This window comes from Scaptodrosophila lebanonensis, unplaced genomic scaffold (assembly GCF_003285725.1).
Source record: "Scaptodrosophila lebanonensis strain 11010-0011.00,11010-0021.00 unplaced genomic scaffold, SlebRS2 tig00000089-arrow-pilon, whole genome shotgun sequence".
NCBI lineage: Eukaryota > Metazoa > Arthropoda > Insecta > Diptera > Drosophilidae > Scaptodrosophila > Scaptodrosophila lebanonensis.
The window spans coordinates 949,662-1,196,884 of NW_022060565.1; the positions used below are offsets into that span (position 1 = coordinate 949,662).

Consider the following 247,223-nt stretch of genomic DNA (forward strand, 5'->3'; position numbering starts at 1 on the left):
TTTGTTATTAAAAATATAGTATGTATTGTGCTCATCCCGACAACAGGAACGCCCAGAAAGAAGCCGTCTATATAGTAGACATCGGAAGAGTTATCTTTTCCCTTTCATGGTAGTATTTTCTAGTAAAGAGATAATGTAGATGGCCTAGAAGAGTATGCATGGCATACTAATATCCGCAGCTGGTCTCCAAGTTGAAGAGAGACTTCTACATGAAGGTAGGGAAAGTTAATAATATATTCGTTTTTGAACTATTTCATTTAATCTTTTTTAATTTTTAATTTACATTTATAAAACAAACAAACAATCTAGCTAGCTAAGAGCTTTCCAACACAAAGTAATTCATAAATATACTGCAACATTTTTATCCCACATATCAACACATGCTATATGGAAGGGTATCAAGGACTGTCGCATAGACGGCATCTATTTAGTCATAGGAAATAAAGCGTTTAAGTAGCCTGAGTTTTGTGTACCAACAACAATAAGCTGGCGGCAAAGTTGTCTGCTATTTTTAAACTAAAATGTGCCAAAAAGCATACGTGTATTTTGAACATTTTTCTACGGAATTTATGGCACATAGTGAGAATTTTGCAAACAGGCTACGTACGGCAGCAACAACAACACTTTTCTTTGCCTTTTCTGTTCGATTTACAACTATATTCTGAAAGTTGATTATTATTTAGATTTGTTCGGCTTATGAAATAAGCAATTATTGTCTTGTTGGCCAAGTTTGTCTGCTCGTGGCATAATTACGTAGATACTTGTATGTATAGATACTATATAATATAGATATAGACATATAGTATGTTACATATGTAAGTTCGTGGTCGACAGGAAAACGGTGAGAAGCAATTCAAATTCAAATAAGCAATTTGAATTCAGAGCAGATTTTATTCATGCATTCAATTGGTCGACAAAAAGTACATCTTTTATTTATTTCTTTTTTATTTCTATTTTAACATTTGGAACTCAGAATTAATCTTGAATCACAAAATTTGATACATATAAAAGTATATGTATAGCCAGAGCAGCGAGGCCTTAAGACTTTTTTTAAATTTATATATATAATGCCAGCTTAAAACTAAAATCTTAAGCATCTTGAAAGCTAGGTCTAATGTATAATTTAACAAAACTCCGCCCAGGTAACAACCATAGCCAATATTTTGAGACAAACTCAGTTTGGAAACTTAATACTTAATTTAATTAATTAACTATAAATTGTTGCAAAATAAACTTTTGCGCAAATAAAATAGTATATAAATCTATTGTGGGTTTTACTTACATGTATTTTGAATTGTATATATTATCTCACTTTTTCCTGCATGTCCTTGAAACTAACTACTAGAAGCAGCGCTTTTGAAACTTGTTTACCCAGACATTTTTGTTTTGGAAAATGTATAAAAGACTGAAAAATGATCTGAAATCGAATGTGCATTGAAGAACTGTGCTCGATTCACACTATCCCTTGCCAAATTACATTTTGATTGATTAATTAGCAACCTGTTTGGCTTGTAGAGAATATTGTTTGAAGGCAACATTGTAAAAACGCACATATTTCTGAGTAAAAATAATAAAATATATAATATTTAAAGCCCGTATCAACATAATAATGGATTTTATCAATTGCATACGAGTTAGTGTCTATATATTTATATATTTATATAGCAATAGCACAAAAAAAATCACATTCATGGCTATAACTTCCTTGAGAGTTCAACTGTTTTTTTTATTTGTATACTTTTTTTATAAAAAGTAAACGGCTTATTGTTTTTAGAATCAGGCAGACTCCCTCTGCAAGCGTACCTTGCCTCAAGCTAACATGGTTACCTGGTCATTGTTGCAACCAAGTTAATGGATTCGCTGATGAATATTAGAGGCATTACAAACAAAATACTCGTTTGCACTCACCAACAATCTCACAACTCATTACAAAATGGCTTTCAAGATTAGGGAAATGAAAGGAAATGCAACTTTGACTTCATCGCCTACAACTATCTTAAATAGTTTACCTTCTTTAGGGGCAATCCCATAAACAGATTTTCGACTTTTATCCACTCCAATACTACGACTTAGGAGAACCTGTATAGCAAACGAACAAATATATCGAAAGATCACATCATAATGTATATGTACGAGTATACTTCATTAGTCTAGTATTAGGTACAGGGTATGAGAAAGGAGCAGACTATGTTTGTTTAGTTTGCAAACCCTATTATTTAATATTGTTTCGAACATATCTGTTATAATAAGGACAGCTTATCATAGTAATAGAATTTATACTATTATTTGCATAATTTTGAATTGATTTCTTACAGCACAGTATTAAAGCGAATCTGTTATCGTTTTAGAGAATTCGCCAATGAACAATTTAATCGTAACATACATTGTATAACATATACATACATATTTATCATTTATTATCACAGGCAGTTCTATTTAGTTTTAGGCGTAGAGCGGCAAGGAATTATTGAATCAGTCACCTCATGGTTTTATGGCACATCCGATTTTGTCTCAATATTTGATGCAGAGTTAAAATTGTATGAATGGTGAACGCGTAACATTGAATTTAAGGTCGCATTCTGTCTGGGGACAGTACGATTTCTAAAGATCTTCAGCTGTACTTAACACTGGAACTAGCTTTTCAAAAGAAACAATCGCAATAAGTGGTTAATTAAGGGTCAATTTATGCTAACAATAATGCGGTAATGCAATTAAAGCAGCTTGAGAATTATAAATCCTTCAAAGGCATTGTGCACATGCAGTCAGGATGTGTGTATATATATGTATGTGTGTGTGTGTGTGTGTGTGTGTGTGTGTGTGTGTGTGTGTGTGTGTGTGTGTTGAGTGCGTCAAACAAAACAAACGTCATAGGTGCACGACCGAACGCGCACAAACATGCGTGTGTACAGAAACAGCTACTGAAACACACACATACACACAAATTATCTATATATAAGTACACACATATTTATACCCACTATATATACATACAAGTATGTATAGATGTATATGTATATAATTTGCAGCTTTATCAATCCCTGTGGCTCCCCTGGCAGCCCCTCATCAGCAATCGACGCAGATTGTTGGCCTTGTGGCGAACTGCTACCTGACAACAACTTGCCACCGTTGTTTCCGTTGCTGTTGTTGTTGTTGTTGGTGTTGTTGGTGGTGCTGTTGCCACCAGCTACCGGCCACCAACCGCGCCCCAAAAGTCCGCTCGACTCTCTCGCTGACCCATTTTAAGGTTATACCATTGATGACGTACAGCGTACAGCCAGTCTGGGCGTCGATGTTCTGCACTAGTTTCGCCTTCGCTTGCTGCAACACTCACACGCCAACGTCACGCTGCCAGCTGCCTGCCTGCCTGCCTGCCTGCCTGCTTGCCGCTGATGATGCTGTTGCTGTTGCTGTTGTTTCCAATGGTGACGTCATGAACTGTGCATACACACATACGTCATAACTGGGGAAGAGAAAGAGCCATGGCCGCCAAGGCTGCAGCTCGACATTTGTAACATGCAGCACACCAGCATATACCTGCAACCAGCAACATGCAACCTGTAACCTGGAACGAGATCCAGCCACCAGCAAGAGCAGCAACTAATTGATTGATTGCATTATTTACTTAGTTGAGGTCAGTTGCAGCGCAAATCCAATTCTACGTCAATGCTTTTCATTAGAAGCCGCTTCATGAGGCCCCAACAGCAATAGCAATAATTAACAACAACAACAGCAACAACAACAACAACAACCACACCATTGACATCGTCAGCTTCGCCAATATCGTCATTGCAGAGCTGCATGGAAGGACGGCGCATTGCATGGACACGCACAGAATGTTGCTTAGCCCGCTCTGCTTCCTACAGCAGCGCTGACGTTAGCAATGCCTCCAAGCCCGTCCCTGCCCCTGCCCCCGGCCCTGCCTCCTCCTGCGCACACCTTCTTCCGCCTTTCGAGCATTCAACGCATCCAAAGACAGACCCGCCCTTTCGCCTGCAGCCATTTCCTAGAACTCAACAGATTTGTGAATGAAATTTGCAGCCCGTTGTGCTTTGCTGTTCTGTGCTGTGCTGTGCTGTGCTCGCACGTCATCTATAACTGCCTCAAACTGAAGCTCAATCCTCATCCTCGCAGCCACATTGAGTCGCAGCAGCACTCGGCGAAGCACTCGGAGGAGCATCTTCGTCATTAATGCGAAACGCCCATCCGGGTCAGGTCACGCCGCTCCGTGCTGTACTGTGGCGTGGCATGGCGAAACCAAATAAATGCTCTTCGCCGCGCACTCATGTGAACCAAATTGAGTTTTATGCCAAGGAGCTGTTGCTGTTGCTGTTGCTCCATGGAAAATCGAATATTAAGATTAATCTCGCTCAGGGTCCTACTTACGAGCAGAGCTAAGGAAAGGCCATTGTCGTAGCAACATAAATAGATTACTGCATCTCAAACGCAATAATGAGAAGTGCACGATGCTCTTCACGGTACACTGGAAGCCATCCAATTTGAGCTCTCAATGAATGCAGCAAATTGAATCTAATAGAAATGAGGTGCATTACTTGTATAAGTGGAGCACAGTTTTCAAAGAGTATAGAAATAAAGCCATAAACAAACAAATTGCGATTATGAAGGGCAATTTGAGTTCGAAAAATTCAAACTCCCCACCAGCAGTCAAGCCAAGCAGCTCTTAATTAAAAAGATTCTCGTTTCACAGATTTATATTCAAAAACAAAGTCGTCATAATACAAGTATATATTAAAAAGTATATACTTCGAAAAAAGTAATACCGAACTTTTTTTTATTTAATTTTCTTTATTATATTAACAATCAATTAATATTTTATTTAATTCTCAATACAAATAACAATGAACTGTTTTAAAGTAATGTTTTCAATCTCCATCTACCCAAATGGTAAAAGGCATAAATCGAAAAGTCTAGTCGAGAGAGATCTAATACATACTACTTATATGTTGGACTTGATTTGAATGCGCTTTTCAATTAAAGATTGACTTCAACTTACACTCCAAATCGAACTAGAATTTCTCTCACAATGACAACACACTCTTGCAGACACAAAAGATATACTATAAACTATATGTATTTTTAGACTTCAGAAAGGAAAATTGATCTAGATAATACGAAGTACAAATAAATATAGACACCATATCTAGAGCATCTCATTTAACAACATTCTTAAGCGGTTCAGGAAACGTTGTGTTTTCTAAAACATGGAAGCTGATTCGAGAAATGGTTTTAAGGAGATAACGATTAGGAAACTATTGAGCTGACACCTTCAATTTTAATGGCAATAAAAACCATAGTTTAAAACAAAAAAGAAAACTTATCATATTTCTATTCTACAGTGAAAATATTGTTGATAGTTATTATAAAGGGAAAAGAAACAAAATACAATTTAGAGGGGGATAAGTTTTATTCATCTCTTTTGTGTAATAAATTAAATAATTTGCGATCAGTTTAATGTTTGTCAAAAGACAGTAAGCGATTAATGGACAAAATGGAAGCAAAAACAGAAACTACTAATGGATCTTTCGAATAGATTAATTGTCTTTCGAGGACCGAAAAACCAGCGGTAAATAATATTAAGCAGTTCAAACTGAGAGTTTTCTATAAGTGCATGACTATCGTCTGAATATATGAAGACATATCTGAGACAAATATCGAGCCGCGCCAGCGATACGTTTTGAATCCCATTTTTCAAATAAAGCTTTAATAAAACCTTTAAATTCCCACACAAAACCTAGTACTTTTATAATCTCTGCTCACAGGGTAAATGCGAATGCTTGTATCACACAGAAGGCAGAGTGTACATATTCTCGATAGCCACACTATTCATATTCCCCCGAGCAAGACAAGTTTGTGTATTTCTGCAAATGCACCCCTTCTCTTCCTCGCTATTAGTAATGTTTCCATAGCTCCGGTAATTCTTGCAACTATTTATGGTCCAAGGTCGATCTGTTAGAGCTCCTCCTGGTGTGCCAGCAACTGCTGGTGTGACTATTTCCTACGCAGCCTCGATGTTAATTAATTTGATTGCAACTATACTTCCTCGCTATTAGTAATGTTTCCATAGTTTCCGTAATTGCTGCAACTGTTTATGGTCCAAGGTCGATCTGTTAGTGCGTCCAGTTAAAGCCATAAATGCAGTCTCTGCCAATGGTGTGCCCGATTATTATTTCTTAAGCAACCTCGATGTTAATTAATTTGATTGCAACTATACATTAAAATATAGTATTGCATGTCTCTACGTGTTTAGTTTCATTTTTTAAAAGTGTTGTTGGGGAAGTGCAAGTTATTTAAAAGACTAGCATTATTTTCTTGTTTAAGAGCTCATCTCTGCAATTAAAGAGTATCGTTGAAATTGCATTAAATGTCTTAAATTGAGTTTGGTTTAACGTCATTGGATTGTTGCTCTTATTGTGTCGGAAGTAGTACAAATTATAAGGTTTATTGATTTTCTACTCTTGTAAAAAATAATTTCAAAAGGAATTTGCAATCAAGTCTGTATGGCAACAAAAAATATAGTGGACTTAACAATTTCAATGCGCGAGCTTATAAAACAGATGAAAAATGATTTAAAATTGCATCATATTCTTAGTCGAGTCGTCGCAATAAACAAGACAATAAAGACGTTAATATATAATCTCGGATTTTGGGGGTAAATTGTTTTGCTCTTCACATTTATTGATCTTTCGACACATAATTTTCCAATTGCAAGGCGAGATTCTTTAAGAGCTATACCTATAATATCACCTTGGGAATACTTGTACTTACTTTCACAAAACTAAACACCTCTCCCCATTCAATTTAATATTTCTAAGTATATTGCAACTATGTAGTTGACAGTACTCAATAATTTGGCAAATTCTTGGAGGTATTCATAAAATCATATGCCTTTCTGTCCACTGCTGTGTGTAGATATAGCCGAAATAATCGAGCATAGATGCTCATAGATATACTTTTATGAATGTGTGTATGTACTACAAGTATATGAAAATGTACACTTGTATATGCCATATAAACATATCTATACTATATACCATACAAAGTATTCGACATAATAAAAATAAATTCGTTGGCAGCACGTTGGCGATGACAACAACAACGACAACAAATGGTCGCTATTCCTATACACATACATATACACACGTATATGTACATAGATGTATGTGGATATTGATATATAAGTGCATATGTATGTATATACTTTTACAGATCGCCGCAGATCGCGCACACATGGATGCCATATTTCTTGCTAAACATCCAAGCTGGAATAAACATTCACACAAGTATATACAACTATATACATGTGTATGTATGTATGTGTGTGTGTGTATATATATAGACATATGCTGAATAGATGCGATATACGAGTATATATTCGTATAAGACATTTATTTATTCGAAAGTTTAATAAAGAAAGAAATTGTTGAAAATCGTTTAGCAGGCACGCAGCTCTTCATTTGAATTTTCTGATTGTGTGAAGCAATCGGAATAACGAGCGGTTAGTGGGGAGCGTGATGTTCGAGAATTGGGCTGGGTTGGTGCAGGGCTGGCTGGGGCGGTGGGGAGCGCGGTGGGGCGGGGCGGGGTACGACGAGGTGTTGCATGACAATGAGCATATGCAGCATGCGGTGGCAGTTGGATTATTGCAGCTCGAAGTTGGCGCTGCTGACCCCGTTTATTTTTAGAAAGCGACTAAAAATAAATGCGAAGGTCAATACAAAATCGGCGCTGCCAAAGAGCAGAGCCAGAGCAATGCGGGTGATACTCGCCATACGTACGGCTTGGGGGAAATTATGGCGGCGCCAGGAACAACAACGACTATAACGCAGATTTCGACGACGGCTACAACAACAAGTGCGACAAGGATGCGTACTGTAAGCCCGAGGATTGCACAGCAAGCGCCATAAGGTCAAAGTGCCAACTGCAACCGCCGTCGACTTCGAAGCGGCAGAACAGAGCAGAACAGAGCAGAGCAGAGCAGCGATGGCGGCTGCAGCGGCGTCTCTAGCCCATTCATGTGGTCGCCGAAGGACGCTTACGTTTTGGCTGACGCCAGCAGTCTTTCCTCTCCCCTTGTTAATTCTCCCCAACCCCTCCCCCCCCCCCCCCTTCCTTCACCATGCTGTGTTTCAGCAGCAACCGGCGACATTATATCACTTGTGACGTCGCTAGCCTCCTGCCTCTCTGCCAACCCCCGCCACCCAGCACACCGTCGAGCGACCCGCCACCAATATCAGCCAACAGTATTGGCCAAGTGGCGCCAAACAGGTGTGCAGCCGTCGACGTCATTGCAGCTGCAAAAGCATTGCAACTAGGTTGAATGGCAGCACGTAGGGAGAGCAAAGGGGCGAGGGGGGAATGGGCTGGTGCTGGTGCTGGTGCTGGGGTATATTTGGCCAGACAGCAACAAGGGCCAAGAGCCCAATCATTAATGGCAAGCTAAATAACATGCAGACAACATAGACGCATACACAAACAAGCCTTCGGCCTGGCTGTGTCTGTGCCACGCTCCCCAGCCCACCAGCCAACCAGCCCACCAGTCCACCGCTCTCCGAAGCCACCGTGCACAGCTTCCTGTCCATCGTGTCCTGGTGTCCATCGTCTGCTGATGCTGCTAACACAGTGACCTAGTGCCGAAGCTGGCCGAATGAAAACGAAAGCGCACCCGATTGGGCACGGCCGCTGTAAAAACAACAACTACGGTGCACGAGGCATGGCATACGTGACGTCATCACTGGCATTCATTCACAGGATATGAACATGAGAGTGGTTATGTATCGAGTGTTTTTGGCTCTGCAGCCAAGGTGCTGTGACAGTGGGCCAAATAGCCACATTTTTGATTGGGCTAATGAGAACTTTTTTTTTTATTTTTAACAGCAACAACAAAATAATTGGGCAGTATGTGCTCCAGTTTTTTCGTACCCCATCCGATATCATTCTGTTAATTCAACATGATTCCCGAGTTTAATGAATATTTTAAGGCATTTTTGCAGTACATACAAGTATGAGTGGAGTATAATTAAGAAATTTTGTATTTAGCTTAGCATCGTGGAGACCCTAAATATAATAATTGTTAAGCCTTCCATCAAAACAATTCTACTGTATGCGAAACGGGGCGACTCAAACGAACTGAATAGACTCTAGACATTCAACAACAAGTGTCTAAGAAACATGTGCAAGTTCTTTTGGCCCAACACGATCAACAATGCGTCGCTATGGCAATTGACAAATGAAGAGCCTACTTGTATTACTGTTACCATCAGAAGACGATGACGGAAATAGAAGCCACAATGATATAAGCCGAGCGGAATTAGAGTGGAATCCCCACTGAATTGGATACCATTGCAACGCCACAATTAAAAACATTAGCTTTAATTAGAATTCGATTTCGTAGTTGGGTTGAAACCTTATGCTTCCAAGTAGAGTGAATAAAGGGGGGCAAAACTTTTAATCTTACGTACTCGTAAAAACATTTATTTTCTACCTGAGCTTGCATCTTATCCTTAAGGAAAGTCTCTGACTACACTCGACCATGGATACGGACAAAAAACTTTCCGACTATCCTCTTTTCATCTTAGGCTTTTACTTTTATAATATATAATTCCTTTTACTTAACTTTTCGTATTTCCCTTCTTTCTTTTGTTCCTCTGTTCACATTCAATTAATAATTCCTATTGAAGAGTCAAAGTCTCACTAGATGTTCTCTCGAGTCCATCTGTTGTTGAGTAGATTTCAAAATGCGTCCTTAATTGTTCTGCTGCTGAATCTTAGATAACAACGAATGTTCCTTTAATGCAATGAAGAATTCCTTCAAAACATATCTATAGTATGTGCGCAGAAAACCGTTTTAAAATAGGAATTTTTGCAATTGCGGCTTTAAGTCCACAGTGCGGTGATGGCAGCAATGGCGGCGGCCCGCAAAACTTGGAGGTCGTGTAAGCAAGCAAATAAAATTTCATTGAGAAAAACGCAGGCAGGCTGGAGGGCAAACTGGCGGGGACAACGAACGACAAAAGAAACGAGCAAGCAGCCGAGCACCGAGCACCGAGCATCGAGCACCGAACACCGAGCACACAGTACCGTACAGCATCCAACAACAGTTAGCATCGGCAGCAGAAGTGAGTCCAAAGGACACTCTGTGCGCCATCGCTGTTCTTGGTTGCCATAATTGTTCTTGTCGCTGTTGCTGTTGCTGTTGCTGTTATTGTTGTTGGTGCAGCCAGTGCCAAGCATTTTGAGTTGCGTCTGGTTATGGTTTACATTCGAAGCTGCCGCATTTTGGAAAATCAGTCTGAAATTCGTTTTCAAGCCAACAAGTCGTAAGCGGCTGGCAGGATGCTTAAGCCTCAGTTCTATTATCAACTCAAATATATGTATATATAATAATTATAATATACAATTTTTTTAAGTGCCTACAATTTTGTTATATGTTTTTTGTTTACAACTATTGTGAAGTGTTTAAAGTGAATAAACATTTCAAGAATCCATGTAAGTCTTAAAATGAATTCATCAAGTTTTAGAACAACAACAGAAATATGAAAAACCCGACGCAGCAGAAGGCCCAGAAGTAGCGCCGCATACGCACGAGTTCCACTAATCAAGTTTTGAGCGCATTTGAAATACAAAAACTTGACACGTTGAGCTCGTCTGTGTGTTTAGTTTGTGTGTTTATACAAGCCAGGCGCCAGAAACAACAAAATAACACAACGACAACCGTTATAGTCGCAACAATCATTACTGAGAGGTGGGATAAAAAGTGTCCAAGTTAAACAAACCCATAAATTATGTATACATCTCAAGTATTTAGAAGCAGTTAGGCTTCAACAAAGGTCAACACTGCAATACTACGGAGAAATTTGACTTCCATTCTCTGCCTTAGATCAGTCTTTTCTTACTGCTATCAAGAAATAGGAGACGTATTTTGGAATATATTATTTACACTTTCTATTATACAAGCATTTTCATCTTTACAAATAATATAAGTACTTATGTAGACTATTGACTAGCCATTTCATTTAAATCAGCCACAAAAAGTTAAGCGGCAGATCCCACTATTCAAAAGACATGCCATTTCCATTTTATATCATATTTGTCGGAATCAAATGGACGGCAGTACCAAAGTGTCAGTTAATTAGAAAAGTGTCCAAGTTCCACTAATAGCTCATACGATGATACTGGTACTGAGTTCAATCGCATGCAAATTTAGATTGCTTGTTGTTGACGCAGTTTGTGCAAATTTTGATTTATTTGATTTGTACTGCGTTCCAGAATCAAAACAACAACTCCAATTCCAAATCAGAATACAAATGTGTATATCATTAGCTTAATTTTGTCAATGGAAAAGTTGTTAAAAAGCTTCAAAACTGTCCCCCACAATGTCATAACCATTGGCTTAGTTCCATACCCTCTGAGTAATCTTTTAATTGTATATCTGCCGGCTGCCTAACTATTTGTTAAATGATTTGTTAAGATATATAACAGTGCATCTCAGCACTTTATTATTTATTATTTATTTCTCAGAGCACTCGATGTTTTAGCAAAAAGCTGCTAAATGGTTTATTTGAGACATAATGTCCCATTAAATCGCATCGTTTGTATGGCAATACAACACAATGACCTGATTAATATCAAATCGTCAATCTGCCTTCTCAGAAACACAATATATATATATTAGAAATATTGTGCTGTTGATTGGCTATGGAGAGAATGTATTCTGGACGAATTAATTGTTTATACCAAACGCCATTCACTACTTATTGACTTAAGCTTAAGACATGTGCTTAGTTAAGAACGTTTTTATTTCATAGTCGAGTACTAAAGAAAGTTAAGAGGTTTAAAAAAATGCTCGAGGTGGTATTCTTTGGCCCCAACATTAAGTGGAGATTGTTTTGTATTTGTTTGGTTATTGGTTATTTATTTATTGCAATTTGTTCCTTTGATTTTTATAATTGTATAATTAACTAACCTTTAGGCACTTTCCATGATTTATTTACTATTTATCGTTATAGATTTGATTTATTATATTCGTTTATAAATCGAACAGTCTCATTGAATAAGGCTCCTTTATGTAAATATCATCCGTAATAATATTGAGGTAGAATGCTTTGTTCATACCACCATTTTCATTTGTTGCATCAACGTGGAACAAGTAATGGCATTAAAATGTTGTATTTTATTTATTTATTTATAAAGGATAAGGTTAACAATTAATTCTTAACGTACTTAAAGGGTTTTCAGCTCGCTTTTGTATGATTTTCATCACATTTCAGAATAAATGCCTATATTTAAAATGATGATTTTTTTCTAAATAAATAAATAAAAAGTAACACTCAAAATAATGCATATTTTGCAATTTTAAATTTTAATTTTAAAAACCAATATTATTTAAAGTGCGTGGATATGTAGCATTATCTGCTAAACGATAAATACTACAAGCAAATATTTGAAAGATAAACTCAAACTAAAGCTGAAGCGGTTACAGTGGAATTTTGTCATCACATGGAAACAGAAATAGAAAATTATAGGAGGCGGCTGAGTAGTTACGATTAATTAACTAAGTCGCTTATATCTTGCAGTTTTCATTATCTTTCTCTTTGCCCCGACATACTGATTTGAAGCTCTGTACACGTACATTACGCATACGCAACGTTGAGCCCAAAACAAAAGCCATTGCATACTTATAGGCAGCGTCAGCACCCAATAAAGAGCGCGAGCACTCATTACGATGCTACTTTTCTACTTATTGCTCTGTTGTTTTTTTGTTATTGTTGTTGCTGTTGCTGTTGTTGTTGTTGTTAAGCACACTCATCAAACGCACTGCTAGCGCAACATGTGATGAGAAAAATTCAGAGGCCATTTACCCAATTGCTGACGTCATCAGTTGAGCGCTCGTGCCTGCATCTCTATTTGCGTTTGTAATTGTGTGTGCGTGTGTGTGTTTGTTTTGCGACTATGTGCGGGTGCATGCGTGTATGTGTGCCAGGGCCCAGTAACCCAGTGTCGGATTCGTGAGAACATCGTCGACAACGTCCTCGTCGCTTTTTTCGGGAAATTCGAACCTGCTCGGCGTTGAACAAGTGGAACCTTTGGCTACGTCATCGACGCTGTCGAGCCCACAAAGCTTTGGGCGCGCTGTGTCCTAGATTTGGAAAATACTCACACACATACGCAGGCATGTACACAAGCAGAAACACAGGGACAGAGACGCTCGTCTGACGCGTGCTATTTTTAGAATATTTCTGTTGTCGACTTTGAAAATGCTCGGCCCTAAGGCCAAAACTTTTTCTGCTGCAACATTTTTCCTTGTTCCTCCTCTTCAACTCCATCTTCTTTTTTTTGGTACTCTCTAATCTTAAAGTTTTGCGACATTCTTGTGTGTGTGTGTGTGTGTGTGTGTGTGTGTGGAATTCAATTTGTTGAACTTTCTCTCTTCCTCTCTCTTGCTTTTATAGCCCCTTTAATGCCCCTGCTAATGCATTGGCCTCTGGCCTCGCAATTTTGTGGCCACTAGCAAAGGACACGTGTGACGCACACACACATATATGCACGCACACATACATACGTTTGTACATAATACATGCATGCACTATTTGTATGTGTGTATGTGTGTGAACTTTTAATTACAACGTTATTTCATGAATATTGATTTAACGCGTCACATCGCTTCAAGTTTTCAGCCAACAATGCCAAACTTTGGCATTAATTTGAATATTAGAATGTGGAGCGCGCTGTGGTTAGAAGAAAATTGAGCCAAATTGTAGGCCAAATAATATAAGCGACGTGGCATTTGCATCGTACATGGGAAAATGTGCAGCCTTTGGAAATGTTTACATGAATCGGTTTAAATCAAAGTAAACAACTCATAATAAAGCAACACAATGAAAACCTAAACAGCAAGTCTAGCAATGAAAAGAATGCAAGAATATATGTACTTGTACATATATGTTCTATGAGAAAAAACTGAGAGATCAAAGCTAAAAAGTTAAACAAGCAGCAAAATTCTATAAGCATTAGCAAAAAAAAAGTTTTAAAAATGTTTTAAGATACTCGTAAGTAGTTGGCTTGGTACCGTCTGATCTGTTTTTGAAAAAAGAAAAAAAAAAGCCACAGATGAGAAGATTCAATAGTCAGTCCGTTGTTAGGCTTGCATCATACATCGAAGCTTACAAGTGGGGTTTAAGTTATTAATCTTATTAATAAATCTTATCCACAGTTTAATGTGCAAAATGTGTCCTTCTTTCTATTGAAAGGAAAAAACAAGTAAAAAAGCTAAAGTCGGGTGTCCCGACTTTGAAATACTCTGTACATGCTTAGAATAATTATAGAAATTAAAAAAAGAGAATTAAAAAAAATGTTGTTGATCGATTTTACCTCTTTAGGTATTTGTACTCACGTAAAGGGTGTATAATTGCATATATACAAAGCAATTGCGTCTATGTGAGTGTATGTATAGTATGTATATGCTCGTATATTCGTGTCTGTGTAAGCATGTTCGCAGTCAACCAAAGCACCAGCATCAACAACAAAGCACCCGCAAACCTAATATACTCGTGTACATCTTATGTACAGAGTATAATTATTGAATAGAAAAAAGCTTACGAAATGTCTTTCCGTCAGAAAGCAGACATTCTGGTTATGGATTCAGAATGTTCAGTAAAACCCATTTCTATTTATTTTTTATTTTTAGTAAAAATAATATAGTATGTAAATGAACTCAAGAATGGAGCAAAACCAGCCCATTTCAGAGCAATAACAATTTAAACTGTTTATGGAAACAAACTATTTCTGTTTCATAACCATCTCGCCCTGATTCATCTGTTAAATTAAATTTCATACAAAGTATTCCAGCTAAACTTTACAACATTTTTTGCCCTAAAAAAAATGTAGTACATTATCACTAAAATGTTGCGTCACGTACTTTTCAATATTCTATAGCTTAAGATCGTGTTGTGGTCGAATATCCTAAATATAAAAATTGAATATACAATTTTTTATCAACTTTTGTAGTGAATACAAGTTTTTTTGCTTTCCGTGAACATTCAATGTGTTCCGCTAACAAGTCTGTGTGAAATGTGGTTGGAATAATTTGTTGGTCAATTTATTGTCAATTGGTTCACATATCGCTAAGTTCAATTGATAATTGCTAGTGCGATACATATAAATAAAAAATTTCCAACAGAGGCCCATATTTCTGCTGTAAACTTTTACTTCACATCCTTAAATACTTAAAACCATTACAAAAGTAGATAAACAATCAAAATACCGACATACTCGTATGTATTGTACATAAAAAATGCTATATATAAAATGTTATATATGTATGTACCTAAACTATTTCAATATTAAGGAAAGTGCCTGTAAAATATCGGTTCCATTTTCTAATCTAAAGCATTTCGTTGTTCGAAAATTTGTTTGAACATTTTTTATCTTACCCTTTGAGTGGAAATGAAAATGATGTATTTCAATAAGCCTTTTCTGGAATTTGGTGACATTACTAGATTTGGAAACACATTTTGTGCCTTTAAATAAAATCAAATTGCAGCGTCTTTTAAGCCAACCGAAATTAATTTAAACAACAAGCAATGTACCGTATTAATTAAATACGCTTTTCTTATTTGTTGGTAGGAATACAACAATAAAGAATGGTATATTAATATTAACTCTAAGTGTAGTTGAACTCACTAATTTTGATTATTTAAATAATTTTGAATAGGAAAGATTCCAACTGTACAACTTATAGAAGTATTGAGAATAATCAAAGAAAGGTGCAAAATTGGGCCACTGATGAACATTGGACATTAAAATAAACCAATGCTCAAGCAAACAGATTTTACAGAAGAAGCTATACCAGAACCTGCTTTTTCTAAAATTCGAAATCGATTAAAAGTGTTTCAGCAAAAATTGTATTTCCAAGTATAAACATTTAGTTGTACTATAAAGCAATTATGTGCGATAAAAGCAATTTATCTGATGCCGTACGCCACGCCTTGCCCGCCCCTCCCACCACAAACCCTAGCATGTGTGTGTGAACCTGCTTTGAAATTATGGTTTCACAATAGCATTACTAAAGAAAAAAAAAACAAAAAGAAACAGAAACAGAGTAAAAGAAAAACAACGGACAGCGCAAATACGAGTAGAGCTGAGAACGCTCAGCAATTGTATGGTTAGTAGTAGTAAGTTAGTTTGTTTTACTAACCAGCACCCCAAGAGCATCCCAACAGCCCTCCTGGCCGCACCGCACTGCACCGCACTGCACCGCACCACACCCACCGCACTCGCCATTCCGGCGTCCTCTTTGCAGCAGACAATCTGTCACTTGATACGCGCCATTTTCAGTGGCCGCTTAAGCTCTTGCTCGTTACCTTGTTGAGATTCCCCACGGACTGAGCGGTTGCGGCCCAAGCCGTGAAGCGTACAAGTGTTAGTAGTCCGCCCACACTTGAACACTCGAACACACACGCACACACACGCACACACACTGGCCACTCATGGCCAGCAACGGCAGAAGTAGAAGGCAGAAGGCATAAGGTAGAAAATGAAGAGGAAGACGAAGGGAAAAAAGAAAGCGTTATACGGGCGCACGCAGCGAAGCATTCCAAACGGCATGGGCCTTCGATACCTTCGATAGCGCCGATGCCATACAAGTGAGCGTCCCGACCAACGCGTCCCGCGCTCACATAAAACAATGTTATTTAATTTTTTAACGCCCTTACGTCGTGTGGCTGCCATAGGTTTCACTTGTGCCCGCTCGACCCCAAGGCGGCGCAGCTCTCTCTCTCCCTCTCCCTCTCCCTGTCCCTCTCCCCGTCGACGTCGACATCGTCATCGACATCGTTAGCTTTAACGTCTCTGTTGCTTTCGATGTCGCAGTCGGCGTCCGCATCGACATCGGCATTGGCGTCGGCGTCGGCATCGGCGTCGACGTAGCCGTCGTTCTGATTGTGCATTTGCCTGTAAGTGTGTGCGTGAGTGCGCCTGGCAACCCTAGATTGCAATTGCATATCTAAACATGGATCGTATTTCCAATTGGCTTCGGCTTCGACTTCAAGCGTCGAGAGCTACGCGCGTCTGCCAAATGTCAAGCAACCCTCTCAAACCATCAGAATCCAAATCCCAATCCCAGTCCTATTCTCAGCCCTAGTGCGAGTCCTACGGCAACGACGACGACGACGTCAATAACCGGAAACTGTCGAAACAATTGAAACGATTTCGAAACCTGCCTCACTTTTCTGCCTTTTCTTCTGTTTATTTCCTTTTTGGTTTTGTTTTTTCGTTTCTTTGTTGTTGTTGTTGTTGTTGTTTTTGGCTCCTTTGAAATGTGTCATTGGAAGCGCATTAGGCAGTTCGGTTAATGGTCAACTGTTGGCCTATACATTACGCTTTTCGTGCTGAAAATGTCGCACCTCTGGTTTTTCTATGTTTTCCTACCAATGCGTGTGTCGACAAACACATGCTCGTATATAAATACATACATTTAAGTCTGAACGACTTACACAGAGCACTCATAAGCTATCCTTAGGCACTAGTACGGACCAAGCATGTGAGCATGACTGTGGTTTTGGTTAAGATTTTAGGAGCGCATAAATATGGGAGAGGTCAAGCAACTATGTACTTGAAGGCCTCAGCAAAAGGCACATAAGCAGCTACCAATTTGGTTGATTTATTAGGCATTACACCATTCGATTTTCTATGGTATGAGGCTGATTTAGAAATCCCAAGAAATTCATGTTTTCATTTTGAAGCACGACTTTTTTCCAAGGCTACAATCTTTTAATAAACTTATCTTCTATTCTACATACTCCTCGAGGTTTTAGAATCAATTAAGGAATAAGTCGATGTAAAGAACAAAATACCAAAATTAAGTTTAGAACATATCTGGCCCGTCTCTCATTTCCACGTTTTTCATTTTGGCCAAACCTAACAAAATGTCAACTATCGAACTAAACCGAATCGCAATTTTAGGTTTAAAACGAACGTCAACCATTTCATAAGACAGCAAAGCCTGTAACAGCATCTTAACATCTTAACTTTCGTTTCAAGTATATTTATAAGCCCAGCCATTAAATGATGGCTTGACACTAATATTGTTACTAATATTAGTCCAGAGTTTTATACAAATTGTAATAAACTATGCACAAATGGCATGAAAAGTCATCAAATAAATATAAATACACATTTTCCCCACTCCCTTACTATATGAGCATCAACTGAAGAAATGTTTTCACTCACTTTAAGTAAGCTATTTTTCATATTTCAGGTCATTAACGAACTTTCTATTTGTTTTAAGAACATCCGCTTCCAAGTTCATTTCTATAACATGGCAAACATTCCGTTCTAATTTACGTTGAGTGTAGATTATTTGGTGTAATTTTTGCGACCTGGACGCTCTAGCAGAACATATTCAAATGCATCTAGCTGCATCATCAGAAATGCAAGGGAGCTGGCATAAAATTATTATTAGAATGGCCAAGAAAGTGAAGATTGAAAAAGTATCTCCTCACGAGATTACATCATTAAATTACATCATAAAATATTCCAGTATATTTTATATTCTACAGTAATTTGAATATAATGTAAATAATTTGTAATTTGTATAGATTTAAGTACAATCCTATAGACATATTCTATGGACAATTTTTGCATTCCGCTTTAATGTACAGCTGGATTAAGCTGTCACATTTAAAGAATTATAGCACCAATTTTTTAATATAAACAAAGTGAGGTTGATCGTGGTGCCTAAAGGTATGCAGCATTTGACTTCAGTACTTGACGATCAGTAAGACCTAGCTTTCAAGTGTAAAAAGGACTAAAATCAGTCAATTCAATTATTAATGTACTTGCATGTGCGAGTGTGTGACTGATTTACGCTTATATGTACATTGTTGGCAAATTTGATGACCAGGCTGTCGTCGCAATTGGTACTGGGCCACTAATTATTTCAATATTTCTAACAATATTATCGGGGCGCACAAACACATGCATCCATATTGTTCACATACCTGTTTCTGAGTATGTGAATGAACGTACATACATACATATGTATGTGTGTGCAATGTACATGTAAGACTTCGTTTGGGTTCGTTTGCTGTCGTTGGCAGTTGCTGCTAAACTTCTTTAAAATTTTATACACAACCGCGAACAGAGACATACAAGTACATGCATGCATAAACATGTACACATGTATGTACATACATTTGTTTGTACATTTGCTAGTTTTTATGTGTGTTGTTTTTGTAAATGGCTTGCAGTTTAAAAACGTGAAAGCAGCAATAACAACGACAGCAAACAACAACAAGCCAAAACAATTGGAGGGGTGCAACGGGCGCAAAGGTAGACGCGACTCTGTCGACGTCGACGTGAACGCTGGCGTCGATGCCGGCGTCAGCTTCATCGTCCACGTCGCCGGCCGTTGGTCGGTCGTGCAAGCCTGGCAACTATAAAAGCGACACGGCAGCGTGGACATTGTCTCAGTTAAATATTGCTAATTAAGCGACAACAATCAACGAGCAGCAACAGCAGCGGAAACACTAACAACAACAACAACACCAATAACGTTGACCACAGGATGTCAGCGAGCGCGTTGTTATTAAAGCTCATCCTATTTTTTTTCAAGTGTTTGCAGTCAAAATCCAAACGAACAGGACAAATAGACAAACATAAATGAAATCTTTTGAGAAAGTTGTCTTTTCCATTATATTTTTTTAAGTGTAACAAGTGAAAAAGGTTTAACATATGCCAATGATATAAGGATAAACAAGGATAAATGAGTCCACGTTTTACAAACTTTTAATTTTAACAAACGTGAGCCCCACTTGAAAGCATACCCTTAGGCTGACTTATAAATAAAATTAAGAACGAAACTTAAATCGGTTCGATTTGACAAATTGAAAATCGATACATTTTAAAGCATATTAAAAGACATCGATGGAGCAAACTAGTTGAGCATCAAATATTTAAAAACATGCAACGTGCCACCCAATGGCCGCCCACTGAAGCACATGCCAATCAAGTATGTCTATAAATGTATGCATGCATGTACTTGTATATGTAAGTATGGACAAACACTAAGACCAGCACGTACGCGACCGGGACTCGATGGAACTCGAGCATATGTTCCACTCATCATTTATTAATCGTTAGGAGCGCGACTCCTGCGATTGACATCAAAGAAGCCATCACTCTCCGTTCATCATGTTGTGCATATGCGCAAATACAAGTTTATGCAGTTAATTAGTGAACTTAAGCCTTAACGGTGCTTATCGCAGCTGCTGGCCACTGCACAAGATTAGACTTAAGACTCTTGTGCGTGTGACAGCGGCTATTGTAAGAGACCCAAAGCACAGCAGAGGAATTAAAAGCAATTATGCATGTAATAGATAAATAAAAGCCGCTTAACTCTTAAATATTTCAGCAAACAACTATCTATACGGAGTCATGGAGTGAAGCCTTACCCATGTAAATATTTTCGACTTTGGGCTCGCTTACCAATCGCTAACCTTATTTATTCTTATTTTTTGAAGCAGGGCACTAATTAAATTAAACAGAAATTTAATGGGGTTGCACGCTTGCGCAATCTTTTGTGGCTAAAGTATCAATCGATATTCGCAATATTTATCGATCGACAAACGCCTATATATTGACTAGACAGTGTTTAAAAGCTACCAATCAGCATTTCAAACTGCCACCTTGCTACAAACGCTGCGCGCTTTCACATTCCAGTCATACGTCGTAGTAGCCCGTCAGCTTTCTGGCAACATTGAAACATCATTAAAACAGCTGATTCAACGCTGTAAACAAATTCTTTATGATAAATTTGTTTCTCTAAATTCCAAAACGAATAAATATCTGAAACAAAATCCAAAAATAAAGAGAAAAATACGCAACAACATATACAAAATGGGTGACAACGGTGAACATAATGAACAAAATAATCAACCGCCATCGGGGCAGTTACCACCACCACCAACTGGGCAATTTATTGCTCCTGGTGCCTTTCCTGGTTAGTTGGTAAAATTTGTAGCTGCTGATTAGATATTATTAAAATATGACATTTTCTAATAGGCTCATTGACACCCGGTTGGAATGATCCGCCATCAGTTTCGGCCGACAATGCTAATAGCCGTCGCCCACGGCTGGACTTGCGCAAACGTGTGCCGTTTCCTCTCGATGGCAGCAGCAACGCAACCATTACCACTATCACTAATAGAGGAAACGCACATGAAGGTGGAGGCCCACCTGTAAATGTACGTCCCGTGGCCAAAGTCTCGCCACAGCGTCTCGACATGCCCGCTGACGTTGGCAACAACTCCAATAATGGAAACGATAACATTCCCCAGCCACGCCTGCAGTCGCGTGCTCCGGGCAACTCTGACATGTCCAAGGTACCCGTGGCGAAGGTTCCGCCGCGTCAAAAGTAAGATGCGGTTCTCGACTATAGCAAGCAATTTATTAAGTTTAGCCATTTGTGTAACATATTTATGTGTATTTTATTTTATTTGGCTATTACGATAGTTTTATATCGATTAAATATAAAGCATTTAATGTAAGTAAGGCGTATATAGACAAAGACCTTCACGTTGCATTTTCCTTACCATGGCAGCTTTGCACCGTCGTACTGATAGAAGCCACCGTTGTGCGTCTCACCAAATTGCGACAATGTCTCTACAATCTGTGTAGTGCTCGCCTGGACATCCATGGGTGCATTGTTTCCACCCATATCAGTGCGGACCCATCCTGGATGAAGACTAACACAGAGTATTCGGTTGACATATAAATCAATACTCATCGATTTGGTTACTGCATTCAGCGCCGCCTTGGAGGTGCGGTACGGATATAGGCCACCCTCTTTGTTCGATTCAATCGAACCGAGAATGGAGCTCATGTTTATGATGGCGGCACGCTTCACGCCCATGGATTCATTCGCATTGGCCTGCGATGCCTTCTTCAACAGCGGTAGACAAGCCTGTTGTTAAACAAAATTGGTGATGTTAATGTCAAGCCTGGATCAACTCTTGTGCACTAACCTTGGTCAGCATAATGGGAACCACAGTGTTAGTTTGAAATGTGTCCAACAACTCCTGCGTCTTGGTGGCACTAATGCGTGTTGACTTGGGCGCTACGCCGGCATTGTTGAACAGCACATTGAGACCTGCATCTTTGGTGACGTCGGCAATTTGGGAGACAAGCGAATCGTAACATTCAAAGTTTTTTAAATCTGCAGATAAACGAGACAACTTGCAATAAGTACCCAGTTGAGCTTTAATAACAGTCACTTACCGATTTCTAGTATATGTATATTTGAATGCTCTTGCGACAATGCTTGCAGTTCCTTAAAAAAATAGAAAAAACATTTTAAAAATAATCAAATCGTAGTTATTTAAAAGTACTGTGGCGCCAAAGTACAAGCTTATTGAACACGTAATGCAGCTCTGAGCGGATTAGCATTATCCAACACTAAATTTTTTCCATTCTTGGAAGGGCAAACGCAGCTGCTGTGAGACGCCGGAAAGCCTACAAAAGCAAATGCAAAAGTTTTACGCCGCTTATTTCACGTTTACGTTCGCGAACGAAAGTATCTACCGGAAAGTATTTATTATTTACTATTTCTACGCCAGACTTGAACTGTTTCCATATTTGCTGTTGTTCTTTCGGAAGCTTGCGAAAAGATTTTGCAACAACTGTTACTTATCGTGTTAATTAGCATTAAACACTTGGAACATTTACAAAACATGGCGCCCGTAACAGAAAACGGTAAGTGGGCGTCCAGTTGGATAGTTGATCTTTTGCCCATAGCGTTTTTTATTCATGTATGTATGTATGCGCGTGTGTGTGAGTCAGACAATGGCGTCGTCTTAAGTAGTGATGACTTAACACAAAAGTACTTTTGGACACGGAACTTACAGTGGCCTGCTCCAGATTACGGCAAGTTGTAAAAAGATGCTGCGGCGGCTGCGGTAAGTTGTTCAGGGCCTTGACTAAACCTAGGCCCAAACCCCGATTGCAGCCCGTTATCAAAATGGAGTTCATTCTAAATGTTGCCACTTGCCCTCACCGTGTACTGTTTTGTGTAAATGTTGTTAGCCTTAATTTTTATTTATGCACCTTCCACGTTCCCGTCTTGAAATCTAATCGCGCGCGAACTCTCCTTCGTCGCCGCCGATTATACTTGAAAGATTAAGCAAGACGGTACAATAAAAATTGTACAATATGAAATAGTGGAAAAACACGCAGTTTGACTGATACCTCCTAAGACGACTGACTGGTAATAGTTGGACCCGATGTCGTACCCGCTAAATTGTCTTTATCGCTAACGTGCTTTTTTTTAACATTTGTACGTGTGTATTTATACATATGTATTTACGTTTCCACAGGGACCTATAATTTTTGCGGCCAGCTGACGACAGTGTTGCCAACGGCCCGAAATGAATGCATTTGTAAAAAGCCCAAAACAAGATTGAACAAAACACAGCCACCCGTTTAAATTGACTAGGGTGTGTGTAGATATTTTTATAAATGCAGAGTTTTATTACCAATATTTGTTTGTAAAATGTCATGTTCGCGCTTAGTGGCAACTCTGTAGGTCTAAATGGAAACCAACTGTTGCGTTTTCCAATTCGATTTTTTTAATGTTAATCTCAGATGTAGAAGTATAGTATTAGTATTGTTGTTTCAGCCAAACGCGCATGAATTGTATGCATAAGTAAATCAATGGCTGCTGACGGCAAGTTGCTTGACCACCCTGCCGGCTATTCTACTCTTCATAAGCTTTTTTGTTGTTCCCTTTTCGACACGCGTTCGCATCGGCGCTTCTGTTACGTAGCTGTTTTCGTTGCTGGCTCTGCTGCGGCCGTCGTACATTCCAAGCTTTCCAATTTCAATTGTGCTCTGTGCTTCTTCCTTTGTCTCTGCTAGCTGCTTTCGCCAACAAAACTTTGCACAACATAAGCAATGCGCATTGCATTTGTGGCTTTTAATCATCATAATATTGATTGCTTAGAGCAAAATAATTTCGAAAAGTTGCAACAGGTTACAACAGACGGTCTTGTGATAGTTCAAATAATATAAAAATAATAATAAAAGTACCCAAAATGTCACTCACACTCTGGAATTCGAGATTTTCAATAACGTTAGTTCGCCAGCACACAACGATATTTACATCAGCTAGGACGGCACTTACAGAAAATGCTATCAATAGTTCACATCTATCACAAAATTTCCTACAAAGACGACATTTTGCATTGAACCTAATGAAAACGAATACTGGTGGCGATGGCGGCAGAGCGCCAAGTAACTCTCGAAACCCCACAAACAACCAACGTGGATCGTCCCAACCGCGGTACACTAGGAATGCCTCGATGAGTCAAGGTGCTGCCGGCGGCGGTATCCCATTCGAGCACCCACATTGTGATCGTATAGCCATGTATGATTATGAGTCACGCAGGAACAGGATAACACGTGGTGAGCAAAAGCAACAAATGCAACAGCGAACACAAAAGGGATTTTGTGTGTGTGTGTGTGTGTGAGTGAGTGTGTGTAACGGCAGGGGGTACTCGCGATAATGATAATCGCAGCGTGTACTGCAGCTTCATGCATATTCTGCTGCGTGTGTAGACAAAACGATAACATGACAATCGCGCTTGCATTACAATTAAAAATCAAAAGAATGTTTACCTCAAAAAGTAAAAGTTGGTTATTCATAAACTAATACCATGCTGCTGTATCGTGTATGACCCGCGGGAAGTATTTTCTTTAAATGTGAGCGCTGAAGTAGACTGCGAGTGATTGTTTATTGCTACAACAACAATATAAATAACGGCCATATCAAGAAGCAATCAAGCTTTAACTTGTTATGCAATATCTGTTGCTGTTGATTGTGCCCTCTAAAATCCCGCCCCACCTCGCTATCGTCGATTCTTTCATCGACAATTTTTGCTTATCAAGAGTTAGTTTGCCGGTTTGCTTTTCACAGTTAGTTATTGTTTTGCATTGTCATGCCGCCTTCGCCTTGTCTGGTGAAATTCAAAGACAAATAAACACATACATACATATGTACAAGTATGTATCTATGTACGTGCGTAGCTTAATGTACACTTTAAAACTTTCCAACAGTGTCACAGTTTTTCATAAGCACCTTTTTATAATCATCTATCAATCTTGGCAGCCAGAATATTCGAGGGTGTTCTCTGTTGCCTTATAATGCATCAAGCGTTAACTTATTTTAATTTATAATCGTTGCGTCATCTCATCGTTAGCAACAGCCACTACAACAATGCGCACATTAACAACTTCACGACTTTTTTAATAATCAGCTTTTTTCTAATCGTTAAGTGATTGAGGGTGCGAGTAAGGGGGTGTAACATCTAACAAATGGTTTTCATGTAAATGAACACCCGTAACCATGGCAAGCATTTCGGTCAAAGCAAACCAAACCAAACCAACCAACCACATGTCAAGGGATTGTTGTATTAGATAGATAGATGATTGCTCTAGTTTGATTTGCACTCATCTATGCATTATTAATGTCTACTAGTGACGTCCATTTGAGTGTGGAACGTCATCAACGGGACACACCTAAGTCAAGTGAAACTGTTGTAGATGGATGTAAAACTAGCCCTGGCAACAGCGGTTCAGTTGGTCCGGGTGGCTCAAAGCGTGCATTGGCCTGTATGCGCCTTTTTGAGTTTGTGCCCGCATCTGTGGCTGAATCTGAACCTCAACAAAATTCCCGCAGTATTTATCGTTCAGCCTATCTGCATATCCGTCTACGCCAAATGGATCCACAAGGCGAAGAGCAGCAGGATAGGGAGGACCTCGATGATGACGAAGTGGTGATTAGACCCGAGTCAGATGTCATATTGGAAACAGGCAGCAAAGGTGTCGCGTCATTATCAGCAATAAATGCACTTTTGGTTTTTTTCATGCTATCTCTACAATATAAAATTTACGTGACTGAATGTGATCATGACGTCATAACTATAACATGAATGGGCACTGACTGGCAGTTCTAGCCATTACTGTGCATTTTTAACATTACCATTATAATTTGTATATTTATTTCAGGTCCTTACGACTACGACTTGATTGTAATTGGCGGTGGATCGGCGGGTCTGGCATGTGCCAAGGAAGCTGTGGCGTGCGGAGCTCGCGTTGTCTGTCTGGATTATGTTAAACCGACGCCCTTGGGCACCAAATGGGGCGTTGGCGGCACTTGTGTCAATGTTGGCTGCATACCAAAGAAGTTAATGCATCAGGCATCTCTCCTGGGTGAAGCGGTTCATGTACGTAAAGCTATAATATAGATGGGACGGTTCAACCCATACAATTCACTTGAATAACCAATTTGTTAAATTTATTTAAATGCAGGAAGCGGCCGCCTATGGCTGGAATGTGAATGAAAAAATCAAGCCAGACTGGAACAAGCTAGTATCCTCGGTGCAGAATCATATTAAGTCAGTCAACTGGGTTACACGCGTCGATCTTCGTGACAAGTAGGTTTCCTCTAACTTTTAACTGGAGCTTGCTCATTGTTGTTATTTTGTTGTTCTTTCGCAGAAAGGTCGAGTATATCAATGGTTTGGGCTCGTTCCTTGACCCTCACACTATGACGATTAAGATGAAGAGTGGCGATCGCAAAATCACCAGTCAGACATTTGTGATTGCCGTGGGTGGACGCCCTCGCTATCCGGACATACCTGGCGCTGTTGAGTATGGCATTACCAGTGACGATCTCTTCAGTCTGAATCGTGAGCCCGGCAAGACTCTAGTCGTGGGTGCTGGATGTAAGTTTTCGCTATTGCTTTTTTTATTTTGTGAAAGTCCACAAGTCGAAATAATATTGCACGACATTTTATAAAAAGTCTGCAAGCCGTTGCTATAATGTGGACAAGTACAAAACTTTTCTAAGCTGCTATATACATATATGAAAATACCTTGCGTATACCCTTCCTTTATTAAACATTTTTGCATCTCTGTACAGATGACGCAATTTAAACAATGCAATGCCACTGAAACCTTCGCTTAAATTTAAATCAATCCACATATCAATCCATATCTGAAGATATAAATGTTCATATATAATATATAATTGAAGCATCACGCACTTTTAAAGCGCTGTAACTTTTGTCTTTGTAATTTCAATCAATATTTTGAGATAAGCTTAAAGTGTTTCTATCCATTTTGCAGACATCGGACTAGAGTGTGCTGGCTTCCTGAAGGGCTTGGGCTATGAACCTACGGTCATGGTGCGTTCCATTGTCCTGCGTGGTTTCGATCAGCAAATGGCCGGTCTTGTTGCGGATTCGATGGAGGAGCGTGGCATCCCCTTCTTGTACCAATATGTACCGCTGTCCGTGGAAAAGCTATCAAGTGGCAAGCTATTGGTGAAGTATGAGCACAGCCAATCGGGAGAGGTTCGCTCCGACACTTTCGACACTGTGCTGTGGGCCATTGGACGCAAGGGCCTAGTCGACGACTTGAATTTGGCCAATGCAGGCGTCCATACGTTCAAGGATAAGATTCAGGTGGACTCCTATGAGGCGACAAATGTTCCGAATATTTATGCCGTCGGTGATATTATCTATGGCAAGCCGGAGTTGACACCCGTAGCTGTGCTCGCTGGTCGTTTATTGGCACGTCGCCTCTATGGCGAGTCCACTCAACGCATGGATTATACTGATGTGGCCACCACCGTATTCACACCATTGGAGTACGCTTGTGTCGGCCTAAGCGAGGAGGATGCCGTCAAGGAGTTCGGTGCTGATGAAATTGAGGTTTTCCATGGCTACTATAAGCCTACAGAGTTCTTCATACCCCAGAAGAGTGTGCGTCATTGCTACTTGAAGGCGGTGGCTGAGCGCCATGGCGAGCAGCGCGTGTATGGCCTGCACTATTTGGGACCAGTCGCCGGCGAAGTAATTCAAGGATTTGCCGCTGCCCTCAAGTCTGGCCTAACGATCAAAACGCTGATGAACACTGTGGGTATTCATCCCACGACAGCTGAGGAGTTCACTCGCCTGAACATTACCAAACGCTCTGGTCTGGACCCCACACCAGCCAGCTGTTGCAGCTAAGCAAAGCGGAAAGCTCAACGTTCGCACACATACGACGCCCACAATACCCCCACTAACTATTTAGAATTGTTGCCGCAGCCTAGTGAAAGTTTCTTCAAGTTTTGTTATACATAGTTTTGAAAATGTCACACAATAGCTATCACATTCTCACACACATGCAAAAGCACACACAAACACTCGCTAACCTACATATACGGACACATTTCTGGTGGCAACTCGGGATTATCGCTCAGGCTCCAGTGGAACTGGAGGAGGGAGACATCACAACAAGCCCCTCTGCGGATGCGACCTAAATTCAAAATTAAGAAATTATATGTTTAACGAAAATTCTTTATTTTTTTTAATGGTAAGAAAAATAAAATTTTTCATCCAAATAGGAAATTATTATTTTGTGTGATAAATAATGAATTTATTTCTTGGGAGCGGTTCCAACAATGATAATTGGTTCAAATGGTTGAAATTAGTCGTCAAACTGGCCCAAATGTCCATTTAATAAATACTACCCAGATAAACTGTTCAAATTAAAAATCTGAAGTTTATTTTCATCATCTTGTCGAATGTTTTATAGGCTTTGTGTGCTTTGAATAGCAGGACAGAAATCCGCAGAGCTTATATACATAGATATACTTGTAGATATCGTCAGACTGAAATGATTAAATTCAGGTCCAAAATTCTATGCACTACTTGGCTCAACAATTTTATAAAAATTGGTATCTATGTATGTACTTTTACTAGGGGATATTGCCCGTCTTTGCTAGGCTAAGTATTTTTGCTTGCAACTACATACAAGTATGTATGTATGTATTTCTCATTCCACATTCCACTACGCCGTAACAAATTAATTTGCTAGGTATCGAAAGCTAATTACTATTTATGTATGCACAACACATAAATGTATATACATACATACATATGTACTTATGTAAGTGCAGTACCTTTGTACATTATTATATTTATTTATTCTATGTTCCTATTAATATTCTAAAAAACACGTAGTTTATTTTGTACTCAAGTACTTACATACATACGTTAATCGGATTCGAATTTTCCGCTTAGTGTTTTGTTTGTAACAATTAACATATGTACATATGTATGTATTTTCTCCAGGGAGTCGTAACAACTGGCACAAATAAGAGTAGAGTGCATCAGCTCTGGATTCTATCTTTTGGCAAATACCAAATACCAGTTAGCATTGATTTGGCTAGAAATTGAGCGATTTATTTTATCAAAATGGCAATGATAAATTGGCGTTGCTTCTGACACAGACGACTGTTTCATATTCTGCAGATGAGGAAATGTTCAATACGATGACAATCGCAATGCAGAAACACTAATTATTTCTTAAATTAAAAGCTGTGCAATTTGACAACGACTTTTTGACAAATTAAGCAACTGCACAACATATACTTGTAAATAACCATATGTACATATTGCACATTAACTGGTCGAAATGTATGGTTCATGGCTTTTAATCGGAGCAGACCACAATTAGTCAATTATACGATTGATAATGAACAATTCCAACGTAAATTTGCAGTCGAAGATCATGGAGTACTTTTTGATTCCAGGGGTATTAATCGGTGTGCAAATTGTGCAAAAAAGAGGAGGAGCTATTCTTGTCGTTGCACATAAATAGGGGCAGAAATGACAACACAATAGGATCGCAGTACCTTATCCATTTCCTTTCGTGAAGAAGATATTAATGAGTTTTTTGGAGCTGAGCTGTGCGTGGGGGAATGATCAACTATTTTCTGTCAAAATTGCAAGTTTCTTTACGAATAAAATTCTCAATGAAGGAACGTAGTCTGTGTCGGCGGCAATGTTGGTGTTAGAGCGAGATGGCTGTACATACAACTATGAACACACTTTCGTAATTTATATTTCACGTTTATTTTGGGCTTTCCTATCTTTCGTATTGTGTAGTTTTTGTTTTCAACAAAATCAAAGACATTTACAAACTCTTTTATTTCGCACTCCACCTCCTTCATTACTTGATAAACTACATCTCCCGCTCTTCTGCTGCTCGTCGATTGCTCTAGTTGTTGGTTAATTAGCTGATTGAATATTATAGGAGCAACAGCTTTGTTTAAAAAAAAATATAACAATTAATTAGTATTTATATCAGATTAGATGCGGCATTTAGATGGCCACACTCTGCTTGGCCTCGTCTTGTCGTTGCTGCTTATTGACCGCCGATATACACTTAGCCATGGTTGGGGAGGCACGAGATATGGCATCGGTCATAAAGTATTCACGCAGTTCCTTCTGTTTAACATCGATAGCGCCACCGCTAATGGATTTGCTCTGCAAATGAAAGTAGATGGAAAAGCGGAACAGATTCCAAGCTGAGAATTCTTTAATATGTATTTATACTCACGGTTGCTGTCTTTGGGCTGAGTTCATTAAAGCTGGCTTTCTCCAGCTTACCAAGACGAGTTAGATGAGGCGCGATATCTTCGAGGCGTGTGCGCAGTTCGTCCAAGGTATCGTAACCCAGGGGAGTACCCGTAACCTCGGAGAGTGCACGCAAAATCTTCCAATCCTCACGTGCCATGCCCGGTGGAGAAACGCCGGGCAGTGTTTGCTGTGCACGGCCCTCAGTATTGACATAGGTTGCCTGCTTTTCAGTATAGGCGGCACCTGGAAGCACTGCGTCGGCAATGGAGGCGCCGTTGTCACCATGCGAGCCAATATAGACAACGAAACAATCCTTGGGGAGCTGTTCGCGGGTCAGTTTACCGGCATCGGCATTCAACAACACAAGGACCTTAGGCTGTGCCTGGTTGATACGTTGCAAGCCCGGCTGGTAGCCCACATCATAGGCACCAACCTGAGCGGCATTGTTTTGCAATACATTGAAGGGATTCCAATCCTGCAAAGATAATTATGATAGGTGTAACTATAAAATTGATGAGTTGCAGCAACTTACTGGCTTCTTAAGCTTCTCGCAGTACTCAGCAATGGTGGCATGTATGGCAGCGCCGTCAGAACGCTCCAATATATCAGCGCCTATAATAATAGCCGGTTTCTTGGCACCCTCTAGCACCTTGGAAAAGGCGTGCGATCCGCTGCAAACGTCCTTAATAAGACTTGCATCAGAGCCCAAGTTGTCGTGACTATACGACAGATCGATCTTGGGTCCAATAGAGGCGATCTGCAACTCATTATGCACGTAAGCCTTGCGTAAGCGCGTGTTGACTAATGGAGCCTCATACCGTGGATTGGTGCCGACCAACAGCACAGCGTCGGCTTCTTCAAGACCTGAGGGAGAGAATATATGTACATGGTTTTCATACGCCCTCACTTTGCGTTGCATGACACCCACCAGCAATGTTGCTGTTAAGTAGATAATTGGCGCGCACATCGGTGCCTGAGCCCTTGATGAAATCCTGCTCAGTGACCAGTGTCTCACCCTCCAGGCGGTTGATCAAGTCCTTCAGCGCCACCATAGCCTCAACATCAGCTAGTTGGCCTGCAACACCAGCAATCTGGCCATTGGCTTTCTGCAGAGCCTTGGCAACAGCAATTAGGGCGCTCTCCCATTCGACTGCCTGCAGTTCACCATTTGGCATGCGCACCATGGGCGCGACTAAACGCTGACGCTTCAGACCATCGCAAGCGAAACGCGATTTGTCCGCAAGCCATTCCTCGTTAACATCCTCGTTTTCACGCGGCAGGATACGCAACACTTCGTTCGTGCGTGTACTAATAACAATATTGCTGCCGACGGCGTCCAGCACATCAATGCTGCTCACCTTACGGATCTCCCAGGGGCGGGCCACAAAGCTATACGGCTTGTTGGTCAACGCGCCGACAGGGCACAAATCGATGACATTGCCAGAGAGCTCGGTAAGGAAGAGCTTCTCCACATAGGTGCCAATTTGCATATCATTACCGCGACCTGTGGTGCCCAAATCATCGACACCGGCTATTTCCGAAGCAAAGCGAATGCAACGTGTGCAGTGAATGCAACGGGTCATGATGGTCTTTACCAGCGGTCCGATGTCCTTGTCCTCCACAGCGCTGCACATGTGGAAGAAGCAGAAACATTGATGCACAACCTTTATGCCATTACATCAGTAGATGGAAACTAACCGTTTGCCCGTGTAGTTGATGTCGGTGAAGCGTGAACGGTCCGAACCAAAAGCCATGGCCTGATCCTGCAAATCGCACTCGCCGCCCTGGTCGCAAATGGGGCAATCCAATGGATGATTCATCAGAAGGAATTCCATAACACCTTCGCGCGCCTTACGAGTCATCTCCGAGTTGGTCTTGATGCGCCAACCCTTCATCACAGGCATGGCACAAGCAGCTACAGGCTTGGGACTCTTCTCCACCTCCACCAAACACATACGGCAATTGCCAGCTACGGCCAAACGCTCATGGTAGCAGAAGCGCGGAATCTCAACACCAATTTGTGCGGCAGCCTGCAAAAACAATTTTCATAGAATATACACAAAAGTTACTTGTATTAGACTCACCTGTAGCACTGTGGTTCCAGGTAGCACCTGCACGGGTATGTCATCGACAAAGACTTCAATTGTATCGGGCGCTTTGGCTGGTGTCTGGGCGACTATGGCGCTGGTGCGAACCGCTCGGCTGGCGATTTGGTGTGTTGGTGAGCCCAGTGCGCCCAGCGCCTTCACAAGCGGTGCACGGATCATATTTTCTGCAATTAAGAATCGAAAGAAAAGACTCCGTGAGTGTCTATTTAATACGATTGTTGCTTTTGCGGAACAAATAAAATGATCTTTCCTGCCAATTACATAAGTTGCCACAGGCAGGGTTTATTGATTTCTAACCAGTGTCCAAAACACTGTCAACAATACAGTAGTCCAACAGCACCACCCACTGTTTAGTTACACTTCCAGCCTAAATTGTTCAATGTAAATCCAAACAAGACCTACCAAAATGCTGGAAAATATCTTCAGCGCTACAATTTTAATGCGGACAAGACAACTTTTTTTATTGCGTTGCTTTGACAGTTGTAGTGGTGCGTGGTGTTGCCAACTACACGTTTGACAGCTCCGGCATTTGTTTCGCTACAATGCCCGTAAAGAGTAGTGCGTAAGTTTTATAAGCTTTATTTTTTAAATGCATATCAAAATATTTGCAAGCTGTTTGCTTTTTAATCAACACACGAATTTTAATTAATGTTAGCAACAATGTGGGCAGCTCCGCTTTTCACACGCAGTTGGCAACGCGATGCCGCAACAGCTGACCGCATGTTGTTTACATTTGGCCGTTAGCTTTGCATGCAGACGAAGGCAAATGAAGTTCAATTTTATTTCGAAACATTTTTCTTTTAATAATTTAAAATTTAATAAAAAACAACCATGTAACAACTACTATACAGATATGTGACCTGACGCCCAATTTGATGATACTATCTGTCACAACTTATTTCTATGGTTGTTGTTGGTCCACTACCGGCGGCTTAAGGCTCAAATGACGCATGCGCGCTCACTGACCGTTTAAGTTTTGTGTTATCCAAACCAATTGGCTGAACATGACGCATTTGGCGTCACAATTGTTGATAAGTTTGGGTTGCTCTGTCGCCGACGCCACAAATAAGATCTGTCTTGAAGATCTTGGTATCTAGACATAAAAGTCACGCGAAAAATTACATGCAACAGAGCAAAGTACACGACAGCAGAAACAAGGATGATGATCATAATGATGTGCGGAGCCGGAGCTGCCATGGGGTAAGTGTAGGTCGCTTTTGTTTGAAATGTAATGTTCATGTCGGCTCTGACGTGGACGGGGACGGACTAACGCACGATTTGTACAATTCATCGTAAATTCCAGTGGATTTAAAAAAAAAACTCCCCTAGTGCGCGCCTCTGCTTGCGGTTACGGGTAATCAGATAAAAATATATTATGACGTTCCAAGACCGACTTTTCATTGTTAATTGAGCGGAGGATAAACCTACCTATCCGAACCGGCATGGCGCGACTCAATGATTGAGACGTGCTTGATATGTATCTGTATCTTTTGGCATCGCAAACGTCGCCGCTGCCGTTGACGTCGCCATAACAGATGCGATGCAGCAAGCGATGCTGTCCGACCGACTTCACCTTCGTCTTTCACATCTCATCGTTATTCTTCTTCTTCTCATTGTTGGCGGCGTCTTCGTCTTCGCATTTCCATTGGCATTGGCGTCTGTTGGCTGTCGCGTCTCGCTCTCGTGCATTGCTCTTATCTTGTATCTTATAGGTTTTTTTTTGTTTTGTTTCCACACTATCGCTTTGTATCTCTTACACATGTACGGTTGCTGCTTGTTGTTGTTGCTGCTCTTAGTGTATTTGTTGTTATTGCTGTTGTTAATGCCGGTTGTACGCTGATGCCACGCTCCAGACGTGTCGCCACAATTTGCCGCCAAACGCCACTACTGACAACGACAACCATGCCGGCATTGTTGGTTGGCGCCTAAAATCAAACGGGGGCTGGGCTGGCCGGGTCGGGTCGGGCCCGGCTCGGCCTAGCTTAGCCTGGCCAGGCGGGCGCTCCATACAAATTTTAAAAATAACGTGCAACATCGGCAACAACAGCAACAAAGATGACGACGACTAATAATGTGATTTGTACGTTCGTGGCTATTTTCGTGCTGAGCATTTTGCGCGCGCCTGTCGCCTTCGGCATAGAATCCATTCCCTGCTATTGCAGTCTCCCCCCACCCCTCTATGAGTTTTACTCGATATAGAGGTCTGGTCTCCATTCTCATGCTCCGTCTGCTCTTCCCCTCGTCCCAATGCTACAGTCTTTTAGTATGTGATAATTTTAAGCAATTTACTCCCCTTCTTTTGTTCTGAGCATTTTGTTTTTTTTTTTGCTGCTTAACGAATCGCTTAAATTGTTGTCGTCGAAAGTTCTCCCTTTTCCTTACTGCCCCAATACATATGTATGTATATATGTACGTATGTACATACAGACATACATTTCTATATCAGTTTATATTTATGCTCTGCGACCATATTCTCCAAGTTGCCAAGCAAATTTTTATTTTGCAAGATAAGGCAACCATTTTTAGGGCATCTGTCATGAAGGAGACATGCAAATACACGCCTTTGTATTAAGCTACACGGTATATTTTTTTATGGCACACAGACCAAGATAACTGCAGATGGCACACGACAAAGTTTTAACAATTAAAGTTGATATGTATCTTAATCTTAACATATTTGTAATTAACTTCTCAGAGGGTTTGATGCGATTATAATAGTAATTATATTAAAAGTATATTTTTTATATATGTACATTTAATTTAGTTTTATTTATCCCCATAACATTTTTTACCCAAGCTAAGTACGTATGTATTGGACCACTTCAGAATAGAACCGAGGTTTGTGGAGATTATGAATCAGCCGCTTCTATAATCCCCTCCGATCTTCGCTTAGTCTCAACTGAGCTATAAAGTTTCACAGATCAACTATCTTTTAAAATTGCTTAAGTGAAAAGTTTGCTTTGAACAGATTCTAGCATCGAAGATTATGAAAAGCACCCTAATTACAAATTATATGAGTATGTTAATAGAACAGGGGTTTTCTTATATACTTGTATGTGAGATAGCAATAGTAAGTACTATACAGCATTTTTAAATTTTAAATTAGCTTGCCTAACCACCTGAAGCCTCCTCTCTACTGTCATCCAAAGGGGTGGTTTCCCATTACCGAGACAAATCTCTATCAGATAATGGCTCTACAGATTTGGCGCCACTTGCTACAACAACAACAATAACTGGACGTAGGGACAGGGTCACTGTCGATATTTTCTCTAGGGTCTTGCTGCTGGAGAAGGGGGTCGCATGCAGTTGATGGCGCGACAGTCAGATCATCATCATCATTATCATGAATGGCAGCCGACGTTGCATCCCATTCAGGGCGCCAACGACGCTACTCACCAGCACACACCACAACTACTACCAATAACAACAATGCACAGGTCAGTATGAACTTCTGCTGCTGCCGCTGCCGCAGCCGCTGCCATTGCTGGCGTCGCGTGTTCGTCTAAGCGATGAAACGACAATAACAAAAACAACGTCTTCGGCTCCGGCTCGTCGTCATCGTCAATGTTATTGTTGTTGCTGTTGTTGTTCTTGTCGTCATTCGGCTCGTCTGCGATGGCAGAGACGGCGGCAGCGGCAGCAGTAGCGACTGACTGTGGCTGTGGCTCCCCAATCGTGTGCTACGATTTCCTTCAAATAAAACCGGCGCCGCTTTGCAATTTTCACTTAGTTTGAGTCTGAACGGCGTTACCTACGCGACTGTGCCAGCGTCTGTATATATATATATATATATATGTGTGTGTGTGTGCGTGTGCAAGCGAGCGATCGCGATCGTGTCTGTACTACTGCTATCCATCATTATCATCATCGGCGAACTGTATACTGATCAATCGATCGATTGCGATCTTTATCAACGAACAACAGAAAAAGACTTCATCGTCGCTCTTTAAAAATCAGTATCAAATCGCATTGATACTATGTGTTACGATCCATTTAAGCGCATTATTTTGTCTTTAAAATTCCCAATTATCGTTGCGCATGCGCAATAGACAGTGCCTGACAACAACAACAGCACCAACAACAATAACAGTTAATATTTGTGACCGGCGCCGGCGTCTATACTGAACAACAAAACCCCAATCGCCCCGGATAACGAGACTGTCGCGACGGTCGCCAAATATTCGCGTATCTTCACATGCTATTGTACACACACACATGCATATGTATCTATAGATATATGTATATACATACATACATACCTTTGTCTCGATGTCTGTTTGTGTATAGCTAAGATCTATATCTTATATCTCACTATAGTTTGTATTTTAAAATTCTGCACATTAAACGCGCGCGTGTGTGATTTCCTTTTTGTTGTTGTGATCTGCGACGTATTTACATACATACATACATATGTACATTTGTCTGTTTGTATGGTCTCTGCATATCTTTTGTTTTGTGATTTGTGTTTGATTGCTTTGGTTATTTTTTGTCGTTGTCGTCTCATTTGCGGTTAATTGTTGCGGGCTTTGTGAAAAACGCAGCTTTGCGCCTTCAATATTGGGTAAGTAGTACATATGTACATAAATGCAAATATATACATATATGTATGTACATATGTACATATACATATATCTAAAAGCTGTGGTTCAGTCTACATGTTTTAGAATACATAATACAAGTACATTGCTCTCTGCCCTCAACTTCCTATCTTTCTTAGCTTCTTATGATATTTGCTTCAGTACTCTGGCGAAAACAGTAGCTATAGCCAGCTATAGTTCAGCTAATTTCCTGTGTGATGTCAGCAGTCCCACACACACACACACATACATACACATATTCGCACACACACACACATACTTGCGCATGCGCAAGCATCTTAAAGATAAAAGCCAGCCAAATAAATGCTACAAACAACTCCCAAAAAGGTCAATTTGTATATGGCCAGCAGCAGCAGCAACAACATTGTACGAGGCATAGCGAATGAAATAAAATTCAATTTTTGTGGGCTGTGCTGCAGTGCGTCCGCTCTTGAGAAGCCGCCGGGCCTTTGTCTCGTCGTTACAATTTTGTTGCCGGGCAATCCGCAAACTCGCGCACATCCGAAACGCCTGTGCAAAATTTATGGTCTGCATTATTGTTATTATTTTTTTTTCCACAACAACAGCAAAGAAAGACTCCACGAGAGATATTAACAAAAACAGCAGCAGCAGCAACAGCAACAACAAGAACAACACAAGTGAAGCAGAGCTGCAAAATAAAATCAAACGATGTTGCCATAAAAATACATTTTCGTCCCACATGCGAGTATAGCGCAACTATTGACAACAACAGCAACGATGTCTCCGAGCAGCACTAAAGAAATTAAAATATGCCCCGAGAGACAGCAGCAGCAACAGCAACCACAACAACAGCGGCAGAAACGCGTTGGAGTTACGTGCGATGTGCTGCCCAGGCCCCAAGACCCGGCATTTTACGTTAAAAGTTTCATTTCATTCATAAAAATAAAAACTGTCTGTCTGCGTGCCTGTCTCTCTACGTGTGTGTGTGTGTGTGTGTGTGTGTGTGTGTGTGTGTTTGAATGAAACTACAACATATGAATGAATGGGGAGGAACATGCATGTATCTAAGTATGTACAACCATACATACATACATAAATACATATACATATGTATACTACCTATGTATGCATGCATGCTTGTCTGTATGAATGGAGAAGCTCAGGCGACGGCACAAGGCGCTCTCGGGTAGGCGTTCCAAGGCGTACAAATTGCTTTTGCACGCTTGCTCGCCCAAAGTGAAATCTTTTCTTATTTATTTATTTAATTTTTTCGCTGTCTTGCGAGTGGCCCAAGGCGTTTCCGTTTACTTCATAGGATATACTATAGTATGTACCTACATAGATTTTAAGGCGATGTACAAAATGAGGCATTAATATGCCATATATACCTATGTATGTATGTATAGTACATATCTACAAACGTGAAAATACAGTCAGAGAAAAGATGCAACATTTTTTCATTTACTTGTCAAAAAGGCTATTCCTGCAAAAAATTAAAATGACTTCATGTTTTGAAAAACTTGCAATTGATGTGAACATTTCTGAATTGTCCTTCCGCTATATACACATATAGTACATACGCAGCTATAATACAAATTATATATCTAAAGATGTGGCTTATAATTTGTAGAATAGTTTATATTTGTTGATTAAACCTCAACATAGAATTAGGTCATTAGGCCTACAACAATCACTAAATTCGAGAAGTTAATGGCAATCCTAAATTAGAAAAAAAAAATGGCCATGTTCATACTTGTATGATTTATTTCTTAAAAACTTGTATCATATTAAATTTCGATGTTAATCCCTTATCACACTTGAAGAACAATAATTTAATTCAATTAATATTCACAACAGAATTGTCCGTTTCTCCGTTTATTCATTACAAGAGATAAACAAGTATATAGACATCTAATAAAATCAAGTTTATGTTATAGCATTAAATTTAAACCCAATCATATACTTCTACATAGCTATAATAAACAACCTGTTCCAATTTATTCCGCAAATCGGCCGATAGTTTTATTGGTAGCTGCAGAATATAGGAAGTAGATTAATCTGGCGCCAACAATAAAAATAAGGAACAGATTAGTACAATATTTAAATTCGATAGCTTTGGATTTGTGACGCACACAGATAGATTATTACTTACAAATTATGATTTCAATAAAATATTGCAAGTTCAGCATTAAAATAATACGTAGTCTTACCATAATTGATTCACAAAAACTATTGCATTGTGAAGGTGGATTTAAAAAATGCCATGTTGATGGCTTGAGTTAAGTTAGTTTGAGGTCTAGCCTTATGTTTTACTTTCTGAATATGCCGATAGCTTTATATAATTTAAAGGTTAAATATAAACATATTCATTTATTTCCAAAATTGTAAGAAAAGCTTTATAAGCAATACGTTCTGAAAGGCCTGTCGGTATGGAGAATTTAGAATATGTGCTATATCTCTTTTTTTTATTGTTTTAATAAGTTTTGCTATAGTTTTTCAAATTGATATTACATTTGTTTTTTAATTCGTAAATATGTGTATGTTGAGTTTTTAAAGGATTGTGGAATGACCGGGCTGTACAAATTATTTGCACGATAGCGAGGCACATATCTATTTATATTTTCTATTACAAACATTAGCTAAATATTGACAAATATATATGCATATACTCGTGTATACATAGGTATGTATATACTTATAACTCTCACGATGAAGCCCGCATAAGGAGCATGTAAGCTAGCTTCGGGGTGCCCATAAATGGGGTTCTTCTGCATTTTTTTCGTTTTCTTTGTGCAATATAAGTAAATAATATTGGTGATACGGTCGCTGAGCGCTATTTGCATACAAAATCGAACAGAGAGATGATCTAATGTGGTAGACGCGTTTACATGTGCGCTCGTACCATTGAAGATGATGGCGCCGATGATGTGATCGCACAACAAAGTATTTGTAGCTACAAAATTTTGCGAAGCGTCAACAAAGCCGTTGACAAAAGTCAAGACTAAAACGCCAACGTTATTTTGAAATATGGTAGGCAGGCAGTTTCCATTCTGGAATGACAAAACACATTTGTATTGCTGGGAATCTCTTGGAAGAGTCACATACACACAATCACAAAAAATAAATATAGAAGCCCATCATGTCGATTATCAAAATACAAACCACGGACGGTGTTATAATTGAGACCAATGCAGAGACAATCCAATGCTCGGAGACTATCAAATTTGCTATCGAGATTGAGAAAAATATAAATGAGGTCGTTCCATTACCAACTGTGACCTCAAAGATGTTGCGAAAGGTGCTGGAGTGGTGCGAATACCACAAGAACGATGACCCAGGCTCATATAGTGTGCTAACCGACGACATTTGTGACTGGGACAACGAATATCTCAATGTCGAGCAGGGAACACTCTTCGAACTGGCTCACACAGCCCAATATTTAAAGATCGAAGGGTTGTATAATTTATGCGCCGAAACCATACACTACCTGCTAAAAGACAAGATTCGTAAGGACGAGGGCGAATCTATCTAAAAACTCTCAATGAAAGTCATTTTATAAGTGGACCAAGTAGGTGTTGAAAACTAATCTACAATGAGAAAGAAAGAAAGATAAACATATCTGATTTTAAATTTTAATGTTCTTGTTTCCGTAATACACGACAAAATTATACTAAATGTTTAATCGCACATTGCTGTTTTAGACCATGCTATAATATAATATGCAAATAAATAATTTAACATTCTTGAATGTAGTCCGTAGTTTGCAGCCTTGATCCATTTAATCTGATCTGACTTTTTATACCCTGTACCCGTAGGGTAAAAAGGGTATATTAGGTTTGTGCAAAGTATGTAACATTCAGAAGGAAGCATCTCCGACCCCATAAAGTGTATATATTCTGAATCAGCATGACGAGAGAAATCGATCTAGACATGTCCGTCCGTCTGTCCGTCTGGATGAACGCAAGGTTCTCAGAAACTATAAAAGCTAGAATAACCAAAGTTGGTATCCAGATTCTCCTATTTATTTTTTCGAATTTCCAAATTTCCATTTTAATTGGGATACTTGCCTGGCCCTTTTTCGGTCTGTTTGCCTTTTTCATTACGAAAAATTGGCACTAACTCCAAATCCATCTATCTTGGTTAATCTAAACTTCCAGGCTGATTCTTAATAATTTTTTAAATGTCAGCGTTTCATTTGATCAATATATAGAGTGCTGATCCATTTGCATTTTGGGAGTTTAGTGCAGACTTCTAACAAAATGCAAAAATACATTATTCCGTGAGCTTTAAAAAAATTGATAAAACATGGCCAACGAATAAGAATATAAATATGCAGCAATATCTGGGAAGTAACTTGAATACACTGAACAAATAATGCCTGCAAATAGTGTTTTTTATAATGTTATAGCGGAGTTCCTGCCCTATCCCAAATTCTCTAGAGCCTTGAGCCCTTAAGCATGCTGAACAAATAATTGCGCAAGTCCTATTTCTGTTAGGGTCTGTATTATGTTGTTGTTCTGTTTTGCAAAGATATTTTAGTTTCTTAGACATTTCATTAAAAATCTTTTTTCGAATGAAAATAGTAAAAATATGTTTCTTAATAGCTGGGGTGATTATGATTATGAGAGCTCATCAACAACTATAGTAAACCTTTTTTACTTTCTAATTATCATAGTTGTTTTCATCTTCGTTTATAAGCAAAGCACTGATTTCATAAAGAAGTTATATAAGAACGAGACAATCAATGAGTCATATGGAAAAAGGCCTCAAGAAATTTTGTAATACGTGTGTATTATCGAATCTGAATTTTGCCCCAAACTAACAAAACAATTTAAATGAGTAATGTAATTTTCAGTTGTTACAATAAAATAATAACCAATTCCTTTATGTATGCCTAATAAATTTGTAAGCTCAGAAAAAATTAGAATACACAAATGATAATTTGGTTAAATGCGTTAACTTGATTTAAAGCAAATACTTTCCGACTTAATACAAGGTTTTGCACAATCAGGAAGCAGTTCCAACAAGTGTTCTACACAACGGCGTACGCAGGGGGGTGCCGTTGCCCCACCCTAGAAAAAAATTTTCCATATAAAGTCGACCACACGTTCATTATTATGACGCACTATTTCGCCTTTTTCATCGATCATGTGCAGAAATTATTCTTTAAATGCATCGGGCATTATTTACTCAAAATTTTAATTTTTTGGTCCCCCCCCTTTGGTAAAAGCTGGCTACGCCCTTGGTTCTACAAGTAGACAATTCGCGGGCATGTTCTTATGCAATAGCTTCGATGTCCTTTCGCGCTTTCCTTTTATAAAAAGAAGCTATTTTCTAATGAAGTAGTAGTATTAGACGAAGTCAAATAAGCCGAATATGGTAAAAAAAAAAATAAAAATCAGTCACAAGTGTCGACTTAACGCTGGTTTAGTAGACCCAAAAATGCGGCTAATTTACGCTATTCCTATATATTCCACCGCAGATGTTGGCTGGAACATAGTATTACTTTGTGTGCGGTAAGTCGGCTTCAATCCATTCTACAAGTATTGTCATGAAATTTTGACGGAATGTCACCAACCATTGATAGGCCCGCATTCTAGTAGAATGTGTCAAAAAGTATTCTATTAGAAATCTCACAATATGCTAGCTAGACTACCCAGTCAAAATGATGTCAGCTAAGTATTCTGAGTGTTGTTTTGTCCAATCGCTTTACCACTATCGGAGCAAAGGAGGTTTTCTTACCTTTCATTAGTAGCTTAGGACTAGCCGTTTCTTTTCTTTATAGACTACAAATCGTTCATATTCTTGTGGCGTACCGTTATCATCTGCCTTGTTTACGTCGATTTCTATGTGAGATCGATCTATGGAAAAGGATTTGTGTACTTCTGCTACTATCTGACATCCTTTCTAACCATCTTCGCTTCCACTTAAAGCCCATACAACTGCTTAAATGTGCTTCCAGCGACAACTCTTTAAAAGTATTAAATTAGACCTAACAAATAAAGAAATTTCTGAATATGAAGGAGAAAAAATGCGCCTTCCTTATGCAAAACCTAGCAGACACAATGCATTTAAACTATTTGCGAAACTCGCAATGAATTTATAGAAAAAAGGTACTTCTTAAGTACATGCTCTATTACCCTCACAATCTTGTTAAAAAGCACTCATTCAGAGAATTGTGATTGGCTTGGATCTGAACAAAGTCGCTCTCAACCAGTTTGAAGAAACGTTGACTATGTGCATAAATCAAATTATATTGTGTTTTGTATCGCGTTTTTTTTAACTGGAAATGAATTTGGTTGCAGTTCATCAATCAAATGCGCTCAAGCATTCAATCAAGACGCAATCAAAGCTGAGAAAGCAACTGTTTGTTGAATTGCTTTCCGCTTTAAGAGCAAATGAACCGTGAGCCAGCAATGCACCATGCTCTCCAGTCAGCCGTTGATCAATCACAGCACACACACACACACACACACACACATACACACGCAAACACATCTCTTCATACATGGCCACATTTTCAGTCGCCAAGGAGGACAACGCGATTGTTGCTGTTGTTGTTGTTGTTGGATTGTCTGCCGGTTGTCGTATGTCGTTCGGTCCAAATGAAAATGCAATCAATTGCTTGACATTTAATGGAGGGAGCCGTCAAATGTGATTGATTGATAATTAAAAGTGGCGCCTGCATTGGCGACGCAGCATAATGATCAACAACAATGGCAGAAGCAGCAACAGGAAAGCCAACTGCGACTGCGACTCCGACGGCAACTGCGACGCCAACTGCGACAGAGATTGTGGTGTCGGCAGAAACATTGTGTTATATAGTATGTTATGATAATGCTGCGTTTGCTAATTTTGTGCGATGCTTTGATCTTGTGCCGCGGCAGAGCAATCAAATATCTACTAAATACACTGCGAAAGTGGCGGAGGAAGTGGGGGAAGGCAGGGCGGCAGGTTGAAGCTGGAGCTGGAGCTGCTAATCTTGCCCAAGCGCCACACACTTGTCACGATCATTAGACGTGCGGTCGGGAAGGAGGGAAGCTCGTTTTTATACTCTGTACATGAAATGTACAGAAGTATATTAGGTTTGCGGGAGCTGAAAAATGTAACAGGCAGAAGGAGGCGTGGCAGACCCCACAAATCAGCATGACAAGACGAGTCGATCTAGCCCTGTCTGTCTGTCTGTCCGTCTGTCCGTCTGTCCGTCCGTATGAACACCTGGATCTCAGAGACTATAAGAGATAGAGACACCAAATTTTGCACAAAGATGTTATGTGTGTATTCTATACGAGTTTGTTTTATTTTTTTGATTTTCCCCCCACTTCCCCCCTATGGGGGTTTTCCCGATTTTCCATTCGTATTATCGCCTATATCTCGGAGACTATAAGACCTAGGAACACCAAATTTTAGTCCCAGATGCCTTGTGTGAATACGCATGTATATTTTGGAATTTCCCTCCCTCCCCCCTCTCCCATGCAAATTGCGATCTTCTCTAACTCCCGTAATTTTTGGAATTTCGAACTAAAATTTTGCAAATACCCCCAGTTAGTTATTATGTGTCAGTATGCCAAGTTTCACTATGATAGACCGATTTAACAAGAAGTTATAGCCATAAATATATTTGCTGCTGCAGCGCTGCTCAAGCGCTGCCCGCGGCTGTTGTTGATGTTGCTGTTTGGTTGACTGCTAACATGTTTACACAGACACGAATAGATGCGCATAGGCATACATACACTCACACAGACGCAATTGCTATGTAAATATGCAATTATATACCCTTTACATGAGTTCGAATACCGAGAAAGATAAAATCGATCAATTTTTTTTTTTTTTTCTTAATTTTTTTTTATTTTCTATAATTATTGTAAACATATGTACAGAGTATTTCAAAGTCGGGACACCCGACTTTAGCTTTTTTACTTGTTTTTTTTTTTTGTTTTTATTATTGTCATTCTGATGAGTTCGCCACATTTTGAATTTGAATTAATTCAAACGGTGCTTGCTGAAGGCGCCACTAGCCACTGGCCACTAGCTGACTGGTCAGCAGCCAATAGACAGCAGCTAGCAGCCAGTAAGTCGAGCCGATGAGCGATCAAAGATCTGCGATTAGCGATCAGTAACGATCACTGATCACCTGTTGCGTCTTTTCGACAACGTTTGTCGCTTGGCAAATTGAAAAGATTTTAATTTGCTTTCAGCTTAATTAGCTTTGTTTAATTTTATTAATGGAATTGCCAACATTTATCATAAATTACAAATCGTGATCGTGATAAGAGCTTCGAGACGCGACGCGACGCCTCGCTTTGACTTCGCAGCGACTTTGCAGCGGCTACAGCAGTCCCTGCTCAGTCCCCTCTACCCCTTATCTATGTAAGTGTTCATATATCAGTCTACTGAATAATTAAGTTGTCGCGTTGCGGACTCCGAATCCAAATCCGAATCAGAGTCCAACTTCGACGCTGGCATCGCCGCCTTCCTTCCACATTGGCTCTCACACGCGGCGGTGTTCAACGTTTGTTGCTATTGTTGTTGTTGTTTCTGTTGCTGTTTTTTTTGTTGTCTTTGAAGCGCCGCATTCAAATCATTTGCTTAATTTTATTACCTGTGTGTCTTTTAATTTGTGCCCGCGCGCCTCTTGCTGCCAGAAATTTCGCTGGCCATTACGTCGGGGCCCCCACAAATGTGTTTGCTAAAAACCAAAAGCAAATCAGCTTTTATTTATTGTCTGGAAGTGTAGTTTTTGGTGTTTTTTCTTCTCGTTCATTATTATTGTTTTTTTTTTGTTGCTGCTGCTGCTTTACGGTTTTTTTCTGTTTTCGCAGAAATTGTTGCCATAATTGTAGGATTGTGTCGACCCTGCTACTTGCGGGCCTGAATCATTCTCAAAGAAATATACATACATACATATGTATATAAAATGCCTTCGTATTTTATATAACTAAAACGTTCAATAAAAATGATTATAATTGAAAAGATTTTAAAAAGAACAGCTGCTGCTTTTTGCAATCAACGGCGAGCGTTTCAACCTGAAGAGAAAAAGAAGAGCAATATGCAGAAACTTTAACATATTCAACAAAATAAAAAACCATATCACATAAAACTCTTTTAGATATATAGCGCAGGAAAATATTGATCATTTTTGGGATGTGCAAACGTTTTAATAAAGTAAAAAATATTCATATAATCGGGCCAAACATACTTATTGAGATTAAGTGTTGAATAATTAATTGCTGAAAGGTTGAATTAAGTACAAATTATAATTTACACGTTTTAGTTCGAATTTTGAATAAAACAAAATTCTGGGAGTACTCGTTTTCATTAAGAGATTAGTATTTATTTACAAGTCCCTAAACATCACATTCACTGTTCTCTCTCTAATCTCTAATTTTTGTACCCTTAAAAGAAAAGTTTGCTAACCGCAACCACATATCTGATCAGATTGATGAAAGAAGTGCTATCCGTCTGTCCGTCCGTATGAACACCGAGAACTTCTTAGGTGTAACCGTTAAGAGGTCCAAACTTTATGTGCAGACTTATCTAATGCATACGCAAAGCAAGTTTATTACAAATCATACATATGTTTATAGCCTTGATATTTTATAAAGCTGCCATAAAACCGATGGGAGGAAAAATGAATTTTAGTCTGACATTTTAAGATTTCATGATATCCTGGGTCTTATCAAAATCAATCCACTATATGTATCTATATATAGCACGTTTTGAACCAAAACTATTATTACTATTAACTTTAACTATTATTTATTGCGTAATGGGTATTTATACGATCATCATAGTGCCTCAACATTACCTGCAGTTTTTATAAAAATCGGTGTTCTATATCATATAGCACATATCTGCCATAAAAAACGATTCGTGCAACAAAATTGTAGTTGAAGGACAGTGGGGAGAGAGGGGAGGGGAGGAGGCTTGCGCAACTTTAACGTTTTACTCGTTTATTTCTATACCCAGATGTTGCACCTCTGCCTTTCTTGCAGCGCGCTCCCAATTGGATTCGATATAGAGGCGTTCCTATAATGCGACAGCTGCCATGTACCCGCTAAGCGCCAAGCTGCACAAACGCATCGATAACGGCTAACGAATATGCACAACCACTGATCGGGCCGCAGAGCCACGGAGCAGCAGTAGCTGGAGAAAGAGTAGAGAATTACTAGTGACTAGAAGAAATCAAAATCAAAAACAAAATCGGCGAAACTTCCGAATCTTCAGAGACGCCCGTCCAACGCTCGACAATGGAGCGACTTGGTGGTGGCCAGAGTGGGAGCGGCAGCAGCGGAGGGGGTAGTGGGGGCGGAAGCGGCCTACCCGGCGCCCTCTATCTATGCACATTAATTTGCATTTGGGCCGTTGGAAGCACGGAGAGCAAGCTCTATGGTAAGTAGCCGCATCAGAACGTTCGTTCCACACAATTGAGGAAACTATTTGCTCCCAGGCTTGCACTCGGCTGAGCTGCAGAGTGGAGAGCTGATTGTGCCGCGACGCGTTCATGCCAACGGCACATTCATGGCCCATACGTTGGTCTACCACCATGGGCGCGACCATCGCCGGCACAGACGCAGTGTGGCGAGCGAAAGTCCAGTGCTGCACTATCAGTTGCAACTGCAGAAGGAGCTGCTGCATCTCGAACTGACGTAAGTATGCAACAGCATGGCGGGATCGCCGTGTGGTGGTGGGGGAGGGGGAGTGGAAGGGGGAGGGGGAGGCAATGAATAATCACACACACAGTTTGTCATTCGCAGGCCACACAACTACTTTGTGGCGCCTCACATGATCATCGAGCGGCATCGCCGAGACCTACGCACCCGGTCCCCGCCAGCCGCAGAGCATGTGAATTGCCATTTTCATGGCAAGGTGCGGGGTCAACCAACGACTAATGTGGCCATATCGACCTGTGCGGGTTTGGTAAGTTCCATCATCTCTCTTAATCATTTCACCTCTCCCTCTCTCTCGCACTCTCTCTTTCTATCTTTCTCTCTCTCTCTCTCTCTCCCTGCATGACACACACCCACATTTCTCACTCGACCGAAAGCAACAATTATTGGTCATTAGAGTTGCCCATAAACACATTTAATGGCTCGTTTAGCGACCATTATTTATTATTTATGTGTGCGTATACATACATGCACGTGTGTTTGTACATACATAACTACTATACGCGTATGTATGTGTGTATGTATGTGTGTTTGCTATATTTATCCATTTCTTGTGTGGACTTGCTTCATTACAAGCATTTTTCGTTCGCCAGCAAGTTTGTTGCCTAAGTCAGTTGTTATTAGCTCACACATCTTGGCATTTCAGTAAATAAACGAAATTTTATATTGAAATTGTAAATACATGTAGTATATGTATATAGGCATTCGAAATTAATGGAAATATAATTAGAATGAGTTATAGAGTTATGCATGTTCGAGTATACGAGTATAATTGATGAGTTTTGACTTTGTAATTCCCAAATGACGAAGGACACAATTTAAATTTGTATATCATCCATCCTGAATTCCTAAACTACGGCAAACAGATTGCATTAAAATGTAAACATAAGCTTGCCCTCTCCCGGGCTAAAGTTTATTGAATCGATCAGCTTTTTCCAAAGTGTGGGGGGGCGAATAACTTAAAATTATGATTGAATAATGTACGATGCGGTAAAATAATAATTTATTTACATATATTATCAACAGAAAAACTTCAACAAATTCAACTTAGTTCCATTTTAAGATGAATGTGTGGTCGACTACAAATTGCACAATTTTTGTCTAAAGATGAAGGGGGGAGGGGGATGGCCCCCCTCTACGTACGCCCTTGTATGTGTACAAATGCATGAAAATAATACAATTTTTTAATACTATAAAATGTTTATCCATCATTTTGATTTTATAAATCCAACAATTATTTCCCAAGCAATAATTGAGACTGATTGATTCACATCTATTTAACTGGAGTAATCACAAATGTTCCCTTTTGTGCGCAACCTTTGGCCTTTGTCTTTCTTGTTCTGCATTGATTTCCTTAGAAGTTATTAGTATCAGGCTTAATCCTTTATCCTTTAAGGTTGGCCACATTAAGACCGCCAGCAACGAATATTTTATCGAGCCTTCGCAACAGCATGAAGCGCATCCAATCAAGGGGCATCCGCATGTCGTTTTTCAGCGTTCCTCCGTCAAGCAAAAGGTAATTAAGGGAGTGGCCCGCAACTAATTCTGACAATTTGTGGCGTCTGGCGTCGCATCTAAGCTTATTCCACTTACACTTATTTAACCATTCAGAACTCACATCTGCCACATAAGAAACGTCGCCACAAACGCAAGCGCAAGGAGTCGCACAAACAGCGCGGCGGCAGCAGTGGCAACAGCAACAACATTGGCGCCAATATCGTTGACAGTCATGGACTGGGACATAGTTATGGGCATGGTCATGGCCCTCGCATCAGCAATTGTGGGACGCGCGAGCCGCGACGACGCATGGAAACGAGACTGGAGTGGCAGGCGCAGGGCAAGGTAAGTCGTCATTTGAATCCTGGATTGCGACTGTTTGACTTCGACACACTTTTGTGCTTGTGTTCAGGTCAAAATTCAAGGCGGACGTAAGATACGGCGCCATCATCAGCAGCCGCATACAAAATTCCAATATGAAACTGCATATGAAAAGCCGCGGAAACGTAACGCTCTTGTTCCTCCTGCCAATGGACTGCAGTCACATGAGCCGCGCACTAAACGCTCGATCAGCAGTCCGAGGCACGTGGAGACGCTGATTGTGGCCGATTCCACCATGGTCGCCTTTCACAAGGACGTGCAACCCTATTTGTTGACTATCATGAATATGGTGTCTGCCTTGTACAAAGATCCCAGCATCGGCAACGCCATTGAGATAGTGGTGGTAAAGATTCTGGTGCTCGATGAAGAGGATCTGTATCCGGAACTCAACTTAACCCAGAATGCGCAAAAGAACTTGGATCGCTTTTGCAGGTAAATAGGAGACTAGACCCTCATCATCTCCTACAAATGCTTCATATCTCCCTCTCTTTCCCAGTTGGCAGCACAAGCTGAACACGGTCAATGAGAATGATCCCCATCACCATGATGTGGCAATACTTATCACGCGTAAAAATATTTGTGGCAATAATTGCATGTAAGTGGCGCTCATAAAACACCAACTTGACAATACCCTAGAAGTAGAAGTGACAGTGCAGTGCAGTGGTGTCTCATTTGAATACCCTGTACTCGAAGAGTGGAAGGGCAGGCGGAAAGAAGCAGAAGGTGATGAGACGAGTTGATATAGAATTGTCCTCTATTCGTCCCCACAAACCAGCTTATTACAAACTATATGTAGTTGTATATACATACATATATAGTTAGGGAGCAAATAATAATTAGTCTTGTATAGTGTCTTAGAAATGATTGGTAAAACAAAGATAATTTGAATGAAAATGCTGCAGTTGGCAAAGGGTGGGTGCAGGGTATTCAAAGGTCGGACTGGCACAACCTAAAAACTACTCGATATAATAGAAAACTGTATGCCATTCATCTAAATGTTAAGAATGTGCCATCTTCGCTTATAATTCTAAAACCATTCCATAGCTGAGATTATACTACTTGTATAAGTATTTTTATTTAAGCTTTTTGGATTGTCGTTTTATTTATGAAACAGTTTCGTTTAAAGATAGCCGACCTGTATGCACATAAATATTTATAGCACACATACTTGTACATAGATATATTCTTGAACTTAACACATCTGTCTATTCTCTGTCTAGGACCCTCGGGCTGGCCAATGTGGGCGGAATGTGCAAGCCAAAGCAATCGTGCAGCGTGAACGAGGACAATGGCATCATGCTCTCCCACACAATAACGCACGAACTGGGCCACAAGTAAGTGTGACAAGTGACCAAGTCGCCAAAAGAATATAACCACTTCCGCAACCCAGCCAGCTAAGCCACCAACTGTGCTGCTGCTGCTGCTGCTGCTGCTGTGGCTCTGGCTGCGGTAGCGTGCGATTTCCACTGCCACCTGCGGTGCACAAGCAACCACAACCACAGCCGCCGCAGCCGCCGCAGCCGCCGCAGCCGCAACCACGCGCGCTTTAATCGCCGCAGCAAACATTTGCATATGCGTGTTTCGCTGGCGACACCAAAATGCACTTCAAGCTCCGGCCCAAGACTGGCGGCCAACGCATGTTCATGCATGGATATAGCCATCAATAAAGTTTGGCCGGCCAAAGATTTATGTTAACTGGTGTCGGCTGTGGCGCAGCGTGTTGCCGACCAACGAAGCCGCTTACAAATGCGTTTAATGAATGAATTGAAGCGGGACGGTCACACAAATGAATGAATGAATGAATGCGTGAGTGAGTGAGTGAGTGAGTGAGTGGACGTGTCAGATGCTTTGACAGGCGAACAGCAGCGACGACGACGACGACGACGATGGTGATGGTGATGGCGATGGCGATGGCGACGCCTTACACCTGCGTGTGTGTTGTGACAATGATCGCCTGCGTTGCACGCCCACTGAATGTCGCGCCATTCAAACTCAATTAGTCAAAGCGACACTCACACTCGTACATATAGTACTACGATGCATGTACATATGTACTTGTATACCCATACATACATATGTACTATAGAAACATTTGTAGAGCTCGCTGTCGTCCGGTTTCGTAGGCTTATCTCGTTTCTTGGCAAGCGGATTTTTGTAAAACGCCTTATAAAGCGCAGCCAAGTGCCTGTCAGTCTGGCGTGTTCTGCTTGACTCAACAGCGAACTGCAGTTGCTAGCATCGTCATCGGTGCTTCTGTTGTGTAAGCAATTTACGCTTAATTGTAGCCACCGTCGTCGTCTCAATCGTCTCGGTCCTCTCAGTCATCTCCAACGTGCCCAACGCTCCCATCATACAAGTATCCGTCGTGGGTCAGCCACGCCATTGGGTCGTTCGGTCAGCTGCCGTAGCTAACGATCTTGCCATTGTCGAATGGGGCGAATGTTTCCTCCACCTTAAAAGCAAGGTATTAAAGAGCGTATTAGCTTATTATTTCGCTGTGTAACAGGAAACAAAATTATACTAGCTGGAGCTTTATAAATCCGCTATCAGAGAAATAACAGTTCTTTAAAATTCCAATTTTTAGGATTTCATTAACATTGAATTTTTAAAAATTTATATACAGCTATTCTACTACAATCGGTAAATTATATCATGATTTAAAACAAGTAAAATTTTAACCAAAAAAAAACCGACTTTTGTTCTTGTGCAGTGAATGGTTTCTTTTTTAAATTTAGAGAGACTTAATGTTCGGAATTAGAGCTTTCAGCTATTTGTTTAAAGTAGTTTTCTCATGGATGCCATTGTCAGAACGGGATTAAATTCAAATTGGACCATTCGGAAAGTAACAGCTTTCAAATGGAAAAATAATCATCAAAATCGGTTCACCCAGTCCAGGGGTTACACATATACATATATCAAAAAAACAAACATACGAATGGATGGATAACATCCCCTTTAAAGTCGGTTAGAAATGTTTAAGGATAACTATTTCTGTTTCTTAACGTAGTAATGTTGAAGCTAGTTGAATTTCAAACACATATCGTTTTACGATCTTTTTACAAACGGAATTCATAATAATTTATGTGGTTTTAAAATTCGCACTTATCAACTTTAAATTCTCTATCTCTGTTGGTAACTCTTGTAGGGTCGCACTCTGCTGAGATAGTTTGCGAACAAATACATCAAGTGCCCGATGCAGGGTATCATTGGGTCGGTATCATTGGGTCGCCAAGCTCGACCGTTTCCACTTGTTTAAATGTTATATTGCGTTGAATGTACTACTATTCTAATAATCAGGTTTTTGACTTGCGCTCTATCCCTCCCTCTTATCTATCTGTCTGTCTGTCTGTCTGTCTATGTGTCAGAGCGTGTAGACCATAAATTGCCGCTTGTTTTCAATTGCACTAGATATGTACGAGTATGTATGTTTGTAGGTTTCCGAATCCATGCCATACGGGGGCCAGTAGTATGTCAGATCAGACAATGTGTCTGTGTCGGCTCACAACAATGTTGCTTGATTTTCATTTAACCCTCATGGGAGCGGACTTCTTATAATGCACAAGATTTCAAATTGCAAATCGAGGACCAGATGAAGTTGTATGACAAAGACTGGTGTCGTAAAAAACAGAAAATTATCTAAGTTTAATTAATTATTTATTTATTTCTATTTTGGAAATGTTTTCACTTGGCTTATACTCGTACCCAAAGGTTAATAGATGTTAGCGAATTTGAATAGAGGTGTAAAAGTTATTGAATTTGTATACCCTTATAGGTAGTAGTAAAGCCCATTATTTATTTGATTTGTTTGATTTCTTTGCAGCTTTGGCATGTTCCATGATACGGCCAAAATCGGTTGCCATCCTCGGGTCGGCTCCATCGTTCACATTATGACGCCTACATTCGGGGCAGACACGCTGCAGGTTTGCTGGTCGAACTGCAGTCGCAAGTACATCACCCACTTCCTCGAGTAAGTCCTCCTGATACCGTACATACAAGTAGTTCAAGGGTTTAAGTAAATGTGCTTTGTAGTCAGGGACTGGGCGAGTGTCTGGATGATTCACCAACACCACACGATGAGTACAACCTGCCGGAGGTACTGCCGGGTGAGCGCTACAATGCGACCCGTCAGTGCCGCATGCAGTTCAATCTGACAGATGACAGCGATGTGGGCGCCTGCTCCTCACCCCACGAGTTCTGCTCGACCTTGTGGTGTCGCGTGAACGGCGAGTGCGTGACGAACATGCGCCCGACGGCGCCGGGCACCAGTTGCGGAAAACGTAAGGTTTGTGCGCAAGCGTTACATGTCGCTGCCACTGGACTCACTCTCCCCTTCTCCCTTTCGATATCTCACAGTGGTGTCAGAACGGGAAGTGCGTGCGGATGGAGGAGTTGACTGTAGTAAACGGTGGTTGGGGTAACTGGAGCGAGTGGAGCGAGTGCTCACGAAGCTGTGGCGGTGGTGTGTCCATTCAGCAACGTGAGTGCAACAATCCAGTGCCCGCAAATGGCGGTGTTTTCTGCATTGGCGAGCGGAAGCGCTACAAGATCTGTCGAAAGCGACCCTGCCCCGAAAACGAGCCCAGCTTTCGTGCCCAGCAGTGTGCACGCTACGACAATGTCACCTATCAGGGCGGCACCTACAAATGGTTGCCCTTCTTCGATAAGAGTGAGTAGGATTTTGAGGTGCCTGCATGCATGGATAGTCTCTAATCGCCCCCCATACACAGACAATCCCTGCAAGCTCTTCTGTACGGATGTGGATGACACTATCATTGCCAATTGGGGGGAGACCGTGCTCGATGGCACTCCCTGCACCCTGGGTACTAACAACATGTGCATCGACGGCATCTGCAAGGTAAGCAGCGTGGAGAAAAACGCGCAAGTAGCCCACATCTCCCTCTATTGCCCAAACGCGATCAATTAAACAAGCATTTCATTCAGAAAGTTGGTTGCGATTGGTTCGTTGACTCGGACATGCAGGATGATCGTTGCGGTGTTTGCGGCGGTACTGGTGATCAATGCAAGCCCGTGAAGGAGGTCTTTAGCGAGCCATTCAACGTAACCGAGGGCTACGTGGAGATTGTAACAATACCGGCACGAGCTCGCCACATTGTCATAAAGGAGCTGGCCAACTCACAGAACTTCCTAGCCGTTGCGCGTGCGCAGAGCAATCACTTCTATTTGAATGGCGACAGCCTGATCTCGATGCCAGGCGAATTTGAAATAGCGGGCGCAGAGAGCCTCTATGATCGACTGGACGAGCAGGAGACCATCAAAATACCTCAACCCATACAGCATTCCATAGCATTATACGTAAGTGGCTATAGCCGAAAATTTCAAATTTGAATCGTTACATCGCAGCTGAACCCAAATCCAAAATCGATATCGGCTTACATTTATAATTAATATGTGATTCCCGGAACATTTCAATTGTCTGCCTTAACTAACCGCATACTTTTTTCGCTTGGGCAGGCCATCGTCCGCGTCAACGAGACCAACGAGGGCATCTATTACGAGTTCACGTTGCCCGCAGTCAACGTGAGTGCCGGTCGGCAGTACCACTGGAAGCTGGGGAATTGGACCGCTTGCACGGCCAGTTGTGGTGGCGGGGTGCAGTACCGTGAAACGGTTTGCTACGAGAACGGCAAACGTAAGTAAGCACAGCAATGACTTCTAGGCGATTACTAATGTGGGGGTCACCTTTATGCCTTACAGAGTTCGCCGACGGGCTGCCCTGCTGGACGCATGCCAAGAACAAGCGACCGTTGCGGCAGTCGCGTGCCTGCAACGAACAACAATGTCCGGCACACTGGTGGCCCGGACCTTGGCAATTCTGTCCGGTAACCTGCCGGCAACCAGGTGCGCCACCTCCACTTAGGCGCCGCTCCATAGTGTGCCTCGATCAACACGATGTGGTCGTAGTGGACGGGCAGTGCACTCAGCTGGCAAAGCCCGCGGAGACGGAGCCATGCGAAGGACACCTGCCCGAGTGCAGGACGAGAGCGTGAGTGGCACGGGAACTGCAGCCGATATAAGCCTTAATATAATTTAACAGAAGCATATTTATTTATTCAATCGCAATATAAAGCAAAAGTAAAAATAAAAACCAACATTATGTACTTAAACCTTAGGAATTACATTTAAATATAATATAATGCATTACTTTTTAGAAAAGTTTGCGCCTTAGTATAGAGATTATAAACATTTATCTTATAATGCACTTACTAGTATAAAGTATTGTTTATGTATATACGTTAGAAATCGATAAGCAAAACAAGTGCCTTGCTTTCATTATGCTTAGTACTCAGATCAAAAGAACAAAGAAATTCCGAAAATTTTAGAAGAATGAGAATCAAAACTGGATAAAAGAGGACCGCAAATAAAAGGCCCCAGTAGAAACAATGCAAGGGTCCTTAGTGAAAAATGTTTGAAAGAGAGAAAATCAACATTCCACATGAAATAAATATTATATTTATTCCAATATGATCCAATATGATGCCTTCTATTTATTTAACTAGATTTTTAGGTCACATTCTTTGGGTAACTTTACTTTTGGAATGAGTACTACGGCTTTGCAAAATACATTTTACTCTAAAACATAAAAACATTACTCTGTAACCATCGTTCAATTGTATACTGAATGTTAAACTCCATAAATATTGCTATTTGCTATAAGGTCTTCGATTCTAAGGGCTTACCTTAAAATTAAACAAAAAAAGAAGATACTGGATTTGTATGAAAATGGATTTCTGTTCACAACTTTGTTGGAAGTACTATTTTGGAAGTAAACATATCCGATGTATGTCTTATACTATATGTACTATATATGTCATTATTTATCATTCAGCTTCTGAGCTCTATAGCCTTAATCGCTCTAACGTGATTTCTAATCTACTATCTAAACTATATACTCGTGTACTCCACAGCTGGATTATACTATCTGCCAAGAAATGAATGTTCTAATTCAAATTAAATTTCTCGGATAATATATTTCGCATTGCTCGTTGGTATATCACATGGATCGTATTTGTATGGGAGAGAAAGGATGTATTGACTAGAAACGGGTGTTGTCTGGCATTTTGCGGAAATAGGCAATCTTGTCCTTTGGAACTCGATAGCTGTGCATCCATCGACTGCCCTTGCGCAGGGAGCCATCAATACCATCCTTCCACACACCTTGTGGCAAGTAAACTGAAAGAGTATAGAGAACGGAAGTGAAGGTAAGAAGCATAAACAGGCAGAAATAGTTCCATAAACACACCTTCACGCTCCTCACGGCCCGCATCCAGAATGGGTGCCACAATCAGCTCCTCACCCACCGAAAACTCATCGCTGACTATTAGGCATGCAGGATCGTGCGGATCCAACATCCAGAGCGGACGCACCAGCGGCCAACCTTCGTTCATCGATGGGTTCAAGTACTTCTTGAGCAGTGCTATGACCACCGTCTGGCGCACCTCCTTCAGCTCTTGGGCAACACGGGTCACCAGGTCGCTGCGGTACTCCGAGGGCAAATGACTGAACTGCATGGCTGGCAGAAAAGTGGCCAATTGGAGCCAGCGTATGAAGAGCTCCTGGTCGGGCAGCTCGGGCTGACCCAGCGAATAGAATGAGACCATTTTGTGCAGCGGTCCATGCAGCAGATAATCGCCACCTATGGCGCCGGGCAGCACAAACGGATAGCCAATTACGCCGTAGTTTAGGACAGCAGCCAACGTTTCGCGCAGACCCTCCCACGTAGCATTAGCGGGCGGTGTGCTAAGGAAGGTGGGTGGTTTAGGCACCACACTGGCCGTTGAGACAGCCATCAAGCCGGCACTTTCCAGACTGCTCGTCAACTGGCGCGCATACATGTCCGGATTGTCCAGGGTCTGACGGCACTGATAGTAATGCGGCAGATTGTAGCCCGTGCCTAGATCCAAATAGAACCCCTTCACCTGGTACTCATCCTTTATGCGTTGCAGCTTCTCAATAAGCCACGGAATAGATGCATTGTTTGTAATGTCCAGCACTCCAGCACTGGAGCTGCTCTTGTAACGCGTCAGTGCTGGAATGCTGCGCTCTGAATAGCGCTCATAAATAAGTAGCTTTCGACGCACTGCATCTTTAAAATTGGCACTGTCCGTGCTGATGAAGGGCTGTATGGTGAAGACCACTTTGAAGCCGCGACGGTGCAGCACATCAATGGTGTCCTTGAGCGTTGGAAAGCGAGTCTTGTCCACAGTAAAGTCTCCGATATTTTCCTGCCAGAACTCATTGATGACAATGTGACCGAGACCAATGGAAATGGCATTCTCTGAGTAATCACAAATAATCGACTCATTTAGCGACTCCACCGTCGGCCCCGTCGGTATCTTCCAGACGGGCTCCTCTAGCAGCGACTTAAGCACCTGAATATCCGCCTCCTTGAGACCATCCCACAGACTCTGCTGCGTCATTAGCATATGAAGGCTGCGCATGTCCTCTGTGGTGCAGATCTTGTAGTCCAGTTGCGGCAGCTCAGTGAGGCGATTCACGAATGTGAACTCATCGTTCGCCGCCCGGAGGCAAAATTGATTTGCGGTGCGATTGATCCCGATCTGCAGTGGCGTCTGCTCGCTCACCTGCATGGCCACGCCAATGGAATTGATGAAGTAGCGCTTGACCCCATTGCCAAACTGATGCACCTTGATGTCACCGCTGGCATAGGGCTTGAAGTCAAAGTTCGCATAGCTCAGCGACCACTCCTGGCCCTTGGTAATGCCCCCACCAAACCACAAGCCATTGTCCCGCTGCAGTTCATAGCAGTCCGTGGGTAATAGGCCTGGGATCAGGGCTTGCCACTGCATCGTGTAGCAACGAAATACGCCCTTGTTCTCGAAGTTCATGTGGAGTCGAGCGATGCCGTTCCACTCGATGCACACACTGCCATCTTTGCGCCGATGATCCTCGAGGCAGTGGAAGGGAGCTGAATCACTCCCTATTGTCACCCCGAGCTGGCCAGAGATCACCTCCTTGTCCTCGTGATTCAGTATACGGAAGATCCTGTCCTGGGAGTTAAACTTGATCTTTTGGAAGTACGATCGTGTAAGGATCTGCTGGTGATATGCGATATACGCATAGCCAATCTGCAAAGGATGTATTGAGGTCAATATTATTAGACTATACAATGTATTTAGCATTGAAGATGATCACTCACCAGAAAGATGATGATGAAGAACATCATGATGACAAATATTTTGATCTTGTAGTCTTTAGTCTCGCGCTTCTTTTTGCGTATAAGCTGTGGAAAGGCCTGTATACGTAAAATTGGATGTTTTTAAATTAGGGACAGGTTGGAAGAATTTTTGTTAAAGCAAGAAATTTCAGATTAGATTAGTTTAATGAATTTAAATTTTCATCTTAATTTTTATTTATTTCTCATAATTTTAGGACTCGAAGAGATGACAGGTCCAAGGTAAATGCCAAGATGTAATTTTGGTTAAAATTTTTACTATAATTTTTCTCCTATTTATAGCCAGTACCCAAAGGGTGAAAGGCTATACTAGTTTTGTGCGCATGTATGTAACACACAGAAGGAGGCGTGGCAGACCCCACAAAGTATATATATTCTTGATCAGGATGAAAAGACGAGTCGATATAGCCATGTCCGTCTGTCCGTCTGTCTGTATGAGCGCAAGGATCTCAGTAAGTACAAGAGCTAGGATAACCAAAATTGGTATCAAGGTTCCTATAAGCCCTAGGCAGATCGAGTTTGTTTATTTTTTCCGATACACCCCCCCACTCCCCCGCAATTCGTATTTTTTCTTATAACTTCCGTAATTCTCGGAATTTCGAAATCAATTTTGGTAGGTACATCTAGTTAGTACTAATGTGTCCGTGTGCCAAATTTCATAATGATAGGTCAATTCTGAAGAAAGTTATAGCCATAAGTAAAATCGCTGCCCGCAGCTGTTGTTGTTGTTGCTGCTTTGGTTCAACTTTGTGCTGCATACATACACGCTTATAAACACGCATAGGTACGTGATGTAAATGTATGCTGTTAAAACTGAACATAAACATGTATTCTAATTTAATTTAATTAATTAATTTTAATTAATTAATTCATTCACTTTTTTTAATAATTTAATTTAAAAAAAATTTTTTTTTTTTATTTTTCCTTTTTGTGGAGAGTACAGGCTATTTTACTGTCGGGCTTGCTCGACTGTAGCGTTCTATCTTGTTTTTCTCTAATTTGTTCTCTAATTTTTGCTATAATTTTTGCTATAACTGTTGCTATCATTTTTACTATCATTTTTGCAATAATTTTTGCTATAATTTTTACTATAACTGTGCTATAATTTGTCCTCTGATTTTTGCTATAATTTTTACCATACCATCTGTAGGTTTGATAATTTTCAATAGTTTGATTTGCGAATTTGAAGCTAACTTTGAATTTTTGGCTTCAACTAATTGTTTCTAAGTCTACCAGCTATATGAATACTTTTGTTTTCCAATTTCAATCGATTGCATATTTCCCTGACTCTCTAATATTCTCTCACCTGCATTTTCTCTCGGAGCAGACTCGCCAGCGAATTGATGCTCGTAATCGAAGCCTGATTGCTGGCGACGCTGTGGGTGTCGAAATCGCTGGCCAACATCTCCTTGCTGTTCAAGCGTAGCGCGGGCAGCGGGGCAATTGAGGCGCGACGTCGACTGCGAAAACGATCGCTAAAATAAGAAAAGATCAAGATACCATCAGTGGTGGGCGTGTTTATAAGAATTAGCAATTAACATTCTTGGCTGATAAGACAAAAATGCTTTACGATGGGGCCTTAAGGTGTGTCAGCTCTGACATGTGTATATATGTATATGTTATGTACGTAAACTTGGATTGGGGGTGTCATCTCTACATAAGTTATGAGAGCATTCTGTTTAAAATTGCCTGACAGTTTTTTATTTATGCCCTATACCCTGGTATACCCTACTAGAAATTCTGAGCGCCAAATGTGTGTAAAATGTAGAAGGTGTGGCAGACATAGTTGTACATATGTATGTTTATCTATGTATATATGATCAGACGAATGAAGAGACAAATCGATGTAGACCTAATTCTGTTTTTACACGGTTTTGATTTAACACAGCTTGAAATTAAAAATGTTATATATGGTTGCACGACTTTGTCATTTTTTACACGACTTTTTCTGGAATCGATCTATCGTGTAAAAACAGAATTAGGTGTAGACATGTCCGTCTGTTCGTTGGTTTGTTTGTTTATGAGGACATCGTAACCAAAATTGGTATTTATAAGATATGTTTTTGCAGTGTCTCATCACAAAGTGTAATTTGATCAAAATCTCTGTACTATTCTGCAAATGAAACTTCCCAGGTGTTGAACTAATAATAGTATGTATGTAGCCTTGTTAGGCAGTGCTTATATATTCTAGAATTGCACATTTTAGTAGCTTGCTTTCAACGCAACTGAATTTAAAAGCTTAACTATTAACATCCATTAAAACTGGAAGTATCCAGTAAAGCTGTATGCTTGTATGCATATTTATAGTGAGCATTTATTATGGCCAGTAACGCTTTTACAAATATGTTTTTATATACAACGAAATGTATGAAAGTATATAGCAATATGTGCCGCGCAATTATGTTTGCAGTCATGTACTCGCGTACACTGTACATATGAATAAATACATACATACGTATGTACATATGTATGTATAAATGTATGAACGCAGCACAATAAATGCTTCATTGAAATTGCTCGGTATTCTCTGGCTAGCAAGCAAACAACAACTTACACATACATACTATATGTATGGGTAAATGGGTGTGTGGGTGTTCGGGGAGGGGCGGAGTGTGAGTCGTGCGTGTCGTTTATTTAACAGTCGATTGATAAATCGTCAACCCAAGTCCGGAGATTTATTTACAATTTATTGCTGAGCTGGTTCAATGAAAGGCTAGCGATAAGACCAAGACACAGACACAGACACTGTGATCGCCTTAAAGTTAATCACCGATTATCAATTGTTCGCACATATTTTCGCGCAGCAAAGGCTACATAAGCGTGTAAGAAAAACATACCAATGTTATATATATGTATATATGTATGTATGTATGTATGCAGCTCAAGGGAACGATGAGCGTCAGTTAAGCCCGTTGTTATCACGACTAATCACGAATATCAACTGAGATTTGTGCTGTGTATCTTGGCGCTATTAAGATACAGATACAGCAAAAATCTCAGGCACAAACACGCACACAATTGTAATGATTTCATGAACAACTACACGCACACACATACACACACACACCCATACAACCAGACACGTTAATATTTGTTGTTGCAGTCATTTAAAGCGCATGTTTGATTTACTTATCAACAGCGGCGTCAGATTTGCTGTAATTCGCTTAAAAAGCAAAATTACTGCACATACTTATAAAGAGGATGAAGAAGCAGAAATAATACACACCTACATATCTATGTACATACTATATACATAAGCATGGGCTTACAAATAGTACAGTGAAGCCTGTGAGCCTAACCAACCTGTTTTTATTTAAAAGAAAGAAACATGCTTTTTTCCAATACTGGAACAGCATTTTCTGTTCATATTCCTTTTTCTTCAATTAAGCTATTCAATATTTTCCCTTTTTTGTTTATTTTCTAGTATACAGATTGACAAATAATTCACACACTAATTGTCCAATTTTACAAGCATAGAATATCATAAATATATTGGAATTTCAATTAAGTAAAATAATAATAAATAAAATAAAAATAAGAGAACAATAAGAGTTCCAGGCGAAATATGTAAGATAACTTTAAATGCAAATTGTTTGTCTGTCTGCGCGTAGCTTTTAATTAAATTTAAATAGAATTTTGTGAGTTTAAATAGCGTTTGCAAAAAGCAACGAGCAAAATATGTAGTTACAAGGATACACTCTAGTATTTTACGATATTTAATATATATTTTATTTTAATATATAATTTAATCTGCTTATACTCCACACAGTAGATACATTTTAAATCAGCTCATCACTTTCAAAAGCAAAAGAATTATGTTAAATCCGAAAATGTATTAATCTTGCGAAAAGTTCTTTGATTATTACCGAATAATAATAGTCTGGCGGAAAATTTATAAGCTAAAGTTTATGACAGCAATTTGATAACTGTTTTTTTTCTTTTAAGTCTAGTAGTTTAATAGCGTTTTATATAAATACTTGTACTTGTGTAGAAAACAAGAGCAAACAAGGTGAAAAGTTAAGTTGATTGCACTCGCAGGTAATGCTTGGGCATTTTTAAAATTGAAATTAGAAGTACTACTTAATATAGAAAAAAAGTACAATACAATGCTTATAAAAAAATGCACCAACAGCTGGCTTTACTGTACATTTGTATGTGCACCAGCAATTTAATGTCGTGAACACAAGAGCTTCTACTGCCGATTCTTTCTTCCACGTACTCGTACTTTCGCCACCCTCTGAACTTTCTGACAATTCTGCCGTCCGGAACTTTGTGGCTCGCGCTCAGCCGCATGCGATCCCTTCCAGATCGGGTTGCCTCTTAAGAGCAAGTAAAGCTCTTAGCTCAATACTAGTTAATAATACTCAGTATTATTTAAGAGAGTGTTGTCGTCATAGTTGTTCAACGCGAAGTCCGTACTTTTCGCTGTTGATGCTAATGCTAGAGTTGATGCCGAATCCGAATCCGATTCCGTCACTGACGGAATGTTGGGCTAGGCACGTCGGCAGTGGTGGCGCCGGCAGCAATTGAATTATTTGAACTGGCGTACTCGCATTCGTAGCCGTTCCGTTAATGTTGTTTAAACAAAAAGGCGGCAATGTATAATTAATTAAATTAATGTTGAACTATGCCATCAAATGGGGCCGGAGTGACCGCATAGGCTTCAGTGTACGTGTATGAATATTATTGCATGTACAGATATACACAATTGTAAAGAATAAAATTGCACCTCAGTTGGAAAAGCCGCAAGAAACATTATTTACCCACATGGAACAAAAATATATTTGAGCCAAATCTATTAGCATATTAGAAAAGTCCAAACGCTTTAGTACATGTTATGAGAAACACAGATGAGGGTAAAACAAATTATTTAAATTATCTAATTTCGTCCACAAGTAAATAGAAAAATAATGAGGTTAAATTCTTAAGGCAATTAAATCTGAATGTGTACAGTATACACAGATATTACATCATATTATTATTATATACATTTATTATATACATCCATGCAACATATATTACATTAAAAAAAATACACATTTGTCTGCCCTATTTATTTCTGTAAAAGGTCGAACCTAGACGTGGCAGACCCTACAAAGTATATACGAGTCTAGTATTTAACAGACAATTAAATCTTAACATGTCTATCTGTATGTGTCTGTACGAAAGTCTGTACATTCTTGAAGTTTTAGACCTTAGTTATAAATACGTAGCAGATGTTGTTGGAGTTGTGAGACATTTACATTTGTATATAGAGCTATATAATTAAAAAGTGTATATGTGTAATTAAATTGATAAATATTCTCTGAGCCCAATACAAGAGGGCATTCAACTCAACAACGACAGATCGGAACAATAATTAAAATATATGTGCCGAATTCAGATTCCATTTTTAAGAAAAATATAATTGCATTTACACTCTTTGTATAGAAAATTTACAGTAGTAGGAGAAAGCATTTAAAAACTATTTTTGAATTTTTAAACTGTCCATAATTATTTAATGTTTAGCAAGAAGGATTTCTTATCTTATTACAAAAGGGAAATCTTGAGTAAAATATGATTAAGAAGACTCCTTCATAACAAGAACAATAATTTGGAGGCTACCATAACTAAAATATTGCCGATCTAAGTCTGGCAGGATTTTTAAAGTTCTAATTAGCGAATTTTAACAAAAAATAATATTCATTGAAGTTTTACTGATCCAAGAGTCATGTGAGGGAGTTCAACAATTAAATAAAGCCGCTTTTTAAGCCTCTATTTGCGCTTCAAAACTCCTTGAACAGTTGTTTATTGATTATGTTTTGATTTATGCTCATTGCCCACCCATCTTCCCCTCCCACTCGCTTTCATTATCATTCAATGAAGGCAACAAATCAGAATCCACTTACATTCAAGCCCCCATCCACAACCCACAGCCACATCATTTGTGACAGCACGAGTATTTACAACTTACCGGTAAACTGGCTTCTTGGCATTGCCAAACTCATCGTCGCTGTCATCGTTGTTGTCATCGGTGTTGCCAAAATTTATGGTCGTCACTCCCTTATCCGGCGTGTTCACCACCACCACAGGCGTGCTCACATTCGAAGAGGCCCCATCGTCGACCATCTGCAAGAGGAGCGAGATATTGAAATGTAGCAGAGAGTAATACACAGGTATAGGGAGATGTGCAGCTAATGGCTTTATCAAGGACATAGGCCAAGAGTCTTGCTTGGCCCTACTGTTGGCACTTTGTTGTTATTGTTATTGTGCGAAGCGAAATGTATAAAATGTCACGACTAAATGGAAATGATATTGCGATTCTCAATCAACAAATACACTTATTGTAGCGCAACGAGGCGTATGCGTACTGCTCATGAGCTTATATTTCAGCTATAGCTTTATCGCGTCGCGTCATTTCACATCAACAGTAGATCAATAGATCAGTCCATCCAGAACCAGTTCGCACAGCTTGCAACCAAATTCAGGTGGATGGGCACAGCGCCTTGAACACGTTTGTCCCACACCCGTTGCCAATTAATAACAGACAGCCCAACGAAGGAAGGCTGATTTGGAACATTCCTTAGTGTACCTGCCTTGTTGCTCTCGCATTCACTCGTCCTCTGACTCGTCAGGGGATCCTGTGGCATGCGGCAAGCTCCGAGTGCGCTCATTATAAATAGAGGCTAGTGCCTCCGATTCGACAAACCGCTAACGAACGCGTACCACAAGCAACTGTTGCTGTTGCCGCTACATTTGATAATTGTTCGAATATTGTATTAAGAACGTCGGCTTTATACATACATACTTGTATATGCAATATAGAAATTTTGTGTTTTAATCGCTCGCGCTTCGAGTTTCAAGCACGAAAGAGCGGCGAGTGGCCGGCATGAGAATGCCTTTGTTTATACCTTCGTGTGTATGTGTGTTTGTGTGTGTATGTGTGTATGTGTGTGTCAATTATGACACTTTTTCTCACGACTTCAGTGCGGTTTTCCGCACTACATACATATGTTTAAATATGGGAATGTACATACAAACCCGTACCAGTATATATGTATGTATGTGTGTATTACATATATTGATACTACTTACAAGTAGAATATGACACTTTGTTTATGCACCTACTTATATACCCTACAGTGAGAGAGTAAACGTGTATTTTAGTTTTGTGAAGGAGGAAGCACAGGAGAGCTAAAAAGAACGGTAAAGTCACCAAACTCTTTTTGGGCATGCATTTTTGGAGTATTTTAAATTGAAAGAACCGTTAATTGCTCGTGCCTTCACTCTAAAAAAAAACATACACTTTAGGTTTATAAAAAAAAAGTTATTTAGAAACACAAAAAGGGCATCGAATCGACCAATTCAACTAACCAATCAACGTTATTTTTAAAAGTCTTTCTAGTAAATATTTTGTTCAAATGTAAAGCATCGGCTTAAAGACTTAAAAATGCTTGGAGTTAAAAGGACACTTAAAACATTTGGAGCGGCACTTCCAAAAATACGATAAACATACATCTCGAATCTGGGCTGAAAATTAGCCAAAAATCTGAGAAAACATAGAAAAGCTTAGCAGATATGTATATGCGTAAATATACATGTAAATTAATTACATAACAATAAATTCATATAAATCTACATCATTCATGTTTGGTAATCAATGAATAGGCCTGGACGGTATTGTTTTTGTGCAGGGTATTAAAAAGTCTGTTACCCTTAGTTACATTTATTTCTGGTTGTTTGCATGTGGGTCTGTGCGATTATTCTTGGTTTGCGGGGTTATCCGACGTAATTTTTGCACGCTGTCCCATAAATTAATTTGCTAAAATTGGTCACAAACGGTTGCTTTCATTTTAGTTAAGATTTAGGGCCCATAATTTGCTTTTTAACTGAACGAATGCCAATAAATAAAACCCATTATCAGGTCCCGGGCATTGTTTCTGTTGTAAATCATGTGATAATTATAGAGCACTGTCTATCTGTGTGGGTGTTGGCTTAGAAAGAAGTGATAATTTGAAATCAGCGCGAAAACTGAGACTTCTAAGCAACACATATGAAATAAGATTGAGATGGCGAGAGGAGAGAGAATTGAGGGCCCTGTCATTTCGACAGATAATGTAGTGAACTTTTGTTATAATCTTATTAAAACTAATCACAATGCGCTTTACTCAAACGATTCTCTTTGACTTTCTGATCGGAATTAATTGGTTTTTCAATTTAGCAATATTAGTTATGTATTCTTTATCATTTTAATCCCTGCACAATTTTTAAAAGAATTAAACTTACAAATTAACTGATGTAAGTTTATGTATACTTTGAATCCTTAATAGTTCAATGAAAACTTTTCGTAATTAATCTAGATATGACGCTCCTTTGGTCCCACTGTCCACCTGGATTTTAAAAACTGCTAAGCCCACATTAACATTTAAAAGCGACTAGTTTTTTGACTTTCTAATATAAGCTTTTTGACTTTCTAATATTTCTTGTTATATATAGTTATATATATACTTTCAATCTTTAATAATATGTGTGATTCAGTTTTCGAAACTTTTCGAAATGAATCTAGATATGTTCTTCCGTTTGTGCGACTTCTTAGCCTGGATTTTAAAGACGACTAACATTAAAAAGCGAGAAGCAATTTTATTGCAGTTTAAGCTAAATGAAGCAAACAACAGGTCAATGTGTAAAAAGACGAAATGAAAACCCCATTAAAAGTATTTTTACCTTTAATGGTGTATAAGATTTTGCAGAGTACCTCTGTTTCTCAGTACTTCAAATATACATGAATTTGGATTGCATACTTTTAGGCTGGCAATAAAACCAATGACCCTCTTCACTAATTGCAGGTAAGCTCCCCATCCCCATCCACTTAGACACAACTAACGTAAGCGCCATAAATCATTTCATTTCGTTTAAGACATTAATTACATTGTATGTGATTATTAAATTGCATTGCTTGCAAAAAATTCTGGTAATGTTCTCACACTCCGTCAGCGTAGGGCTGATTCATGTTGTTAATGGTTCAACGATTTGAGGGTATACTACTTGTATATGCACGATTTGTGCAATAGAAAGCTAGATGCCCACAATCAGGCCATGTAAAGAGAGCGATCGTAGCCACAAGCGTTACATGGGCCCACAACTGCGCATAACACTCATTATGTGAGTTATGGGGCGGTATTGGCCCCAAACCCCTTCCTCGTCCGGCCGATAGTCGGCACACTTTCGATTATGGCATTTGCTAATTATTTGTCACTTCGTCATGTTTTGGGACTTCATTAAGTTCTGATTGAGTTAGCTAACTGTCGTACAGTCAGGTGATACTTTTCTTTTTTTTTTGATGTTTTTGTTTGGTCTGCTGGTTAGCTGGAATGATGGCTATTTATATCTTCTAGATACTCGTGCATATGTCGGAACTGCTAGGCTTGAGAGCTGCATAAATGCTGCACTCAAAAGCAACAGCTTTGTCTAATGTCGCACACAAACACACACACACATACATATTACACATGTACATATGTATATAAATAGGTATATGCATATATTAATACGTTGCAGATAACGAGCAGTTAATTAGTGCTTCGCTTTCGTCTTCTTTTTATTATATGTATAAAATTAGCTGAGTGCCTGCTAAGCATTCATCGCGAGATTCCCCAATATAATTTGGCATATCATTTGTAAAAAAAAACTTGTTTCCGAGTCACTTACAACAACAGCTGCAACAAAATAAAATAAACTGAAGACAACAGCACATTTACTCACACTGCCCGATTGACTCTCCTCATGGAGGGGATCTTGGCTCTGCATCTGATGTCGCAGTCTCAAGGCCTCTAATTCCAGGGCATTAATGCCCGATGGCATCGATATTGAATTGCGTCGCAGTCCGGGCGTAAAGTGTTCCCTAGGGCTGTTCGATATGGGCGATTGGCGTCCACTGTTGTCCGACGCTGTCGTCGAAGTCGGTGAAGTTGTCGTTGTCTTTGTCGTTGGCTCCCGTTGCTCATCAATGACAAGCAGGCGGGTGAGCTCCACATTGCGACGCTCCCCAAGCGAGGGTTTGCGAACTGGCTCTCCATCTTTTGGCTGCATCTCAATCTTTTGCATTTTCTCCTCCTCCCCCACCTCCTCTTCAATTCCTTCGCCATCATCGGCATAGGGAAACTCCTGGTACCGTTGGCCATTTACCGCATGAGTTGCGAGCAGGGCAACACTTTCCGGCTGCGTATCTCCCATGCTGGACTAGCAATAGAACATAATCTACTTATTAAATACCTGACTGGATTACTCGATTGCTTTTGAATTTCTTAACAAATCGCGCGCGCGGTCTCTAACGATTCGTGCGCACACGAACGCGTTCAGGTTGCGACTCGAATGGCTTACAGCGATCAGCCAACGACGACGCTGAGCCAAACCTGAGCCGAGCTGAGCAGAGCAGAGCAGAACTGAACTGAACAGGGCGAAGCGTTCACGTTCACGTTGACGTTGACGTCGAAGTCAGAGTTGCAGTCGCAGTCGCAGTTGCAGTCGCAGTCGGAGACGTTAAGGATTCGACTCTTATTCTCATAAGTTGGCGACATTTTCGATTGCCATCGACTATTTGCTTTTAATCATTGCTTATCACGCTGCGATTATCACAAGCACTGATTACGCATACGCCGCGTCTGACGCCGACCCCAACCCGCTTTCAACTGCTGCGGTTGTCGCTCTCGTTCTGCCGCTCTCTTTGTTGTTGTTGTCATTGTTGCTGTTGCTCTCGTTGTTGTTGTTGTTGTCGCACACATGTATTGATTCAGTTAATGAAATTCTTTTATTTTAGCCACAAATAAACAAACGAGCGGCTGATCAAGCGCCGCCGCCACGCTAACGCTTCGTTTGCTTTCAGCCTGGGCGCTAATTAGGCATATACTCATACTCATTGGTAGCTCATATACCGCTCATATACATTGCTCTGAAGGCCTCCAAATTGTCGTGGTTGTTGTTGTTATTATTGCTGTTGCTGTTGCTGTCGCTGCCCACTTGTACGATCTAGGGCCGGAAAAAGTTTTAATCAACGCACACGCAATTGAATGCAGAGCCCGGCAAAATAAATTAAACAAAGTTTTTTTTAGCAATTACATGTGTCGTTGATAAGCTTGCCTCCCCACCTCCTTCCTCCTGTGCACATTTCATTAGCATGGCTATCAGAGTGTTGGCAATTGACAAAGCAATAAAAATAATTCGCATTGTTGTTAACAAGCTGCTCTCATTAATGTCATATAGAGTATATAGTACACACATGTATATATGTATATGTATCAACAATATGACAAATATGCGCCTTCGATCAGTGAATATCTTATTAACAGTTTCCCAAAAATGTTCCATTCCTATTAGCACCCTTTTCTACAGAAATCTTCGAAATTATTGTACGCACGCATTCACTTCAATCCATCTCTGCCTTCGACATTGAACGAATTTTTGCTCACGTATGTTCGGGGTCACCAAAATTTTAAGGCATCAATCAGCTACAAAATATAGTGATCGATCACAGCTTATCAGGTACACCCCGGCAATACATCAGTTCCTTAAAACAATATAGGCATAGTGAAAAGTGTGAGTTAATACATTTTCTTGTTCATACCTTTGTCTACAAAAAAGATAAAAAATCAATAAGAATTGAATGCCAAATATTATTATTCTCCATACTTATTTAATAGGGTTACAAAACAATAGGGTAACTATTGCAGCCCTTTCCCCCTTTACCCACTACTTTTGCAAAGTTGTTTTCTCTCTGGCCACTACCAAACGTCAAGCAGCAATAAAACTGTGTATTTCATATTATACTATATGTACGTATATTAGCAATTTAGTCATGCCAAGTGTGTAGTAAAAATAGCACACCAATTCACACAATACTCAACCACCTACTCACTCACAGACACAAAACAATACCCATTCGCATTGCCCGATTAATTATCATGCAGGGTCTGTTTTGTATTGTCAATGCCGTCCAGTCCAACCCGATGCCTTTGCCACACATGGTCAACTCTGCCATGCATATTTTCTCACCACATACTCTTCATATACATATGTATATCCATACATAATTTGTTTATCACAATTATTTCTTGTCGATAACAAATTTGTGACGAGAATAGAACTACGAGTATAAAATAAAACACAATTGGCGAATTTGTTCGAATATCTCGCAATTGTTTACGTTGCTTATCTGTACACCTCTTTTTGATTGGCCTAATTGATTGTTCATTTAAAGACCGTGATAACACTTCCCAATAAAATACATTTTATAGACATGTGTCTACAGATTTGGGTGTGGATGTCATTTAATTGTTTATGTATGTAGGTTTGAAGTTTCTGCACGCAAGGCAATTATGTTTTATGGTAAAAAGTTTTTCATATACCCTTTTTACCATTCCGGGGCTGTGTTTAAAGATCATGAACATAGGAACTTATTGAATGATCCAAGATTTCCCTTTACTTACAATCTAATCGGAAGATACCTATAGAATATAGTCGATTACTCTTCCGTTAGAAATGGTTTCTTAAACATCCTTTAAAATATTATATTTGGTGAATATTAGCGATTCTGAATAAACTTAGAAAACGCTATAAAAAAGCAGAGTGAAAAAAGTTTTTAATTTTGAATTGGAAAAATCAATTGATTCCTGTTTCTAAGAAACTAGGAGTTCGTTTTTCTAGGATTTAAGTTTTGAATTTGAAGGGGCCTTAGGCATATTTATAAACCTGGCTTGTCGATTACGTAGGACTATTAAAATTCCCATAACTACACGCCGTAGAAGTCAACCGAATTCCAATTCACATAAACATAATTTGAATGTCAATTTCAGCACCTATCGATTGTCTTTTGTGGTGCCAACAGAAATAAAATTCGACTAAATTTATGGCAGTCGTTTTTTTCAATCATTCGTTTTTTGATTCGGCCGCAGTAATCCTTATAGGTTCTTCAGGATATGATGCAGAATTTACAAACATAAGAATGGTATCAATATTATATATATTCTGTTGGAATAAAACTATTGGCTAAGGCTTTTGCGCTACAAGAAAGTACCTTTTAAAAACTTCCTGACGAGTTTAGCTAATGGCGGAAGTAAAACTACAACTCACAAGGACTTCTAATATTGATTTGTTTCAAAAAATAAGCAATACTTACAAAATTGCTGATATCAATGTTATTTTAAAAGAATTCTGCTTAATTATAAGTATGTATTACTATAAGCCTGTGAGCCAGAGTTACCAGTTAAAAATAGTGAATAGAAGGGATAAACTAATAAAGCGAATTAGATTACTTAAGGAGAGCAAAAAATAATCACTAGCTCGAAATTTACTCACCTCGATTGTTGTAAGTAGTTAGTACAGCGGAGTGACTCCACATGCTGGTGCTTTCGCCTTTAAATGGGCGCCCGTCCATGGAGAACCGAGAAGACGTGCAACAAGAAAACGGCATCATTTTTCAAAAGGGGAAAAATGCAATTTTTATTTCAATAATTTCTTAATTTTTTTTTTGTTTCTATTTCTGTTTTCATTTTTGTTTTTTTGTATTTTCTCATTTTCTATAGATTTGATTTGTTTCGTTTCGTTTGTTTTTTGTTTGTTCTTGTTGCTAGTTTCAGTTTTTACACTTGATCTCCGACTCGGCGGTACGGTTTCGTGTTGTTTGTTAAGTATGCGCCGTGTGTGCCGAGCCTTGTATTCTCAGCAATTCGAAGGCAGTCCCGATTCTACAATAATAAGTGTGTGTATGCGTGTGGGTATATGTGTTTAAAGACTCTCATTTGCATATCAATTTTGTAAGTGTGTGTTCATGTTTGACTTTTCTTTTAAATAGTATGTCAATTTATGTTTGATTTTATTTCTGATTTTTTATCTATGCGCTTTAATTAATGCATATATCTATTTATATAATTTAGTAATTTGTATGCATGGTTGTTTCTTTGATTTGATTTTTTTTTTGTTTTTTTTTTTTAATGTGAAAGCATTGATACATACGTTGTTTTTGTATTTTAAAGGAATGTCTTTAGTTTGTTTCATTTTTTGTTTTAGATTTTATATTAAGAAATATATGGAAAGGTTCGTTTGTTTGTTTAAATTTGTTGTTTAATTTAGTTATGTATTACACGTACAATTATGTTTTTGCTTTTGTTTACTGTTAACACTCAATTTTCAATATTTTTTAAATCTTGCTCGCCTCTATATGTAGCTCGTGTTCCTTCACTCTGGAGCACTGCAGAGTGCGTTTAAAATTTGTTTACAATTTGTTCACTTAACTGCTAAGACAATAATAATCATAATATTATATCAATAATAATAAAAAAAAAAATTCAAAGTCAAACAAAATCAATTGGAATAGCGATCGGTATGTTGCACTAAATACTAAACATAGATGGCCAATAGATCAGCATCAACGAAAGAAGCTTGCTAAGCATTTTGCAATTTGAGACACAGATTGGAGCGGCTGTATGCAAAATATCTTTCAGATACTTGGCAGCAGCGCGTGGACTTGACTTTCGTGACATTTTGCAATTATTGGTGTTGCGAATTTTGAGACAATAATCATATGATATACATAATACGCAATAATATTCATAATAAATACATCTTACGAAAACAAAGTGTGGGCCACATAACCAAAACAGAAATGAAAAAAAAAAAAAAAAAAATTATAATCCAAACAAGAGCAATTTTTACACAGATAATAATTATGTTTAAATACACATACATCGTGGTAAAAATTAAACAAACAATAATGCTTTTAAATTGTAAATATCACAAGCTGACGTCACTTGCATCGTTGATAAATGTAAATATTTGTTTGTATATAAGTATGTATGTGGGTGTGTATGAATGTTATATTCGTGTAAGTGTGTTGGTATGTTTGCAGTTTTCATATATTTTATACGCATTTGCTTGTCGATTTTTGCCTTAAATATGCTATATATTTTGTGTATGTGTGTTTGTATTGATTATCATTAAATGTTCGAAATTGTTACAAATTTGTTATATCATCTAAATTGTTTCAACACCTTATTTTTTATGTCGTTTCGTTTAATTCATAAAGCTGTAACAAGTTTTTACATACAAATGTATTTGGTTTTAATCATTTTCGATTTAATTCAATTTTATTTTATTTGATTAAATTGGCGTCCTAAGTTCGAGGCAGCGCGAAACTTAAATGCATTGGCCCAGCAGATAGATCAGTTATTTCAACATGAATGCATTTACATCATAACTCTCGCAAGTATTCACTTTCAAATAAATATGTTTGTATGCTTCGAAACATGTCAGGTAATTAAGTTTACTTGAGTAAATGGCTTACTTAATTCAACTATAAACTTAATGGCCTACTGAGCTCAATGGTATTAAGCTACGCGCTATTATGTAGAAAAAAAAATCAATCAAAATAATCAACATTATGATTGCAAATTTTAGTTTAAGAACCAAACGCATTGAACAGAGAATTTCGATCACTGATCACTGCATTTATTCATATATACCTTCTCATACTAATTAATTAATTAGTTAAAACAACTAATAAAATTTATTAATTTACTCTGTTAAATGCGCCCAATGAAAGTTTAGAACTTTGCCAAAAGCGAACTCAACGAACTCAGAGTTATGTATATTTTACGAACACGTATTATTTTTTTTGATGAAATAGATGAGGCAAATTTTCAACACTACCTCGAGCTGACGTATTGCTGTTGGCAAAGTTATGAAAGGACATTAAATAAAATTACTATGATTGCATAGATTATTTAATCGGCACTTAACACGATCGCATGTCGTTACAAACGGGCCTATATGTGTGTTTATAAGGTTTGCAGAATTTACTAGACTCTACTCCCCATATCCACACAATCACTCACACAGAAATAACTATTAGAGACAGAGATAGGGAGAGAGACGAGAGAGTGAGAGAACGCTATATGCCTGCATCTCTTTCCATCTGTTCACATTTCGTTTCGTGTGGTTTCGTGTCTTTAATAATTGTTTAACTATTAACTTTACTTAACGATAACTAACAGTTTCTATTTGTAAGTTAGAATGCTGAGTACATATGTTTAACTTTTAATTAATCATAATTTTTGTTTCTCTATTGCTGTTGCTCTTTCAATTTCAGGTTTAAGTTTCGATTTCGATTTATGCTCCCTCCGATGAGTCGTCTTGCAAAAATCGTTTGTTCAATGCTGTTGTTGTTATCTCTTTGTTGTTGTTGCTTCGTTAAAGACATTTATGTATGTATAAATTTCTATATAATGTACATATGTATAATTAAAATTGACTTTTTACATTTAGCAGCTTTGTGTTTTAATATTGTTTTTGTTGCATCTGTATGAAGAAAAAAAACGTACGCTGAGATTTTCCATTGCGTATGTATGTATGTATATATAAATTTATATACATAGTTGCTATATAAATATATGTATGCATGTATAAATGTATATAGGCTATATATGTATGTATATTTATGTATATAAATTATATGAGAATCGTCGGTTTTTGCTTTTCATTTAAATTTTCGTTTTTCCTATCCCTCTTTTTTATTTGTTTTTTTTTTTTTTGCTTTTTGTTACTTTTGTTTTGCTAAATTGGTGCTTCCTATGTATGTATGTGCTTAAATATACATATGTATTGTTGTATGGTGCAAAATTTGAAAAAGTTTCCTTTGCTTTTGTTGCTGCGCGCATTGTTAACATTCCTCTTTTGTTTAACCCTGGATATATACTATACTATAATTTACAAGTACATAATGTTTATATGCGTACAGTATATATATATATGTATATATATTTTACAATATATGTGAACGAACGTATATATATGTGTGATTGTTTAAAATTAAACTAAGTACAGCAGGGCACACAAATACAATAACATGTTGGCGTTTAATGCATGAAAAACTAATCTATAGATACAATTACTACATATCGATTAAGCTCTGCATTAATGTGCCTGCCATTTGCATACACATACATACGAGTACAAACAAACATACGAAGTGAACTCAATTTTACAATAACAAAATATGGCATACAAAAATGGAACAAACAATAAGAAAATGGTTGTGGCCGGGGGTGCGGATGGCGGATGATGTTGGGGGATGATGATGATGGCAATGCATAAGCATAATTTGTGAATTTGCTGCTGTCAATTCGCGCTAGTTTGTGGGTGAATATGTCCGATGTGTGTGTGTGTATGGCGGTTGGCAAACCCAAGTTAACACCTAAGGCTTTAAGCCAATTTGCAGTGTCGGGTTCGCCATGTAGCCATGAGGGTGTGGGTATGTATATGCGTGTGTGTGCCTGTGGATTGCTCTGCTCCCCTCCTTTTTCTAGTCACCACTGTCATCCCATTTGCGCTCCTCCATAATGCGATCGAAACAATCCGCTAGGAATGCGTGCTGCAAATATAACAGACCAAGATACGAGTCTGAGCGCGAATTGTTAACAACTTTCATACGGATAACCTACATATGGCGTATAGACTTTGACCCAACGAGCGGGCTTTTCTGGACGATTGTACTGAAAGCAAAACGACATGGACTCCTCGTCGCTCTCCCAGCTTGTGATGCTGTCCCAGGTTAGCTCGACCATTTGCGCCTCCAGCGAGCCATCCTCGCGGCAAGCGTGCAAGCGAAAACTTTTCATGCCTGTCAATTATAGGAGAGCAATATGAAGTGGACACAAGTGGATGGCTAGTGGAATTAAACACTCACCCACGGCAGGCACCACATGACCCTCCTTGCGGCTATCACATGAGCAATGCGGAAAGACAACGTCGCCATAGCCGGGTAATGTACGCGCCAGCGCCAAATAATCGCCAGCCTTTTTAGCATCCTGCAGCGCCTTCAGCTCGTAAAGTCGTCCATCGGCGCGTATGTTGCCACGGTTAACCTCATCGACGGCCTGCGAAAATGACACAAGTATAGTCTCATTATATCGTTTAAAAAAATGTGGATAATTATCTATAAATTTCTGATTCAATTGCGATATGAAAAGGCTTATCGATTAGCGTACATTGTTTTTTTTTCTTTTACTTTTAAATCCATATAATTTGGATTGTTAACCACACTCACCTGGTAGAATATAAAGCGACCCGCCTGCTCGCCATCGGGCAAAGTCAGCTCCTTGCTTACGGAGAAGAGCCAACGTCGAACGCACAGACACGTCGATGAGGCCGTACTGTAGTTCTGCACATACAGCTGATGCGGAATCTCGTGCGGCTGCAGCTTCCTCTCAAAGTTGTATTCGACAATCTCGAACAAGTAGAAATATTGCTGCGTGTACGCGGTCAGATTGGCGCGCTGCACCAAAATCTCCCAGACCACCTGGGCATTTGAGGACTTCTTAACTGAGACTGTGCTAACCTCGTGATCGGGCAGCATAACCTTAATGTCTACCGGCGAGGCGGAAATGTCGTCTTCGGTGTCGGTGAGAAAGTCCTGCACAGCATCGCTCTCGGCAATCACTCGGACTGCACAAACCTTTTCCAGGTACTGTTCGAGGCCGCGTCGACGCGTGTCCAGCTGCTGTTCGCTCAGCTGAAAGGGCCACTTGCCGGGCAGCTTTGGGAAATTGAAACCGGAGAACTCCTTGCGCAGCAGCGAGTGCAGATTGGCGAATTCCCGATAGCGACGCGAGCACAGCTGTCGTCCGGCCATATGTATATTAAAGACAATGTAGCGTTCCCCATTCCGATTCACTATGCTGTAGTCCGGTATGCTACAAGGGCAGAAAAAGGAGAGCAACATATTTAGAATAACTCATATTAAATAAATAACTACAAGTACATATATGCAAACCGTTTTCAACAACGTATAAACATAAACGGATAACTTCTTATCGCATACATATATGTATGAATATCATGTGCACCCGACTTAGCTGGGCTTATCGTTGCTAGCAACGTTTAAATAATTGTATGCCACAATTTGTTGGATTCGTTTAAGCGCTCTCAAAGACTCACCTAATGGGTAAGGAGCGTTTGTCTGAGTAGTCGATGTAGGAGTAGCCGCTTTGATCTTCCTGCGGCTCCAGTCTATCCGCTTCCTTTGGGCCAAAAATAGAAGTAGAATATTACATTAGAAAGTGTTTCAATGAAGATCTCTCCTCAGTATTTACTCACCTGTTGTGTCACAGATATGACCGTCAGAGTGAGGCAATCACCACCGGATTTTATTAGATCCACGACCTGTTTATGTGTTGCACCCTCCACGCTCACCCCATTTCTGCAAAGAGACGCAACCAAGAGTTCAAGTAGATTAGTTAAATTGTTATGGAATAGCCACTCCTTTCGATCGGACGCACCGCTGGCACCGTCGCTCGTAATCGCTTAGGACGCGACTGCCCCCAAGTACTGCGAATTGTGCGTAATTGAAAGGCAACATTTTTAACTAATATCGTTCTTTTTTATTATAACTATTTTTTTAGATCCGTTGGCTCGCACGAATCGTAGCAAATTGCCAGACCAGCTCATGATGAGCGACAAATTTAAGCTGTGTCCATTCAGAGATAAGCAGCAAAACGTACCAGAATGGAGCAGGGGGGAAGGCATTACTCAGTGTTCAGAAAAGTCAGTACATAATGATTTGAGTCTATAGGCTCTGCGATACGATGCAATTCGATTGATCGCCCTGCACTTTGGGCCGCTTCGAGTGCACCGACTCTCGATAATTGATAAGAAGTGGTGCAGTTGCAGTGCCATCCATTGTGGCACAGTGCGGGTGGGTTTTTGGGTGGCTCTGGATGGGTGGGTGGGGGTGTAGGTGTGAGCCTACGAATTCAAGAGAGCTCTGTCAAATCAGGTCAAGTTGCATTTACTTATGATAAAGGGTACAATGAGTGCTTAGAAGTTGTTGTGAGCTACGAGCATTCCAATCAACCTTCAATTGGAAGTACCTGTACATGTTAGTCCAGTTCTGTCACCGTAATCTCTTCTAGCCGACTGCCATTTCAATTACAATTCATAGGTGTGCATATTGCATATTTAATGTGTAGTTTATTTTAATGAGAAAGCTACTTATACCCTGTATCCTGTATCAATTATACTCGTAGATATTATTTGATATTTAATAACAAAATTACTTTTATTCTAAAACAAAAATGCATTTGCAAAAAATGTTGAAATTACAGGTATTTTAAAAAATTTATATTTAGAGGGGAAATCAAACATAACATTTATGTACCTGGGTGTATCTAGATGACAAATTTGGATGTTGTAGCTTTCATACTTTTTCAAATACGAGAACATATAAACACTTTTAACCCATTGCGGAGTACTGGGCGATGCATCGAATAAAACACAAGTTTGTTCTGTCCCGGACTTTGAAGTGCTTGTATGACAAGTTTGTTGACTCTATCTATTACACTTTTGGCTATTCTTACGTACATACCGAAAGACAGACGGACGGACATGTCTAGAGCGACGCGTCTTGTTATCAACAATATATAGTAAATGTCTGTGTTGTAAACTAAACTAACCATTTGCGTATGAGCTGTTTTAATTCAAGGTAGAAATACTGCTGCGCTTTGAAAATAGGGGCTATAATTCTTATACCCATTTATTTTACTTGTAATTAATTAAAATAGTATATAGAATTTCGTCAATACTGTACAAATTCAAAAGCGACAAAAACTAAACTTTTCACACGTAATTTATAAACATTTATCTCCATTTGTTTTATATTGATTTCATTTAAATCAATCAATTCAATTCTAGGAAAAGTTATTAGCGAATCAATTTAATTTCAGTTCTACGCCCACAAACTGCCGCACCAAATTCTCTCTTCTTCTTCTTTTTGGTACAGTGTATTTCATTATCGGGCTAGCTGGACTGTAGCATTCTCCCTTGTAGTCAGTCCCTTGCAATCAGACCCAAACCTAAGAAGTTGTATTCAACAAAATAAAATGTAGGTGCGATTCAAGAAATTAACAATATTTACAATTAGTTGACAAATCTATTCTTGGGTTTTAGTTAAAAAGTATGTTCAACAGAGTTGCTATGTAATTAAAGGATTAAGAAATGTATACATAGTTGCTCAGAAAACATTTTAAGAGCTGCACAGAAAGCAAGATTTCTTTTAAAACATTGAAGGAAATTATTTGCATGAAGCTTTATAGTTGGTACTCCAATTAATCAGAAATGTGTCTAACCATAGTCAATCAGCTGATGTGATTGAATGTTTCATACTTGTATGTAATCTGATTTAAATTATGTTGTCTTGATAAAGTATAAAGCCAGAGGAATTCATTCGCGTTAAGAGCAAAGTGTAGACCCCATCTTGCCATTTGTGGTCTTTGCTTCGAGGTAGTAGAGGTAGAGGACTGTCAATTGCCGGCGCTTTCAATGAGTGCCACTGCCGAGCGAGCAGCAAATCGAAATGTTCAGCAAATCGAATAGACCAACTTAAAGCAATGCGATTTGTATATCATTCCGGCTTGAACTCACACAAATGTATGTGTAGTTGGTGTATTCATGTGTATGTGTGTGAAAACATCGAATGTGGCACTATTTGTGAGTGTGAATGTTGTTATCGTGTTTGGCGACTTGACGTGGCTGGCGACCAACACCCCGAAGCACCAGGCGTAGAGGCATGGGCAGTCGCAGTGGCAGACGCGGAGGGGGAGGGGGACAGTCGGCAATTGCAATGAGTCAGAGCGCAATTTATAGAAATATATGTACATATATACATGCATACATAATAATAATAATAAACAAAAACAATAAAGAGCGGTGCAAGAGACACGACGCAATCGACTGCGGCAGAGTCCAGGCTTTGGGCCCAGAGCCAGAGCCAGGCCAAAACCGAAACCGAAACCCGTTTCCAAGTGACAAAACGGCCAAAGACGAAGACAGAAAAAAAATGAAACGAAACAAAACAAAACAAAACGAATAGAAATGAAATGCGCATAATGCAAACACTGGAAAAGAAAAATGTCAGATGCAGAGACAACAAACCCAAAAGGTTGCTCCCCCCCAACCCGAACCGACCCAGCTCTCTCCAATGCTCCATTGCTCCATTTCTTCATCGGTCCAAGCGCTCTGACTAAATGATCCGCAAAACTGAAGCCGAAATATTATCAGCAAGTGTTATTCAAATATGGTTTATTTGTTTATAAATTGTTTTCCAAACATGAGTGCATGAATAAATTAATAAAAACATATGTATGTATGTATATTCGTACGAACGAGTAAATACGCTATGCAGTTTTTATTAAAAAAATATACATACATACATATATGTATGTATGTATATTTAATGCATTCTTTTGTTTGCTTTTCATTTTGCTTTATTTCGGCTTGGTCTTGTGTATTTCGTTTCGTTTCGTTTCGCTTTCATTTCAATTTGAGTTATTCTGATAACCTCGCAGAAATAACAAAATTGTGCGCCTTAGTCGTCCAACCGACAATAACAACAACAATACAAACTATATACATATGTATGTATATATATACATACAAATGTAGTTGTTTATACAAAACGTATCTGTGGGATATTATGTGCATAAACAAAAGTGAGCAGCAGTTGATTTCGGACTTTGTGTTATTTTGCCATAACTACAAGTATAACTGAGAACGCATGCACATACATATGTACAGTCACTCATACATACATACACACGCATACACACGCATTGTTTACAGGCGTGTGCGATTGTGTGTTTACTGGAATTTGCAACTTTGCTGCACCTGATTAACATGTCCAAGCCAAACTGCCAGCAAATGCAACCCAAACCTCGAAATATTAAAGGCAGCACAATGGATACGAATAGAAGAAGGCAGACAGAGGTGGGGGTGGTGTAGGGGTTGTGTAGGGGTAGGGGTAGCTTCAACGGTCTCCATCAAAAGTTTTGCTGAAGCTGAAACGTGTGCAAAATGTTTACTTAAAACATAATGAAAATATCAGTCAAAGTTTCTAATGAAATTTGTGGAATTGTCTATAGTTGGTTTTCCATCGTGTTTTAGTTTTCATGCAACATGAAAATTCAAACTTTTACACACCCTACTTGTATTCCCAAGGGCGAATAGAAAAGAAAAGAAAAGTATATGTTGAGATACAACTACTATATTTCATATATACAAGTAATATGTATTCTGAACCGCATGGAATTCTGAATATATAGTACATACACATATAAATATCAGAGCAGCACATAGCACATATCTTTTAATTAAATACTAATAATACTTTCAATAAGCTTCATGATTATTGTTATTAAACATAGCCAGGTGTAATTAATTGGGATATTTGTGGCATTGAAAAGGTTACTTTTAGTCCCCATGATATCCATACTTATTATATAATATTAATATTTAGTAATTTAGAATTACATTATCGATTGATTACAAGTCTTTTTAAAATACCAATTAACCATTTTTCTAGAAGTTCAAACTAGATGGCCTGATAAGAAGTGTCTGCGTTACTTTTAATTGAAACATTAAGATATTGCCGTTTTATGTTACTTATATTGCATCAATGCTCGCCTACATGCACTCTACGCTGCTGAATGTCTGCAAAGGACACCTATATAGACTGTATAAGAAGTGGGCATAAGAGGAAACTCCTGCTGGTCAACAGGTTCTGTGCAATTGATTTATGAAGCTGGTCCGATACAGCTTTTAACACATGAGCAGAGAAACACTCGAAAACCAACCAATTAGCCAACTTAAATTATTTTCCAATGCTCTTCGAACTGCAACTAATTGAACATTTTCCTTAGCAACTACGTACCGCCCTCCTCTAACAGTCCATCTGCACACACGGTTCGTTGGTATTGGGCCGGGCATGAAGAAGAAATTCCACGCAAACTCAACGGACGCAAATGCAAATAGAAATTCTCGTGTACTGCTCGTACACGTATATTATGTGGAAATGAATGGAGAAATGTATAGACAAGGCTAAGGCCATAAAATGCGGCCTGCCCGTCAAGTGATGGGCTATTCACTGGCTAGTTCCCTGTCGAATCGAGAAGCCACAATCCACAAGACACTATACCAACCCAACAGGCTGCCTGAAAGGTAGATAGAGAGGCATGCTGGGCAGCAAGTTTGTTTGCCATAAACACTTTAATGTTATTTATATTTAATTTTCTGCCATGTTTGTTGTTTCTATTTCTGGTTCCCGTCCAAAATAAAAAAAAAAAAATAAAAAAAAATGTTAGACAAATTGTTTCCATGGCCATCAATGCGCAACCATCCCCATTTCTCCGTACCCCCTCAACTCATCGCCCCTCATCACCACATTCGCTTTCCATCAGGCATACTCGTACAATGCTGGCTTTTCGCCTATTGCCAGTCTTTGCAAAATAAATGTTGTTTGCTGGGGCCGCCTTGAACCACTCGGGACCGCTTTCGTCTTGTTGTTCACTGATGAAGTTTTATGTATCACACGAAGCAACATTTCAGTGACGCAAAGTCTATTGATTATTGCATGGCATATGCCAAAGAACAACAACAACAACAAATACAAATACAACAATGATAGCAACAAGCACAAACCTCAATACTACAGTACAAATTTTGTGGCAGGGACAACATAAGTAAAATAATAATAATAATAATAAAAATAAAAAATTAGAAAAATTCCTATTCCAGCAAACGAAACTGGTGGGCAGACCGAGGCTTATTATTGCAGTGGGTGGGCTTACAACGTTGATGTTGTTGCTGTTGTTGCTACTACTGTGTGCTGTTGCTTCTTCAACTACCTTCATACTTGTAAAGTGCATTGTTGCTGTTGTCGTTGTTGTTGCTGTTGTTGTTGCTGTTGCTGCTGGCATTGTTGTCGCAAATGTTTTAACGAGCAGACGAGCGAGCATTGTGTTGAGGCAGAATCAACAAGAAATGAAAATAGTTGATAATCCCCATTGATTGCATACAACAGAGGGAGGCCACAAGGAACGACAGCAGCAATAGTAGCAGAAAAAGCCCTATGTAGTAGTACGAGTAGTACGTGGTAGTGGCAAGAACAACAGCAGTATTAACAACAAAACAAAAGCAAACGGGTACGAGCATAACGTTAATGTCGTGCCAGCCCGACACTTCAATACCCTGCGAGCACCCCGCTACAGTCGTTCGACTAAAATAAACTTTGTTGCGTCAATCATTAATAAAACAGCCATGTAATATATCCACTTATGACAGTTGAAGTGCACCGATTTTGATACGAGATACTCGTATATTTATAAATCAGAGATTGTTTGCTCTGGGTAGGGTTAAGCAAAAGCATATCAAGTTTGGTGCCTTCAGCTGTTATAGTTAAAAGTTCTCTACGTTCGCATACAATTGGACATGTCTTTATCGATTCGTCTGAACATAAGAGTACCTATATGACACGCCTCTTTCTGCCCGTTGTATATGACTTTTTGGGATAGATAGCCTATAACCCTTCGGATACAGCGTATACAAAAAAAAAAGTGGCATTGACGAGCATGACAAAAGCGCAACAATAAATACAACAAGTACAACCATAACCTAGTGCTATGACAACTAAAACAATAACAACTACAATAGCAACATCAAAAATAGCGCCATGGTTGTGCCTTTTTTCTGTTAGTGGCTCAGACTGCACTTGTGGCAAGGGAAGAGGCGAGACATGCGTCAACAATTAGAAGACTATTAAGTAAATACAATGGAAGAACGAATGGGTACCAAAATAAAAATGAATAACAGCATATTGAGAAGCGCAGAGGACAGTGGAAAATAATTAACAAAACAAACTGAACTCTTCGCTACTATATGTACTATGATCTTCGACGCTTCCTTCTCGCAGTCATGCAATAGTCTAACTATCAATAAGTCATTTATTTATTAATATACAAAGTAACAATGTAATAAACTTGTACACTAAATAAACAAATATTATATATTTTATTATAGCAAAATTACCGACTTTGGTCGCACAAAAAAGTAATCCATGCTATTTACAAAGGGTTCTCATTTGTTAGAATATAGTTGGATATCGCAATAAACTGCCTTGGTAGCAAGGCAAAAACAGTAAGTTGGACATAAACAAATATCCGTTACTGTTTCTACATATTAGAATTAGTTTAGCCTCACAACAATAACAACAACTACGAGTATAATAGGCAGTGGCAGCACTTGAAGTACCCTAATCTAATCTCCAGTTAAATCTGCAAGCATTTCTTTGTCCCGTAGCGATTCCCATATTTATAAAATGGACACGATAGTCAAGCGTATTGTCAGTTTGGTTAAGACAAAGAATATGGTCACCACTGCTGCCGCTCTTAAAAGATTGGCGCTCTTGTTGACGCTAATCACTGCATGTAATCGCGTTACGGAGGCACTCGAGTGCTACGCCTGTGACTCTGCCGAGGATTCAGAGTGTGCCACCCGGCCGGGTCAACAACTGGAGGTGGAGGAGTGCGCCAAGGCCAATGACGAGTGCGTCACATCGATAACCGCGGGATTGACACGTCGCGGCTGCCTCGGACGTCTCTACCCAAATGGCTACTGTGCCGAGCCATGCGAGCATTGCAACACAAGTCTCTGCAATCGCGACGTCTATCCGACGGATCGACTGCGCTGCTATCAGTGCAGTGGTGCCGAGTGCATTGACGTCAGCAAGCGACCACAGCTATTGCTGCCCTGCCCCATATATAATGCTGAGGATCGGTGCTACACGAACATCATCCATTTGTCAAACACACAACGCGGCTGCGAACACACGAACCTGCCCTCGGACTGCCCGCATGTGTGCCTCAAGTGCAACTACAATGGCTGTAATGCCGAGCTCACGGTGAGCGAGACACATTGCCTGCAGTGCACCCACAACCGGAATTCGCCCAGTCCTGCGTGCTTGCGGACGCAGTCGTCGGAACTGCCTGCGGCGAAGTGTGCTCTGAGCAATGAGACGGTGACGTCTTGCGTCAATAAGGTCATGTACGGGCATCAGGAACGCTGCTTCTTGTATCGCAATGATCAGACCGAGGTTGTGCAGCGGGGCTGCTCCAGCATCATGGGCTTCTATCCAACGGGCGAGTTACAGGAGTGTTATGGCGAATTCTGCAATACAGACTGTCTGGACATCGCCTGTGCCACCTGCAATGCCTCGACTGATGCCAATTGCCGCACTGGGCGAAATCTGAAGGCGGAAAAGTGTGCCAACGGAACAGTCGGCTGCTATGCCTGCGAGCAAGGTTAGGCGGTGAGTGGATGTTGCCTTCTAAACTTAAAAGTTTATTTAAACTTCGTCCCGTTTTATTAATATTCAAATTATTCTGAGCTCGTACATGACGAGAAGTAGCTACTTATGCCAATATTTACTAATTAAACTAATAAGAATAAATTATTAATTGTTAATTATGTATTTTAAAGAATGGCTAGAGTTCACGGCTTTTGCCTGAAAAATTTCCCATTTAAAAGCATCTTTCTTAATAACAATATATTGATAAGCTTGCAAAAATTAAATATTTTCTGCTTACGAAGAGAGAGAGAGAGAGAGAGAAGAAAAATAACTTCTTTTTTTTTTAACCGGCAAACACCATATACGAGTAATTTCAAAAACAAATATATTTCAGAGCATTATTTAATTTCCGTAATAAACTAAGGGTACTGCACTAGCCTAGACATTTTACGTGACTGTAGAAAAACGTCTTGCCGTGTTGCCTTTGCTGCAAGGAAGACTTGAAGTTCATTTTTAAGTATGAAATGAAAATCGTTTTTAAATAATAAGCTTCAAGGAATTTGAAAGCTTGTGAGGTATAGATAGCTACAGAAAGCAGAAAGTGATAAATATAATTTAATTTTCTATATAAATGGCCTTCTTCAATTGCAAAATTTAATTCAATTGAATTGAAAGAAGAGGAAGAACTTTAAGAATATATTCAAGGAAGTTTTTTTTATTATATTAATACAAGTAACTGAATTATCTAATTAACCCTCTCGCACTTCTTCCCCAAAACAGACACTCAGCTGCGAAGAGGCTGTGCTGACGCCGACTTCCATCCTGGCGACCAGGAGGCCTGTCAGCTGTGCCGGAGTGCCGATGGCTGTAATCAGTGGTCGGTTCGCACCTGCTATCGTTGTAATTCGTTGGAGCACGGCGATGATTGTGGCACAATGACTCAACCTAGTGAGATGGGGCGCAGCAATTGCACTTCGGCAACGGAGCTGTGCGTGAGCACCGTGATTAGTCGCTTGGATCTAATCCACACGGTACGCGGCTGTGCTGGTGAGGTGCCCGAGTGTACCTCCAATGATCCTTACTGTGTGCGCTGCAATGGCAGCCTTTGCAATACGGCGTCCACCTTGTGGACAGAGAAGGCATTAAGTGTGACAAGCTTGAGCCTTTTGAAGAGCAATTCCCAGCCGATGAAGCGGCAACGTCTGGCCACAACGCTCTTGAAATATCTGTGGCCGTTTGTGTGAGGCATCCTCCTAGACAGTAGCCGCAACATCAACAATGTATACAACAACATGAGCTAACAACAACGATACCGACAACGGTAACAGAAACGACAGTAGTAGCAGCAGCAACAACAACAAACATATTCACGGCATTTTTTAACACCATAAACAATGCAAAACACTCGAAGTTGATAAGCGTTGAAGGCAACCAACAGAAGGAGAAATGGAAGGCAATGGGAGAAATGCGAAGTGGTGGCGGCGAGGCGTCCAGGCCTCCGAGATGTTAAGCGTTAAACAGCTCATTACTGCAGTGTTTCAGTTGCCAGGCAGCGAAAAAACGCCCCTACATGTCACAAGCAGTATCAAAATTATTCGCGAATATCGCTATAGAAAAATGTAATATAAGTATAAGTACTTACATATGTATGCACATATATTGTGTCGAAAGTAAGATTCATTGATAAACATTTATTGAAAATAAGCGACAGTCGATCAGATTCGTTTTGCATTTCTAAACACTCCCCAAACATTAAAAATTAGCCTGACTACAGAGTCGCTCAAGAGCGACGTTTGTATACCCTAGGTCTTCAACTTAAATAGACTTCATTGCACCAATAATTCGTGTCAATGCAGACAGATATAAGATATAGTACTCATATTAGGACGTAACTTCAGAATATTCCGGGACATTATTAAAATCCTTTATATACCATACTTTTTGTAATAGGAATATGGACAGGGAAAGTATTTATACTGCGCAAACTAACATCGCGGTTTGGATTCATCTCGTCTTGCTGTTTATACTTATTATACTACTTATCTATGAATGTACTTATACCATTCTTTCTTATGGAACTTTAATACTCATAAAACCTTTAACTAAACCAATATACACTTAAACTTCTCAGTGACGGGTAAAAAAGCATTCAAATATTGTGGAACGTTTTGATTTTGTTGTTTCCACCATTATCAGCATTCGTTTTATTAAGTCAATTTGCAAATATAATTATTTTTTAAATTAACATACTCGTGGAACTGACTCATTTCTATACAGAAGATAATATAATTTTATCAAACAAAAAAATGTTTCTTTAGGCGAACCAGCAGTAAATAGTAAAGTCATAAGTTGAGAAAACAATCAGAAATGAAATAAATTTGGTCATACTATATGCAAGGCATATGTATTTCTATAAGTCTTAGCTTTCCCTCGACTCGCAGACAAAAATTTAATCCTAGAACCAATGAAATAATCTGTTCCTTAAGTGTGTAAATCAGGAATCTAGTCAGAGTTGAAATAAATTAAATAGCGACTGTGTGTAGGGGCTTGTTTGTTGGCTTTAGAGGAGCAGAGAACTGTTGTTTATTGCATTCGAGCGATATTTGCATAAAAATAAGAGATAATTAAACGGATTACGGCTGTAACTATGATTGTTTGCGCGGCTTGTCCGGTCTATTTATTTTTCTGCTTGTTTGTTTGCAGCCAAATTATGAGTATTGTTTTTGTTGTTATACACGTAGTCGTTGTTGTTGTACAGCGACAGTTTGTTGCTGCCATTAATTAAGTGCATAGCAACAAAAATCAGCAGCAACAACCGCTTCAGTTCCAAAATAATATTAAAATCAAATTTGCCCAGGGTGTGATGTTGACTATAATGATGATGATGACGATGATGATGACGACGATGATGACGATGAGCGGCAATCCATGCTCGTTGCCCCGACTATCGTTGCCTCGACTATCGTTGACAATTACTGCGTCGATGCGATGGCGATGGCGATGTGCGCAAATTTGTTGCAAATTTATTAATTGAATTTGCGCGCGGTGCGCCCAACGTTTTCTGCCTGACATTTTGGTGATTCTGAGGGGATTGGGGGCTCGTTTGGCACACCCACACTGTTGATGAGAGTCCGTACGCTGAGGGCAGAGTGCAGGGCAGCATAATAAAATTATATGCAATGCGTTTTGATTGACGGCATTGTTTGGATGATAGAGCTTGAGGTTAAAGTAGGGTATGCTTCACACACACCAACACACAGGCACACGCACACGCACACTCTTATACTGATAAGAGACCGCACAATTGGAGTGCAAAATGTCAAAGGTGGAAACAAAAGCTGTGCATGCCGCACTCTCGACACACAAACACACGAAGATATGAGCGTTTGGCAGTGAGTATAGTGAGTGGACAGGTAGTTGGCAAGGTAAGGTAAGGTAAGGCAAGGCAGGCCTTTTAATTAGCTGTGTCTGTCGGTGTGTGCGTGGCTGTGTGTGTTTGGCCAAACAATGGCATGTTACGCCATTGACGCCAATGAAAAGCAGGCGACAACAGCAACAAGAAGTACAAGCATACACACAAGCTTAAGCTTTTGTATATTTGTATGAGAGGCAAAATTCTGTAACAACCCTCGACCGGGCAGGAGGGAACTCCAAAAACGACCAGCTATCCAGTCAAACACCCACCCACACACACACACACACTCATCCTTGGATATATACATACAGACAAACAACACAGCGTTTATTGATTCCCAACATTGTAGGCTGGCAACCTGCCTGACTTGCCTTCCTTGCTTGTTTTCCTCTCCTACTAGCCCGGCTGTCTGGCTAAGTTTGAGTTTGAGTGCGAGTTTCTTTTTATTTTGAGTGCCACACAATATATACATACATATGTACATATGTATATGCATATAATATACATATATACATACACATATACAAAAAGGGGTGGCGCTCTGTTAGTTGGCGTTGGTGGTCCCAGTGGTGGTTGCCGCCGCCAAGCATACGAGCAATGGAAAGCAGGTCAAACACGCACGCATACGTAATTTACCAAAAAAACTGTAATTGGACCAGCCATGTGGTGCGCTTGTATGTGTGTACTTACACCTCCAGTATGCGATCGCCCTTCTTGATCCCCGCCTTCTCGGCAGCGCCATTTTCGAGCACTGCGCTGACATGCTGGAGCGGGGCGTAGAGCTCGCCGTTGATGGAGCGCAGCTGGCCGCCTTCAGACACCTGTCCGCGCACATTGAAACCAAAGCCCGTTTCCGTCTTATAGATGGTCACCACGCGCGGCCCATTGGCGGACGCTGTGATGGTGGTGCCGCTGCTGCCATTGCTCTCCCCAATGATGCTGCTCATTGCGCCGGTGGTTCGCAGTCTCTTTCGCTGTCGCTGTCGCCGCTGCGTCGACGACTACGAAACGCAAACTAATGTTGTTGTTGCCGCTGCTGTAGTATAATACGAGCCGCTTTTTGTTTCTTTTTGCGTAATTTTTTATACTATTTGCAAATTCTTTGCACACTCAAACATTCGCGCGCGCACACACACACCAACACCCATGAATTAATATGGCAGGAGAAGCAGCACTTTTACTTTTTGCTTCCGCAGTGGTGTTCAAAAAAATAAATAAATAAAATTATTGCAGAGCGCACTATGGATTAAGCCGTGTTTTCTTGCAATGCAATGCCGACGACAAGTGTTAATTAACAGCACTTTTTATTTTAATTTACTTTTAACTTCTTGCCCCAAGCTTGCAGCTTGTCAGCTGTCAGGCAAAACTAACTACTCGATGAGTGGTCTCGCTACATGCATCGAATAGTTGAGCTGCACTCGATATTATCCCCGCTATTTTCATTCAGTTGATTATGTTAGCAAAAGTATCGATAGCCATTTGCAGTCAAAATGCATTGTTCACCACTACATGTACTGCGATAAATATCGAATACCTTACCATTTATAAATAGTGTAAGCCCACATTTTAATATCGTTTCATTTAAATTCAGTCATACAAGGCATATGATTGGGATGATTTAAGTGCTCGGCTATTCGACTAGCAGTTTCTTTTGGCGGGTGAATTATTTTGGTATAAAAGAATAATATTAGAATCAATAGATGGTGTTAAACGATAGTTATTATTTATCTCGCGTATAAATTAAATGTTTGTCCCTTAGATATGTGGAGGTTACACCGTGTCTTAGCAATTTACAAAGTATTTCAATTTTTAAGAAAAATTATTCAATTTGGGACTATATGGTATATGATATATGGCAATTGCTAAAAGCCAGTATTTAACTTTAAACACCGTTTGTATTGCTTGGACCGTCTAGTCCGATAGTTTATTCAGTCAGTTTGCAGACCCTTTATACGTTTAATTAATAAGTCTTATTTGGTACACTTTAGCCTTCAATTATTGCGGGATAAAAACTTGCAAGCCTTCCAGTTGGAAAAGACGTGTTGAATAGCCATAAAAAAATTATCAAAATTTAATTTGACCATCGTTTCTAAAGAGGAATTTATAATTATCAATCTTCAAGGTAGTTTGAATTCAGTTACTATTGTTGTTTCAACCTAGCAACTTTAAAAGCACAGTTAAAAGGAATATGATAAGCTGAATAAATGCTTGTAAAATATTTCATATTCTATTTTCTAATTTAATAGTAAGAACATTTAGTTAACGTTTAATTATCGCTGCAGCTAAGCGTATATAAACTCATTACTACATTCTATCGAAGAGATGACTATATATGCGATAGCATGAAAGAAGTGTTGAACAATTGCTTTATTTAAGTAGTTAATGGAAAAGGTAGAGGGCGCTTTTTGAAAGTGTCACTACATGCCATCTACGCATATGCATTGCATATGTATATATGTGTGTATATACCAGCGTCCCAAGCAAAAATATAAATAAGTTAAAAAAACAGGATAATAAAGAGAAATTTTTAAAAACCGTGAAAGTTTTGGGCCCAAAGTGCACTTGTTCAGCTAACCAGCACCATGTCCGCCTACTACAACATGTACGGAGGTGATAACTATGATGATGAGTCCATTGGGGACGAGCGAAGTGAAGAAGGTAAGCACAAAAGGTTTGGAGGCGAGACCGCCAAAAGTGCAAATCAGTACGCTTTCAACTATGCAACGTTTCGCAATTACCACAGATACCGACGATGCAAGCGAGACGGAGTTTCGCAGCCCGAACAGATATGGCGGCACGAATGGCACGTCGTCCAGCAACAACAACAACAGCAGCACCAACAACAACATCGGAAGCAACAGCGAGCTCAAAGAACAGTAAGCGGATCCCCATTTATTAACCCTTGTATTATGTTACTAAATTTGTCATGACTCTTTAGAATGTACCAGCACAAGTTAATGAACCTTGAGAAGCAATTGGATGAACTTAATCATCTCATACATCCCGAGTACTTGAAGCGTGTGAAAAAGTTAGAGATTCAGCTAAAGGAACGTCGGAGGCTCAACGAAACGTACAGGGATTACATGCGGGAATGTGTCGAGCGCGACTACATATTGGAGAAGAAGGCAGCGCAGAAGGAATGTGACGAGAAGATGATGGACCTCAAGGATAATCTGCTGGCCGATTTCGAGGATCGCAAGCGGCAAATTGAAAACGAACGCTATAGTTTAGAGCTCACCAATGATTCAATGGAGATCAAGACGACGATTACACGCAAACTACGGCGGCGTCCCAACGAACCAATGCCCGTGATTGAGAAACGCCGCAAACCTGCCACAGGCCAGCTGCTCGTCTACCAGTTAGACGACAAGGAAATTGAAACGGATCTCAAAATGATACAGCGTGGCAAGCCACTGGTCCCAAACGCCCTCCAGCAAAACGGCCTCAGCTCCTACGCAAATTCCCAGCAACATCAGCAGGCGCACGTGCTAAGCGAGCCGCCGGCGAATAGCTATGTGGAGACGCGTATCGAGGATAACAAACTACTATATGAACGTCGCTGGTTCTGTCGAGGACAGCACGTCTATGTGGAGGGCAAGGACATGGCGAAGTTTGCGGCGACAATTACGGCAATTGGTAACGAGGTGGTGCGTAACCATATCTGACATTCACCTCATCTTCTATATACTAATGCTGCCAAATTTTTTTATTTTCCGCAGGTGTGGGTTAAGCGATCCAACGAAAGCAAAGTCAAGATTAATATGTCGCATTTGGCAAAAGGAAAAATATCAATAAAGCGTCGATAGTTAAGTTGTTTAAGAGCCGAAACCGCTTCGTAGCGGTAGGATGATTGTATAGTGGAAATTTATTTACCTAGACTATATTTAAACACTTTTATTTAAATTATAACGAAAACAACCTTTACATTGTAAATACATTTATGTATTAAAAAATCAAATTTCATTTTTATTTGGCAAAATTAGGCGATCCATTTTAATATGAGTGTGCTAGTTCCTGCCATAGAACACTTACTCTCGCAGAGCGCTTCAAAAACTGCATTTGTAAAATTGCTAATTTTTTGGTTTAATCAAACGTGGTCCATTTGAACATAAATCAATGTGCTTTTAAAATATGGCTACATTGCTTTGGCAAAAGCTTCCTGCTCCACAAGACGCAAGTTTTGCAAATTCTGTGCATTAGTGCGAATCTTAGATTTCTCCAAAATGGAAGGTGATATCTCTGGAGGCGTAGCAAACGGGACGAAAGATATACATATATGAAGCCCTCCTTGAATATTAGCGAATGGCAACGGTTAGTGCTCTAGAAAATAGAAAAAAAGATTGGACAGCCTCGTATTTCCAATCACACGGCTGCCTGCTCCAATATCTGCATCTTTTGAAATACGATTCTTCCTTTTGGACACACACGCACGCACACATCGGCGCGTTCTTATTTATTTGCAAACTAAAAATATTAAAAAAAAAGCCTTAAAAAAAAATCAATTTCACTTGGCGTTTGTTTTATAATTTGTCTTCTTGCATTGCTGCACTCTTCATCTCATCTTACAAAACATACACAGATTATTTTTGTTTGTTGTGGTATTTAAAACTGTTGATTCGTTTACTCTGCAATTTGTAAAAACACAAACGCTCCGCTCTAACTGCGGGAGCCACGTCCAAAACCGCCACGGAATTCAACCTCGCCAGCGCCGGGACCAACATCGCCCTTCTTGTCGACGCCACTGCCACCAGGGGCGCGTCTGTAGGCCGAACGATCCTCGCCGGTCTTGGAGGCGTCGCCAGGTCCACGTGGGCCACCGGCAGCTGGGCGCGCACGCACAGTTTCGGAACGGGCCGGGCGCTTCAGGGTTGAGGGCACAATCTCGGGAGGCAAGTGCAAGTAGCTGCGCAGCTCTTCAATGCCCTCGTTGGTTAGATACCAGTAGTAGTGTCTCCAGGCGAACTGCTCCTTGACGAGGCCGCGGGAGTGCAGCGACTGCAGGGCTTTGATGACATGCAGATTGGGAATCTTTTCCAACTCAGGGTGCTTCTGTGCATGGAAATCCTTCTTGGCCACAATGACGCCCTCCTTGAAGAGGTACTCATAAATGGCGACACGATGAGCCTTTGGCATAAACATGCTGCACGAAAACACAAAAAATAGAAAAAAAATTAGTATAAGTTCACTTGAGCTGTTTTATTGTTGTTGTCATTTTATGGGACCAAAAGCCGCCCTTTTTCTAATTGACAAATATTGGCAACTGTAAACAAAAATAGCGCACAACACAACAATTGAAAGTTTCAGCAATAGCCGACGCATGCAATACAGTTTCATTTAATTTATCACTTTTGCGGATTTCGCTTTATTTTAAAGATTTTTTTCACCAATTCACGTACTTTGCGTCTTCTACGGAGCAGAGACCGGAAAGAAAGGAAAAGCGAGATGACAGCTGTTAGCTGTCAGTTGGGCAAGCTGTGAATTCTGCTATACACAGAGTTGCAAGTTATGCTTCTTGTTTGAAGGGGTGCATGGCAATCGATAACCAAAGTGCCTAGAGCGCCCTCTGGCAACAGCCCATTGAAAATATTTTGATTAAATATGATGGCATACTAAAGGGGCTTATATTTATGGTTAGTTTTAAATGCGGCAAATCCAATATGTGCTTAGAAATTAATTTATAGGTCCTAGCATGACTTTAATCAGGGTTTTAAAAGGTGGCACAATGTAATACAACACTAGATATGTGAGCATTTGTCGCACAGTTTCTGGAATGCATGAATTATATTTTTAAACTAAGATTTTACCAACTTTTACCACCTTCTTACGTATATGAATAGAATGAGTAATGCTACCGTTATCATATCAAATCTGACATTTGATCGTGAATTTCGTTATTTTTAACAATAAATGCTGGGCGCGTGTTGTTCGAAGGGGGTGTTTTGTTTTCTTATACATAGGTCACTTGAACTAAAATTAAAACGTGAACATGTTTGTGTTTGTTTTATTGTTTTGTATATTAACAATAATTGGTGGATTTGGAAACTGATTGGCATCTACAATATAAGGAACTACAGATATACTTTTCCACGATAAGATAATATATGTTTTTAACTCATTTACTATTAAGCAGTATAGTTGGAACAGAGTTCCTTTCTCATCAAGAATTACATATTTATTTTCACGACTGTTTCTTTGCTCGTCTGTTTCTTCGGAAGAACTGGTTAGATTAGACCATAAAAAATAGCAACCATTTGTTTCCAGTCGTCTTTGGAGACCTGAAGAAAAACTTTTCGTAACTTTATAGTTGATCTGGTCATTGGGAGTGCAGTTCAACTTAGTTGTTGGGACATTCATACCTTGATTGTGTTCATTATTTTCCAACTGATTACGTTAGAGTGAACGAACAACGGCTTCAAGCTTGATATAATGGACAAACTTTTGAAATCATAGGATCGGTGGTTCTTTCAGCAACAAAAATTACTTTTTGATACTTTCACTGCTTTAAGTTAAGCATTCGATTCATAAAAGCTTATGAATAGAAGCCATGCTTCAATTTTTAATTAAATATTTTACTTTCACTCAAACTCCAATAAAAAATATGTTTTCAGCAATTTTTGAATTATTTTTATTTTACAGAGGGAATGCGGAACATACGAGTTCAAGTATTGTATTAAGTGCACACATTTGATATTTCCTAGACATACAGTACACAGCTAAGTCAGCATGATTGAAATAAAGAGATTAAGGGTGCCATAAATAGGGTTCATACAGTTCAAATAAGTCGAAAGTGCCTTATAACTTGAGGCTAATAAGCGATCTACATATACTGTGGACAAACTGCTTTTGATTTCGTCGACAATCCCCCATTTTATTAATCAGTGGCCAATAATAGATTACAGCAAGAACAACGCCAATCAGCCAGATATCATTATAGCTACTTACAAATGTCTGTAGTAACGTTATCAATATGATTATCGGAAATTGAAGCATATATAAAATGGCAACGCGTGACTATTCCGACAATCCACAGTATTGTGAAGGCTAGCGAACATGGCCAAGAGCGTGGCTAAGATACTGCCGCTTCTGCTGCTTCTAGCCACGGTAGCTGCTCAGCAGCAGGAGCTGAGCGTTTCGGACTATCAGCGCGCCCTTCAGCTTCGGCAGCTGAGCGTTGAGTTCTTCGACTTTTTTCAGAATATTACGCTGAAGGATCTGATGCCTTCGCAGGCACAGATGCGTATTCCCAGCCAACAGGATCTTATGTGTCTGGCTGAGTTGAACAGCGTAAGCAATGGCTTGCAATCAGGCAGCATTTGGGCCATGAGAAGTATGGTTGTTCAGTCATTTAGAGTCTACATTTTTTTTACTAACTCTCTACCCTCCCTTTACCCTGCTAGTGTTCGATGCGTGGGGCTCACTGCCATCCGGCATATTGTATGGCAATACAATGGATCTGGGCAATGTCGATGAGTGCATTAAAATCAATCATGCCATGGGAACTAACCAGCAACTGATGGGCAAATACTGCCTGGCCGAGCTGCCGTTGATATCAGTAATTACAGTTAAGACTGCCGTTTGCTTTCCCGCTTCCTGCACGGCCGCACACATGGATACGTTGCTGAAACAGCTGCTCCAACGACTCCTTAACATCGAAATGAGCGGTCAGCTCGTTAAAGATAACAACTGCATGACGGCCGAGGTTCCGCCTTTAGATGGCCTTGCCATATTCACTATGTAAGTTGATCTATCCACCGATTTATCAGGTCCCAAGTCTCCCATATTCTCGTAAATATTAACTGGATTTTGTTTTCATGATTCCAGCGTGCTTCTGGCTATCTTGGGCACTGTCATGGTCGTGGCTACGCTCTACGATTATTTCTTCTGCCCCAACCAAGGTGATTATTTGGAAATGTGCCCTGTTGTGGCTTAATCATAAATATCTAATCTTACAGATAAAATGCCTGCCCTGGTCAAGGTATTTTCGGCACGCGTCAATTCCCGAGCTCTGTTCCGTATTGTGGACAGCAAAACAAATCCTAATGTCATCGATTGCCTGCACGGCATTCGCTGTTTGTCGCTCATGTGGGTGATCTTCGGACACGACTATTTCTTCGGCATAGTGTCACCAAATTTGAATAATGTCAGGCTTTACGGGGTATGTGGAATGTAGAAAAAAACAATGCAATGCATTTCAGTTGCTAATTTCCTACTCTGCATTGACAGTGGTTGGAAACCCCATACGCTCAGCTCCTTATACACGGTGTTCTTTCTGTGGACACCTTCTTCTTCCTTAGTGGCTTGCTGGTCTGTATGGTGGCTCTTCGTCTCATCGAAAAGTAAGTTGGACATCTCATACTTTAAGTTATTAAGAACAGGGACTGTAATCATTATAAGTGTTATTAAAACAATTTCAAAATAATGATTATTTTTTAATTTTATTAATTCGGTCACAATTTAATGATTAATTTTGAGTTTTACTTTAAAAATTAACCGACAATCATTACAAATGTTCGCCTTAACTCACTGATTAGGGATATATATAAATTTTGTCCTTAATCCTTCTGAAACAGACAAAATTTCAGCTTGAGTTTTATTTTTGATCAAAAAAAAAAAAAAACTCAAATCATTATTTTATAAGTTTTATTTTTTTGCTCATCAATAATGATTATTGGTTAATTTTTAAATAAAAACTCAAAATTAACCATTAAATTGTGAGCGAATGAATACAAATTAAAATTTATAAATCATGGTGAAAATACATACATAATCCTTAAAAAAGGATGCCAGTAAATTCCTCGCTTTCCAAAAGTTACTATAAGTGAATGATTTTTTCGTTTAAAAAAAAAAACAAAATAATCATTATTTGCGCTTCCTGATTAAGAACCATTCGACTGACTGTGTTTATTTACCAGACAAAAGGGAAAGTTAAATGTGCCTCTGATGTATCTGCATCGGTATCTACGCATCACGCCCATGTTGGCGATATTAATACTCGTCTGCATGAAGCTGAAGCCCTATATGGCTGACGGTCCTCTGATAAATAGCATAACATTCGACGATTTCTCCGTGTGCGAACGCACCTGGTTCTGGACTCTGCTTTATGTACAGAATTATGCAGCAGCGACTCAAGATCTGGTAAGTTCATAACTGTTATATGCCTCCGGATTTGTATTTTCAGCCTTTGCTGTGCATTTTCAGTGCATCTCACATTCCTGGTACTTGGGCGTGGACATGCAGATGTACATCCTTTCACCCATATTTCTGCTTGCTCTCTATAAGTGGGGCAAAAAGGCTGCTGCTGGTATATTCCTGTTGATGCTTCTGCTCTCTGCGTGCCTCTTCAGTGAAATGGTCATTAAAGAATATTCCATGAACACATCGTAAGTGCCTCAAAAAAATGCCTATATTTATACACAATATGCGATGAAACATTTCAATTTCCTGCAGAAACTTGGTTCGTCAACCAGATTCAATGATCAAGATTTACTTAGCAACCCACACGCATGCCTCTCCCTGGCTGGTTGGATTCCTTTTCGGCTACTTTCTGCATGTCAATCGGGGCAAGCAGTTCAAGTTGAATCGCATCACTGTTTGGCTGGGTTGGCTGCTCTCTTTGGCCCTGATCCTGGTCTCGATCTTCGCTCTCTATCCGTTCTTCAGATGGGATGGACCCTCGTTAACCCCTTTGGGGGAGGCCTTCTATTTGACGCTGACCCGCATTGCCTGGCCTCTGGGCCTCAGCTGGCTGGTCTTTGCCTGCATGCATGGCTATGGGAGTCTGGCCAATAGTTTCCTCTCCTCGCCCATGTGGGTACCCCTCTCGAAACTCTCATTCTCCGCCTATATATGGCATATGATCGTTGAGGAAATCAATTGGGGTCGCACGCGCACCAACACCTACTTTTCGGACTACGATATCGTAAGTTAAACAGATTTTATCTTCTCCTTTTTTTTATTATCGCGTATGAATAACACAATCTCCATGTCATGTACATAGATGCTGCGTTTCTGGGGAGACTTTGGCATTACAGTGCTGGTAGCCTACTTCATGCACATCCTTGTCGAGGCTCCCTTCGGTGGCTTGGAGAGCCTTTTGCTGCCCAGTGGAAAGTCAAAACCGCCACCCAAAGCGCGTGCTGAAGTGAAGTTGGAGGCGGAGACAGAGGCACCACCACCGCAGATTACAGAAATGGCACCACCACTTGAAGAGAAATCTGCGTATGAGGACAAGGTGCACATAACAAGCAATACTAACTAATTGCTTTCTGGTTGAAATTCGAATTTGACATTGTTTTTTTTATATTTTTTTTATTGTATTTTATGAAGCTCATAAGCTATAGGAACAAAATTAGGAATAAAATAAATAGCGAAGTGGCAAATCAATCACACCATTTATCATTTTTCGCACTAAAATAGTTTGCCCTTTGACCTTTAGGGGTACAGGAAATAAAAAAAAACCCTACACTAAGCAGCTGGAGATCTGATTTTTATAGCCTTTACCCAAAGGGTGAAAGGCTGCACAAGGTGCAATTCAAAAGTTCCAGGACTTTTATTAAAAAACGAAAACTATTTTTTTTTTTTTTTAATTTTTTGGTCGCCTTCAAAATAGTTTCCTTCCGCCTGAATACAACGTTTTGCACGTTCAAGAAGGTGATCGAACGACTTTTTTAGGTCATTTGTCGGTATAGCGTTGAGGATGGCGGTCGCCGCCTGTTGGATGGCACCAACGTCAGCATAACGTTTTCCTTTCATGGCTAAATGTAGTTTTCCGAAAAGGTAGAAGTCGCACGGTGCCATATCAGGTGAATACGGCGAGTGGTTAATGGTTAAAATGTGATTTTTGGTCAAATAATCGGTCACAATCAGTTGATTTTTGAGCAATTTTTGGTCGTCAGTCAATTTGTGCGGAACAAACCGTGCACACACCTTTCGTAAGCCCAAATGCTCGGTCAAAACGCGATAAATCGATGTTTTGGAGATGTTCAATTCCATTTCCATCAATTTCAATTATGATTTCGGCTGATTTTTGATGGAATTTTTGGTGATCACGAATTTTGATTGGCCCACATGTTGATCGTCATTTATGTCCTCACGATCACTTTGAAAACGTTGAAACCACTCGTGAACTCTGCTACGGGATAGGCAATCATCGCCATAAACTTGTTTCATCAATTTCGATAAAAGTTTTACCAATTTTAAAACAAAATTTAATGTTGGCTCTTTTTTCGAAGCTCATTTTCCGACCGATAACACAAACATGCTGACACTTAAAACGCAATAACTTCACTTCCAATCGATGAAGATAGCAGATTCTAACACACCAGTCGACCTATAGATAGCGCCACCAGGGGGCGGTAGATTCAAAAAGTCCTGTCTCCTTTGAATTGCACCTTGTACTAGCTTTGTGCGCATGTATGTAACACACAGAAGGAGGCGTGGCAGACCCCACAAAGTATATATATTGTTGATCGGGATGACAAGGCAAGTCGATATAGCCATGTCCGTCTGTCCGTCCGTCCGTCTGTCTGTATGAGCGCAAGGATCTCAGAAAGTACAAGAGCTAGAATAACCAAACTCGGTATCCAGATTCTCCTAAGGCCGAGAAAGGACGAGTTTGTATTTTTTTCTGATGCACCCCTTACTCCCCCGCAAATCGTGTTTTTCCCATAATTCCCGTAACTCCCGTATTTCTTGGATATTTGTACTCAAATACATCCATATAGTGATTATGTGTCTGTATGCCATGTTTCACCATGATAGGTTAATTATGAAGAAAGTTATAGCCATAAACATAATCTCTGCCCATGCTCTGCCGGCAGGGGTTGCTGCTTTGACTTATTTCTTTACTGCATACAAGCACGCATGAACACGATTCGATGTAAATGTATGCTGTTGAAAATTGTACATACTTGTAAACACTTATGTCTGTATGCATGTGTTAAATATTTTATATTTAATTAAATTAATTAATTACAGTTTTGGTGGTACAAGGTATTAAGGGTTGAGCCAGCTCGACTTCAGCATTCCTTTCTTGTTCTTACTAATCTGATGAATCCGATTTGCTGTCAATGGAAAATGATTGATTTAAATAAATAAATAGTTCTATTGATTGCCCTCTACTCTGTTTATGGAATTGTGCTAAGTAGTCTTGTTAAGCTGCGCTGACAATCGAGCTTAGTTAAGTAAGTTGGTCAATTCAGGAGACATACAGGTGACTACTGGCTGTGTCAAGCATTTTAATAGATGAGATACAGTATTATCACACATGTTGTTGCTACTCCAGATTAGACACTGAAATTCTATAGTCCGATGTTGACGTTTAACCATTTTAGTATCTGTCTAAAATTGGTCGAGCAAAGTGCATTTCGGCCGTCCAATCGGCCTTGTACAATAATACTGTCTAGCTACCATTTTTATTGCCGGCCATTTCACACGTGCTGCTAGCGTAATAATAAATTTTATTTCAATTTTTGTAGCAACGATTACTCCAGTGAGTGGCATCCGCTGTTGTTAACGGTAACAATTCGGTTGTATACTATTAAGATCGATTAGATTGCCAGGCTAGGAAATTTTAAAAACAATAATATTGTCTCATCATCCCCATAAGCAAAATGGACTTTTCAAACCGTCTGGCAGATAAGCTTGGCTGATAAACTGATTATCTTAGTTACACTCGTATAAGTACTGACCACCTTAAATCAAGCGAATCGAACAAAATTCTACTGAACATTTCAATAATCAGATGCCTTGATAAGTGGAAAAATAGCCAAATTTTTCCTATTGAATTACAGATAACAGAAGCTTCGCAGAATTGCAGAAGACGGAAAATTTATCTACAACATGCGTTCAATCACGTCAATAACTTTACGAGTATAATTCTCTATTGAGCTACATCTAATATACTTGTATATCAATATTATTTGAAGCTATTCAACGTAAATAAATGTTTCCGATTTATAGCCGTTCAATCCCTATTGAAGGCGTTAATATTCGAAATGCTAAGCATCCTCATAACAGTGAGAAAGAAAAATGTTCTGCTTGCAAGACTTAGATTGAATAAAAAAAACCGGCAGAGTGGACAGTAGGACATATCGATTTATATTCTAATTAATTCGCAGCTCATTAATGTACCAAGTACCTGTGCCGTGTTTCTTTTCCTGCAACAGAAACAGAAGAGCATTCTTTTAATATCATGCATTGTCAATCCTATTTGGATTGTACTCTGCACTCTAGAATGTGTTTCGTTTTTATAAAGAGTGTCTAATTGAGTGGTAAGATAATCTTTTAGAATCTGGCTGTTTCAGTTTCTTAATTTTGTAGCATTTCCGATCAACGGGCAAGTGCTGCAGAATAGTTTGTGGTTTTAGGTGCTTGTTTCAATGCTCTAGCATGTGAGTTCAGAAGTTTCACACTTCCAATCTAACCGATACGTCCAGTAATGACAGTTTTAAGTACATACTATATGTATTTGTTGTACATTTTTAATTTCGATCTTGATTTATGATTGTCTTTTCAGTCAGACAGCGGGACTACCTCTACATAGTGACAAAGCCGGTCGGAGCTTGAGTGGGTTTGAGTTAATTTTTTACGTTGGATAACTCTATATATAGGACTAATTAAGTTAAACGGGGCTTTCGGGCTAACAGCACGCATTGTCCTGAATACAAAGGCTCAGTTTCGTGCAATAGCAGCGTATTTTAATGTTCGCCTTCTGATGGAGCAGCATTCCTTGGACATAGGAATATCAATATCTTGAAAATGTGAAACTTAAAAAACTAGACCGTAATGTTATTATCTTAAGATTGCCTGCTTTCTGATTCATAGAGTTCACCAAAATTATTGACCATGGCGCATTACTCAGCGCTCTTGAACCTATTCAATGATTACCTACATATGCGCCGGTCCCATGCAATTCATCTTTAATGGTAGGGTTATCAAACAAAAACATTTAGCCAGAATGTAGCGCCATGATAAGAGCTACTACAGTAGCACCTTATCAGAGCCAGAGCTATCGAATTCGGGCATATAAAATGACAACAGGTAGCTGGCTATTCAAACACTTAGACGTGTTACAAGGGCCAACGACTATGGCTAAGTGGAGTACCAAGTTATTGCCGCTGTTGCTGCTTGTTGCCGCTGTGGCTGCTCAGCAGGAGGAGCTCAGCTCCTCGGACTACCAGAGAACTCTGCAGCTTCGCCAGCTGAGCGCAAAATTTTTTAGTCATTTCCAAAATATTACACTGCAAGATTTAATGCCAGCCAATGTTCGGTTACGCATTCCCAGTGCGCAGGATCTCAAGTGTGTGGCCGAACTAAAAGCTGTGACCGAAGGTTTGTCCTCCGGCAACATTTGGGCAATGAGAAGTACGTAGAGCAGCCCCTAAGAAGGGAGATGCCTTCTATTTATTATATTAAACGGTTTGCTTTAGTGCTCGATGCTTGGGGTTCGCTGCCTTCGGGATTACTGTATGGTAACTACAGAGATTTGGGCAACTATGATGAGTGTGTTAAAATCGATCACGCACTCAGCTCGAGTCAACAACTGAGGGGCAAGTATTGCTTCGCTTCGCTCCCCGTGGCCAAGGCATTGGGGATGAGTTCTATTCCGTACAACGTGAAGATTGCTGTTTGCTTTCCCTCCTCCTGTACGGGAACACACATGAATATATTGATCAATCAGCTGATCCAACGACTGCTGAATGTGGAATTCAGTGGACAGCTGGTCAAGGATACAAGTTGTAAGACGGCTGAGCGTGAGCCTTTGGATGGATGGGCGATTTTTACCATGTAAGTTGAACCTTCCACCTAGTCGTAGCTCGTTATGATCCTTATATTATTGTCGAGAAAAGTGATATAATGGAGACTTATCGTTATCTAACCTTAACATTTATGGGCATATCATAAACCATACACAGAACTACAAGGTCCAATTCAAAAGTTCCAGGACTTTTATTAAAAAACGAAAACTATTTTTTTTTTTGAAAAATTTATTGGTCGCCTTCAAAATAGTCTCCTTCCGCCTGAATACAACGTTTTGCACGTTCAAGAAGGTGATCGAACGACTTTTTTAGGTCATTTGTCGGTATAGCGTTGAGGATGGCGGTCGCCGCCTGTTGGATGGCATCAACGTCAGCATAACGCTTTCCTTTTATGGACAAGTGCATTTTTCGGAAAAGGTAGAAGTCGCACGGTGCCATATCAGGTGAATACGGCGAGTGGTTAATGGTTAAAATGTGATTTTTGAGCAATTTTTGGTCGTCAGTCAATTTGTGCGGAACAAACCGTGCACACACCTTTCGTAAGCCCAAATGTTCGGTCAAAATGCGATAAATCGATGTTTTGGAGATATTCAATTCCATTTCCATCAATTTCAATGATGATTTCGGTTGATTTTTGATGGAATTTTCGGTGATCACGAATTTTGATTGGCCCACATGTTGATCGTCATTTATGTCCTCACAACCACTTTGAAAATGTTGAAACCACTCGTGCACTCTGCTACGGGATAGGCAATCATCGCCATAAACTTGTTTCATCAATTTCGGTAAAAGTTTTACCAATTTTAAAACAAAATTTAATGTTGGCTCTTTTTTTCGAAGCTCATTTTCCGACCGATAACACAAACATGCTGACACTTAAAACGCAATAACTTCACTTCCAATCGATGCAATGTCATGAAACTGGACAATCGATAAAGATAGCAGATTCTAACGCACCAGTCGACCTATAGATAGCGCCACCAGGGGGCGCTAGATTCAAAAATTCCTGTTTATTATGGAACGCACCTTGTACTATAGAATAGCTTATATCAGAAGGGCATTAAACTTATATTCGTCTAATTCCAGAGTCATTCTGGCAATCCTGGGAACAGCCTTGGTTTTGGCCACGCTCTACGACTACTTTTTGTGCTCCAACCAAAGTGAGGAAATGATGAATTAGCGTTCTGCTGCGTGTCTGAACTCCGTAATCTTTTTAATTTCAGATGAAATGCCTGCCCTGGTCAAGGTATTTTCGGCACGCGTCAATTCCAGAGCCCTGTTTCGTATCGTGGACAGCAAAACCAATCCCAATGTCATTGACTGTTTGCATGGCATTCGCTGTTTGTCACTCATGTGGGTGGTCTTTGGACATGACTATATAATGGCCGGGAGGTCGCCGAATGTGAATACCGTTAACATTTTCCAGGTACGGCGTATGAAGAATGTTTAGGTTTTCTGGATGCTCATTGCAATCTCTTCTTTTACAGTGGCTGCAGCAACCATTTACTCAGCTTATTGTACATGGCTTCTTTTCAGTGGACAGTTTCTTCTTTCTCAGTGGCATGCTGGTTTGCATGATCGCTCTGCGTATAATTCACAAGTAAGGCAACTGTTGTATTCTGTATTAGATTTGAATAAGGTATTACAAACCTGATTGTATCCTGCAGACAGAGAGGTAAGATGAATGTGCCGCTGATGTATCTTCATCGCTACTTGCGCCTTACGCCCATGCTGGCTTTATTGATACTCGTCTGCCTGAAGCTGCAGCCACATCTAGGCGATGGGCCACTCTGGGGTATTCTTAAATTTGACAACTACTCCTCTTGTGAACGCACGTGGTTCTGGACCCTTCTATATGTGCAGAATTATGCGACCTCAGAGATAGTAACTCAACGCCTGATATCGCCTTTCAAACATATAACGAATTAAGTCTGTGACCTTTCAGTGCATCGGGCATTCCTGGTACTTGGCCGTGGATATGCAGCTGTACATCCTGTCACCCATATTTCTGTTTGCGCTCTATAAATGGGGCAAAAAGGCTGCTGCTGGTATATTCCTGTTCATGCTTCTGCTCTCCGCGTGCCTCTTCAGCGAAATGGTCATTAAAAAATATTCCATGAACATCATGTAAGTACGTAGCTCTCATTATGATTCCTAATAAAACAAGAGAGCAAGTCCGACAGTGAAATACCCTGTACCTAGGTTAACTTCCGTCACTGAGTTATATGCGCACATAGCAGAAGCAAAGAGAGGAAGAAGAAGAGCGAACTTGTTGCTGCAGTTTGTGGGGGTTGTGATGTAGAGAATTTGTTTCGCTAATAACTCTTCTTAGAATGAACCGATTTAGATGAAATTTGAAACAAAAGTAGATAATTATGTATAAATTTTGTGTGCGACAAAATTCTGTAGCGGGAGAAGGGGGAAAATTCAAAAAAAAAATAAACTCGTCCTTTCTCGGACATAGGAGAATCTGGATACCAAATTTGGTTGTTCCAGCTTTTATAGTTTCTGAGATCCTTGCGTTCATCCAGACGGACGGACGGACAGACGGACGGACATGTCTAGATCGATTTCTCTCCTCACGCTGATTCAGAATATATATGTTACATACTTTGCACAAACCTAATATACCCTTTTTACCCTACGGGTACAGGGTATAAAAATCCTAAAAAATAAGTATTAATGCCAGATTATTTTGAACGAATCCGTTGAATTTATCTGTTGATAAATCGATTCTGAATCAAATATTTTACGAGTCAAATTATTCCTTCCAGAAACAAGTCTACTCCGGCTAATTCACAAATAAAGATTTATTTCGCAACACACACTCACGCCGCGCCATGGCTGGTTGGATTCCTTTTCGGCTACTTTTTGCACCTCAATCGGGGCAAATCCTTTAAACTGAATCGCATCAGTGTCTGGCTGGGGTGGCTGCTCTCTTTGGCCCTGCTCATGGCTTCGCTCTTTGCGCTCTATCCGTTCTCCCAGTCGAATGGACCCACACTGACCAATTTGGGTGATGCCTTTTATATGACTCTTACTCGCATAGCTTGGCCCCTGGGCCTGTGCTGGGTGGTCTTTGCCTGCATGCATGGCTATGGTGGTCTAGCCAATAGCTTCCTATCGTCGCCCATGTGGCAACCACTCTCCAAACTCTCCTACTGCGCCTATATTTGGCACATATTTGTAACGGAAAGCAATTGGGGACGTATGCGCACAAACTCCTATTTTTCGGACTACGATCTGGTAAGTTGTAGAGCCTAAGGAGCACTTTTAGGAGCGCAGTCAAACGTTTATCTCTTTGTAGATGTTGCGGTTCTGGGCCGACTTCGGCTTCACAGTGCTGATGGCCTACCTCATGTATAATCTCGTTGAGGCTCCCTTTGGTAGTTTGGAGAGCCTTTTACTGCCTAGTGGAAGGTCCAGATCTCCGCCTATTGCGCCCGTTGAAGTCAAGTTGGCGGTTCCAGAGAACGTGGACTCAGCACCTCCTCTTGAGCCGAAATTACCGGTCCCAGAGGTGGAAATTCCTCCTACGGGGAAAACGGAAAACCATACAAGTAGCTCGTAACTCTTAAATAGTTCGTAAATATTGATACCGAAGCTTATTGGCTTAAGATAATTTTTATTTTTTATTTTTATTAACACAAGCTAAATTTAAGTATCATCTAAATATTATTAATTAAATCAACGTTTTTTTTACATATTCCTTAAACCTGGCTTATTGTTAATACGTATCCCTGGGTTCGAAATGTTGGCTTTACAATCGACTATTGTGACCAACCCTGATTAATCCTACATCTTATCGGAAGGTTTCAGAAAATTGTGTCAGGGAAAAGTTCCTGATAGGTGAAACAATGTTTTATAGCTTTTATATAATGCTGATTAACTCAATAATAGGGTTAGGTATAAAGTCATAATAGCTCCCCTTATAAAAGTTCCAATGTCAGCACCACTGTGTCAGTAGTACTGACAACCATAAAATATGAAGAATTTGATTAGGAGCTTGGTCAATTTACGTCAGTAGTGGTAGTGGTAGAAGCTATTAATATTGATAACCCTTGCCTTTGAAGCCTCAATCGGCCCTAAAACCTATAAGTGGCATTAATGGCTGTGTTTCAAGAAATTAAAGTGTGAACCTACAAGCTGTAGGCGATAAGAGTACTCGTACTTTTTTAAGGCTGTAGGTATTTAAATTATTTGATGGAAATCAATGAAGCTTATATTAAGATAAATTTATCATTGCGCGTGACGTTTTCTACTTTTTAATCAGTTAGCAATTCGGCTAGAACGACGTTATGCGAAATGTGTACGTGAACTGGAAAGCCCTTAACTAGTCAGTTGGGATGGTCGCCCTGCTAATGATCATAAATTATATAGCATTTCTACAATATCATATATACATACATAAGAGTAGTACTTTAGTGCCAATATAATTAATCAATTGGCATTGCATTACGTGGAAAATTTATGTATAGCAAGCGATCAATTAATAATAATTAATAGCCTCACAAATACTATATAAATCTCTATTGCATTGAGACAAGGGCGTAGGCAGCTTTTACCAAAGGGGGGACCAACAAATTAAAATGTTGATTAAATAATGCACGATGCATTTAAAAAATAACTTACATAACTTAAATTGATAGTTCCAATCCCTTCTATATGATAAATTAGTTCAAACTCAAGTATGTATTGTGGAAGACAAAACGTAGCGGAAAACACAACACTTGGCACAATTACAAAATACGTCTTATTTATTCGATGACTCGTCAGAGACTGAGTTCGAGCGAATTGCTCAAGCTACAATGTACAGCGAGATCGGGGAAACAGCTGATAGGGCTGCCAGAGTTCCTATGTACATGCTTATCCTTTATTGTTTTGTATTTATGTTGTATAAATGTTGTAATATGAAATCAAACCAAGACATTGCTGTTCGGATGACAAATAAAATTGCCCCCACGAATAAGAGGCGTTTATTAGATATGTACTTATTAATGAAATTTCATTAGAAGTTTTTTAATTAGAAAACAAAACAAGATCCATTCGATTTTCTTACTTGACTTTCATAGCTTTATCATAACGTTTGCATTTGGACATCGTATGTCGGCAGTCTGATTTTACAAGTATGTTTGTCGTCTCAGTAAATAAAAATCGCAAATCAAATTTGAAAAATCTATACAAATAATAATACAACCATATATTAAAATGGGTGGAAAAAGCTTTATGAACAAGGAATTTATTGCAAAATCGTTCAAGCTATCGTTTAATAGGTATTGGCCGGCTTATACAAATGTTCTGCTCGCAAGACTTTGAGATGTTCGTCCAATATTTTTATCTATATTGGTCTATTTAAAGGCCGTGTTTCTTTTGCCGTTTCAGTTGCTCGTTTCATTGCTCTAGCATGTGACTTCAGAAGTTCCACAATTCCAAGCTAACCGATACGTCCGCTACCGACAGTTTTGAGTACCTACTACTATATGTGTATATTTTAAACATTTTTAATTTCGATCTTGATTTATGATTATCTTTTTTCAGTTAGACTCTAACAACGTGACTACATCTCTACATAGGGACAAAGCCGGTCTGAGCTTGAGTGCCTTAGAGCTAATTGTATGCATTGCATAACTCTATAAATATTAGACTAATTAAGTTCACTTTAAACGGGGTTTTGTCGAAGCATTAAAATTCTCGTGAATGAAAAGTTCGCCTTGGATGCCTATGATGGGTGTTGCAGCATTCCTAAGACATACACTACATATGAATATCAACATCTTGCAAATATTTTGTTCCTGAAATTTAAAAACTCGACCGCAATGTTATTATCTTAAGATCGCCAGCTTTCTGACTCATAGAGTCCACCATAAACTATTGACCATAAGGCATTACTCACCTATCTTGAACCTTTTCAATGATTATCTACATACGCGCCGGTCTCATGCAATTCATCTTGGCCCATTGTAGATTAGGAAAAAAACAAAAGCATTTAGCCAAAGTAGCGCCATGATAAGAGCTACTTGAGTAGCACCTTATCAGAGCCAGACATATCGAATTCGGGTATATAAAATGACAACAGGTGGCTGGCTATTCAAACACCTAGACGTGTTACAAGGGCCAACGACTATGGCTAAGTGGAGTACCAAGTTATTGCCGCTGTTGCTGCTTGTTGCCGCTGTGGCTGCTCAGCAGGAGGAGCTCAGCTCCTCTGACTACCAGAGAACTCTGCAGCTTCGCCAGCTGAGCGCAAAATTTTTTAGTCATTTCCAAAATATTACACTGCAAGATTTAATGCCAGACAATGCACGGTTACGCATTCCCAGTGCGCAGGATCTCAAGTGTCTGGCCGAACTAAAAGCTGTGACCGAAGGTTTGTCCTCCGGCAACATTTGGGCAATGAGAAGTACGTAGAGCAGCCCCTAAGAAGGGAGATGCCTTCTATTTATTATATTAAACGGTTTGCTTTAGTGCTCGATGCTTGGGGTTCGCTGCCTTCGGGATTACTGTATGGTAACTACAGAGATTTGGGCAACTATGATGAGTGTGTTAAAATCGATCACGCACTCAGCTCGAGTCAACAACTGAGGGGCAAGTATTGCTTCGCTTCGCTCCCCGTGGCCAAGGCATTGGGGATGAGTTCTATTCCGTACAACGTGAAGATTGCTGTTTGCTTTCCCTCCTCCTGTACGGGAACACACATGAATATATTGATCAATCAGCTGATCCAACGACTGCTGAATGTGGAATTCAGTGGACAACTGGTGAAGGATACAAGTTGTAAGACGGCTGAGCGTGAGCCTTTGGATGGATGGGCGATTTTTACCATGTAAGTTGAACCTTCCACCTAGTCGTAGCTCGTTATGATCCTTATATTATTGTCGAGAAAAGTGATATAATGGAGACTTATCGTTATCTAACCTTAACATTTATGGGCATATCATAAACCATACACAGAACTACAAGGTCCAATTCAAAAGTTCCAGGACTTTTATTAAAAAACGAAAACTATTTTTTTTTTTGAAAAATTTATTGGTCGCCTTCAAAATAGTCTCCTTCCGCCTGAATACAACGTTTTGCACGTTCAAGAAGGTGATCGAACGACTTTTTTAGGTCATTTGTCGGTATAGCGTTGAGGATGGCGGTCGCCGCCTGTTGGATGGCATCAACGTCAGCATAACGCTTTCCTTTTATGGACAAGTGCATTTTTCGGAAAAGGTAGAAGTCGCACGGTGCCATATCAGGTGAATACGGCGAGTGGTTAATGGTTAAAATGTGATTTTTGGTCAAATAATCGGTCACAATCAGTTGATTTTTGAGCAATTTTTGGTCGTCAGTCAATTTGTGCGGAACAAACCGTGCACACACCTTTCGTAAGCCCAAATGTTCGGTCAAAATGCGATAAATCGATGTTTTGGAGATATTCAATTCCATTTCCATCAATTTCAATGATGATTTCGGTTGATTTTTGATGGAATTTTCGGTGATCACGAATTTTGATTGGCCCACATGTTGATCGTCATTTATGTCCTCACAACCACTTTGAAAATGTTGAAACCACTCGTGCACTTTGCTACGGGATAGGCAATCATCGCCATAAACTTGTTTCATCAATTTCGGTAAAAGTTTTACCAATTTTAAAACAAAATTTAATGTTGGCTCTTTTTTTCGAAGCTCATTTTCCGACCGATAACACAAACATGCTGACACTTAAAACGCAATAACTTCACTTCCAATCGATGCAATGTCATGAAACTGGACAATCGATAAAGATAGCAGATTCTAACGCACCAGTCGACCTATAGATAGCGCCACCAGGGGGCGCTAGATTCAAAAATTCCTGTTTATTATGGAACGCACCTTGTACTATAGAATAGCTTATATCAGAAGGGCATTAAACTTATATTCGTCTAATTCCAGAGTCATTCTGGCAATCCTGGGAACAGCCTTGGTTTTGGCCACGCTCTACGACTACTTTTTGTGCTCCAACCAAAGTGAGGAAATGATGAATTAGCGTTCTGCTGCGTGTCTGAACTCCGTAATCTTTTTAATTTCAGATGAAATGCCTGCCCTGGTCAAGGTATTTTCGGCACGCGTCAATTCCAGAGCCCTGTTTCGTATCGTGGACAGCAAAACCAATCCCAATGTCATTGACTGTTTGCATGGCATTCGCTGTTTGTCACTCATGTGGGTGGTCTTTGGACATGACTATATAATGGCCGGGAGGTCGCCGAATGTGAATACCGTTAACATTTTCCAGGTACGGCGTATGAAGAATGTTTAGGTTTTCTGGATGCTCATTGCAATCTCTTCTTTTACAGTGGCTGCAGCAACCATTTACTCAGCTTATTGTACATGGCTTCTTTTCAGTGGACAGTTTCTTCTTTCTCAGTGGCATGCTGGTTTGCATGATCGCTCTGCGTATAATTCACAAGTAAGGCAACTGTTGTATTCTGTATTAGATTTGAATAAGGTATTACAAACCTGATTGTATCCTGCAGACAGAGAGGTAAGATGAATGTGCCGCTGATGTATCTTCATCGCTACTTGCGCCTTACGCCCATGCTGGCTTTATTGATACTCGTCTGCCTGAAGCTGCAGCCACATCTAGGCGATGGGCCACTCTGGGGTATTCTTAAATTTGACAACTACTCCTCTTGTGAACGCACGTGGTTCTGGACCCTTCTATATGTGCAGAATTATGCGACCTCAGAGATAGTAACTCAACGCCTGATATCGCCTTTCAAACATATAACCAATTAAGTCTGTGACCTTTCAGTGCATCGGGCATTCCTGGTACTTGGCCGTGGATATGCAGCTGTACATCCTGTCACCCATATTTCTGTTTGCGCTCTATAAGTGGGGCAAAAAGGCTGCTGCTGGTATATTCCTGTTCATGCTTCTGCTCTCCGCGTGCCTCTTCAGCGAAATGGTCATTAAAAAATATTCCATGAACATCATGTAAGTACGTAGCTCTCATTATGATTCCTAATAAAACAAGAGAGCAAGTCCGACAGTGAAATACCCTGTACCTAGGTTAACTTCCGTCACTGAGTTATATGCGCACATAGCAGAAGCAAAGAGAGGAAGAAGAAGAGCGAACTTGTTGCTGCAGTTTGTGGGGGTTGTGATGTAGAGAATTTGTTTCGCTAATAACTCTTCTTAGAATGAACCGATTTAGATGAAATTTGAAACAAAAGTAGATAATTATGTATAAATTTTGTGTGCGACAAAATTCTGTAGCGGGAGAAGGGGGAAAATTCAAAAAAAAAATAAACTCGTCCTTTCTCGGACATAGGAGAATCTGGATACCAAATTTGGTTGTTCCAGCTTTTATAGTTTCTGAGATCCTTGCGTTCATCCAGACGGACGGACGGACAGACGGACGGACATGTCTAGATCGATTTCTCTCCTCACGCTGATTCAGAATATATATGTTACATACTTTGCACAAACCTAATATACCCTTTTTACCCTACGGGTACAGGGTATAAAAATCCTAAAAAATAAGTAGTAATGCCAGATTATTTTGAACGAATCCGTAGAATTTATCTGTTGATAAATCGATTTTGAATCAAATATTTTACGAGTCAAATTATTCCTTCCAGAAATAAGTCTACTCCGGCTAATTCACAAATAAAGATTTATTTCGCAACACACACTCACGCCGCGCCATGGCTGGTTGGATTCCTTTTCGGCTACTTTTTGCACCTCAATCGGGGCAAATCCTTTAAACTGAATCGCATCAGTGTCTGGCTGGGTTGGCTGCTCTCTTTGGCCCTGCTCATGGCTTCGCTCTTTGCGCTCTATCCGTTCTCCCAGTCGAATGGACCCACACTGACCAATTTGGGTGATGCCTTTTATATGACTCTTACTCGCATAGCTTGGCCCCTGGGCCTGTGCTGGGTGGTCTTTGCCTGCATGCATGGCTATGGTGGTCTAGCCAATAGCTTCCTATCGTCGCCCATGTGGCAACCACTCTCCAAACTCTCCTACTGCGCCTATATTTGGCACATATTTGTAACGGAAAGCAATTGGGGACGTATGCGCACAAACTCCTATTTTTCGGACTACGATCTGGTAAGTTGTAGAGCCTAAGGAGCACTTTTAGGAGCGCAGTCAAACGTTTATCTCTTTGTAGATGTTGCGGTTCTGGGCCGACTTCGGCTTCACAGTGCTGATGGCCTACCTCATGTATAATCTCGTTGAGGCTCCCTTTGGTAGTTTGGAGGGCCTTTTACTGCCTAGTGGAAGGCCCAGATCTCCGCCCATTGCGCCCGTTGAAGCCAAGGTGGCTGTTTCAGATAGCGTGGACTCAGCACCTCCTCTTGAGCCGAAATTACCGGCCCCAGTGGAAATTGGCGAAAACGGAAAACAATAGCTCGTAAAGCCTCACAATTCTATTACTATAATTAAATATATAACTATATTAATGTATCATCTAAATCTATTAATAATATTTAATTATTAAATCAACGTTTTTTTTTTACATATTTCATAATCCTGGCCTATTTTTAATACGTATGCCTGGGTTCGAAATGTGGCGTTACAATCGACTATTGTGACCAACCCTGATCTTCAGTATGATTAATCCTACATGTTATCGGTAGGTTTCAGAAAATTGTGTCAGGGAAAAGTTTCCGATTGGTGAAACAATGTTTTATAGCTTTTATATAATGCTGATTAACTCAATAATAGGGTTAGGTATAAAGTCATAATAGCTCCCCTTATAAAAGTTCCAATGTCAGCACCACTGTGTCAGTAGTACTGACAACCATAAAATATGAAGAATTTGATTAGGAGCTTGGTCGATTTACGTAGGCAGTAGTGGTAGAAGATATTAATATTGATAACCCTTGTCTTTGAAGCCTCAATTGGTTCTAAAACCTATAAGTGGCATTAATGGCTGTGTTTCAAGAAATTAAAGTGTGAGCCTACAAACTGTAGGCGATAAGAGTATGGGTACTTTTTTAGGGCTGTAGGTATTTAAATTATTTGATGGTAATCAATGAAGCTTATATTAAGATAAATTTATCATTGAACAGCCTATATCGTCTGGAAATATAAACAAACAGTATGACTCACGTGGTGCCCCACTTGAAGTACAAATCCATGACGCTTTCTAATTTTTAATCAGTTAGCAATTCGGCTAGAACGACGCTATGCGAAATGTGTGCGAGAACTTGAAAGCTCTTAACTCGTATAACAGTTTGAATTGTCGCCCTGCTTTTGATTATACTATACTTGTATTATAAAGCGTTTCTACTGTATCATATGTATACACGTACATAAGTGTAGTACTTTAGTGCCAATATAATTAGTCCATTGGCATTGATGTGATTTCAATGGCAACGGCAAGAGCAACCACAAATATCAGCGGAGCCAAGCAATACGTTCGTATGTACGAGTATATCGTCGTATCCGTTGAAGGTGACGTTATCGGTTGTTGCTCCAATTGTGAAAATTATAAATCGACAAGACGATTATGGTTGGGAAGATTCTGACAAGCAGTCATTGTTGGAATGCAATTAACATAAGAACAGTCCAAAAAAAATGCGTGTATAAGATATTATAATTTTCGTGGCAAGTGTAAAAGTGTGTGAAAGAGACTATACTTGATGGGAATAAGATTTCCGCCAATATCCTACCAGCATGATACGAACTAATACTTATGTGGCGTGTTTGGGAAAAAGCTCTCGTTTCCTCAAGACGATTACGGACCTAAAAATAAATTGCTTTGTTACAACAATCAAGATTGTTGTATAATCTGTACAGCTTCATACCACCTGAATACCAATCCGAAAAATGTTGCAACATTTACGAACCGTTAAATATTCGGGGTGGTTCCAGTTCATAAACAGCTTCATTGGGAGAATTTACAAATTGCGCAGGTAATGGCCGATTTACGTTATACATATAGTAACTATATAATTACATATACACGAGTAAATTGAAATATTGAATATGTGTGTAGGTGATAGTGTTGGTTGGGTTATCGGCCAATGCACCCAAATAACACTTTCAAATACTTGTATTTCACTTTCAAAGTCCCTCACACGATAAAGATCGGCGCCAGATTGTTAGACGTTCGTGTGGATGGCAATTGCTTTAGCTTTTGCCAATGGTTCTCTTATCGGAGCGCCCCAATATGCTGCAGTTTCTCCCACGTGCCAAGTGGGCCCCAGCAGATGTTGTTGCTGCTTTCTGGCTTCTGATTAGAAAAGTGAGCAGCGGACCCAAGTCAGTATAAAAGCTAACGTGAGCGCCCCAAATCGTTCATATGTCCCTGGACAGGCATTAGGAAAGATGCATTACTTGCGATGGGTGCTATTGGGGCTTGTGAGTGCTGGCATCGGTGCAGAATCCTTTGCGGAACAGAACCTGTTGGAATGGTGGCATCGCAGCAATTTCGGATACGAGGTGCTGACACATGCACTGAATGGGAGCAGCATTATCTCTCCTTCGGATGACGATTCGAACTGCATGTGGTACCTCGAACAAGTGTTAAAGGGAGCAGTTGAAAACAAACTGGAAGATCTACGGGGTAGAGTAGAAGTAAAAAGTAGTAATTATCTGTTTCTAACGATTTTGTCGCCATTTTTCTTTAGTACTTGATGCCTGGGGGAAGCTGCCCAGCGGCTTGCTCTACGGCCACCTTGTGGATATGGGCAATTATGAGTCGTGTCTCCTAGGGAATACGAACAGCGATACAAAGTATTGCCTCGCAAGCATCCATTTTGACATGCCACTGCCATCGGCGGCTCTCAACTCCCTCTCTCTCCGCATCGGCACTTGCATACCAGCTTTATGCAGCGCCAGACTGCTCAACATATGGCTAAATGACTATGTGAATTGGCTGATGGAGCAGCGCACGACCCAAATAACCACACTGGTTGATGAATCAAACTGTGCTGTTGCTCGCAAGGCGCCGATGACAGGGCTGGATTGGTTTGCTGTGTAAGTATGTAGGGCTAAGGGCAGGGATCATCTCATCCTAAAATGGAAAGAGCCAAGGTCTCAAAAGCTAGGGAATGTTTTAGAAACAGTGATCGTATTATAAAAACGGCTAGGAGAGCACACACAATGATGATGGGGCACATCACAGGCTATTAAAGTGGGGTAAACAAGGGAGAACGCTGCAGTCGAGCAAGCCCGACAGTGAAATACCCTGTACCCAGGTAAACTTCCGACACTAAGGTATATGCGCCTCTAGCAGAAGCAAAAGCAAGAATAAGAGCGAACTTGATGCTGCATCTTGTGGGCGTAGTACCGGAGTGAAATTGTTTCGCTAATAATAATAATTCTTTGCATTAACCAATTTAGATGAAATTTTAAAATAAAGTAGATAACTGCACATAGATGGCGTACGTAAAGTTTTAGCTTTTGAAATGTGGACAGTATTGACGAAATTCTGTATAGTGGGAAGGGGCAAATTCCAAAAAATAAAATAAACTCGTCATTTCTCGGACCTAGGAGAATCTGGATACCAACTTTGGTTATTCTAGCTTTTATAGTTTCTGAGATCCTTGCGTTCATCCAGACAGACGGATGGGCGAACATGTCTACATCGATTTCTCTCGTCATGCTGATCAAGAATATTTATACTTTATGGGGTCGGAGTTGCTTCCTTCTGCCTGTTACATATTTTGCACAAACCTAATATACTCTTTTTACCGTACGGGTACAGGGTATAAAAATGTCTAACTACGTCTTTACTGCCATCAACGGTTCATCTTCTCTGATCCTGTTACCTAATTGACTGCGTTTGTATTGCTAGTCAAACTAATTAAAAATATATTTCAGAGCTTTACTAATATTTTTCGGCTGCCTTGTGTTGTTTAGCACCATACTGGACTATAGCAATTGTAAGGCTGTTAGACAATGCGATACTTGCTTGATTTAATTAAATATTATACCCACTTGCCCTAGTTCCATTGCCTTGGCTAAGCGCCTTTGCATTGCGACCGAATCTTCAACAGCTGCAGCATATATATCGTGGGTCCTCAAATGTCGTTTATTGTCTAAACGGCATTCGGTGTCTGACCATTATTTGGATCATCTTTGGACACGGCTTTATGTTTATGCTGATCTTACCCAATATCAATAGCTACAAGATAGTTGGCTGGGCCCAGACACCCTTCTCCATGCTGCTGCAGAGCGGCTCCACTGCAGTGGACACTTTTTTTATGCTCAGCGGCATGTTGCTGGTCTTGGTGTCGATGCGTGAGTTGGATCGGTAAGTGTGGGTGAGTTATTATATGTACCTTAAACATCAATCGACTTTGATCTTCTTCAATATCTGCAGCAACGCGGGCAAATTGAATGTGCCGCTCATGTATTTGCATCGCCTGGTCCGTTTGACCCCCGTCCTAGCCGTGGCTGTGCTGCTCTTCGTCACGCTCTTCCCGCGCCTAGACAGCGGACCATTGTGGCAGGAGATGACCAGTTCGTACCAGCTGTGCAAGTCCACTTGGTGGGCCACACTGCTCTATGTGCAGAACTATGCCGCGCCAGGACGCATGGTATGCATCTTTCGCTCCTTTCAAATTACAATATGCTTCATTGTTTCAATTACGGATTTGCAGTGCCTGGGCCACAGCTGGTATTTGGCTGTGGACATGCAGCTCTACATATTATCGCCACTATTGCTGCTGCCCTTGTGGCACTGGCGTCGCAAAGCGGTGGCAGGTATTGTGGTAATCATATTGCTGCTTTCTGCCTGCGTCTTCAGCATCGTTATGCTTAACGGATTGGTTGTCTTCAATCGCGACGGGTGAGTTTGAGGAGTTTAGCCTCTCCTGTGTGTGCTCGAGTATTCCATATCCAACAGAAATTTGGGCGCAGATAGCGTAGAGATGCGTAAGATCTACTACACGACTCACGTGCGCGCCACGCCGTGGCTGATTGGCCTGCTCTTCGGATATTTCCTGCACAGCGAGCGGAGCCGCATCCGTCGCCGTTGCTCCAAGTGGCTGGTGCTCTGCCTTTGGTTATTGGCGATGGCCCTACTCTGCGTCGTGATCTTTGGCGTCTTTCCATACACACAACCCAATATGGCAGAAATGACACCGTTGGCTGGGGCCTTTTATTTATGCTGCAGTCGCATAGCCTGGTCGCTGGCCCTGTGCTGGATTATCTGGGCTTGCCAAAACGGCTATGGTGGCATCATTAACTCGCTTCTCTCCTGGTCCCTCTGGCAGCCACTTTCAAAGCTCTCCTATTGCATGTACATTTGGCATCTGCTTGTGGAGACGGCGCATGCGGGTCGCATCCAGAACACCGTTCACTTCTCTAACTACGATGGGGTGAGTAGTGAGCAACTAATCGAAGGAGATTCGGAGAATGGAACTGCCGCTTCTTACAGATACTGAATTTCTGGTCGCATTTTGGTATCACGCTGCTCTTTTCATTACTGATGTATTTGGCCGTTGAGTCGCCTTTGGTGCGTCTCGAGCTGCAGTTTTTAGGAACCAATCTCAGAGAAAACCCGAAGACCACGAGCATATCCACACCGCCAACAGTTTCCAGACAAAATCTAGTAGCCGCTGCCTAGAACTAATTCAAACTGGCAAGATTGTTCTTCACTAATGTCTTTTATTGTAAAGATGCATGTAGAAAGGCATATCGATACATCGCAACGAAACTTCAATTTGTAGAATCCGTTCAAAAAAGGGAGCAGCTCGTCGGCTTTAATGAGTTCTGGTTCTGGCTACACCATTTAGGTGTGAAATTAAAATGTTATATATTTATTACGTTCGTTAAGACTAGAATTCGGTTTAACAATGTACATACGTTTAAATACATACATATGTACATACATACATATATACATACAATAGGAACATATAAATTGCGGCTGCGTGACCGAACGGTATGTACAAACACAATCATGTATACGCGCGACATATTAATATATATATGTACAAGTATTTATATATGCACATCATAAATATGGTAGTAAAAAAATAAATAAGTAAATGTCTATATATATCGACTACTTATAATCGATTTTCACAAAGCTGTGAGTGTTGCCACAAAAGCATCCATAATTATTCAATAGTTGTACGGTTTTAAAGAGCTTTGCATTTTTGTTTTAATATTGAACTGAGCAAAGCTGTCCAAAAATCATAATTGTAAGGCGTTCTAATATACACATATTTATCAAATTGATTAATTTTATACATATATGTACATCTAACACGCCTAATTTAGTTTGTTACACGGTAGATTGATTCCAGAAACAACCGTGTAAAAAAAGACAGTACGAGTAGGTGATTGGTTCCTTATCTCTAAAGAAATATACAATATGCAATTTTTATACTCTGTACATGAAATGTACAAGAGTATATTAGGTTTGCGGGAGCTGAAAAATGTAACAGGCAGAAGGAGGAGTGGCAGACCCCACAAAGTATATATATTCTTGATCAGCATGACGAGACGAGTCGATCTAGCCCTGTCTGTCTGTCTGTCCGTCTGTCCGTCCGTATGAACACCTGGATCTCGGAGACTATAAGAGATAGAGACACCAAATTTTGCACAAAGATGCGTTATGTGTGTATTCTATACGAGTTTGTTTTATTTTTTTTTGATTTTCCCCCCCACTTCCCCCCTATGGGGGTTTTCCCGATTTTCCATTCGTATAATCGCCTATATCTCGGAGACTATAAGACCTAGGAACACCAAATTTTAGTCCCAGATGCCTTATGTGAATACGCAGAAAATGTATATTTTGGAATTCCCCTCCCTCCCCCCTCTACCCCGCAAATCGTAACTCCCGTAATTCTTGGAATTTCGAACTAAAATTTTGGAAATACCTCCAGTTGGTTATTATGTGTCCGTATGTTTCCGTTCATTATGTCCGTGTCCGTTCATTATGATAGACCGATTTAACAAGAAGTTATAGCCATAAATATATTTGCTGATGCAGCGCTGCTGCAGCGCTGCTCAAGCGCTGCCCGCGGCTGTTGTTGATGTTGCTGTTTGGTTGACTGCGAAAATGCTTACACAGACACGAATAGATGCGCATAGGCATACATACACTCACACAGACGCAATTGCTATGTAAATGTGCAATTATACACCCTTTACGTGAGTTCGAATACCGAGAGAGGTAAAATCGATCAAATTTTTTTTTTATTTTCTTAATTTTTTTATTTTCTATAATTATTGTAAACATATGTACAGAGTATTTCAAAGTCGGGACACCCGACTTTAGCTTTTTTACTTGTTGATTTTCAAACCGTGTAAAATCAGAATTAGGTGTATATTTTATGATCCATAAGCTTTTGTTTCGGCATAGTGTACATTTGCAGCTGTTGCTAAAATTCGAATTTGGGGAATTAATGGTAAAACAACTCGATTTTCAACACCTAGAAATCGAAGTTGATTAATTTATACATACCAATCAAATTCAATGTCTTCAAAAACTGACATTCATAACTTCAATGTCACTGATGACCAATTGGTGTTAAAGTTGCCGATGGTTCAATAATTTTATCCAAGAAAAAAATTTAAGTAATAAAATTGTAGCTGGAAGAATTGTTCAAATTATTTCAATTCGTTTCAATGTTTATCGAAAAGAAAGTATAAATATTAATACAGTAACTATTACAACAATTCTATTGAAATAGAAGAACTATTTTGAAGAAATAAATTAGCTTATGTAGACATTAGTTTTCCAATCCAAGTAAAATACTTCACAAATAAAGCTTCAGCCCATTGCACTAATTAGTTGACTGTATCTTATATACAAGAATTTGCCAATCATATTTCATTTCAGTTTTACATAACTTTTTGCACAGCATTTTAAATTAGTAATTATAGAAACAAGCAAGTTATATATTGAGTGCCATTTGTAATCAAAATCACTAAAATCAATTATTATTCTTTATAAAATTTATGGGATGAAGCCAACAAATTTTGATGAAAATTTTATATTAAACATTTTTTTAATTATGAGCTTGGATCTCTACCATGCTATACTACCAAAGGAGTAGCCTGGGAATGTTGGGATGGGGCAGCGAGAATCGATCCTCCTATATAAGAACCTTCATATTTAAAAAAAATGAACAACAATTTTAATTTATTTCACAATGTTTTTAGTTAGGTGTGGAGCCTAAGGAGAATTATAAAAAACGATGTATGGCAGCCACATTGCACCGCTTTAAGATTATGTACATATACCCTTTAGTATGGATTTTAAATGAAAACTAGCAGGGTGTGTAGTTTTCGATGCTCCAACGAAGTCGCTTTAGTAACGTGAAATGTAAATTTAGTCCGCATGAAAACATTGTCACGTGTAACGAATCTCCGCAGTTTCTTTAAACGTCACAGCTATGTACATACATATATGTACATGTAGAGCATACATACATACATATATCGATATTAGTATATTTTTGGTAGACTAGTTTGGTGTATTTGTTTCCTATGTTTTGTGCCGGCTCAGTATATTACTGGGCCCCAAAAGGTTCACACACATACATATACATATCATACTCATATCTAAAGATAGACTTGTTGACTTTTGATAATTTATGATGCATAAACGAAATATATATGTGTTTAAGATTTATCCTTTACGATAACTTGCAATTACAGTGAATTAGTTAAGACTCTTGTGAATGATGTCTACAAAGCAAAAGTTCGAGGAGTTCCTTTGAAATGTTCATCAGGAAGGAATGATCTGTCTGGCTTTTCAGACATTGTCAAACTGTCGATAAACATGACATTTTATCTAGAAAGCTATCGAGATGACTGTTTAAGAAATCATGTGTTCCACGAACAGTCAATCAAATTCATCATAAGTTAGCTGTGCAAATATTTAGTTGATTTTGTGCTAGAAACTATTTTTCTGTATTTTCTGAAATACAAGTGACACAACTTTTCGTAAAGTTGGTATTATCTTAGCGAAATTTGTACCTGATTCTTAATACGTTAAATACATATACAAAGCTCAATATTTACTTGGGCCTTTCGGTCTCTTCCGTGGTCCGGAGACTTACTAACATAACAGGTAATCGTACATTAGATATATTTACATATACAAATACATATTTATTTATTGATACGAACAGTGTTGTGATCAGCCATGGAAAACATTGCGCTGGAAATCTTTCCTTTCATTGCATTTCCTTTTTTAATGTGTTTTTGGTCTCACTTCTTTCGTCGCATATTCTCGCGGGAAGAATGAACCAACCACATTAATTATTAATCAAAATATGATTGGCATATTTTTCTTGGTGACAAGATTTTCAAAAGTTTCCATCAAATGAAATACGCATTTCCTTAAATCACATATGCCATGAGCCTTTAGTCAGATGTCAAACATACGGGCCAATAAAAAATACAGCACAGCTCATTCGACGCTCAGATTTCATTTAGTCAACACGCGAAGCTAAAAAATAAATTATTAAAATAGATCAATTAAAAAATAGAAAAGTGATGAAATGGTGAAAAATTAGTAAAGTGTTGCTGTTGTAGACAAGGAAAGTGTGTAGGTAAGTCCTCACTCTTAAAGCTGATTGAATATCCACAAATTTCAAGACTTTCGCATGCACGTGGCAATAGAGCTCAATCGAGATATACTCCCTCCTATTATTCAGTTCCTTTTGGGTTTTGCTTTGATCATCTAATCGACGTAGCACGATTCTTCTTATTCCGTAATGTAGAAAAGTGGGGCAACACACTTTCAAGAACAAAATTATTTGCCTAGTATATACATACTATATGTATGTAGTAGAGTAAAGTTGTTGAAATCAGATGGATAAGCATTCATATTTCTGAGAGTACAGTACTCCTACCTAGTACGTCACATTCATTCATTTGTCTGGGGAGCGACACGTCAGTAAAAATTAGGAAATACAATGAAGTAATACTAAAAGCAAGGGTTTACATCAGTGGAAATTTTGTTGTTGTGTTCAAGCTACAATTGAGAAACGTTCATAATAATTATATTGCTGTGGCTTTTCATGTCTATAAATTGTTTGGGGGCAATGGATATGGATAGGAAGACATCTGCCTGTTGTATATGTGTGTATCTTCCAAGAAGGTCTCTTCATTAGCATTCGATAGTCATTAGCCGGTCACATAGCGGCAACCATAACTGGACCCTTCAAACTCGACCTATCCTGCGGTGTGCTTTGAAAAGGGGATCAAAAAGAAATCAACGACCTTTACGCATTTATGGAAACTCAAATTTAAGTGGGGGCCTTCAAATGAAACAAAAAACAGAGGCCTCGCTTTAGTGGGCGGACTTATCGGGATTGCAGTTGATGGTTGGTGCCATGGCGGGGGATGGGCGTGGTAGTTGGCCTGTTCTGGGCGGTTGCTGTCTTGGACAGCTCAATTTTCAGGCATTTGGCCTGGCTCTGGTTTATGACGTTTTATGGCTTGTTGCCTTTTTCAGTTTCTGCACAATTACAGCGAGCATATTTTCGCTGTTCCTCCCCACTGCCGCACTGCCCGACCGCCGGATAGCTTGACTACCCAACTGCCCGATGGTGTTTATTTTTTTTTTTTATGTATTTGGGTCAGCGGGACCACGCACTCATTATCGCTCTTTTTTACTTCTATATGTTCTAAAGCATTGACGACGGCTCATTGCCTTTTGTTGCTGTCTGCAGCCACCGAAACACCCACCCACCCACGCTTTTGGGAAAAAGTTGATGAGGCTGCGTGTCTTTTGATTACGCTATACCTCACTTGCAGCCTAACACCCGCCCATTCCTCCTACAATTGTTCACTGACACACTGTGGGCCATTCTGTCCATTTACCCCAATAAATTGCATCTTTTTGTTGGCCTTTTCCATGACTGCTCATAAGATATCCTTGATACAAGTTTAGTGGCGATACACTTTTTGGGAGCAAGTGAAAGGGCCACAAAATACGTCTAGCCCTAGGAAATATGAGCTTTATTTTTTGTTTGATCCACCGCTACATAGTATCGTCAATACTGGGCACAAATACGATGCTAATTTAACGTAATGTCTTCATTCATTTCTGGATCGGTTAGTTGTTAGTAAAGCAAATACAGCTGTGAGTCGCAGTTCTTTTTGTTACTTTTGATTTTATTTTTTGTCGACAAACAGAATCTTGGCATAGGAAAAACAATATAAAAGATCTTAGATAACCTTATAAGCTAGGAAAAATCAAATTGGAAAATGGTGCATGCCAGGCATGATTATTTCAAGCCGTCGCAGCTTTTTTTGGCCTTTTTTTACATTGTCGTAGTCACGATCAGTGAGCCCAGCATCCTTGAGCAGCCTTAAGAGTGTTTTTTTTGCCTCACGACACTTAAACAATTTAAAATTTAGCACTGGAGTTAATTTGGAAATTCCAGAGCGCACAGCACAAGGAAAAAACGTTAGAAGCGACTCAGAAAAATAACGTCTGGAGCAGCAATAAGCAATAACTGTAACGAAATATTTCAGAGAGCGAAAAGCAACAACAAAATGTGCCTGGGAGATTATACACAAGCAAACACTCTCACACACACACGCACACACACACGCTGCAAAACGAACTTGGAAACAAGGGCACAAACAACAAACACGGCTGTGACGACGCGTGAATAAAATAAATAAAAGAAACCAACTGTAGTGCACACCTGATAAGAAAGCCATAATTGTTCGCAGGCTTACGGCTCAGGCAGAGAATTCGATAATTCGAAGTATTTCATGAGCCATTTTGATCGCTAAAGCAAATACAATTTTAAGAGCACTCAAAGAAATGCGTTAAACTCTCTCTCTCTCTCTCTCCCTCTCTCCCTCTCAACTGAACTTTTTCTTCTTTGTTCAGAAAATTACTCGAGTGTAGCATTCTCTTCTCTTTAAATTAGCATTCGTTTCTAGCTCAGCCTGCCTAGGTCAGTTTGATGTGGGCAGATAATCAGCAGGAGCTGGGTGCTTTGTTAATCTTAACACTCCCACACACGGCATTTACTCTCTATCTATCTCTACTACTCCAACATTTTCTTTCAGAACACACTAAGACTATTTCTCGGCTTCATCACTACTTATTTAAGTTAGTTCTCTGATCGATCTTTTTCACTTTGGCGATCATTGTGGTCAGTTAGAAACAAGTTGGACTAATTCGCTGGTCTATCACTATAGGTAAGTGCTTTTATTTCCCTCTAGTATATTTATTTGCATTATTATTCAATAGACATCTTCTGCGAAATTTGAAACGTAAATAGTTAGTTAAATAGTCCTATCCATTGCAAGAATGCAACAATCCTTAGGAAAGGCTCTTAAAATGTGCCACAGTTCCCAGTTTTAATTCATAATTTTCTTGGACTCCAATCTTTACTGCTCATCATCATTATATGTATTTAAATTCATCTTCTCTAATTGCTGCTAATACCTATATTTGTATATTTTATGCTCTTTCTTTTACCCCAGACGGATACAACTCCATACGGAGGTCAGTGAAAGCCAAAGTTTAATGATTCTGTATTAATCCTATTTAAACATTTACATTCCGTAATCTGACGATATAAATGTAAGTAGTGTAAGTGCATTTAATTCTTCAAGTCATACTGACTTTTCATTATTAAAAGCCCAGTCATTATCCTTATTACTTTTGCGTTATAACCTACGTCTTAATACATGTTTTTTGATGTTTTACGTGCAGGTGGAAAACTTTACATTATTAATTTCTTCAATAAGCCTGGTTCAGAAACATTTGCCTTTGAGTGTATAGGTTTATTATTCCAGCATAGATACCGGAATACTTATGTAAAGCCCTCATTGACTTGTGGTTTCTGGATAATAAATTAACTGTAAGTATTTTCATTAAACAATAACATTATTGTCATTCTTTTTTTATACATATAATATAATTTATTCATGACTAATATTGTTTACTTTTTATCAACAGGTGGAAACATATTTATCAACATAGAACGGCAATTAATAATCCAGACTTTATCATCTTCTGAAACTGCGGAGAAACTTGAGTGAAGTGTATTGATTTGACAGCTGTAAGTATTTGAATTATTAGTATTATCACTTTTTAATTTTTATCCGACATAATAGGTCAATATTTGTGCTAGTTTCCATCTATTATTTCCACTTAATTTCAATTTTTCCCAGCTTTATGGCTAAACTGTCACATTGTGCGGTAGTCGCGACATAATAAGCAGCTGTGCCGACATTTTGCTAAAGCTCCTTATTCTCAATGTTGTCGTCATTACAGGCGCTCATAAACATTGATGACAGTTGGGCGCTGCAGTCAACTCGGTCCGCTCCATTTTGTCCGCCCCCCACTGCCAATGTTGGGCGGCCGTTGATTGCAGACACTTCGGGGCAACGCGCATTGATTGATTTCAGTGCGGCGGCGCTCTTTAAATCGGGGGAGGACTCGTAAAACGTAAATTGAGCGCAGGCAACGGGCAACTTAGTTTTCCTCACCACTATAATAAAGTGTCTTTAATGCATGTATATGCGGGTGTCGGAGTGTGTCTGTGTGTGTGTGTGACTGTGGGGGCCCACTGTCAAAGCCTCTCATCACTCAGCGCCGCAATGGCTGCCATTAATCAAACCGCTCGCAACAACAAAGACAGCAGTTGTCGGCGAGGGGCGTTAGGGGAGGAGGGCTGCGCCAAATATATGTACTACGAGCATATACTTGGATGTATGTAAGTATATAAAAGGAGCATACTATACAAGGAAAATGATATCGTCTCTTTGGTTTTTATTGCATTTATCACTCCAAATGGTTGGTGAGATGGGGCCCCCGGCCCTACTCCTTTCATGAGAGAAGAGACACATTGTTCGACAAGGTCAAACAGTGCCCTTGGTTCTATGTAATTATGGACGAAGTACAAAACAAAAACGGCAGTAGCGAAACAAAAAAATGAAACACCAGAAGAGAAAAAACTGATGCAGTGATTGATGTAACATTGTCCAGCAGCTGTGGGCTGTTAGTGGCCAACTGATTTATGCACTTGAACAAATTGACTTGCGCGACACTACGATGATGGAGTACCCCGTCGTCTGTCCCTATCCGAATTGTCTGCTCCTCCAGCCACCAACCCAGCCCTTTTTTCGTGCTTGCATCAAAATCCAATTATAAACATGTTGCAGTGGCAAACGTTCTTGTTGTAGTTGTAGTTGTTACTGCGCTAGCTGGCTCTCAACTTTGGTGATTAATCACATCAGCAGCATCCCAGCAACAGGAGCATCGAGGGCCTTTGCTGCAGGGCCGCGCTGCATTCCACTCGCTCTACCTCTCTCCGTGTTGCGTTGTTTGATGCGTCAGGGTACTGCAGCAGCATTAGCTTTTTGTCTAAGCTGCCAGTTGTGGCTGTGATAGCTATTTTGTAATAAGCCTGAAATTGGCTTTGCATTTCAATTAAATTTCTTTTGTGTTTTTTGATTTGCCTGCATTAACTCCTTCATTTCATTTCATATTTAAAAAAAGAAGTAGAAAATGTCAGCCCATAGAGTAAATGGAAGAGTGATGTTTTAATACCACTTTCTGCATTAAAAATGTTGATTGAATGGGCAAAGAATCAGTTTTTGTTTACATTTATATCTATAGTTAAATGCGATGGTTATTTTTATTTAATTCCTATCTAGAAATTAGAACAGAACAGCGCTGGAACAGGTTAGGTTACGAATCACATAATTGTATGCCACGAGTACAATTCAGCCACGTGCTCCGATATTTGACTCCTGTGTGCCCAACCGATGCCTTTGAGCTACCCTTTGGCTGCCAACAGCACAGCTGGCGCCTCGCCAATTTGGTAATCAAATTTCGTGTTTATTTGCACTTGCGATCTGCGGACTCATACACACATACCATATACTCTATATACTCGTACACACGTGATATGTAAGAGTTCGGGATGCAAAGCAATGCATACAAATATTTCTTCTTTTGTTTTCATCATCATCATTCATGCAGCAAACAAGGAACCGAGGCAGCACTCGGACATCCAATCAATCAGCTGGCTAAGCTATTAGATACGAGTAGTTGCCAAAGGCAACAGCAAAATGTTTGCACAAAGCATCGCCATTGTTGATGCGGATGCTGATGCTGATGCTGTTGGTGTTAGTCTTGTGGTTGTGGTTGTTCCTGCTGCGCGCTTGTGACTCGTATCTCTTACGCTGCCCCAATAGCGGGAAAGCGCAGTCAAAGTTTTTACTGCAAACAATTTCAACAGGCATAGAATGGATGGATGGACAGGCAGGCAGGCAGGCAGGCAAACAGACCCAACCAGATAGGGAGTCGATGGCTTGTCAGGCAGTTGAAATATATATCCTCAACTTGAGTGTGAAATGTTTGTGGTGCGAGATAGTTTTACTTTATAGCCTAAGCAAAGCAAAGGCAAGCAAAGCATGTCCGTCATTTATGGGATTTATTGATGAAATTTAAAGTTTTAATAGCTTCAACTTTTTTGTTTCTAGAGTAACTAGTCCGAAAAAGGCATAAAAGACTTTCGTCAGTCTGTCTCAGCTTCTGGATTTCTTACGCTGATCATGCTTATAAATAAATAAATTTTATAAGTGCGTTATGCTTTGCCAACTATTTTATGAAAAGTGTGCACCTGTTTTACCATAAAATTGAGAGTATTTATTGGTTTACTATGTATTGTTATTTATGACCTGGACATTTTGTTGACCCTCACATTTCGCGCTAGTACTGTCTCTTCTACAGCTTGATGTGTCTACAGCAAAACTAATTATCACTTTCGTTGTGGTTGGCACAGACTATTAAAGTTTGACTTTTCAACGTTATAATAGCGCTTCGGGTTTTATCATTAGACTTAATATAGTAGTTGTAGTTTTTGGCAATGTAACTCGGAAAAAGTTATACTGAATATGGACTGTAATAGAAAGTTCGTGCAAGCTTTAACTACGAATCGGGAAACAAGTGACCCAAACACGACTACTAATTGTGCATGTCTTTCGCCTCTAACGAAAATATGCTTATCATATTTACCATTTATTCTAGTTGTGCTCCCATATAATTGGATATTTTTCCCGATTATAATAGGCTCGGCAGTGCAGGAGGTCCTACTGCTTTCCTCAATACGCTTTTAAATTTCATGAAAATAAAGTTGAGTGACTCTGAACCCAAAACAAGCCCTTTTTAAAATTAAAAAAAAGTTGGAGGAACACGCGGCTCCTGGCTTTAAGGTCTCACATTTCATTTCATCATTCTGCCATCTCCCCGTTTCCACCAATGTTGGGTGGTCGTAATGTCAATTTAATTCGTGAACTGCAATCACTGCCACCTTAATGGACACATAAATGTCAGAAATTTATTCGAGTGCGCTAACAAATTGGTTTCATATAAAATTCTGATTTACTTTTATGAGCGAAGGAGGGCGAGTCAAGAAATGCAGCAATTAAAGTGATCACTCATCAGGGAGCGGACGAGACGAAACGTATACTATACTCGTACTGCTGAATATTATATGATGGCAGACACAGAACCATCCGCCCAGCATACACACAGCACAAGCAAAAACAATCGCAGCTCCTTGCGTCCTTGATGCTGCAGAATTCCACGTTGATACACAATACATAAGCAAGCACTACACATACGAATGCATGCCCCTCGGATGCATGTGTGTGTTTGCTGTCGTAAATTGGGAACCACGTTGCCGACGACATGCGGAGGTTTCCGCTGGGCCCAAAGCGCAACGCCTGCTTCCGCCATCTCTTCCTTGCAATGCCATCTAAAGTTGCTCGTCTCTGTCTCTGTCGTCCTCCCTTTGTCTTGCGGCACGTGTGGATGTGCATGTCTGTCTGCGCGAAGCTGTGAAATTTCATTGGAATGTCTCTCAGCGGACAAATCAAAGATAACGAAGCTGAACGAAGAGCGGCGTTAAAATTGAAAAGGCAGCAACAGCAACAACGATTACAACAACAGCCACAACAACAGTTTGTTTCGACGCCTTCACTTTTTGTCAAGTCACCTGCAAAGCAGCGAAGAATGAAAAATATCGTAGCATACCAACAGGCGCGCGCATAAAGCAATTAAGTTAGATTTTTTATTAAATGGCCGAAATGGCCGCAAGGCCCTGAGCACAGCAGCAACATAAATTTCAACGTTTTCAAGACGACAGTTAATGAGGCAGTCATTTAATGTGTGACGCAGCCAAACAACAACAATAAATACAAATCGGGTTTGAAGCAGTGTCAGCTAAATACATATACATATGTATATAGTATATATGTGTATACATATATACACCCTTCACTGCAGCAAGCACTTTATTGCTCCAAGGTCATGGCCTTTGTACTATAAAGCCTTCTGCCTCCGTGCTATCCTGTTTTTCATTAGAAAGCAATTTCTACTTATTTTGCATTTTGACATTCGCAGTCAACCATATAAATCATATCGTTTCTGCGACAGCTTTGGGATATACTATATCTAGTAAGTATATAGTAATTGACAGACCGGAATGCAGTCATTTTGTTCTTCTGAACAATAAAGCATTCAAAAATGCGCTCGCAAAAGCCGCGTAACTTTTTAAAAACCATCAGAATAATAACTTACAGAACAATTTTCATCATTCCTTTTCACCAGTAGTTGGGACAATGACTAACTTAATTTTGTTGGGAGCAGTTTGGCGGGCAGCTCTCCTAGCTCTCTGTGGTTGTCGAGCCTTGATGGGTGCTCTCTAGAGGGGTCCTAGTGGGGTGTTTGACCAGCATGTGACATGAAAATTGGCGCCTCGGCTGCGGCCAATCAATTTTGTTGGCATTGCCAATGCCATTGCCGTTGACATCAAATCGCAGGCCGCACATTGTGCACGAATTTGCATAAATTTTATACACAACAGTTGGTCAAGGAAGTGTCTTTACGTGATGAATAAAATCTGTTTTCCATCTTTATGATACGATGCCTAGATTTATGGATTTCTACATGTATATTATTTTATTTTGTTTAACAAGAAGAAGAATTCTGTCGATATAAATTTGTCGCTTTATTTTAATTGAAATATCAGTTCATATCAAATATGGACATTCGGAATTGGTGTACATAGAAACCTCTTATTTTAAATTTGAATACAAAAATAACCGAAGAAAAGTGATGGATAATACTTTCCAATGTCTGGACCTTACGCAAATGAATGATTACTTCTTAAAAAAAGAGTAATAGAGCTAAAACATCGATGTTAGAATGGAACATGTCTCAGTCAGGAATGAATGTAATATTGTTTTTTAATAGCTTTGTATGAATATCAATAAATAACCGTTTTGGGCACATTTTATTCCTTCATTCTGTAGGTACTTATTTGCAGGAAAAATGGACAACTGCATTTTGTTCGTCATGTGAAAACACTTACTTGACAAACTGTGCTTTTTTTTTTTTGAATGGGCCAAAACGCAAGCCCGAACGATGAATAAATTAATTTTGCATAGATATGCAAATTTCAACATGGACATTCGTAGTTTTTGTTTTTAACCTTTTTCAGACCGTTTTCGAGTATTTATTGATATCCTTAGCTGTTTAGTTTAACGAGGCAACTTAAATTTTCATCAATTTTGGTATTTATTCGCAGGCCGTTAATTGAAACGACATGGCTGATCCAGAGAAATTTGAGGAAATGTCTGGTCTTCTCACGCCTACGACTACCCCTACCTCCACGCCCACTCCCACGCCTGAGGTGGTGCCACCGAAAGAGGATGAGCAAGCTAGAAAGAATAGGGAGCAAGAGGAGAAGGATCTCGATGCTGAAGTCGAGGAGGCACTTCGAGCTGTCGATATAGTCCTGGGTGACAAACTGTATTGGGGTCCAAGGCGCCCAGGGGAGTCACGAGAGGTATATGAAAAGCGTGTTAAAGCTCTTTTGGACTTGAACTTAAAATTGGAGACAATATTGGTACGCGATAGGAACAAAGGCAAGAGCATGAAAGACCGTGTGCGAGAGGCAATCATAGCGGAAAAAAGGAGGCTCGAAATGAAGTGTAAGGAAAGTCCGGACACAAAAACGGAGTTAAAAAGCGAGTCGCAGCCAGAAGCAAACGCTGGGCCGAAGCCAATGGCTGTATCACCGGAGCCGGAGGTTGCTGCTGTTCTTCTGCCTAAGCTTGAGAATATGGAGGAGGAGCAGCAGGAGCAGCCAGAGGTGCAGATTAAAGTGGAACAAAGTCCGGAAAATCTTTCCCCACATGGGCAAAAGCGTAAAATAGATGTCAAAATAGAGGAGATAGCTCTGGAGCAGCTTAAAAAGGAGCCAGAAAATAATATGCAGTTGGTTCCCTTCAAGCGTCCACGGCACCGTAGCACATCTCCATCGTCCATTTCACATTACTCTGGCGACCTAAGCCGCAAATTTAGCCGCCGCTACTCGCCTGGTGGCTCTTTGCGTTCCCTTACACGACGCCGGTCGCTCAGCCCTCAGATCTATTCGCGCAGCCCACAGTGCCACTTTAGGCGCGTCTCTGACTCCGAGAGTCCTAACCGCGTGAGCGTAAAGTACCGTCTGGGCTATCGTCCTTGTGAATCTGTGTATCAGAATCAGCCCCCGCAGCCACGCGGCTATCAACGTTACCCGCGCCGTCAACGCTTCGCCAACAACTATCAGCTTGTGCGTCCAATTCCCATGATGCCACGACCGATGGAACCACCTGTATTCTTCCCACCACCACGTCACCCCTTCTGCCCATACCCGGGATACCCATCGATGCAGCAAGATCTTGCTCTGGAGGTAATGAACGCTGGTTTTATAGGCTTCCCCCCCACGTGGATGCCGGCGATGTCACCACAGCAATTGGTGGCCCCATTGCACCTAATGCAAGCAATGCCACCGTGTCCGCTATCGCCTGGTGTAACGCAGGAGGTGGCCCCCGATTCGGAAGATGAGTATGAGGCGGATATTGAGAAGGTACGGAAGCTGCGCAAAGAGGCCCGTTGCAAGGAGCTGATAAACCAGTTGAATGCTGAGAAGGCTCGCTACGCGGCGAATCAGGAACGCATTGCTAGATTGATTGCTTCCGGAAAGTTGCCTGCGGATGTCCTGAAAGAGCCAAAAGCTGACCGCCAGTCAGAGCAGCCTGCACAGTCGCAGCCGTCAGCGCAGCCCCTAGAGTCGACTCTTGAGTCGCAGCAGCCAAAACAGCCGCAACAGCCAAAGCAGTCGCAGCTTTCGCAGAGTCGATCAGAATCAGCAGAGAGAGCTGAGAAATTCATTGAAAAAATGAGGGCTAAGGAGGTTCAAAAACATGGCGAAGCCGCTACCAATGGAGGAGGAGTTTTTCGCAGCCGCAGTCAAAGCTGCGAGAAAAGCAACTCGCACGACCACTTCAAAAGCCGACATGCTCATCATGGATATAGTCGCGATCATGCTCATGGAAATCTACAATATAATCATGGTCGTGGCAATGGTCCTCATGGCCACAATCATGGCCAGGGGGGTCAGTTTGGAAATTCTCCAGGTCAACGCGGTAGAAATTATCGCAGTCGTTCGCCAGCTTTTAGGCGCCTAGATAGTCAGCGCGATTACAGTAACAACAATCAAATGGAAAATCGTCGCTTTAATCGCAACTATCGCTTCGACTTCAACAATAACGGTTACAATAATCGCTTCAACAACAACAACAACAACAGCAACACTGGCTATAACAACGGCTTTTCCAATCAATACAACAATAACAACAACAACCGCTTCAACGAGGACAATCGCAATTATAATCGCAATTATAACCGCTTTAGTAACAACAATCGTGCCCAACACTACGAAAATCCCAACCGCAATGGTCAATATTTTGAGAATCGCATCAATAATGCCCCTTACAACAATAATCATCGCAACAATAACAACAATCCCAGCCGTTTTGCCTACAAACAACGCGAGGAGATTTCACACCGGAATTGGTACCGCGATGATGAAGGTGAGGATGCGCTCCCAAATGGTACTAGGCTAAGGAAATAGGATTTAAGACTTGAGGATATCAAGGGGCATGAAACGAATAATGAATTAGTTGAATGCACCGTCATCTCGGAGCATGTCTCATTATTTGAATGCTTTCTTGCGCCAATCTTGACAATCGTAGCTAAAGTCGTTTATGAAGAGACAGTCCCTGAACGGCAGATATAGATAAGATCAGATTAAAGTTATAAGTAGCTATACACTACTTTCATTCAACTAATAATTAATTAGGGGATTCCAGATGTGATAAAATCACTCTTTCAGTCATTGGCACTATTTCTCGCTTAGCATAGTAAGTAGTTGTCTTCGCATATCAAGATGTGTATAATCAGGATGAGAATCACTTTTATATTCAATTGTCGAACGATGTATTTTGGATTTAGTCCCAAATTTGTAGAGACAATCACAAGGAACTGTAAAAAACAATTGAATTGAACGTTGTGTGGAAATACCTTCCGACTTATTAAGTTATGTTTTCTATTTTCCATTGCAGGCAATTACGTCATTAGGAATCAGCAAAAAGGCGAGCGCAAGAATCGCTAGACAGAGCCAGAAAGACTGGAAGACAGGAAGAGAGTAGTAATCACATTTCTATTCAAATCTGGACCTTGGCATCGTTACTCGCTGAGCCACATAATCAACTATTTTCTGAAATGTGTTGCTCTCTACTTTCCTTGATTCTTATCATTAATGTAATTACCAAAAAAAACGTTTTTTTATTTAAATATTTTACTGCTACTATTAAAAATTAATGAATAATTCTAAATCGATTAATAAATGTTTTTACATAACATTTTTCTTTTTCAAATCTTGTTTTGTCTGGCTACCCAGAGACTACGTACAACTAGTTTGGTGGTTTCTTGTTGGCTGTGTTGCCCCAATGCTTCAGTGTTTATGTTGTCGGTGGCAGGCCACTCCTGGTTTCCGCCTTTAACATGTCAGACCAAGTGGTCGCTGTTGCTGTTGTTGCTGCTGAAGATGATGAACATCTTCATAATGACGTTCAAATGTACACCATTAGTTAGGTACGCACATACACACAACACCCACACACATTCGAATGTATACTACATGCTTGTGCGTCACACTCTCCACATTCCTTGCAGCAGTCACGCAAAAGTTCCTTCTGCCTTGTGCCCTGTACTATGTGGCCAGCCACAATTCATGAGCAGCGACCCATCTTTCATAGCTCTGACAACAACAACAACAACAACCTCAGCAGCTTCAGCATCAGCGTTGCAATTTCAACAGAGAACAGGATATTAAATGTGGCTAACACTTACTCACACTCACACTCCCACACACAGGGCACACACGCAGACCAGCCACATCCAAATGGACTTGCTCATTATGACAACAAAATCCATGCATTCAACTGGGCTGGACTGGACTCGACTCGAGTTCCCGTACTCGATGAAATCAACGGGCTCTACTATATAAGTAGTTGATGCTGTGTTTGCAACTTCAAGTCAGTGGCTCGTTATTTTTGTTATTTATCACGTGAGCTCAACATAGTGAGTTGCGATGAAACCAAAATATTTTACAGATCCCATCACCAAGATGTTCTAGCTATGGCTTGACTATCAGATTCAATATTTACGTATATCTTCGATTTTAAGTTGACGCTTCTTTCTTCTTCTTTTATTCAAAACAATATTGTAATTAAATAAATATAATAAAACAAATAATATAAGATATTACTTTTCTCCCTTCTAGATGCATTTTAGCATTATATTTTATTTAAAGTATAACACTTTCTTATCTTGAATCAGGAGGTTTCTTGCTTAGGTAGATTTGAATGTGCCACATAAACCATACGTACCTTTTCTGTACAATTTGTAAAAACCTTTAAATTTAGATGAAATGACATAATATAATATCTATATTTATTTACTTTATACTTCTTTTATACGATATCTGAGCTAATTGGTATTATTCACGAAGCTGCACGCAGTCCTGTTAGTTTCTACTGAACAGCGGGCTGCTGTTAATTTTGTTGCAATTTTCTCAGCATCTTGGCAGCAAGAGAAACAGACTCAGAAACAGCAAGTTGATTTGTGGACAAGGTCACACTGGGTCCTGGGTGTATGGCATATGTACATACATACATATATACTGTATATTCAGCTGGAACTCCTTCCACACACTGGTGGAGCGACTCGTATTTCTGCTGCTGCTGCATGAATTGCCATTTGAGTGCCAAGAGCTGAAATGCTTGCTGCAACATCATAAATCCACATGCAGGCTGAACTCATCGGCCAGCAATAGGAGCAGCAACCAACGCCACAATTTTCAACACTCGCCCATACTTGGCAACACTTGGCCACACTTAACGGCGACATCGCTATTTTTATGGCACAGTCTTTGTCAGCACTTTGCGCCACGCTTGGCCATTTTGTAAAATTGTTTATTGGCCATCAACAGCATAATCACTTAACGTCCACGACGCTCGGCATCGAGCCGGCCTGCCAGTCCACAGACCACAGTCAATGGTCAAGCGTCTTTCATTTTATTGAGCATATGCATGTTCTTGTTCGTATGAAAGTATAGTACATAAATATATACTCTTATATATGTATGTGTGTGCCTCGATATACCCTGCAGAAACCGGAAGACTGAACTTTTCAATCAAGCCAACAAATATAAATACTTTCGGCAATTAGAGTACTTGACCGTAAATAAATAAAACTAAAAGCCCTCCGACTTTTCTTTTGTGATACACATAATTCATATTTGATAAATAACGAATTGTAGGGTATTCAGGTAAGCAGTACTGCAGGGCAAATGGAACATACTCGTATAAACATGCATCTATCCATGCATACTTAAATTCTATCTTTTCATGTCTGCTGCATGTGGCAAGTTCTGTCCACCCTTTAGCCTGTCCAGTATTATAAATGTATCCCAAGGGCAGCTTTTACCAAAGGGTAAATGCACGATGCATTTAAAAAATAACTTATGCATATGAACAATGAAAAAACTTCAACAAATCCAACTCAGATTCATTTTAAGGCGAAATAATGCGTCATAATAATGAACGTGTGTTCGACTTTATATGGTAAAATTTTTTCTAGAGCCCGCCCCTGCCCCCTCCTGCCTACGCCCTTGAATGTATCTCATAAAATGTTCGCTTTGGCTTCAAATTGCCATTTTATATGCATCTTGGCTTTTAAATTGTACACAACTAGGAGAGCAAAGCAGGCCAAAGATTTAACTAAAATAAATAGTAAATAGTTGGAAGAGCCTAAAGTAAGATTCTCTATGTGGAGCTTTAAATATAAGGCCTTTTAGAAATGCTCTCTACACAAATATTCAAAATGGTTTGAAGGATTGCAACGATTATTTCAAATTAATTTTACACAAAAATCAATTGTAGGTAATTATGTAGATGGTCTGAAATTTTTAAAGGGCATTCGATTTCTTATACTTATATGACAATATTTCTTCATACCGCAATTCCTATCGGGAAATTCGTTGGAACGCTTTTGCGTCGTTGTTTTGTTTTTTCCAATTTATTCCAGTGCATACTCGTACTCTTATGTTGGCCTTTCTATAGCTATGTATCACTAACCAGGCTCTAAATCATGAAGTCCGATTTGCTTACTTTGTAGATGAAAGTGTGATTTATAGAAAAGTGCGATTACTGTAATATTAAATAATATTTTTATTTAAATGAAATTCCAAATGTATATAATTGTTTGTAATTAACTTTTCAATAATCATGTGTATATAGGTATGAATATTACTTGTTCGTTAACATGTATAGGCATATGTATATAATTGTTTATGATCTGGCTTTGTAAATAAGAGTATTATTAATACGTACATATACATATATGTAACTAGAAGTTCCCAACAGCTTAACATAAGTAGTTTGTATGTAGTACTTATCGTTTGTATACATAAATGTACATATGTAAATATTTTGTAATGCGCTCGGCAAATTTCAACAGTAGGTATAGTATAGTATATTTTGATAAACAAGTATGTATAAAGTATGTAGAGCACACAATAAGCTTTAACAATTGTATTGTTCATTTCGCACTTTCGCTTAAAATAAAAAAAAAAAATCTATGCCAATTTCCAGATATACGTACATTTGCATTCTGTTTACTTTAGTTCTGTTGTGTTTAGTACATGTGTGTAGCTTAGTTGTTCCACATTATTTTTTGAATTAGATTTAAGTTGACTTTTTACACAGATTGCCTTAAAGTACATTAAGTTAAGATAGTTTGGATGGCTTGGTCAACTGCAAAATGGTTGCAAAGTTGCCGATACAATTTGGTATAGTCTAAAAAATATTGTGTGTTAGTTATGGTACTCGTGTGTGTCAACCGATCCGGGGGTTGAGGGTTTTAAAGCTTTCGTTAGTTGTTGTTTATTATTTCTTTCCACTTGCCTCTTTGTAGTAGTTAAAAAGTTGGTCGAAGCTTAGCACAACTACTACTTACAATAGATACTTAACGATATATATACTCGTACGTGCAATACTCGTATGTGTAGGAGTTCGATTAGTAATAGATAGTTAAAAGGGTTATAGCGCTAAGTAATGAGGTCTAAGCATCAAATTGAGCTGCGAAAACCTGGTATTTAAGCTAAATCATTCCCACGCACTACAACAAATGCTGTTGCAAGCTCGGAAGAGATAAAAAGATAAAAAGTAACAATACCAAGGTAGCCTCACACTCACACACACACACACACATATATGTGCATATGTGTAGGTAAGAGTCGGGTTTGTTTGCTTGCCACAACCTGAAGCTATGCAATGATATTTGCATATTCGCAATAAAAAGATGCCAGGACGCACGTTTCGTTAAAAATGCAAATGTGAGCTGCACATGCCTTGAATGACTTGCAGGCAAACAAAACAACTTTCTATTGAATTATCGTTGGCCTTGAGTCTTCCTAGAAATTACTCATACCACTCGCACATACGCACACACACACACACACATACATATATATACATGCACACAAAGCATACGAATTCGTATCTTCTCACATTTTAAATTAAATTATCTGTCTAGTTTTAAGGAAAATCGATAGGGTCATAGAAATAGGGAACAATCGTAAGTTCATTTCGTAGTGTTTCTTAAAAACAAAAGTTGTATAGGTAATTGTTAAAATTCTGTAGCCCAAAATCTTGAGCAGTGGTCCCCAAAATCGAATCTGCCTGAACGAAAAACGAATATATGAGCATATTATTCTCTTTTCGCTTGCAACGCGATTGATACGATTAACGTTTGTAGGCCCTTGTCTAGATTATATGAAAAGAATTACTATTTGAAAATATAGTATGATGAAAAGCTCGGACGAAGATCTTTCTCATCTATTTATGTTAAGTATTACTCGTATGCAAATAAAAATACCTACAGATCTTGTACAGTTCGTCTGTAACAATAAGGAACTGTGTTTCACTCCAGCAACTTACATCAAAATACATTTTAATTTGAGACCATTGCTAGTTTAAAAAATAATAACACAAAATTTGGCTAATTCTCGAAACTTTTCTACAATAATTTCCCATTCAGAAGTAACAAAGAATTTTAAATTAAAAATAAAAACAGCAAACCTTTGGTGTTTCCATAATTATAATGCAAATTATTTGGTCTTTTTTTGAGATTAGCCTTGATTTGGAAAACTGTAAGACAAACCCTTTGAAACTGAAATAGAAACAGGCTTTTTAGCAAACACCTATTTAACTTTTATTTGGAAACATGGCCATAACATAAGAACTTGGTTAGAACAAAAATGACAACTACAAGAGATGATCCTGTATGTGGACATGTGTATGTAATATGCACATGAAATACTATTTATTATTATTCTTTATTCTTGTATTAGTAAATACGCCTTGGTATATACTTGTAAGTATGTAAGTAAAAACTATTTGTAATAGCTGGAAAGCGCAACAATTGAGTAGAAAAGAGCTAAGACGCTACTTTAGTTTAAAATATATAGAGAGTGAAATCGATAGACAGATAGATAGATATTAGTAGTAGAAATTTAATTATATCAAATACTAGCAGAAACTATAGCAAATTCAGGCACCGATATTTGCTCGCATCGGACGCGCATAAAATTGACTTTTAAAATGACATTTGGAGCTGGCCATTAGCAGATGCTGATAATGATGCTCGGCCAACTAGATATTCCATTATTCAACGAGTTGCCCGAGCATCCACACACACACACACACATACACATAGAGAGGCCAACAGGATAGAATTCTGTGTGTGTATGTGGAGGTGGATGGTGCGTTAGTTAAGTTATGAGTTATATGCGAATAAGTGTTGTAAATAGTTGCAATTGGACAGTGTTGTTCCTCAGATCGTTAACAGTTTTTCAATCCATTACCAATGGCTTGTGCACATCATCGCTATCATCATTGTAATCATCTGCATTATCATCATTGTTCAATCGCTCAATCGCTCACTTGTACAAAACATACGCACACACACGCACTTATGCTTACCGGCTTAATAAGCTACTTACTTATAAGTAAACACATACAATACAATACAATACAATACAATACGATCAATATAGTAGTGGTACGAGTGTATATACTACTCTCACAAAAAAATATATGTGCTATTACATATGTACTCGTATGTGTTTTGTAGAGCTCTTTGGGCTCCTAAACTTGCTCGGCACTCTCGTCCAACACCATCGAGTGCAGATCCATGGCTGAGCGTGTCTTACGTGGTGGTTTTGGCATCAAAAAGTGACTGGTACTGGCGCCAACGAACACTGAGTTCTGTCGGGGCCTTGAGACGTGCGAGATGTGTGAGGCGTAGCCTGAAAGTAGGCAACAAAAAATAGTAGTAATAAAGGCAAACGAAACGCTGCCTCATTGTTGCTCATTAGAACGACAACAATAACCAAGTAAGCGTAAATGTCAACTTGCACACACGCACACACAACAGATACGCATCGTCAGTCTAATTGTTTGACATACACAAACACACACAACCACATACGAGGGTTCCTTGTTACATACACGGACACGCTTCTGCCTGCACGGGAAATGTGCGCTTAAATGTGCATATACATGCGAGTAGTCAGTCAGTAGACTGGTTTTCAGTTACTAAATGCGTAGCAGGATCGCGTCATCATTATATTCATCATCCTTTGTTTCGCTGGTCTGGCTGTGCGTGTGTGGGTGTTATTTGATTGCGACAGAGCGCAGCAGCAGCCGCCAACAAAGGCATTCAAATTGTATTATTATTTGCCTCGCTTTCGACAACTTGTCCACTGCAATCCGTCCTGCCCTTTATCGTTGTCCTTTGGCGCGTCGGTCGCTCGCCTTTGGGCTAGCGCGATTTAATTGTCTGGCAACTCATTAAAACAGAAACTAACAATCATACGTATTACGAGCAAGGGCTTGTAGAGGCATATCAACATACACATGTCTGTTGTACACACTTCACCTCTAATGGATTTGCATTCAACTCACTCACTTGAGTGACTTGGCTCTGGGCCACACACTTTAGCTGCATTGCTCTACACCAAACTTTCTTTGCCATTGGCGCTGCACAGTGGGCTGAATAGCAGTCGCAAAATAATTTATCTGTTTGCATTTCAAATTATAATTTTTGAAGAACTTAAAATGTCATACATATATCTATGTATAAAAACTTTTATTTTAAAACTCATATTAATCTATTGTTTATTGATTAATGAACTGTTTTTTCGTTCTCAATCAACGATGGTTTGTTTCAAAAACAAAATGGTTTAGAAAAGTAATAAAATGTTGATTGTGGAATCATTCACATTTTCACTCGAATATACTCGTGTGTCGATAATTAAAAGAAAGCTAAAAACAATAAATTTAAATTAAATATCATCGATGCATAAGTATTTTTTAATTACCAAAAACTTATATATACTTAGGAAATGTCTCACAATAAGATGAAACTGCTAAAGAAGTCATAGCAAATGCTTGAAGTTCAGAGGAAACAGGAGAGATTTAAGATGGAATTACATTACTTGAAGGCAACACAATTAGCCGTTACTACTGGCCCAATCGATTCTCACTAAGCTCAGAAAATACACAAAAGAGAATACGTGTTTTGGAATATAATTGCTTGCTACTTCTGATAAGACTCGGTCACATTTATGATAAATTAATAATTTAATATGAGATATAAAAGTTCATTTAAGGTTCAATAAAAGTTAATCACTTTATCGGCTATTGGTAATGGTTTCCAATGCTGCCGTTGCTAGAATAGGCAAAGCTGAATGCTACTTTCGAATTTAAAGTTTCAAAATTAAATAGTTCCAGCTTATGAGCTTTTATTTTAAGTATAAACGCATGAAAAACCAACTAAGTATTAAGAAGAAGAGAGGAAAAAACCCTTTGGCTTTTTGGTGTTCTTCTATTTAGTATGTATTTGGATAGTAAGGTCAAATAGAAATAAGTAAAGTAAAGTAAAGAAATGCGCATCCTGGTTTTAAGGTTCAAGTACAATTTTCACCGTGCAAGATTCACGACCCACTGTGCAGAGGACAATACAAACAAAAAGTATGCAACACATAACGCAGCACTAGGTTTCGAATTACAATACGCACACACACTTGCACACACGCGCGCGCACTTATACATATATGTATATATACAAGTATATAAATATACATACAAATGACTATGGCTATGACTATAACTATGCATGAGTGGATGTGGCATGAAGATGTTCGATTTTAATTGCATTTGCATTTTACTTTTTCTCACACACAGACACACACACACACACTTGTATACTAAAGCACACTTATTGTACATACCCTTCGCATATACACTTGGATTATAAGCCGTAAATTGACACGTTGGCATATTCAAATTGTGCACCATGCCCATCGACATGCGCGAAACAGATGCGCGCTGTAAAGATTGAGGATGGAGGTCAGGATACTGTCAGGACGAAAGCGATGTAAAGTAGACCACAAATCCCTTACCTGATGCGCCTGCACGGCATCCAAGTCGACCAGCGGGCAGGAAGACCGATGCTGCTGCTGAAACTTGGGCTGGTATGGCTCCAGCATTCGTATCTTGCCCCAGCGATTGAAGAACAGCATTATAGCTCCGACCCAGAGCACCAGCACGAGCCCAACAATGAGCACCTCTTCGGTACGAACTATGATTTTGGGGCCTGTAATAAATTAACGAAAGAATTAGTTTAATGAAAAGCTTTGTCTATCATATCCTCAAACTCTGTACTTGTAAGTTATAGGAGTAAATTAGGTTTGTGCGAAGTGAAAAACGCCACAGCCAGAAGAAGGCGTGGCGGCCCCACAAAGTATATACGAGTATATTCTTGATCAGCATGACAAGAAGAGTCGATCTAGCCCTGTCTGTCTGTTCGGCCGTAAGAACACCTAAGTCTCAGAGACTAAATGAGATAGAGACCCAAAATTGCCCTATGTAGGAGTATGTATGCATTACGAGTTTATTTTTTTATTTTTTTGACACAATATTTATTTATTTAGAAAATCATCAAATAGTGCTGTCGATACATATACGAAAACTATGATATTATCATAAAATATTGTAAAATAAAACAAAGATATTTAATAACACAACGTTATAATTTCAACCTAAAAGATTTGTTTATATTTATTTTATTTATATTATTTTTAGAGAACTTAAGCAAAATGAAACTAAATAATAAAGAACTTATACAAATTTTATTTGCCAAACGGCCAGAGAGAAGTCAGAGACTTATTAGACTTAACAAAAACGAAATGAAGATGAAGAAATATCAATAACAAAAAAAGGAGTATAATTAAATTAAGAAGATATTAAATTAAAATTAAAATAATGAAAGGTAAAATATAACTTAAAGCTAAAAGGTTTATTATAATTGTATAATATATCGGAGACTATAAAAGCTAGAGACACAAAATTTTAGTCCTTGATGCTGACATATGAATATGCATTATAGGTGTATGTATACTTCAGAATTATTTGGAAAATGCTTCCAGTTACGAATACCCAGAGGGGTATAATCGATCAAAATATGTCTTTTTAATGTTACAATTTAGTTGCTATTTTTTTTATTTTCTTAAAATTTCTATAATTATTATTCACATAAGTATAGAGTATTTTAAAGTCGGGCCAGCTTACCATAAATTAATTAGCTTTTTGTAAATTATTTTCATTGAATATTTTGCCTGCTGTCAATTCTTAATTTGCAAGAATACCAATATTCGAGAATCGAGTGCATTGCAGTTTTTATAAAAATCTGAAAACAGTCGAATGAAGTCGAATGCAAAAGCTATGCAAATGGAAAAGGATTTCAATGCATTGAGGACCAAATGGCAGCTCGATAAAAAAAACACTAATACTTGTACTCGCTAGATCTACAAACCATTTGTGTTGCATAATAATATTTGGATTAGACTGACGCGTCTCCTGTGGGAACAGTCGCACAATGCTTGGCTTACTTGATGCCTTTGAGGTAAATCCAATTTGGTAATTTTGCGACGCCTTATTTGTTCATGTGCTTGTGTGCGCAGATTTATATGAGTTCCGTGTGATTTGCCTAACCAAACAGTCAACGGAAACGGCAACAACAAATACAGCGACAAGAACATCAATAACAAAAAAAAAAAGACGCCAGCAAGTACAAATGTTTATGTCAAAATGGTATTTATTTTATTTTATATACGGGTATGTACTTTCTTCTTCGCTAATGCCAAGCGGCATGATAAATGCTTGAATTACGTTTGCGTTGTCGTTGCTGCTGTTGTTGTTGTTGTTGTTGGCGTAACACTCGCATACAGTTATAAGCATAATGGATTTGTTTGGATTTTAAATTCGCGCTATACGCAATACTTTACGTGCCACGTGCGACGCATAAATAACGAAAGCCCGATTGAAATGCAATTATCGCAATGCCAGTGAGATATATCCCCCCACTAACGACCACACTTATTGGTACAAATATGAGTAAATCGGTAACAACAGGCGTTGGCCAGAACATATATCTGCAGAAATACTATAGTACATATTATTTTATATTTTATCTTTTGGTGCCCTTAATGCGCCAAAAGCTTCCCTTTGTGCATCATTACAACGAAGATCCATGTGCAGAAAAATCCATACGGAGGATGCAAACCGTTTAATAATACTTTGCTTCATAGAACTATATAAGAACTGTTGAGTGTACGGAACAGATTAGAGGAGTGTAATACAGATAAGTCTGCTAAATAAGTGCCTTCTAACTTATCTTATAGGGAGAACCTAATAGATTTAGCAGATAGCTATTATCGGAAGAGCACAATAGACTCAGCAGATAAAGCTAGGATTTATTTCACTCGATTCTGGTATCATATTCTAGAAATGCATCCATAAATATTCTGCCTGTTTCTATGCATGTTTCCTGTATTTAGCTTCTACCTACCAAATTTTTCCCTACCCTTCCCACATGTTTCTTGGTTAATGTTTTTTCACTAAGGGCTAACCGGTAAGGAAATGAATTTAATCTATATTGACGATGAATACACTGCCTAACGATTAACTGGTTAATTCGAATTGTCAGGACTTCAGGCTTTTTCCTCTTCTTCAATTTATCCCAAATTGCATGCAGCAACAAGAGAACGAAAAAGATCTGAGAATAATTAATTTGATAACTCCTAAACAAGAATCTGGGTTGATGAGATGAACATTTTGCTTAACCTTTTAACCAATTAACCCATTAACTCGTTACTGCCCAGAAACAACCAAACTATCTATTTTATTTTAATTATTTATTTGATCGTGTATAGACAAACGATGTATGGAAATTATTTTGTCAGTCAGTCAGCTACAAGTACTGAAAGAGGCACCTTCCTCTTGGCGGTATGTGTTCACTTTATATTCCTATATTCCCTTCTTTTTTTTTGGTAATATGTAAATGTTTAGTGACTCACCCGTCGCCACATTTGTGCCATTCGTAGCTCCAGTTATGGTTGTAGTCGAGCCGACGTCCTCCTCTTGACTGTTTAAGTAATCATCGGCATTGTTGCCACTGGCGGGCGCCATGGCCGCAGTCTGTTCGATCTCTACGAGGAAATTGGTGCCCATCATGCCGGAGCCCCATTCTGCAAGAAAGCGAAGAATATTGTTAGTGTCAGCGCAATGTAAGCCAAACAGAGCTGAAAAGCCAAAGCCAAGAGCAAAGTCATACCATCCGAGATGCTGCTCGTTGATGTGGCAACTTCCTCGGCGAGCGCCGCCAGTTTGATAACTGCAAATAAAAGACAAAGTGTGGTCTTAGTTGTGGCAATAGTAATAACGAAACTATTCATTTCATTTGGCTTGGCTGGGCATGGCTTGGCTTGGCCTGTCGCCAGCAAGCAACAGGAGGTTGGAGCAAGCAGCCCCTCGGCGATAATTCTTGTGCCCAGTGAAACGCGACAAAGCGCCAGCTGCATAAAAGTTTTCACAGAACTTTCCCCAGCATCGCAAAAGTCGTGGCTGCAACTTACCCTGCAACTCTCAATGCCACCGAAAATATTTTGAAAGCTGTCAACGTCGCCCAAGTCCCCAATGATGTCAATGCCAGCGGCAAGCACGAGTGCATATGCAGATTTCGATTTCAGATGAGTCGCCATCCGTGAGTTGTGGCATGCCAACTGTTGTGAGTGAGTCGAGTGGAATGGTTTTCAGTTCTCGAAAGTTAAGCTTTCTGTGAGTGTACTGATGCAAGCCATATTTCCATTTCCCTACGCGGTTGCTGCTCTGCCTCCTGTCTACGTAACACTACTCTGACCTGGCACCTAAGAACAGATAATACTCCTAGAGCAATTGAATGAGCAATGAAAATATCTTTATAATGCTTATGCAGTTGTATGGAGTTCAGAATAAGTTGAGTTGAACGTGTCATTCAAGTCTTCTTTTTATTTACTTTTATTTTGTTCATTTCATTCTATTTAACAAAATATTCCAATTGAACTATTGATTAAAATAATTTAATCACACTAGCAACACCGAAGAGATGCGATTATGGAAGAATCAATTGAATTAATAAATTGTTTATGCTGAAAAGAGCAATGAAATAAAACAATCAATCATGAACGAAAATAACGCATAATAAATGAAAAAATGACTGTTTACAAAGAACAACTGCAGTTTTCAATAAAATTAACATATATCCGAACTCTGAAGCTACTTGTATATATATATTTTTTAAATATAGTTGACATCCTAAATATATTATTTGTAGAAAATCAGTTGACTGAAATTCTGAATGGCGCTAAAGAACTCTCTTTTTCTATGAAGAAAAAGTGACTGTTAGTCTTAAGTATCAGCTGTTTAAATGAAAGTTATTCTACTATTTGATTTATATTATATGTAGTAAGATGTTTAACAGACGCGGCATACACAATTGACATGCCACAAATGGTTTGTTTTAATTGTTAAATAACAATTTACAAATCATCGCCATCAGTTTTCTAACTGATGTTGAAGCATAATATATTAGTCTGAATTGCATCTAATTCATTTGTTTTAATTTTTGTTCCGGATATATCCAAATCAGTGTTATGCTTTGGTGTAAACTTGAAAGAAGCGTGGAGTGGAGAAAGAATTAATAATAAAATAATAGACTGATAAAAATAAAGATAAAGATTTGATAAAAGTAGGAATGACGAAAGCTCTCTAATTAAATGTTTTTTTTTTTCAATTTAGAAAAATTCCAACTATATTGATTATAATTTTGCGAGATTCAATTATAAATTCAAGTGACAATACGGAGTGCCTAAAAGGCGCAAAGAGAGTTCCTATTCGAGCATAAGCAGTGCCTGTCATGATCAATTTTCCCCCAGACGTTTTCCTTGCCAGTGCACATGGAAAGTGTCCTCAATGTGCCATTGTTGCCATAGCTTTCCCATTTCGGATGACATTTTTCGCATACGTTGCTAAATCCAAGAAGTCTTTGTTGCTTAAACTTGTAAAGTGCTTGGCATCGCTTTTTGCATCGCCCCCCACAGACACATCTACCTACATACATATGTATATATGTACATATATAGTATACTAGGTACATATGTGTGCATGTACTCGTGTGTGTAGGTTTGTTTTGTTTGTGCATGTGCGTTTTCTCCTTGTAATAAACGCATTTGGGAATATGTATGGGAAACTTGGCACTTTTCTCGCGCAGCGCTCAAAGTTTTCTGCTGGCAGTTGAATGGTGAGTATTTGTAGTTGTAGTGCATTAAAAGTTTACGCGGAATGGCTTGAAGAGCAAATGGAGATGGATGTGGCACGGATTGGAGCTCTATATACGATGCAGAAAGGGCGCAAGATTGGGCACGTCTTTGATGTTGTTGTTGTTTATGATTTATGAGTGGCGTGTGAAATCAATAAGCTGCGACTCTGTTGCTGTGTGTGTGTGTGTGTGTGTGTGTGTGTGTGTGTGTGTGTGGCGTGAGATGATAAGCTGCTTCCGCTTAAAGCACTTGCAACACAATAAAGCTAATCTGTGCTACAAACAACGATCACTGGCAAACGAAAAGTTCACTGCTGACATTTAGTTCATGTTTTAAACAAACAAGTGAACAGAAAACAGTCACGCAAATTACAAGAATTGCCAGAAATATTCACTAATCATTGACAAGAACAGCCGCTCGAGGCACACAGTAGTAGTAACAACAACTACAACTACTTGATAAAGAAATTACTGGTAACAGAAATTGCTTGTGGCTGCCACAACCACCAGCAACAACAATAACAACAACAACAACAACTAACAAGCACAATCAGTGACAGGGAAAACATCGGCAACAACAATAACCTCGCACTGATGACAAACAATGCCAGGTACTCCTGCTGCTAGACTGGCCGACTATATAGTAAGCATCCCATGGCTATATTTGTAGCTAACTGTTTGCCCTTTTGCAACTAAATTAAACATTTTAAGATTAAGATTTAAGATAAGAAATCGTATTTAATTTAAAGTTCAAAATAAATGCACACGTGGACCTTAATAAATAATTATCATGGAATATTAAAGCCAACTACAACTGACAGATTTTAGTGCATATTTAATATGCGTATTCAAAATTCAAAACAAACTTATTTAAACCAGTTACAGAAATGTGGATGAACAGAGAACATGGAGGTCGTCTTTATAATTTGCCAACATGGTGGAATTGGTGTCGGTGTCAATAGCATTCTTACACGGATGAATTAAGTAAGCTACCAGCTTTAACAGCTGCATGTGGAAATGTTTAAATCACTAACCACTAACTGGCAACCGCAACTTGCAATGACCGTCATTTTGTGTTAATTAGGCATTGACATGATAACCAACAAAATGTTAATTTGTCTAATTACACGTTTTAAACGTCGCTAAATCTACTCGCATAAAATGAACTCCGCACCCATAACAATGCCTAGGAACATACATGATAGCCACACACTCACACATTCGGGTACCACAGAGCCTTAAATACCTGATTCTTGGGCAAAAGTAAAGCAGAAGTTGTTAAAGAATTTCCAAGAAGTTCTCAAGTGGCGCGAGATAAAAATACGACAGACAACAATTTCCCGGGAATTCATGAATGAAAAGAAAGCAAGGAGCACTAATTTGAAAATTGCAATGCATAAGGAACAAAAACATGAAGACACAAGAAAAAACAACAAGGAAGAACAATAAAAACGAAATTAGGCAGCGCAGTAAAGCAGAGATAGGCGTCGTCTGATGATAGGCAAGGGTAAACGGAAGTGCAGGTACCCTCAACAGGACGAGCGAGTGTGCTTGTGTGTGTCAACCAAATGAGTTGCTCCGGCAGCCATTAAACGCTCATTAAACCAGCCACAAAAATAAAAAAAACAAACAAACAAGCAAGCAAGCAAGCATGCAAATGCATGCATGACAGTTCCATTTCAATTATTACAATACTCAAAATTTAATATTAAATGATATTTTCTGGATTTATAGAAGACTTAAATGCATTTGCTTGAGAACTAACTAAACTTATAAATAATAAATACTGATGAGGCACAAAGTGTTGCACACACACACACACACACACACACACACACACACTGCATGCCATGTTCAGTGGTGCAGAAGGTAAATAAATTTTTAATTTATACACAGAACGGAATTGCCGAGATGCAGAATAATCTGATGACATTTCATTAAAAAACACAACGGGAAAATATAACTAAAAACCCTTTAATAAATCGAGTTATTTAATAATAATTTGGCAAACAGAGTAAGTAGTAATAGAACAAATTATAGTCCTGCTTGCTACTAAGACGATACAAGATCGATTATATAGATTATTTCTATAGTAGTACCATATGCAAATATTTACAGCCGAAACAAATATGGTGTTTTGAACCAATATGGTGTTCGTGAAAATTGGAAATAAAGTGGCCAGCAATATTGAAAAAAAAAGAATATTTTGGCAGATAATAAATATCATGGCTTTTTTAGTTTTTTATGAGAAAGATATGTCAATAAAGTGAGTTGAAAAAAACGTATTTCGTTCGTTATTTAATAATTCTGTATGTACTTATCTATATATCAAAACCAACCAACGAACTAACAGTTTATGAAGGGAAATTTAATTTAACAATTCTTCTGTCCTTAAATATTTCTTAATCATTATTGAAATGTCCATAGCAGAAGAACGATTAAGTTATTTTCACCAATATTAACTTTCTTACTTATTACTTTTGTCCACCATTTTAGATTGATTTAATAATATTCACATCACTTTTTGACAAAATTAGTTAGGTTCATTGAATGAATATAAAACCAAATTATAAGAAATAATTCATTTCAGGAATTTTTGGAATTTTGATATACCCGTACGTACCCAGCAAAAAGTATGTTTTCGATTCTTTTAATGCTACTCTGATAAAAGCGAGCATAAATCAAATTAACATGACATTGACGTACTCGTATGAGTATGCAACCAACTGTGTGTGAAATTGAAATGCGCCTAGCAAAATAAAACAATTTAATTTTGCGTATATAGTAATATAATCGAGTAATGCAATAAACTCGACTGCCTACAACTTTCAAAGTCAATCAAGCAGTCAGGCAAAAACTACAGGCATGACAAACGCAGAGAGCCAAACATATACATATACATATGTACATATTTACTGAGAAACATGAATGCATACTCATATGAATACAAACATGATTCGTTTGTGGCTACATAGTAAAAGTTTAATAATTCATAAGCCAAATCCACAAACACACCCACACATATACACACACATGGTGTGTGGAGCATGAAATAAAAGTAAGAACTACTATTGATTTTGTATGAGAAACTTTGGCAACATGTTCAAGCACAATCGTTTACTTAAGAAGTTAAATGGCTTTGCTTTCATTTAATCAGACGACACTTTACACACACACACACAGACAGACACATACACAAAGCTGCTGAAGGGTCTTTTGCAAAAAGTGTTGCCTAACCAGCAGGCGCACAATAAAAGCAAATGTACTTTAATTTTATGATGCGAACAGCGACAACTAATTCAATTTAAAGCAACCAAAGTGGCCATCACGTAGTGCAAGCATCATAAAAAGAGCAGTCTCATAAAGGGAATGGGAACCACACTCCACACTCCACTCTCCAGAATCCACAATCCGCACTCCATGTGACAGCTGCTGCTTCTGTAATGCGTCACCAGAGCATTGCGTGGCCTTTTGGAAGCTTAATTAATGCTGGTGCTAGTGCTGCTTCTGCTGCTGATTCTGCTCGATTGCTGCTTGAAAATCGATTGTGTTGTTCTGGTGTTAATTGCATGGCAGACGGCAGATAATTGGACACACTCACTGAGAGTCCCACACATCCCATACATAAACCGCTCAGCGCGCACTCCCATGCACACTCGCTCCTACAAGCTCGTCTATTGACACTTTAATATAATCGTTGACAGCAGCACTAATGATGGTCCTGACATTTAAGCACCTTTTTATATGCCACAATATCATTTGCAGCTAGCAGGCTGATTGCGCTCCGCAGCCAAACTCCATTAGGCGTCAATGACAGCGCCGTCAAACTAATGACGCATAATTTTCGCCACTAAACAGTGGTTTAACTCTATGCTCAGTTACTTATATATTTCGAGTAGCTCTAGAGCAAATTTCAAACTCAAATAATCAGAGAAGAAGTTAAAATGCCAACAGTTCATTCATATTTCGTCAACTATATCACTTATTATAAAGTGGTTCCAATGCAAACAAAGCATAACTGATATAAATACATAAATCAGGAGAGTACTTAAGAAAGTATAGAATGTTAATTGCAATTATTTGTATATTTTTCATATTTATTTGCTAAGTAATCTGGACAAGGAATCAAGCATAATTGATATGAATAAATAAATCCGTAGAGTACTTAAAAAAGTATAGCATTGTTATTGCCTCTTATAATAATTAGATTTTCAAAACCAAGGGATTGCATTAAAGAGTTAGCAAGCACTATACCTGTCGTCGTTAAAAAAATATACATGTATGACAGCTAAAATGTGTTCATCACGTACTAAAAAACTGAGGCCTGGCATAGCTCAATGAGCAAACAGGACTCCCATAATGTGAGTTCCTTCCTGAGTATATGAATTCAAAATTATTTGCAGTTTAAAAATTCTGTAAGAGGGGTCAAATCCCAAATCTGCCGGCCGATTTCGCAGCATAAAATTACAAGAAAAAGGTACTAAAAGACTGCAATTTGACGTTTCAAAGCAACTCCAATAAAAATAAATATATTTGTATTAAGGAACATTGAAAGCTCAAGACAACTTGATAGACTTTTGGCCCAGTGTACAGTCGAAAGAGGGGAGGCGGCTTGGACAATTTGCGTTAAATAGCCACACAGCCTAGCTAGTTAAAGTGTGCGCAACTGTACCTGTCATGTAGCGTTGCACAGCTGGACTTTGGGCGAATCCCGTGAGGCTGCACTTGCCACATTTGCCACGCTGGGCAGGGCGGTCTTTAAAGTGCCAAACAATTGAGTCGAGCGCAAAATTAGCGGCTAAGTAGCTTCGCCTTGGCCAACGTTAATGCGAACGCTAACGAGAACAATGACAATGATAGAAATTGCTCTCTGACTATGAGTAGGAGGACGACTTAGGTGCGAGTATGTACACATATGGACAAAGTATTTGCATTTGAAGATGGTCTTTCCCGCGGTAAGCGCGTCCAGCGAGTTTTCCCATCGACTCAACGGAAATACCATTCGAGTTGGGCATTTCCGCGCGCCAAGCACATCAGACACATGATCTTAAGCGCGTCTGGCCGCCAACTTGCCAGCAGTACGGAATATGGAATGGCCCAAACGGATCAACAAGTGATGCCGCTGTCTCGTGTTGGCCAAACTGATTTGAGTAGAGTGACCAGCTCGACATAAAGATTGCTTTCTCCTACCTGCCAGCCGGGTCGTCTCACGTTGTGCTTGTTTGTCCTGCCCTTGCCTCGGTTCAGCCCACCGCGAATGAAAATGCGAACATGAAAGCGCGTTTTATGGTTTTATGGCCAAGGAGTTGCCAAATACACGGAAAATGCTTTTCGTAAACAAAACAACGGGAACTGGAAAACGGGCAATGGACAAACAAAAACATGGCCTGGCAATGGGAATGGGAATATAGAGGGACCTTACGTGGCTGTTTTTTGTTTGTAAACATTTCAGGAAAAGTGAAAAAAAAAAAAACGCTTTGCTACTTTCATTGTTTGTCTCGTCCTCGTCCTCGACCTCAACTCACCTCACATCGACGTTCTGCCTATTCCAGATGTGCATTTTTTTCGTGTCTTGGTGTTGTCTTGTGTGCTCGGACAGATGGCCAACAGGTCATGTTCTTGACTGACTCACTGACTGACTGACTGACTGTTATTTCTGGTAAGCAAACGATAAAAAACGAATTCAAAAATACTTTCACATTTGCTTGGCTTGCACTTGTGCTCTTGTGCACTTTTGGCCACGACGAAGTCACATGCAGGCCAAATCCGAGCAGGATCTGTTCCCTTCACACATCTGACAGCTGGCAGCACTTGACAATTTTGCGTTCGAAGCACGTTCTATCTGTTGATTTCCTTTTCCTTTTTATTGTTACTTCTAAAGTGGCCTTCTTTGCAGCGCACACTGCTACATTTGTTGTAGTTGTAATCGCTCTTGATATTCGTACTTTGAATGCAGCAAATCAATGTCCTTGCGAATTGGCATGAAATTGCGAAAAGGGTGCTGTGGTGCTCTGTTGTGTGCATCTCAGAAGTAGAGTCAGGGCCTGGCGTGGTTACATTTTGTGGGTATGTGACGGTCTTGGTTGTTCATGGCCAAAACTGTGAACCTTCTTGAGCGTAGTAAGTGTGATTGACACACATAGTGGTTAAAGCACTTTCAACACAACTCGTGAGAAGGCACTCAGGCATATACGTGTATACGCATGTAAGTAAGCTTATATTAAAGTTGAATGACACTCGAAACGAAATTCAATAATTCCAATGGATACGAGTAAATTATTGACCAAGGACGTTACACACCTGCACATTACAATTGAGTTGAATCAATATTTCAGAGCATAATAATGCAACTTAGGCGCTTCAGCTCGTATATTATAATGGAATATAATGAAGCAATCAAGGCTTGCTTACTTTAGTTACACACGAGAAAGGCATTAACGCTTTTGTGGCTCTCTTGGAATTCACTTAGCAAGATAAATTCGCAAATTTGTATGACATTTTGCAATAATTATAATTAGAATATTATAAGGAGTATATCCCAATGCTATTCCTAAAACATTAGACTCCTAACTCAATATCTAATAAATCACTGTAGCTGGAGAAACCCTTTTCCTCAATATAAATACCTATGTATATATTTATTTATCGTTCTAAGTAAGTATGCCTCTAACTACTTGGTTTATATATTGCTTTAATCATCCACTGGAAATAATCATGCTTGAGTTCCGAAATCGAAATTGAATAACTCAATAGTCTTTATCTCTGTCCACTTCAGGCTATGGCAGAAGCCAGCACGTTCACTGCAGCATTGTATACGTATTTGGTAAATCAAGCATCTAATCGCGTCCGTGCGTTGTTTGTATGGCTTGTTGGTGTTTATGTTGTTGTTAGTGTTGCTGTAGTTGCCTCCACAGTTGCTGGCACGCTTCAACAAACAAACGCCAGCAACTTCAGCTGCAACTGGCAAGTGCAGGCAACTGCTTCCGTTTCCACACAACCGGATATGGGCGCAAGCGCAGGCGCTTGGACGGACGGGCAGAGCAAGGTAGGGTAGGACAGAGCAAGGCAGGGTAGGGTAGGGTAGGGCAGGCAGTCGCCGCAGGACACACACGCATGTTGCACGATGGCATGAAATCACGTGCCACTGCAACGGCATCTCAGACCCTCGCCATGGCGTGTTGTGCATTTTACTGCCACTTGGCTTTTGAGATGCCTACTGGAATGCGCCTCTCACCCCGCACCCCTCACCCCTTCGTTCATCCCATCCTTTAGCGCAGGCCAGCATGGCCTCCGGTCGCATTACCCCGATTTTCGGCTGAGTGACTTATGCGAGGGGCCTCCACGCTCGTTGGCAAATATTCAAAATATCCATGCGATAGAAAACCCAAAGCCCAAATCCTGAATTCCATTTGTACTTGGAAATATTGTCAAATGGTAGCAGCGAAATGCAGCTTTGTGGCAGTTGAGTTTCGAGAAACGCAAACCAACATAAAATGTACACATACACACAAATATTTGTATGGAGGAAAAGGAAACTTTTTCACACGCAAGGAAATTCCTCGCCGCATTTTAAATTTGTATTTTCCGAGCTGTTACTTTTTGCTCAACTGTGGGAAAATTTCACCCGATTGCGTGTGAAAATGCAACAGCAACAGCAACGGCGAAGGCAACAACAATAAAAACAATTCATACCGGCATAGAGTAGCATTTGCATAAATGGCATAAATGGCGTGCGCAGGAAAAAGGGTAAGTAGTCAAAGGCGAAACCCTTTGACGCGCATAGGCGTAGGCACAGCTGGCCGAATGGTCAAATGGCCAAATGGTTAGATATTCGAATGGTCGAAGGAACGGTCCGACTAGAAGCGGGCGTGGGCGAGCCCAGCATGTGTGTGTGACTAGCAATCAGTATGTTTTACCCACAAAGTGAAAACCCTTCCTACCTCCCCATAATGTGGAATTTTACTAATCATTTATGCAAAAATGCTGAGCCTCGTGGGCCGGCTGTGTGAAATTTTTGATTGGTTAGCACATGCTATCAGTGATGTAAATTGCATGGCCATGTGTGTAAAGGCGGTGCCGGATTAATCTGTGTATGTATCCCTACAATATGCTCAACCATATGGGATATAAAATTACCAACTATTTCAATTATCCGGGGAAATTGTTCCCGCAATGTTCGGCTCATCAAATTATCGCACAATGCTGGTCACAATAATAATAACATACTTGTATAGGTGCAATTTGTTTTCTACAACTTCCTATATCTGAGAATTTAAACCAAATAACAATGTAATCAGTTAAACTGTTAAATTCATATGCTAATTATTTTTTTTTAAGTGTAACTTTGTAACTTTGTATAAGTGTAACAATCGCTTGGAGATGTTAGTAGATTAAACAGCTGTTCAGCAATAAGAATTCAAAAAACTTTAAATTACCCTAGAAACCAAGCGAATTGATTTTCGAATTTAAAGAGGAGTTTCAAACCTCTTGAAAATTCAATTGTAATAGTTAATTACAAGAATTTATTAATTTAATAATTAATATTGCCAGTTTTATAAGAAAACTTATGACTTTAATTTGAAATTAAATGAAACAGCATTCTAAGAATGTTTTTTGTGTTGACAAATTCCAAAGTTGAGTTTTTTTGCATTGAGATCTGATAGGTTGGATAGGTAGGAAAGAAGACGAACAGGTGGGATTTAATTAAGAAAATGCGTTTTTACAAGCAGCTGTGTATGAGCTTTAAAGATTTGGCAAATAAATTAAAGATTGGTTGATTGTTAAATTTAAATTGTAAACTACCACTAACGATAAATAAGAGCTGACTCGATATGCAGCATATTTCCAAAAGTACTGCTGGTGTTTGCAAAACAAAGCAAGCTGCTAATGGAACATTAAAAGAAACCCCTAACTATCTCCAACTATTTTATATAATCACTATTGACGGTCAACCTAACCTAACCTAATAAATAATTAATAATAAAAAAACAGAGAGCTGTGTCTGTTGCGAATATTCAGCTATCAATACTATTTTTAATTTGCATTGATTCATTCAACTGCTAATTTTTCAAAGAAAAAACTTATTGAATTTTCAACAAGCAACTTGGCTGAAAAAAAAAACAAACAAACAAACAACATTCAGTTCTTGGGGCAGAGGGATAAATGGTAATTTGCATTTCGCAATCAAAAACATGGCACAAAAGCTGGCTGGCAATTGGATGTGGTAAGGAAGACTCAATTTCGCCTCTTGGCCACTGTTATTTCAATTACTTACTTCACATGCCAATTTCCGTTCGGAATTGCATTTGCAATTACATTAACAATGCAATTGGGATTTCAATGGCAACACTTTTTGCAACACAAAGCAGCCTTGGCCAAATTGGCATGAAATGAGTGTAGCACTCGAAATGAATAGCAAATCTTCACAGCTGGCAGGACGCTAAAGGTGAACTCCATTCAGAAACTTGGCACAAAGAAGTGCTGCGAATTAGCGTGAATTTCAGCATCGAGCAACAGAGCAACAGAGATTGCAACAGCTGCACAGATGGCTCATCACCCTCGGCTTCACTTTCATTTTTAGCAACCAGCAGCAGCAACATCATCACCAACACGTTCATGTCGCACTTGTCGCAGCTGGGCGATGTGGCTGGGCTGTGGCTATGGCTCTGACTGCGGCTCTGCCGGCGTTAAAGGCGTCCCAGCTGCTGCGCCATGGCGTCCCGCAACAAAATAATGAACAATAGCCCAGGGCAGAGGAAAAGCGCCGCACAATCAAAATGCGAAAGCAAACGCACACCATTCTGCGTCCTGGCCGAGGTCAAGCAATGGCCACACAACAAGGACAAACAGCTAACGAGGGCCAAAGGCAGTCATCATCGTCCCAAATATTGCTGCTTGTCTGCTGCCTTGCTTGCTTCCTCGCTATGTTGCTTGGCTTTAGTTGATTTTGTCTCAGCGAGTGCTCTAAAAAGATTCAACATTTAAGCGGAAAATTATTGTTTTGATGTTGTCGTTGCCGTTGCCGTTGCCATTTCCGTTGCTTTTGCTTTTGCTTTTGCTTGTGCAGTGGTTATAAAGTTATTCTATTGGGCTGGACACTGCGACTGACCTTCAAGCCATTGCATACTCCTCGGAAATTTCCCAACGCATTCATGAATAGCGGTGGGCAGCGATCGAGCATGCCTGCGAATATTAAGTATACGCCATGCTGACCTGCATCCTATCCTTTTTTTGTTGTTCGACTAGGGCTTTGCGTAATTGTTGGAAGGGTGAAATAAAAAAAATATCAGAACACAGGCCGAGCTAAGACTGATTGAACTGATAGACAAACTTCGAGGCTGGGCGCAGGTAATGGTGTTGACGTGCATCCTGCGCTGCACACGTGCGACAGAGCCGGCGAGATTTTTGCAAATTGCGGCCATAAAACCAAAGATTGTAGTTCGTGAAATTCTCAAAACCCAAATCGCGTAGCGCGGATTAGCGCAGGTAAGTGGCGGTCCTCCGAGCGCTAAGGTAAGCCGAGTCGAGGAAAGTGTCGACGCGATTCCAGGAACCGCAAAAATGGCGACGACTACCTGCCTGGAGCCGCAGCTATATAAGATACGGCTGCACGGCAGGGACAGCAGACAGTCATCATTTGAGCATAGTCGCGAGAGGTTTAATATTAACACGAGAACAAGAACGAAAACCAACTAGATAGCAAAATGGGTTGCTGTGCCAGCAATGTGAAATTGGAAAAGTCGGGCAAACGTGCCATCGATTTGAATGCCTCATTGAATAGCGTCTACTTGGCCGCCACACCATCTCCACGTAGTGGTTCGAAACGGAGCTACAGCAGCCGGCGAAGCAGCGGCAACAGCACCTGCACCAGCGGATTGGGTAGCGCCTGCACAACGCCCAGTCGTCGCAGCATTTGGAGTCGGAGCAGCACGCCACGTCCAAAGCCCAATCTGATGGCCAATCAACAACGCTCCATATGCGACGATTTTGCCGAGCAGGCCATGCTGGAGGGGGAGCTGGAACGCTCCTGTGGCTACTTCACATGCAGCAGCGCCGCCTCCACGCCCAGCAAATCATCGACAGCATCCAGTAGCACGTCGGCATGTCTGCGACGCACGCAGGACATGGAAGCGGATATGGACACGGACGGCGGCAGTATGGCCAGCGAGAGCTGCGACATGCCTGCTGTCAGCAATCTGGAGTGGGAGATGTACATGATGACGCATGCCCAGTGCATCATGCCCAAGACATCGTCCCCCATCTCTTTGCGGCGGGATGCCACCTTCGAGATCGATGCCCCAACTCTGCCCTCCAAGTCCTACCACAAGTGGCGCAACTATTTGCAGAGCACTCCAGCTCACATGCTGCACAATGTGACGCACATTCCGGAGGCCATAGCGGGCCACTTCTGTCCGACGGATTTTCCCGCCTTCAGCGATCTTGACGAAATGGAGAGCGCGGCCAAGCGCTACAAAGTCGACCCTACCGAAGATCTGTGTACAACATCCCAATTGCTGGCCGGCTACACACACACCATGACCACCGACCTGTAGATTGTAGAGTGTCGGGAGTAAAAAGTGGAAAATAGAGAATGCTGAGTGCGTCGCAACAGAGCAGCTCCGCTTGGTACGGAGCGGCTTCAGGTTGCAGATCGAGATGAAGACGGGTATGGGGATGTAGGCAGTGGCAACAGGTGTGCCAGTCGTCCGTCATCCACCGTCCTGGCATTCAGTCAGTCTGGCATTCAGTCAATGTATACAACTTTTGTAAATATTTCCGCTTCGGTTCGTGTAAATACTTATGAAAAGTTCAAGCAACAATCAACCACGTCAGGACAAAGGGGCGAACTACGAGTACACCAACAATTTTCACGACAACAACAACAACACCAATGACAACATGTTGCTGACGACGGCAGACCAATCGATCGAATTTTTCCAATTGCCAAGCAATTTCCAATGCAATTATTCAACTCGTGAAAAATATGTTCTTCTTTGGTTTAATTTTTAAGCTAATTTTTTTTTTTTTGTATTTCTCTGCTACATTCCAAATGACATTTTTTATGTAAGACAATAATTTATAATTAGCACATATGAATAAAGCATATTTATACAAATTTGTATATAAAAGAGAAACGTAAATGCATTTCAATTATGTTTTGGGCAGCGAGGACCAAGTGTGAGCCAACAGGCTGTTCGACACTTTGCTGGCATTATTAATTAAAACAGACCCACAAGGCCGCAAAATTATAACCACAGCAGCAGCAACTACAACAGCAACAACAATAACAACAGCAATAACTTTCATTCGCATTAGGCAACTCGTTACAATTCTGTGTGGCTGCCTTTTCGGATGGCAGACCGCACCTGAAATAATTTACCGCCTGTTCCTGGCCCTGATTTGATCTCAGGTTCGGGCTCGTCTCGAGGCCCGGCCAGGGGTCGTGTGTTGGCGTGTCGGACGGGACCGGACCGGACCGGACCGTGCCAGCAATCAAAGGCAGTAAATTGAATGTTGGCTTTGCTTTTGGTCACGGCATTGATTTTATTTTATGAAATGTAACAACATACGAAATGAAGGGCTTCGCGAGTGCGGCCATTTAATGGGTGTCGATTGAAATATAGACATTTGAAAATAAAATACATGCCTTAAAATGCTGACCGGTGAGTGTTTCAGCCAACTTGGCCAAACCTAAATAGCCGAACTAAGCTGGGCATTAATGAAAATAAATTAAATACTATACATGCAGTTGAAAGGCTTTAACGATGCTTTGCAATAGTTAAAAGATTAATACCAACATGGATTTATGTCTGTGCAGGTAATTGAGAATTCATTTAGGTGCAGATAAGCCTGCGGCATTAAATATCTGAAAAGCCAAATAGATCAAAAAACAATTAATACCTAACAAGAAACAACTTGACTTCTAAATTCTCTACTGTCTTTGTAATTACTAAAAGGGTCGCATAATGAATTAGTATGATCTGGAAAATTCACGACTCTCTAAATGTTAATCAAAATCAGTTTACTTTATCATTCGTTATTAAAATTCGTTTAGAGAAAGCATAACCAAAAATCGTATTTATTCCATTTTTAAAATGTGTTAACTACAGTCATACTTATATGGCTTTTAAAGAAATTATCGGTGCAAAAATCAATGTTAATACCACAACCTTTTTTGTTTATGAAAAAACTCTACAAAACTTTGTATTCAAATCAAGAAAGTTTTTTTTTTATTAGAGTACTGTAGCGGGGAAAAGTGTGGGTTTGTGGGTTGTGTTTTGTGAAGAGCCACTGCGATTTACTACCCAATGCATAATTTTTGAAAGGAGAGGCGTTACCAAATGAAGTTAAAATAGATAAGCTGAAGCTTTGTCGGACCAATTTGGAAATGCCAATTTACCTTGGGTTTTTTCATCAAAAATTATTTGCATATTAGAATCAAAAGAAAGACATTAGTATTTTCTTGCTAAATGCTTATTAACAATATACAAACAAATGCTATTCATTTGAAAATATAATCGTGGTAGTCGAATCACGTTAGCATTTTATTTGACATTTCATTAGCGCGGGCAGAGATGTCGGATACTTACTCGTACTGATTTAGCATATAACTTTTCATCTAGTAATGAAGATGGCACAAAAGGACTTATCTTTATGTACTCGTATTGCTCAAACTTTGCCGCTGTTCTAGAAGGTTTCCCACATGTATATGTATGTATGTATATGTATGATTGTGGATCATGCAAATGAGGCCATAGGCTTCCAAGGGAGTGGAAAACAATTTACACAATGCAGCAATCAAAAGTGACTATCAAAGTTTTAACCTTTGATGTCAACGGACTGGTGTGGCCGTCTAACGACTGTCTGCCCAAGTAAAAGGCACAAAAGTTCAAAGTTGTTCACAGCCAGAACACACCAAAGAGATAGATCGTAGAGATAGAATATAGAGAGAGATAGAGAAGAGATAGATAGAGAATCGATAGAGAGAGAGAGGTATATAGAGAGAGCTATAAGATATATAGACTAGATATATATATATATATATATTATATAGAGATATAATGATATATATATATATATATATATATATATATATATATATATATATATATTAGTTGCAAGTGTATGTGTTTGTGTCTCTCTGCATGTGTTTTGCGGCCGAGGCATACATACATTTACATAATTACAATATAAATTGCCAATTGTTGCCATCGTGTGAGGCGGTTGGTCCATGCGGGTTGTCCTTCTCCGCCGCAGACAAAACTAATTAGCTAACGGCGCCCCAAAACGGCTTAATGTTATAGCCTACCAATATTATATTATTTCGTTGAATTAAGATCTATTCTATTAAGATCAATTTCTAACACCTTCCCCGATTGGCTGGCAAGTATGTGCATTTGGCCATCCTGTTGCTGGCATATTGCATTTTTTGCTGTTGTTTGTGGAGTGTGGGCCTGCCGGCCCATTAATTATTGCTTATTAATTCTATAATTATAAATTTATAGGCACGTTTAAAACAAACAGCATTGAGGGAAGAGCCGTGCACAGCACGCAAATTACTCGAATTATTATAATTGTGAGATACACAATTAGGGGATTCTGGGGCAGACCCAGCCCGCACATATTCATTTGTAATTGCCAGACTCTTGTGTAATCAAATTATCAAATTCGATTTGGCCGCATATTAAGCCGTTTTGGGGCGCCGTTAGCTAATTAGTTTTGTCTGCGGCGGAGAAGGACAACCCGCATGGACCAACCGCCTCACACGATGGCAACAATTGGCAATTTATATTGTAATTATGTAAATGTATGTATGCCTCGGCCGCAAAACACATGCAGAGAGACACAAACACATACACTTGCAACTAATATATATATATATATATATATATATATATATATATATATATATATATATGGACCAACCGCCTCACACGATGGCAACAATTGGCAATTTATATTGTAATTATGTAAATGTATGTATGCCTCGGCCGCAAAACACATGCAGAGAGACACAAACACATACACTTGCAACTAATATATATATATATATATATATATATATATATATATATATATATATATATGGACCAACCGCCTCACACGATGGCAACAATTGGCAATTTATATTGTAATTATGTAAATGTATGTATGCCTCGGCCGCAAAACACATGCAGAGAGACACAAACACATACACTTGCAACTAATATATATATATATATATATATATATATATATATATATATATATATATATTAGTTGCAAGTGTATGTGTTTGTGTCTCTCTGCATGTGTTTTGCGGCCGAGGCATACATACATTTACATAATTACAATATAAATTGCCAATTGTTGCCATCGTGTGAGGCGGTTGGTCCATGCGGGTTGTCCTTCTCCGCCGCAGACAAAACTAATTAGCTAACGGCGCCCCAAAACGGCTTAATATGCGGCCAAATCGAATTTGATAATTTGATTACACAAGAGTCTGGCAATTACAAATGAATATGTGCGGGCTGGGTCTGCCCCAGAATCCCCTAATTGTGTATCTCACAATTATAATAATTCGAGTAATTTGCGTGCTGTGCACGGCTCTTCCCTCAATGCTGTTTGTTTTAAACGTGCCTATAAATTTATAATTATAGAATTAATAAGCAATAATTAATGGGCCGGCAGGCCCACACTCCACAAACAACAGCAAAAAATGCAATATGCCAGCAACAGGATGGCCAGATGCACATACTTGCCAGCCAATCGGGGAAGGTGTTAGAAATTGATCTTAATAGAATAGATCTTAATTCAACGAAATAATATAATATTGGTAGGCTATAACATAATTTCTACTTGTAATTCGCAATCAATTTAAACACGCACGCACTTATATATAAATATAAATGACTAGCTCTACCAACATCTACATCAATCTCTGTTGTAAACTATTTGAAATATGTGCTGGAAATCGAAATAATATTAAGGCAAGCAATGCATGTTCCATCACAAATCGGCCAAGATATGGAATGAGTGTAAGGGTATTTAAACATCGGCGCATTCGCTATTCCACATTTGTAGAGTTATACTCTTTTTTGTTTTGTTCAAGTGACCATGAATATTTAATGGTTGCCCAAACAACTACAAAGCAGCAGAGACTTTATAAACAAAACTGCAGCTAACAATAATACCAACTACGAGTATATACTAAGTAGTACAGCAATGATAACAACAATAATGCATTTCATTCTTCAAAAATTTAAAATGTGTACTATTGATTTTCTCATTTTTGTGTTGCCATTAAAAGTTCTCCTTATCCGCACGACAGCAGACTTCAAGCCCACATCAAGTGCCTGTCGCTTAGTACGTCCCTGTCTCCCCCTTTCCATTAATGCTTGTTACAGGTAACTCGCTAGTAATACCTGTAAGTAAAGGCCACCATGTCGTAGTCGTAGTTTTCCTTGTTATCGTCATCACTAGTGCCCGTTGCCCTTTGCCCGTTGCCTTCGTTGTCGTCGTCATAGCCATAGTCATCATTGCTGACAAGGCACTTGGTTTTCAATTGACATTTTAGCCCACTTGCATGCGAGTATGGCCAATAATAATAATAATGGCCCAGCGACAGGCATCTGGCAAGCTCTGCCAGCTCTGCCAGCTCAGTTCAGCTCAGCTGACGTTGTGGGGACTCGGACGACTTGCATTTTTGAGTTGCAACAACGACAATTTACCCATAATTGTGTGCCATGCAATTGTTCCATCAATCAATGTGCATGCTGAAAGTACTACAAAAAACTCCGGTCAAGTCATGGGTGGGAAGTCGCGTGAAAGTTCAGCTAACAAATGTTGACCACGTATGCATACTATACATCGGGAATATAGATTTCCCTATAGTTACCACTCATCATTAGCCCTCTGCATTAGTTTTTTTTTTTTTGTGAAAATATTTTCTTTCCTATGTCTAGAGTCTCGTTTATGTTCTATTTAATGTACTGTATATTTCCGATAAAAGGATGTTCACTCACCGCGCATTAGTGGTTGCGGATAATATTCTTGTTCGGAAAATTAATTATTAAAATGCTTTTAGCCGCGAACAGAACTATCAAAACAAGAGCACAGCTGCATTTTTGCACATTCTCAAACGTAATTTGGGATCAAAAATGTTGATACGTGGCTAAGCAATAGAAAAACAAAATATTGTGAAATTATTATATTAAATTTTGTATTAAAATAAACTCCCTTTAGGTGAAAACCCTTCACCCCGAGTTTCTCCAGCTTGTTGGGCTTATTCCCCACTGTTTATCATTTTATAGACAATTTTCATAAATGCTACAAATTTAGTCAGTCGATTGCGAGATCGAAAGTGCACTATAAAGGGCGATATTATGGTGAGCATATTTTAAAAGTCTAGATATATTAATCATACTATAAGAATTATACGACCGAACTAACACGCTATCTTTACTTTTGACTATTATTTATTTATTTATATATTTATTTAAAAATATAAGCTAACATGCAGTTTATATACATTACTACATTGTAGCATTGATTATTTAATTGTATTAGATATAATAATATTTTTTAGCAGGGATTTGCATCCGGTTTATGTCTCTGCTTATGTGTCGAGTGCGGACTTGAAGGCGAACTGAAAACCAAATCAAGTTTGGTTCCTTTATGTACAGGACACACAAAGAAATTAATCAAGTGATTCGATTTTATATTATTCTGACTATTCAGACTAGTTTGAACAACTGCAGGGATATGCAGCAGCTGCATTTGTTATGATGCGCGTGCTTGAACTGAACTTTTCAGACTTGTCTGTAAACTAGCTTTTGACCGGACTAGTACGATGGCATTTATGTATATTTAGCTATATTTACCATCCCAACCAAATTAAATTAAAGAAGTTAGTAGTACCAATGTTTCATTGTTATTGCTTACTCACTTCAGAAAGCAGCGGTATAAGCGATATTAATTTTTCAACTTTAATGTTTTTCACCACCGATCAACAAGAATCAAAAGTTAAATATTAGTTGTAAGTCTTTCTTTTTGTATCGTGTTATTCTACTCAACAGCTCGAATATGTAATGTCTTAAAAAAAAAACATGTTAAAATTATAGTATCTATTAGCAACCAACTCACGTAAGGGTCTTTGCATACCTTTTCGTAATTTTGATTATGAAGAAATTGCAAACAAATTACTAGACATTCAAAACTTCCCTAACTACATTTAATGGAACTTTTCGCGTAATTACTTCGCATACTAACAAAATTCCATTTATCGATCATTTTCTCTTTTGTTCGGATACAATGCCCATTTTAAAGTCGGCATAAAACTGATTCTAAGCAACATACATTTAAATTGGCCCCTCTTACAAATTTGTTTAAAAGTAGTTAATAATTTAAAACTAGCAAAGAACGAAAAATGTTTTACACAAAACGCTAAAGGCCTATATAGCGAGTGTTTAATTAGTAAGTTTTTATTTTGAAATTATGTGTTAACTCTAATAAGTAAAAAGTAATAGTAATACATTTTTATAATTTTTTTAGAAAGCTTAAGAAAGTTCCAGAAGATATATGTGTTTTGTAGACTTTTATAAGCAATTTAAAACAAATAGCATGTGAAAATGTGTATTGAAATTGATTTTTTTTATATTTATTTTATAACTATGACGACTTCTTGCTCATCCCAACAAACGAGAGGAATGGATCAAATACTTTAGAAAAGGTTCGACGCGAAGAATCAATAAAAATTGGGATTGCTATTGTTTTGAAAGGATCTATGAAGCTACATCCGTAAAACCACACTTTGTGTGGTTTGGGGCAATCTAACGATTTTGGCATTATTTAACGATGGATTTTTTACGAATTCCATGGTTCACGAAATTTGCGTTACTTAAAGCTGTTCGCAATCAGCCTTTCAAAATAAAAAATTATTGTAAGTAGCTCGTTCAAAACTATACTTATTAGAAAGCGTTAGAGCTAAGACTTTATTTGGAGACTTTCGAATTATTGAAGAGCAGACTGAATCAAATCAAATGTGCCCGATGTTTGGTAAAGGCGGGAAATATATTCGTTCGTGGCAACTACTTATTCCAGCTTGCGTCATTGCAACGCATGTAGAAAATGTGTGTGAAAATTGCTGTACATTTGTCGCACAAGTCCCCAGACACACGGGGCATGTAATTGTCACCTGTGCGCCGCTAGTTTCGCACACACGCCTGTGCATACATCAAAGCGGAGCCGGAGCTGTTGAATCGGGCTAAAGGAGACCAGCCCAGTGTGTCCCAGGCTGTAGGCTATAATTTAGTGACAACAATGCCAAATGAGCGGCACTATTTGCACCTGCCAGCCGGCGCTCGAGGGCACAAGTTAATAGCGTAAGTTTTGTACCAAAACTTTTGCATGGCCAAAGGACAAGGCGTACACGTGACAAGAAGCGACTTTGTGGTGCTCTGTGGTGGGCGTGGCACTCGGCGGGTAAGGCTTCATTGATTCGGAGCAAAAAAATGTTCAGTAATATCTTCCGGGCTTAGAGGGACGGAGCGCAGATTTAACAGTTTAATGTGCAGATAATTTCTATAAGCGTGCAAAACTTTTTGCGACAGCTACTTGTTTATGTCTATGTGTGTGTGAGTTAGAGATGTGCATGGGCGGGCTTTTTTCTGCCCGACACGACACGGCCTCATTTAAAAACAAATATTTTTTGTGACACGGCCCAAGGCAGGACGGGTTTAAGAATATTAAATTTATAATGAAGAAGTTATTTCTTTCACTTTAATATCTGTAACTTATAAATAAACGAACTATTTCCTGTTGATAATAGATAATTTAGTGTATGGTTGATAATCAGTTTTAATACTAATATATTATTATACCCTGTACCCGTAGGGTAAAAAGGGTATATTAGGTTTGTGCAAAGTATGTAACATACAGAAGGAAGCATCTCCGACCCCATGAAGTATATATATTCTTGATCAGCATGACGAGAGAAATCGATCTAGACATGTCCGTCCGTCTGTCCGTCCGTCTGTCCGTCCGTCTGGATGAACGCAAGGATCTCAGAAACTATAAAAGCTGGAATAACCAAAGTTGGCATCCAGAATCTCCTAGGTCCGAGTAAGGACGAGTTTATTTTATTTTTTGGAATTTTCCCCCCCTTCCCCCGCTACAGAATTTCGTCAATAGCGTCCACATTTCAAATGCTACCTAAACCAAACTTTGCACACATAATTTATATATAATTGTCTACTACTATTTTATTCAATTCGGTCAATTCTAAGAAAAGTTATTAGCAAAACAAATTCTCCCCAGTACAACCCCACCAAACTGCAGCAACAAGTTCGCTCTTCTTCTTCCTCTTTTTGCTGCTGCTATGGGCGCATATAACTCAGTGACGCAAGTTAACCTGGGTACAGGGTATTACACTGTCGGGCTTGCTCGACTGTAGCGTTCTCTCTTGTTGAATATTTGATCTAAGATATTTTTGAACCAATGATTAGGCGAGACGTTGAAAGAACACGCTCTCAGAAATGTTGAGCATAAGAATTATTATACACTCCGATTAATTGCTTAGTATGCACCATTTTATAAATTATTTGGTTATGCATTTGGCAAAGAAAAAGTACGTGTTTTTCGTGCTATGTTCGTGTTTTGTATCAAGAGCACGCGTGATCACGCACTGCCACGACCGAAAACACGGCCCATCCCCAACTCTAGTGCGAATGCCTGTGTGTGTTTCTGTGTCACATTTTATAAAGTGGCAAACGTCCGCCGGGCTGAACACATAAAAATGATATAGAATTATTAACTTTGGGCTGAGCGATAAACGCAAGGAAAAAGGGAGCAAATGTTGCTCAAGGCTCTGCCTCCAAATGGGCCACAGGTCTGCAGGCCTGTCATAAATAGTAAATCGAGCTATATTCAATGGAATTTATGAAATAAATGCGAGGGCAAGTTGCGCTGCATAAATTGCCCGCACGGCGGGCGGGCGGTCGGTCGGTCCAAAGAAAAAAGTTGAACAAGGCTGAAATTTGGGTTAAAAAGGGCAACGAGCAACTTGAAGTTATACAAGTATGTTATATATGAATCGTATTGAAACATTGGCTGAGCATCTGTTCAAACGGGAGATCAAGGAAATGGGACAGGAGTCCTAATTTATGAATGTAATCGTGATTTTTTATATACGATTGCAGTACCTAAAATTCAATAATAACAAATACAAATCTGCAAGACCTTTAACAGCTCTTCTTTCAAAAAGTTATCTAGCTATACAAGTGTATAGTTTTTTCAGCTGTGTTTCAAAAAAAATTTCACTCCAATAAGTAGCAAAGCATAAAAATAATTGTCGAAATTGAAGTTCTGGGTTAATCAAGCTTACAATGTTTTAGTCGGTTGAGCTATCAGCCAGCACATACAAAAGGATATTTTGTCAAATCTGCCATGCCAAATAATTGTCAACATGAGCTTTAGCTTGCCATGGACTGGGCGCTATTATCTATTAGACCTGGCCCGGCGTATGTTATTGTATTTGCTTCAAAAGCAGCCTAGGGTGCTGACAGCTGCTGCCTTCTGCTCTGCCTTGTCGTCCTTCTACCAGTCCTTGTATCTGCCCTTGTCCAAGGTGTCGTCGCTTGACTCTGGCACTTGCCAAGCTGCCTTTGCCACCGTTTGTGGAGCGATTATAAAATTAAGCACGAAACAAGCAGAACGCGCGCAACACTTGGCCAGACAATAAAGAGGCTATATACATAATACATACATACTATAACATACATATATCTACTTACTTATGTATAGACTGAGCCGTGCACAGCATGAGACAAAGCCTGCCTGAGGGGCAGGCACATTGTGCTGATATCTATGATATATAGGAGTATGTAAGGGCTATATAAGGCGGCGGTGCTAAGCCGACTTAGACAATCAATTGTGCCCGCAAATGTGTGGCAACAATTTAATATGAAATTGGAACAAGCAGAGCACGAAGTGAGCGAACAGACAATAGCTGCCAAGTGGCAGCTTAGGACAAGTGGCTTCGAGTGGTTTCGCTCTAATTACAAGATGTAGCACTCGAGTAAGAATAAGGCTGGCAGGATTTGTTTAATGCCGCGCCCAAAATCCAGCTATCCATACGCGCACGCGCTACCTTGCGGTGTGAAATCTAGCCGAGATTATGGCCAAGCTATTAAAACCGCAGCTGAGCTCAGGCAATAGCAAAGCCACAGATTAACCAACAAGCTTAGTAAATGCGTGTGTCTTTCTCCCTTTCTCCCTCTCTCCCCCTCTCTCTCTCTCTCTCTCTCTCTCTCTTTCTCTGTCTCTATGGGTGTGCCTGGTTTTTCCCGCCTATAATTTCCACTTGAACCTCTACTACCAAGTTTTATTCTAATCTCTCCTAACTTATTTTTTGTTGCGTCCCTGCGTAGGCGTTACAGCCACTGTGGCAGCTCAAAATCCTTTTCGGATTAGTTTATGTTGCGGTCTTATAGAGCATTGTGATATGGCATGCGGCTACATTTACTAAGCCATTTAGCGCCTGATGAATTTATAGCCCCGAGCATTTTCGAAACCGCAAAATGACTGACAACGACCGTATGTACATTTTAGGCCACGAAACCGAACCCTCTTTTTATACACTGTACTCGTATATATGTACATATGTATATACAACGAATAAAAATTTGTAATGTAATTCCTTTCACCTGCCCGAAAAACTTGTTGGTTCCTTTAAATAAGCCCTTCCCCAAACGATTTTTTTAAAATATGTCTATTTATTCAATTAGAGCAAGTCTAAAGCCCACTTTTATTCATTTTCGCCCAAGCATTAATGTATGATGTAATTCTTATTTCTCATTTATTAAAACTGTTGTTCCTCTTCAGCCCTTCATATCTTTCATTGCTTCAGTGCTAGGCGAGTGAACCCCTAACTATGTAAATCGAAGCCGAAAGGATAGACGGATAATCAACAGACATATATTAGAAATCCCGTTATGATCTGAAGATGACTTTTATTCAAGTTCAGACATCAGCCAGTCCCTTGCTCACTATTATCAACAAATGTATTTATTTTGAACTGCACTTTGTAAATCATTTATGAATGCAATACATAATATTTTTTTTTGATTTGTAGAATCATGTTAAAACATTTAAAAAATACATTCTTATTGTATAATCATTGTAATGTTAATAAATAGTTTAATTGAACGATTCCTTCAACGGAATGGAGTAGAAATGATTCGTTTTACAAACTAAAATTGACAGTCGAAAATGGAGGTATTGCTGCCATAAGAGATAGGTGATACTTTTTCGACACCCTTGCGAGTTAGAAGCCGATTCATTCACTATATCATATTTTTTGATGAAATTTTAAATTAATTATGTATTCATTTTGCTGAATTGACTTGCATATTTATATATTATTCACATTTGTAAATTAGCCAATTATATTTAATTTGAATAAATTAAATTGAAAAGCAATTTTTGAACAATATACACACCTAAATTTTTTAAACGAGTTTTACTTGGTGCTGGTATATGGCGAGTATTTTTTATTTGGGAGAGCAGTGAGACTTTCGATTTGTTTATTATTGATTTTATAACTATTTGCTAAGCTTAGAGAGTCCAAGGCGCATGTAAGCAAAGGGCGGCCGCTAACCACATCCACGGCTAGGCAGTTGGGGGACAATAATGCGGACAAAAAAATGAACCATAACTGAACCCGAAACCGAAATGTTCTGCGTTTAATAAAATTCAAGTCAATTATGAAAAACGACAGAGAATAGACGATGCAGGGCTGAAGGAAGTGGGAGGCTGTGCGGACCAAAGTGTAAACAAAAGCTGTCGTGTGCTTGCGTGTGTGTGTGTCTGTGTGTGTCTGTGTGTGTGTGTGTGTGTGCGTGCCTTTATGTATGTTTGCCTATGAGAGAGTGTGTCAAAATCACATTAGATGCTCTGTTAACTTTTGGCCGTGCCTGTGTCGATTTGACTTTTTTGCGCCCGCTTTGTTGATGGTTGTTGTTGTTGTTGCAGTCCCCTTTGTTTGCTAGTAAGTTGCTATGTTTGTGAACAAATTGATTGATTGCTATTGATGCGTGATTTGTCCTTAACCCAGCGACACACACACACACACACACACACACACACACACGTACAAACAAATATATTGCTTGCTTATCTCGGGCAAACTAAAATTTGTTAGCCCCAAAGGGCAGGACAGTAAATTACACCCACAAGAACAGCCACACATTCACACACACACACACACGCACACAAAAATGTTTCCAAGTATAAAAATAAAATGCGTTGCAAATGTTGTTTCTGTATTTCTGTAAATAATCGTATGTGGGTATTTGTTTGTGTTTTCCGGCTATGCGTGCTCTTGATTGTGCTATTAGCTTTGATTACATTTAACTTTTCTTTGGCATTTGTAAACTTTGTAATCATCACTTATTCTAATAAGATATCCGATATGGTAATTTGTTGTATACTTATTTCTTGTATGTACATTCAGAAAAAACTGCGGCAAAAGTTTCAAAGTGCCAAAACGTTAATTAGGTGAAACAAAAACTCGTATTTCCTGAACTTTGAGTGGCCCATATGACAGTCTTTCTTCAAGTCTTTGGAATAGATGAGTGATTTGGCTTATTATTAGATTTACGTTAATAAATAAATAATAAAACCATTGAATTGTTCTTGAATTTTCAAATGAATTAATAACTAAAGCAAAAATAAGGCACAATAAACATACATACATAAATACCAGAAATCGCAAAGAAGCTAAACATAATTGCAGCCTTAAAATGTACTTGCGAAAGATATAATTGAAAGGGATCGAAATGAAAATATGTTGCCTTCTTTTGGTTTTAACTTTTATCAACATCGTATTGGATATTGGAAAACATGAGTTAAAGTGAGAACTGCCTGCGGGTGTAACCGACCTCGGGTGTAAGCTTTAGAGCTTCCTGGTATAAAATTCTCTACCATTTCGAATATCTTAGTTAGCATATCTTAAAGAAGCATATATTTATGTTTATGCAAATTTCAATATAATATTTGTGTTAAATCTTTAACAAAGCATAATAATTTAGAATGATTTTTTCAACTTATAAAACAGCTTTTTATAGTTTTTCAAAACAGGAATTATTTAAATGAAAATATAAAAAAGATTTTGCGCTTGTCTTGTTTAATCGTAAGATGAGTTGGAAACACAAACTAATAAAGCGACGCTTTTGTATGAACATTTGAAGAGAGAACATGTTAACCGCTCATATAGCCCCTAAATTATTTAAAATATACAACAAGTCCTTCTAAGTATAAGCGGGATGTAAACTTAACTTAAGTGCCCAATAAATGGCTCACAGAATTTAAAGTGACAAACCATAAGTTCCAAAGCCAGAAGCAAATGCGTCAACTGCCGCCCGTTGGTGCAGAGGTCCCCAAGGACCCTACCACATGCCAAGGTGCACACACGTATGCAGATACAAACATACATATGTATGTATAGATTTACATACATGGATGTATACTTATCGTTTTCAATGGCATGCGAAACTTTGATTTTTCGTACTTTATCTTTATTTAAACAATGTGGCAAGCAACGTGAAACTTGCCAATACGCTTTGTCAGCGCAAGAAGGGCGGGAAAAAGGCGTTGGACAAAGGGGAGTGTTGGCAATGGGGGGAGGGCCATTACGTGTGGTCTTGCAGCTGTCTGGATGCCTGCCAGGAGGTTCCCCACCAGGCCGCCCACTAGGCTTCTTCTGTATTTTATATGAAAATCCCCTCTGGTCACGGGGGAGAAAAAACATGCCGCACACACACACACACACACATACATCTGTAGGATATATATACAAGCACACATAAGAGAAAACAGTGTGTAAGCTTCTACTTCTTCCGCTTCCTCTGTTCCCGCTCTGTCTGCCAATTGTTGCGCACTTTAAGGGCATTGGGGGAAAAATTAAAACTAAACGTGCATGAAAAACTGCACATGAAATCTATTTAAATAGGCCCTGTTCAGACTATCAACGAGAATCGAGTGCCTTATTGTGATTTTTTGCAAGACTAACGATCAGAGTCGAACCTACGAAAACACTCTTAACTACTCTGAAGAAAACCTAGGTGCTTGGCATTACAAATATAAGCTTTCCATTAAATAATAAAAAAGTTCATTCGATTAAAAATTTCTATAATTTTAATCAAAACTTTATTAAGAAAATCAAAATCATTGGAAATAGCATTAAATGTAATTTTTTTTTAAATCAAGCCTTACGTTTTGAAATCGATTCCAATTACCTTTTCTGAACTACCTTCCTTAGCATTCTAAGCAATGTTATTTACTCGTACTTGTATATCTAAAAATGTCATTTTCACCTAATACCTTACGATACACCCCATAAAATATAAGTATAAATATGAGCATAAATAAATTGGCACAAGCAATCATTTTTGCCTGCATGAATGAAAAAAAGCAACAAATCTTTTTCAAATAAGCCTCGTTTATGCTACAAAACTAGACCAAAATATGGTTTAAATTGATTCTGAAAGGAAAACTTTTACATTTACACACTAGTTACAATGCGTAGAAGTACAATCTAAATTGAATTTTAAATATGCGGTAATTTTATGTGGCAAATATTTCTAATGATTTGTTTTGATGTAATTTTATTATTTGCTATTATTTAATTAGTTTTTGGAATTATGAAATAGCCTAAAGGCGTGCTCTGCGCTTAAATTTGAATATTCGAATATATGCGTATCCCAAAAATTATGATAATTAATTTATCACGTCAGATGTATCCAAAATATTAGCAGCGGATACAATAGACATTTCTTTGCAAATCTTGCATCGTGTGAACGGAACCACATACATATGCAGATATGTGTGTAGAGATGACAACGCACACCCACACACACGAGCGCGCATTCTTGCTTATATGAGGCCCCAGTAAAAGTATTCGTGGAATTCCAAATAGCAGCACATTGCAAGCGCCTCGTTTTTTATGTTAAAGGGTTAAATAGAAAATAAAAAACACAGGATTTTTCCTGTTTTTTATGACATCATAAAATGGTTTCAGGTGCTGTCAACGCCGAAGAACCCTTTACCTCTCCCGTTACCCCACCAGGTAGATTAAATGGAACTGCATTAAACTGTGGCTGTACTATTGCCTCAGATTTGGTTTCACATCATCGCTTGTCGCTACTGGCCCACAGGGGGCGCTACTCTTCTGAGCGCTTTTGGGATTGCGACTTAACAATTCGCATTGCGCGATGCGACTTTTAACATGGCTTTAAAACGTATGTTAAGGGTGTATATAAGGGTCGATTCCCTCAGACAGACTTTGGAAAAATGAAACGGAGCCTTAGGGTTAAACTTTACAAAACGGAAAATCTAAATTAAATTCTGCTATATGTCAGAAATACAAATTTATAAAACTAAAAAGTATGGTATATAGGAAAGTCATAATTAAGCTTAAAGTCATTCAAGGAGTTTTTTCAACAAGCCTTAGCGTTTTAATATAAAGACATTTTTTCATTTTATTAATTCACAAAAAATGGCTCATAAATTTGGGTGTTTCCACTTATTATTAGTAAACAATAAAGCGTTCAGTTTGTAAGACTTTTCTACTTAATTACTGTGTGTTAGCATTTTATGACTGAACGGACAGTTTCTAATATGTAACAAAAGCGGGGACAAATTGTTATTGAATACTCAGGAGTAGTTTACTTAATAAGTATATTACATTGACAATAATATTATAGTTATATTCATATAAATCCATCAATGCCAATTTATTTTGAACAGTAAAATAGGTATTTCAGACTCAAACTAGATCTAACATTTGAAACTATCAATGCAAGCTCTTTAAACAGCATTAGACCTTTAAAATCGATTCTAAACCACTGTCTATCGCTTAATGTAAAACAATTGTATGTTTTACTTTGAGCTAAAACAATAAAAAGGGATTATATAAGTACAGGGGCAGCTCAAAATAAGATCGCACAGAAACTGGAATATTCTGAAAATTGAATCGATTTTCTAGTAAGAATTCAACTGCTTTGCAAGCATTTTTATTTTTTATTTCCGTGCTACCTAATAGACTTTGTATAATATATGAGCACTATTTTACTTAACTTACTTTATTAGTATGATAAATTTTTTAAGACTCTGATAAATAGAATGACAGTTCTGTGGCACCAATTCATATCTGCTATCGTAAATAAAGAATATAAAAACGTTTATATAGCTGTGCATAGCATAGAAGAAAAGCTGTCAACCAAAAATATTCAAATGAGAGTCATGCTTAAATAGAAGGAAGCGCTTTCTGCATTTAAGGAAAAATCCTTAATGTACGCATTTGAACAACCGATTGATTTCTTTGCTAGCATTTATAGCTAAAAGTAGGCCGTACTCATTGCCGGGTTTATAAATTTGCTTTATTAAATATCCGTTCAGAAATTAATACCAAATCGCTATAAAATGTTATAAAAAATGTAGTCCAACATGAGTTATGCGTTACTATTACCTGCTTTGTTGTCACAGTCACACTCAGGAGTGCAGAGTGAGAAGAACACTTAATTTGACCTTTGAAATTCCTCAACTCCAACACTTTCATTTTTCAACTTTCCTGGCAGACCTGGCTGCCTAGCTGCCTGCCATAAATTGAAACTTGAAAGTTTCGCTTTAACTTTGTGTTCATTTGTTGATCGTTTGGCTTGGTCGCCACAGTCGCATTCAGTGTATATTGTGTTTGTGTGTGTGTGTGTGTATGCGTGTGTAAGTGCGTGCTGGTTTAACTTTAATTGAAAAACTTTTGCAACGTGCAGTTGAATTCATTTGGGCATTTCATGCCATACTATTCTTGTATGCCTGCTTTATACTCCTCTCCAGCGAATACGTTTTTTTCGTTCTGGACAGTCGTGCAATGAAATCAATTTTAAATTGAATACACATTTTAACAATTGTGTGGAACATGAGTATCGCATCATTTTGTATGTATAATGAATGCACTTGTACATGTACACGTATGTACATATATACATATGCGTAGGTCGTTAGCGTCGCTTGTTATTTTGTCAGACAGCAACATCATTATTATAATAATTAATGCAGTGTCCTACAATGCGCACTAATTAAATGTGTTCTCGTTGTTGGTCCCTTGGTGGCGTCGTTGTTGTTGTTTTTGCTATTCAACGCTTAAATGTTTTACGGCAAGCTTTTGCATAATAAATGTCAAATAAATGGTCAGCGGTTGTTTACCAGCGGCAAGTCCACCCAAAAGACCGCAACACTTTCGCGAAATTTTCCAACTTTTCCGCACAGCCACATACAAACATATAGAAGCACAAAAACAACTTAATGCACATTAATTTGAACGTTGGTTCTGTTTTTATTATTTGTCGGGCACATAAATGAAATTAAAAACCATTTAAAGTTAAACGAAAACTTTGTCCAAATTTGCCCTCAAGCCCTAACAATTCGGCAACGCCAATTAAAACACAAAACTCAAACAAAAAGCATCGGCATACGAAATTTTTTGCTAATTATGTGACCGACCCGTTTTACCGCTTTAACATCCATTATTTCCAGGAGGTACAATCGAATTAAAAAAAGGGGTCATTTGTGTCTCACTTGTACGAGTATGTCTAAGGACCTGGTGGGTCGCAAATAATGTCCATTGATGTTTAACCCCAAAAAAAAATAATTTGTTTTCTTCTTCCTTCGCTTTATTATTTTATTTATTTTCTGTGATTATGAAATGTGTTTGATAAAACAAAACGCTTTAAGTTGTACACAAAGTGGACATAATAAGAAGCATAATTAGTTCGAAAAAGTTTCATAACACAGCACTACCCGAGTTTTTAAAAGTTTTAGTAGCTTACAAAAATGAATTTAGAAAGGAATTAATCCTAATACTCGTTTTTTATGCAAGACAGAAAATTAAATATAATAATAATAATCCAATATGTGTATATATAAGTGTTGATTGTACTGATTTCTTCATGGGTAAATAAATATTGTAGAGCTACGGTACTTTTTGGCAATGTGTCGACAGTACAATACAAATATGTATCTGCCTCTTTATTGGGAGCCAACTTTAATTCGTGTAACTCTTGTGTTAGGTTAAACATCGTTTAATATCGATATGTTCATAATAATTGTAATTTCTGTAGAATTTCCTACAACATTCATTGTATTATTTTATCTTACATTTCTGGATAAACAAGACACACTTTCATGAAAACTTTCGCATTTCCAAAGCTTACTTTTGCATTACGTTGAAGGCAAGCTTGTTAACCTTGAACAACCGCTATTTGCCATTGCATACTTGCAGGCGCACGTAATACAAAACAATGCAAAATTACAAAATTCCAACTTAATACGTAGTATGTATGCATGTATATGTAAAAGGAGAAGAAGAGAGTTTGGCTTTAATGCAGTGTTCATTTCCAATGGACGCTGGGACACATGGGACACGTGGGGCAATGAGCTAAATCAGCTTATGCAAGCCAGAGGACACGCTTAAGGAACAAGCTCAGGGTGTAACGACGACGACAGCGATAACAGTGTAGTAACAGAGACGCTGTAGCAAGAACATAAACAACAATTCTGAGGGCAACACACACACACACACACACATTGCTCGACTGCCATACAAAGGAGCAGGCAGTCCTGTCATGGTGAGGCTGCCGGGGATGCCATTTATGTCATCATCAGACATGTCCTTGCTGTCATTCCATTTGCCCTGATCTGGCATTAATAGCTGCTGCAATTCATTAAGAATTTCCTGTCCCAATCGCTTGTCGCTTCCCGTTTGCTATCATGGCTTAAGCGACTACAACGAGCCAATCAAAATCGGGAGCCATGTACGACCTTGCACCAATACTTGCAACCACCTAGCAGGCACTTACAACCTGAATGTGTGCAACACTGCATTCGTCAATAGTCCAGTTTGGGGCGTGTATTGAACAAAGGGTCAGCTCTGGGACATCTGCGGCAACTGCTTCTGTGAAAACCAGAAGGAATTGTTGCCGCCATTGGAATTGTTGTTTGCCGCACCTTATTACCAATTCGGAGCATCCAGCATCGGCATTGATCAGTGGCGTTACAGAAACTCGTCTGATCATAAAATAAATTTCTTGTGTGCTCAAGAATTTGTAAATTAAAGCACATTTTATGAGAGCACGACACCCAAATGTTTTTGCTGATGGTCAGGCTAAAGGCGACCTCATAAAATTGCGCCGTTAAGCCGGTAGTTTTATGAGGCGAGTGCTGATGAAGGAGCACGTGCAGTGCCTATTGGACAGGTAGACGGACATTTGACGGGCGGACGGGCCGACAGGCCACGCAAATGAGGCACACCCGGTGTATTCGGAAATAAATACCAAAAGCAGCGACCGATGCAGGCACAGACGTTCCACAACAGTCAGAAAGCAAACATAGAAGAAACAACAAGCATTACATAAAATCGAATTCTTAGTTGCTTTAAACTAATCTAATGTAAAAACGGCAATATCGCTGATTCGATTCTGGTTTTTTGGAAGGAGAAGGCTACTTTGCAGACCTCGCGAAAATATATTTTTCAGGCGGGTTAAAGAAGTTTGAGAATCGCCGGGGTAGGTGCATCGAGTTAAAAGAATACTAGAAGTAAATTGCCGCTTTTCCAAAATGTTCATTTTTCTTTTGTAGGTGAACTACTCATCGGACCTACCTCAGTTCTCAGAATGTTTGAAGAAGCCATCAGGCCGTTCCACCACAACAAAATGTAAATAGTTTTTACGTATTTAAAGAAAATTGAATCTTACACAATTAAGGGTCCGTCTAAAGTCAGCAATGTTGGATCATAGATATTGAAATAATAATGAAATAATAAGAATGTTTCCACTTCATATTAATACAACTATTTGGCTATGATTTTATTAATTGTTGCTATGGCAGATGTAAAAATCAAAAGTCTTATTAAACAGCTGCCAGTGAAGCGATAATTATTAAGAAGTCTTTATGCATTTATTGAAAGCAGATTAGATTTTAGCGAAGTACACTAGCAAGGGTATAATTTCTTCGGTACGCCAAAGCTGACCTAATTGTCCGCGTTCTCACTCTTGATCTGTTTGGTCTGCTTAATGGACATAAGAAGCTTAGCTGTCGTTTGTCATCTGACTAATCAATTAACGTTTAAGTTCGCTCTCAAGCAGTCAATCGAGCATTTGCTATTAGCTCGTTATATCTTAAACGTTCCGCTTTCCTGCACTCACATTTGTATTAATTAACAACGCCGGCACTGACGATGACCGAATGCGCAAATATTTCAAATGACCATTGAATTACTTGCGTTATGAGCACTTTGCCTGGCACTGCCACATAAATCTTGGCCACGCCAGACAGTTCATGTTGTCGCTGTCGCTGTCGTGGTTGCCGTTGTAGTTGCCTCGTCGCCGACGTGCATCGTTTTGATGAATGGCGAGCATTTCTTATTCAACCACCGACCCCCCCGTGTGGCACATCTTGCGAAATATTGCATTTCGTAGTTGTATAGCAGCTGGCCTGCTGCGACATATTCGGCCAAATCCCATCAACACCACATCAATACGAAGCCTTGACATGCTGCGAGCCGAGCAAGAAAATTAGCTGATTGAAAATATGAGAATGAGCCCAAATGGGTGCGAGTGTCTTGCCAGACGGCAAACGAATGCATCTGAATCGAATTGAGTGCAAGGCTGTCGACAACGTCGCCATTCCCATTCCCATCGCCGTCATCGCCATCATCGCCATCTTCATCGTTGCCTTTAATGCTCGGCTCATTTTCATTTTTTGTTGCATTTTGTCGTCTCAGCTATGTTGCATTTAGCTAATTGTCGTTGTTGTTGTTGTAGTTGTAGTTGTTTTAGCCATTGCTGCACTCATTAGTTGGCAGCGGCCCATTGAGGCAAGTCGTCGCCATCGCCCCGGCCGCTGACCGCGTGCCATTCATTGGGGGACAAACAAAAAATGTATTTTAGTTTATTGGCCTGCAATAATTTTGCCAAGAACTGAGCACACACACACATACACACGAGTATATCACACACATGTACACATGTGCATGTATAAGTATTTGTATGCATTTGGGGCCAGCTTAAGTGACAGCAACCACTAGCCAGTCATTAGGGCCCATTCAGAAATCACACACGACGCGCCGCAAGTCGCGACGCATATGACAGCCTAGAGGCCACAACAAATATCAAATCGATATGCGTAGCTTAATCAGGCAATGGCAAAATTGCTTGAACAAAGTCAACAATTCAATGAGCCGTAAATCCCATTTCCCATGCAACGAAATGTAGCTGCCCGTACTCTTGGGATACCAGAGGAAACCGTCCACTATGATCTAATATAAGTGTACTTAGTGCAAGACGCTTCCATCCTTTTTCCTTTCTGACAGTTCAATTATTTTAAAAGTCTAACATTTATTTTCTTTACGTAGATGCGAATCACTGGTTCTCATAAGACTTAGCAATTCTGAAGTTATCAATCATGGCTAAGCTTATGAGTATGGATACAAAATATATTTATTTTCGCTTATGGTCGGACTTAAAATTTGTGTAGAAGAATCTGTGGTCCTGGCATAGTGGAAGTAGTTTTTGAGAATCGTGTGCTTATGTAGTGTTTCGGCTCGTCATATTTATCAATATTTATATCCTTCATGTGGTTTTTTAGGCTTTCTTATACCAACAAATCTCTTATAATTAAAAGTTCTGATTCCTCCATGAAGCTCATTACAATAAAGATAGGCGTACTGTTTACTATTTACTTTGATTAACAACATTTTTTATGTGTTTTGCCTATTTTCCCAATACACAGCTTATAAATTTAGTACAGATCTGTTGCTGCCATTTAGGAAACATATAATAATATTAATTACTTGAATTACTATTTGCTTAAATTTATATTCATGTGTTTTCTATTATTTATTTTCAGTAATTATTTTAGCTCAATTTTCTTTAGATACAGGCTACCCAAATTAATCATGTTTATACTTGTAGTATGGACGGTTAATATTTAATTACACTTAAGTGTTTATACAAAAACAAAGAAAATTAAATGCAGGTATAATTTAAAATGTTTGCAAATAAATAAAACCGGAAGCGAGTGTCGCGATAATTTCTGAGATCACGATTATGATCTTATTAAGATCATTTTAAACAAATTATCTTGGCTTCGATTTATTGTACTTATTAATGAATATTAATATTGAACTTACTGAAGTTTAAAGTTAATTAGAAATTATACAATGTTTGTTCAACATCTCCTGTATTATAACAGCTAACAAAATTAATATTAATGAATTAATTTCAAAACTGAGAAGTTTTCAGAGAAGACACATGGGCAAAATATTTATAATACCTGCTAATGCGCAAGGCAGAATGGAATTTGTAATATTCAGTAAGCATTAAGTAATATATTAGGGCAAAGATGGCTTGAGCAAAAGTGAGCAAAAAGGCGATAGTTACCCGTTATTGATAACAATGGCTAACTATTTCCCCTTAACATATGATTTGATCATAATTGAAATATCTGTTATAAAAAATTGATGGCCACATAAATGTTGCATGTAAAATTAAAGTAAGTACCAAAGCGACTGTCGCGCTCCCACACAGAAAAAAAAACCTCAAATAAATACATATTGTATACTTGTATAATGCAACGATATATAGACAATGACAACCTAGAGAGCCACTGTGACAAAATTAGCATGCAACATTTGGCTTGGTCACGCGTGACGTGCAACGCGGCGTATGAGTTATGTGCCATCGCACTAATAACAGAAATGAGGAATAGCAACAACAGCAACAAAAACAATAGTAACAACAACAACAACTGACTCGTAAAATATCGCTTGCTTATCTGTCGTCAAATGTATGTGTATTGTGCATGTCTGTGTGACTTCTATGCCGAGGTCGAGGCACTGCAGCACGCGTGTAAACTAAAGCCGAGACAAATCTCTTTGGATTGCCAAGTAGACAAGCAAGACAAACAGCTAGTGTGGCGGTGTGTGGGTATAAATGTGTATATATGTGTGTATGTGTGTGTGTGTGTGTGCCGCATACTTTTCAATTTAGGCAACGGAAACTTGGGGTCAGGTGTTTGGTGGAGCATAAATCACAGCATCATTTTGTCGCACTCGGTGTGAAGGACAGTAGGGGAGGAAGGCGAGCATAAGGATAAAGAAAACAATGTTGCTCGGCTCGACTGCGACTCCAACACCAACACCAACTAATGGCAATTTAGCGGCTTAAGCAAGTGATTGCATACGTGTGGCACCGCCGCATGTGCAAATCAGATAAATTTGTCACTTTATGTCATTCGGCACATTTTCCGCATATTAATTTTGGTCGGAAGGGAGAGTTGAATGGAAATGGAGATAGGGATGGAGATGGAGATGGAGATGGCGCCCCATTACCTTCAATTACAAATTATTTATGTTTATCTTTTAAGTGTTGTTTGAGTTTCCAAAAAAAAAAACATTCGAGTTTACATTACACTTCACTCCAGATAGATGGTGGAAGATGTGAGCCTCATGATTATACATTTGTAAATATCTAGAGACTATACGAGGATAATGGAACATATAGTAAGTATTAAAGACAAACGGAGCAAATCTATGTAGTACTTTTTTCGGGATCGTCATTGCTTCCCACATTGATCCCGCATTGTGTTCACCACTGGCTCCACAGAATTGAGACTATGATGGGCTCACTATTCGGCCAGAAAAAGGCGCACTCGCTAAGTGCAAATCATTTGTGAAACATCCTGTACTCATAAACCATACACCGCTTTGTTAAATACTCTTATACTCTTCTTAAGATAATCCCAACTGGATAAATATCAAATATACGAGTATTATATGGGACAAGTTAAGTTTAAGGCAGAAGGGCTCACTATTCGCCCTGAAAAAAGGCACACTCATTAAAAACAAATCATTTCTGTATGTTATAAAGAAGTGAACTATCCTGTACTCATAAACCATACACCGCTTTGTTAAATACTCTTATACTCTTCTTAGGATAACCCCATTTGGATAACTATCAAATTTATTATGTGGGCGAAGTTAAACAGAAGTTAAGTTTAATTTCTCATATAAAAAAATGTTGGCAAATATTTCATGTTGATTTAAACTTCGAAAAATGCCATTCTCTTTCTACTTCGATTTGCAACAATATTTGTGCTGTTGCTATATCAATACATAGAGTATATTAAAGCTGCTGCAATTCAGATTGAGTTTTCATTTCCCGTAAGGTTCTTTTACTTTTTATTTGACGCGTGAAAAACGCTCTTTCGTACTTGTTATAAAATATTAGCTTTGGAACTCAATTTAAAACACTTATTATGGGTCTTTGGTTGTGGCGCTGCCTCAAATCTAAATTCCATCAAAAGATGATCACACAAATCTAATCTGGAAATGCTGTGAGCAGACACACATACACAGATTGCTACGGGTGGGCACAGTAGCCAGTTGGCGCCCGAAGCTGTTTTCACGCCACTTGACATCTCTCACGCACACACACACACACACACACGCACACACACACATACAGTTAAAGACACACGACTACACGCACTCGAGTATACAGAGGCACACAGCCTCTAAGTTGAGGGCCCAGCATCATGAACATATTCTTTTATTTCTAGGAAATTTGATTTTGCGTTATTTATTTAAATTTATTTTCACTTTATCTGCAATTTTGCTTTTTGCAACATCAACGATGTCAACGAAGAAGTTGGCGGTGATGGAAGTGACGGCGACGGCTACGGCGATGGCGGCGGCGGCGGCGGCGGCGGCGGCGTCATCTTTTCCCCTGGCATCCTCAGCTGGCATTGTCGAATGCTTTTTATTTCCCTTTGTCGCTTCCGCCACTGTACCCTTCGCAGCTCTGCCCGCCCGCCTGCCCGCCTGTCCGCCTGTCCGCCTTCCGCACCGTTTGTCTGGTTAGCGTCTGAGAGTTTGGGTCTTATGCATACATTACAGTCGCTTCTTTTTTGCTCGCCTCTGTTCGCGTTGATTGTGTGCAAATGATAGCAATATGGTTACAATCTTTATGCCTGCCCCCTTCCCTCCCCTCTTCCGCGCGATGCGTGCTACCTCGCTTCGGGCGCAAGCTGCGCTTGTTTGCTATCATTATCATTATTATTATTATGAGTTTTGCCTTGGTTTGTCTGAGCGTCTTACTGGCTCTTGGCATACACTGCGTATGAAAATTTGCAAATAAATAGTTGATTTGCATGTGTGTGCGTGCGTGCGTGTATGTGTGTGTGTGTGTGCGTGAAGTGGCATAAACAAGTTTATCATTTGATAAATTATTACACACTTTGTGGGCGAGGAAAACCTCTCACGCTGTTACTTTTTATGGTGACACTTCTTGCGTCGCATTTCCTCGAAAAATTATGCATACTCTTACGACATGGAGAATGTGGCCTTGCTGGCCCAATGCTGATACTTATTTTCTACCTAATTAAATTTTAATGCACTCTACTAAATCAAGATACAAATCCCGCAGGGTTCTATACTGACCTACATGAGATAGAGTGATGAAGTGGGCTTGCGCGCCTTTTAAGCGCCTTAAGCTCAGGCAGAGTGCTTAACTTTAATTACAATTAAATTTGCTCAAGCGAAATGCTTAAAGAAATAAATTCGAGGAACGACTGCAGCTTGGAAAGCCCACTTAAGCCACACGCGGCGTATGCGTTACGCAATTAGTTGACTGTAATTTGTGCAATGGCAGCAACAAAGGCTCCCAACAAGGGCACGACAGTAAAGGGCCGATGGGCCTGTCTGTCCGTCTTTCTTACAAAATGACAAAGGGATAAAAAGCATTACCGAAAAATAAATTAGGCAACAGACACTCCTACAGCTCTAGGCATGGGGCAGGAAACGTGCCGAGTACCGAGAAACCGAGGAAGTAAGTAAGTGCCAATTAAAAGCCGAAAAAAGCCAATAAGTAAATGCTAATAAAATTGTACGCCAAATAACATGATAGTACAAATGCTCCAGATATTGCTTCACTCTTAAATTAACTCCCTGCAGTCAGTGCAGGCAATGAAAGAAGCAAGTACACTCAATTTATCCTCTGATAGCTTTAAATACAATTATAGAATCAAACAACTCATCATAATGTGATGTTTTGTGGTCATCTGTTAAATCAATAAAGTCAGTTAATTAGCTGAAATGTTAAATGGAAATGCTCAATTACAGTTTTCAACCTAATTAAATGACACATAATAGCTGTTTCAACTGTTAGCAACGTTAAATTGTAATCTGTGTGTTGGTCAATTTTTTAAAATCAAAGCAGCATGGTTTAAAATAAATTATTTAACTAACCCATAACTAAGAATTAATATAATGCGGTTTTTATAAAAATAATATATAATAATTAAACAACTATACATAATTTCTAAGCAAACAAATAATAAAACGAACAAAAAGAAATGCGACTCGCAATAAGGGAATTCGAAGTCTTCTTGCGTTCCTGCATTCGACTGCACAAATGCCAAGAAGATGAATTTTTCTTGACTCTACTACAATTTGTAGCTGTATGCGTTACACAAATAATACCAGTTTTTCAATTATTATTAATTTCAGTTATTAAAGGCAACTCTGCAGAGGTCAATAATTGTGAAGTGAGGTTGTTTTCTTGCAAAAATGAACAAAAATGTGGAGGGCTATATATTGTACTATGACGTACATATTTTTTTATTACTAATTTTTTATATATTTGTTGCTTTAACGGTTCTTACATCAAGTACTGGGATAGTTCGTGATTGCTCCTGAGCCTTGAGTGCGTTTCTTGCAGATTGAAAAGTTGGGCGGGTATGTTCGGAATAATGTTTAGGAAGTTCGGAAGTAAATTGGCGCTACGTAGTCCATGTGCTTGTACTATAAATTGCTGCATTGGCGAGACTTCGAATTGCAGTTGCTCCCGTTGTAGTTGTTATTGTTATGGGTGTATGCCGGTCTTTTCATGACATGCCTACGGACCCAGGACATTCTATTTAAAATTAAGATTTTTTTATTGCTAACATCACTGCAAATAATCTTAAAGTGTCTGTGGGAGGCTGTAGAAAAATCTACACAAATGTCTTAAAATAAGTACAAAATAATGGAATGTAAAACAAAGACAACATCTTCGTTTCGCAATGGCAATTAAGTACGGATTGGTCAGTCTACTTAAATGAAAATAATGAATATACATAATATTCTTTTCCTTCATTTATTCAAATGCGCGCTACATCCCGGCCATTTGTCTTGGCCCCTACCCCAGTTCCCTTCTTGCCATTTTGCCATACCATTTGGCCAACAGCTATCGCAACGACGCTTCCAACAGCCCTTGGCCAGTGGCTTCAAGTAGACGTTTCAATGTAGTGGGCATAAAAAACAAAGAAATTGCAAACAATATATGAAGCATACTTGAACAACAACGGCAGCAGCAGTAGGAAATATGTATATATATGGCATAAACACAAAAAGCACAAGCGACACTAAGCGCTTACAAAGTGGCATTGAAATACTAACAATAATAATAACAATATAGTAGCTGGATGAAGTGAAGGGCAAGCAACTGCAAACACTTTGGCATGCAGTTGAATGCCACAAAACTGGGCGTTCATTTTAGCTTTAAGGCAATATGTAAATGACGCCATAATTGCAGGCCCAGATCTAAGATACTAACCGAGCAGACAGACATCAACGGGAACCGCCGAATTGGAGGTGGAACCAAAATAAGCAGCCTACACATTTAGTTTTTTGTTTGTTTTTTTTTTTTTTTTTTTTTGGTAAAATTCAATGAATGCGCTCGAAATCGAGTCGGCGATCTGGAAAAACCTTATCAACAACCGTAACAGTGGCAGCAGCAACAATAGCAACAAAACAAATGTGAATCCTTTCGCTTTCTGGCCCTCTGGCTAAGTGTGTGTACATATATTTAAGTTCATTTGTTGCCACACAAAGTTGCGGTTTTGTTTTTCAACTCGTTTCTTTTTTGCGGGCCCCTGGACTACAAGTATGCAAGATTATTTTTTTTATTTGTTTAGGCCCATGTTGTTACCGTTGTTTCTGCTGGTGCCGAGGCTGCTTGTGCTGCTGCTTCTGCTGTGTTTGCCCCAAGGATCTTGAGTCAATTGCAACGCTTGCCTTTTGTTGGCTGTAGCGGCGCCTAAAAGTATGCCGTGCATATTTGATTTTAAAATTGTGTGACTCTCGAACTCTAAGCGCTTGACCCGATTTGCACGCTTTAAGCGCTTTGCATGCATCTTACGCTTCGTATATTTCTTTGTTTGGCTTTTCTATGCTCTTAGCTCTTATCGGGCTGCGCTCCTTCTAGCCTTCCTTTCTTCTTTGTTTGCTTATCTGAGCAAAATTGATTTCGGTAATGTAAATAAAGTTGTTTTAGGCTCGCAAACAGCGTGCGTGCGTACGTGCGTGCGGTATTGTATAGGTGTATGTGTCTTCCAAAACGTGTGTGACTGTGTGTGTGTGTGTGTGTGTGTGTGTGTGTGTGTGTGTGTATAATTATAAAGCACTTGACTCTGCTTTGACTAGACTTTGAGTAGCTTGTAATTTATACCGGACGCACAATATGCAAATTAGAGGGCAAGTTCATGTTGCTGCTCCTATTGTTGTTTTTGTTGTTGCTATGGATGCCAGCTGTGTACGTGTGTGTGTGTGTGTGTGTGTGTGTGTGTGTGTGTGTGTGTGTGTGTGTGTGTGTGTGTGTGTGTGTGTGTGTGTGTGTGTGAGTGTGTGCACGGGTGCGGGTGTGTGCTGGCAATTGATTGGCAGACAGCTTTGACGATGCGCACATCTCTGGCTGTTTACGTTTCAATCTGATATGCATAACTTCGAGTAAACAAAGGGAAACTGCCCACACATATATAGTATATGTATATGTACATATATACAGACATATACACGTCCACCCACAGGCACACACACTGACTGACTCAGACAGTAGTGAACTGATATCGAGGGGCACAGTACGCCATGCATTTTTCATTCGCAGTGCGGAGGCAGCAATCGAATTGTTTTCGATGCGTGTTGCATGCTTCACAATCATGGTCACAGTCATGGTCTCAGTCTGTGACTGATGTTCATGCTTATAGTCTTTGATTCCTCCGCGAAATGGCACTGAAATAACAGTTGGCAGTCATCGTTGATACCCATCTCACCTGCAGCGTTGCAACACGTTGTTGTTTAATTCATATTTAATATTTAAGCATTTAAGTTAAAATAAATATACCAAAAATAACACTGTGTAATGGGAAGCACAGTTCGAGGACATCTGGCTAAAATATTTTAAAACAATAACGAATCGATATATGCCCGCAGGTGGCTTTGACATTTCCACATTTTCTTCAAATTTAATAACAAACTATTCACTAAACCATTTGCTGTGCTTATCAAAAAATTCATTTATAACCCTTTTAAATTTTGAGTCAGGCTTATATTTATTTATTTTTCAAAGCCAAAATAGAAGCTCTTAGCTTATAAATACAACTCTTCAAGGAAAAAGCGCAAGGAGAAGAAAATTACATCCGAATTATATCCGAAGCAAAAAATTAATTAAAAAGAAATGTCAATCGAAGAATAAGACAAAAATATAATTCAACGATATTAATAAAAGGAATAGCAATAAAATATATGCGAGTATACAAGTTTAAAGATATATTTATGCGAAATATTTAAATTAAATTTATGTTCAATCGGTCATCCAATCAATCGAAGGAAAAAATTAGAATGTATGTAACAAACAAAAAAGGTCCCACAAAGTATACATACCCATAGGATTAAGAACTTATTCAAAAAAGGATCAGGTTAGCCACATATTTCCAGAATATCAATTAATTATTATATTAATTATTGATTTTGAAAAGTCCCTTCCGTTGAGACATCGAGTAATCCCAAAAGAATTGCACAAACATGGAAATGCATAAAATATTTAAATTAAATTCTTTGCACAAATATGAACTATAAAAGTTGTGGCAAAAAATGTTAAAATTGTGACGCAACCCCTCACAGCAGAATATGGCAAATTTTTCATTTCGTGAATGTTTAGCCAAAAAAAAGAGACATTTTTGACACAAACAAAACTTGAATAGCTTTTACAAAAACTTACACATGCATTGTTGCTGTGTGCGTGCGGATGTGTCTAGGTGTTGTGTGGATAGAATGTGTCAATATAGTTAGCTCGATGCTCAACATAAGCGAAAGCACACATGTGCACATACATACTCGCATGTGAGTTGTGTTTGTTTGTTTGTTTGCATTGTTGCATCTGTTACATGAAAGTCAAAATGTTGAAAATGTTGTTCGCAAACAATGCAACAGAGAGCACAACACGGCCAAAAGCTTTTCCTCCAGAAATGTCAAACAGAAGTAATGACCCAATTGCCGTTTGTAATTACTTTGCTGCGGCGTGGTCAGGCGAACACATTTTCATTTCACTAATTATGATGTTGCCTTTGCCACATGTTGCTGTTTGCCACACAGTGCACAACACAGTGCCACAAACATGTTAAGCCCATGGAGCAGGTAGTGTTTTAGAGTTCGCCACGCTATCCCCACAGGATCTATACGCAAGAGCGTAAGTATTTTGACACTCTGACCTCTATAGACATCTATACATATGTCCTACAACTCTTCTACAAGTAGAGTAACAATAATTACAAACAAACGATCGCGTATCGACGAAAATTTGTTCGAGGAATTTATTTTAGTCAACAACAGTAGCTAAATACATTAATTTAAATATATAAATATGCGTTACTATATTTACATTTTGTGCTCAATTATTTGATCATACTTGTATTTGCTTAACCTCATCATAAATGAAATAAATTAATTGTCAAGTTTATTTATTTAACTAATTTAATGATTGTCCACGATGAACAGTTTTCAATAAAAACACTCTGCTACTTGTAATACAAAATGTTTGTTTAATTGCATAATCAAAGGTTTAAAAGACTGATAGGCTTGTAGTGTTTTGCGATCGATCCTTAAGAATTTAAAGTTATCAGCGTTTTGAGAGTAAATCTGATATTTTTAAGTAGGTTTCAACGATCTATTGTGTACTGAAAAAAAGAATCCAAATGAACTCTATCTATACTACGCTACATATCTAGGCATAATTCAAATTTCAAAGACATAGTAGTTGGGTAAGGCACAAGCATAAATCAAACCCAATGGACAAGCGCATCGATACCTGTCACTGTCACTGTCACTGCAACAACAACAACAGCAACAAAAACCACAGCAGACTCAGAAAAGGCGATAAAACAGCAGCCTAAGCCTAAGCCTTAGCTACCTGCACGATCAGGCCAGACAGTTGTCTCGACTGTCGTTTCAGAGCCATTAAATATTGGCGGCAATAACTCGACGCCGTCATCGATGTTGACGTCGCCATCGCCTAATGTTTGTTTAGTCTTCTTAGCCTGGCCCGAGGCCCAACGTGTGAGCTGGGCGTGTCAGTTGAGTGGGTGTTGCCGGTCGCTGCCGCATTTGCGCCTCTGTTGTGAGACCGTTTCGCACATCATTAAGTGCGCCGCATGCTGTGCGCCCAAGTCCGACGCACTTCCGATGGATTCGTTTTTAATTAACTTTGACAGCAAGCACAAAAAATATGTGTGTCTTTATATTTATATCTGTATGTGTAAGTATGTAAATGCTTATACGAATATGTAAGTATACAACGAGCCAGCAGCCCGAGCCTCGAGCCACGAGCCACGCTTTTTGTAGCATACACCATGGCGGCAACTTTAATTTAATTAAATTTTGCATGTCAAACAAAGTGGCGCAACGGCTTGTGTTTGTGCGTCTATATGTGTACTTTTGTGCTATGCTAGGTGGAGCCTCAATGTAAATATGATGTATGTGTATCTATATGTACATATAGATGTGTGTATGTGTGTATATGTATAGTATATATACATACATATATGCGCCCTGTCAGCTCTCATCTATGGCCAAGATGCCACTTTACAATTCAATTTGCTCGAGCTGTGTCTAAGCTGTGCCCCATCTCTTGCATCTTTGCAGCCCTTCCTCACACATCTGGATGCCGTGATTAGTAAAAGTGCTAAGGGCTACCAACAACAACAATCGCCCGAGTTGTCGCCAAGTTGCGATGCTTCATTGTGATGCTCTTAACGCTAATGAAATAAGGTTATATATGTATGCAACGCCATCCCCATCGCCTCCTTAACCCATCTACATTATTAGTCTTTAGCTTAAAGTAAGTCGCCCAGACAATAAAATGCCATAATAGTTAAAAACATCCTTGAAAGTTAGCAAATCTCTGAAAGTACATACATCAATTTCGTTGGCCAAAAGTATGAAATGATGATATTAAATTCCAAATCCTTGTGAAGATTTTGGGACTTAAACTTTAATACCGGCCTACTAAACATCTCCTAAATGCTCTGCTAACAAAGCAATAAAGAGAAAATGGGTAACGAAACTATTACTATGACACCTCTTAAGAAAATGACTGATCTTAAGTAGTAATCTGGATCATGATCTTGTGTGGTAAACAAAAATGAATAACAAGAGTGCTAGCAAGTTGTGCGCAATGGACAGAACAAAAGTTTTGATTATAATAGTATTCAGGCAGTTTGGTCAAAAAAGTTATGACTACGATTCATTTAATTTCCACACAATGGGTTCTGAAAAGTAAATCCTTATAAAGTATTTTATAGCAATAACTTTCAGTAAAGCATTCTTTTAAGTTTTAATTGAATTAACATTATGCTCATGACATGCTCGTGAGGCGCGACAAATTTGTGTGCAAATTGTTCGCATATCTGACCATAGCTTTAGACTGTCTTCAATTGCCAACAAATATTAATTTACACTGTATTCTTGCAGCATAGCAATTTATAATTAAGCTCTAGGTAAAAAAAATATTGGTAATCAGAAAACATAGCTTATACCTTTTTCTTTATTTTCAAAATTATTTGCTTTAGATTTTTTTGGATTTCATTTAGTGTATCTCAATTTCTGTTCTTTAAGACTTGAAAAAACATAAAATATACATATATAAAAATCCATAAGAATATGAAGTCGTAAATAAATGTACACTTTTTTATTCATTAGATTTTCGAAATCTGAAATATATATATATATATGTGTTTTTTCCTACTTTTTATTATGCACTAAAATTTCGGACTGCAGAAGATGACAATTTTTGAGCATTGGCCTTAAAAGGGTTAACATTATGTCTTTTTGTTGCATGCCGCTGCTGTGCTCGTACCTGTTATTGTGTCGTTCCTGCCCGCTGCACACAATACTCAGAGTTGTTTGTCATCGACAGGCCCAGTTGTGAATGCCAGGGCACGCAAAATGAAACTGCACTTTAAATAATTAAGAGCTTAAAGAGTAACGTTTACAGGGCAAAGAAAGAGGGGAACAGAAAAACGAAAAATGTGAAGAAAATGCACGCAATCTAGAAGGAAAATGGCATGAGGTAACAGCACGTACTCTATAAGCCAGTTTGTTTGCTAAGGGGAGGGGGGTAACTGTGGAAAAGCAAGCAAAGATATATGCAACTTGCCTAAGTTACGCCAAGAAGAAAGTCTCACAACGTGCTAAGAACTTTTGCGGTTGCACAAAACTGAGCAGCAAAGTTATATTGCTGGACATGATTCCATGAACTTATAATTATGTTTTGACATGAGAGGGTATACGTACATATTGTACATACATGCATACCGACATTAAAACAACTATTGCACCTTGCTCCTCCTCGGCCATTATTCCACTTATGTCATTCATTTACAGTGAATTCTTAAGTTTTGCAAGAACAAGTGAGTGGCTCGTGACCCTTCACCTGAATAGTCTAAGAGCTCTTTTGATAGTTTCTGGATGAGCGAAGAGCTGCTTAGCACTGAGATAATGTTTTGCACAAATTAAGAATACGCTTGTGTCGTGAAGATGTATTAAATGTAGGAAGCTGTAAGCCATGTGAATAAATATTCGAAATTTTAAACAAAAGCGCCACAGAAGCGAATCTTATCCCATTGAACAACATTTGACTTTGTGAAAATATTTCATTAAATCGGAATAATTATTTTCAAGTAAACATGTCCACTAAGAGAATTGTAAAATTCTTGACATATACGATGTTAAAGATATTTGTTTAGTAGTGGTATGAGCTGAATAGCATCACATTTTATTCACATTTTGAGCTTTTTTTTTGTTGAATTAATTTATAAATACTAGCAGATTTTGCCCGCCTGTGCTGGGCTAAGTATTTTTGCTTACAATTATAGATTCATTTATGTATTATAGACTATTTGTTTCTCCACATTTTGCTTACATCCAGAAAAGTTTATACATATTCTATTCTAACCAAAAGAAAATTACTTACACAATAGTACGTATGAACACATACATATGTTTATTTTGTATTCATTTAAGAGTATACTAACCAATCTACCTTATGAAAGAAAACTTAAGACCACATTTCAGCTTCCTAGGTTTTGCCGTTTGGGCAGTGTAGTGATCATCAATCAGTCGGTCAGTCGACTGACTATTTTAGGACAAAATGTTTTGCATACATATATATGTAGATGAGAATTAAAATTTCTATATGATTAAAAAATGTAATAAGAACTAAAAGCATATTTGTATGCTTCGAAGGTGGTGGTGGTGCTTCGACCTCGACAAGGCGCAATCTTTGCCTTGAACTCAGCATTTTCATTTTCGGATAATAAAAATTTTGATCATGCCAGGACCGACATGACGGTGGATAACATTCCTCATCAGTTTTTGATGTGCGCATTTCATTTCGCACAAATGTAAATTGTAAAATTTATAACAAACCGGAGCTTAAAAAGCCCGCGGCTTGATTGTATGGCTGAGGCGCACAAGTGTGTGTGGGTGTGTGTGTATTCAAGAGGTGGTGTTATATTGTTGCTGTGAAGGCTTCTCGCAAAAATGTTATTGTTATTGTTGCCGGCAGCGTTAACAAATGTTAAGAAAGAAAAGTATGCAACGTCAACGTTCGCAACGACACATGAGAGGAGCAGGAAACGAGTCGAGTGGCTTGGGAGGGATAACAATTGTTTGCCAAAATGAAGCTGCGTCACATTCTCAGTCTTCTCCTCTCCTCCGAAAAAGGCAGAAGCCGAGACTGTTGTGCGCATTATTCAAATAATTTTACACGCAGGCTGCGCAGGACACAGGAAGCGAAGGCAACGCAGACAGCACAGAAGCCGCAAATAATTTCTTTTTTTTTTTGGTAATTTCTTCTTTTTTTTGCCTGGCAACCAGCGATGACACACATAAAAAGATTGCTGTTATTCTCTCTCTCTCTCTCTCTCTCTCTCTCTCTCTCTCTGTTTATGGTAAAGGCAAAATAAAGTCGACATATTTCATATATAAAAGCGATATGTGCGTCGCTGGACATTGTCCTTGGCCATCAACATCATCATGGACGAAGGCAAAACAGAAGGCGTTTGACAAATTTTTGAAAAATTGCACCAAAACAATGAACTACACTTCGAAAAACTCATCTCATCAATGAGATGTCCTCGGGTTCTGAAATTTGTGTTCATTTCGAATCGAAAAAATGTCTTTTGCTCCGTTTCTTCTGAGAGGAATACTGATATCTTAGTAATAGTTTATAAGTTTCGCCTCTAAAGTTGCTAAATAGTTGGAAAGAGTTGTAAATAAAACAAATGACCGTTGAATTCATCTAGCATTTTATCTAATATTTTACATATGAAGACTGGCATCCCTTAGATAGGTAAAATATTAGTTCAATTTCTGTTGGCCAATCTTTTTATAGTTAGGCAATAAATTGACCATGAACATTTGTTTAAAATGTAATTTTATAATTTCCACTAAAAATCTTTTTATAATTTCTATAATTCTCGAAGATCCGGTCTGAATTTTTGCAAGACCCTATTTACACAGTTGTATCTTAATAACTCAATTGTTAAGGAAGTTATAGCCACGAATTCAATCTCAACATTCATTAATTAACATTAACATACATTAATGCATGAAATGAAATGTTGAAGATTAAGAAGCGTTTGGACATCCCCATCATGCTATTAAATCATCATTAAACGTACATTTCAAAAACACAATTCACTTACACTTTGCGGTTAGGAGTTTGTACGAATGAGCGCGAAAATACTTTATTGTGTGTATAGCATAATATTTATTTAGCACCACACGGCCATGAAATGAGTTTTTAGAAACATGCACACACAGTCTACCACTGTTCAACACGAAATTGATAGATACACGGATAAAAAAAGAGTGAGGCCTTTTAAAAATCGAATCAATAACATTTGACTATAAAACTGTAATTAAAGTACTTTTTAGTAAGATCAGAAAAGTTAAATAATAAAGGATGAACGTTAATAATTAATCGCACATAACTTTAAAAAATATTTCCGTTTTATTTATAACCGAAGTACATTCAATATATCATTTTACTTAGCTATTCTACCTCTCTTAACAATCAACACTTATTTTCAAATTTTAATTTTCTTTACAATTTGTTTTCTATTGAGTATGCGTCTCAATTTCGCGTTGAAAATAATATTTTTATTACAAGTATTATTAAACCTTTCACAAGAAAATCGGAACAAATGAATAACAATTCTCTAGAATATACTGGCATATTCCCTGAAATGCAATTGCGAAAGGCGTCGCCAATTGCTTATAAGGAAGCACAACAATAACATCTACTTGTTAATCACTTTTTATTGACATATTTCATGGTTTTATAGGAAAGTACGTGTGTCCGTTCCAAATTTCGCAAAAACACATTAAGATTATACGCCACTTGGCTCAAAAATATTCTGCTATGGCTGCATTTTCTTTTGGGGGACGTACACGTTTTTTCTCTCAATGTACGGTGTAAGAGTCGTTATCAGTGCCAATTGCAATGCTTCTTCCTCTCTGTGCCGCCCTCCCGCTCTTCGCAAGCCCCAATTGCAATTTAAAAAATAAAAACGAGAAGCGCCAAAACAAATGAAAGCGAAGGCAACAAACAAACTGCAAACATATAGTATAGTAAATACTTACATATGTATGTACCAACGCTTCTATATCGATGTATGTATGCTGCTATGTGGCAGCACATAGTGCCCCATAATTGAATATATTAATGTGAAAAATTGTTTTGCGTTTCTCAATGAGCAAGACACAAAACAAGGAAGGCGCACAAAGGGGAGAGACAGTGTCAGTCAGAGGCGGAAGCAACAGCCTGCTTTTTTTTTTGCTATGGTTTATTTTCCTTCTTTCATTTTTCATCGTCGCCCATAGCTGACCGACTGTTCAGCGTTTTTAGCAATGCTTATAAACAGTGCAGCGAACAGCTAACGACCCACTATGCCACCGCATCGCACCACCCCGAAAAACCCGCTGCCGCATGTCGAGCCTGTCTGTTGTGTTTTTCATTTCCATTTTTCTTGGCAGTTTGCTGCCGTTGGAATTTGATTGATTTTCGCCAATTTATATATAATTTTTTCTTTTTCATTCAATTTTTTATTTGTGTGGCAAAAGTCGGCAATACTTCCCCCCACCCCGCAACGATATCAGTCGAAAAGCTGTTTGTTTGGCAATGAATTTGAATTCTTCGTTTAAAATTTTACGGACCGGCATACATGGCGTATGGTCGGCTATGCCTGCCAATGGAATAAGGTGAGATCTTCAGATATGATTAAAGACTTGGCCCATTGACGTGAGTGCAATTGAAATGTTCTAATTGCGATATGAATGCCCATGGGGAGAACTGAACCAAAGCGTTATATTATTAGAAAATTTATTTCAGTATGAAATGATTTACAATCTGAACAATCCTAATCAAGATGAATATTCAAAAATAATATATTTTAGATTTAAGTGCTAAGATTGTATTTAACATTTCACATTCTGTAGAGAGCATCCGTTCGTCTGTCCGCCTGCAAAAGCTATAGAAGAATCGTGAAACATTGGCGGAGATCAACATAATTTTCGATTTTCGATATGTTTATAAACAAATCAGTCTCCTTATGAATATAGATGTAGTAGTTGATAGTAAAAAGATAAATTATAAATATAATTATGCACAAGAGGAATTAGAACTGTATTATAAGTAGTAACAACAAAATTTAAATTTAATGTGTCATGATGGATTGTAGAAAATAAGCCTATCGGAATTATATTTAAATGTTCATATTAATATTTATCTGTGTTGATTTCAAAGAATCTTGTCAACTCAACGGCTGCAGTTTTTATTATTTATATGCTTCTAGTTGGCTAACCCAACCAAATTAGTGCACCTACAAGAGAAATCGTTACAGTCGAGCAATCCCAAAAAAACTTCTTCCACGTTGTTTTTAGTGCGCATAGCAAGAGCAGGAAATCAAATTAAAATACATTAAGCTCGAAGCTCGTTTACTAGAGTCCAATTACCAAGACTGGTGGACTCAGTCGGTTTTGAATGGACAGACAGAATTGTCTCAAAATTTTTAGGAATATACATGTAAGAAGATGCTTCCTTCTACCTATTAGATACTTTTCACAAACCAAATATGTATACCCGTTTTGGCCTTTGAGAATAGGGTATACAAATCAGCAGAAATTCGTATACTTAGCGTTTCGACAACATTTCAAATATTTGATTAAGTGTTTTATGCTGCCGTGAGATTTTATAAACTCAAACTGCTTTAGGCCATAAACATTATCGAACAGACACGTATATGCGTATATTCATAAAATGGGCCAATAAATCTAAGCAATAATTTTAAACATATTTTTATGAATTTTTGTTTAGTAAATATGAGCAATTTTTCAGCCATTTTTTGAAAGCGTTAAGTATTTTATAATTGTTTTTGATTGATATTCATAATAAGAGCAATTTTCGCTCTAATTCAAAAGCTATTACGTTTTTCTGAATAAAACATAGTCGTATTAGCTATTTATTATATTAAAAAGTGTAGGAGAAAACGAACCAAGCTCATACAAAAATATTACCTAAATAATTAATATTCGAAATATATATCTAATATCATATTTCGAACTATATTTAATGAAAAGAACGTCTTATTTGAGATATCTCAATATATATTATCGTAGAAATCATATTTGTTGAATGAAGAAAATGTATTTAAAACTTATGCTTACACATGTAAATGATTATTACTGGCTCGCAACTTCAGACCATTAAATGGGAAATACTTATGTTTACTTTGTGACTTCTTCGAATTAAGCAAACTATAATATATGTTGAGGGATTTTCAGAAACGTTTAAATTTGGTTATAATATTTAAAAACATTTCGATTGATATCAGTTAAATTGTTTTTCAGATTAGAATATTTTCTTAACCTTAACCTTTGTAAACAAAAAGTTTTTCTAGAGTCGATGACATTTTAAAACAATCGGGTCTATGCAACTACAAATAAAATAAATATAAAATAAAGAGGCTGTTTTAACTGGATATCCGTATGGATAAGGAAAGTCTACATAGCAAGTATGGACGGGTATGGTTCCAAAATTTTTGGTGTTTATACGGACAAGTCTACATCGATTTGTCGCGTCGTACTGACTACATATAATATACATATATACTTGTATGTATCTATAACATGAAGCCTGCCTGTTTTATACATTTGGCGCTTGACTTCCTAGTATGTATATACTGGTTCACCCTTCGGGAAAGGGATATAATATAAGCGTACCTTCAGTTGGCTTTATTATATTTGTTTGCATATACCAAACCTGCTTTAGTGAATAGCTTTATTCGTGGTAAGTATTCAATATGCTGCCAATATATGCCAGCAAACACAATGCCTGGGTTTACAGACAAACATACTTGTACAGATGAGCAAACAAACAACCACATACTATACGTGTAACAACTAGTACATAGCTAAAGCCAAATTTGTCTCTACCCCGAAAATAGCTTCAAGTCATATCCACAGATATAAAATTGTCCTTTTATGTTGCGTGTAGCAATAAAGAGTGCAAAATCAAAGCTAAACAGACAGACAGCCAGCCAGCCAGCCACGCACTCAATGGCAAGCCAAGTAGCCAACCTGGGCAGAACATCACGTAGGGAATGTGCAAGGCAGTCACCCATCAGCCCATCAGCTTGTCACCCCAACCAAGCCATCAGGCCATCAGCCCATCAGGTTATGCTATCAGGGCCGCCCTTACTTCATCAGAGACGGCCAAGGCTGCGCACGCAGGTGCAACTGAGGGACTTGTGGAGGGGTAGACAAAGCGAGCCATGCGTCGGTGCGTCTCTAGTCCTGTCTTAACTGGCTTAGGGCAACTGTCAGAGCGACGAAGACAAGGGCATGGCAGAGCTTTGCAATATGGCGCGTTGTTTGCGACACTAATCTGATTGCCTGCCTGGCATCTTCGCGTGCGCTTCGCTGAGCGCCAGTCCCGTACCTTTTTTCCCTCATCCCCCCTCCATCCATCGAACCCATCCGTCTTGGCATGTATTTGTTTGTTTTGTAGCTGATTAGATGGCACTCAGCGGGACTGACACTGGCACTCCATTTAACTGTCATTTGCAGGCAACTGCGGCTACTGCAGCTAAGTAAGACGATTACGCAGACGCGAGGCCCAAAGACGTGCATCGCCAGACAGCGCACTGCCTCGTGTCATGTGCCGCGAGTTGTGTGCCTCATGTCGCGTTCCCCTTGCTGCACTGCATCAATGCGGCTATCTTGCGTCACATCTGCTCTTGAGCTATTTTCAAAGATGTAAGAGTATTCGCACCCCTGCTCCAATTACGAAAGCGCCGAGTCTGCGAAGACCCTCAAGACATTTGTTGCCACATCACACAAGTTTCTCAAAGTCCGCACACAATCACACACACATACACATTGGAAAGTACTTTGCCTCCACTGAACTTTCTAATTTCTACCCAACAATATTGTTTACTCCTGCTTCTGTCTCTATTCTTATGGTTTCGCCATCTCAACGAGCTAAGAATCTATGGCACACCTCGGCTAATGAAAAAGTCCAACAAAAACAATGGCATGACATTGGAAAGTAAGGCTGACTAGGGGATGCCCTAAAACCAATTGGCTCCAATTAACTCAGACTCAAAAACATTCCCAAGACAAGAACGAGCTCCATTTATAAACGGATATCAAAGCTTTGTCTCAAGTGCAGGAAAGAGATTGCAAAAACTATCGTTTGGTGTGGAGTTATCTCTATATATATAAAACAGTTTGTCCTGACTAACTGACTAACTGACTGACTGATTGGCAATCAACGCACAGCCCAAACGGTAAGAGCTAGGAAGCTGAAATTCGGACACAAGATCCCTCTCACATTGAAAGTGAGCACTAGGAAGGGATTTAGGAAAATTCGAGCTCCAAGTGGTGAAAAACGGGCTCCAACGCTTGTACAATTATATAAGAGTCGAGCCTATTATTTTATAAGCTGATCTGTTCTTTACTCTTCTGTACAACTATAGCTATAAAAACGTTTTATAAAATTGCTTCCAAGCAAAGAATTGACAAATATAAGTACATAACGCTGTTTATAAAAACGTTTGATCTAAAATGCACCAAATAGGAATACAACAAAATTCCGAATTCTTTTTTATAAGCAGCCCGCAGACGATAGCTTAGCAGTGGTGGGCCTTTTATTTAAGAATCAGATTTGCATATCGGTTTTGGGGTCCGTAACACCTTCAATACTGGCCTGCCAGTGATCTACTATCAAGCGAGTTTCAAGATATTTAAGACATTCGGACATTCGTTAAACGAACATACCTTTTCAAACTTTTCTTTTTGTGGCGCTAGACCATAGACATAATGGTGGAATAACTTGCGCACCAACACCAGTAAAAACGATATGTTTAACAAAGCATTCAAAACAACTTTGTTGGATTTTTTGCGTTGCGGCTATAGTTTTATTGTTGTTGCTGTCACAATTGTTGTTGGCTGCTGCTCAGACGGGCGTGCAAAATTATCGAAACATAATCTTTCGTTACTGTGGAAGAGAAACATTTTCAAGTATGTTTTGTAGGTATCGCTTTTCTCTCTCTTTTTTCCCCCAAAACCGCTCTGCCTTCCCATAATACAAGTACATCGGATGTAAAAGGAGGAGGCGAGAAAAACTGCGGGCAACATAAAACGTTTTAATGCAGATTCTGCATTACATTTTAAGCCCTTTGCATAATGCTTGGGGACAACTATGACCATAAAAGTGCAACAATACCCTTGGTCATAAATTTTCAACATGGCATAAAAGCCGCTGATTGATGCTTAGTTTGGAAGTGCGCCCAACTTTAAACTTTATGCAGTCGTATATCTTATAGTTTTGATGCATGCATAAAATTTGATGAGATTGAAATTTTGTACTATGAACATGCATATGTACGTATGTATGTAGTGAGAATGTGAGACTTATTTCATTTGCAGAATATATGCAATAAATATAGTCAGTTTTTATACCCTGTACTCAAGGGGTGAAAGGGTATACTCGTGCTATTTTAATTGTATTCTTAATCAGTATGACAAGACGAGTCGATACTATATATCGGCATATATATGCCGGTCTGTGCGTTCGTCCGTCTCGGAAAGTATTCTCCTCTGAGAAAGGACCAATTTGTGTTTTTTTGCTGCCCCCCTACCGTTTTCTCCGCTTTAGTGTTCTTTCATAGCTCCCATAACTCTTGGAATTTTTTACTCAAATGTTAATGTGCAGCAACTTTATATAGCACTATTTGTTTATATATAGCATGAGCATGAAAGCAAAATTGGCAGGCGAAAAAATTATACATAGTTTACATTCAATGGTAAGCAAGAAAAGGAGGTTGAAGCTCCCAAAACTCTATGTTAACCAGTAAGGAATTTTGTAATAAAAACCTTATATTCAGTGTCGAGTCAAAATATAACGTTTTTGGATCACAAAAGTATGGAGAATGGCCAACAAAGAACTGCAAGTTAATACTTTACGTTGGAGATAAATTACGTCTTAAATTACTTATAATTGACGCATTACGGCTCTCGATAAAGACCAATTTTTAAAGGTCCTACATTCTTTTGTGGTGTTTTCGTTTCGGCTGGTAGGGGATAATTGGATATACGTTTCTAATTCGTATTAACTATACCTAAATGGGATATCAATGTTTTGTCTTAGCTGTAACTAACATGGCATCTGAGAAAAATTACTCCTCTTAATATTGTATTAATTTGGATTGTCGAAACTGATAATGTGCATTTTCAGTTCAATTAAGGGATATTACATAGTTTTAAATAGTTAGATTATATATATACTTATATTTCATTATAGTTTTGTGTACAATAAAATGTGCGAATGGTATAATATTTGGTAATTAATTTTTTCATTTATTATCATTATCATCATCACTATTTATTTCATTTTAAGCTAAACCAATTTACAAATCACCAAACCAATTTATAAATCATTTACTAATTTATTACGTTTTTTTCTGCGTGCCTTGTGGCATAATCCCAACAAAATACAATTATATAGAGTTTTTTTTTTTTGAGGGTGCTTGAATTATTTGATAAATTATATAAATTGAGGCACACCAAGTCGACTCGTAGGGCAGCTTTTCTTTTGAGCTTTAAGATTGCGAGTATAAGTTTTTTAAACCTCTAGAACGTTTTGTTTTTTCAATTAATTTATCAAGTCTATAGTTGTTTGGATATGTGGAACCAATAGAAGGAGGTGTGGCGAAATTAAGCAATGAAGATGCCCTCATAAATGTGTTAATAAATAATCTTTAAATGATCGCATCCAATCGTTTTAAGTTCCACAACAGTCATAAAATCAAACAAAAGTATTCGCCACTTAACACTTTGTTTGTTTTGGCTGATAAAGGTGCGAAATGTGGCCGAAACAGATGGAAGTATATCTGAGAAGCCTCGGCGTTGGTTTTTACTGCACGAAATTCTGACGCGATGCCAGCAATAAAATTTAAATTGCCCAACAATTAATCGACCGCTTGGTGCATTATTAAAAATAATTACAGCCATTGGCAATTTGCTTTGAAGTCGGGACGAAAATATGGATTTCGAATTACAATGAATGACTATTATTTTGTGTTAAACGTTTAGTCCAATAAAATACAAATAATTGTAATGGATTAAGAGAATGTGTGTAGAGTATGTATTTAAACAAATTAGTTGTTTAGCTCCAGTACAAGATATTCTTTCTATGAACAAAAACAACACCAATTGAATTCTCATCATTTTAAAAAGAGAGCTTGTAATACCAGTACCAAATCTATAGTCCAAAATTAATACTAGTACTAATAGGGTTTTTAAGAAATTGACACCCGTCGTACTACTCTCGAAACAATTTACATATTGAATAATTTATGACAGGATTTCATTTGTCTGCCTCACAAAACCCATCTTTTAAAACTATTCAATATTTATGCAAATAAATTATTTTTCGACTTTGATCAAGCCAGATTGCAATCTCATTAAATCTATATGTTTTGATCAGAAAACATTCATTAAATGAAAATACATTGACTCGCGGATGCGATGCGAATAAATATAACGAAGAAGGACATATTGAATTATTTCTATTCGTTTGCTATTAAATAAATGTACATATATATTACGCTTAGATCTGACTTATTTGTTATTAAAAAATATAAGGAGCAGTCTTGGGAATGTAGTGAATAAAATACGTAATAATGGCTACAATTGAGGTACGAAAAGCTTAGCATGTACTTATCTGCATAGTTTTCTATACGTTCAACTTTGACATTTAATTAATAAATAAATACAAAATTAAATCAATAAATAATTCACGAAGACAGTGAATGTATAAAAGAAAGTAATTGATTCGCCGGGAAAATAACGTATGTAATTGTACATTTCTGCATCTTGGAATAAACATTTAAAAATATTTAAATCATCAAGCAGCTATGCTAAATTCTAAAGCAACCTCTAATGGGAATATATTTACCATCTTATCAGTTTGTAAGTCTGCAATAATTTGTACAAATTCCTAAAGCAATTTTCTCGATTGAATGAATTTTGTATATGTAACCAACATTCGATTCTGCTCTTTATTTATATATGAATAATAGTGAAAAGAGCAACAAAATTAATACAACCAAAGCAAGTACATTTATTTGGTTTCACATAATAATTATGAAGTGGCTATGAAAAGGAAAACTTTATTTAGTTTCAGTATGTACTAATAATTGACATTTGTTTAACAGCATTATATTGCGGCACACATACCGCAAGCCCAAATACTATATATTCATAATGTTTTAAGAATTAAACTTGGTTGAGGCAAAGACAGAATGATTTATTCAAATCTTAAGAACCATGCCCCACTGCTACTGTCAGTCTTAAGCACTAATACCTTTCCCTTTGAGCACAGACACATAAAGTATGTAGCATGCGAGAGGGCTTTGGAACGTACTTTATAAACCCCACTAAGCATTTTTCGCACTTCAACAGATTATCGTGCTGTTTTTAATGGCCCCAACAGGCGGTGGGGTCTGCTTAAGAGTATTTACCATTGCATTTTACTTGCGTTGCTTTTCCTGTTGCAGTGCTTTGTTATATTCTATTCTATTTTATTTTCTTATTTTTTCTGCCGGGGTTGGTGCTAGTGCCTAGGGTCGTGGCATTAATGCCGTCAGTTGTCAGACAGAGAGACTGACTGGCAGACTGGCAGCCACTATTTTGTTTGGTTTTTCTGTCTAAAGAGTCTATTCATATTAATAACATTGGCTTTGGGGCCGTGCGGCCGCAAGTTTTACGCATTAGCGCGCGCCGATGTTGCAAAGGCCGTTGCAGTCCCTCAATGGCGGCAGTAATAATAACAACAACAACAACTATAGTCCGGCACCGGCAAGAGCGCATTTTAATTTCTTTAAGTACTTTCCTGGCGACCACAAAGTGCTGAAAGGGCTGCGTTGTACCAGGGGCTGTGGCATAAATGTGGAATGCAATGGAGAGCTGCCACATAAATTACGCATACGCCACGTAGTGCGCATTCGACAAACAGCAAGACACAAATTGGCTGGGAGTGTTGGCAGCAATGAACTTTGTTTATTCTTCCCCACCACCTCTCAACCCCTTTTGTCACACTTACCTTTGCTAAGTAAACATAGCTGTAGGAAGCAGAAACAGTCCAGCCAAAGGAGTTTCGTGCGCCTCCGGCTCTGCACTATGTGGATAGCGCCAGAGCCGGGGGATTTGTATTTGGGTTTGTTGCTGTCCGCCATGGATTTACATGTTGCTGTTGACACAGACACGCATCGAAAAAAAAAACACACGCACTACCTAGTGCGGCTTTGTCTGGTTTTGTATCGTTTGTAGTACAAATACCTGCCTATCGTATCTATTTAATTGTCTCATGAATTTTTTAGCAATTAGCCAGGCAGTAAGCAAACACACGCGTGGCACAAAACTTTTTTGTGAACACTTAAAAAAACAAATAAATAAAAAACAAATAAGACGCAGGTCGAAAGGAACTTCGCACGTCAAAATGCGCGCCAAAACTTGTGCGTTGCGTCTTCACTCGTCTCGACACGATTTAAGGACTCGCACACGTGGGCGGGCGGTTGCTAGTGGGTGGATGTGTAATTTCCACCTGTTTTCGATGCGTTGCTGTCGAACGCCAGCAAGCAACTAAGGCGCCAAATGCACGCGCAGCTAGCTATATGGCATTCCTCCGGCCCCTGTGTGTGTGTGTGAGTGTGTTGGTATCTTTGGGAAGGTGGGGACTTGTGGGCTGGCAGTAGCAAAAGCAAAGCATCGAGCAGTGCAATGAATTCGCATTTTTTGTACAGCTGTTGAGTACGGCGCATGTGCCGCAATGAGGCCAGCCGTTAATACGAATTGTTGTAGTTCATTAAGCATTTGAAATTTATATTCATCCTCTGCATTTATTGAAAATAACGCAATGGTTGGCAGAAATTCCTTCAACTTGAAATTAAATACGCAAACAGTAAATACCGTTACATTCAAGTGCCAACACAGCTGGCTTTCGCAGTTTGCCCAACAGATTTACAACAGTGGCAACTATTGCTTAGCGTTGCCATGCAGTAGTGCAGCTACAGATGTGGTGAGTTTGTGTTTGGTTTGTGCATGTATTTTTGCGCTGTTCTTCATGAAGTATGAAGTATCCACAAAAATTAAAGTCTACGAAACAATAAACAGCATGTAAATAAACTGAAAAAAGGGCTAGTCAGCACGAGATTCGGGCAAATGTTGTATTTAAGAAACATTTTTAGCATTTGTATTTGCAAAGCACAATCATGTGCCACCAATCGTTTCTATGGAGGCTAATATTATATAGTGTATCGATTGCAATAAAGCTAAAGAGTATAATGAAGAAGTATAAAAAACAAATACATTATTACCAATTTGTCAACATGTTTTTGGTAGTAAGAGTGGCTTTTGAAGCGATCAACAGCTATATAAAATAGCTCACAGATTTTTAAATACCATCATCCTTAGCAAAGACATGAACCTTGTGTAGGTGCTGCCTCGTACACGCTTTGCCATTCGAAACTGACCATCCGGCATCATCATTGAAGAAGTTTATTTAGCTTGTCCTATTACCATTTGTTTACATTTGTATTTTTCTTATATGACTGCAACTACGTGAAATGGTGTTCACATTGAGCAAGCAAAATGCCCAGCAGCATTGCCTCACCTGCTTGCTGAAATTAGATATGGAGGAACAGCCATCAATGGCAGTGAACGCGGCCCAAGACCTCGAGCTGCAGGAATTGTTGGCGCGGCACTTGGGTATCACAAAGGAGCAGATGACTGAGGCGATGGTGCCACAGCAGGTGTGTGCGATTTGCTATAATCAACTGCAGAGCTTTGAGAAGTTTCGCCGGCGTGCCTTCGAATGCTATGAACAGCTGCAAGCGGTACTAAGGAGTCACCCGGCTCAGGAAGAGGAGCCTGCCACATTCGAAATCGTTTACGAGCCCATGGAAATGACAGACGAGTGTGAAGGCAGAGCTGGCGCAAATGCCGCTGACAAGTTATATGGCGAACTTGAGCCCGAGTCGGTGTTGGTGGAAACATTGCCACCGGCCACACCCATTGCAGACAGCTTGGAGTCGCCCGATCCTTTTGAAGGTCCTGCGTACGCGTCTGAAGATGCAGAGAATGTAACACAAAATACCAACCAAAGGACCGTTCGCTGCAGCCGGCAGCACAAGCGATTGGACGCTGCCGGCACCAGTAAAGCTTCCAAAAACATGTTCAAATGCGCCCAATGCCTACGTTGCTTCGCCCATAAGATGACCCTAAGCGCGCACATACGAAAGGTGCACGAGGGCAGCAAGCGGCCTTTCCAATGCGACCGCTGCGACAAGGCCTATAGTTTTATGGGCGGCCTCTACACGCATATCAAAGAAATCCACGAGCCCGGCGAACGCCACTATGCCTGCGACCATCCGAATTGCGGACGCATTTACACTAGCTCCATCTCCCTACAGAATCACAAGCGACTGAAGCACAGCCCTACAAAGCCCTTCCAAAAATATGTGTGCGAAGAGTGCGGCGCCACATTCAACCAAACGGCCAATCTCAAGCATCATCGACGCACCAAGCACCCTACAGCTGATGAGGCCGCACAACGTGCCAGTGAGAATGAGAGGCACTACTGTGAGCTGTGCAAAAAGCATTTCCACTCCCGCTACACACTCAAGTACCACAATATGCAGCAACATTCGGGCGGGAATAGGGAGCACCATTGCCACATCTGCGGCCGTAGCATGGCCAAACGTTTCATGCTCGTGCAGCACATGCTGATGCATTCGGTGGAGAAGATGCCTTGCGAGTACTGTGGCAAGCTCTTTGTGCGTCGTTTCGAGCTGGAGGCGCACATTCGGGCCGTGCATCTCAAACTGAAGCCATATGCCTGCAAATATTGTGAAGAGTCCTTTGCTTCTCGCAAAACTCTGCGCCATCACGAATATATACACACGGGTGAGAAACCCTATGTCTGCGATATCTGTGGACAGGCCTATCGCCAGCAAACATGCCTCAAGAATCATCGCAAGACACATGACAAGCAGCCACCGGAGCCAGAGCCGGTGCCCGATCCGAAGCAGGTACTTCCAAAAGAGTTGAGCCAGTAGTTTTTAGTTTACAAGTTCACAGAAAAGCCTTTTTTTCGTCCTATTTTTTTTATACTTAGTTTAGGAATATACCAAGTTAATCTTAACCAACCGCTTGATTTGTGTTTGTTGCGTTTTCTGTCGGTGTAAGTTTAGCTGGAGTTGTTTGCCGTTCGCGCTCTATATAGACAGGCAAGTCTTCCAGAGGTTTGTAATAAAGATGCACTGCCTGTGAACCGGCCATCATGGCCACCATGGCACTGCCTAGAAATTTCAAGTACTGTCCCCAGGATACGCCCGCGGGCATTATTAGGCCGAATTCGTCTGGGACGAATGCTCCTCTACGTAATTCTTAGCTTGGCGGCGCTTGAAAGTGCGGTCTGTAATAGAATTCGTGTGGGATATCTGTTGAGCTGAAGAACTATTTTAAGTACTTACAGAAATTCGTCTCCCCCACGGTCCAATTGATCATGGAGAACTCCAGTGCCGCACCCAGGACGAAGAACAGCGGCAGGAATCTGTATACACCGAAGCGTTGCTTGCCGGGCCAACTGTCGAGCAGACGTCGCAAGGACCTACTATACAAACTCATTGGGTAGTTATATAAGCGGCAGCAACGCACGCAGCATTCGCTGCTTCAAAATCCGATAAAGGCGCGGTTAGAAAGTGGCAAATATTGCCTGTTGATGTTCGTATTACCAGAGAAACGCAAAATCCTGCTGGTACCCTCTAAAACATTACTTTTTACAATTTCCTCCACACTCTTAAGTGCAGAATTCGCGTGCGTGTTTCATTTGCCAAATTGTTTCAGCCAAAACACACAACACAGCTGTGCGGGAGTGCTGCCAGATGCCTATATTTAGGAGGTGCCAGCGGAGCCACAGTTGAATGAGAGAGGTGGCAACTGCATTTCATCTGATTTCTGGGTTGGCAAAATTTGTTGTTGTTTTTAATTTTTTTTTCGCCAAAATGATACACAGTTTATTCATAGTAAACAGTAGCGGGTAAGCGCACTATTATCCAAAATCAATTTCTGACCCTAACTATATAAACGCCATGAATATGTTTCCCGCAGCGAGGTCTTCTTGGAAAAACACTGGCGTTCTGTTGTTTCACGTTCCGTATGTGAATACTTTCTCGATGCTCAGCGCGCCGCTCCATATGTAAGTAGGATATGACTTTCTCCTGATGTTATGACACTTAAGTGTTGTTTGCGCAGGATGTGCCGCCTGTAATTGCCACGCCTCACTACTACCTCATCACGGTGCAGCGCGAGAGCGTTTCCTTGGTGGCCGCCTGCAAGCAGGAGGTGCCACCTTTGTTTGTCATCGAGTTCCTGCACCGCGTCGTCGATACATTCCAAGACTACTTTGGCGACTGCTCCGAGACTGTGATAAAAGACAATTATGTGGTGGTCTATGAGCTGCTCGACGAGATGCTAGACAATGGCTTCCCACTGGCCACAGAAAGCAACATACTAAAGGAGCTTATCAAGCCGCCCAACATATTGCGCACCATTGCCAATACAGTGACCGGCAAAAGCAAGTAAGTGAGCGATAACTTTTTGTAATTCCAAACTATGGCTAAATATTTGCTATCGTATTTGGAACAGCGTCAGCACCACCTTGCCTTCCGGCCAGTTGTCGGCAATTCCCTGGCGCCGTAGTGGCGTACGCTATACCAACAATGAAGCCTACTTCGATGTTATCGAGGAGGTGGATGCTATTATTGACAAATCTGGCTCCACAGTCTTTGCTGAAATCCAAGGCTATGTAAGACATTGCTATTTGCAATTGCAACAGAAACTAACAGCGAATTTGTGGTCCACAGATTGACTGCTGCATCAAGCTGTCGGGCATGCCAGATCTGACGCTATCTTTTATGAATCCACGTCTCTTCGACGATGTCTCCTTTCATCCCTGTGTGCGTTTTAAGCGGTGGGAGGCTGAACGTCTGCTCTCCTTCATTCCGCCCGATGGAAATTTTCGGCTTATGTCCTATCACATCAGCTCACAGTCTGTTGTGGCCATCCCCATTTACATTAGGCACAACTTCTCCATCAAGACTGGCGAGCAGGGACGACTGGATCTGACCATTGGGCCACGCAACACCTTGGGTCGGACCGTGGACAAAGTGAAACTGGAGCTAACCATGCCCAAGTGCGTGCTAAACTGTCTGCTGACACCCAACCAGGGCAAGTACACATTCGATTCTGTTACCAAAACACTCTCCTGGGACGTAGGTCGTATCGATGTGGCCAAGCTGCCCAATATACGTGGATCGGTAAGTTAACGCTTTCACAAATATACGTTTGCTTTACTAAGCTTTGCGCTTTCAGGTTTCAATCACGCCCGGCAGCACCAATATCGATGCCAATCCATCGGTAAATGTGCAATTTCAAATTTCACAGCTTGCCGTATCCGGCCTGAAGGTCAACCGTTTGGACATGTACGGCGAAAAGTACAAACCCTTCAAGGGCGTCAAATACATAACCAAAGCCGGAAAATTCCAGGTTCGCATGTGAGGAGCACGGCGACCATCGAGCATCGTCTTTCTAAGCTATGATTAAGTTAAATTTAATGTGTTCTATATACACATACTTATATTATATACATATTTTTTTTTAAGCTGTACTATCTCAACCATGTACAACTGCTATAAATGTTAAACGCAATGTAAAAGTGTTGGAATGTTTGTCGGCAAACTGATTGGTGTCAGTCCATAATGGGTCTGGGCAGCTTCCACTCTGGGTGTATGTATAAGTGTGTGTCTGTCGTGTGCCCATTGCCCAAATGTGTCATAAGAACGTCGCTCGCCGCCATATTTGAAAATGGTTGCTAGTTCTGTTGCTGAATCTTGTTTGACACTTGACTGGAAATGAAGTTTTAACTGGCGAGTCGCTACAATGGCCTGCCAGGCATAGCAACAAACAAAACCAATAAATTTAAATGAAAATGCAAAACTTGATTTTCAGCATGGCACAAAGGCGACGACAAACATACTACATACATATCGGTGTATGTACAGGCGGACTTCCAATGACATGGTCAGCATGTGCTGGCTCTCGCACACAAAATTACATTCTTAACTGTAAATTAGTAAATGTTGTTTGAAAATTTAAAAATCCAATTGAATAGAAATTATTATTTATAAATAACTGCTGAAGAGCAATTATTTTCAATGTCATCCCCAAATTACACAGTTTGTGAGTTTTTTTTAGGTAAACCCATAACCTATTTCAGGAGAGCAAATGCTTCTTTAAAATACTCATTAACTACAAAATTTGTAAAACATAACAAATATAATTTTTGTTGCCTCTGGAGGTCCTTTACCCTGTGCAGCAAAATGTATTTGTCCTTAAATGCAACTTTTCTGCGCCGACACCCAGTCCTAGTCCTGGCCCTGGTCCTCGGAGTACCAAATTCAATAAAACTCCGACTTGTATTAACGTTAAACAAGAAATAATGCTACAGTCGAGCAAGCTCGATAGTTTAGCACCCTTTACTCAAACGCAAGAGCGAATAAAATAATAATAAAAAATTTAAAACAGATGTAGAGATTTCTCTCGAGATGCTGATTAAAACTATGTATGTATATACACTTTATGGGGTTGATAATGCTTCCTTCTCCCTGTTACATATTTTGCACAAACATAACACAAATAAAGGGTATATTTACTCTTCGGAAACAGGGCATTAGAAAGAGGTAGGTTTTGTAAGGCCCTGTCTGACCTTTTTTTGTAAGAACTTGGATGGCTTCTTAGAAAGTTTTGTTAATATTTTGGTGTTATTTGTCAATCTTATTATGTTTATTATATTCTCCATTATTTATTTTATTACGTCTGGGTTAAGTATAATTGCCTTGAGTATAAAGTATTTGTACGTTTTTTAGTGGAAGTTCCATTTTGTAAAAGAAGAAACACAATAAATATTAATTTATGTAAAGTTATAAACCCTGGAAAGTGCCGAAGCAACCGCGAGTTGATCCAACAAATCCCATTTACAATCAAAATTCAATTCAGAACCTAATTACATATGATTTCTATGAAGCGATTGTGTCATTCAATGTCCCACTGTATTTGTATAAGCATATGTGCATGTACATCTTGCATTTTTTCGTGTCTTGCAACCGGTTTCGCTTGCCAGGCTTCCACGATGGTTTGGTGTAGGCCCCGCGACTCCAGCGTCCAACTCGAAGCCGGCCTACATGCCAGGAGGGCGTGTAGAGGAGGGGAGCGCTCCAAACAAGGTGCGGCAACGGTAGCCAACAAGCGCCATCAAGTGGAGGATATGCCAGCAGCTAGACATGTTATACATACAAACAGATCGCCCAGTTCCAACGCCAACACCAACACCAAAGCCAACTTTGCTCTGATTGAGCTTGAAAGCCATTTTTTACAGATCGGCGAGCGTGGGAAATGTTTGGGCATTTTGTTATACTTCACGATTCGAATACATTGCTATGTTTGTGTATGTGTGTGTGTGTGTATGTGTGTGTGCCAGGCACGTCAACAATTTGGCACACAGCATGCGTCTTTTTATTGTTAAATGAGGCGTTTATAAATGTTCATTAGCAGTGGGAAAGGCAGTCAGAAGAAGAGGCCAAGCAGACGGCATCAGAATTGTTCCCTTGGCCAACAACTTTGGGCCAAGTTCGCTGCCTAAGTCTTTCGTTTTGAATCGCCAGTTCGCATGCCTCTATGCAAATGCCCTTCTTCCCACCACGCTTGCGCCCGTCATGCCTCAATGCTTTCATAAATGCTTGCATAAATACCTTTACACACACACACACACACACACACACACACACCACACACATACATATGTATGTGTACATAATATATATTTATTAATACTTGCAATGGAAGTACAAACCTGTTGCTCTTGTTGTTGTAAATGTTGTTGCTGTAAAAAGTGCAGTGCTCGCCTGTGATTTGTTTCTGTAATTGATAGCTGATAGCATTTTATTTGCCTAGCGCTATAAATATTTATTTTATTCGTATTTAGTCGCAATAATTCATTGTAAGTGCAACACACAATACACAATAACAATAATTGCGTTAACTTGATATCGAAGCGCATGCCTCCCTAAGCAATAACTATTTGTGTAATTTTCATTATTGGGAAATGCTGTTCACGGGAGCGGGCAAAGGCATTTAGCATACTTTAAATAACTTTGCACCACATTTATAATCGAGTATATAAACACCAGTGGCTAACAAAATGCAATGCGCTCTCCACTTTGACAAACATTCAAATATCGAAGCAATTCAAATTCTTTATTCAAATTATTTTTCGGTGGAATCTATTCTGTAAGAGTTGTTATTTTATGTATAAGAATTTATTCCTAGTATTCTCAATTGAGACTTACAAGTATAGTATTAAGGCCAGCCTTTTGTTTCTCTTAGGATTTATTATCTTAGACAACAATTATAGAATTATAATCGACATGCTCTAAATCTGTTTGTCCCTTGCCACATCTTACGAGTATTTCTCTTTAGTTCACAAACTATTCATAAATGTTTATTGGGGCCGATTGTGAATTTTAAATTTGTAGACCACAACTTAGACAAATGAAAAAATACTTCATTCTAGTATAACTTTTTAAAAAACTTTGCAATACATTTGCTACTAACTCAATATTTTTATCCCAAGATTGGAGGCTAGAAAAAATATTATTATTCTTTTTTAGAAGTTAAGTGAAAAAAACTATTTTTTTATTTTAACACAACATTTTAAAATAAAACAATCGCACGTACGTACGAATATTATGTAAATGAATACCTATAGTCCTAAATTGTTATTTTTATGAGCCCAGAGGAGCGGACAGTTAAATAAATTATAAAACTGACATACTAATAGGTTTGAAGCTTATTGCAAAAAAATAAATCATATTTGATGGGTTTTCGTGGCATTGCTTAGCAAATACGTTCTTAACTGTGTGTGTGTATAGTCACTAATTACAGGTGTTATTTAATTTTATTCGCGTTTAGAACTCTCAGGTTAAAGATAGAAACAGACGTGGTATTGGTCGCAAAGTACAATATTTATTTTTTTCCCTTTTTGAGAAATTGTTAGATAGAGATCGCATAAAATCGTATTCCTAAAATGTTTGTTGATTTTGAAATATAAACAAAACCATTGTTACTAAAAACAATACAATATTTAGATCGGCTGTAGCATTGTGCTATTCGTAAATTTTTAAAGCCGATGCGGAAGCAATCCCTATTGCAATGGAGTCGGCAAGCGCAACCAATAGAGGCTTAACTGGTGAAAGTCCTTGCTGTCCGAGACATGTTCTTAACAAACCATAAAAATATCAATTTAACGTAACACAGGAAATAAAGGATCAGTCACATAAGCCCGATTAATTCTTTTATTTTATTATTTTATATAACAAGATTACAAATAAGTTTATTATCTAAGTAGTTTGAAAAATAGCAATGGCAGTTCTTGATTGTATTGAGTCTAAAGATGATTATTATGAATAAAATGAAGTCACAAATATCAATTCTGTGCTCCTGTTTAATTTGAGAAACACCTTATATAACATTTCACCAGTAACTGATAATACCGATGCGCCTCCTTGATTATTCGAACTCCAAATCAACTATACAAAAAAGGGCCGTGTGCAGGCTGGCTATAAGATCACATTGTTATTTGGGATTAACTCTAAAAAAGAATTAAGGTAAAATAGTTAAATGAAAAACAAATTTTACTTAGAAATGTGTTTGCCGACTCTTGATGCTGCGTTTACCCAGCTAGGCATAGCCTTTATCTGAGCGATACGATTCGGTATCGAGCTGCACAAATGCAACAAAGAGTGTTAAATGGTGCTAAGTATTTCGAACTAAGCATACACCGGGTATGCAAAACCGTATGCAAATTTTACACTTCAACAAATTTCTTTTTATATACACATATTAAAAAAAAAAGCAAATTCGGATGGTTTTTATAAAATGTAAAATAATTTTACCTTTTACCCGAACTTTTTCGACTTGAATGTATTTTTTAAACTGCTGCAAAACAGGAAAAGAAAAACAATTAATTTAAATAAAAACAGCTCCGTTGTTCAAATCATGATTTACAATTTTGAATAAATTTTCTAATGCCCTTTCAATATTATGGCGATTCTCTACCATTCTCCCATTTTGATGATAAGGAATAATATAAAATACATTTCGTTGGGTTCAAAAAAAAAAAACCTTTGAAATAGCTATAGATATTAATCAATTAAAATAAAAACTGAAATACAAGTTGGCAGAATATCAATACACCTAAATCTGTTTTTACACGGTAGATTGGTTGCAGAAAAAGTCGTGTAAAAAAAGACGTTGATAATATGTTATTTTGAATCGTGCTAAATGGAATAAAGTCGTGCAACCATATATATAATTTTTAATTTTCTAACCGTGTAAAAAAAGACAGTGTAAAAATAGAATTAGGTGTAATCCATATAAGGTCTCTGTGGACCCTATGCTGAAAAAAATAAATGAAAATGTGGATATCTTAATTCAAAATGCATTTTTAATTACTGAGTAATAATTAAATACGTTTATAAATGCTTAAACTAAAACATAAGGTCGTGTTCAATTGGCACATGGAATTAAGTTGAATAGGGAACCAAGGATCTTGTCAGTACCCTGAGGGCTAAAGAGGATATAGCTGGCCAAATGGCAGCGTTATTGTACAGTTTTTTCTTAGCCTTTTTTATCGTTTAAGTTGAAATTATTACGTAATATTATTACATACCATTAATTTAATTTATAAAATTACAATATATATTTATATAGAATCAAGGGCGTACCCAGGGGGGGGGGGCACTATTTCGCCTTAAGATGGATCTGCGTTAGATTTGTTGAAGTTTTTTCATCGATCATATGCAAAAATTATTTTTTAAATGCATCGGGCATTATTTAATCAAAATTTTAATTTGTTGGCCCTTGTATAGAATGTATTAAATAAATAGAGTACAGTTTATACCTCCAGCTAATTTCTTCATTTAGGAAAACTATCATATGAACTATTTAGAAGACCAAGCGTCTTTTTTCCTTCAGTGTAAACATACTTGTACGCGTACATAGTATACTTAAATGCATTAGTTTGCTGTTTGAAGACCGAACTGCTGTCGTTGTGGCTGTTTCTGTTGCTGTTGCTGTTGCTCCAAAAAGCGTCGTCGACATGCATTTGTCATTAGCAACAAAGTCTCGTTGTACAATAAATCGTGCAATTGCATTTGCTGTTCAATGCTGGTAATTTATGTGCAAACACACTTTAAATGCCACAATTGTCGCACTGTGCAAATGTTTGTCTATTTACCTTAAGTTGTTGCTATTCTTGTTGTTGTTGTTGTTGTTGTTGCTGATGATGTTGCGAAAGTGCGAGGCGTTGTGAGAATGTCCAGATACTTATGCATGAGTGCCGCCGACTCGTATCTAACCCACATTTCGCATTAGCGACGTCAATTGCCAGACACATACAAGTCGTGAGCACGTGAATAAAAAACCACCAACAAAATCAAAACAAAACAAAAATTGAGAAAAAAGTAAATGTCTAATGGACGTTCTCATGCGCGTCTGGACAACTAATTACAAACGCTGATTGTTCCCGAGCCGTTCCCCACACGCACACATACACACCCACACCCACACACCCACTCACACACACACACACACACACACACACACACACACACACACACATATATGACACACCACTAAATACAAAAAAAAACTACAAACAGATCCACGCTGAATTACAACAGACGCCTCTCATAATGATTTTTTTGTGCTGTTGCTGTTGTTGTAATGCTCATTAAAAAAGATTGAAACTTCCTCATCAACAGCAACAACAACAACAACAACAACAGCAGCAGCAGTCGCAGTAACAACAAATTTAAGAAAGACTTTATTGTAGGTCGGCGAGCTGCAACTGCTCTCTCTCTCTCTCTCTCTCTCTCTCTCTCCCTGGTATCCCAAACGAACTATTTTTGACAGTCAAATCATTGAAAGCATCAAACAATATACGCGTACATACTATAAGTACATACTTGTATGTTTGTACGATTGTTTGTGCAATTGTGGCTTTACGTTTATGGCACAGTCTGATAAAAGGCAAGCCCAGTCAAGGCAGTAAGAATAATGAAAAGTACGACTGAACGATTGCTATTGTTTCGTGCAGCTTCCGCGGCTTGGCAACTGCCGATTTTCGGGGACCCGAACGCAGCATATCGCATATATAGTACTTGTACTATACTTACATATACAAGTATGTACATATATGTACAAACACGTATGTATGTACATATATGTGAGTATGTATGTTGCACAAGTGTCAGTGATCGCTTCCACAAGAACAATTGCAATTGCCGTTTCCAGTTCCAATTCCAATTCAAAATCCCAAAACGAATTTCATTTGGAGCCTTTGCTCTGCAATCGCAAAAACCAAAAATTGGGCATATACCCTTTATCAGCAGATATGTAACAGCCTCGAATACACCTCTTTATTATGTTCAGTACCCTAAATTGGAAGTAGAAGGCGTGGCAGACTCCAATGTCATATGATGTAATAAATTTGGAATCAAGATCAACCATTTGGACGCTCGAGAGAATATCTAGAAATATTCAACACTAAGCATGAGGTTGGCAAGTGAAGACAAGAAATCGAATTTTTCAGATAACATTAATTCGTATTTCTACGACCAGGCTATGTCATTAGAGGCCCACTTCTAGAAGCATATAGGACGGGAGCTAGCCTGATCTAGTAACCAATCGTAGTTATCATAAAAAGACAAATCGTCAATATATTCTTAATGCATAATAGCCGCAATAAATTTATTTTTAAATTTGCAATTTCTTGATCACGAAAAAATTTAAACATTTATTTCTGTGTGAACTACCCAAACACTAAATTCAAAACTGGCCAAAATAATAAAACGCTTAAGGAAACGTAATGTCCTGATTAGGGATTAACAGAACACAAACTTATTTATTAATAACTACACGATCTTAGCAAATATTTTTGTGAAACCCACAAAATTAATTTATTTCGCGTAAACAGAACGTAAAACAATTGCACATAAATTTATGTTTTATAACAAGCAAGCTACGAAAAGGGTTTTCCATAAAACTGCACTTCAGTATTGAATTGTTAATGATTTTACTTAAAGAACCGTTCTACTTGTATATACAAAACCTATTTGTGAAATTCGACAAACCCAAGTCAAATAATAATAATTGCACTTTAAGCTAAATGAAAAAAATATTTCTAAACCTTTTGGCTTTGTAATTGAGTAAAAAATATTAAAATTTTAGAAAGTTTTCTTTGCCCTAATTGTGTGTCGAACCTTTGAGCCCTAAACAAAAGTGTTTGCTGACAGTAAATAAAATTTCAGCTAGCAATATAATTTTAAGAAGAGTGCGCTATAAACATATTGATATTAGATTGACATCTTTGTTTCAAATAACAAATTCCATATGTTTTTCCACAGATAAATTCACTTACACCTTGTATTTAAATAGAAAATAGAAAAATGAAAATGTTTTTTTTTAATGATGACCCGTTTAATATTTGTATTATACATTGCATTATCAAGTGCAAGTGAAAGAGAGTTTAGAGAAATTGTCCGTCACGGTATATATCCAACTGGGGGAGATGTCTGTACAGCAATTTCAAATTTTAAATTCTGCCCGATCTGGTTGACTTATTGATGTACTAATGATGTTATACCCGACTTGTAACACACATCATAGAAGAATGCGTTTCCTTGAATTGGTTGATATCGGCTAGAATAACGTCTGATGATTTTTAATATATTACACTTGCTGAGCTCTTTCTTTCGCCTTGGCTGTTATGATTGGTTCCGAAATATAGAAAGCCTTACTTCATCCCTTTGGAAGCGTAACTTAAACTTGGAATTTGATGGCTTTAATTGTGTCTCAGTTTTTCCAAATTTCTGCAGCATTCAATTTTCCAATTGATTTATTTAGGCTTAACAATTTATTACCTCTTCACTATATCAAGTACTGATAGCAACAGAAAACCGCAAATACTAAGGCACAGGTGGCTAAGAAATTTGCCCGGCTGGGAGAGAATTGTAGACCTACGATAAATAAAAGTAAATAAAAAATAAATATTCCAAGCCACGTAGATAATTTGTATAATGATTTAAAGTCTACAATTCGATCAAATACAGCGCAACCTGTAGTCGTAACTATACAACATTATTTTTAGGTTCCTTGCAGTTGCCATGACAAAGCTTTTGGGTTAGTCATTGTGCCTTAATTGCGAAAAATGTTGACAACAAAGTTTCATAAACAAAGTGACGACCGAAAAAATTAAATAAACAAAAAGGCCCGACGAGGATTTGCATACAAAGGCGCCATGATTTCGTCCGACTTGTGTCATAAACAAATATAGACCGATTGCGTATACTCGTGTGTTTGGGACCCGAACTCGGGCGAGGAAGGGAGGCCAACGCATACATATCCACATACTATATATGTACATACAAAATTATACCATATACTTAGTATATAACAAATGAGTGTTTGTTCATATAGGCAAAATTTTCATAAGTCTGCCGAAATATAGGGGTCCGATAAGTGTATAATGCTCTTGGCATTAGCTCGGCTTTCAGACAATTATGCCCCTAACCGACCTGATAACAGTGCGGCCATGCCTTGTTAAGTCTTGGATTTCAGGCGAAGACATATTATTGTGGCGCATCTTGAACTGAAGTATATGAAAATTGACTTTTGATAGAACTTCCATGACAGGTAGTACCGACTGTGGATATATACTCGTACTATCTGTAAATATTAATTAATGCTCATTAGCGCCAACTGAGAGTTAAGCGCCTAAAGTGATTGGCGACAGTCACCCGACATGCTAATTAGCAGTGTTGCGTTGGAAAATGCGTTATTTGTATTGTTTATTATTCATTATATAACACATGCGTGGGGAAAATTCCGAGAGAATATATTTAGACACATAAGCCACGCGCAATTAGCAACAAATAAAACAATAAAGAGTGCTAACCTTTATAACTGATATACGATACATTTATATATATTATGACATGATTTACAAGATAGACAGCAGTCACTTTTTTAAAATTAAATTCTTTGCATTACGTATATTTCCAATTCAGCTTGGCATAGCCAGATACTTCAGATATAGATGATTGACCTTTTGGCATTATTATGCAATTGTGTGGAGAGTATAAATGAAGAAAGGGAGAGAGAGAGAGAGAGAGAGAGAGAGATGTGGCAAAACTCAACCCACTAAGTGGTGTAGTGTAGACTAAGCTTTCTAAGTCCGTAGTCTTAAAAATACAGAAGCCATTGATTATTAAATAATTACAAATAAGAAGAACCTACAAACCCGTTATGGATCGGCAAACATTAATGATCACAGGCTAATAGCACTATCGACTAATCCAACCCAATCACTTCTATACTCTGTGCGATCAGACACATCATTTAAACAAACTGCGCTTGCAATATTTCAGAAATATTACAAACATGGTTTTATATATGTATTTTGGAAATGAAAGCGTACAAAACGGAACAAACTATATTTTTAGAAATTCACTCACTATTTGAGATATTTCTAAACATATTTGTTTATTTAAATAATGGGACACCGGGCAACGACAGCTCACAATATATTGATGAAATGTAGCACGGCTTGCTCGTATGTATTTTTTTTTCCCATCAACAATTTATACTACACATACGAGTGTAAATGCGGAAACTCACTGTCCATTGCCATACAAATCTTCACAGCAAACATTTTGAAATGGATCAAAAAAAATACAAAAAGGAAAAAAGAAAAGCTTTTAACAAACGCGCGCTCAAACAATTGAAACAAATTAAAACCGAGCAGAGTAGTGCACTTGGGGCTAAAATCAGGCAATTGGGTCGGATCAGCCATTAGAACTGGGAATAGAGTGGGGGAGGGGGGAGGGGAGGGCCTGTGGTTCAATCCAAAGTGGCGCGCAGCCGTCGATTTGTTTAGTTTTCACCGCAAATTATTGTTGGCTTTAGGAGCGCGAAAACAAATGAAAAATACAATAACAATAAATCTGACAAAATCACAGTCATTGTAACAATAAAAACAATAACACACAACGCCCAACGCCCAACAACAGACAGTAATGCAAAAATCTGAAGCTCGACTCAGCTCGGATTCAAATCACGCGTGCAAGTACAAACTATTTAGTTACGTAGTACATGTGAACCAATGCTACTGTGTCTCTATGTATGTATGTATGTATGTATGTATGTAGTTTCTGAACAAATAAATAGTGTTTGTCTAAAATAAAGCCCGCGAGTTGTGGAAGACCCCCCGATGTGGATGTGGTCGCGCAACAATTACGTAAGCCGCCCAGAGGTCGCCTTTTGTGACCGGGCGGGCCACTTCTACACGTATTTTTTATGCAATGCGTTTAGTGCTTAGCGCTTATGTGGATTTGTTTAAATTAATTTAGAATTACAATATGCATGCATGCATACGAATTCACATTCTCGCACTCACATATCCAGATACAATATCTTTATTGTTTGTTTGTCGTGTGCACTTTGCCATTTGTCGGCACTCATTTAGCGCGATCTAACCTTAAAAGCGGCATCAGTTTCAAGGTCCAAGTACAGGTCGGACTCTGCTTCACTGAGCGCTTCACTAAAGGTCGTTATGCACTTATAATGCAGGTTGCTAATGCATGGAAGAAAGCTATCCATATCCACATAAACCTACGAGTGTGTCCTTACTGCAATAGTTTCCATTATTTTACACTAAGGGGGGATTTCGATTCCGAAGTCGTTGAAAATTAGGGTCATTTCCAGAAATCTTAATTAAACTATTGTTTTTCGTTCAATTTACTGGAACCTTAGTTTGTATTCTCGAAAAATAATTCTACTAAGATCCAAGTGTTAGGAAATATACAGTTCTTTACACAGAGCCCCAGAAATCTGTATAAGACAGAGAATTGAGTTGAAAAAAAAAATTCCAAATGTGTACCTATTTAGATACTCTTCACACCTCTAACTGGAATAATCATTGTTAAGAACCGGCTTTAACAATAATTGTCCGTTATTAGATATTTATTTTAGGGTATTTAGCTATCGCCTATATATCCGTAGCCGGCGTCTCTTTTTTTATTCAATTCCACAAGCTTCAAACACACGTTTACATTCGCATTGCACTGCCAATTTGTTGAAATGAAATTCCATTCCAATTAATATTTGTTCATGCAATTAACAAAGTGTTGGCAGGGAACGGAGCTGGAGCGGAGGGCGTAGCTCCGATGGCTCGACTTCTTAGGCGTTCATTGCATTTTGCACTCTGATGCCAAATAAATTAATGACAATACTAGTATTTATAAATGTGTCTGTTCGACAGACACTTGCAATTTCACTTTGTCTGGGACCTTGTTGAACAAATACTTAAGACCCATCTACACAATAAAAGATTTCACATCATCGGAACCCTCTCATGGAGAAAGTCCTCAAGAAGTCTTTCCAAGTGCTTTCATGAGAAATGTACTTTCACTAAGAAAGTCTTTCTACAGAGCTGATCTTCCCATTTGGAAAACCATTACCTACATACCAAACGGCTTAGCACGTGTAAGAGACGTTCATAAAAAAATTGATTCTATACGAAAGGGAAGAACGACTCTTACTGCAATATTAGAATTTAGAATCTGTCAAGAAGATTTCTACAGGCAATATTAAACAAGTCTCTGATAAGTTTATTATTTCCAAATAATAAACAAAATCTTTCCATTTGAGTTTTAAAAAAGCAAGTAATTTTTTTCACAAAGCATATCTTCCGGCAAAGCAATCTTCCCAAGAGGAAGCTTAAAAGTATTATTTCAGCAAAAGAAATTTTAGAATATAGAATGAAAATATACCACATACTTATATTGTGAATGTAATAGTTCGATAAGACATTCATTTCAATATGTTTTACCGACTAAGCTATTTCCTTGCATGTCTGAATGAAATGGGACCAAACCCAAAGAGGTGCACGCAATTATTTCACACAGTGTAAACAGGGCGTTAGAGTTTCCCAACTCATACCCAGTAGCGTTTCGCTTTCTATATGCTGTAATATTTACTTATTTATTTATTTATTGAGGTCGCACTTGTGCAATTGCAGCGTTTAATTCAATTTTCTATGCTAATTTCTTCACTCCGTAAGGCACACAAATGTACACACGTATGTGTGTGTGGCCAGCTCAGCTCTTGTACTATATCTCTCAATGTGTTTGATTATTTTTAGAATCGCCACGCTTTCCTTGTATATAGTACCAACATATGTATGTATTGTCTGGACTGCAAATAATATCTACAGCCCATACACAATTAGTGCTCATGGTACAATAATTTGATTTGAAATATGAGCTCATTTACGTGAATAGGGGAAAGATATGTACTATAACTGATAATCCAAGAAATTGAAATATAAGTACCCTCAATGGGTAATAAAAAATAAGCCGTCGCTCCTGCTCGCTACCCAAAGACCCGAAGACTGCAGACAACTCGAAAGACGAGCTGTTTACAATCTTGAAATGCAATATTGGCACACTTTGCTTACAAACAATCCTAAATAAAAAAGTTATCTTTATTATTAGCTGAAGAAGCAAAAAAGTGTGATTTTATTAAGGAATAGTGGACCTGACTATGGAATACTCTGCACTAAACAAAAAAAATTATATATTATATTCTTTTTTCTTTTTTTTAAGATTTGTGTAAATCAATCCGTTAAAAAGTTAACAACTTAGAAAAGCATACCTTTGCGATCCAAATATCGGTATTCTTGCTTATTTAAAAAACTAAAGGACAACAAATTTAGATAAAAGCATAGAGCCTAGTGATGTTTTGAAATTATTTTGGAGCTAAAAGGTAAAATAGTACATATTTTATATTTTACAGAAACTAACAAATCCTTTTCATTTGGTCTAAAAATTAAACTAAGCTGCTGTTCACTTCTCTAGCAAAGTCTGCGCTTGAATACTGATCATGAATTTAGAGTTCGGATTAAGTCAGCACGATCGTACATAGTCGGTCCAGAAACAATCTCGACGGCTTTGGGGCAAAAGCTCTCAGTGTTCATATGGGATATAACATCGAATATATGTATGTATAAATATTGTTGGAGTAAGTGCTTGGACCAGCCTCATATAATCCACCACTCTATCGCTCTAGGGTACTTATAACGATTATTAGTAAATAAAATGAACCAGGAGCGCCGACAGCTGGCATAAGTGCGCCAAGTGCAATAACTGTAATTTGATTGCCCGTAGCTGGAGCTACACCCTTGGATGTTACTTTATACGCCACCAAAGCTTATCTCATTTGTGTGCACATACACATATATATATATATATATATATATATATACATATATAATAATGCTCATACTACAGTTGTGTTGCCGAATAACTTTAAGGGTGCTTCGGGAATTGTTTATAGCTGTGATTCCAGCACAGTATTTTCGAACAAATTCCAAAACTACACATAAATATAATTAATAATTGGTATACGAGTGTTCAAGATTTATCCCAAAGTTAAGAGGACTATTTAAAATAAATTTTTCTAGTGGCGCCACCTATTGATGACTGACTGCGTTTGTTATTTTTTATTTTTATTGACATCTCTTAAAAATGTCGTGTTAATGGAATGAATAGAAGCCGTCTTAACGCACACAAAGTGTTTATGCTATCTGTAGAAATATTATGAAAATTCGCTCCGAATTTAAGATTTCAAAGACATCATTTCGGACCCAAAAAAGACGTAAGTAACTAGTGATGTGATGATCTAAGCGTCAAAAGGCTGAATGGAAGCAGCCAGCTGAGCCAAAATCGAAAAGTAAATCGTTTGATTTGTTGATTTGTTCCCACGGTTCAAGGGGAATTTTTTATTGGACATTTGATCCAGCTGGCCAAACGATTCATGATGTTTCTTACGTTGACACTTGTGACTGATTTTTGACAAGAAAAAAAGTGAACCATTCCAAAAATATACTGATTCGGCTCCATGTTACTACTAAGCTTTGTAAAATTGCATTTGCCCGTAAAAGGAAAGCAATATAAGGACATCGAGGCCATTTTAAGGCCCTATTCAATAAAACATTCGTCTGAAATGCTTCTTGATGGTTCAATTGGATTGGATTATTTTAAATTAAATAAACGTATTTTTTCAAAATATCAAATATATATTTTCTTACTTTTAAAAAGTCCTGTTTACTTTGAAAATCTCCTTACATGTATGTTTTTCACTTATAATTGGAGAAAAGCTTATGGTAATTGTTGCAGTCCATTTATTCTGTTGCATTAGCAATTCAAGTCGTGGCCAGAATGAGGCTCTAGCCAGACTATCAAATCGAAAGAAAATAAAATTGTTATATTCTTATAGATTTTTAAAACACTTTATAAAATATTGAAAGCTTAGTAGTTTTTCAGACTTTTCTAAAGCATTGAAAACGTACTGCTTCGAACAAAATAGGTTTCAAAAACATTTCGGTTGTTTTTAGCGCAGAGGCTTTTTGTCTTACCGCTCCATTCAACAGCAGAGGACAAACCTGGCCGTTATGCCTGACTCATCCACTGGTTATACTTTATTTCAGCGTTAATGATTGACGAACACGCCGCCTCTACGTCATCGAAAGTGGCGTAGTAACAAAGACGGCCAAGGAATTTCCGCATCGAGTTAGATGAGTCAGCAGCATCCACCGGACCGAACGATTTTGATGCCGATTTCGTTGCAATGTTATGAATGCCGCACATGGAGAATGGCACATACATGCACACGTATACTTTATTTATAGATTTAGGAAAAGGTAATTTGTTTTGATGAGCGACACGTTTCAAACAATTCCCAGTTGCAGTTGCACGCTTGGCTGCGTGCCACCTAAATATGGCAATTAATTATGCCAATGAGAACGAAATCAATGATGAACATAAAACGAACGTGTCGTGAGTTGCGAGTTAAGCAGTTGAAGGTGTGCGCTTTATCGAACCAAGCAACGCCTCTTTTAATCTTGCGTTCGTGTTGTTTGTCGAGCAGTTCATTGCTCCAGGTCGAGACCTGGATCAACAAACTGATAGTCCAAAAAATGTTCATGTGTACTTTAACTCGTGTGTGTGTGTGTGTTCTTGTTGAGATTTGTTGAAAGTTCTTGTAAGTTGGCGCGATCAACTGCAGTAACACGAACCATCCTTTGTTTGGCCACCGAAATGTTTACCTGACTATGCAACACCCCCCACCCCCATGCCCCCGGCACTTAGCTATTTACTTACCAAACACAGACGCATGCGCTCAGTTCTAAACATTGCTGGCGACGTCTATTTGGATGTGAAAGCCATGTGATATGGATCTCTGTTGATGGATGTTAGATAGAAGCACAGCAGACACGCACATGTACATACTAGTAGATAGAAATAAACCATTCATTTTGTTGATGAAATTAAATTGTTGTTCTTTCTCTTTATTCAAATGTACGGCTTCAAGAACAATACAAAAAAAAAAATGAATCAATTGTAAAATTAATGGAATTAAAATCTGATTGTTTTGATTTCCTTTTTTCGTATTAGAAACTAGTAGCTTGCCTTTTAAATATAATGGCTCGTATTTAAAAATATATATATATATATATGTGTATATATTTTTGTTGTTGTATATTTTTATATGAAATTGCAATGTAGTAGCAGCGAAAAATTGCTGCATATGCACATTTATTTTATGCTCCTTTTAGTTTTTGTCTTTCATTTTAAATATTGCTTTTGAGTCTTTCATTTTTACAGCTAAAATATGCATTGCTTTAGAAAATATTTTACATTTTACAAAAATATTTTAAAAGTTTTATAATTGCATAAATTTCTATAAAAATATATATGTATGGAATGTATGTATTTATGCATGTATGTATATAGTTTCGTTAATTGTATACAATTTATAAATAGTATTTATGATTTGATTTGAACAAAAAAAAATTGCGCTATACTTAAATGGCTACAATCTAAATAAATGCTACAGAAAATACGACAAAAAAATTGCGGCGAAAATTGCTAAATAAAAGTAATATTTTTTTCATTTATTAAAATTAAATATTTCATAATCCTTTTTTGTTGTTTTGTCTTTTTGTTTTGTTGTCTTTTTTTTTTAATAATACGTTGGCATTTCGCAATTAGCGCTCTGGTACTAAAAGCAATCGTTTACTATATTTTGTATTTGTATGTTATTGTATATATTTTCTTTTGTTTTTTGCTTTCTTGCATGTCTTTAATTCGTAATTCATAAAATTCTTAATCAATGATCACAACTCTTAGCATAAATATTAATCGCATGTGGCATATGAATGTAGTACATACTTGTATAAGGTGGTAAAATAAGTAGTTTAGTATATTCATTAAAAATCGTAAATCGATATTATTGTGTATTCAAAACAAACAAAAAAAAATCAAATTAAAATAATAATGAAACATGCACACTCTGACATGGGCGCCATATATACAACTACATACGTACGTACACGCTGTGTTGTATCTATTATCGTATTTGAACACCTTGCCAAACTATGCACGGATCAAGTGATTGTCGTAGGTTCGGACTGCAGCCAGTTCTAGAATATCGGACAAAATTGGGTTTCTCTTCACGTGGCACAAATCAATTATCAATTCAATAACAAAATGCTCACAATAAATTATGCTGATATGTATTGTGTGTAGATCGTCTTTTTGCTTCGAGTACGCCCAAGTACACTACGTACAACTGCAATGAAATGAAAAAGAAACAAAAATATTTTCTTAAGTATGGAATGCCTTTAATTAATCATAAGGGGCGTGCAACATTTGGCAATTAAACGATGGCGGGGGCGAGCGAAATATTGAAGCGTTAAGCGTTTCAGATGCTAACATTTTTTTTATTTGTTTTCATCTCTTTATGAGTGATATCGTGTATAAGGGGGTTATTCGAGACTGTCGATCGGGTTTAAGTTTTATTTCCCTCAACATTTTATGTTCTTAGTTGAAAAAAATTTGCGTACAATTAAGTCAATTTGTATAAAGCTGCTGAGCTCCTTAAGAGCATTTACAACGATTGTGTAAATAAAAGATGAGCATACGCTATTTTACGAGAATGTCTTAAGCAACAATGAAAATTTCTCAAACTCTGAAACATTGGTTTACATCATTTAGAATTTTCCCAATATTTGTTTTAAGCTTATCCGAAGAAAATGAATTTTTTTCTAACTTTTTTTCCAACACATTTATAATAACATTCACAAAACTGATTCTATATTATTTTTGGACAGATTTGTTTCTGTTCAAATCCATGAAGCACATTTTTGTTGAATGAATTAAATTAATTTTGTTTTTGGAAAGTTCACAAAGTTGCTTAATTTATTAATTCGCACTCCATGAAGGATGCCTTCTTTGGGCTCATGTTGAGTCCAATGATCATTTGATTTTAGCACAATGAGTGTGATTTTTTTTTTCCGAATGCATTCCTGTATTGCTCATGGGTATGTATGAAAGAATTAGAAGCGAAACTCAATTTTAATTAAATGCCTTGCAACTTATGCACATTTGGTCTGAAATCAATTGGTCAATTAGTCATTGGGATACAATGTTTTTGTTTTTGAGCTGAAATAGAAAACAGCTGAGCTGTTGAAAAGTTCTTCATACGCTCAGTTGTGCAAATAGTTAACACGTCGTATACGCAATAATTTCGCACTTAAACTGTAAGCCATTGTTATTGTTGTGCCACTTTCAAGACAATTATATAGTTTCTATAGCTGTATTTGTTTCTTACGTCCAATTCTTAAATTCTTCGTTTTTGCTAATTGAATGTAATTAATGCAATTAAAAGAGCATGTACGATATCGCACAATGAAAGCCGCCTATTCTCGTATATGGATGTATAGTTGTTGTGGGACGAGCTAAGCGCGCCAATATTGTGCGTGCTACCTACTTATTACATATGTATGTGTATATAAGCGCTTTAAAAACAATAACTACAACACATAAGATAATACGTATACAGACAATAGGACAGTTCACTCTATAGTTTGTTTTCGTTTTCGTTATTCGCGTGTCTAACTTGATCAGCAGTCCCCGATGCCCCCTGGCTTAAGAGCTGGTTCATTCATGTACCAGACCTTTCATTGATACCTCAAATTGGCAGTCATGGGGCTTGATTATCATGTGCCCGATGTTGCTGGTGATGATGATGTTGCCGAGCTTCATGAGGCTGTGGCTGAGCAGCTCCACAAAAATACAAGCAAATTGTCTGTTTCATTAATTAACTAGCTGTAACAAAATGTGACCGTGTCATCGTCGCCGCCGATCGCGATCAGTTGAGGCTGTTCGCATAAACGTGGGCAGTCCGAAGAGTTTTAAATAGATTTAAATAGGAATCGAATCAATTCAAGATCTGCTATTTACCTGACATATTTATTTTGTTTGCATTGGCCTAGAATTTTATTGTGCGAATACTTTTAGGATTTTATTTGTTATTTTCTCCTTTTTTCTCTTCTACAAACTATCAACACCTAAGTCTAAGAAAAAATGTAGTAGCACGAACTGAAGTAAAATATTTTGATAATTTTTGTAGAAACTTAAAAGGCTGCCCTCTTGAGTATGAACAAGTATGTACGCATGTATTAACATGTGTATGTATGTATATATAAGTATGTGTGTGTGTGTGTGTGCTAATTACAACACTTTATCGCTTACAATACCGCCCAATGCTCAATGACAAAATGGCTCACAGCAGGCGACTTTATTGACGCACATCACATTCTCGACATTATCTCGAGTATCAGCGCCCAAACACAACTTTGAGATACTATATATCGTACGTAAACATATAAATATACATTCATATACTTGTACATACATACATATGTATAAGTATGTATACTTACGCACGTACATATGTTCAAGATCATTTTAAGCTTCTTAATTGAAAATTCCACAAAAGGGTGCTCTAGTCGTTTCCTTTGAGAATCTGAAGAATGTTTTATCATTGCACTCAATAGTTTAAAAAAAAAAATGTCGCTGGCATCGTTAATCACTATGTGTAGTAAAGAGTTCCGGCCGGCGCTGTGCATAGCTTTCAAGCTCTTGATTATAGCCATCTATGTAGTTGGAACTATTTTACAATACTTCTTCAAATCTGCCTTGAATCAGACCATATTCTAAAATATGAATATCGGCATAGTTAAAAGCAAGAGTATGTGTCGTAGACGCCATTCGCTGCCTACCTGCCTACCTTCCCACCTGCCTGTCTAACTTATATGATAAGATAATGTTGTACAAACTGGCACATTCAAGTATTGTACTACATACATTCATATATCTTGAAACAAAAAAGAACAACAGCACACGATAAACACAACTGACTAAAAAATAAATGAAGACAATTGACAAACTACTATTGCGTGTGCGGGGCACAAGATTAAAAACCAACTACGAAAATGTGCCTATGTCTGTCTGTCTGTCCATGGTAGTGTGTGTGCGTGTGTGTGTGTATGTTTTCTTTCTTATCATTTAGCATTTATGGCGGGCAATTGTAGTTGCAGTCATTATGTTTGATAATTACCATATTTTATCATAGACAAGAGAAAGCATTTTGATAAGGTTCCTTGCCTCGCCTCGCCTCGCCTCGCACAGAGCCGCAGAAGGTAACGAAAAATGTTTGTGTGAAAAGATGTAGAAGAAGAGTCACAGCTTAGCTGGCATTGCTCAGGTTTCGACGCATTGGCTTTTATTTCAATTTGTGCCCTGAACTTGAGTTTGGGTTTGACTGCTGGTGTTCGTGTAGGTATTGGTGTTGGTTTTGTCGTTAAACCAGTTTTTAGATTGCTGCAAGCTGCAAGCTTCCCTGCACTGTTTCCTCTGTTTCGTTTCCTTCTATTCGCTAACTGGCAGTAAGCACTGTAGCGGGCAGCATAGGGCAGAAGACACAATGCGCCTGCGCCCCGGACTGCCTGTCCTATAGTTGTCTCGCTTGTGCGTACAAACATGTAAGTGTATAAATGTGTGTCTGTGTGTGTGTGCCACAAAACCGGCTGTGCATGCTGGAAGCTACTTGACTGCTTACTGGCGTTACGCTTAAATGAGCGCTCTCGACATGAACGTCGCTTCCAAAGTTTGCAGCGACTGCGTGTGTTGTGTTGTTGTGTGAGAGCGTGCGCATGTGCGTGTGCGTGAACGTTTGCGAGTGCGTACGTATGGCTTTGCGTAATTCCAGCAGGGCACGAACAGCTCTTGCTCTTGCTCTTGCTTTTGCTTTTGCTCTTCCTCTGGCTCTCTCTTACTCTCCCACTCAGCATCGCTGTGGGTGGTGCAGGAGCTTGCACTCAAAAGTAACAACCATTTTTCTTTTCTTGCTTTCGCTCAAAAGTAATATTTGAATATTTGAAAGAATTGCAGTGTGTGAGTATGTGTGTGTTTGTTTTTTATAATTTCTTTAATTTTTTAATTTTAATGCGTTTTTATCGTAGTTCAGTTTGCTCGTAGTTCGTTCGTTAATCAAAAAAATAATTAAATTGGCGTAACTAACATCGAAACTAAAGCACATAAATTTTATGTTTATCAAATAAAATTACGAAAAAAAATTGTTTACATGCGTAAATTTAATTAGAGCTAAATGCTAAGTAGTTTTATGAGCTAATGTCTTTTTCATGCCATTCCAACATCAGCGCAACGATCATCAACGATTCTTCATGATCATCATCATCAACATCATCATCGGCAGCATCATCATCAAAATGGATGTACACATGGTATGTACATATGTGGTAGTGGAAGTGCGTGTATGTGTGTGGGGTGTGTGTGTGTGTGTGTGCGTATCTGTGTCTGTATGCTTGTTTGTTTGTTTGTATGTGCGTTGATATTGGGAAATTCTACAACTCGTTGGCTAAGATCAATTGCCCCCTCCCCGTGCGCCATCGCCGCCCATATTTATGCTATAGATCAAAAGTAAAATTCCTTGCTCGCTGCAGAACTTACGGCCTCGCTTCCCGGTTCCCCACTTTAGGCTTCAAAGGGTTGCTTGTGCTGGCTCTGTACATCGCCGCCCATTTCACGGGACAGATCGCCTATAACCTCCTTGTAGATCAGCGGGTCGATGTTTTTGCCGAGCTGGTACAGCAGGAACCAGTCGCCAATGTTACACTTGTTTGCCACATTTTCCACCTCATCGCTCTCGGCAAGACGTGAGCGGGCACGCAGAAGAAGGTGACGAAGCTTAGGTCCCACGACGACAGCGATACGATAGACCAGGGAGATACCTGATAATATGCTGAGAATGATGAACCAGAACCACAGGAACACATAAATCTTCTCGTTCACAATGTTTAGCGGCAGCACGCAGAGGCCATCAAACTTCTGCACGGTGCCCGATGGACCGTATTTGTGGAATGTGCATTTGGTGACCTTAGGGAAGACACGCGCCATGGGATCAATGCGTTCTTCTGGCTCCATTTCGGTGAACTTGAGCACATCCCGACCGTAGGTGGTGAACTCGCCATCCAAAAAGAAATCCACAAAATAGATTTGTCCAATCACATTGATAAAGTTGAGCGCTTCGCAGACAAAGAAACGGAACGCATAGAAATTGTGGCGGTTCAGATTACCCATGAAATACTCGACGAGAATTTTCTTGCGATCGTTTTTCGACTCCTCGTTGACAATGGGGCTATTGAGATCCATAACGAGCATCTTGAGGCGACCGCCCTCCCATGATTTCCACAGATATCGTGGCACATAGAACAATATGGCCTGGAAGAAGAGCACGAAGCACACCCACTGATAGTATTTATGGTATTTGACCTCGTCTTCGCCATCCACATGAGATCCCACGCCGGGCTGGACAACGTCGCGTCCAGTAATACCGGTTAGACGTTCCGGCACAGTGAATGTGGAGTAAATCCAGCAATAGGTGTCCATTACGCCCAATGGTATCTCATCGACAATGCAATCGATCGGATCACCAATATATTGACGCGAGGTGACCAGCAGCGAGAAGGCGATCAGTATGATCACCGTCGCCTTATAGTGCATGCGAAATACATTGTTGTCAATGCAGACCTGATCGATCTTCAGCAGCCCCTTCACGGAGCCGAACACATCAAACATTTTGCGGCAGTCTCGGCAGTTTTGATTGTGGCGTTGATTTTAAGATCTGGGACTTCGTCAACGGTGGGTGTTACAGATGATTGTTGAAATTCCGGAACTCGATGAGGATTTCTTCTATAGAATCATGCGATTGTTAATTGCTTTTGTTTTTCTTGTTGCTGCTGTTGTTGTTGTTGTAGTTTACTGTTGTTGGTGTTGTTGTTGGTATTGGTATTTGTGTTGTGTTATGTTGTGTTGCCGCGCACGTTCCTGTCACACGATTCGACCGCTATCACTTGTCCAACATAACTCTTCAGTTTCTGATACACGAATGCACATCAAGAGAGCCAGCGTAGTCGCCAAACACACAACCAAAGTTACAGTAAAAACAAAACAAAAAAAAAAAACAAAACTAAACAAAATACTAAATTAGCGGCCAATGCAAACGAAAATTCTCCACACCAAACAGATGTCAGTGGTGGTCGATGTTGTTGTTGTTGTTGTTGTTGCTGTTGCTGTTGCTGTTGCTGCCGTTGCAGCAGCCGGAGCGCACCAAAGCGAATTCACTCGCGACTGTAGTCGTTGCCGTTGCCGTTGCTGTTTTTGGGGGCTCTGATGGAGCGGTGCTGTTCCCCCTAGTGAGCTCGATCGGATCTGATCGGATCGGATCGGTTCGGTTTTAGTTTCGGGCCACGGCGTTGACGATGCGTCGTCGTCGTCGTCTACGTCGTCGTCGTCGTCGTCTCCTTCTCTATGTCTATGTCGCGCTCTGAGTATTAACCGACATGAAACTCAAACTCAAGCGACGGCCGCTGTATCTGTATCAGTATCAGTAACAGTATTTTTGCCCACGGTGCACACACTACAGACAAGAATAAACGCCGTCACAGCAGCGGGCACTAAGCGCACTCTTCGGGTAGAAAATTCAAACTGTTCGTATGGAACTGAGACAAAAGTTTGGGCTATCAAACAAAGTCTGAAATGCTAAGGCAAGGCCGGAGAGTCGTGGTGGTTGAGTCGTTTTCGGTATCGCGACGACACCGTTCGACAGTCCATGAAACGCTCAGCGCTCATTCTGCGCCTGTGTCTGTGAGCACACATGCATATACATTTTATTTTGTGCATGTATTTGTGAGCTTGGTTGACTGACAAGGCAGGTAACATCTAAACATTCTGTGGGGTGGATCTTGTTTGAGTGCGCACGTACACACACACACATGCGCAGTCACACAGACACGAACGATTTACACTCAGCCTTTTGCTTCTCTGTTTCGACGGCAACAGCTCTGCTCCGACTCGACTCGGCTCGATTCGATTCGACTCCAAACCTGTTAAGCTGCTCTGCTGAGCATGTCTATACCCATAAACATGATTTAGTGGCCATAGTAGTCTGCAGTGAACAGAAGCTGCGTTTCATGCAGGTCTCTTGAGTCTTGAATCGTGGCAGCGTACACAGATAAGCACGCACACAGGCTTATGCGCGTGCACACAGATGTGAACGGGGTTTTTTGGCTGGTTATGGACGGCGTTGGCGTTAACGCTATGTTGGTGACAGCGGCTTCAGAGTTAGCCAAAAATATAAGGCCAAAATGACTCAGTGCTGCCACCTCCGTACTTTCGCATTTGCCAAAAATAAAGAATTTAAGACTTATTCAATTATTAGCCTAAAATAATCACAGTATGGGATATGGTAGGAAAGAAATCTATTTTTCTTTGTGGCACAGATAGGCTAAGAAATGGAAAAGAACTAAGAAATTCGTAAAAATTCTATTTATTTACTGACTTTTTTTTCTCCTTTGATTTATCTTCATAAAATAGACTTACAATTTAGTAAAACATTTAAAATAATGTGTTTCGTAATATACAATAACGTCTATATTAAAAATGTAAAACATTATTTGTTTGTTATTGGAGACGATAAGCCGCAATTCTATGCCACTACCTGCTATAAGGCTGTGGAACTGAAAGATAAATTATATTATTCTTGCTAGGAAAATGGTTAGTATATAAATCTTAGGTGAGATAAGTTGGGTAAATTGGACTGCTTTTGCAGGTTCCGGCAATAAAAATATACGTATATAAAAACTGTAGTTATTAATAATAAAGAAGGACTTATAGTGACAATCCATTGTTTAGTAGGGGTTTGATAATTGATAATAAATAATAGGGTGTATCATAAATTTAAGGGGAAAACAAAGATTTAATAAAAGTTTAAATAGTTCTACATAGTATATGTACATATGTACATATATCGATAATCGCGAATCAAGTTAAACCTGCAACATTTCATTGCTTTGCATTTTCTAAACCAAAAATAAAAACCTCAGCTTTTCTTAAACGAATAGAAAGAAATAATAACAGTTCATCTCATTGTTCAATAGTTTAGTATTCTATTAATATTTTCTGCTTACATACATACACATGTATGTGCTGCATGTATAACTGTAGCCCCACCTGAAACTTTTTGCAGGCTTTCTTTAAATTATGAGACTACCTGGCAACGCCATTATCGCCACCGCTGCATATATATTGCTGCAACCATAATTCAAACTGAGGCTGCGAGTTAACTTACACAAGTGCATATGCATATATGTATGTATGTAAATAATATTTATGGTAATAATTCTTGGAATTTCGCGGTCCCCCCTTTTGAACGCCTGACGTTTGGCTGGCCTGCAGCTTTAGCAAAAGCAGCTCCTACTTGAGATACTCGTATGTATGTATGTACTACATATGTATGTATGTATATATATGTATGTAAGTGCATGCATATTGACGTATAGTTTGTCTGTACAATATCCATGGTGTGACAGCATACCTACAAGTACATACAAATACGTCTGTTGGTATGATAAAAGAATGAAGAAATTGTATTTTATCTTTGCTTTCTTTGCATTCCGTAGCTTCAAATTGAATCTACCTGTGCGACGACGCAACGCTGATAATTTCAAACAATTACCAAATGTGCTCACACTCAGGTATTTTCAGGTACTGCCCCTTGCCTGCCTGCCTGCCTGCCGGGCTGCCTAGCTGCCTCGTCGCCTTGTTGCTTCGCTGCCTGCAACGCTGCACGTCTACCCTAACCTAGCGACTAGCTCACAGATATACACACACACACACACACACACAATTACGTTTGGCACTTTGGGCGATACCTACAGCATAACATTGTTATACGTTCGATCTATGCCATCGATATACAATACATACATACTTACATACACATGTATGTACCTACATTTAACGCTCAATCAGTGACTCTTCCCGACTGCTTGCCCTCATATATTAATCGCGCTTGGCTTGTGGCTCAGGGTATTGGTATTGCTTATGGCTTATGCTATGTCTATAGCTATATAGCTACATTTATTTACGATATATATACATACATATGTATGTAGACAGAAAATTTATGGCTCGACTACCTGTTACACTCGTTTCGGGCACTACAAATCTCTGGCTTGTTTTTCAGGTTCAGCATCGACATCTTCGTCGTCTGTCTAACTGACTGGACCTGGACAATCGGCCTGCCTTAGTCGTCTTTGATGTTGTATTTGTTGTACTTAGTCGGCTAGCCTCCGTTTAAGTTGTTTCTGTTGTCACCTTTTCGAGCTCCCAACACCGCTTTTGACCATTTAATAAATGGAAATTTGCTTCGTTTGCCGGCCGCCTCTCTTTATCTTCAGCTTTTCTTATTCCCCACCTATACTACAAAGTTATATATAAAAACTACAAGGTATTTGCTATTGGCCGATAACTAATACAGCTAAACTAATTAACTATAACTAACAATTTCACCCACCACAAACAATACATTTACAGTCCTCTAAGAGCTTATCAAAACACACACGCATACACATTTTCTGATTTACTGGGCCTACTATAGTATATAGTATATTGTGTTTACTTTACTTAAGAGACGACTGTTTTAGATTAACTCGAAACACACAATCTAATTGCAAATTTCGCAATTCCATGTAGTAGGTAGTCATTATAACGCTGCCATAGTCCAGAATACTCGGAGTTTACAATCGAAGATAGCGGAGCGGTGGAAAACCCGAACTAAAGGTACGAGCATTAACTAATAATCTAACCATAATTCTGGCAAAACAAATTTCCAGCTGTATTGTACGGGTATGAGTCGATCACTAAAAATCAAGTTCGTAGAACACATTTACTCTAATGGCATACAGGCCAACATTTTTCCTTATTATTACAATGCACTTACATACTTGTATATAGTGTCAGACTAAACCAAAATAGAAGAACAGCTTGATTACTAAAATCTTGAGCTGATTTACAATTAATTGGCGCTAATCACCATAGGTTTATTGCTATCCATAAACAATAATTAGGTCCAATACTAAACAAACCTACTGAGTTTTTATTTATTTGTAAATTTTTGCTTAAGAACCTACCGGACCCATCATTATATACATTATTTTGCCTTTGATCATAAATGATTGAAACGGCAGCCACATCAGTTCAATCAGCGACGCACTTCATACTATACATATCTCACATGATTGTTCATTTTATGTTGAAAATATCACATACTTATGCTTACCTACTAGAGTAAATATTTACTTTTAGCACTTCACGCTGTTTACAATAAAAGACTTTTAGGTCTTTTTTTATATCACAGGAGTATGTCAGATATTTCTATACTCTGGTTTTTGCCTTGAACTATCACTTGTAGAACAAGTTTATAGACGTTTATAGATTTTCGCAAAGATTATTGTTGTTTAAACATCAAGCCTTCAAGACTAATACATATGTAGTATAAGTCTTTGCACTCGTGCTCCAAAGCTAGTTCATCTAAGTTCTGGAAGCAATTGGATTTGCCATGATTATCCCTACAGGTATTTAACAATATATACTTGTACGGTAGTCAATACAAGCACTTTTGCATTATAAATCAAACAATAATTCTGTTCATTTGTTTTATCAGGCCCAAACAGAAAAGCCTTTATAACAGATTACCTGCTAATAAACTTCAGCTGCACATTAAATCGCTATTGGCTACTGATTATGCTGACGAAAATCTTATATGGTATGACGATGAAATGTTATATAAACTCTATACGAAGCGTGAAGCCCAAACAGATTTTTAGACTGGCAAGGAGCTTATAATGTTCATTTTTGTTATTTTAAAGTTAGACTGACAAGGATCTTAACAATAGACATCGTTTTAAGCAGGTATTCTGATGGTAACAATTATATATTAAGGTAATAATTAACAATAAATTTCTAAGAGTTCTGTATACCCTTCACTGAAAAGTGTAAGGTAAATTGTAAAAATTATAATTATAATTGTAAATTATTTAATAGATGTGAGTAATGTTCTGATGAAGTTCTAAGATAATTACAAGATAAGATACTACAATTGTCTAGATATTTTAGAGCCAAACTAAAAAAAAAACTAAAAAACTAAAAAAAATTTAGGGTCAATTAAAGCTAGGGGAAAAGACAGGACACAAATATGAAAAAACATATTATAAAATAAATGTATTTCTGTATTTCCTAATGAAAAACCAGATTGAAAAGTAGTGTACATGGAGGAAAAAATATTGTGTTGTGCGACACAATGGAGGGAATATAGAAATATAGGAATATATGCATATTAACCTCAACTCGATGAAGGAAACGTAAATTCGGCTACAAAGAAATAAATAAAAGCAAGCCAATGACTCAATTTGTTTTAAATGCTGCCAAAGTGCTCGAATTTCGCGCTAGTTTGCAAATTGTAGTTCAAACAAGTCGCCCCGCTCTGACGAAAACTTCATCGCGATAGGGTTAAAATATACATATAAAAAACTGTATACAAATATTGGCGCAATGTTTATAAGTCTTTCATGGAAGCACCATCTATTTTACTTATAGGTAGAATACAATTTTTATACTCTGTACATGAAATGTACAGAAGTATATTGCGGGAGGTGAAAATGTAACAGGCAGAAGGAGGCGTGGCAGACCCCACAAAGTATATATATTCTTGATCAGCATGACGAGACGAGTCGATCTAGCCCTGTCTGTCTGTCTGTCTATCTGTCCGTATGTCCGTCTGTCCGTATGAACACCTGGATCTCAGAGACTATAAGAGGTAGAGACACCAAACTCTGCACAAAGATGCGTTATATGTGTACGCTGTGCAAGTTTGTTTTATTTTTGTGATTCCCCAATAGACGCAATTGCTTTGTATATGTGCAATTATACACCCTTTACGTGAGTTCGAATACCGAGAAAGGTAAAATCGATCAAATTTTTTTTTTTTAATTTACTTATTTTTTTTGTTCTATAATTATTGTAAACATATGAACAGAGTATTTCAAAGTCGGGACACCCGACTTTAGCTTGCTTTATCAATATTTTGATTTATATTGGCACACAAAGGCGCTCAGATTCATTTCAGACGCACGTCAAGATACAGCAAATATTTATTTGGAATATATGTTATAGTCGATAATAACAATTTTCTCGAGTCCATTCAAAAATGCTGTGCCAGAGTTTATTTTAGAAAGACCGAATACCCATGGGGAGCCACTTTTTTCACTCTTAATCATCGACAGCAAATTCGGAGAATTTCGACTGCGTCACACATCATTCGAAATGCTGCGCATGCGTTGAAGCACGCAGTCGAAATGTAGAAGAAGCAATAAAACTAAAAATAAAGAAATTTGGCTTTTGTCGTGTACTTTGCACAGCTACATATACGCAGAAGAAGCCCAAACAAAGAGCTTAGTCGGTTTTTTACTGGTTGTGCAATTTAAATTAAATTAATAGCAATTTGGATTTGATTAAGCCGTCGCAGTGTCGCTTTAATCTAGCACCTGACGCAAGCTATCTTAGAGATACTTTTGTGTTTGTCAAAATATTTAGCGCACAGCGGCACCTTTTTGATATGGAATTGTTTTTACGAAATGTCTCAATTAATGGTAGACCGCATCAGTGGCAGTGAAGGGGTAACAATACTCGTCTGATATAAACAAATTCACATTTAATCTTTCGTTCGCATTATCTGAACACGCGTCGGAGAACTTGACATATTTGGGATTGCTAATAGAAACTATTCCATTGTGTTATCATTTCATTTAAATTAAATCTTATATCTTACAATATGGACTCCCAGGACTTTAAGAATAACAAAAAAAAAAACATTCACGCCATGTCTAGAAAGAACTTCATATATGATTTATATTCTGAGATAGTTATGTTTTTCAATCGTATTGCCTTCATGTACTGGAGCAGTTTTTACCGCGCTCTAGTTTAATATATATACATATGTTATAGTAATCGTTCAGAAAATGGTTTGTCGAATTTTAAATAGAATTCTACCAGTTGAAAATGTTCTGTTTTGGACCATTTAGTTCAAAACTTCTCTTATACTACGAATATAAATACTTTCTGAAGATTGTAAGATCCCACTGGTACTTCCCACTGGTACTCCCACTGCGCACTTGAAATAATACGATATAACATTTCGTATTTAATATTTTAAAGTATTTTACCTAATTGTGTTTTCTAAATCAAATCATCGCAGAACTCTGGCTTTTAAAACAAAATACCTTACCAAGAATTTACGAATGTTGGGCAGAAATGTGTAATAGTAGAACCAGAAGTTCTAGACCGATTAGGCTTGGTTTCAGCCTTAACATTTGAAATTATTTTGGCAAAGTATCTATTTTTAATTCAATTATTTTATAATTCCAAAAAAAATTAGAGGTCTAGTATCTAAGCTTAAAAATTTTTTTAAGAACAGCATATATGTACATATGTAGTTTGAATCTGACATTATAGGCAACTGTGAATTTTTATCAAATGACTTCGCTATTTTATGAATTTCTATGTTTTAAGCTTTTCAAAATGTTTCACAGAAATATGGAAAGAATTCATACCGTACACTCAGAAAATTAAAATACCAAAAATTCCACTCCGACTACGCTTGGGCTTAATTTTTAAAAATTGTTTTTTTTTTTTTGCATTTAAACGTATGTGTCAAGTAATTGGATTTAGCGATTTTTGAAATAATATAATAAGGAAAAAGTTCCAAACCTGAAAAAATATATTTAAATTTACAAAAAAAAACCCAGCTAAGCCTGCATCGCATCCACGATAGTCCTGTTTTGTTTGCATACTTAATAAAACGGACTAAAATAAAGGATTTTATTTTCTACCTTACAACGAAAAACCTTCATTTTTGCAAAGTGTAGTTCTGCAGAAGCTGAGAGTATTTAAAAAATGTCTAGAATACTATCTAGATTCAGTTCACCAACTGTTTCTATGAATGAATCATCATCTCGTGGGAATGTGTCTGACATGCCTAATGGCTTAACGATAATGTTCTGTTTTTTAACAGCCTGTCCACTCGTTTATTCGAAGAAAAAAAAAGTCGTGAATGCCTTAAGTGTACGAATATTTACGAGTATGTATGTACTTGTATGTGTACTGATCAGCATTTATGTAAACACACTTAGATGATTGCGTTTCATAAGTTTCAATTAATATTGCACCAATTGCGGATCAGTGGATCACGAATACCTGCCCTTTCACCATTGCAACACAAATGATATTCTACTGACGCTTTCGCACTCGTAATTGTATCTGAGTGCAACTTTAAAATATTTGCAGGCGCCTTGCGTGTCTGGTTTCAATTTCGATTTCTTTGCGGTTTTTCTTGTTGTATTTAAATTTTTTGCTTATAGTACTATTCGAGCTTTGCGTGTGTGTATTTTATATGTGTAATACAATATGCAGGCCATTTGTTTATTGAGGCGTTCTCGATGTGCCAATGAGGCAACGAAACAAAAAAATCACAACAACGAACAACGACAGCCGAACACAAATCGAATTTCAATCAATGAACCTTTGTCAACTAATCTGGCAGAGCTTGCCAGCTTGTCATTGCCCAAGAACTACATGTATGTAAGTAAGTATATATACTCGTACTTAGATATGTACGCACTCATCGTACAGTACGGGTATAAGAGCCCTATCATAAACAAAATCTAGGAAATTACAGTCAACTAGTCAACTCACTAAAAATATACAAAATTACTAAACATTTGTTGAATGTGAACGCAAACAATGAGTTTTATAAAGCAAGTTATTTTGTCATCGTATACTTGTATGTGAAATCTTATCCGGAGTCGCGGCTCTTAAGTGCTTTACGGTAATAAGCTGGAAAAAGAACCTTCTAAGGCTGGTTATTTAGATAGGCAGATAGATGATGATTTTAATCAGCGCACCGCTATGACGCTCTATTTGCCTTTTAAAAGACAAACAACAGCAATAAATCGTGCACGAGTATGTGCCAAGTGGGCCAGGCCCAGAGGAATCTAATTATTTATATATGTATATACAAGTATATGCATACATTGTTCATGTTTGCGAATCCGAACTAGTCTCAACAACTCATCTAATGCATACAAACGAAACGAGTAATTTCCAACAGGTGCTGATAACATTTACAGCACTTCGAGTGAAGAACATTACGTTCGTTGATATTTCGTCGATGAGTTGTTGCCAAAATTGTCATTATTTTATCAAGTCACCGGCTGACTTTGTACATTCTCTAATTGAATAGCGCTGACTCAGAGTCTGACGCTTCAGGATGTCCACTGATTATCGCAGTACGAGTATGACGCAAAAGTCTAGACCAACCATGCAATCCGTCAACTTCCATCCGCATAGGAGCTGTCGGGACTGATCTAGGCTAATATGTTTATTCGTTGCATAGCTTATCAGTAGGCGCCACGAAATCCGAAACAGAAACTCAAAAAATTGAGCCCATTTTTTATACTGCCTGGACAGAGAATACATAAAGGTTGTCAGTCTCTCACGCACAGCAAGGCATACTGATCGCTGTTCTAAGTAAACACTCCAGATCCATACACTGATAGCTGAACTGATAAGTGACAGTATTATCTCTCAATGCATATACCTATTCGTGTGTATGGCTTCCACTCTAGACACATTTTCAACTGATCACAGACGAATTAATACTTCCAGAATAAAACTTAAGTTTTGATTCCGACCGATTTGAAAGTGAACTCTTCCAAATACACAAAAGAGTCTTAAGCCTACCTGAAAAAGCTCAGCTTATAACAATTACCGCCTAGCTTTATTTCATTCTTTTTGTATACTACTTTATTTTATTTTATCTAAGAAATATTTCTAATTATATCACTAAAAAGGCAATCAGATATTTATATACTTTTATTATAGAAACGGAATGTACAACTAACTTGCAAATATTATTTTTTTTCTTCTTAAATGTACTATTTTAATATAATTAATAAAGTGCTTAAGATTTTCTTTGCTGATAGATCTTTGCTTTTAGTTCTTACTAAAAATGCATTTTATTTTTTATTAAAAAGTTTTACGTTTAAGCGCAGCATAAGACACTTTTCTTTTAATTATTTTATACTTTTAAGTTGCAATTTCAATTACATTTTTCAAGTAACATTGTTGTCGTTGCTTGAAAATAAACAAACATTAGTGCTGTAGGCCTAATATCAAAGCAATAGTAATTATTGGAACAGAAATTTCCTAAAAAAAAAATTGGAAAAATAAGAAAATAAATTGCATGTGGTGCTAGTCAATATTACTAATATTATAATGTTACTAATATTTTCATACTAAAGATAGTGAACGTCTGTAGTCAACAGAGTACGAAATAAATTCTAAAATGTCTTCCATATCATAATAAATGAGATCTTTATGTGAAAATTTAATTTGCAAGAGAGTTTTCTAACCATTTCTTCTTGTTTTAAGATCATTTCCAAATGATGTTGAATACACAATAAAGTCGGTTTTTTTAGATTATACACACATTGCTGTTTTCTTTAGGCATTAAATATTAGTTTAAAGGCGAATGGAGTGGAATAAAGCATTAATGAGATCTTTATGTGATAATTTAATTTGCAAGAGAGTTTCCTAACCATTTGTTGTTGTATTTATATTTATTACGATAATTTCCGAAAAATATTGAATACAATCAACAATAAAGTTGGTTAATTTTCGAATTATACACACCTTGCTGTTTTATTTTGGCATTAAATATTATTGTAATGGCGAATGAAGTGAAATAAAACATTTAACAAATATTTCTGCACTGCGAGCTTTGTCATTTCATAAATATTTATATAACACTAGTCTTACCCTATTGAAAGCGATAACACTTTATGGCATTTGAATAGTTTTGGAATAGTCGTTAAACGAATAATTTAATTTATACAGAATTATATTATCGGCTTATATTATCGTTATATGTATCGTCTTCAGAGCCTTTTTGGTTAGCCCCAAATAAAACCGAAGAATTGTGCGAGTTCACGGGCACAAACAAAACATCAACTTGTTTAAGGCAGGCTCAGTGCCAAGAATGACTAAGAGTATTACGCAATAATGGGTTATATATGTACTTATAAATATGCGCATAAGTATGTACACACTCGTATACAAGTAAGTTCAATTAATGCTCAGTTTATTTGTATAATTTGGCGCCAACACATAAATATATACAAATTTATTCAAACTTCAAGCGGACTCTCTTGTCCGATTTTGTTTTTGTAAACTGTTACTGGCAGCTCTTCTGCTGATATGATGAAACGGAATCCGATTCCCCACGAGAAATTCATTGCAGTGCTCGATGTAAACAAAATGCCTTTGACAGCTTGCCATTTGAATTTGGTGCACAGTTGGATTTGGAGGTTCTGCAAGCAAAGCTGTAGAAGAAAA

The 247,223-nt window shown here is 38.8% G+C and overlaps 22 protein-coding genes, 1 long non-coding RNA gene and 1 pseudogene across 31 annotated transcripts; 15 read left to right on the top strand and 9 right to left on the bottom strand.

Moving 5' to 3' along the window:
- Positions 1–20,793: 20,793 nt before the first annotated feature.
- LOC115626657 lies at positions 20,794–21,560 on the top strand. The gene is made up of 2 exons (XM_030522067.1): positions 20,794–21,013; positions 21,076–21,560. Exons 1-2 carry the CDS (start codon positions 20,911–20,913, stop codon positions 21,429–21,431), a joined length of 459 nt encoding a protein of 152 aa, XP_030377927.1. The 5' UTR covers positions 20,794–20,910; the 3' UTR covers positions 21,432–21,560.
- Positions 21,439–23,380, bottom strand: LOC115626656 (C-factor). 2 transcript variants are annotated; one of them, XM_030522066.1, is made up of 5 exons: positions 23,257–23,332; positions 22,915–23,178; positions 22,291–22,342; positions 22,038–22,228; positions 21,439–21,976 (listed from the first exon to the last, which is right to left on the bottom strand). In XM_030522066.1, the coding sequence occupies exons 2-5, from the start codon at positions 23,038–23,040 to the stop codon at positions 21,602–21,604; spliced, it is 744 nt and encodes a 247-aa protein (XP_030377926.1). In that variant the 5' UTR covers positions 23,041–23,178; positions 23,257–23,332; the 3' UTR covers positions 21,439–21,601. The 2 variants fall into 2 exon arrangements, with proteins under 2 accessions (XP_030377926.1, XP_030377925.1); XM_030522065.1 differs by having other exon boundaries at positions 22,915–23,380.
- Positions 22,594–28,483, top strand: LOC115626655 (thioredoxin reductase 1, mitochondrial). Of its 3 annotated transcripts, none has more exons than XM_030522064.1 (5): positions 22,594–22,764; positions 26,074–26,291; positions 26,377–26,501; positions 26,566–26,792; positions 27,196–28,483. In XM_030522064.1, exons 1-5 carry the CDS (start codon positions 22,743–22,745, stop codon positions 28,080–28,082), a joined length of 1,479 nt encoding a protein of 492 aa, XP_030377924.1. In that variant the 5' UTR covers positions 22,594–22,742; the 3' UTR covers positions 28,083–28,483. The 3 variants fall into 3 exon arrangements, with proteins under 3 accessions (XP_030377924.1, XP_030377922.1, XP_030377923.1); XM_030522062.1 differs by lacking the exon at positions 22,594–22,764 and adding an exon at positions 24,070–24,471; XM_030522063.1 differs by lacking the exon at positions 22,594–22,764 and adding an exon at positions 25,518–25,887.
- A 1,470-nt stretch (positions 28,484–29,953) lies between these two features.
- LOC115626646 (NADH-ubiquinone oxidoreductase 75 kDa subunit, mitochondrial) lies at positions 29,954–33,083 on the bottom strand. The gene is made up of 7 exons (XM_030522051.1): positions 32,990–33,083; positions 32,564–32,751; positions 32,178–32,509; positions 31,408–32,105; positions 31,012–31,343; positions 30,460–30,954; positions 29,954–30,386 (listed from the first exon to the last, which is right to left on the bottom strand). Exons 2-7 carry the CDS (start codon positions 32,744–32,746, stop codon positions 30,222–30,224), a joined length of 2,205 nt encoding a protein of 734 aa, XP_030377911.1. The 5' UTR covers positions 32,747–32,751; positions 32,990–33,083; the 3' UTR covers positions 29,954–30,221.
- Positions 33,084–40,285: 7,202 nt separating this feature from the next.
- Positions 40,286–40,678, top strand: LOC115626957 (annotated as a pseudogene).
- Positions 40,679–47,396: 6,718 nt separating this feature from the next.
- LOC115626958 (A disintegrin and metalloproteinase with thrombospondin motifs 7) lies at positions 47,397–56,185 on the top strand. The gene is made up of 15 exons (XM_030522473.1): positions 47,397–47,538; positions 47,597–47,795; positions 47,904–48,066; positions 49,213–49,332; positions 49,428–49,658; positions 49,726–50,126; positions 50,191–50,289; positions 50,915–51,028; positions 53,515–53,661; positions 53,724–53,976; positions 54,048–54,360; positions 54,422–54,549; positions 54,636–55,007; positions 55,167–55,344; positions 55,410–56,185. The coding sequence occupies exons 1-15, from the start codon at positions 47,397–47,399 to the stop codon at positions 55,700–55,702; spliced, it is 3,153 nt and encodes a 1,050-aa protein (XP_030378333.1). The 3' UTR covers positions 55,703–56,185.
- Positions 55,742–69,207, bottom strand: LOC115626817 (myogenesis-regulating glycosidase). 3 transcript variants are annotated; one of them, XM_030522296.1, is made up of 6 exons: positions 68,650–69,207; positions 64,862–65,016; positions 60,215–60,383; positions 58,873–58,956; positions 56,956–58,801; positions 55,742–56,885 (listed from the first exon to the last, which is right to left on the bottom strand). In XM_030522296.1, the coding sequence occupies exons 1-6, from the start codon at positions 69,118–69,120 to the stop codon at positions 56,749–56,751; spliced, it is 2,862 nt and encodes a 953-aa protein (XP_030378156.1). In that variant the 5' UTR covers positions 69,121–69,207; the 3' UTR covers positions 55,742–56,748. The 3 variants fall into 3 exon arrangements, with proteins under 3 accessions (XP_030378156.1, XP_030378155.1, XP_030378157.1); XM_030522295.1 differs by having other exon boundaries at positions 58,873–58,968; XM_030522297.1 differs by lacking the exon at positions 68,650–69,207 and adding an exon at positions 65,484–65,593 and having other exon boundaries at positions 58,873–58,968.
- Positions 69,208–75,772: 6,565 nt separating this feature from the next.
- LOC115626753 (sorting nexin-27) lies at positions 75,773–90,802 on the bottom strand. The gene is made up of 7 exons (XM_030522208.1): positions 90,153–90,802; positions 78,031–78,133; positions 77,872–77,954; positions 76,982–77,627; positions 76,622–76,811; positions 76,377–76,555; positions 75,773–76,306 (listed from the first exon to the last, which is right to left on the bottom strand). Exons 1-7 carry the CDS (start codon positions 90,407–90,409, stop codon positions 76,238–76,240), a joined length of 1,527 nt encoding a protein of 508 aa, XP_030378068.1. The 5' UTR covers positions 90,410–90,802; the 3' UTR covers positions 75,773–76,237.
- LOC115626772 lies at positions 85,079–87,291 on the top strand. Its single transcript, XM_030522234.1, has 2 exons — positions 85,079–86,060; positions 86,828–87,291. Exons 1-2 carry the CDS (start codon positions 85,079–85,081, stop codon positions 87,289–87,291), a joined length of 1,446 nt encoding a protein of 481 aa, XP_030378094.1.
- Positions 90,803–91,938: 1,136 nt separating the features above from the next.
- On the top strand, positions 91,939–93,394 carry LOC115626647 (sin3 histone deacetylase corepressor complex component SDS3). The gene is made up of 4 exons (XM_030522052.1): positions 91,939–92,120; positions 92,206–92,338; positions 92,401–93,109; positions 93,182–93,394. The coding sequence occupies exons 1-4, from the start codon at positions 92,045–92,047 to the stop codon at positions 93,266–93,268; spliced, it is 1,005 nt and encodes a 334-aa protein (XP_030377912.1). The 5' UTR covers positions 91,939–92,044; the 3' UTR covers positions 93,269–93,394.
- A 570-nt stretch (positions 93,395–93,964) lies between these two features.
- On the bottom strand, positions 93,965–94,926 carry LOC115626648 (40S ribosomal protein S10b). The gene is made up of 2 exons (XM_030522053.1): positions 94,859–94,926; positions 93,965–94,602 (listed from the first exon to the last, which is right to left on the bottom strand). The coding sequence occupies exon 2, from the start codon at positions 94,599–94,601 to the stop codon at positions 94,119–94,121; it is 483 nt and encodes a 160-aa protein (XP_030377913.1). The 5' UTR covers position 94,602; positions 94,859–94,926; the 3' UTR covers positions 93,965–94,118.
- A 1,586-nt stretch (positions 94,927–96,512) lies between these two features.
- LOC115626838 (nose resistant to fluoxetine protein 6-like) lies at positions 96,513–99,800 on the top strand. The gene is made up of 9 exons (XM_030522323.1): positions 96,513–96,789; positions 96,860–97,196; positions 97,284–97,357; positions 97,415–97,617; positions 97,686–97,798; positions 98,375–98,597; positions 98,661–98,842; positions 98,910–99,381; positions 99,460–99,800. Exons 1-9 carry the CDS (start codon positions 96,513–96,515, stop codon positions 99,718–99,720), a joined length of 2,142 nt encoding a protein of 713 aa, XP_030378183.1. The 3' UTR covers positions 99,721–99,800.
- A 3,749-nt stretch (positions 99,801–103,549) lies between these two features.
- LOC115626959 (nose resistant to fluoxetine protein 6-like) lies at positions 103,550–107,927 on the top strand. Its single transcript, XM_030522474.1, has 9 exons — positions 103,550–103,826; positions 103,892–104,249; positions 105,308–105,381; positions 105,445–105,647; positions 105,709–105,821; positions 105,889–106,105; positions 106,167–106,348; positions 106,996–107,467; positions 107,529–107,927. The coding sequence occupies exons 1-9, from the start codon at positions 103,550–103,552 to the stop codon at positions 107,790–107,792; spliced, it is 2,160 nt and encodes a 719-aa protein (XP_030378334.1). The 3' UTR covers positions 107,793–107,927.
- A 2,417-nt stretch (positions 107,928–110,344) lies between these two features.
- Positions 110,345–114,716, top strand: LOC115626960 (nose resistant to fluoxetine protein 6-like). Its single transcript, XM_030522475.1, has 9 exons — positions 110,345–110,621; positions 110,687–111,044; positions 112,136–112,209; positions 112,273–112,475; positions 112,537–112,649; positions 112,717–112,933; positions 112,995–113,176; positions 113,824–114,295; positions 114,357–114,716. Exons 1-9 carry the CDS (start codon positions 110,345–110,347, stop codon positions 114,594–114,596), a joined length of 2,136 nt encoding a protein of 711 aa, XP_030378335.1. The 3' UTR covers positions 114,597–114,716.
- Positions 114,717–116,521: 1,805 nt separating this feature from the next.
- On the top strand, positions 116,522–120,063 carry LOC115626961 (nose resistant to fluoxetine protein 6). Its single transcript, XM_030522476.1, has 8 exons — positions 116,522–116,759; positions 116,824–117,172; positions 118,019–118,080; positions 118,145–118,451; positions 118,521–118,737; positions 118,801–118,988; positions 119,046–119,520; positions 119,580–120,063. Exons 1-8 carry the CDS (start codon positions 116,522–116,524, stop codon positions 119,766–119,768), a joined length of 2,025 nt encoding a protein of 674 aa, XP_030378336.1. The 3' UTR covers positions 119,769–120,063.
- Positions 120,064–123,645: 3,582 nt separating this feature from the next.
- On the top strand, positions 123,646–135,878 carry LOC115626851. 3 transcript variants are annotated; one of them, XM_030522350.1, is made up of 7 exons: positions 123,646–123,714; positions 126,197–126,328; positions 126,617–126,725; positions 126,849–126,996; positions 127,095–127,197; positions 132,739–135,070; positions 135,602–135,878. In XM_030522350.1, exons 6-7 carry the CDS (start codon positions 132,757–132,759, stop codon positions 135,649–135,651), a joined length of 2,364 nt encoding a protein of 787 aa, XP_030378210.1. In that variant the 5' UTR covers positions 123,646–123,714; positions 126,197–126,328; positions 126,617–126,725; positions 126,849–126,996; positions 127,095–127,197; positions 132,739–132,756; the 3' UTR covers positions 135,652–135,878. The 3 variants fall into 3 exon arrangements, with proteins under 3 accessions (XP_030378210.1, XP_030378209.1, XP_030378211.1); XM_030522349.1 differs by having other exon boundaries at positions 126,617–126,716; XM_030522351.1 differs by lacking the exon at positions 123,646–123,714 and having other exon boundaries at positions 126,284–126,328; positions 126,617–126,638.
- A 5,018-nt stretch (positions 135,879–140,896) lies between these two features.
- LOC115626875 lies at positions 140,897–207,806 on the bottom strand. The gene is made up of 6 exons (XM_030522386.1): positions 207,374–207,806; positions 147,282–147,341; positions 147,025–147,195; positions 144,070–144,263; positions 143,899–143,995; positions 140,897–141,912 (listed from the first exon to the last, which is right to left on the bottom strand). Exons 1-6 carry the CDS (start codon positions 207,504–207,506, stop codon positions 141,752–141,754), a joined length of 816 nt encoding a protein of 271 aa, XP_030378246.1. The 5' UTR covers positions 207,507–207,806; the 3' UTR covers positions 140,897–141,751.
- On the top strand, positions 160,007–160,855 carry LOC115626874. Its single transcript, XM_030522385.1, has one exon. The coding sequence runs from the start codon at positions 160,007–160,009 to the stop codon at positions 160,853–160,855; it is 849 nt and encodes a 282-aa protein (XP_030378245.1).
- Positions 180,805–181,196, top strand: LOC115626876. The gene is made up of 2 exons (XR_003995617.1): positions 180,805–180,898; positions 180,972–181,196. It is a non-coding gene; the product is annotated as an uncharacterized LOC115626876 (long non-coding RNA).
- Positions 207,807–208,895: 1,089 nt separating the features above from the next.
- On the top strand, positions 208,896–210,472 carry LOC115627028 (zinc finger protein 93). The gene has a single exon (XM_030522557.1). The coding sequence runs from the start codon at positions 208,896–208,898 to the stop codon at positions 210,384–210,386; it is 1,491 nt and encodes a 496-aa protein (XP_030378417.1). The 3' UTR covers positions 210,387–210,472.
- On the bottom strand, positions 210,394–210,701 carry LOC115627035 (uncharacterized protein C12orf73 homolog). The gene has a single exon (XM_030522566.1). It carries the CDS (start codon positions 210,670–210,672, stop codon positions 210,469–210,471), a length of 204 nt encoding a protein of 67 aa, XP_030378426.1. The 5' UTR covers positions 210,673–210,701; the 3' UTR covers positions 210,394–210,468.
- Positions 210,603–211,159, bottom strand: LOC115627034 (small integral membrane protein 4). Its single transcript, XM_030522565.1, has 2 exons — positions 210,804–211,159; positions 210,603–210,745 (listed from the first exon to the last, which is right to left on the bottom strand). The coding sequence occupies exons 1-2, from the start codon at positions 210,955–210,957 to the stop codon at positions 210,675–210,677; spliced, it is 225 nt and encodes a 74-aa protein (XP_030378425.1). The 5' UTR covers positions 210,958–211,159; the 3' UTR covers positions 210,603–210,674.
- A 148-nt stretch (positions 211,160–211,307) lies between these two features.
- Positions 211,308–213,039, top strand: LOC115627030 (AP-3 complex subunit mu-2). The gene is made up of 6 exons (XM_030522559.1): positions 211,308–211,369; positions 211,441–211,528; positions 211,585–211,910; positions 211,978–212,137; positions 212,196–212,648; positions 212,704–213,039. Exons 1-6 carry the CDS (start codon positions 211,335–211,337, stop codon positions 212,887–212,889), a joined length of 1,248 nt encoding a protein of 415 aa, XP_030378419.1. The 5' UTR covers positions 211,308–211,334; the 3' UTR covers positions 212,890–213,039.
- A 15,942-nt stretch (positions 213,040–228,981) lies between these two features.
- On the bottom strand, positions 228,982–236,399 carry LOC115627031 (innexin inx2). Of its 2 annotated transcripts, XR_003995640.1 has the most exons (3): positions 234,384–236,399; positions 230,066–230,139; positions 228,982–229,990 (listed from the first exon to the last, which is right to left on the bottom strand). XR_003995640.1 is itself a non-coding variant. In XM_030522561.1 (2 exons), exon 1 carries the CDS (start codon positions 235,509–235,511, stop codon positions 234,408–234,410), a length of 1,104 nt encoding a protein of 367 aa, XP_030378421.1. In that variant the 5' UTR covers positions 235,512–236,399; the 3' UTR covers positions 228,982–230,139; positions 234,384–234,407. The 2 variants fall into 2 exon arrangements, 1 of the variants encoding a protein (XP_030378421.1); XM_030522561.1 differs by having other exon boundaries at positions 228,982–230,139.
- Positions 236,400–247,223: the final 10,824 nt, after the last annotated feature.

Excerpts from the sequence above, each read along its gene's own strand:
- LOC115626657 (XM_030522067.1), top strand. The coding sequence starts at position 20,911 with ATGGGTGACAACGGTGAACATAATGAACAAAATAATCAACCGCCATCG. Across the intron at positions 21,014-21,075 it reads TGCTCCTGGTGCCTTTCCTG|GCTCATTGACACCCGGTTGG; the intron begins GTTAGTTGGTAA and ends ATTTTCTAATAG.
- LOC115626656 (XM_030522065.1), bottom strand. The coding sequence starts at position 23,040 with ATGAACTCCATTTTGATAACGGGCTGCAATCGGGGTTTGGGCCTAGGT. Across the intron at positions 22,343-22,914 it reads GTAATCTGGAGCAGGCCACT|GAACTGCAAGCATTGTCGCA; the intron begins GTAAGTTCCGTG and ends TATTTTTTTAAG. Across the intron at positions 22,229-22,290 it reads TATACATATACTAGAAATCG|ATTTAAAAAACTTTGAATGT; the intron begins GTAAGTGACTGT and ends GTTTATCTGCAG.
- LOC115626655 (XM_030522062.1), top strand. The coding sequence starts at position 24,102 with ATGTCACTCACACTCTGGAATTCGAGATTTTCAATAACGTTAGTTCGC. Across the intron at positions 24,472-26,073 it reads CAGGAACAGGATAACACGTG|GTCCTTACGACTACGACTTG; the intron begins GTGAGCAAAAGC and ends TATTTATTTCAG. Across the intron at positions 26,292-26,376 it reads TCCTGGGTGAAGCGGTTCAT|GAAGCGGCCGCCTATGGCTG; the intron begins GTACGTAAAGCT and ends ATTTAAATGCAG.
- LOC115626646 (XM_030522051.1), bottom strand. The coding sequence starts at position 32,746 with ATGATCCGTGCACCGCTTGTGAAGGCGCTGGGCGCACTGGGCTCACCA. Across the intron at positions 32,106-32,177 it reads ATCAACTACACGGGCAAACG|CGCTGTGGAGGACAAGGACA; the intron begins GTTAGTTTCCAT and ends CCACATGTGCAG. Across the intron at positions 31,344-31,407 it reads ACTTAACAGCAACATTGCTG|GTCTTGAAGAAGCCGACGCT; the intron begins GTGGGTGTCATG and ends TCTCTCCCTCAG.
- LOC115626958 (XM_030522473.1), top strand. The coding sequence starts at position 47,397 with ATGGAGCGACTTGGTGGTGGCCAGAGTGGGAGCGGCAGCAGCGGAGGG. Across the intron at positions 51,029-53,514 it reads ACGCACGAACTGGGCCACAA|CTTTGGCATGTTCCATGATA; the intron begins GTAAGTGTGACA and ends ATTTCTTTGCAG. Across the intron at positions 54,361-54,421 it reads GTTGCCCTTCTTCGATAAGA|ACAATCCCTGCAAGCTCTTC; the intron begins GTGAGTAGGATT and ends CCCCATACACAG.
- LOC115626817 (XM_030522295.1), bottom strand. The coding sequence starts at position 69,120 with ATGGGAGATACGCAGCCGGAAAGTGTTGCCCTGCTCGCAACTCATGCG. Across the intron at positions 60,384-64,861 it reads GCCAAGAAGCCAGTTTACCG|CGATCGTTTTCGCAGTCGAC; the intron begins GTAAGTTGTAAA and ends TTCTTATTTTAG. Across the intron at positions 58,969-60,214 it reads TGCTCCGAGAGAAAATGCAG|GCCTTTCCACAGCTTATACG; the intron begins GTGAGAGAATAT and ends TTACGTATACAG.
- LOC115626772 (XM_030522234.1), top strand. The coding sequence starts at position 85,079 with ATGGACACGATAGTCAAGCGTATTGTCAGTTTGGTTAAGACAAAGAAT. Across the intron at positions 86,061-86,827 it reads CTGCTATGCCTGCGAGCAAG|ACACTCAGCTGCGAAGAGGC; the intron begins GTTAGGCGGTGA and ends TCCCCAAAACAG.
- LOC115626753 (XM_030522208.1), bottom strand. The coding sequence starts at position 90,409 with ATGAGCAGCATCATTGGGGAGAGCAATGGCAGCAGCGGCACCACCATC. Across the intron at positions 77,955-78,030 it reads TCATATCTGTGACACAACAG|GAAGCGGATAGACTGGAGCC; the intron begins GTGAGTAAATAC and ends TTTGGCCCAAAG. Across the intron at positions 76,812-76,981 it reads GTCGCTTTATATTCTACCAG|GCCGTCGATGAGGTTAACCG; the intron begins GTGAGTGTGGTT and ends TCATTTTCGCAG.
- LOC115626647 (XM_030522052.1), top strand. The coding sequence starts at position 92,045 with ATGTCCGCCTACTACAACATGTACGGAGGTGATAACTATGATGATGAG. Across the intron at positions 92,121-92,205 it reads GGACGAGCGAAGTGAAGAAG|ATACCGACGATGCAAGCGAG; the intron begins GTAAGCACAAAA and ends CAATTACCACAG. Across the intron at positions 93,110-93,181 it reads CGGCAATTGGTAACGAGGTG|GTGTGGGTTAAGCGATCCAA; the intron begins GTGCGTAACCAT and ends TATTTTCCGCAG.
- LOC115626648 (XM_030522053.1), bottom strand. The coding sequence starts at position 94,601 with ATGTTTATGCCAAAGGCTCATCGTGTCGCCATTTATGAGTACCTCTTC.
- LOC115626838 (XM_030522323.1), top strand. The coding sequence starts at position 96,513 with ATGGCCAAGAGCGTGGCTAAGATACTGCCGCTTCTGCTGCTTCTAGCC. Across the intron at positions 96,790-96,859 it reads CAGCATTTGGGCCATGAGAA|TGTTCGATGCGTGGGGCTCA; the intron begins GTATGGTTGTTC and ends TTACCCTGCTAG. Across the intron at positions 97,799-98,374 it reads GCTCTTCGTCTCATCGAAAA|ACAAAAGGGAAAGTTAAATG; the intron begins GTAAGTTGGACA and ends TTTATTTACCAG.
- LOC115626959 (XM_030522474.1), top strand. The coding sequence starts at position 103,550 with ATGGCTAAGTGGAGTACCAAGTTATTGCCGCTGTTGCTGCTTGTTGCC. Across the intron at positions 103,827-103,891 it reads CAACATTTGGGCAATGAGAA|TGCTCGATGCTTGGGGTTCG; the intron begins GTACGTAGAGCA and ends GGTTTGCTTTAG. Across the intron at positions 106,106-106,166 it reads ATTATGCGACCTCAGAGATA|TGCATCGGGCATTCCTGGTA; the intron begins GTAACTCAACGC and ends GTGACCTTTCAG.
- LOC115626960 (XM_030522475.1), top strand. The coding sequence starts at position 110,345 with ATGGCTAAGTGGAGTACCAAGTTATTGCCGCTGTTGCTGCTTGTTGCC. Across the intron at positions 112,210-112,272 it reads CTTTTTGTGCTCCAACCAAA|ATGAAATGCCTGCCCTGGTC; the intron begins GTGAGGAAATGA and ends TTTTAATTTCAG. Across the intron at positions 112,934-112,994 it reads ATTATGCGACCTCAGAGATA|TGCATCGGGCATTCCTGGTA; the intron begins GTAACTCAACGC and ends GTGACCTTTCAG.
- LOC115626961 (XM_030522476.1), top strand. The coding sequence starts at position 116,522 with ATGCATTACTTGCGATGGGTGCTATTGGGGCTTGTGAGTGCTGGCATC. Across the intron at positions 116,760-116,823 it reads CAAACTGGAAGATCTACGGG|TACTTGATGCCTGGGGGAAG; the intron begins GTAGAGTAGAAG and ends ATTTTTCTTTAG. Across the intron at positions 118,738-118,800 it reads ATGCCGCGCCAGGACGCATG|TGCCTGGGCCACAGCTGGTA; the intron begins GTATGCATCTTT and ends ACGGATTTGCAG.
- LOC115626851 (XM_030522350.1), top strand. The coding sequence starts at position 132,757 with ATGGCTGATCCAGAGAAATTTGAGGAAATGTCTGGTCTTCTCACGCCT. Across the intron at positions 135,071-135,601 it reads TTGGTACCGCGATGATGAAG|GCAATTACGTCATTAGGAAT; the intron begins GTGAGGATGCGC and ends TTTCCATTGCAG.
- LOC115626874 (XM_030522385.1), top strand. The coding sequence starts at position 160,007 with ATGGGTTGCTGTGCCAGCAATGTGAAATTGGAAAAGTCGGGCAAACGT.
- LOC115626875 (XM_030522386.1), bottom strand. The coding sequence starts at position 207,506 with ATGGCGGACAGCAACAAACCCAAATACAAATCCCCCGGCTCTGGCGCT. Across the intron at positions 143,996-144,069 it reads ATGCCGTGCAGGCGCATCAG|CGCGCATCTGTTTCGCGCAT; the intron begins GTAAGGGATTTG and ends CAATCTTTACAG. Across the intron at positions 141,913-143,898 it reads TCCAAGTGTATATGCGAAGG|GCTACGCCTCACACATCTCG; the intron begins GTATGTACAATA and ends GCCTACTTTCAG.
- LOC115627028 (XM_030522557.1), top strand. The coding sequence starts at position 208,896 with ATGGTGTTCACATTGAGCAAGCAAAATGCCCAGCAGCATTGCCTCACC.
- LOC115627035 (XM_030522566.1), bottom strand. The coding sequence starts at position 210,672 with ATGCCCGCGGGCGTATCCTGGGGACAGTACTTGAAATTTCTAGGCAGT.
- LOC115627034 (XM_030522565.1), bottom strand. The coding sequence starts at position 210,957 with ATGAGTTTGTATAGTAGGTCCTTGCGACGTCTGCTCGACAGTTGGCCC. Across the intron at positions 210,746-210,803 it reads CGTGGGGGAGACGAATTTCT|ACCGCACTTTCAAGCGCCGC; the intron begins GTAAGTACTTAA and ends ATTCTATTACAG.
- LOC115627030 (XM_030522559.1), top strand. The coding sequence starts at position 211,335 with ATGATACACAGTTTATTCATAGTAAACAGTAGCGG. Across the intron at positions 211,529-211,584 it reads CTCAGCGCGCCGCTCCATAT|GATGTGCCGCCTGTAATTGC; the intron begins GTAAGTAGGATA and ends TTGTTTGCGCAG. Across the intron at positions 211,911-211,977 it reads ACAGTGACCGGCAAAAGCAA|CGTCAGCACCACCTTGCCTT; the intron begins GTAAGTGAGCGA and ends TATTTGGAACAG.
- LOC115627031 (XM_030522561.1), bottom strand. The coding sequence starts at position 235,511 with ATGTTTGATGTGTTCGGCTCCGTGAAGGGGCTGCTGAAGATCGATCAG.